A 287,601-nucleotide genomic window follows, 5' to 3' on the forward strand; every position below is an offset into this window, starting at 1 on the left:
TAATATCTAATCTAAACCTACTCTCAGTTTGAACCATTCCACCTTGTCCTGTCACTACATGCCCTTGTAAAAAGTCCCTCTCCATCTTTCTTGTAGGCTCCCTTCAGGTACTGGAAGGCTGCAATTAGGTCATCCCTAAACTTTCTCTTGTCTTTTCAAGGCTATATAAATATTATGGTTATATATATTATGGTAAATATTAATATTGTTCTATTTCAAAAGTACTACTTAGCATTTATATGTCTTTGCTATAGTAAAATTTTCCTTTACAAAGGAATTCAGAGTTCAGGAAGAATAATGTAAAATAAAATAGGCTAGAAGAATTCCCTCTGATTTATTGGCGTACAAAGCTTAGGCTCTAACCACAATTAGCTAGCTAATATCCTTTAGAGTATACATTTGTTTTGAAAATATAAGATAAACAGAAAATAATTACACATGCTGATGGGTAATTTCAAACAGTCTCATCATGAAAATTCACAGGTTTATCCAGCTCTCCTAGTTGTCTTGTCTGGCTCTAATAAACCAAAGATGTAACTGTTCTCCCCAGCAGCAGTACCACAAACAAGTACTCTAAAATCTGTTTATATAAGAGGGAGAGATTAAAAGGAAAAGGGAATAGCTCTTAAGGGAAAGCTTTCCAATCATTTTCCAGTTAAAATCCTAGCCTTGAAACAGTTCAGAACTTAGATAATGAGAACACTAATGCAAGCTGTTAATTACTTTTTATTTCTGTGAAAATTGCAAGATATTTTGAGTGTAATTGGTACAGCTCCTCTACAATATTATGCCAAAGGCACTAGGAGGAGCTCTAAATGTTCCCCAAAAGAGACTGATTTCCACCTAATAGCTATTAAAGTAGGCCCAGTTTATTGGGTTTGTTAATGCAGATTTTGCATAAAAAGTTAAAAATACATCCATAGCACAGAAACGCAACTTAACTACTAGAGCTAAAAAGGACCTCTTACAGAACAAATGTTTCTTGTTACTGTGGTCTTTCTCTGTACATATTTATTTTTCTCTATGTCTCTTAACACTGTTCATCCTGTACACATACATTATGTGTTCCCTTCACAAGCTGGATGATGGCTTCAGGTGACTTGGCCTCCCAGGCTGGTAACACATGCCTGAGTGGATATATAATAACGTACATATATACAAACTTCTTTTGGTTTGGAAGAACACTGTGCTGTCGAGAGGTAAAAGGCAACACTTTGTAGAAACCTGGTTTTAAATAGACATTTAATGCCTTTAGCTCATTAGACACACATATTTAAGTTGGATGTGGTTAGGTACCAAGAACTGCACTACAGTTACCTTAGGTTACATCTACATGACCACAAATGTCTCCCCAGGTCGCAGTTTCCTCCTTGCAGCCCAAAGAGCACCATACAGACCACATGTGCCCTGTCACATCCACTCTGCAATTGCCGTGCTCACTATCTATGTTATGATCTTAGGTGTCTTCTTACCTGTGCACTTCCTTAATACAGTACATGCACTGCGTGTGCCATTTGCCTGCTCATGGCACAGAAACAGACACCTTAAGGATGGCTCCTGCCTTTGTGCAGCACTCTCTGCAATGATGCCTGCTCTCACTGATGTTACTCACTGATCATTTACTCCTTGTACTCCTGCCAGAGAGCTTCTGACGTCTTCTCTTCCCAGTTTGTGGGTCTGGCTTTTTCCTGCAGGTGGGATCACAAGAATTGCTCCACAGATCCTGGGTTTTACTCCTGGTTAAGGACCTGAGCTGCCCATTCAGGTGTATGGGACTGCTGTGGTAGGCCAGCTCACCTGAGCCATCACCATTCTGTTTCTGATAGGAATGACTAATACATACACACAGGATGAACAATGGTGGGACCACAACTTTCTGGATATCAAGGAGCCTAACATTTGCTATTTAGCACTAACACACCTCTCAGGACACTATACTGCCCTCCAGAGCTGTGCCATCACTAACTCATAAAAGAGAGTTAGAGAGAGGAACCCGTGCATGTCCACAATGAACAAGTTTGGTGGGGAAGATTGAATAATGTGAATGTTGGTTTCCCAATATACATATAACATAAGGTTGGTCAGGCCCTACCAGCCAGGGGCCCCTCAGCTGCATTGGGGCCATCAACAAGAACTAAATCCCATTTGTTATCTCCCATGAGGTTGCTATCAAGAAATCAATTGCAAAGGTTCCATCACCCTTGGAAGGCTGCTGAGAAAGATGAACACAGCAGCTGCACTTGTGACACCAAGGTCATTGAGAATTCCTCTCTTTGCCAGAAAGGTAAAGCCAAGATCCTTTTCCCAGGCACAGACACACCAGCCTACCCAAGGTTCAAATACCACCCTAGGGCTTGGCAGACACTGTGTGTTTCCTTCTAACATAATCATACAAGCACTCACTGATGCACTTCCACTAGCCTTGACCACCTCACCACCTTGACCAGTGTGTGCATTTGTCAACTGACCACATGATGGCAAACCTTAAGGGGCTGGATGAATACCAACAGGTCCAATCCCAGGAGAGTCTGCTTCCCCAAATATGCAAAAGTTCTGCAGTAGTCCCTGGGATAGTTTTCTAAAGGAAATTATTACAATTTCAAATAGAAAGGTCAGTGCCATGAAGACAAGACCCATTTGCACACAACTCTAATGCTGAAAGAAGCAGTTGTCACAAGGAGAAATAACCAGTTTCAGATGCCCAGCTCCAGATATAATTTGTTGAAGATTAAAAACTCTGCAGCTGGCATTAGTAACAGTCTGGCAGCCATGGAAGCTGTAGAGAATCCTGGCAGTCCTGAGGAGATGATATTTCTGCCTACATACAGAGGCAGAAGACATTGCTATACAGATCTGTGGTTAAGGAAACTGAATTTTAAAGACAGCGTAGGCAGGCTGAGAGATCAGTGAGGCCAACATCTACCCATGCAGTTTGAACAGGGCATCCCAGACAACAACTCTAATTCTGAAAAAGATTCTCCTCTCCAGTTGTTGTAGCATCCATTATTGGAATTTACAGGACAGATCAAATCACCTCTACCTCAAAAGATGGGCTCTAAGCACAGATACAGTCACCTCTACCTCAAAAGACGGGCTCTAAGACGTTCCATCTTGCATTGAAGAGAAGCCTATAAGGACAATGAAATGCCAACATCAGTGCCTGAAATGGCTGTATCATTCTTGGTGTATCCATTCAAAAGCCCGAGATATAAATATTTTCTTTCTTGGGTCCAGTTGATGATCACTAAATGCTACTCACGTAACAGTGCAGCTTTTCTGCATTCTACCTTCATCTTGGTGTCAGGTAATTCACCTCTGTATCTACCTTCAGTATCCAGAAGGAATCTTCTAATGCATAAGTGACTTGGATATTTTGTCCAATTCTATGTTATCTTTATGTTTTTCTAATTCTAGCCTCTGCTTTGGCTGGATAAGGCTGTAGAGAGACCATGGCTTCTTCTTCCACTAGCTTGAGCATCTTTGTCAAGCTCAACATTCCCAAAAATAAAGCTGCTTACATGCCACCTTGTCATACATCAAGGCAGCATTCTCCTCCTCCTTCACTACAAATCCTTAAAGTAGTTAATCTGGTGAATGTCTACAAATTCAAGCTTAACTATATTCAGTAGACACTGCCCAAGCTACACTCCTCCAATAATCCTGAAAATATATGCGCAGGAGAAGTTAGTCCTTTAAGGCAAGTAAGCCTTTCCCTACATCCCTCAGAATCAGTGGATATACTCCAATTCTTACAGCCTACTGATTTCACTCTTGTAGATCTGTGTTTGCAGCATCTGGAAGAACAAGGCCATTATCAGAAGTCAGGAGTTAGCACAGTCAGTGGGTGATGCAAATTTTTATTTTGTCAGCTGAACTGTCATCTGTGGTAGCACAAGATAAAGCTGAGAAAGCAGAGAAGCAATACTTCTCTAAAGAAATATTGCAGATGTATTGGATGCTTGTGACACTGAGCAAGAGCTGGAGGAAGGCAGTTAGAATAACTTAGTGGCGTCAGAGCTGTCACACAAAACTGAATTTCAGGTAGGGGAACTTAGGAATGGGAAAGATAAAGTGAGCTGTTTGTGGGCAGGTCAAACAGAATAACACTCAGAATAGCAACAGTATGAAATTGTATAAAATGACAGCCTTTGCCTCCATCTGTCCAAACAGATTACTCTGTTGAGTTTGGTTTTGGCAGGGAATAAGGATTAAAGAGCTTGGACAGGGACTCTAGTATTAAAACCTTTTCTCTTAAGTCCAGAGCTGCACTTGAAGTCTGTTGATGAGCAGAAGAGGGTAGCTGTTCCCTCCAGAGTGTCATTGTGCTGTCCTTCGAAGCCAAAACTTGCTGCAGCTGGCAGTAACACAATTCATGCATAAAAGTCAAGCTAAAAAGGCCAATTGAATGAGTTTTCTGTATTGACTACCCATGACTCTAGCTGCTGAACTACTGATGGTTTTGATGCTATTTATTAACTTCAGTAGTGGTTTTAGCATAAGCATCACACTTACTAACTCCAGGTTGAAGTAATTCCAGCTTGTTACGTGTCAGTAATTTTCAACCACTAGCAATAATCTTCCACTTCTTAGACTTGCTTCAGTGTTGCTTGTTTCCTGCTTCAACTTACAAGACAGAGCTGCTTCTAGACTTCCCTTTCAGGTATTGGATGGCCCAAATATCATGGAGTTCTTCCTGGGGATGGATGATGAACCTGAGGGAACTGGCTGATGCCATTGTAAGGCTACTCTATAATCCTTGATTCACCACCAAAATTGGGAGGAGTGCCTGAAGACTAGAAGAAAGCAAATGTAATGCGATCTTCAAGAAGGAGGACCCAGGGGACTACAGGCTAGTCAGACTCAGCTTGATCCCTTGGAAGTTGATGGAGTAGCTAATCCTGGAAACCATTTCTAAGCACATGAAAGACAAGAATCATACAGAAGAGTCAGCATGGATTCACCAAATGCAAGTTATGCTTAACAAACTTAACAACCTTCTATGATGAAATGACTGTCCCGGTAGAAAAGGGGACAGCAGTGGATATTTAGTAAGGCTTTCCAACACTGTCTGCCACAAGATTCTCACAGGGAAGGTGCTGAAGTATAGGCTGGATGAGCAGACAGGGAGATGAACCAAAAACTGGCTGAATGGCCAGGCCCAGAGGGTGGTGATCAGTGGCATGAAGTCCAGCTGGAAGCCAGTAACTGGCAATGTACCCCAGGGGTCAATACTAGGTTTAATCCTGTTTACCACCTTCATTAGGTGGTGGTGCAGAGTGTACACTCAGCCAGTTTGCAGATGAAACAAAACTGAGAGTAGGGGCCAGAGAGCCATGCTGCTATCCCAAGGGAGCTCAACAGGCTGGAGAAACAGGCCTACAGGAGCCCCACAAAGTTGAATAAGAAGTGCAAAGTCCTGCAGCTGGAGAACAACCCCATTCATCAGGATATCAGAGGCCACCCAACTAAGAAAGCAGCTTTCAGAAAATGACCAGAAAGGAGTGTATAAAGAGGACAGAGTCAGAGTCTTTTCAGATGTGCCCATTGACAGGACCAGAGGCAAGGGTCACAAACTGAAACATAGATGATGTTGTTTGAACATCAGGAAACACTTCTGCACTATAAAGATGACGGAGCACTGGCACAGATTGCCTGGAGAGGTGCAGGAATTTCCCTCCTTGGATACAGGGTCATAGTGCTAGGCAACCATTTCTAAGTGGCCCTGCTTGAAAAGGGTGGATGGATCAGAAGACTTCCAGAAGTTCCTCCCAATCTCAACCATTTTGTGATATTTTTTGCTTCCCCGTCAGCTTCACTGAGCCATTGGGACTTTTTCTCACTGTGGTGATACCTTTCATTTCTTCAGCTGCACTGACATTTTGGGACAAGTTTCTCCCTGGCATTTGCACAGTAGAGCCCGAGGTGTCAGATTACATAACCACACAAAGGATTAAGAACAGACCTGCCAGACGGTAAGGTTTGATCTGAGCAGTCCAAGCTTCAGCACTGCTTCCAGGACTCATCATCTCAGAGACTTCCTGAGTCACAAGTGAAGCTTTCTACTTAATAGTCATTGACATATTTTTCTTCAATGAATTATCCAAGTGGTTTTGGAACACATACAAATCTTTAGCTTCCACATTGTCCTGTGATGACCAGTTCCATAGCTGAATAGCATGTTATGATGAATTATATTTTGCTCCCTACCATGGGCTAGGTGGCTTTGACACCCAGTAACTCTTGCACAGAATGAGGGTGGAAGAAGTTCCCTATACAGTTTGTGCCATTCACAGCTTTACATACACATAAACCAGTTCTCTCTTTAAGACCAAAGAGCCTGGATGAGGATTCAGCAAACTGTCCCCCATGCAGGAATCATTTGATTCCTTGATTACAAAATCAGCCACATATTAGATAGAATGTTTCCAGTTTTACTATATTCTTCTTGACATAACAGGACAAATTATAAAATGTTCAAGATGTCAGTACACCACAGATTTATACAGCAATATATCCATTTAGTGCTGAACAGTTCAAGAAAGAAGAGCATGAGCAGAGGATGTTGCTGAGAGAGGATGATGTTAATTGCATCTAAGCTTCACAATGGAGCATGATGGCTTTAGAGCTGTGAATAAGCCTGCGAAATGCAGCATTTCTACACAAGGCAGTGAAAAGGATCCTTAGGACAGAAACAGCAGCTGCAAAGACAGGAACAAGCAGCATCGACAGGATTTAACTATTCATGAGGTAAGTCATAGCCACAGCGTTGATGTTCAAGACCATAGAAACAAAAGTTACAGCTGAAACATGCAATGACTTTTCAACTGTGTGTACAATAAAATACAAACATAAAAAGACCAAGTGAATTTTTGGTGGACTGTGTAGAAAAAAAAATTATTGCAGTCCTTTTTCGTCAGCAAATATATCAAACAAGATACCAAGAAACTTTGTTTCTCAGTTACATGCTTTCCTAAACAAGAAGGCAGAAAGGCTTCAGTTTTTTGTGAAGACATTCATAAAACATCCCTGACTCTACCAGAGCACACAGGCATATCCCACTTACAAAAATGCTGGCTTACTTTGGTCTGTAGCAGTATTATGTTTGCTTAAAATTTGGCAACCACTCAAATTTGGTTATTCTAACTCCAGAAGAACAGCTCTTGTCACAAAATTCACACATTTCTTTTATTTTCAGACTGCAACCTTCATCCGCTTTATGCTTCCACTGTTTGCCAGAGCAATTGAAGCCTGTAAAATATCATGTCAGCATGGAATGGCAGCAGTCACTAGATTTTCATGGTAACTATCTCCAAAACAAGTTCATATTATTCAAAGATGTATTCATCAGCAGACCTGTCATCAAATATATGGTGCATGAAGCTCTTGAAAATAAACAATTATTTTAATTTGCTAAAGATAGTTCAACATATTCATGTGGCAATATCACAAAGCAATACTCTGATTATTTTCAGCAGCTTCTGCAAGCAATGAGCACACTGAGCATTTTTGCCCTAATAAACACTTTCAGGTCTAACACAAGAAGTAGAATAGAAAATGAAGATCTCAGAACCATGCTTAAAATAAAACCCCAGGTCCACCGCTGATGTTTACATAGGAAGTGAAAAAACTATGCAAGATTGAACAATAAATACAAAGCTAAATACAGGGATTATTGCAGCAACTGTAGTGCGGCTGATGAATGAGGATGAATTGCATGAACTTTTTGTTAACCCTCTCAGCACTAAGAGGATAATATGGATATGCTAACATGGCACATTTAAGTCTCATCTGTGAATTTTTCAATTAGCAAAATAAAAGGAAGGAACAGTAATAATTTTGGCATCAAAAGCAGATTACATAATTTTTTTTAATTCCTAAAGAAAAGCAATCTGACAGAAACAATGATAACATCAAATGACTATCATCATAGATATTCTATTAAACTCTTCTTGCAGCCCTAACCTTGAAAAACCTTATATTTGAATATTGATTAGATTACCTTTTTTTTTTGTGATATTGACCAAATTTAGTATTTATATGATTGTTACAGAGATTTGGACAATCTAGACTGTTAGTCCATAGCCCACCAGTCATGCATACAAGTGGTGCTCTGCTAAGTTTCATTTGCAGCAAAGGAATCTTTTGTACATTGGTTTCATCTTAGCAAGTTAGAGCATATTTGTTTTCTGTGATTGCTGACTTCATAAAGGGTAAATAGTGCCTGACTAACCTAGTGGCCTTCTACAATGGAATGACTGGATCAGTGGACAAGGGAAAAGCAACTTATGTATCTACCTTGACTTCTGAAAGGCTTTTGACACAGGAAAATGATCGATATTTACATGTGCCACAATTCAGATTTGGATATTTCTGTAGTATATGTTACAGTACAAATAATTTGTCCTATATACTTAATTTTCAAAAAATTCCATTTGTGATAGAACACTGAAAAAGATAGCTAATTACAGTTTCTTAAATTAAATTAGCTCTGTAACAGATATTTTGGATGATTTGACTGTGATACAAAGTGCTTCACCATCTCTCTTTATGGCTCTGTCCAAAGTCAAAATCTGATTAATTGTACAGTAAAAACCTTAAACAATCTCCGGACAACCAGAAAATAGGATATGCCAAAAATGGTTAAATCCAAAATCTTCCAGTGCACATACTTCAAAATAGCTCAAAGCACAATTTTTTACCAATAAAAAGACTAAATCAAAGCATAATTGATCAAATTGATCAAATAAGAACATCTACAGCAATTTGTAACTAATGTGATCAAAGGCAGAAGAGTAAAGCTATAGTACCAGTAAAAGGAATTTTAACATTATTTTACTGCAGCAAGCAATACAGTCACATCAAGAAATGTATTTGTAGTAAGAGTGAAATAATTTCAGCTCATGAGTATTAAAATGAACTCTCAGCTTCAAAGACTTCTTAGTGATTTCCAGTTCATTGACATAGTATATTCTATCCACTGTTTTGTGGGAAAAGGTTAGCAAAATAAAACTGCAAGAAGCTGCACAAAACAAGGATTTAATTTAATATATGACAAAAAATGAGCAAAACAGTCTTCCAGCCAAAAATTAATAACTTAAAGAAAGTGCAATATATTTGGAAACCTCTGACAGATTGAAAAGCAATGCCAATCAGCAAGACCAGACCAGGATATTGGATATTGTTGCCTGGCTGCTGATCCTGCAATTTGGGTGACTGGCACAAAATCACACAGAATTAAGAAGTAATACTAAATCTTTGAGTATAACATAAGTGGAGATTAAGACTTACTGAAATTTGTCAGCCACTAATACACACAAAGTCAGTGTAAAGGAGGAATTTTTTTCTGTTCAGTGATTTTCATAAATATTTTAATAGCTTATAAAACTTGAACTGGTTTTGCTTCACTGATACTTTAAAAAGAGTCCTAACAATAATAATTTATACTAATCATCTAGGTTCAAAATTTTGCTCATGTCCATTTTGTCCCAGTTTTTCATGAAACAAAACTGTTTTGCGCATGGACTGGACACAAGCCCTACTGTACATGAATGCTGAGAGATCAGAAATGAAATGCAAATAATTAATGAAAGACCAAGAATTTTTAATCTACAATTTAGGGATGAGATTATCCAGCTGGAGTTTGGGACTGACCTCCTTTAATAGAATGGATGTATTTGGGATTTGGGCTTTGCAAATGAGCCATAACTGAAGAAAGGACATTTTTGCTGTGAGAGAACTATGGTGAGGTGGCTGATGTCAATGAGACTCTCTCCAGCACCGGACAAATTTTATTGGGACTAAATTATTCTGTGCAGAAGAAATAAGTTATTGTCTGAGAGTACTTATGAAGGTTTTTCTTATGGAAAGTACAACTATTGACAACAGGCATTTCTGGAATACTCTAGCAGTCTCCAAATACTCACTTCTGTCGCTATACTCTAAACTCATGCATCTAAATATGGCCTAATTTTAGCTTTGTAATAGACATGTGGGGACAGTATTCATCAAAAGGTTGAGGCTATACATCAACAGTAAGTCCTACTTCACTGATTACAAAAAGTTATAAAAGAAATTGAAAGTCTTATTGCAGATTATATTTGCAGGAACCAAATCTCAGTTTTTGCCATAGAGGGAGGAGGATGTCAGACCTCTTGAAAGTGTTAAACACCAAAATCAAATACCCATCTAGCAACTCTTCAGGGAAATGACCATGCTTTGAATAGTAACAGAAGTCTGTGAGTCTTTAGTATTAGACTCTTGCACACAGCAGACAAAGTCAACTCAAATAATACTGTTAAACAGTACTTGTGACTGAGAAATTAACTGCTGTTTTGTATTGTGTGGTCCTTTTGGCTGACTATCCAAGAGAAGGCAATGTTGCATTCTTCTATACCAGTACACACCTTCTAAAACCAGTGGTATTTAAAGACACTGGCTGCATCAAAACTGTGGCTGATTCTTCAAGCAAGTTCAAAGAAATTTGCCAAGTAGTCTACAGATGGATTTCATGACTTAATTTTGTGCATTAGGGAAAGAAAAAAAAAATAAAAGAAAATAGATCAAATACAGGCTTGCTATTTTGGGGGATAGCAGGAGCAGGAAGGAATAGCTCTGCTTTCCTCCTTGTCTTTAGGGGAAGAAAAGAAAAATAACTGCAAGGTACTTTGTCACTCACAGCCTCATTCACATTGAATAAGACACATGAGATTCTCACATGAATAGCTGCAAACTTTCCAAACCAGCAGCAGCTGAGTGTCACTTTGCATACAATTGCAAGACTCATATGTACTGCCCACTGATTAAATCATTCTCCCATAGGAAACAGCAAAAAGTTCTTACAAGCTGTGTTCATGTTACAAAATAATCCTAAGAAGCAAGCCTGGGAGTAGCCAGACACCTCATCTACATATTAAATCCCCCAGCAATTCAAGTGGCTCAGTCTAGAATGAAACCCCAGAGTGATTGGGGTAAGATAATAGCAGGGATTGCTTTTCAGAGGTTACATGGGCAAGATCTTGCTGATATCACATCACCTTGTCTGTGCCAATAGATTTGTGGCTTCCCAAGCTCTGACACACCTCAACACCATACTCTACGGTATCCTATATTCATCCTTTCCTTCTTGCCACAGTCACCAACTTAGCAAACTGCAAAGGGCCTTACCCATTACTTTGGGGCAGAGCCTGTTTCTGCAACCACAGCAGGGGAATACTAGAGCCCAGTGCTGCAGCCCAAACCAGCATCACACAGAAGAAAATGAATAGTGAGCTACTAACACAACAGGAGGGATGGTCAGATGCCTTTCCCTGCTGTGATGAGCTGTTTCAGCTGCAAGCAGCTGCAGCAGCATTTGACTGTGCATGGCCACCGGTCTAAGTCAGGCCCGCCTCCCTCTCCTCAATGCAAAGCCTCTGAGTTTCCACAGTGCCGAACTTCTTTGGTCCTCACACCTCTTTGTCGGCCATCCACACATATCCATGCAGGCCAGGACTTGAGCAGTGGCTTGGGAACAGTCATTCCTGAGGCATCACAATGCTTAGGTAGACAGGGCAATGATCAACACATGTGAAGGCCTCATTTCCCTTTCTGTTTAAGAACTCCTCTGGGACAAAGCTTATTTAAATTAATATTTTTCCATAGTGAACATCTGGCTAATTTTTTTCTCCGTTAACAACATGGCTAAAAAAGGGCCACTCATTTATTCCATGTTTTGTTCCCTGTGATCTTGCAGAGCCTATTGCACAGTTCCCCTTCTAGCAGGTCCTACTGAGAGCTGGTGGACAGGCCCACAACTACTGTAGGTAACCAGGCCCTGGTGTGACTTAGAGTGCTGTTCAGTGGCTGAAGGGAATGCCAAATCAATTCTGAGAGAGACCTAATTACACTGGCGATACTGAGTAGAACAATACGGACTTTGTACTCAGTACTCTTGGTAACAGACCGCAAGGGAAAGAAATAAAATTGTATCCTTTCATTTCCAGAGTTGGAACATCACCCACTGATGTGGTAGGAAGCCTGCCAGAAAGCCAACCACAGCCAGTATTGATAACACCAAGATAAATGCACATTACAGCAAGCAGCTGTGTTACTGGGAGCACTTGGTGTTGCACCCTTGGTGCCAAAGGCTCTGTTGTCTTTCTCATGAGCACTTTGATACACAAACCTTCTTTGGAAAGAGGCAAAAGCACAGAGGACTTGGCACACTTGTGATGAACATTAACTGAGATATTTGACTGACTTTGTTGTGGCTCATGGTTTTTATCTTACTGCTAAGATAAGAACAGCCAGTGTAAATAGACTTTGTAGTCTATCACCACAAGTACAGGAACTACATAAGTGTGCTATGTTTACATGCTCAGTGTCAGTGACAATATACTGCTCACACAGCAATGCATTTACTGAAGCAATTTAAGTAGTTTTCCAGCAACTGCAGTGTAATTTCAACACTACAGCCATTTACAAGCAGTAGATAGATTGTACCATTAGGAAGTTTGTACACCTTAGTGCTTTTCAAGTTAGTATAATAATGCTATATCACAGTATTTGACAGTGCTGCTATAATTTTTTTGTATCAGCATTGTGGAAGATCCAAGACAATCACTAGTAGGAGCAGCAACAGGGATGACAAGCACCTGGCCAAGCGGGAAGACGGAGGGCACTGATGCTGCAGCCAGACATGGCAGCAGGACTTGACCCTCTTGCCACATGGATGCCTGGCACGAGTCCTGGCATTGGGACAGGCACCACTTGCGCCTGCAGCAGTCTGATGAAGGACCATAGGGAACAAACATGCCAAAGCCAAGAAATGTCTTAGGGAGTAAGAGGAGTCCTCTGAGAGACAAGAATAGAAGTAGAGAACAAAGAGGAGAATCTGCCAGAAGTTGGACTGAGAATATGCAGAGTCTATCTTTGAAGAAAAGAAGGATGCTAACTTAACCTTGGAAAATTATGGACTGGAGTTAAACCAGAGGAATATTCCCTTCCAGTCCTGTTATTTGCTTCACCCTTGATTTGCTATTGGTGATAGAAATTAAGAATTACTGTGAAATTAGAATAATGACATTGCTTGATCTGAGCAGCATACTGGTACACAAAACCTTGCAAAAATAATTAGTGTGTCTGGTACAGTAGGTAATTTGTCAAAAGATTCCTGCAGTAAAACTTATTGGTACTAAAGCTGTTCCAATTATCATGACAGAAAATATTGATTAGAAGCCCCTTGCAGTGACAAGAAACAAGTTTGAAGCACTTAAATTCTCAATTTCCCAAGAAAATAAATGAAGTTAACACTAGTCCTGCTACTTTAACTGAGGAAATAATGAGGACAGGCATTACCACTGTCATTGACGACAAAGGCTAAACCAGTTTCAATACTTTAAGGAAAGTACTTGGCTAATTAAGATCGTTACCAACTAGTACTCATTTATTTTACTTTAAGAATGTTAGTAGATTGAAATTTTTTTCTAGTTTGAAAAAGGCAATAAATAGATAAGCAACTAATTCAGAAAGATGTCCTCTTAGTAAAGGGAATGGGAAGTTTTACACTATTTCAGTGGTAGGACCTGCTATGAGATAGCTTAGCTATCATGTATCAGTTACTTGATACAGCACCAGAATGCTTGGACAGACATACGAACACAGATTGTCTGATTGTCTAGTTGTCAATCATTTTAGCTACTTGCAAATCCAGTGAGTGCTGCTTAGAACAATTTTTACATTCAGACTAATGAAATAGGCTGTTGTAAAGAATCATATATTCAAAGAATGACTTGGGTTGGAAAGAGACCTTAAAAACCATCTAATTCCAACCTCCCTGCTGTAGGCAGGGACACCTTCCACTAGACCAGGTTGCTCAGAGCCCCGTCCAGCGTGGCCTTGAACACTTCCAGGGATGGGGCATCCACAGCTTCTCTGGGCAACCTGTTTCTGTGCCTCACCACACTCACAGTAAAAAACGTCCTCCTAATATCTAATTTAAACATATGCTCTCTTTCAATTTGAAGCCATTCTCCCTGCCCTGTCACTACATACTCTTTTAAATAATATCTCTGCAGCTTTCTTGTAGGCTCCCCTCAGGTACTGGAAGGCTGCAATTAGGTCACCCTGAAACCTTCTCTTTGTTCATACAAAGAAAATTACTTTGCTTTATAACAGTGCAAAAACATGTACTGGACAACAATGCGTTCTCCAGCAGAGCTAAAAAACATCTAGTAAACCTAAAAAGGTTTGTAGAAATTAGAAAGTTTCTATTTTATCACTGGTAAACCCAATAAGAATTTTTTTCTATAAATTGCCAAAGTAAATACTTAAACCATATGAATAACTGTCCATATAAGAGCCAAGAACCTTCTTCCTTACTAAAACCAGTGTGATCTATCCACTAATAACTGAAAAGACAGAGAGGGTGAAAATTACAATGCTGGATTATGATTTACCCTGGTGCCACATTCTTGAATTCTGCTTCAGGGATTTACACTCATTTGCATCCCCTTCTTTATTTGTACTCTTTATAAAAGCTGATAACAGATAGACATTATGGTACAATGAAAGAGACCCACAAAAATTAAATTAGAAAAGATATACAAAACCCTAGACACTGGCAAAATGCATCATACATGGCCCTATAAACCCACTAGTGCTGTATAGTGTTAGCTACAGTTATTAAAAAAATACTTTAAAGTGAAATAAGTAAGAAGTAAAATAATCCCAAGATGAGCAGTACTACCTAGGTCAGACACAGTGTTGGCCTCTATCTGGTGAGGAACATCACTTCTGTAGGTATTGTAGTGTCTATGCTATGAGAAAGTAGCATAAGTAGAGGCAGTACCTTCTGGTGGACCAAACATTATGAAGTTCACCACGCTGCATAAACCAACGTCCCTATTATATCCAAGGTCCATACATTTCAGCCCCTCTGAAAGTGCTGATTGTTTCTTACTCTTGTTTTAAAGCAGTCAGTGCTGTTTTATCCTTAGCTGTGGGAACTTCATTTTTAAACCTACATCACTTTGCTAGTTATCGTGGCCAAGTGCTACATACTCTCGATCAGGTGGCCCTTAACTCTCCTCCTCCCAGCTCTCTTTAAGACAACCTTGAAGCCAGTGATCCAGAAATTTAGGCTTTTTACCTCCTTAGAAACCAGCTATAAGTCCACTTAATTTTTCAGTTGAGGTTTTTTCTCTCTTTAAAGGCCTTATCAACTTCAGGAAAGTAAACTCAATTTCTTCAAGAAACTCATCAATACAATCCCCTGGGAAGCTTTCTTCAGGGACAAGGGAGCAGAACAGAGCTGGCAAATTTTTAAGGACATCTTCCTGGAGCACAAGAATTAGTGATCCCCAGGCACAAGAAATTCGGCAAGGAAAGCAAGAGACAGGAATCACTGAATCCGGACCTGCTGGTCAAGTTAAAGGGCAAGAAGTATGTGCACAGGCAAAGGAACCAAGGACAGGTAACCTGGGAAGAGTATAGGACACAGTCCAGTTGTATGGGGATAGGGTGGGGAAAGCCAAGGTGAAGTTGGAGCTGGACTTGGCAACGGGTGCAAAGAATAACTAGAAGGGGTTCTACACGTGTGTAGGGACTTTTTACAAGAGCATGTAGTGACAGAACAAGGGGGAATGGCTTCAAACTGAAAGAGGGCAGGTTTAGATTGGACATTAGGAAGAAATTCTTTACTGTGAAGGTGGTGAGGCACTGGAATGTTGCCCAGAGAAGCGGTGGATGCCCCATCCCTGGAAGTGTGCAAGCTGGATAGGGCTCTGAGCAACCTGGTCTAGTGGAAGTTCTCCCTTGCCCATGGCCAAGGGGGTTGGAACTTGATGGTGTTTAAGGTTCCTTCCAACACAAACTATTCCATGATTCTGTGAAATGAAAGCTTTGTCCCTTTAACAGAAGCTGTTTAATCAGCTGGATACTGGCAGAAAACATCCTGAACATCTTCAGTTTCTAATTTAGAACCACGAAGTGCATCATCAGCTCTTCAGCAGGAAACAGCAGGAAAACTTACTCGGGCTTTGAAGTACTCATCTGCTCTGTAAATATATAGACCAAATAGAGTATACAGCAATGCAGTATAACCCAAAGGATGATGAGAAGTGAAAAGCAGGCAGAGGGAAGATGAGTTTTAGGAAAGATAAAGGGCAGGGACAGCCCTCCTTTTGAGGAAATTCAGGTCTTCTCTGGCCTCCCCTAAGAAAAACATAGTTTCAAGCTGCCTTTAACTTAAAGGACCCACAGAACCAAAGGATCCATAAACTGTGTACTACTGTATTAGAAGTATTCCCACCACTAGGTGTCAGCCCAATTTAACATATGCACAAATTTCTTTAACGAAAATTTCACTTTTGTTATACTTTAATCTTTTAACTACACAATGGAAATATTCATACCTATTATATAATCCATACATACACTTATAACACTCAAGCTGACTTTAAGGAACATACCTGATGACAATTCAGAAAAGCATGTCAAATACCTAAAATCTACTTGAAACTCTAGTAGAGCACCTGCTTTCAGAAAGGTATATTTCATAGCATCATTTAGAGTGGAAAAGTCCTTTAAAACCATCTATTTCAATCATTAAGCCAGCCCTGCTAAGTCCACCACTGAACCATGTCCCTAAGGGTCACTTCAACATGTCTTTTAAATATCTCCAGAGATGGTGAATCAACCACTTCCCTGGACTGCCTGTTCCAGGGCTTGACAACCCTTTCAGGGAAGAAATTTTTCTCAATTTCCCATCTAAACCTCCCCTCACACAACTCGAGGCCATTTCCTCTTGTTCTATTCACTTGCTGCTTGGGAGAAGACATTGACCCCCATTCGGCTACAGCCTCCTTTCAGGCAGTTGTAGAGACTGGTAAGGTCTCCCCTGAGCCTCCTTTTCTCCAGGCTAAACATCCCCAGGTCCCTCATCTGCTCCTCATCAGACTTGTGCTCCAGACCCTTCCCCAGCTCCACTGCCCTTCTCTGGACATGCTCCAGCACCTCAATGTCTTTCTTGCAGTAAGAGGCCCAGAACTGAACACAGGATTTGAGGTGTGGCCTCACCAGTGTTGAGTACAGGGGGACAATCACTGCCCTGGTCCTGCTGGCCACAACATTTCTGATCCAAGCCAGGATGGCCTTCTTGGCCATCTGGGCACACACTGGCTCACATTCAGCTGCTGTCGACCCAGCACCCCAGGTCCTTTTCCACTGGGTAGATTTCCAACCACTCTGCCCCAGTCTTCAGTATTCCATTGTTGAAGGGTTGTCGAGACCAAGGTGCAGGACTCAGCACCTGACCTTGTAGAACCTCACGCAATTGGCCTTGGCCCATCAATCCTGCCCAGCCTGGCCAGTTTCCTCCACAGAGCCTTCCTACCCTCCAGCAGATCAACACTTCCACTTTGGTGCCAACTGGTTGTAAACAGACAGGGAGCACTTGATCCCCTCATCGACATAATTGATAAAGATATTAGACAGGGTTGGTCCAAGTACTGAGCCCTGGGGAACATCAGTTGTGACCAGCCACCACCTGGATGTATCACCATTCCCTACCACTCTCTGGAGCCAGCCATCAGCCAGTTTCCTACCCAGCTGTAGTGGTTTGGAGTGCCTGTCCAAGTCCATCCATTTGGAGGCTGTGAAGATGATGCACCTTCACATACAAAGAGCAGTGAACAAGTATGGGCCTGTGGACAATACTTAATCTGTTTAAATTTTAAAGCCCTGATAGCTAAAATGAGAGCTGAAAAGGTCGAGGTAGAATACCTGCTCTGCCAGTGTTTTCTGAAGCAATGAATTCATTAACACCACAGAGCCCCTGCTGGTTACAAGATAAAAGCAGATGGACCATTTATCAGCATTTTGTCCAGGAGTGAATCAAATAACTGTCATATCACTTCTGAACAGGCTCTGTCTGAGCACTTTCTGTCATTCAAATTAACACCACCCTCTCTCCAGCTGCAGGGTTAAAACACACAGAATGGGGATGTAACACTGAAAAGAATATTTATTCAGAGTATTATGCCTTCATTGATAAACATACATGGGCTCTTCAAAGCAACTTCAAAACCAAAAAAAGGTGGTTATAAAGTCTCCTGTAATTAAATTTTCATTCTCCTCTCTAGGGGAAGCATGATGAGATAAAACTGAATGTGAAAAAATGGACCTGACTGACATTGCTCTCTGACAGAAATAGCTTGCAAAGGAGAGTCCCCAGGCAATACCTAACACAGATTCTGCAGGCTCACCAGGTGATGTAAAGCACTGCAAATAAAATAATGGGAGAGCAGGAAGAGGAGAAAAAACAACAACAAAAGACAAACAAAAAAACCCCTCAGAAAACAAAACCAAATAAAAATACTTTCAGAACCTCCCCCCCTGCGAAAACCCAAACTCATTCTCATATACACACTCCCCCTCGCAAAACCGAACAGAAAGAAAATCCAGAGTTCCCCCCCAAAAAGCCCAACTGAACTAGCAATGATCCAGGGAAAAGAATTGTTCCAGAAAAACACCTTCCTTCCCAGCAACGAAGAAACAACAGCCTACAGTCTTTCCTTGCACACAGCCTCCCTCTCCTGTCAAAAAGATGAAGTTTCGGTTCTGAAATATGCTTGTATCACACTGCAACACACAGCTTTCACAGCTGACCCCTCTCTGCTTCCTGGTATCTCACCCTATAAGCACCAAAGAACATTTAAATCAATGTCAACACCAAGCTAGGAAGGGTGAAGAAATGAGGGACCTGCCACACAGCGATAGCAAAAGCCAGTCAGAGACTGCTAGTATCAAGGACAGACTGAATTGAAACATGAAGCAGAAAATCTTATTCCAAACATGATAATGTATGTAGCCAAGAGAGGGAAATGGGCACAAGACAGGAAAACTATTTTCAGAAGAGACATTAGGGATGACTGAGAACAGAATGCAAAAATGGCCCTTTAAAACCCAAATCAACCTGGAGTTCCAACCTGGATTTCATTTCTAAACCAAATCCTAGGAATGGGATGAGCCTTAGACCCAGACATGGGCTGTAACTCAGGCAAAAAAGTTCTTGTGGGTCTTCTGGTATGTTTTCTAGCAGCTTGACCCTTCCTTTGGAGTCCCCTTTTCAGCATGACTCCAACAGAAGTTCCTACCCCAATGACCTTCTACATGGAGCTAAAACAAAATACAGTTACAGTAGACTCAAATCTAAAAATGCATTCACTTAGGAAGTGTCTGTATGGCTCAATGCATTCTCCATTCATACATAACATTACAATAATTTAAAGAAAATATAGCAATATGCATTATACACTGGATGATGATGTCACGGAATTGCTATATCAAATCAGAAGACTGTGTGATCTGGAATTATAGCCTGTGGCCAAAAAGAAATGGAGTCACTGCCCCTGGAAATGTTAAAAAAAAACAAGTCTTGATGTGGCACTTAGTTCCATGGTCTAGTTGACAAGGTAGTGTTAGTCATAGGTTGGACTCAATAATCTCAAAGGTCTTCTCCAACCCAGTTAATTCTGTGATTCTGTACAGTCTTTTCAAACTATGTGCACAAAACAACACAACATGCTAGAGCTGCTAGAGAACAGAAAACATGGAATAAACACACTGAGCCCCAACAGAAAAAAAACATTGTTTAAATTAGTTAAAGATGTTGTGGCCCTTTGTTGTGGTCTTCCTGGTAAGCCATCCATATTCACTGATGGAACATTAGAAAGAGGTCAGAAATAAATGAAGCTTCCAGAGCAGAAAAACATTAAAGAGGTGCTCCAGAGGTAGTCCTTTGCCCTTTTCTCATGCTCTTATAAGAATGACATTCAGAAAACTACACTTTACTATCAGAGCTTTTTTCCTGCCAGACATCAAGACAAGACAACTCAGTCACAAACTCTAATCACTTCTACACATCATAGAATGGTTTGTGTTGGAAGAGGACCATCTAGTTCCAACCTTCCTTCTGTGGGCAGGGATACTTTCCACGAGACCAGTTTGCTCAGAGCCCCATCCAACCTGGCCTTGAGGACCCCCAGGAATGGGACATCCACAACTTCTCCTGGCAACCTGTTAGAGTGCCTCATCACCCTCACAGTAAAGCATTTTTTTCTTAGTATCTAATCTAAACTTTCTGTCTTTAAATTTGATCCCATCCCCCTTCTGGTGAAGATATATTAATATCTTCACTGGGTTTCCCTAGAAAAATCCAGGAAAACTACAATATAGATGCTTCCCAAGACTACCCCATTCTTTCCCTTCTCTTCTAGTCTAACTAATTAACACACTTCAGAAGACTTTAGTCAATCTCTACCAGACTCCCAGAGACTTAGCAGAAGTTGGCATCCTCTCCAAACAGCACTCCAGGAACTGTTGCCGGCAGAGGAATGAAGCTTGGGAGACACGCTACAAGATTAGTGTTTGAGACACCTGATCTCTAGAAGCTAGTTCTTTACTTATTCAGGGACCTCAGAAACACTAGCACAGTATTTTATTCTTTGCCAACCCAAGTGGAAAGAAGAGGAAACATTAACTCAGGCTCAAGCTGTCTAGCTCAGGAATCTACAATTGCAACAATTACTTACTGAAGGAGCTACAAGTGATCCAGGACTTCGAGCCAGCTGCGAGCTGGAACAAGCAGAGACACTTCAACTCTACAACATTTACTATCAAGGTAGGTAGAAGATACACACCGAAGATTCCAGACATCTGTGGTTTCAAGCAAGGGTAATGTGAGAGCCAAAAAGGACTGTGGTGGGTTGACCCTGGTTGGATACCGGCTTCTCAGCAAAGCCCCTCTGTAACTTGCCTCCTCATCTAGAGGAGGGAGAGAAAACATAGCAAAAGGCTCATGGGTCAAGATAAGGACGGGGAGAGACCACTCACCAATCGCCATCACAGGCAAAACAGACTCAACTGGGAGAAATTAGTTTATTGCCAAACAAATTAGAGTAGGGCAGTTAGAGATGGAAATGAAGTCTCAAAACACCTTCATCTCACCCCTCCCTTCTTCCAAGGCTCAACTCCACACCCTTCTACAGGGAGCAGCCCTTCAGGAACAGACTGCCTCAGTGCGGGTAACCCACAGGGTCACAGATCCTCGCCCCCAAAGCTCGTTAAACCCATAAACCAAAGCCACCCACTCCTTATCGCCGCCTGCCCAGACCTTTTTGCAGAGACACTGCTGGGCGGACCGCGGGTCCAGCTCGGCAGCTCCATTGGGCAGTTGTTTCGTCAATCACTGTGAGGGGGAGCTTCCCGCGGGTCTGTTCTGTTTGCCGGGCGCTTGCGCGTGTCCCGCAGGCGTTTACCAGGGGTTACCGGGGGCCGGTCGCCCGCGGGGGCCGGTTCTTGGCCGTGTCCATGGAGCAGCGCCGTGGGAGGGGCCGGAGGCCGCGGCAGGGGCGGCTCGGGAGGGCCGCGTGACGCCGGCCGGGCGGCGGCACTGCGGGGCCGCAGCAGCGGGACAGGCCCGCACCGCCCAGCCCAGCCCAGCCCAGCCCAGCCCAGCCTTCGTCCCGCCGACCGGCGGATGGGCACGGAGAGGGCAGCGGGTCGGCCATGGCCAGCGGCGGCCCTGAGGAGGGGGAGGCGGTGGCGGGGGAGGAACAAGCCCTGAGGAAGCTGGTCGTCCGGCTCCAAAACGTCCAGGAGAGGAAGCGGCTGGAGACGCTGGTGCAGACCCTGAGTGACCTGCTGGAGCTGGCGGCCCGGCAGAGCGGTGAGCGCCCTGCCCTGCCCTGCCCTGTCCCGCCCGCCGCCGGTCGCTAACGCTGTCTCTCTGTCTTCTCTGTCTCCCCACAGCTCCCCGGCTCTTCAGCGGCAAAAATGTCCACGTGCCCCTGCTGCTGGTGGTGGATCTGTACCCGGGAGCGGCGGGCGTGCAGCAGGTCAGGGGCCGGGCAGGGCGGGGGCCGGGGCCGCTTCCTCCGCTCCGGCTGCGCTCCGCGGGATGAGCGAGCGCGCGGCCCTTCCCGGGATAAAGCTCTTGTTCGGCTTGTTGATTCCTCCTTAACTTGCTGTCTGTCTCCTGGGCCGCTTCATGAAGTGCTCTGATCTGTAGAAGGGCGCTGTCACCGCTGGCGTTTAAAGGGACCAAGCGTTCCAACTTACTGCAGACGCCACTGGCTGTGTCTGTTTTTACCGGGAGAAGGAGGCGAAATAGAAAATAGAAATAAGGCACTGTGAATACTGTGTAATGTAGGGTTCTAAATTACCGGTAATGTTATCTTATATAATTTTGATGTGTCCATATTGAATTTTGCTATGGTCAGACAAACTTCCGAAAAGCATGATTTTCTTGAGAGTTGTGCTAGCACAGTTTTTTAAAGGCAGGGGGGAATATTTTAGCTAAGAGTAGGTTCTGCAATTTAAGGTTCTGCCTGCCTGCTCCTGTAATTTAGCATTGGCCCATTTGGACTAGGTGTGGCGCTTGCACAATTTGATTTTGTAGTTATGGTACAGCTGCCAGACTTGTCATACGAAACAGCTCCTTCCTGGCAGGCATATATTAAATTTCTGACTATGCTGTGTATAGAGGATGTTCATAAGCTCCAGATTTCTGTGAAAATCACTTGATTTTTTTTTTTTAATTATTAAGCCCATTTATATAGTTACAATATTTTTTGCATGTTTTGGGGTTTTTTTCAATTCAGCTAGAAGGCAAAACATGTATTATATTGCAAATGCCTCTTAAATAATAATGTATTTTAAAGGTTTTCGTTTTGGGGGTTTTTCTGTGTACTAGACCTTAGCTAGAGGTCAAAAGCCCAAAATTCAGATTAAGTATGAAACTGTACGTCTGTAGTGATTAATCTGAAATAACAATGATCTCAGGTTTTCTTTGAAGACTAAATATTTGTGCAGTATCTTAAGGTTTTACTTATTTTACTATTCAATTGTCAGGTTGTTAAGAAATACAGGAAGATTAATCAACAGTTATTTTCAAGAGAAAGCATATTACATAAATAAGAGTTTATAAAACCTTTGCTCAGAAGTTTAAACTTGCAAGTAAAACATCAATCACAACAAGAAATAGGTATGAAATGATAGCACAAGACTCTCTGAATTGCATACAGAAGATAGTGATTAATTTTCATTGTAACTCTATTAAAATACCTTACTCTAATTCCAAATTTTAAAATTAGTTTTAATTTTCTACCTGCCTGCATTTGCAGTCATACAGTGTTTCACTTTAGAAGTCCTGGACCTCCTTTGCATTACTAGATTGTGTTGCAGTGGGAAATTCACAGCCAGTGCAAAGCTCAAATCCCATTCCCTATAAAATGTCTTGGGCAGCTCTTCTTTCACATTCAGTTCAGATGTTAACAAACATTCACACTATGTAAGTACAGCTCTGTCTTTTTGCTTCATTCACTGCTATTTGTTTGTAGTCTTTGTGAATAAACAATTCTCACTTTACAGAAGTGGTGAAGTAATGAGATCCTGATTTCAGTGCAGTCTCTTTGCAGTATTAATGATTTTTTATTGAATAAGTAATTAGTCAATTTCCTTTTACTTTTGGCATTGTAAAAAAATTGACTGACATAAGAGAATAAACACAGAGACATACCTGAAGTGAGAACTTTCTTTACCTCCCCTCCTTAACTGGTTACAAAACATCACATTATGTTGTTGTTCCACTGACTTGTACAGGGTAAATTTGCCTACTAGATCAATATTGCAAGTCAGACTGCAGGCATAAACCCTGCAAGCTCCTTCAGAAGTAGGAAGGTACTGGTGTGGAAAGCCAGTAGTTCCTGAAAGTAAAATATGTGTCTTTAAGTAAATAGGGTAGTTTTCTGCATTTACTCTGGCAATGACTGGAGGAGCTTAGAAACTCTAGAGCAAAATATGAGTGCACTTGAGTAAAGAGCAGTTAGCAGAGCTTTATTGTCTCACGTAGATGGTGTGACCTAATGTAATATAAATTAATTGCATGCTAGAAACGAAAAGGGTCTGATTTAAAAATGAGTTTCAGTGCTGCTACCAACTGTTTCTGTATGTAGCGGCCTGTTTGAGTGTTTATAAGGACATCTTTGTTTGCTTTATTTCCCTTCCCTGTAGCCTTTAGGATTTCTGTTATTTAAAAGAACCTTGGTTTCTTACATAATTATTAAACAGCTGATAAGCTCTCTGTTACCCCAGGTTGTGATTTTAATATTGTAAAATAATATTTAATATTGTAAAATCAGCAGGTCAGATGTTTCCATTGGTCTTCTCTGGATCCACAGTTCTGATAAATGTTTGTCAATACTTGGGAGTCCTAACAATCCAAATAAGAATGTTTATTGGGAATATAAAATTCATCAGAAACAGTTAATACAGAAAGGAATTTTCTAAAGTCATTAAGCAAGTTTTCATCAGATTCTAAATTTTATAAAAGCAGTTAAGGTGTTCTTATAAAGTGTGACTTCTAAAATAAAATCTTTTCTAAGGAATAAACAGCTTATCAATTAATAGTCACCTCTACAATGTTTTTGAAATTACCCTGATAAACCCTGTTTTGCTTGGAATATGGAAAATTAGGGAATGACATATCCTCATCTTGGAGAGGACTGATGGCTGCTAAGACTATTCATTGTACCTACACTTAGTTAGGACTCAGTTACACAGACCAGCCCGAATGTCCATAGTAAATGATTTGTAGTCTCATGCAGGGCAAGGCAGCTTGCTATCCAAGGAAGACAAGTGCATGGAAACTGGCTCATGGCCAAGCTCAATCTGCAGACATTAAGGTTGTAATTGGCTTAAAACATTTGGCTCAGCAAATCTAAACTGAAACAGAAACAAAAGTACTGCAGATATGGGCTATGCTCACACTGCAACCAAGTATGTGAAAAACAAAAGTAGAATTCCAGTCCCCAGGGAGCTACATCGCTTTTTGCACGTTTTACAGTGCTGTCAGGAGAGCTGTCTAGATTCAAGCTTATGCTGTTCTGTGGGTGACTCTACACTACCAGACTTGTAATTCCACGTCTCTAGTCATACTGATTGCAGGTTTAGGGATCATGCACTTTATATGAACTTTGCTGTTAAACTCTTTGGAGGTAGCCATTTACATTCCTGGTTTTGGCTGTCCCATCTTGACCTCTTTGCTTTACATAACTCTTCTGTAAAAAAGTGATCCAGTTATGCATAGAGTCTTTGTGACATATTGTCTTCTGTCTTGACTCTATTCTTAAAGCACACAGGCCTGCTTCCACCTTTTTATTTACTTATATGCTCAAGGAAACTCATATGCCTTTTCATAATTCCTTTTTGTAGAATCTGCATCATCTTGACATTTCACAGTTCACTATTTTCTTTCAATACAGAGGGATTTTCTTTCATTGGTTATTTCTTTGTATAGATTTTGCTTACTGCTTCCTCACTGCAGCCTATTCAATCATATCAGCCTGTAAACATTTGTAAGAGACCAGATTTCTTCAACACAGAAGATCAAAGAGGAATATTTTTAGGTTTTGGCATTATTTACAGATGTTTGAAAGTCAAAGAATTTGCATAGGATAGAACAGGTAGTTATTAAGAACAAATACATTTAGTTTAGTTGTCTTTCACTCCTTATGATCTCAAAACTTGCACTGCCTTTGTTACATATTGAAAGCACACGGTACTGAGGGTTGATGGCAAAAATATGAAATGTGTGGTAATTGTTTACGTATCTCATCCCCATTTAAAACATTGAACACCTTTAAAAACCTATACTTTATCCTTAAAATTTTCAATTAAATGGCAAGTTCTTATGGAAACACACATTTTTCAATAAGGCTGAACTACCTGTAATAGTGCAGGGGGTTTCCCTGGCCAGTGATGACATATTATGGATCACAGCATATGTTTCTGTCTGTCAGCATCTCGTTTAACTGTGTGCCCTTTATCCTCAAGCAATGCTGAAGCAGATTTAGAGTGATGTGTTCCTGCAAGCACTGCATTCAGAATCAATAGCATGTGTTTTGCTTCCATCTTTTAACTTTTCATTCCATTTGTCGTGTGTTAATTAATTTTCCCATACTGATTTAGCTAGGTAACAGAACAGCTGTCTTGCAAAAGCCAAGGATCAGAGGACAGTGTTGAAGTTCCAAGCAGAATATCTATTCTAAAATAGCTGCATTTTTGTTTTACAGATGGGCTGGTCACTTCTTTGTAAATTAATAGAAATTTGCCCAAGTACTCTACAAAACATAGCTCCTAAGGATGTTGGGAAGGACTGGGAAGTACTGGGTGTTCACCAGTAAGTATTTTGTATGCAAAGAGTCTGCCAGAAAGCTTGGTAATTTTGGTAGCCTATATATGCAATAGAATATATAAAGTTATTACATCCGTTTTTTTGTGGATTTTTTCAGCCTTCAGAATCTGACACTCACATGAACAAGGATCTTATCTGTGTATATAAATACCTGGTGCAGAAAGTAAAGGAGATTGAGCCAGGCCTTTCTTAGGGGCACTCAGTGACAGGATGAGAAGCAAGGGGCCCAAACTGAAATATAGGAAGTTCCACTACACATTAAAAAAAAGAAGACAAGTAACCTTTTTGACAGATGCAGTATTACCTGGATGTTTATGTGTTTTCTTTCAAATGTGAGGAATTATATCCACAAGCCTAAAGTAGTGTAAATCAAGAAGAAGAGATTTTGTCACACCTCTTATTATTATCTTAAAAGTAAGTATTTACAATTGCCTTCAGAAGGGATGGTTTGTTCTATCTTTTTAGTAAGTGGAGCAAATTGTGGCTTGGGCTTGCTCAGCTCTTCTCCATCAGCTGTCAAAGGAAGCCTAAAGAAGTGTTTTCTGGATGTCTGTGGTTAGATGGGATGAACACCCATATAGGTTGGCTGAATAGTTGCCCAGTAACAAATGCTAGTTGTAGATATAGGGTCGATGCTTATAGGGGTTGGTTTGGTGTTCTCTCTCTTGGACAGATTGCTGCCTTCAGGGCTGATAATGACAGCAACAAGCACAGCCTTGTAACCTAGTGAATCTGCCTCCAGAGTCCTCACCACACCCTTCCTTGGAAAGGTTGCTGTTGAAAGATAGCATGAAGATGCATTTTGATTTTGTGGGGGTTTGTTTATTTGTTTTATAGTGGCTAGAATACATGGTCAGTAGGGGAATGAACTCCTTTGAAAGATATGTTGGTGGTTTTTGTTGGAAAGCAAAAGTGATTTGGGTTGCTTTTCATGAGCAAGAAAAAACTGAGCTGCACATGATAGTTACCATTTCTCTGGCAGCTTAAAAGCTTGTTAATTGACTGAAAGTTGTTCTGAGAGCTGGAGATACTGCTGTTCATTCTCAGGTCCCAGAAGAATTACTTTCTGGGGCTGATCTTTCCCACAGCCTCCTCAGCGCCCACGCAGTGTGTGCAATTAACAAAGCATCCCTTTCAAACTCAAACTTCACTAAGGATCTGATGATAGCGTTGCTGTACATGATTCCTTCTCAGTACCAATATTTTAGCCAACTGTGTATCCCTGTCTGACATGTTGATAGTTTTCCTTGCTGTGGAGAGATTTATTCTTAGTGGGGGAGTGGGCTCAGGCGTTTCTGTCAGTGCCAAAGGCAGAGCAAGCCAGCTAAATTATATCTCATGTTCCTTGTGCATGAAGTGGACGAGAATAGCAGTGAATCAATACCATAATGAATACTTGCTGTTTACAGGAAGGCAGGAAACAGTTACAATAGAGAAGAAAAGTTCATTTTTTTTTGCAAGAGATTTTCCCTTTTGTGTGTGTAACTATTTTAGGAGAATAGGAATCTGAATATAGAAAAAGCATTTATTTCATTTGTCTCTCAGCTATGACCCAACTTGACTATGCTGCAGTCATGTTTACAAATGGTAGGTTGCCTTTGATTCAGGTGTTCTTGACAGTGTGGTAAATAATTAAATAGTCGCTATCAGTGTGAAGAGAGAGAGAATTTCCTTCAGTGTATTTGCATTCTTTCTACAAGCTTAAAGAGACTTCACGAGATGTTTTGTAATCTCTTATGTTAAACTCTCCTACAGCAGAAGAGGTTTAGAAAGTTTTACATCCTTCTTCATGTTATATTTGAAATGGGAGGGTATATGGGAGGGAATTTTCTAAAGGTAAAGGGTGTTATTACTCCTATCAGATTTTGCCTCTCATGTCTGCTTTGGTCATCATAGCTACAACACCAGTGCTATAACAGAGGAGAGAGAAACTAGAAGCATCATAGTATGAACGGAAAACAGTGATACATTCATTCCAGCTTACAAATTTAGACTTTAGCAAGGCAAAAAACATCATTGCCAGAGCTGGGGTATGAAATTTGGATGACTTCAAGTGCTGCTTATGTTTTTCAAGACAGGTCAAGAATATCAACTAATTTATCACAAACTACTGCACAATCCAGTTTTATTGGATATTATATATGCAAGGATTCACATTTGAGGATTATTAAAATGGCAGAGTCCAGCTCTCTAAAATAATAAAAAGTTTAAAAAAAAGTTTCTTTATTTGGTTTTTTTTGTGTGTAAGTCTATGCATTTTAATTTAGTTTTTAATTACAGTTCCACCCCCCCCTTGAGATATGCTTCATTCAGTGTGAAATCAATGCTTTAATTTTTTTTTTTTTAAAGAGGTGTTACAGATTTTTAGTCACTGCTTTATAGATAGTAGTTTGAGTAAAATATGTTAAAAGTATCTACCGATTTTTAGGTGCCTAATTTGATACATGACCTGGATTTTGCAGTACTTGGCACTGTTTGGCTCTCTCTGTTTAACAAGTCAGAACAGACATACAGAAAGCAAGGAGTGTGCAAGGAACTGTTTCTTTTTAGTGATTTGTCCAGCATCATGTAAATGCTGTATGACTGAAACTTAGGGTAGAGTTCATCAAGATGCTGTTCAAGTTTTTCAGCTGGGAAACTGCTACTTCTCTTCCACCAAACACTTGATTGTTCAGTGTAACTGAGCTCTTGCAGCAAGCAGAGCAGTGCTGTGCTGTCCACATTCCACAGCCCGGTGCTCTGGAGAGGAACCACCTCCTGAATGACTCTGCAGAATTAATTCACATAACTAACTAAAAACGAAAGTAAATTGGATAAATTATACATCAGTATTTTAATGAAGTATGATTGTAGTTAAAATTCCAATATTACTTCATTGGTGACTTGAAAAAACATAAACTGAAATAAAAGGTTTTTAAAAAATTAATTGAGAGGTTTTTAAGGTTTTGCTAATTTCTGTAACTACTTCTGTTTTCAAAGTAAATGTTTGATAAGACGTTGTGTCAATATTTCTTTAGCTATAACTCTTTTTTCCCTTTTTTTTTTGTTTTTAATTTTTAGGCAGATTCTTAAAATGCTTACAGTCCACAAAGGAAATATAAATCTTTCAGTAATAGGACTAAAAGCATTAAATCTACTCCTCACGTCAGGTATTGTGTGCTTTACTTTCCTATTTCGTCTAAACCTTTAAAACACAGAACTGATATAAAATGTGTGGCTGTACATGGCAGACTGGATTTTTCTCTCTGTTTTACTCCGTGAAGTCACTTGTCATTTGTATTTGTATACAAAATAATAAGAGTACTATTTTGCACCTTTTTTCCCAGGTAGGTATGAGCTGTCTTTTAGCAGTAAAGTTTTAGAACATCAGTTCTATTGTGAAATGCTACCTTAAGAGAGAATTTTGCCATGGGTTGTACAAAGCTGGATTTGAACTGTCAGAGTAAATTTTAAGGGCAGTATTAAAGAATTTTGGATTTTACAGTGTTTCAATGAAAATGTTGAGAAATAATCAGTGCAACATGTAATCTCTTCTGCTGTTCAGACATAATTGCTTTCCTGCTCTTGGAAGAAGAGGTGGATGTGTTTTCCTTGGTATTTAATGCCATGCACACCTTCCCTAAAAATGAAGAGATCCAGCAGCATGGATGTAAAGCATTACACAAACTTTTTGAGAAAGGTATTTAATCTTGTAGTTTATTGCATTAGAAAAAGGTATAGGTTGGGAGGGATGGCAGATATTTATTTAAATGCAATAAATGAATTTTTGCATTCCAGATTGATTTGTGTATTGTCTGTTCTTTAAATGAGCTGGCACAAAACAGACTTTCCAAGCAATATCACAAATTTTCTAAATTAGAACAATGAATATGACATCTTTTAAAAAATCAAAATATCCCTTAATTTCTAACTCCAGAGTTAACTGGAAAGATGGGATTTAACATTGGTCAGTAACTGGAAGAAAGAATAGTGGCATTTGATTTTAATTCTCAAAAACAGGATTGTGTATTTAAAGACCGGTACATTTTAGGAATGTGAACAGTTCTAAAATCAAGCAAAATGTTTGTACTTCAGAAAAATATTTGATTCTGCTCTTTACTCTGACAATACTAAAAAGTGATCATATATCCATACAATATTCCCATTTATTCTGAAAAATGAAGTCACCATATATTGAGTTTTTGCAGACATCTCAGGAACTGTGCATGTCATGGCCAGAAGTGTCCATGTTGTAGCCCTCTGGCTTTGAATTGAGTTTCTTGATTCAAAATAAATATTGAGAAATGCTATCACTCTGCTGTACTCCTTTGCTTCTAAGATAGTCTCCAGTTCTTCAGATTGGTTCTTTTCAGCACCATTTTATACTGGTTTTTTTAAGTCTTTCTCCCACATGTGTGCTTGGAATTATCTTCTCTGTTCCTTCCCCTCTTCCTGTCCCTAAATACTTTCGCCCTGCTGTATTTTCTCTTCAGTCTCCACAAAAGTCTGAACTTCTTACATTTTCTGTGCATGTTTTTTATAAGTGCCAGATTTTCACAGATCTGGCTGCCGGTACAGACCTGCATACCTTCTTCTTGATGGCAGCACTGATGTGACAAGTTCCTAGATTGCTCCTGCCTCCTTTTTTCTGCTTCTGAGTCACCTTGTCAGTTATTGTTATGTGGACATTTGCCTAGCCTTATCTTGAGCCAGATTCAGAAAATGATTCTGCTTGTGAAATTTAAAAGGTGCTCTTTCTCATCCTGGGTCAGTTCCCATATCTGGTTCCTTGCACAGCCACACAGTTATGTCAGTATGAATAACAGGGGCCAGGAATGGAAAAACCTTAAGCCATTAAGGTAAGATATTATGAAAGCATGGCTTTATGGAAAAAAGTCCATTATTAAAAAAAAAAAAAAGGAAGAAAAATTAAATAACATCACTGAGTATGCAAAATGGCATTCCATTTTTTTTTTTTTCTTCACTGTATGCTTAACTTTTCCCTAGCTTATATACTGTCTTGGTTTGGGTTATCTAAATTTTATTCTGTGAAAAAGGCTAAAAGACTTTTAAAATACTGATTCACAAGGTAGCATTAGAAAGTCAAAACTCAATTACATAAAGTGCAAGCTAGAAAAATGTGTTTATAAAGTAGCTCAGTTTTTAGTTAAAAAAGCCATACTCATGAAAGATGATGTGTACGGAGAATACTTTACTTTCTGTGAAACGTAGAAAATAAATATAATGAAACTTGATAAAAACAGTTGTCTTTTCTCATTATATACCAGGATAAGAATTATTTCCTCAAAACATACTGTATCTCTTGCCTTTCAATTTAGTTCCAGAAGAGCAGCTGACTGAATTTGTTGAAAGCAAAGATCATATGATCATACTGAAAGTATTTAAAGAGTTTCCAGAGAAAGAAGAGGTGATTCTTCCTGCACTTTATTCATTACATTCCTTAGCTGGTCCAAGTAAGTGTATTATTAGAAGTTATTTTCAATTCCTTTTCTCCCACAGTGTGCATCAGCTCACACTTTCTGTGATTGTGAAAAGTAATCTTTATGTGATTGCAAAAAATCATTGAGAACTGGTTGGGAGTTGCCAGACAAATCACCTTCCTGTTTTCTTTGGGAAATGTGGGGATACTCACAGCACTTCTACTGGCTAGGCTAGTAGTTCAATGCCTTAGAAAGCCTCGAGCAGCCTAGAGAGGTAGCACAGGCAATCCAGCATTTCAGTAGCTCCAAAAGCGGCAAATGATAACTGCAAAGCTGATACCACCAGCAGAAGCAAAGAGGGAGAAATGTAGCTTTCAGCTTGCCTAATTCCCACAATTAGAAGCTTTCAAATGGAAACAGAAGCATACAGATGTTCGCAGAAGGAGTGCAAAGCCAAAGAGCGTGGGCCCCCTCTTGGGCCCTTCTTTTATTCGGAGAAGGGGAAAGGGGAGGACTGGGGGCGGACCCGGGGTGAGCGGCCAATCAGACGCTGCTGAAGAGTCTGAGTTACATTTGGTTTTGCCCGCGCTTGGAACAAAGGAGTTCAGAGCACATGGCAGGGGCAAGTCCTGGCTTGTCTTGGGGAGGGGGAAGGGAAGCTCGGAATGGGCAGCAACGGGGAAATACTTTTAATTTTTAATGGGATTTTTTTTTAAATTTAACCCTTAATGCAGAAGTCTCTCCTGAATAACAGAAAAATACTTTCTTCCTCTTGGAGTAAGCAGTAACAAAGATGCTTTATCATAGTTTTGTAGACTGAAGTTCAAGACTCTGCCCTGTCATCTTTTAATACTTGAAAAGTAAGATACATTTATTGACTAAATAAATCTTCAATGAGTTTGGGTAGCAGGTAAAGAATATTCTTGGCAAAGTCTATTCCACAAAGGGAAAATTGCCCATATAAACTCAGTGGCCAGGCCTGGGTAAAAGATATCAGACACCCACAGTGGTCATTTAGTGGTGTCTGCAATGGCAAGCATTGGTAGAACTGTGCATGTGGTAGTCTTACAGTGTCCTCAGGTGTTGTGCAGTAAGACTGGAAGAAAATGTTTTTGTTATCTCTTGTCTTCTGATAACAGCAGTCCCTGTTCTACACAAAACCAGATCCTGAGAAATGTGTTTGATGTTTTGTATCAATTTGTTGACAGCAATTTGATCTTGTTGACACAGAGGCAGCTTTTTATCAGCTTCCTGCTGATAAAATTTTGGGAAGCGTAGAGCAGGGTTCTGCTATTCATGTCTTTCATGAGGTGCATAATGTTGTACCTCCTGCAAAAGTGTTTACTTACAAAGCCTTGCTCATACATCCTGTCTGGCTCTGTAGGAACCATGCTGGCCCCATGTATGCCCAATAAACAAGAACTAGACTTGTGTGTCCCACATTTCATCAGACTCCAAGCTATCTAGTTCCTGTTTCTCAAACTTCTTGCTGTTCTAGTTTATGTTTAAGAAGTTTAGTATTCCTTGAGTCAGAAATAATTTTACCCTAGCCCAGAAGTTACTGCTGTTTTCTAGGGAAGAGGATACTGGATTTTAAGTGCTTTTCAAAACAGTAAATACTTACATGAAGTGGGAAATCCTTTATAACCAAGGAATTGCAACAAGAGAAAGGCATGAAAAAGACCTGCTCTAAAGTAGGTATTTAATACTCTAATTTCTAATATGAAAAATTGAAAACAGACAGAAAAACATGGATGTGCAAAGCCAGTATTCATACTCTTGGATTGTGACATCCCTCAAGAACTCAACAAAATATATTCCTTTAAGGCCAGCATAAAGAAGATAATTCAGTGTGAGTACACACTGTAACTTATCCAGTACTAAAATGTCTCCCTATACCCTGAAGTTCAAGTCTCTATTCCAAATGAGTACCTCACTATGCCTTCTTTCATTAATACATATTTAGACTTTGTTGTGGCTCACATAAGAAACTGTAGGATAAGTGTTAATTCCAGTGCTGTACAAGCACTCTTAAATCTCAGTAGTATTTGTGGCACGAGAAAAATGCTTTGCTGCTGACTGTCCTCCAAAGTGGAGTGATGGATCACAGAGTGTTAACCCATCTAAATGGCAGGCATAGGGAGCCAGCCGGTCTTGTCCTCTGTTTAGTAGGGAGAAACAGTCACCTCAAGAAGAAATTTACCTAACCCTAAACCAGGTTCCTGTTACAGTTGGGATGAATCACCATATAGAGTGCTCAGATCTCTTCATCAATTGTTGAGAGAACTTAGGTGACAAAGTTTTGGTGGTTAAGATTAAATTTGATCTGTTCCACCTCTTTTTCTCTAACTTGTTCTGGGAAACGGTGATCCCTGCAGATGTGCCATTGCTTGGATTTTGCAGGATTTCAACATGCAGTTCATTGTGCTTTCTTTGTAATGATCACTTTTGGAATCTTCTGACTGTTTCATTCTACTCATAAGTATCACCTTTGAAATCGTAACTTACTGTGAAGTGATACAATACTGTCTTGTGGAATGTGTGTTTTCAGTTGAGAATGACATGATAAATGGCTGTCATGTTAAAGCATTGTGAAAGGTACCTTCCTTCACTATCAAACAGAGTGCTTTAGAAATGCTTCCCACTCAGAGCTTGCTTTTTCATCTGGTAGGTTATCATTATTTAATATTTAGAGATGTATTATTTTGAAGATTTGCTGCTCTTTAAAAAAGGCTAATTATCTTTAATAATACAGTTGTGAATATTTATCTTACGTTGTATCCAGGGAAGCCAAGCTGTTGAAAGAACAATTAAGAAAATTTATAGACCTCAGCAGAGTAATGCTAACTCCCTTGGAGTCAGTGACAGGACTCCCTTTCATTCATTTGGGCCAGGATTTTGGCCAAGATTTCTTGGGTTCATATTCTGTCTCATACCCTGGATAGAAATACTACAAGGATGCTTTCACACACTGTGTTTTAGCTACCATGATGCTGTTTTGCCTGAAATTACTGTAGGTGAGATCACTCTGTCCTCAGTAGGAATGGATGCATTCTGTCTTCAGATGGGCTCATGTGATTGTCCTGTTGGTTTCTGTATCTGGCCTGAGTAATAAACAGTAAACAGGGTGAGAGTGACCAGGCACTGGCACAGTTTCCTTGGAGGGGCTGTGAAGTTTCTATCCTTGGAAATACTCAGAAGCCATCTGGACAACCTGCTCTAGGCAGCCCTGCTTGAACACGTGGGTTGGACACGGTGACCTTTTAGCCCTGCCTTCCAACATAAACCTTCTGTGATTCTGTGAAATACAGGGTTTGCAATGGCTTTCAAAAGATTGCAGGAACGTTAGATGAAAATTTCAGTACCCTCAGTACACAACAGGTGTACTGTAGATCTAATTCATATGAAAATAATAACTTCCTAACTTGCCCCCTAAAAAAAGAAGGAAAACTCAGAAATACATGATTGAATCAAATAAATTACTACAGAATAGATTTCATAATAAAAAATTTCTAAATTGTTTCTTAATTGTATGCCCCAGGAATATTACTGAAATACTGTGAAATGTGTTCTTGATCACAGTCATGTTAGAAGCACCATTTATAAGATTGATTTAGTATTTATAAAACAATTTGTTCACATTTAAGAAAAAAGTTACCTAAGATTGGTTTGGGAGGAGGTTTCTGTTACATGGCCTGAAACAGAATGAAAGAGAACCATAAATGTTAATCTGAACTTTGAACTTAATGAATTATTTCCAAATGTTCATAGTCATTAATGTCCTTTATGGCCATACCAAGAAATAAAGCCACCTTTGAAGTGCAACGCAAAAACTCAAATATAGTCACAGTTTTCTAAAATCTGTTTAACTTAAGTCTGAACTAGAATCCAGTCAACTTCTTTTTTCCCCTTTCTCTTAAGAAGCCGTTTTTGTTTCTGTTTCTTTCCTTAGCCAGCAATGTTGAAGTGCTTATGTCTGGAAATGTTCGCTGCTACAATGTTATAGTGGAAATGATGAAAAGTTTCCCCAATAGTGAAACAGTTCAGGAAGCGAGTTGCTGTTTGTTGCACAAGCTTACATTGGGTAAGTTCACAAAGTTGTTTATACTCAGTTTATTCTGACTGCGTAAGAGTTGGAGTTAACCGGGAGCGTTACAAACAGCAACTGCTATTCCAGTTAATCCTCAGGGTGGTGTATCCTTGTGTCAGATCCTTGTGTCTAATGATGCAAACATATTGAGGTAACTGGCCACAGTCAATATGCTGTCCTTATGTGGTAAATATAAGTAACAATGAGAAGCTGCCATAAAAGACTGAAGTTAGTGGGAAGTAATGAGACAAAAAAGAGTGAGAAGTACCATATGAGAATGGGAAATCAGTAGGTCCAATTCTGTATAAAGTTACTATAGAAAAGAAGAAAATTACTTAGAAATTTCATTTTGTGAAGTACCAATGGTGAATGTGTGGGGAAACAACTGGTGCTACAGAATTAGTTGAAAAGTATTCTCTAAAACTCTAGTTTTCCTCCTTACAATGCATTTATCTTCAGATACCTGTGCTGCATTCCTGACAGTGATGGTGCCTGTCTTGGGGCCCCCTGTGCTGCAGCAGTGAATGAATCACTGAGTTCTGGACTTGCCTTGACTCGAGAAAAAGTGCTTTGGTTGTGTGGGCTAAGATGGGCTGATTTCACATCAAAAGAAATGATGTCAGTGGCAAAAAGTTGTGCCTCTAGCAGCTCTGTTCTCACACTTGTAACTATAATAAACCCATTTGAGCAGTTGCCAAAAACCACATAATAGGAAGTTCAAATAAAAATAAATATGTTTTTTCCCCTGCTGCATACAAACCCACTGTGAGCAGCTGCCTGAGCAGCCCTCATTCCATGGCTGGTTCTTTTTAATCAAGAGTTAGACTTCCCAATTTTTGCAGGTGGTGGCCTGAAGCTACTGCAGATGCTGGTACCAGTGCATGACTCCCCATAATCAAGTTGTTCCCATCCTTTCGCCATCTGTTTCCACTTCTTTGTGCAGATATTGTAGAAAATACAGATCAGACCTGACTGCAACCCAGAGCAACTTCCCATTCCCCTTCAGAAAGACAGATACAATTTTCAAGAAAGTATGGTGACTGCTAAGGTCGTAATTGCAGGGTTTTTTGGCAAGAGGTGATGCTAACCTTGAATGGTTTGCTGTGCAAGGCTAACTGAAGATAGGCAGGGAAACCAAGCACTTGTGGGGACACAGCAACTTCAGTGACAGGCCTGATCTTGCCCTGAGTGCAACCAGCCTGGTTTCAATCAGATGTTTGCCATGTGTTTATGCTGATCAACAACGAAGAGTGGCAGGAAAGCAGCCACAAGATCCATTTTTTCTTTGAGCCCCTCATCTTAATAAATAGCTGCTGTAGTAGAGTTATGGAAGAAGTGTTCACAGCATCACACAGTTATGGGGACAGATGTGAAATTGCTATCTGCTCCTGGAAATAGTCTGGAAGATTTCCATATATATAGCCAGTGTTTCTTCCCAGGTTATTCAGATGGACACTGTCTTCCTAAACCTATGTTAACTGGCAGTGAAATGGTAAAGTCAGCATCTACTAGCTTCCAAAAACACCATCCTGCATTCTTCCTAATCTGGTAATGACTGTCCTAGATTTGACTGTCTTTGGAATTTTAACTGGCTGATACCTGTTAGGCCAGCCACAAGTCCAACAGAATTGCTCATCACATAGCCTAAGATTATTAATTTATTTAGGTAAGTAATATATTTACACAAACATACCTTTTCCATTAAAATACATTAAGAAACAGCAGTGCTGATATAACATGACCACACTACTGATCTTTTACATTGCTACTCTGATTCTCATTTTTGCTAATCAAGATTTAAATGAAATTGAATATCAAAATAGAAACCATAGCTATCAAACCATATTTGACAAAGTGAGTGTTGCTCTATTATTTTCTAACCTATGATACAGGTTTTTACAACAAACAAGAAAGTTATTTGAATTTGCTTGCTTTTTGAAAAGTGCCTTGTATTCAACTTGTAACATAAAATACTGTACAGCTTATAATAATTGTTATGCTTTAAATATATTTATCATCAAAAGGCTTCCTTCTATTCCAGAAGGAATCTATTCTATATTTATAATGTTGGCCTTGATTTATTTAACGAGGAGGGCAAAACCAGAGAGTAAACCAGGGTTAAATTAGTTGTGTCATAGGATAAATCAAATCATTGCAGAATTCAGGACCAGAATGGCATTTGCTTCCTGGCAGGAAGTTCTGCAAGTGATACACCAACTGTATTTTTCTTATTTTGATGACAGTGTGTGTTTCATTTTGCATAGAACCTCTGCCTTTTGTAAAAAAAAAAATTAAAAAGGCCCACAAAGAATGTAGATCCCAACTGTTTTTTATCCTTAACCTCTTCTTTCAACAAACAAAATTTTCTTGTCAAGCCCTGTAATAAGAAAACCAATGTTTGCTACAAAGTTTGTGCATTGTGTGCCAAGAAATTTATGTTAAATGTAAAGCTCTACATATGTGTTTATATTAATTTGATATCTTATCTGTTTTCAGGAAATTTTTTCAATATCCTTGTATTACATAAGGTTCCAGAAGTCATTGTGAAGGCTGTTACAACATATCCTGAAAATGCAAAGTTACAAGCTGCAGCTCTCAGTTGTTTAGCTCTTCTAAGTGAGTAAATCTCTGTCTACTTGTTAATTTTTTTGTTCTAGTAATTTCCTGTAATGATTTCAAACTCCATTTCTTTAACACCAAAGGCTCAGGTAGGACAGCTTCAACAAAGCTGGATTTCCCACATGATTACAGTTTACTGTTTCACTGTGGTAAGTCTGTATTCATATCATACACCAAACATTTGCACAGTGTTCAGAGCTGGTAAGTTATGTTGACAGATCTGAACAGAGCATACTGGTTATTCATAGACAAATCTTGGATAATCCCTTCTTAATATAAAGTCTCCAGTGATAACAACACTGATTTGATGTTGTGTTTGCCAGGTATGACAGTACTCGTATTGTGGCAGTTGATAGCAACACAAAATCAATGCTTGTGCTTGAGTTCTGAAATCAATTAAAAGATTTAAACTTTTCCTTGAGTACAGTTCAGACAGAAATTAGTTAGCTAGTGGCAAAAAGCTAAGAATCTGATCCTCTTTGTCTCTGAGTTATTATTCCATATAAAAGTCAGTAGAAATGCTGTTTAAGAGTCTCCAAAATAGCAAAGATTAGAAATCAGTACATATTCCATTATGCCTCAAATATTATGCTCAGTGTTGGTATCTTTTTCTTCCCATTAATTGCTGAAAAATCACAGGTATAAAATGATATATTTCAAATTCTGTTGCACTTTCTGGGACCAGATATTTCTCTCTTAGCAACTGCAATTTGCATTTTATTTATTAACGGCATTGCTTCAGAGTGTAGATGGCTCTGTAATAAATGGTTCCATGCAAATGATTCACAGTTATATTTTATGTCTGTGGTACTCTGTATGTAAATACACAACAAAAAGAGGTACATGCAGGTCTTTTCAGAGCCAAAGCTTAGACTGATCTGTAATTATGTGACTCATCTACTACATTACACTTAAGTTTTTAACTCCTTTTATAACCTTGAAGACATTTTTCAAGTCTGTCTTAGAGTTTATGTCAAAAGATTTCTCCCTTCCCAGAAAAGGCTTATGTTCCCACTGATTTTCAACACTGCCAGTGTGAGTGCCTCCATGACTACAGAAAAGTTGAGACATAGGTGTTTTGTTTTCACAGTAAGAATTTATTGTAAATATTTTATATTTCAAGCTGAAACGATATTCTTAAACCGGGATTTAGAGGAAAGAAAGGAGGAGGAGGAGGAAGAAAAGTTATGCTGGTTGGAAGCATGTTACAAAGCATTAGAACTACACCGAAAAAATACAGATGTGCTGGTGAGAATTTCTGGGTGATGGGAATATGGAAAGACTGTATTATGTATTTAATAAAATGTTTAGCCACATGCTTTTCTCATATATATCCTTAGGCAAAAAAAGGCCTTAAGGTCTTGATTAGATTTAGAATAAATCTTACCTTTCTTGCCTTTCTTATCTTTGTTCATCTCAAGAGATTTTAGCTACTTCTTTGGATCAAATGTAGGTAGTTAAGATGAGGCTTATTGCCTGTAACTTTGGCCATGCAAAGATTGTTGTTTACATACCTCCTCTGTATCTAACAGCCAAACACAGGCCCATCAGTAGAAGAATTAATCTTGGCCTAAAATAGATACCAAAATGCAAATCAAGTAATGAGATTGTCACATGTGTTTGTAACTCAGGCCTATTCCAGCTATAAAGAATGTGACAGTGTACATTTTGTTCTATTTCTACATAAAGCACCTTGTACTTCTTTTGTGAACTGAAAAGCAGTCAAACTATTTAAGTTTTTTCATATATTTTTAATCTTCTAAAGGTATATTTTCTTAATCTTTTTGTCTTGGTTTATATTTAGGAGGCTGCGTGCTGGGCTTTGAAAAATCTGTTTCTGTATCAACGCAACCTTCATGAGAAGATTGGAGATGGAGATAATCAGTCAGTGTTGTCTTAAACTGGATTTTTAGAAATGAAAAAAATGAGTGCCTATTATTAGGCCATCTGACGTTTCACTTTTCAATTATTTTTAGTTTTGTAGTAGATGAAATGCATGATGATCAACCAAACCTGGGAAAGTGTCTTCCAAAGTGTGTTAACCTTGATTCAGGAAAATCTGCTAGTGTTTTAATGAAGGGTCAGAACACAGCCTATTAGAGCTAATTTTTACAGTTCATAAGGGATTGTGTCTTCAGTTGCAACAGGGATAAAGAATATAAGAATTAGGAAAACAGACAAGATTAAGATACCTAGCATGTAAGGAGTGTAGAAAAGCAGTACTCATTTTCTTACAAATCAGATGAAAAGGCATTGTAGAGAGAATGCTGCCTCATTAGGGAGAATCTACTAGGCATGGATAAGACACAGATTTCCATTTTACTTAAACTATTTCTCAGAGTTCCTCAAAATTTTAGTCACTCAATTTTTGCCAGCCTGTTTGTACCCCTTTCTGGACCTCAGGTCGCTTGGAAAGCATGGTTCCAAAGCAATTCAGTGAGATTCAGACTAGGCAAAGTTGCATAGGTTACAAAGGGTTTTCTGTCAGCTGTTGCTCTGGAAAAATACTAGAAATCAAGAGCAATCATCTGAAATTTTCATTATGTTACATAATACCTTTTTAGGAAACTGAACTGCAATTATGAAGTAACTGCTGTAATACAGTCAATGTACAGTGATTTGTTTCTCTCTGAAAGGTTCCCAATAGACAGAGCAGTGATGCTCTCCATGCTGATGCACTCCTCTTCAAAAGAAGTGTTTCAGGCTGCTGCTAGTACCTTGGCAATTTTGTCACAACAGAATGGTAAGGCACTTCAGTTATCTTTTCTTTTTCATTCAGCAGAAAGTTATTGCAAAAATATTACAGAGGATTTAGTGTACTATTGAATGAATACAATACTCCCTGTGATAAAGAGTATTATGTTGTGATAAGTAGGAAGTTTATTCCTTGCTTTGAAAAAGTTATTGTTAGCTAGTATAAAAAATACCAGGAAATATAGAGTTCTCCGCCAGTTTATGTGTTGCAATTGCTACTTTTTGGAGCACGAGACGTGAAAAGAGTGTGCTCTCTTTGTATGCTTGTTTAAATATTTATCACGTTTGAATTTCGTCAAGAGCAGCATTTGTTGAAAAATCACATGAATAAGGAATACAGCCCAACAAATACCACTTTCTTGCTTAACACAGGAGATTTGAGCAGTCCTGTTGACTTCAGTGAAGCAAATTGTGTAGAAACTTAAGCATTTCTTTACTCCTGATCATGTCCCTAACATGGTTTCCTAACTTTTTTCAATTTGCAGACCCCCTCAAAATTTTTCAGTGGAGATGTGGACCCCTGAGTAGAGTATTTAAGCCTACTGACAGTTGGCCTGCTTTTATTAGATAACTTTCACAGAATCCTTTGAAATGGTTATGGATCTCAAGTGGTTTGCAGACTGCACATTGAAAACCACTGGCTAGATAGAAAGGAAAATCCTAGCAGTTAATTACCATTCTCTAGGTGAGAAAGCATTGTTTTATCATCAGTTTATTGAGCCATCCAAGTACATAAAACCTAACGCAGGGAAGGTTTTATAATTATTTGTGAGACCAAGATGTATCTATACTGAGAAATAGATCTCATAAATGTATGCATATTATTGTCATATACCAGTTACTTTCATAACATGTTACTGACAAGTGGGCCTCTGATTCCTTTTGGAAATCTAAAGCAAGTTTTTCTTCTTTTTTTAAATTATTATTCTCTTTTTTTTTCCCCATAAATGAATGTGCTTACAGCAGAAATGATAGACATAAAGAAGCTTAGTAAAATCTTCTGGCACAATGCAGTACGGCTTGAACTAACCTTCTGAAATGGATGTACTGAACTGGGAATAACAAGATTTGGTGGTAGTTACTATGATAATTTTTATAGTGTTCTAATTTGTATTAGTTACAGTTAGAGCTACAGGATGTGCTTGGATATTTGAATTTGCAAAAAATGAATTCATAAAGTAAATAGAATTAATAAATATAATTTCATTTTTGAAGTTTCATTTTTGGAAGCTAGAAGGTTTTTTTAAAGTTTTAAGTTCTAGCTTTCCTATATGATCTCAGAGTGCGATTAGGAAAAAGTTGAAGAATAAACATTTCTGAAAATACAAGCAGGGCTATACATTCTCCTTCCCATATGCTAACTTTATGTGAGTAAAAATAGCAGATGTATAGAGACTTATTAGTCAGAAATTATAATGTGTTTGATTAAGCTATGCAAACAGAAGTCAGCTTCAGCTCAAATTGTTTCCTATTCTAATTTGTACTATTATTTCTGTTTGGTGAGGCAAAAACATTGGAAAAAAAAGGAGTAGGGGAAAAAGTTGGTTTTGAGAACAATACAGAAAGAAAGAAAGATTTTCTTACAGGATGCTTACTATTTTGTATTGTAGTAAATATTAGGAAGACACTTTTGGCGAAAGGCATACATATGAATGTTTTGGATATAATGAGGAAACATTCACATTCTCCTGAAGTGGTTGAAAGTGCCTGCAGGATCCTGAATCACGTGTTCGAAGGAAGGTAATAAAACTAGAAATGCATGTCCACTTCCAAGATGAAGGGTTTTGAGATTCTGTGCCATAAGTGATTACATTTAAATTGTTGATTGATAGTAAAATTGACCACAGACTGTCAGCCCTGTTTAAGACATGGAATTTTGTAAGCCCTGTAGTCAAATGCCCAGGTGGGTGTGGGTAGGGAGCTGCGTGTTCTTCCCATCATGGTTCTTGTGCAGTGAGATTTGAATAGACAATGTCTGGGTGGTCTCCCCTCCTGTTAACAACACTGAATTCCATTAAGAGATAAGAAATTTCCCGAAAAATTACCTCTGATTATTAAAATAGCATTTTGTTAATATTACTTTTTTGTCGGCTAGGATGGAAGTATTTACATAGACTGAATTAATAGAATGGCATGAAAATAACTTGCAATGATGAAGAAAAGTAACACAGTTTAATTTATATTTCAGATTTACAGTGTTCCAAAGGGTAAGGACAAATACATGTGAAATTTAGAAATGCATTCTTTTTATTTATTTAATAAACTATTTTCAGTTTCCCTCATCTGGATGTAATGACAGTAGCAGTATCAGAAGTTGTAAAAGCCATGAGGAAACATGAAAAATCACTCTCTTTACAACTGGAAGCACTCCGAGTCCTTTTACACTTCATGATGCCTGGTAAGTCATCCAAAGGCATACAGCAAATCAGATAGCTGGGTTTTCATCTTTCTTATCTAATGACACAGCCTTTAATGGGATTTCCAAAAATTATTGCAGCTCTGTACATAGCAGAGAATAGCTGTATGTCTTTAGGAAAATACAAAATGGGAGAAAATATTTGAGGTATTGAAGGTAACAGACCAAAATTATTACTGCTGATTTCCTCTTGATTTCATCAGTGAATAGGCAGCTCCATTTTTTCTAAGGAGCTGAGGGAGTGAATGCAGAGCTGTCGCTGTGGTTGTGGTTTGCATCATCGATCCCCTTTAAGTGAGAGCAAACCATGTTAATGACATAAACATTTTTTTACCACAAAATGCAATTGTTTTGATAGTATCTCTTGGAAGGAACGTAAGAACCGGACAGTGATCTTGACAGATATAAAATATGCAATTATATACTACTGTCTATCAAAAAGGAGAAACCAAACTGACTAGTTTAGAAATTCCTTTCCAGAAAAACCCCTCTTTATTGGCAATCCAGATGGGGAAGAAATGTTCTTTATTAGTTTTATGCCTTTAGTAGAATTTGGGAAAAGTTTTAACTCTTTTTATCAGTGTACTGCTATATATCCTGCTTTTTTCCTCTGATATTAAGTGTAAGAGTACAGACGTGGGGTACTGATTTATTTTTTTTCAGAATAACTTTTTGTAGGTATCTCTCAGCAGTTCTAGTTGAACATCTACAAAACCAATAAAAATAGTAAAATTACTAATACGCAGACTGATTGCAGGTTTTTCAGTTTGCTTCTATTATTTGAGTTATAATCCTAGTACTTCCCTCTTTTTTCATTGAACAGCAGGATTAAGACTTGATATATGTGTTCTAACATGGAGGCAAGGTGCTTTGTTTGCCAGTATCCTGGAAGTGAGGCCCTTCTAAACTGTAATCAGACAGCACCAACTGGATGTTGGAACTTGCAGGTTAATTAGGGAATAAAAAAGTAATTCATGGGAAAAATAGTAATCACAATGAATATGAATGCTGTAGTGACTTTGAAAGGATCTTTGAGTACTTGCTGTAGTGTCACTTGACTGCAAGTGCCAAAAGAAAGTAAATCTGAAAGACCTTTTATGTGTGCTCACATTCCACTTAATGTCATCTGTGTGTAAAATATGTCCCATGATGTGCTGCCAAGTGAGCAAGAATAAGCAGTTTATAGCTTCTGTATAGTGTCTCCTTACCAGAAGGAAGAAGCATTCTCAAGTAGGTATCAGGAACACCAGGAAACTCTGTAGCTCAAAAAAGTAATATATTGCAATGTACCTTAGAACAAATTCTTTGGCACAATTTTGTATTTTCATAGTAAGCAGTGAGCAAATACGTGGTGAAATTTTCCTTTCAAACACAATGTACTCACATTACAATATAAATCTGGAGGGACTCCAGTCTCTGCAATACAGTGTTTTGAAAATACCATAAGATCTGAATTATGCTCTCTGAGTCACCTCAGTGTTCGTTTGATTGTTGGATTGTATTTTTGGGTTAATGATGGGGAGAATGTGAAATCTGCTCTTCTGAGGAAGGTTTTTTTCCATTGTTGCAGATACAAAGAATGAACACCGGAATGGTTCTTCCAGAGATGTGGGAGATGCTGCTTTTGCACTTACAGTAAAAGTCATTAGAAGCCAGTGTCTGTTGGAGGGAACTCACTCATTGGTGCTTAATGCTCTAAACAGGGTATAGTTAAAGCTTTATTCTAATGGATTTGTCATTATTTTACACTTGCAATGGTGAATAATTTGTAAGTTTTAGTTCTGCATTAATTTTCCTATTGATTTGATAGAATTAATCTTAACTCCCAAATTTCATTAATTTATTAGGGTTTCTTCTTCCTTTCTTTTCTGTAGTGTATTAGATGATTCTTTATACAGTGACTCCAAAGGATATTTATTTTTAAAAAGCTAATTTTTTTCAAGGATACAGTTTATTTGTGATTTCTTTTTTTTAAACAGGCTATATATGAAGTGTCCTCATGCCTACACCTCAGCTACCCATAGAACTGAGTGCACAACTCAATTGTCTCCATTCTTTTCACTGTTCAACTTTTTCAGCCCCTGTAAAACAGAATGATCACAGTGCCTTGAAGGGGAAGCTGAAAAATGAAAGGCTGAAGCAGACTCAGTCTGTGCAAAGGGAACTTTGCACAGCAAATTAACCTTAAATCTTACTGATGGGAAATGTTTCACTTCATGGCTTTCAGAGGAATCCAATCTACAAGGTTTTCAAGGGTCACATGATCACAATCAAAATGTAGCAATTCTTAATTTTTTAGAAGTCTCTCTCAGGAATTTTGAGCTTGCCAAACAGATTCAGTGAAGGAAAATTATGTCTCTTACATTTATTATAGAAGTCAGAGCAAGTAATGTATCAGTGAAATAGTTCTAGAGTATCTAAAGGACAACTTAATCTGAAGATATCAGACATAGGAGTTAACAAAGGAGGTAAAATAATTTTTACTTCAGAAGGTCTTCAGTATTTTGTGATCATCCTGATTGCATTTTCCAATGCAGCTGATTTGTGGTTTGGGGTACTACAATATCAGCAAGAAGGGCTAGAAATTGACACATTTAATTGAAAACTAGAGACAGAATAAGGAGGAAGTTGGGCATGACTCCATTGAAATTATTTTGCAGATTTGCAAGTCACTGCGATGGCTGTGACACTCTCAGATCTAGGCCTCATCAAGATTTTCTCCATCTAAAAGTGGGGGGAAATTGGGAAGTAATGATCACAACCTGTTGAATTTCTAAATAACCAAACATTCTTTTGTTGTTACAGAACAACCTTAAGAACAAGCAAGTCTTCTTTTGCCATTGTAAGCAGAACAATCTTGATCTGATTTTATTTTCTTTTCTCCATTAGTTTATTGGAAATCCTAGCATTCAGAAGTGTGGACTAAAACTGCTTGGTTCTGTAGCTGAGTGCACTGGTGCACTAGAAATTTTAACCCAGCAAGGAGCTACTGACACTGTGCTTCACACCCTGCAGATGTATCCAGATGAACAAGGTAGGGAAGGTGTTTTGTCAGTAGGGTAGGAGGGCTTGTAACAGATCTGTTGCTCTCTTTAGTGCTGGATGTGATGTAGGTTGCCTGGCAAGAGAAGGCTGCAGTGCTGCATAGTCCTCAGATTCACCCATGTTGCAGTTTTGCCTCACCCTGTAATAGCCTGTACAAGTAACTTTCTGGAATGTTACTAAAAGACTACTTAAATCATGGGTTTATTCCATTCAGAATGTCTGAATTATTGGTGTGTGAATAATATTTATTTTTCTTCTAGACATACAGTGTTTGGGTTTGAGTCTTCTACGCTCTTTGATTACAAGAAAGAGTTTGTGTATTGCAACTATGCATGTCCTGTCAGCAGTTCTGGTTTCTACTCTGCGAAGATTTAAAGAAGTCACTGAAATCCAGATGCATGTATGTGTCATTTCTGTATATGAGGATGAAAACAAAACTCAAAACGTTAGAAAATTATTTTAATGTAGTTACATTTGAAGTATAATTCCCTGTTTTACTTACTTCGTTTTGATTTTATTGAAATTGCTAGATTAGTATAAACCTTTGTAATTAAACTGAGACATTTGTCATAGAGATGGTTTTCTTGGAGGCATATATTCAATCCAGGATGTGTAAGCGTAAGTTAAGTGCTTATTTAAGACTTCTGAGATCTGAGAACTAGAACAAATTTCTCAGTCATGATCCTTCATTCTGTCAATCTGTAACCATTTCATGAAGTAACCATCATAGTATTGATTGCCCTTCTTTGAGAAGTCATAGAAGGTAACTACCAGCCTTGTTGCCAGGAGTAAACTTAGTGTAGGAATGCTGTATTTAAGAAAGGCTATTGCTGGAATACTATCAGACTTTGACCCACATCTGTATATGGAAGGAGAGTTCTTTGTAAACACACATGTAATCCTTGTGTGAAGTTCTGTTTCCTCTGCTTCAGAAACTTTCCCTGTTGGTTACCAGTTTCATTTTTTTAGTGGAATAGAGCTTGCCTGTGATATCAGCTTTCTGTGAGAGTTTCTATATTTCTCTTCCAGATGAATATGAAAATATCACAAGTACAGCCTCCCTTCTTTGCTGCTGTTTTTCCCCCAACCTTTCCACATTTAGCTTAGCAACCAGTGTAGAGAGAAATAAAAATAATGTGCTGGAATAAGGAAGTTACTTTAAGTGATTTAGTTTCAACTGGGTTTGGACAAGGAGTCCATAATTTAGCCAGTTCACCCTTCTAGGTAAACTTTACTTGCAGAATCATGGGGTAATTTTGTATTTCTTCTTCGTTTTTAGATACACCTGTTAATTTTTTCATTTAGTTTAATAGTTCTTTTCAAATTCGGGGATTACAGAGCAACACACTGGAACAGGGTATCTTAGTTCCATATCCTTAGAAAGAGATTGTTTCCTCTTTACATTTTCAGGAAATCACAAGTACATTTGTCACTGCCAGGCAGGATGTTGTCAGATATTATGGTGCATATTTGACTTTTCAGTGTCAGTTAATATCTGTGGGTCAGCTAAACAAGCATGAAACTACAGAGACACCTGCTATTTCTGCCTTCTCTTCTGAACTTCTCCTATTTTGAACTAATGCACGTTTAAAAGTAAGACAAAAAATTTAAAGCATGAATCTTTTGGTTGAAATTTGGTTTTGCTGCATGACCTGTTTTAAAGTGACCCTTTTTAACACTGTACTTCTTTCAATGTTCTCATTGTATTCTTAGGGATTTCATGCGATCTTGGCAATTCTTGGTTTGTCACCTTGTTTTGCAAAGCTGCTGGTAAATGAATCATTTGACACAGTCATTTTCTACCAGATGTCCATGTGTTTCACTGACCAGCGAGATCAACAGGTATGTTCTTTGTTTGACAGTTCCACAGGTGAAAAATGTTGGTGCTTTTTTTGTCCTAACTTTTACTGTTTGTCTTTACATTCAGTTTCAAAGCCTGTGTTGTAAATGTTTTGCTAAAATAGCTGAAAATGATGATTTAAAAAATATGATGCTGGAAAAAGCATGTATGGAGTACAACAGTATTATGGCTGAATGTTTACTTCTACTGGGAGCTGATATTAATAAGAAGACAAAGATAAACTCTTTGATCTATCAGGTAATACATGGAAATATATATGTAATTTTGTTGCTTAAAAATTTGTGCTTTTGTTCCTTTCTGTTGTCATGTAAATATTTATACTGGAGAACACAGAGAACAGAGAGGCTGCTCCCACATGCCCACAGGTGCTTCTTGCTATATGTGGCCACCTTTAAATTTAATTTTTTTTTTTTGTGAAATGATATGCATAAGCACTTCTTTATTTTGGCTCAGTGTCAAAGTTTTAAACAGTCTGAGAGAACCCCACTGCATGAAGGGAATTAGGAAGTGTTCAATTCTGCTGGTAGAACTCTCTGGGTGGTGAAGCACAACTGGGTTTAGAACTGACCATCCATTCATAGAGTGTGAGGTAGGCAAATCAGTGTTAGCAAACCACAGAGAGCATACTGAAGTAACTGAAAGTATTTCTAGAAAATATTTTTAGTGTTGAAAATCAACACTAGCAATGCAGGCTTGGAGATTGGGAGGAGCTGACTGAATCACAGAAACATAAAGGTTGGAAAAAACCTCGATGATAGTGAAGTCCAAACTTTGGCTGAACCACCACCTTGTCAACTAAGCCAGAGCATTAAGTGCCACATCCAGTTGTTTCTTGGACACTTCCAGGAATGGGGACTCCACCACTTCCCTGAGCAGCCCGTTCCAATGCTTAACCACCCTGTCAGTGAAGAAATTCTTCCTGATGTCCAACCTGAACCTCTCCTGGAGCAGACTGAGGCCGTGTCCTCTTGTCCTGTCACTGGCTGCCCAGGAGAAGTGGCCAATCTCTACCTGGCTACACCCTCCTTTCAGGTAGTTAAAGCCAGTAGACCTGAGCTCACTATCATTAGGCAAGCCTTGATGAGACTCACTGTTGTTGTCTGTTCATTGAATATCCAGATGAGAACACCTAAGTGTCTATTTTCCACTAAACGGATAAATAAATGGAGTTGCCGTTGACCGCAGGCAATAATCAAACTAGATAAATTGCCATTCATTTCTGCCTGAAAACTGTGTGCACTCATGACAAAAATTACAACTGCAGAACTCCAGCATTTGATACATTTTGGGCAAAGCCTTCATGAAAATGGGAATTGGTACTCTGACGCCTTAGGCAGGCGTATGCTCCAAGGAGTAAGGCATTGCATAATTGAGAAAGAGACACAATCCTTAAAATAAAGTCCTTTATCCTTAAAATAAAGTCAATCTGCATTTGAGACAAGCCTCTTTATGCAGTCTGAACTGTTACTTGAATGCTTCACATTCTTGGTTTGTTTTAATTGCTTTTCTCTATTAGGTTTGTGAGAAAGGAAATAATCCTAAATTGGTGGAATTGTTATTAGCCAATGGTGCTCGAGAGCAGGATATTCGGAGTGCTTTGACCATCAGTATAAAGAGAGGAGATAGCCAAATCATCAGCTTGCTCTTAAAGAAGCTTAGCCTTGATGTCACCAACAGCAGTATATGTCTTGGAGGATTTGGTTTTGGCAGATTAGAACCTTCCTGGCTCATTCCTTTGTTCCCAGATAAACTTACTCAAACAAGAAAACAAAGTGAGTATATGTAGAAATTGCTATACAAAATGTGTCAATATCTTTTGATGGCACTATGAAAGTGTTTTAGGTGAAGACTTTCAGTTGAGAATCTTTTCGTAGCACTCAGCTGGCTATAGAAAGTTCTGGGAAACTTGAAAATAAATCAAGTTATCTCTGTTATTTTTTTAAAGCTACTTGGATTTCTTTGAGATTATTTTATCTTTTCCATTTCTTGTACATACAGATGCAGGTTCTGCGCTGGCAAGGATGGTGCTCAAATTCCAGATGAAGAACATTTCAGAGGATAGATCAAGAGCCTCCTCTGATTCAAACTTGTCTGAAGATGGAGTGGATAGAAACTATGATTGGAATTTCATACCTGACCCATTAGTGGACAGTATTTTTCCTTTGAGTGATGATATTGATAGTGAAGGTAATTGTTTTTCTTTTCTTTGTTGCTTTTTATAATCCCAATCTAATGTACCAGAGCTAGCCTATAGCCATAAATCAGTTGTTTATTTGTATTTGAGATATAACAACTCCCATGAATAAAAAACCTTCTATCTAAAACTCTGTTTGGGGTAACATTGGAAAACAGTTTGTGGTATGTGCTTCATCTACAAAACTAAGACCTTGAAGTGTTTTATTCAGTTATACACTTAAAATTAGTTTGTCATGCATCCAGTGTTTTGTAGAGAGAAAGAGTGAGATTCATGCAATTGAATTTAGATTTTGACTTTTTCTGTTCTGTTTCTGAGCTGCCTTTATAATCTATGGCAAAAAGCAAGACCTTCGAGAGCCCAATTTGTCTCATCACGTAGTCAAGTGTATTGTGATCTAGAAACCCCTCTGTTCCCTGGGTAGTCTGTAAATAAAGTTCATACAACCAGATCTGGTATAGAGGACTATGTTATTAACAAATAAAGTAGGTGAAACAAGCCCTATCCCAAAGATAAACTAATTGATCAGAAAATGTAAATGACAGATTTATGTTCAGCCCAACATCATCCTTTGTAACCAGGACATTTGAATGCCTTTAACTTATAGAAAGACATTATTTCTGTCTATAATACCAGCAACTTAATAATGAAAGTAGCCTTAATTTGTAACATATCTTTTTTGTTGTTCAAATGTTGCTCTTGTTTTAGAACAGTTGGTTACTTAAAATCATCACAGATGAAGAATTTGAATTTTGGAATCAGAGAATGCAAAGGAACTTTTTGATTACGTTTTGTTCTTTTCCTTTTATCGCTCAGCACCACTTTTAATTTTTGTCGGTCTATTTGTTGCCCCATGTAGAAAAGTTGTTATCATAAAAAAATGCAGGAGTGATTTTAGGAGTTTTAAAAGTAGCCTTGAGAAGAGGAACATCAAATGTCTCCAGATAATGACACCAAATATCTCCTAAATCACCAAATCCAGAGTGACATTTGAAGTTTCATTCTCAATAAGTGTGGGAGTGCAAATTTATCTATTGAAATCCAACCCTTTTCTATTTTAAGAAGTATTTACACTGAAGTAGCAGAAAGATGTGTTATGAAACATGTATAATAATCCCAACCCGATGGAAACTTTAAATCATAAATCATCAGTGCAGGTCCTGCAATCACCTGCAGGTCCTACTTGAAGAATGTCAGGTTAGTATGGCCCCTCTGCTCTAAAACACACTGACAACATTGTTGGCCTATTGCACACAGAATTGACCAGTGAGATCCTGCCAGTATTGATGCTTTTGGAATGCATCTCTCCTTTGTCAGCATCTATATTACAGTTGAACTCTGAGCCTCATCTTTAAATACATTTTCTTGCCTATTTCTCCTCCTGTGTTCAAGGAAGCGAAGGTTCACTTTTTACAAAAAAGAAGTCCAATTCCATTGCAGTTGCTGATTTATATTGTAGGGAAATGGCATGTCAAAGAGGTTCTCCTACTTTGCTGCGACATTCCTACTCTGTGGTAAGTCAGATCCTTGCACATTCCAGGTTTTTAAGTCCATCTCCATTGCCTACTCCAAAACTCTTAATAATCAAATCTTAGGAAAGGTTGTGTAGCCATATGGGCTTTGTCTCACTGTTGCCATTCAGTGTTTTGTTCTGTTGTGGTGCACTGTATGGATGAATTTATATCAGCAAAAATTTATGATCACTAAAAAAGTAGACAGTCTTTTGAATTGTTCAACTTTTCAGTCTGGTGTTCAAATGGAAATACAGGGATCATGGGCTCATTCACAAAGATTTAACCTCCCCTTAGTGAAGCTGATCTTCAGCAACGATCGGTGGAGAGAGACTGATTCCTTAATAAGACATAAGAGGACAAATTGGTGGAATCAAAGTCACATTCCTTTGGAAGGAGCTTGTCTCTTTCCATTTACTGTAAAGGGAAACTGGAGAGAGTGGCTTCTCTAGAGGAAGCTACATTTTGCAATATCCTGGTCCATCCTATTACTGCACCCTAGTGAAAATCATTCTGAGTTACCAGAAATGCACTGCTTCCATTGCACTTTAAATCTACCATTCTTTCATATTGCATGGGTTAATACGTTTCATAAAGATGTGACCTACTGTTATTTTCAGTTCAAGTATACAGTGTCTTTGTGTTCTCCCATAGGCTCTGATGAAAAGAAACCACAATAAAGAGATTTACTGAATTTGGATGGTTTCAGAACATGTGTATGTTCCTCAATGCTTTTTCTTTTGGATTTTGCAGGGACCTGGCTCAGATTATGAACCATTAATGAAACAAAGACGAAAATTCTTGCTCTCAGATGAATTCCCCAGTAAGTAAACTATACAATTTAAGGTATATAACAGATTTGGCATCCTTAATGCTTTCACAAACATAGCATGCAAAGATTTGAGACAGATTATGTATTTGTTTAAGAGGAGGATACATTTGGGAAATACTACAGTGAAGTAAAAATAATGCATATATAGGGATTTTTATTTCCTGGACTCGACAAATAATTTATGTAGGCAATGGAGTTTTTAATGAGTGCCCTTATTAGCTTTCAAAAGCTCCTTCTGTTGTGCAGTTTGTAAGGATCCATCTCTTTCCCTTCCCTACTGTCTTACAAATTTCTGTGTCTTAATAGAATTCTTCATGGATTTGGATCTTAACCAATATGCAAACATTCACTCTCTTCTGCATCTTTAAATCCCAAGATGATTGATTGAAATTTTACATAAATGATAAATGAAATCATGGTATTTTCACATTTTTGTTTTCATAGAAGGCATCTCAAAATTGTCATCACATATAAGACCATCAGACAGTCTTTCTTCATTGATCTCAGAGAAAGAATATATTAAATCACTAGATCTTTCATCAAATGAGCTGGAGAACATTGATGCCATCAGCCAGAATAGCTGCCTAACTAGTCATCTGGAACACCTTGAGAAACTGGAGCTCCACCAAAATGCTCTTACAAACATTCCAGAACAACTGTGTGAAGTAATTCTGCATAATTTTCTGTAATACAAGTTGAAATTAGTTAAAATAAATTGTTGGTCTCTAATAATGTAGTCCATATGTATTGTAATAATGTATCCATAGCAATATTATTCAAGAATATGGCTGTACATTTTTGCATGCTTCATATATTTACTCAACTTTTGTTCAGCATTCATGTTCATTAGAAATAAAAGTATTTTCATGGAATTGTTTTAAGTTATTTACTGCAGAGAACTGCTTTAAGATGTGTGATATTAAGTAGCATAATAATGGAAATGGAACTGAGAACTGCAGGCAATTAATATCTTAAATTTTATGAAATGTAGCTAACTATTTTTGAATAATGCCCTATACTTTATTTTGTCATAGAAATATTGTAGGTTACATTGGTACGATTGCTATTTTCTGCTATTTTTCCATGTGAGTTAAATATAAATAAATTAATAATTTGTATAAAAATATAACTCAATTATAAACATATAAATTCGTATTTTATTTTAAGTTCTTAAAAATGAATTATCCTTTTCTTTCAGAACTTGAAATGCTTGACTTACTTGGATTTGCACAGTAACCGATTTACTTCTTTCCCAACTTATTTACTGAAAATGAATTGTATTGCAAATCTTGATATCTCTCGAAATGACATTGGACCTTCCTTTGCTTTGGATCCACACCTGAGATGTCCAACTCTAAAGCAACTTAACCTTTCATACAATCAGCTGGTGTGCACTCCTGAATTTCTTACAAGTGTTGCTGAAAATCTGGAACAGCTCTTGCTGGAAGGGTGAGTAGCATGAGAAAATGGGCTGTAGCATAAAAAACATAACAGGAAATAATAGGTTTGTGATGCAGAATGATGACTCGTATAGCATGGAAAGGATTGTTTAGTCACCAGTGAAACACTGACACTGTCTTCCAACTGTGTAAATTGCTACAATTTTCATTGTTTTATTACAAAGTACAAGACATGAGAATGTCTTTGGACCTTGATAGAATCTAATAGCTTTGCTCTTCCAGTAACGTGCTAAATATGTTGTAGTTCAGTATCTTTCTGCTACCATACTATTAGTCCACAGGGCTGTGTAGTCTGACATATTCAACTAGGTTTTCTGTATACACAATACAGTTTCCACTGTATTTCATATGCACAAAAGCTTTTCTGGAAGTAGTATTAATGTAATTTTAGGTATTGGTATGGATATGTTTTAAATTACAAAACCAGAGAAAACATGTAGCTTTTTGTTTGCCAGCACTTACTGTCATATTTCTTAGTGAGGTAATTCATACCTATATGGAATTCTTAAAAATGCAATTGGTGATAGCTCTGTAAACTGCAGAGACTGTCTCATTCATTTCCTACAGCTCATGCTAAATAAGATGGTGAACTTTGTTAGTAATACTACCCTGGCAAAACAGTGGATGGATCTTTTATCTCTGTGTTTTTGGGATCTTTCTCTTCCTATTTCTGGTGTTGTTATTATTATATTTTATATAACATTATATAAAATATGATATAAATATATATATAAAAATATATCATTTCTATGTATTAATTATGTAAATATATATTTATATATAATAAAGATATTTTATATTTATATAATATTATATTACATAATACTATAAAAATATATTGCATGTATAATATATAATATTATTATATAATAATAGTATTATTATTCCCCCAAATACATTGTGTAAAATTATATATTCATCCTGAATTCCATTCCATATAGGGAATCCTTTTTTAAAAGTTTTTTTAGGTTGTTAGTAATTCTGTAATTACAATATTGCAAACACATATTTTTAGTGCACAGAACCTCTCACCAATGGAACAATCCTCTTTGTGTGGGATTGATCTCCAGTATGTAATCAGAAAACTAAACCTTACAATACATTTTGACACTTGGTCTCCAAATTAATTAAGCTGATTCTAATATCAGTCCTGTTATTCCATGTTGCCACATGTACTAGTGTTTTTGCTGACTGGTCAGTCTTTATGTAGATAAAGTCTTCTTTTTGTTTTACTGGTGTAACGATGACATTGTCAGATCAACACTACTTTCACCTTTTACCTAATAGTTTCTAAGTAAAACATGGATTGTCTTTTTTCTTGTTGTTATCATAGAAACAAAATTTCATGCTTATGTTCACCCCTGTGCTTGAAAGACCTGAAAATTTTAAACATTAGTAAGAACAGTATTTCATCCCTTGCTGAGAATGTCTTCATGGGCTGTACAAAACTGGAGCAATTCAATGCCAGGATGAATGTCCTTGGTAAGTACCTGTGAAAATAGGATTCACCTTCTAGAAACTATTCCAAGTCACAAAATTCCTCTGCCACCAGCATTTGGAGTCTTGGGAGAACAGAAAAGAGTAATACCACATGTACTTGTCCTTGTTTATACAGTTTCCTAAGCATTACCTTTTGATCACTGAAGCATCGAGTATGCTTCCAGTCGTCTGATCTGACTCAGCTAACCCATCTTGTTTTTACATTTGGAGTGGATGCTGTAAAAATGGATGAGTGTACTTGAGATTGTATGCACTATTGAGGAAAGTTCAAGGCAGAGGAAATCGTTCAGATTGCAAATCTAGTACTAATATGGGTTTAATACTGTACTGTAATACAGAGATGAATCCTGGCCTGTACCAACAATAGTGTGGCCAGCAGGACCAGGGCAGTGATTTTCCGTCCCCCTGTACTCGACACTGGTGAGGCCACACCCTCAAATCCTGTGTTCAGTTCTGGGCCTCTCACTTCGAGAAAGATGTTGAGGTGCTGGAGCATGTCCAGAGAAGGGCAGTGGAGCTGGGGAAGGGTCTGGAGCACAAGTCTGATGAGGAGCAGCTGCAGGAGCTGGGGGTGTTCAGCCTGGAGAAAAGGAGGCTCAGGGGAGACCTTACCGGTCTCTACTACTGCCTGAAAGGAGGCTGTAGCCATGTGGGGGTCAATGTCTTCTCCCAAGGAACAGGCAATAGGACAAGATGGGAAATTGAGAACAATTTCTTCCCTGAAAGGGTTGTCAAGCCCTGGAACAGGGTGCACAGAGAAGTGGTTGTCACCATCTCTGGAAGGTATTTAAAAGACATGTGAATGTGGCCTTTAGGCCTTTAGTGGTGGACTTGGCAGTGCAGGATTAACGGTTGGGCATATTGGTACTAGAGATCTTTTCCAACCTAAATGATTCTATGATTAAGTATTTACCACATAATATCTGGCATTATCTCCAGAATAAGAGAGAATGTGTGTTCCAGTTGCCTGCATGCAGGTGTCATTTGAGATGCCCTGAATCATCCCCCTTGGCTTACAGGTTCTGGTCCAGAAAAAGCAGGACTTCCATAGCTCCTGTGTTTTATCTTTCAACCTTGTGCAGACAGCTCAGGTAGCACCGGGCAGATCCCCTTCACTAGAACCCAGTGCTAAGGAACTGAATTGAGTCCATCCAGAGTGTGTGTCAGTGTTTAGCATATTTTATGCAAAGGTGTAAAACCACTTTAGCTATGCAAATTACAAATTATACAAATTAGATTTTCAGTGATACTGTGAGAGTTTATAAGTTACTGTTAGAATTTATTCTTTCTTCAAGACATAAAACCTTGCATTTTGAAATTATTGTCACCTTATTTCAGAAGGTAACTCTTAGAATTGCATTAAACACAGCTGAACCATTAGATGCATTTTTTTAAGAATGAATAAGAATGAATGGGTGAATAAGACCCAACAAATCCTGGATCACATGAGACTGTCTTGTATGCTTGCAGTACAGTAAAGTGTAAGTAAGATTATTTTGGTGTTTAATGCCACTAGGAGATGAAGGATAACAATGTAGAGTTTGTTAAAAGCCAATATATTAATTAATTTGGGGAGTTTAGTTTTAAATAAGCTTTAAAAAAAAAGATTTGAACTCTGGTAGGTGATAGCTTTGTATGAAAATGATAGACTGACCTTTTAGTCTGTCTAAACTCCAGTCTTAAAAATAATTTAACCATTCTTAAAAGTAATAGGATTAACCTCTTTTTCTGCTCTAGAAAAAATACCTGACTTGTCATCCAGCATAACAAGTTTAAAATTATCCCAAAATTGCTTTACTAATGTTCCAGAAGCAATTCTTCTTCTACCACAGTAAGTTATTCTTCTATTTATTGACGTTAAGTTCTTGATAAAGAAGATCTGATGACAAAAATGTTGTTAAGCAGAAAATTCTGCATGTTTAACTGGTTTTCAGGGAATCCTCACTAACTGGTTAAATCCAGAACTTGGTAGCTTTTAAACTGAAGACAAATTAGTCATTTTCTTCATGATTCTGAGAAATTCTGTTCCTCAGATTCAAATCACTGTTGTTGCAAATATATTCCTTGACAGCTGAAGCTGACAATTCTTGCTGAGAATATTAGAATTAATCTCATATTTCCTTGGAACCAACAATGAAAAGATATTGGTAATTTTTCCTTTTTGAGTTCTGCAGACATTTGCACAAGGCTACTGAGATTAGTTTTTCACTTCCCAAATAACATGAGATTTTTATTCTCAAAGGAAAACACTTCCTCTAGAAGGAATTGTGATAAAGATGCATGTGACATTTATTTTGCTATACCTTCAAAGCATTACTCATCTGAAAATTGGACTTCTGCTTTTTTTATAGAAGTTGCTGACCTTAACAGATCAGTAGAATGAGATTGTGGAAGGAGTGCTTGGAAGGGATGATCCAGTAGGTGTGGGGAGATGTGAGTGCTGATGGCACCATAGAGAGGGCAGATCTAAGATTTGGGAACTTACATTAATGAAATTTGCTTAGAGCATGTTATTATTAATGTGGTACTGCACAATTTCAGCATGCTAGCATTCACAGCAGCAGATTTAATGGATGTGCTGAAAAAAGTGCAGTTTTCAGGTTCTACATCTCCAACTCAGACAAATCAATAAGGTGTTGCGTGCTTTTTTGTGTGCTTCGTGTTTCATGGTAACATGAACAGTGTATTTGTCCAATAGGTGTAGGTGAACTATGTAATTTCTGCACATACATGTATTTGCAAACATATCTACTTCTATTTGGATTTCAGTCAGAAAACCATCTCTTCTGATAGCTAATCCACTTGTTTATTAAAAATTAAAACAATTTTGGTTCCAGCTAATCTGGGTTTTATTTTTTCATTTGCTAACTTCTCTCTGTTTTATTTTCATGTTTTTAGTTTGCGATCAGTAGATTTAAGCCAAAACAAGATCCTAAGCCTGCCTGGACCAATGCACTGGAAATCACTAAATTTGAGGGAGCTGTTATTTAATCATAATCAAATAGACGTCTTGGACTTGAGTGAAAAGGCATGTGCATGGTCTAGGCTAGAAAAGCTACACCTCTCCCACAACAAGTTAAAGGAGGTAAAGTGGAAGATTCTACCTAGAGAAAATTTAATTGCTTTTCAGTTGAATGCAATTTTTCAATGTTCATTTGGTTTTCATGTCACCTCTCATACCACTGTACATTGTTATTAGTGAAATGGTATGTAAGTTCAAATAGTACTTTCTGTGAATGAAAATCACTATATTGTATTCAGCTTTTCTGCCTGGAATGTGTCAAATAATCAGCTTGTATGATGAATTACTTATAAGGTCTATTCTCTCTTACTGTGGGATATTAGGCCTGTTTATTAAAAAAAAAGAACTACAGCAGTAAAATTAATACCTAGTTTTGTTAATTATTTAATGTATTCATGTTCATTATTTTTTTTACATTTAGTTGCCCATTAAATGTTGTTTTATTTAGATTCCTCCTCAGATTGGCTTCCTAGAGAACTTGACTTCTCTGGATGTAAGTTACAATCCTGATTTGAGATTCTTTCCTGATGAAATGGGAAGACTGTCCAAAGTCTGGGATCTTCCTTTGGAAGGACTCCATCTTAATTTAGACTTCAAGCATGTGGGATGCAAAGCCAGAGACATTATCAGGTTTGTTGCCCTATTGTTCTTGAATATTCCTGGTTTGCTTTCTTGGGATTTGCAGTAAGCATTAAGAAAATAACATACTGTTTTGAAAAGACATTCTGGTTTGTCATATGAAATCCAGCATGCTGCTCTATGGAAGGTTATCATATCAACACACACACATATACTGGAGTGGTTTAGACCATACTAGTATTACCTCTTGAATTCGATGCTTCTATAAACTGTGCAATAAATGGTGCTTACCAATTGTTTGTAATATGTTTATTGTTCCCCAGAGAATTGTGCACAGAGCACAATTTTAGGATAATTATAAAACAGAACAAAAAAAAAAAAAAGACATATTCTTAATTAAACTTCACCTATCAAATCAGAAATTAGAGTAAAGAGTTAAAAGAACAGTAGTATCAAACAGATACTGAAAATTTGAAGAAAATGGTATGGTTCTAGATGTTTCCTTGTTCTTGAGTTCTATTGGTATTTCTCTCTATTTTACTCTTCTGTGAGTTTTGCAAACTTTTTTCTACCAGATTTCTTCAACAACGACTGAAGAAGGCTGTACCTTATAACAGAATGAAGCTCATGATTGTTGGGAACACTGGCAGTGGGAAAACTACCCTGCTACAACAACTAATGAAAAGCAAACGGACAGAATTGGGCTCTCCAAAAGCTACAATAGGCATTGATGTAAAAGACTGGATCATTCAAGGGAAAGGCAAAATGAAGAAAGAGCTTATATTAAATGTGTGGGACTTTGGAGGTATTTCCTGAGTTTATTTTCCTTTACTATTGTCTTTTCTAACTTTTTAATTCATTACTTATTCTTAGAGTCAGCCTGTGGTAATTCGAACTGGGGACTAGAATCACACAAAGGTACACCCAAAGTCCAGTGACCACTTAAAAATTAGTGAATTCTGTAAACTAGCAGCTAATCCCTCAGATTTAATATAAAGCCTCAGGAATTTCTCATCATTAAATGTGGTTTGACGACTCATTTCAACTATAATACTTCAAAACAATCATTTCAGAGTAGTAAGAAACAGCTTGTAATCACCAGAAGAATCTTTAATTGAACTCTGTTTCTCTCTTTTATAATCTGGGTCTCTCTAGGCTCTGCAGTGTCACAGGTTTGTAAGGTCACAGACAACAAAGCACTTAGGACAAGTCTTTGAACCTTGTGTTTCTGGAAAACTTCCTAAGTTTGGGGGACTACAGAAGCACTTCTAAAATCCAGGGCTATTTTAGGCTATAGAAGAGTTATTTTTAAACAGTGGTCTATCATCATTTAAATATAATCTGTCACAATGCTTAAGCACAGACCAGTGATATTTAAGCTGGGTTTCCATCTTTAGTTGTGATTTTAAGTGCTTAATTATGTGAACTTATTTTGAAGTTGCTGAAGGTGTCGGAGAAAGGGAAGGAAGAAGGTAGAAGGAGGGGGAGGAGTGAGGGAGAAATTCAGTATTGGAGTTTTAAAAGAATCCTGACCTTTTAATTGTCTTCGCAGCACCCATGTTTATCCAGTTAAACCTTACACTTCTTGATTTAAAACCAGTGGATGTGTTTTAACGTTACACTTCAGCCAGTGACCTACCACAGAGTGCCTTCCTAAAATTCATAGTTATTATGATTTCCTGTCAATTTAGATAAATTTCTGCAGACATTAGGTTCAGTAGTGAATTTCTGGTCTGAAGACAAGTGTTCCTCTGCCTTTTTGTGATCTGAAGATGTTCAGTCAAGGAAGTACTAAACAATGGAAATTTTTGATCATTAGGACAAGAAGAGTTCTACAGTACCCATCCTCATTTTATGACCCAGAGGGCTTTATATCTTGCTGTTTATGATCTCAGCAAGGGACAAGCAGAGGTGGATGCTATGAAGCCATGGCTTTTTAACATCAAGGTAAGACATACAGAATGGAATTCTCCTTTCCAGGGAGCTGTAGGTCAACAGCAAATTAACCACAAATATTTATATAGGGGAAGAAGAAAAAAAAAGTTCTTCAGAAAATAAGATTAGTAATAATATTAATCAAGAGCTGAAATACATCATGTATTGGATATGAAAGTATTTTTAGACATAAAAAGAAATTATTAGCACCATTTTGGACTTAAAATTGTACAAAGTGATGTGCAAAAGAATGGCGTGTATGTTCTGGCAATATTTTGAATTGACTGATAAAAATAAAAAAGTAGTATTAAAGAAATGATGAGTTAAATTTGCATTTTTCTTTTACACCAGTGTAAATTTTGGGGAAATCAGAACTAGATTAATTTAAAACTGACTAGATACAGGTTTGAAATCGTGCTATTAAGTGTATGCTTAATATCCTATTGTTAATAGAAATTATTCCAGAAGTATGGTTGGGAGTTGACCTGAGAATCTGCCTGTATACTTTTCATTTTTTCTAAGTGTTTGTGTCCATTTATGAAGTCTTTCCATGGTGAACAAGCATCTTTTCTTTTTGTAGGATGGTTAGCCTTGACTGGGTGACAGACTCACATGAAGAGTTTGTTTACTGATCGTGTTAATGAAACTTGTCTTTTTCACTCTTTCCACCTTGGGCAGTGATACAGGACACAGGGTTGCAATCAGTTTAGTGTTGATGAGAATAATTTCTGATGTGTTCTCCTTTCCTCCTTTCCTATCTCCTTTCCTATGCAGTACTTGCTGATGTTTCACTGCACTGTTCCAATGACAGCTAGCAAAGTATCATTTCTTTTGGTTTTTCAGTTTTGTTGGATGTTCTTAATGAAAAATGTCCCTCTACTTTACTGCCAATACTGTTAATCTGCAAAGAATGAAATCCAGATGTACACTCCTTCCTTTTAGAAGAAGCTGATTTTTTAATATTTCTGTTTTGAAATAGACTGCTCTCTGAATGTTTGACTGAATTGCTCACATTTTATGTGAATATAAAACACTAAAGTCAACATTCACTATTGAGTTAATCAACAGTATGGATCTCACTTACAGGCTCGAGCTTCAACATCCCCTGTCATTCTTGTTGGCACTCATTTGGATGTTTGTGATGAAATGCAGCGTAAGGCCTGCATGAGCAAAATTACTAGGGAGCTGTTGAACAAGCGAGGCTTCCCAGCAATCCAGGATTACCACTTTGTGAATGCCACAGAAGAATCTGATTCCATTATCAGACTTCGGAAAATCATCATAAAGGAGAGTCTTCACTTCAAGGTAAGCTACATACTGTTTGTAATTTTGCAAACATCCTTGTTTTACTTAAGTGAATACATTTTTAAACATTAATACGTAATTAATTACATTTTTGTGTGATAGCAAAGTCATCCTGCCTTCTATAAAATGTTACACACAGCAAAATAATGAAGGAAAATTGCCAGGTTTGTTTTAATTTGATTTTCTACCAAAAAAATCAACTTAGTAAAAATCCCAGCTAAGTTCTGTTTTCAAGCACTAGGGCCATAAATCAAATATTTCATTAAAAATGAGCCATCTTTTTCTTACAAAGAAAGTTAATTAAAATCTTGGTTTGTTGGGTGACATTACATAATTACAGTAAGTACTGCAAGATTTAAGGGGATAGGAAATACAATTTTGTGGTTTCTGAAAACCAGCTGGTTTCCCATTCACTGATTTCATTTTACATAGCATGAAACTATTTCTGTAAAGAGGAAAGTGAATCAAAACAGGAAAAGAAGGTCCTGTGGACTGAGTAATCCTCTTAGATTCGAGTATCTGCACATGTAATTCTGTTGTCTCCAAAGTCATCCCAGCTCATTCCCTGCTCTCTCCTTAGCCACAGTATGAAGTGTGGATGAAGAGACCAGCCCAGGCATGGAGCTTATAGAAAGACAGGATTCAATCTGTAACAAAAAGAATACTTTTTTTTTCACTTATACAGTATCAATCATACATAGTGTCATAACACATTAAAGAGAAGAGGTGATGTCCTGTGCTACTTAAGTCAATGGCAGAAATTCATAAATCATATCAGAGCCCAGATTTCTTTTGAATGACTGCTTGGGAGATTTTATAAAGCAGATGATGTATTTATGACTAGCCTTACACCAGTGGTGTTACAAATGAGTTAAAGTATACACACTCCTCTTGTTTCTCCTAGAAACTAGCAGCTTATTCACATCCAAAATCTCCCTAACTCCATTCCACAGTGCAGGGAACAGCTAACCTGTTAAAGGGCAAAGAGGTGGCCTCTTCAAGTGAAAGGGGTTAATTCCACTTCTGATACATCCAATGGGCATGAATAGAGCTGGTGTTTGTACAGGTGTATGTGGCTTTATGTCTCACCGTACTTCTTCAGCACTCCAGAGAAGTTCTGCTTCTTGAAAAATTTTGTTCCTTTAACATCTATATCTCTTGAGACTATGACTTAAACTGATGTTTAAACTTCTGCACAGATGTAAGGTAGCCTGAAGGAAATTGGATAATTACCATAAATGATGTAGGTAGTTTGTGAAAGGAATGTTACAAGGTATCTGCTTGGAGGTTAGACAAAGTGGGTCAAGTATTCAGCGTGGTCATTACGTTCTCTGAAGTCTTTGAAATTACACAAGGCATTCATTTCATCTGCACAAGGTACCAATTACATTTTTGACACATAAAAATATCACAGTGCATTGGTGAGAGAAAGATTACAGCTAAGAAGACAGTTTGTAAATATTGGAAAAGTTGTTTCCCATTTCCTCAAAAAAGTTAGTAGCTCAGCACCTGTGGAGAAAGGAAAACCTGACCCGATACTAGCAATTACCATATACCAAAGGGTGTCTCCAGGAGGGAGCTCGGGCTCAGGAACCAGGCACAAAGCACCCAACTGTTTCCCCTAAGTGTCACTAATGTGGCTAAATTTATTTCATTCTCTTCTCTCGTCCACTGACTGCCAGCAGTGGAGACTTAATCGAGCTACTACCTTTTTTCCCCAGTTTACCTAAAGAAATGGCTGGAGATATTACATATTTCAAGAAGCATAGGTTTTTTTATTAATTCGTCTACTGTTTGTGTTAACTGGAGATGTATGACACCGTCTGCTCATACAGTGAATATTTTCCTTTTAGTTTGAACCAAAGCTTCTCTTTGAAATAACGTCTTCTGAAAAGACCTCATTTGTTATTTTTTATGTACAAGTAATATGGAAATATTTTCTTCTCTGAGTATTTATTTATAGAAAGACATTATAATTCTGAAAGAATATTTAGTTACATCTACCTTTCAGAAGCCAGGATAGTCAATAAATGAGTGTTCTTGTTCCTTCTTTATGCTACTATTGAGTGGACATACACTTTATATCTTAGTTTTATTTTCTGCATTTAACATGAATAAATTAATGCATTTAAGATTATTATTCCTAATTTTACAGATCAGAGATCAGCCAGTGGTTGGTCAGCTAATTCCTGACAGCTACCTGGAGCTGGAAAAGAGAATTTTGCTGGAACGTAAAAACGTCCCAGGAGAATTTCCTGTTATTGATCAGAAACGCTTACTGGAACTGGTACAAGAAAGCCAGTTACAACTGGATGAAAATGAACTCCCTCATGCAATTCACTTTCTGAATGAATCAGGTAAAATATTCTCTTCAATGTGTGCTTGTTAGCACTTTGTTGCAAATCTGCTGCTGACAGATCTGTACCCGTTTTTAAGTCTCTCACAAGGTTGCCACAAAATGGTAAGCTGAAGTGTCTAAGCTTGGGTAGCATCAGTTTGTTAAACCACATTGTTAGGAAGGGAATTCCATGACATGAAGGACCACAACTGTAACAGTTTATATCTCTTGCTATCTCTTACCACTCCTTGAAAACATCAAACTGCTGGTTAGACAACACAGTTGCTGAAGAAAGATGCAATTGCTTCAATAGCTCAAATAGAATAGTGGTTAGAGGAATACATGTAACAGCTTATCTCAGTGCAGTACTGATGTCCTAAGATGAAATAATAAACCAGACAGAGCTTAGCAAAAAAACCAAGTCAGATTAAAAATCTAACAAAAAGTCTGAAAATAAAGGCAAAGCTGAACAAATCATGCTTGGACTCTACTCTTCTGAGATATTGCCATAAATATAGCTGTATTTATTATTCAAATTGTTTATGTCAGTTCACATAATAAAAACAGCCCAGAGTGGAGTGCTTACTTTGCTTAATATTGAGCTTGAGCAATGCACTGCTAATTACAGTTTTCTTTGTGCAGGTGTTCTCCTTCATTTTCAAGACCCAGCACTACAGCTAAGAGATCTGTATTTTGTAGATCCTAAGTGGCTGTGTAAAATCATGGCACAGGTCAGACTGATTACTTTTTGTATATACATTCATGGTACGTTTTCCCCTGTCTAAAGCCACTGTAACTTACCAGTGTTTCTTCTTCACCATTTCTTTATTGTTTCTTCATCTAGAATTTTCTCAAGGTCCATATTTTTTTACCTGGTTCTTTCTGTTTCTATTGCTTTTGGACAACTGACTGTCTCATTGCTTGTCTGTTCTTAAATTGTAATGTCCAATATAATTTAAATTGCAACAGACACAGGAATACATGTAGAGTAGAAGAACCCTATGGATGCAAGGTAATCCTGCAATACATTGACACAGGTTGAGATGAAAGCTGGAACTTTGGGTTAAAGGCTGTAAGAAGGGGGAAGAAGTGTAATTGTGTGTTTGGTACAGCTAGCAGGGGAAAGTGAGTGGTTATGGAGTTGGAATGGGAGAGCAGCAGACTAACTGCTTAAGTGAGACCATCATTGAAATGTTGATCTAGAAACACTCTCAAAATTTATTATATGTATTCAGATTTTATAACATCTGAAACTTTCATCTAATGAAGAATGTACACCTGAAATTGTTTCACTTTTTTGAAAAAGATTCTGATGGTGAAAGTGGAAGGCTGTTCTAAATACCCTAAGGGAATTGTAAAGCGTTCAGATGTGGAAAAATTCCTTTTGAAGAAGAGCAAGTTTCCTAAAATCTATATGTCACAATACTTCAAGCTTCTGGAAAAGTTTCAGATTGCTTTGCCATTAGGAGAAGACCAACTACTAATCCCAAGCAGGTAAGCAAGGAACGAAACCCACAAATGACAGACATAAAGATAGATCAAAATAGAAACCTTCCATCAGCCTAACTGGTTTCACTGATCATCAGAGCAATTTGGTGCATGAAAGCATGATAAGCTCTTTGTATATTACATTTTAGTAAATGCTTTCAGAAGAGACATGTTAAGCTGATCTTGTAGCAGGTAGGGCTTTATGTTGTATCAACATGCTGGGTAAATGGAAAATATAAATGATAGAACACTTTATGTGGATAATATTTCTTTTACAGTTACCGTGCTTCAAGACTACAGCAAGGAGATTGTAATTTAGCTTCACACAGCAGTGTGCCAGCATTATAGATAGTTATTGTAATATAAAAGATAACAAAAAATTTCCATACCCTATTTGCTTGAAGTGAGAACCACATACAAGTTACTCAGAGTCAGTACCTCCTTCAAAAAGTCTAGATATTAAGTGTGGTGACAAAAAAGTGTTATGACTTTGAACGTGGTATTTTTTTTTTACCTGAAGCAGATAACGCAATTTCTCTGCCTCAGTTACAGATTTCCCTATGTGTTTAGTAATGTTCATGTTGCCAAATGGAGAGTGTTGCATGGCTGCACTGATTAGGGTTTCTATGTCCTCAAAGCCCTGGGATAGGAAGATTTTATCTGAATGTCTTACCTGCCTTATGTATGTCTCAGATTTTTCTCATATTTGCATTAAATATCTAGGGATTGTTAGCAAGGTTCTGTTGGGTTTAAATTACAGTCAGAACTTCACTGTGACACAAGCAAGCAGAATAAAACAATACACTATCTGTTAGCTCCCTGACCATCTGAATCATGCATTCATTAATAAGTAATGCATTTTACATAATAAATAATATATGTCATCAGCTCAGCTATAGTACATCATCAAATACTGTCTTAATATTTTTATTCTTTCAGCTTGTCTGATCACAGACCTGTTATAGAGCTTCCCCACTGTGAAAATTCAGAAATTATCATCAGGCTTTATGAGATGCCATACTTTCCTATGGGATTTTGGTCCAGGCTGATCAACAGGTTGCTTGAGATATCACCTTACATGCTATCAGGAAGAGGTACAAATCTTTATCTTCAAAAGGAATAGTGTGCAAGTTTGCTCTGAATGCCAACATCTGCATGTTAAAGCTTTAGTCCCCAACATTGTTTTGCTTTAGCTAAATTCCTAACACTTCACAAATGCAAGAAAAAGACAGTGGTCATTTTTGTAACTTAGAAGTATCCAGGAACAGATAGTGCCTGATCTCCACAGTGGTGTGCAAAAGAAAGTTAAGGTTGTAAGCAATCCATTTCTCTCCTTCACATGCTAGAGATAGAGGAAATCCTTATGTTTATACAATATTGCTATTTACTTCCACAAAGAATACAGGAAGGGATATGTCTTCCACACAGAAAAACAAACTGCTTTTCTTCAGGTTCATGAATACTCCCTTTGTTTAAGTCTCAAAGCTTTGTTTTTATTAGAAAGAGGGTATATGTCTTTACTTTTTCTCCAAGAATTCCATGCTTTCACATGCTAATGCTCTACAAATATCATTTTTAAGTGCCTGCTGTCCTGGCATTCGAGTTTCTTCTGAGCATCAAATTCCAGTTGCTTCCTGCTATTTCATGAGTGTGTGACAGGAAAAATTTAAATCACAGCTTTTTTCATATTTTGCCTGAGATATTCTGTGCTTGAATCTGAATGTACCTAAGCGTTTCTGTAATGCCAACCTGCTGCATGACTTACCATCTGGTTAAATACTTACAGTTTGTTGGTATGCCTTATAGAATTGAACAGCAGTTGACATATATTCAGCTTTTGTGGGGCTATGCTGCCTGAAAGGTTGTAGCCTTTATTTTGTTTATTATTTGTGTAGGTATAATCCTGCAATCACAATTATATATTCAAAGTACCATGAATTATTCTGAGTATTTTAAAATTGACATTCATATTGAAGATCAGATTTTTAATCTAATTTTGTGTTTTCTAGAGCGAGCTCTTCGTCCTAATAGAATGTACTGGAGACAAGGCATCTACTTGAACTGGTCTCCTGAAGCTTATTGTCTAGTGGAATCAGCAGTATTTGACAACAACCCAGACAGTTTTTTGAAAATTACAGCACCTTCTTGCAGAAAAGGTTAATTATTCCTGAGCCTGAATTTTGCTCCAGTTTGATTGCAGCTTGGCATTTTGGTTTGTTGTGCTTTTGCCTTTGGAATGTAGAGTTTATCTTTGTAATTAAAAGTATGGCAGATGGGGTCTGTAATTTCCCTTTTTTGTTTTCTTAAAGGGTGCATCCTTTTGGGGCAAGTTGTGGATCACATAGATTCTCTTATGGAAGAATGGTTTCCAGGTTTGTTGGAAATAGATGTGTGTGGTGAAGGGGAAACCCTGTTGAAGAAATGGGCTCTGTACAGCTTTCAAGATGGTGAAGAACATCAAAAAATACTACTTGATGACTTACTTAGGAAGGCTGAAGAAGGTATGCATTTATGCCATTTGAGGTGTACAGAGGTACACTTGTATCTAGACAAATACTATGCAATGTCCCCTTTATAACATTTGGGTACTTCACATTATTTAAAAACATTTCATTTCCATAAGAAATAATTACAGTGTAAGGCAAAAGCAACTTGGTTTTTTATGTAAGAGCTGTCTAGTATATACAAGTATAGAATATGAGACAGATTGCATATTCTCTCTGTAGTTATATAAAAACTGCAATAATGAAAAGAATCATTTTGTCATAATATTGATAATGCAGCTTCAATCTTGGAACTGAATTCAGCACAAAGTAAAACTAATACTTGATCTCTTGGTTGGATCACATAGCACAGTAATTTAAAAGACAATATTCAGTATGGCATTCTACATACTAACAGCATTCTTTCTTTTTACAGACAGAAAAATAATCTCTTGGTTAGTTTGGTGTTGTCATATAGCAGCAATTTTTTTCACAGTTGATTGGTACATATATAGAACCTTGAAAATACTTAAACATATAAGATCCAAGAATTTGTATAGCAAACTTGATTAGTGTGTATGTCTGTGCACATGCATATATATATGTATGTATGTATGTATGTATGTGTAAGCACATATATGAATCTAATTTTAGGTACATTGATCTTACACATTCTCAGAGATCCTCGTGCCTTTCAGTGCTTTCTGAATGATGCCTACCCTTTTTTTTTTTTTTTCCGTTTTCTCTTTTGTTTTTCTTAGGTGACCTTTTGGTAAATCCAGATCAACCAAGACAGACCATTCCAATTGCTCAGATTGCTCCTGATCTGATATTGGCTGATTTGCCTAGAAATATTATGTTGAACAACGATGACCTGGAATTTGATGAAGCTCCTGAATTTCTCTTGGGTAAGCATTATTTTGTAGGGTGGTTTTTTTACAGTGATAGTGTAAACAAATCTATTGAAGTCAGTTCTGCCACATATGAAAAGCATTTTAGACATTTCATTTCTGAAGAAATGTATTATTTTAAGGCATTCTGAATTTCAGGTTATTGAGTTTTGAATTTTCCAGTAACTTGTGCACTAGGACACTGTTTTTTGTATGTTTATTTTACTGATTATGAAGCTTAAAATAGTGGATAGCCCACACATTTTAAAACTTAATGCTTTCAGCTTTTCTTTTTGAGAAATGGTTTTTTTCATGGTTTTTGTTTATAATGGTTTTTGTTTATAATGCTCTCTTCAATTTTATTGTTCAAAAGGTGATGGTGGGTTTGGATCTGTGTACCGTGCATCCTATGGCGGTGAAGAGGTTGCTGTAAAGATTTTCAATAAACATACTTCCCTCAGGCTCCTAAGACAAGTAAGAAATACTGCCTTTTTTTTGGTAGTGCTGCTCTTGGAATACCAACCCTAGAGAAGAGTTCTAAAAGTTTAAGTAAATTGCAAGTCTTCACTCCAAAACATTCCTCAGTTTGCTTTAGATGTGCAGAGATTATGCTATTTGCACTATTTCATCTGATTTTACAATTTACAGGAGCTTGCAGTGCTTTGTCACCTTCACCACCCCAGTTTAGTGTCTTTGCTGGCTGCTGCAATCCGTCCCCGGATGCTGGTGATGGAATTAGCCCTCAAAGGATCTCTTGACCGTTTGCTGCAACAAGACAATGCAAGTTTAACTAGAACACTTCAGCACAGGATAGCTCTACATGTAGCAGATGGTTTGAGGTAAGTGTGACTTCTGCATTGCTGTAAAAACAGGATATAGCTTCAAGTAGGATATAATGCAAATGAAAAGCTTCCGTTCTCTCACATCCCAAGCAGAATATTTCCTGGGTCAGACAAGTGCTTGTATTTTTATGGTTGATTGGCTGATACATAACACATACTTTCGTTACCTGTTTTTTCCTGCTAATGAGTAATGCTCATGTAAGTAGAGAAATTGCAAGACTCTGGGTGCAATTTCTATGTGGCTGCTGATTTCTTACTAAAATGTCAAAGAAATTAATTTAGTGCATTTCTCAAGTTCTGAAGGTCCAAGAATTACCTCAGGAGCTCTTGCAGAGTGACTTTAAAATGACAAAACCTGCAAGGGGGCTCAGGGATCAAAGAAGCTTAAGGTTCTAAGATGCATTTTTCAAACTGTCAGTGACTCTTCAGATAAAACTTGGTACTGAAATACTGCAATGTAAATAGTAAGGTAGTAAATAGTATTTCAGAACAATTCTAAAGTCACTATCTGGAAAGGCTGTGTCATATTGGTGATGTTTGACATTTTTAACACAGTATTTCATGTTTGAAAGCACAGTTTGCTGTTGTGGGAATAATGCACTCAGTGTGTATATACAGATGCATCCCTGACTTACAAATGCTTTCAATAAATATTTTTTTGATTACTAGGTACCTGCATTCAGCAATGATCATCTACCGTGACTTAAAGCCTCACAATGTGTTGCTTTTTACCTTATATCCCAATTCAGCTGTAATTGCAAAAATAGCTGATTATGGCATTGCCCAGTATTGTTGCCGAATGGGAATAAAAACCTCTGAAGGCACACCAGGTATGGAAATATGCTTTGATTTAAAGTCCATTATGTCCAAAATATCTAATATATTTTTTATGTAGTCTGTAAGAAGTAACTCAAATCTATATTCTAGTCAAAATCACAAAAAGGAGTCCTAATCATATTACAAGTTGTGATGCTGGATTTATACCTCTTGGCCTTTCCTCCTGTTCATGTTTTAACACCTTTTAGAAGAATCAAGGAGTATATTAAAGCTTTAAAAAGAGAAGAAATTAAATTACATGCATTCATAATAATTCTCCATTGTCTTGTTTTAATATGGTTATTGTGATATTGAAATTATACTGCTAACATTTTTTGCTTTAATTTCCAGTAGTGCGTACATAAGTCTTAATTTTTTTTAAAGGCAATAAATACCTGCACTGTTCTCCAACTTTAGAGAGAACCTATTAGCATCCATTCTAAAGCACTGAACAATTCAACCACTTTGAAAAGTGCCTTTAGGTCTTTTAAGTTGTGCTTGAGAGTGTGACTTCAAGTGTTAAATGTTAAACCTTCAATAAAGACTGCAGACTTACCCTTGATTTTTAGCATTCATTGATAAAATGATTATTTTATATTAAATGGGGCAGGAGTTCTGTAACTGATGTACTATTGCCTTTCTTTGCACTTACTGCTGATATTTTTGGAGGTCTGCCAAATACAAGCTATTGCCAGCCCAGAAATAGTTTGATGATTTTCCGTGCACTTCCTGTGCTGTTTTTATCAATAGTTGTTTACTTTTTAAAGTATAAAGATGGCTTCATCTTGATACGAAGCATACTTATTAATGAATGATTTATTTGCAGGATTTCGAGCACCAGAGGTTGCCAGAGGAAATGTTATTTACAATCAGCAAGCTGATGTTTATTCATTTGGCTTGCTGCTTTATGACATTTTAACAGGAGGAGGTAGAATAATGGAAGGCTTGAAGTTTCCAAATGAGTTTGATGAATTAGCAATACAAGGAAAGTTACCAGGTATGCCTTGTTTCTTAAAGCTTTAACATTTGTCCTGCCTCTTCCAGAAATAGCATATCTTATGGATTATGTTGTATCTAACAGTGATCATAGAAGGAGACTTAGAAAAATATTCATCATATTCTTCATATTCCATCTGCATTAAAATATGTAATTATTGGCTGCTGGAAGGAAGATTAAACAGTGTCAGGCTGGACATGATGTAATCATTTGGAAAATGTAACTCAGGACAATGTAACTTGGGCAACTTCTGCCAAAGTGTCAAGAGCTGTTGAATTTTTTAGCACTACAAGCTTTATGTGTGGTGTTCTTATTTATTGCCCAGCAATAGTGGGTATACTCATGAAACATTCTTTAAGGAATGTTTTGCTCCATTTAGGAAAGAGCAGCATCTAATCTGACATGGCTTCTCTATTGTGAGAGACAGAGAATTCATACATTTTCTGCTCCTTAAGGAGAATAGTCCAGTTCTAAGTTCAGACAGGTTCCACTCCCTTCCTGAAGGGGATATCCCGGGAACTGATGACTAAGTATCTCTTGAGTGCAGCTGTATTGACTGTATTATGAGCCCTCTGAAATAATTCAAGTATTAGTTTCTGGAGGCAGTACAGTTCCTTCCACCTATGCTCATCATTTTTTTAGTCCCACCAAAAGAGGGGCTGGCTGATCTCACAAGTAAACAGTGCCTATCATTTGTTGCACTGAATATGTTCATTTGCAGGTATTCATCACTAATGTTACCTCTCTCTAAGGTAGGACTGGAATATTTGCTGTGGATTTTGATGAACTAAAAGGAAAAGCAATACAGGCACCATTATTCATGAATGATTTGTTCTCAGAGAGTTCAGCAGCTATAGTCATAAGACACATATTCCAAGCACTAAGTGGGAATTTAAACTTCCATATCTTGTAAATGCTATATGGAGTTGTTCATCTATTTGCTGTATCTTTTATTGGAAATTCATCTATATTGCATATACTCAAAAGAATAAATAAATGTGGAAAATAGTGTTTACAGGAATTTGAAAGACTATTGACTGAAGTGACATACCCTTGAATGGTCAGCATTAATGGAAACACAACCCACATATATCTGCAATTCAGTCTCAGACACAGGGACATAAAAGAAAAAGATAAAGCAAAATACATTTGCATTAACTGCTGTTAATTAAAAGGACTCTAGTTCTAGCATTTCATGCTCTAGCATTTAATGGCAGATGAGCAATTCCAAGCTGTTCATGCTGACATTTTACCTAAGAATGTGATATTTCTTAGAACAGCTCAGTAAGAAAAATGAATTCTAAAAATAAGAAGAAGGTTAGTTAAAACTATGGTAAATGCCGGTTAAAAAGTTATGTAATTTTACATTCTAGATCCTGTCAAAGAATATGGATGTTCTCCCTGGCCTGAAGTTGAAAATTTAATTAAAAAGTGTTTGAAGGAAAACCCTCAGGAGCGACCAACATCTTGCCAGGTACTAATTAGTGTATTTTTTTGTGGTTTTATGATAGATGGCAGTACGAAGTTGTGGTTTCTGAAAAGGAATCAGTCATTAAGTTAATGAGAAGCACAGGTTTCTTTCTGTTGTTCTTTTCTGGAATGGAAACAGCCATGAAATACCGTCTGCTTTCACCATCCAGAATAAATTGTTCCATTGAAATCACATGTTCTAGCTTGGTGTGTTCCCCTGTGTTGCTGTGTAGCAATTGTAGTGAAACACAGATCGGATTACTTCTTGGTCTTTACTAGAGCTATGCAAAAAAGACTTTGTTAAATAGTATCAGTGCAGCTACACACTTTTAGGTGGCAGTAAAATGACCAGACCTGCTGAGATGCTGTGTACATACTCTAAAAAACATTGTTATCCACTGCTTATTATTTATCACTGTAGAAACCATTGTTGTCACCGTGTGTATGCTGTGGCTTTCTTTGTAGGTTTATGAGATCCTGAATTCTGCAGAGCTCATCTGTTTGATGAGGTATGTCTCAATACCTAGCACATCTACAGCAGAGTGCATGGTGGCTGCCAATCAAAGCTGCAAGAAGGCAGGAGTCTGGATAGGCAATGGAAACACAGAAAAGGCACAGCTTTCATTTGTTAACCTAAATACAGATGGACATACTTGTGAGGTATGTGGGAAGGTTGACATTAATTCTATTTTTTCTGGCACACAGATGTATTTCAGAAAAATTAATTGCATTTTAACAGCAGGATATTACTTCTGGAAAGCTAAGCTTTGGGAGAACAAAGATTGCTTGTAAGTGAGTCATCACTGTACCCATGAAATGAAGTAGAAAAGCAGTTGCTTTTTACTCTCTTCCTGTTATCCAGCCTGAACTTTCTCATAATACTGTCTTTCCACTACTGGATTACTTTCTTCCACTGAGATGGAAACTATTTCTAGCATGGAGGCCACAGAAAGGAGTAGTAGTTAGGCAGCCCTTCATATCTACCTCCTCTAACAATCCAGGTAGTCTTAACAATTTCTCACTTCCCGCAAATACGATCTCCTTGTGCCACTTTGGTGATGGCCTCCAGCTGTTTTCATATGATTTTTGTACGCCTCAGTCCTGCCCCATCAGCAAAGGGGAAAGGTTTTACCCAGGACTGATATGCTGTGATGAACATGTGTGCCAGAATTGAGCATAATTCATCATCAAAGTTGTTTCAGTTCTATTTCAATCTGCTGTCTGTTGACCATGATACATCTGAATTGGTAGCTTTGGTATAAATTATTTATTATTTGGTATAAATTATTTATTTTCTAAAAATAAAATGAGAAAAAGAAATATTAGGCCAGTACTTTTCACTGTTAGCAATTAGTATTGCAGTAGTTCCATTTTTCCAACTTTCTGACAACTTTGAGACCTTGATTAGAATAGAGAGAATATATTTTTTTGTCAGCATTCAGCCGAGAGATTTTCCTGTGTACTGTTTGAGGAGTCCTTCCCAGCACTTTGAAGATAAGTGGCATGGCTAATGATGTATTCTGCTAATAGGGAATTAGATTTCTTAAAGGGGAAGTTAGACCAAGGGTCTGTCCAGAGTCCAAGAAGATTGTGCTATATTTTTATCATCAGTAATTTGCTAGCATTTACCCTTACTGAAATCATGAACAAGTTGTTTTTCTTCTTCTTTTCTGACTCAGGATATTGCAGACAGTAAAATTATAAGTTTGGCCTTAGTGACTCTTCCTACTGAGAAAGAAAACTGGATTGTGGCAGGAACTCAGTCTGGTTCTCTGTGGGCAGTTAACACAGAAGATGAAACAAGAAGGCATCGTCTGCAGAAAATGTCAGATTCTATCACTTGTTTATACTGTAATTCTCTTTCAAAGCAAAGGTATAAATGAATTTTAAATATTTTTGGTTACATTTTGAAAATACTGCTAAATGGAGGTGTTTGGAAAATGACATCTGTACACTCTGCACTTTTGTTCTCACAACTGCTTATTTTGCCCTTCCACTTAATTTTGCTCCCAGTGTAACTGGGGACTGCATTCCTGATCACAGGGGTTGTGTTTGCTTTTAGTGGTTAATTGAATACTTGAAGTACTAGAGACCTTGCATTTTAATTTGTCTTACCTGATTAAGGCATTTCTAGAATAAATTATTTTATTTTATTTCAGCAAACAGAAGAATTTCTTCTTGGTAGGCACAGCTGATGGCAGACTGGCAGTTTTTGAAGACAGAGCAGTAAAGGTAGACTTGTTCTTTGTGGTCTGTTCTACAGAGTGCTATCAGTAATATCTAAAGCAGCTACCAAGAGTAGCTTTATTTCATGCCACTTATTTTTTAATTGCTTCTCTAAAACTAAAATTATTTTTCTACTGCAGTCTGAGAGGAACTGCACATGTTTTATAATAACTGCTTTAAACAATAGAGTTAAGAGGTGAAAAATTCCTTTGAAAGGCCTGGCAAACTGGCTAGAGGCTGACATTAATGGTTGTTGTTATGAATATTCTAACAGTTTTAATCTCCTTTATTTATTGCTGTAATAGCTACTTTTTCCTCTCATTCAGTAAATTTTTGTGAAACAGCTATGTTCAAGAATAAAATATTGTTTTCTGTAATCAGAGTTCTGCTCACAGAACAGATGAAGAAATGCGGGGAGCTGTTTATACCGGCTGGTACCTGAAGGTGTTTAGTTCCTGACCATATGCAGCTGAGAGCAGTTATGGAGTTGCAGTGCATTTCAGAACTAGATTATAGTCCAGTGTAGGACATCCTCAAACATGGATGTGACTTTCCAACCAGTTCTTGAATTGTGCCAGGGGTTGCAGAAAGTATCAGTCCCTGCTCTGGCCTGTTTCTGCTCACAGGCTGTCTCCTATGAGACATCTGTGAAGTGAATATGGTGCTTTTCAGTCAGTAACATTCTGGAAATATTCTGAACCATCAGAAAATCTGGATGTGCAAATTTAATTCAGCAGGCTGTGGGGCCTTGTTTTAACAAGATTCTGAATGTCTGCATCCTCCTTGTTTCTAATGTAGAGTATATTTTTTCTTGCAGTGTAAGGGTGCTACACCTTTGAAGATACTGACTATAGGAAATGTTAGCACACCCCTGATGTGCTTAAACGAATCCTCATGCTTATCTGAAAAAAATGTAATCTGGGGAGGCTGTGGAACAAAAATCATTGCCTTAACCAGTGACTTCTCTGTTCAAAAGCTCATTGAAACAAAGACGAGTCAACTGTAAGTTTTTTATTTTTATAAGTGATGTTATTTGGCTCATTTGTTTTCATTAAAGATTTCTGACAGTACTTTGATGTAATGTCTTGTTCTAGAGCTCGTTCTTTGAGTTTGCTTGTTTCTGTTCTTTTCATAATGCAGGTGGAGTATCAGTGAGTATTGTCGAAAGTATTTGTTGCTGCTTTTAAACGAGGCAATACATTTTTACCCCATAAAGGATTTATGAAGTTAATATCTATGCAACTGATCAGTTTTCTTCTCCAGTTGCATTAGTCCAGGCCCTGTTTACTTTACTTAGAATTACACATACATATTTATCACAGTATTTGTCCTTCCATGTTTGTCAGTATGATATGTGTGCATATCTTTGCCCTACATATATTTAATCATGTCTGATTGCTGACTTCTCACTATTTAGAAATTATTGACTGAGGGTTTGGGAGTCTTTGATGTAATTCTCACATGGACAAATGCTACTCTGAAGTTAAGAGACATTTTTCCTGAGCAGGGAAAACAGTGTTTGATGAGAAAGATTTATTAATAGACTTTGAGCATTAATGTGCCTCCAAGGATGTCATCAGCCTAACTCTGTTACTGTGAGAATTTATGTTGAACTGTAGGAAGATTAAAGCAAAGCCTTTCAGTTGTATCTTAGCCTAGTTTGGTTTTAAGGCTGAATGAATCTGCAAGAATCTGAGGGAAACTAGTCCTAGTCATAGTAGTCAAGTTTTTCTACCAGGTATTTTCTGTGTATCTAACTGGAGTTCTTCTCTCTTCTAGGTTCTGTCATAATGCTTACAGTGATGCAAACATTATTTCAATAGCAATAGACAAATCCATCTACTTGGCAAAGAAAAACAGCCATTTTGTGGAAATCTGGGACAAGAAGACAGAAAAACTTTCTGAATTAATTGACTGTGCACATTTTCTTAAGTAAGTGTTTTCTTTCAGAGTTGTTGGCCTGGTAGATAGGAAGCTGAATATCAGATTGCCTTCTCTAGCATGGTACCCTAACCAGCCAGAGGTAAGGGATTTACCCAGTTTGTTGGGCAAGTGTGGATTTCCTATCTTGTCTTTTTGCCCAGAACTTCAGAATATTCCAAGCAGAATCCCATTTTTTAAAGACCCTTACTGTATTTCCCAATTTCTCTATGATGTCAAGAAGACTCATTTAGCTCAAGAAAGAAGAAAGTATTTTGCTGTCCTTCAGGTGCTAATACTAATCCAGTTACTTCCTCATCCCCTGAACAAGATGTCTTTTCAGTGCACAAATTCAGGAGGAAATCAGATTTTTATTAACTGTGACAACTTTTTCATTTGCATTTAAATTGATCCTCTGCCTTAGCATGCCACATCCATTTCGTTTTATGGTGAGGTTAGGAGCAGGTGTAGGTGTGTTCTTCCCACTTTGCTGTGACATTAACCTCCTGCAAACTGGGGGAGAACAAAGAAGTGTACCTGCTTCCTATTTAAAGGTCTTCTGAAGCAGACCAGATGGCTCTTAGAAGTCAAATAGTTTTCATACCAGTTTGTTTGCATGAGAATTTGTGAATGATTGCTTAAAAGTCTGGTATTCAGAGAGTTGCTTTAGTAGCTGCAGAATAGGGTGCCACAAAATTCCAATACCAATTCTTTCCGTACTTGTAGGAACAAAGTGGAAAAATTAAATAAGGAATCAAAACATACACTGGCTTATTCTGGAAGAGTGAAGACAATTTGTCTGCAGAAAAATACTGCACTGTGGATAGGGACAGGAGGAGGACATATCTTGCTGCTTGATTTGTCAACACGTCGTCCTGTACGAGTTATAGACAAGTTCTGTGATTCTGTTCGAGTCATGATAACAGCTCAGCTGGGTAAGTAAAACTATCAAGTGATGAGTACTTTGAAATCAGTGCTAAGGTTAGGTTTGCTGTGTCCTGTTTGTGTTCCAGGAGCAGATTAGCATGATCCATGATATGCTCATTCATTCTTCTCCATGGCTGTCATTTTCCCTCAGTGTCAGACTGTTGGGTGTAAGCTGAATACCAGCAGGCTGAATACCCGTGCCCACACAAAGCAGCACTTCTTCCCTGGCTTGTCACTGGTCTGCACATGAACCCCCCACCTTCAGTGCATCCTTGTGCCGTGCTTCAGCACAGCTCTCACCATCCTGTCACATGGTCTCTTACGTGTGTCTGCCTGTGTTCTTTCTCCATCTCAAGTGTTACACTTCTGGCTTCTCTCTCTGTGGGCCATGTTGGATTTTAATTATTTTTCCTTCATTGCTTATTGCCTAGTTTTCTTCTCCCATTCTCATTCAAGAGTGGTTCTTTTAGATTTGGGTTACAGGCAGATCACAGCAGAGCTGGGAAAGTGCTGCACATCTGGATTTGGGGTGTGGACTTGTGCTGCTCCTGTCATCAGGAACAGTTGTTTTGAGCTGCTGTAGGCAGACAGGAGTTGTGGGGTTTCAGTGGTGACCATGAACAGCCATAGGAATGTAGCTGAGGAAGGGGCACTCCTTGGCTGTTGAAAGTTCCTTCACCTCTACACTGTCCTGCACCTCTCCCAAAAGTAATAAAGGCCATATCAACTCAAGTTTGTGGTACTGCTGTAGTGATTACATTCAAAATACACATTACTTCAAAAGTACTTTGTGGCACAACATACAGATTCCCATCACTTTCCACTGTGTTTTGGGAAAAACTCTGGAGTTTCCCTGTCAGTGTTATTTAAAGTGTGTTTGCTGTCCAAAAAAAACAACAAAAAAAAAGACACAGCAGCTGTTGTGAATTCAGCAGCACACTGTAGTCCTGATAGCAAATATCACAGTTTCACAGTTGCAGGCTGTGGATATTTTCTCCTTACCATCATGAACTTACTCTGGAGACTGTTTCTTCCTTTCTTGCACCAGAAGAATCCATCAACTACAGTTAAGTCATAGTGCTGGCAGTGTTGTATGAGTCAAAAATACCTCATCTTCCTCTGACTTGCCTTTGCCTGAAACAGCAAGTGTTAGTCTGTTCAGTGCTCAGCTGTTAATGGTGCCTGCTATAGCACAGCATTTTTAGTCCATCTAGTCCTGATAGCTACAATGTTAGTATTATAAAGGGACATTTTATTTTTAGCATTTTGTAAAGAATAGTTACTATGAAAACATAATAATTTTTGCCTTACTGCTGTTATTGATAGGGAAAATATATTGTATAGAATAGTATGATTTAAAAAGCCTTGAGGGTCAGTCACCACAACATCTTTAATCAAAATTTTATTTATAGAAAAATTAATATTCAGGAGAAAGACTTCAGCTGCGCTTGTACAAATCTCAAGAACAGCAAATAAGATTGATATATGCAGTTTGATGTGTACTTTTTTCTTTTGATCATCTTTTTGCAGCAATTGTTTATAGTGCTGGGATTTTTTTTTCCTAAATTCAAGGACTTGGTTTCTACTGGAATCCATGAAAATGTCACTGAGGCTGCTGAGCGGTTCTTCAACAGTACCCCACTGCTTATGTGAAATAAGAGAAGATAGAGGGAAATATTTTTGTATGAAATAGTTTCATTTAAGGTTAAAACATATAATGTCAAGCAGAGGTAAATAATTCAGGAGAAAGAGATTTCCAGACTTTGAGACATTAATCTTATCTGTACTTCATATATGAATATGGAAATACAATGTCATTTTTCAATTCTGTCACCTAATACATTGATGTTCAATAGGCATGAAACTTACTATAGAGAATAATTTAGATGTAAATCTGTAGTTTATTTTGCAAGTGCAGATTTAGATTTCTATATAGTAAGACAGGACCTAGGTCTAAATAAGAAACATTATACTTAAGTTCCAATCACTTTTGTAAGGAGTATGGATAGGACTGGCTACAGAAAAAAAATTAAAGTGGTGAAAAATCTGAGCATGGAGGATGTGTATGATTCCCACCATCCTTCATCTACTATAACCAGATTTACATCACATTCAGAGGAGAATATAGCACTGACCTCCTCGGAGCAGGAAAAACCTCTCTCTACCTTGCAGAGGGCCCGGGGCCCACTAGAAAACTTCCAAACTGCACTTTCACAGTTCAGCCATTCTCCAGTCTATTTACCCCAGAAACTGTTCCCCTCCTCATCTGTGCCCTGGGCGTGTAAGGCTCCATGTATGAGGAGGTGTGAGGTGCAGTACTGCAGCTGGGGTGTCTGCACAGTGGGGGCTGTTCCTTCCCTGGCCTGATCCTGACCCAGGGGCATAGGCTGGGTCCTGTATTCCTCTACCAGCTTAAAGCCAAGGGCTTTCCACCCTCATTGTGTTGCCAATAGGAACAGGGAGCTGCCGTGGCAGGAGAACATGTGACAGCTTCTATCTATCTTTGCATAGACAGGTCTTGTTGGAAATAAGCAGGAAGTTGACATTGAAACACTGCCACATTCTGTTTATCCCTTTGTGATCCAACCACTCTTCCTGGTCTTTTTTTTGCATTATTCAGTAGGCACCTTCTTACAATCTATCCCCTATTTCCACTTCCCACCCATATGCCATCATAAGTTTAAAACTTCTAGTTCATAATTTTTCTCAGTTTTTGTCATATTTGGTTGGTTTGGTTTTCTCGTAACTGAACTGGTTACTGGTACATTCTGCTGTGCACTGGGACTTCATTGGCAGCCTGTCCTTCTGCTGTGACATCTGTTTCCTGTGACTCTACCATCTCTGCCTATGCTGTATAATAGGGTGCTTTGTTCTTGGGCTTGTTCAGCAGGCTGGTCAGCTGATCCTGTGCTTATGCCTTGGAACCCTGATAAACCCTGACATTAAATGGAGATGGGAACTATATTGTCTTCGTGTCTGGGTTTTTCATGGTTAGTGATTTCGAATAAAGGGTCCAGTTGATTGAACTCTGCTTTCTGTCCTCTTAGTGCCTTGATGTCATCTATTCTTTCTGTCCTTAAATTACAAAATTGACATTAAAATTAAGATCTGATATTTTATTTCTTTGAAAAAGGGAGTCTCAAGAATGTGGTCCTTGTTTTGGGATATTGCTATAAAAGTGACGCCGAAGACAACAAATACCACAAAGGTACCTGAATTGTGTTTTATTAACTTGTATTATTAGTGGAGCAGATACTATTGTGCTTGACTACTCACTGAGAGTGAAGAGTTGATCATCATTTGACATAATTTTATTGAAACACTATTATTAAATAGTTTTTGGTTTCTTTTGCATATCTGGGCTCATACAAACTAAAAGTAACTTCCAAAAATGGATCTGAGGAAGCCACTGTTAGAAGGGTACAATACAACTTGTTGGGAAACTGTATTTGGAGAGTAAATGTCATTGTCTAATTGGAGAATGTATCAAATGGATTTCCAGAGGTGTCTGTGCTAGGTCAGGAATCCCCAATGTTTTCATGAGTGATGTGGATGAAAGAATAGTGAATGTGCTTTTCAGATCTGCAGACAATTTACAGCTAAGACAAGCTCACTGGAGGGCAGGATTAGAACTCAAAGTGACCCTGACAAACAGAACAAATGGTCCGGAAGGAAATAGGATACAATTCTGTAATGACAAATGCAAGACTTTTTATTTAATTAGGAATGATCCATTGTACCAGCCTGAGGAAATGATCAGCTTAAACAGCAGTGCTGCAGAAAAAGGGTCAGAATTGATGGGAGGCTGGTTATGAGTCAGCCATGTCATGTGGGTGCAGAGGAGGCAAACACCACTCTTGCACCATGAAAGGGGTGCCTGTAAGACATGAGCTAATTCTTACACTCTTCTGAGTGCTGATATGGTCTCTTCTGGAGGAGCCTAACCATTTGGAATATTGCTGAATGATCTGGACTATTGGGAATAGTCCAGAGGAGACAAATGCAACCTGTGAGGAAATGTTACAGGGAGTTAAATTGGGTAATATAAATAAAGCTTAGAAAGGACATGATAATAGGCTTCAAATATGTAAATGAAGAGCAAGAAAATAGAGACTTCTACATATTCCCTGTGGGTAGGATAAGCACTAACCAGTTTCTGTTACAGCAAGGGAGATTTCGGTCAGACATTGGTAAAAGCTTCCTGACAATTAGGATAGTAAAGTGCTGAAAGATAGAAAATCTTCATCTTCGGATTTTTCTAAGAACAGTTAAAGTTGATGCTCTGATCAATGCCCTTCTTCACCTTTCTCTCATCCCAGTTTCAGTGACTCCTAAAAATGTGGCAAAGATAGTATACAGTTAAGAAGGGCAAGTGTAGATGAGCTGACTGAAATGAGTCAAACTTTAGAGCACTGGGGTTTATACTATGGTATTCCCCAATTCCTGTAACAAAAAGAACATTTATTGGCTTACTAGCATTTTTATTTTATTTAAGAGTGACATTAATTACAGAGAAGAATCAGAAACTCCAGAATCCTTGGGGCCTTAGTTTGTAAGCCTCAACTCATGTTAGTGTTCTCAATTATCTCTCTTCCACTAACTCCAGTGTGAATTCTTCATGAATAAAGAGTTGTTTGCATGAGTGTAGATTGAAGAAGTGACCTTTTCTCAGTATATTCACTAGCTTATGAAATCAGTTTTTATTTTACAGTGAATGGGGTTTGAGTCTCATAAGCATTTTGGGGTATATCTGCTTGGAAAGATAGAGATGAAATTCTAGCAGGTACCTCAGTATTAGCATTAGCTGTAGCTCAGGTCAGTACCTTAAGGCCCACAGAAACCAGAAATGGTTTTTCAAGTACTTTTAAATGGGATACTCTTAAATTTAGGAACTGGAATTCAAATCATTGTGCAAGTACAAACAGCTTGTAACCTGTAACTGCATCACCTCACACATGAAGTGTCATGTAACTTGTCTTCTGGGTCCTAAAAATCATGCTTCATGGGGTGAATTTATGAGTAATTGAGAACAAGCAGATAAGCAAAATAGTTTCAAATTATGCAATAACTCATCTCTGTTGCAGTTTTCAAATTTTCTTTTTTTTTCTCCAGAGTTACAATCCTGCGTGTCAGTGTGGGACATTAACCTGCCCCATGAAGTGCAAAACCTGAAAAAACACATAGAAATGAGACAGGAATTAGCAGAAAAAATGAAGAGCTTTTCTTTGGACTGAAAAGTCACCCTGCAAGTGCCATTCTCTTTTCTAGTCTTCCATCCTAACATACTGTGCAATATTTACAACTTCTTCTTCCTGTCGTTTTTAACCTAAACCAGGAAGAAAATTACCATGGGAGTATTCATAGGATACCAAGAAGGAATAAGTTATTTGTAATATTTGAAAGGACAGAAAACTGTTGAGAATTTCTGATTCTAAAATGTTATCATGTATCTGTTGTTTACCTGTGAAGTTCTGCTCTCTGTAACTATGGCTCAACTTCAGTATAACATTGTTCATCCAGTTTTTAATCCCAGTTAAACTGGGAATAAGCCAGGAGACTATAAATGGCTCTAATTTACTTCATTATCTCTACTGAGTTGACACTCTAATAAGAAGCAAAATTTAAGCCTCTGTGTGTTTACTGCAGTTTGCATGTATGAGTTTGCTCTTATGATTCATGGTTTAGTAATGTCAGAGCTCATGACCTTATGAAAAACATAATATTTTATCTAACAGCAGTGTTTAAAGGAATATATCATGACTACATTACTCTTTGAAACCAACAGGCAGAATTGTCTGTGTTTCTTCCATGACATTGACTTTTTTTTTCATTATGACCAGCAACAACCCCATTGTGCTACAGTAATAAAATAGCTCCGAATTAAACACCCTGACAGGCTCCTGCACGTCGGTGTCCTCCTGCAGCGCTGCAGTCTGCCTGCTCCTAGGAGATGCAGTCACACCACTGGGAATGCTGCCAGTCACGTAGACCTCTTGTGCAGCTCTCTTGGAAGAGAGGAGAGCACAGGGTCAATGCCCTGGTCTAAAGGCTGCTATGACTTGCTCTTAGTCCAACTTGTTTGTTTGCTTACCTCAGTGTAAAAAAAAAAAAAAAAAGAGAAGCTTTGCTTTGATTTTTCTCACATGCAAAGTTTCCACTCACTCATTCTTGTTTGAATTTATGTTGTTATTTTGGGGAATAATCAGGGGAACCTTGAGGAGTATAAGACCTGGCTGCCTCTTCCAAATTTGTTTCTACACATCATCATTCAAGAGACACTTTTTGCTGCTTTCTGGCTGTAAGTCCAAGCAGCTGCTTGCAGCCCCCACTGATCTGCTCTAAGGAAGTGCCTTATTTCTGTCTACCTGAAGACAGATGCCGTTTTCTTTTTTTGATACCAGAAGAATCTACAGAGTGCTCCCAAAATCTCAAAGAGTGGAATATCCAGAGCCATTCCTGAGTCTATGGAGCTGAACAAGGTTGAGCAACCAAAAAGTTCTCAGTTTTTTGTTGGTTTTTTTTTTTTTAGAAAATTACGTACTGGGACAACTGCATTTCTTGTGGCCAACTCTAGCATTGTTCTAGTTTCTGCCAGTTGTGGAGTGCATACTCAGGATTTCTTTCAGATATGCATCCCAGTTTTTATGTATTCTTATAATCTGTGTACTGAGAAGAATTTTCTATTTATATGGGATTTTATAACTCAGAAAATATATATTATCTTAGAATGAATATGGCTTTTTTTTAAAAGAAAAGAATATATGCATTGTGATTAAGTTTATCTGTAAGTAATTTTAAAATGTAAGCCTAAACATTTTTATTAAAACTGTGCTTTGTTAATAATGTAAGTCTACTTTCTCATCATTGAATTTTTAAGAAGGGGCTTTTCTGTGCAGATTTTGTGGCATTTAATTCCTTCAGGGTGATGCAAAATCCTGGCTCTGTAGGTGTTATTGACACAGCTGCATTCCCACTTGTGCTCTGGCTCAGTGCATGTCTTGAGCCCTTTTCCCTTCCCATTTGTCTTCTACTTCCTGTTTCTGCAGCCCTTCCCAGAGATAGGAGGTGACCTGTAAGGAGTTCTGTCCCTGTGGTCATCCCTCACCTCTCCAAAACTCTGGATAACACTGATTCATAGACTGAATCAGGTCATGTATTCAGTATTACAGGAAGGGCAAGAACAAAAGAAACAGCAGCCAAAAGAGAGTCAGGAGCTCATTGCAAACCTGACTCAACTGGCCACTGTTGATTTATCCGTGGTGGGAGAGCAAAATTCTGTCATGGTGGTAACCAACAGGGACTGTTTAGCAATACAGCACTCATCCACACAGAGAACAGTGATCCCACTGCATCCTCACCAAATACCTTCTAGTACTGCAAGAAGATATTTAGAGAACATCTTGTGTTGGTGCTTCTTGTAGAAGCGCTCAGGGACTGCCATCCCTTCCCCAGCTGGCACCTGCCACCAAGGGCAGGAACAGCACCATTGAACCATGCACTACCAGGAAACCTATTCCCAGAAATATCTCTACTGACAAAGTAAAAGGAGAGAGGAAAAAAAAAATATCCATAACTTTGTGTTCACTCTGGTTTCAGTGGACCTGTTTGAAAATCAGTGGAAGCTGATCACATAAGAGGACAAGCCCTAGCAGATGTAGTTTCTTGCATACTTAGGATAACATCCAGCACCTGAAAACAGGTAACCCTTACTCAGAAAAGAGCCTGTTTGCTCATGGGAAACAAGCATGTGGTGTGGTGTGACTGAACACCTGAACTGGGATGGGTAATGAACCCCATATCCCTCGATGCAGCTAAAGGGTGCTGGGGTTTAAACCTAAAGACAAAGAGACTAAACATACACAGTGAGCTGAATGCTTGATCAGATACTGTTGGGGTTTTTTTTAAGTACCCTTCCCCTTCTGTGCTACTGAATTTAATTAGAGTCATTCTTTTTTATTGGTTGCTTTGCTCTGGCAAATTACATATGCAGATTTGCTTGCTCATTAATTTTAACCTGATTTCTTTTACAAGCAGTTCCTGGTCAATCCCACTGTAAACAAGCTGCACAGCCTGATTTAATGCACTTTCGGTATTATGTCCCGGCATTCCTCTTACTCTGAACTCTCATACTGCCTCTAGTGTCCCATATTATTACCCTATTACTTCTGCATGCACCACTTTGGCGCAAAACTGGGACACGAAAGGGAGGAGAGAGAATGAGGCCTCTTAGATCTAGTAGCTTAACCCCCAAACGTGGGCATTTGTCATTACTGCCACTTACTAACCATGCCCACCCACCTGCAGCAAGCAAGACAAATAATCCATTCTACAATAAACGCTTCAGATACCAGAGACATGAGAAACTAGTAAGGAAAAACAATGAGTCTCAGTGAATGTGGAAAAGAGTGACAGTCATATTTTTCTATTAGTCTTTCAAGTAGAAGAGCATATGAACAATTTTTCCTACTTATTTTCTGGCTTTTGTCATTAATTAAAAAAAAATAAATCTGAAAACAGCTCCCCTTACCTCCCTTAAGAGAACCAAATTTTCTGAACAGAACTAGCAAGCATTCTGTTATTTCTGTCTCAATTAGTTCTTCATCCATATTATGAACTCATCCCAGGGCTGTACTGATCTGTACATTCTCATATAAAAGCCTTCCTCATGGTCTTTGAACAGGTGTAACTCACTGGCTGCCAGCATACCATTTTGGTAACTTTGCCAGGTTCTTTTTTTGTTAGGTAGGCATGTGTCTTTGGAACAATTAGTTTATAAATACAGAGTGGCATAATCACATGACAATGGAGAATCATACTTATTGCATATTTGTATTTTAAAATTCATTATTTCAAGAGGAAGAAACCACAAGATGTATTAATTATTGTTGCATTAGCAAAGGGAAACCTAATTTAGCAAAAACTTAGAAGTGAACCCTGGTGAAATTTTTAACACCTTCAAGAATGTTCTTTGCTGTACCTGTGAGATGTGTAGGCACTGTGAGGACAGCTGTGCCTCGAGCTTTAGGCACCTCAGCAAGGCTCCTCAATCCTTACACTGGTACTTGTTTAATTAAGTAGCAGAATTACAAAAATTATCAAATCGTGATAAAACTTTTTCCCCTGCAGTGACCTCATGCTGACTGGTACCTCCCTTTTTACATGGGTTGTTTGGACTGAGCAGTAAACTGGAATTATTTTTTTTTAAGTTATTAAAACTTACGATACACTAATTGATCTATTTTTAAAACGGTAGGTTTTTTAAACTATACCAATATGATTCTAATCATATTGGTATAAAACATGATGGAAGTCAAAAAGCAAGTAAAGGCCTTTTCTTTTTTCCCCTTTCTTCTGTGTTGGTTTGCCTTTCCTGCTGCCAGAGGTTTAAGTGCTGCCATCAGTCCCTACAAAGGCTGTCACTAATTAGTGAGGGGAGACTTAAAAACCAGTGTGCTGTCTCTGGCGTACGTGATTGTTTACTTCACTTCTGCCACAGCCCATGAGTGTCACTGACCTGAAAAGTTAAAGCGGACAGAAAAAGGGGAAAGAAATTAAAATCTCCTGGGACCATTCCAGTGTTCTGCCTTTTTGGAACCATTTTTCCCTTGCCTTTTTCCGTGCTTTTCCTGTGCCACGTGTTGGCACCGGCTCCCGGCGGCACAGCTGTGCCTGGGAAAGGGGCCGGCTCTGCTGGGGGGGCTGTGACACCGCTGCCATCCAGCCGTGAAGCACGGAAACCATTTTGCAGGAAAGCGAGAGGAGAGAGAAAGCAAGGGGGTAAAGAGAGAAATAAATAGCAAGCAGAAGCTGGCAGCGTCACTGCTCAGCAGCCGAGCCAGCAGCCCTGTGGGGGCCGGGGCCCGGCTTTGGTCACGGATCCCCTCAAGGCTGTCCCAGCAGCGAGGTCAGGGCAAAAAACGGTGCCCGGTGCTCAAGGATGCCTGGGCAGAAGCGAGCAGGCTGGAATCTCCTCCAGCGACGTGGGGCTGCATCCCACCGGGAGCTTCCAGCTTCTCCTGGGCCAGCACCTGCCGTGCCAAAGCACCCCGGCTTGCCCCGGCCGCAGCCCCCTCTCTGGGGCACCCCAGGCCGGGCTGGCCCTGCACCACCTCCCCTCTGCAGACCTGTTTAACGGGGCTGCAAAGGGGACAAAACCCTTCACGGCAAGCTCCTTTCTTAAGGGAAGGATTACCCACCACCAGTCAGAGCCGGAAAGGAGAGACCCCGGCTCAGCCCCACACAGCGACGGCGTGAGCACTGCCTCAGCCCACAGGGTCACACAGCTCCAGCACCGCCTCCTCCTCCCCTGCCCCCGCAGAGCCCGGCCTGCACAGGACCTGCCGTGGGCACACAGCGTGGTGGGACAGGCCATGTAGAAAGCGACCCACGGAGCGGCGACGGAAACACCTGGCGCTTTTCGCTATAAATACACCAACGTAAGGTCGGTCATTCTCTGTTCTGCTTTTTCTTGCCACGACACCTCAGCAATTGCCTTGAAAACATCTGTTTTCTGTGGAGTTACAAGAAACATCCACCCCCGCCACCACCTGCCAGGCTCCTGGGCTCTGCAATTTGGACTTTAAATCAACTGATCTAAGGCTGACGCCCAGGAATTAAAATTTCACACCAGTATCCTCAGAGATCACAATAAATAAACATTTTTTAAAAGCTGCAGATCTGCTCTCAAAGCTATGAGCCCTTGGATGAGCAGCAGCAGAGGCTGCAGCTTGCCACGCAGAGGGTGGATTCAGGTGCTGCTGATGGAGAACTGGAAGCCAGTCCATTCCCCCTGAGGTGATGCTGGCCATGTAAAAAGTATTTCCTCTCTCCACAAGCCTCCACAGCCTGCTACGGTGACCACTCTTTTGCACTAGTCAAGCACCATCAGGTTCAAGTGAAACTCAAAGGATGTGGTTAAAGTAAGTAAAGGTTTAATGAGCTTCCTATTATTCCCATGAAGTTCAAAATTTGCAAAGTGAATTTCTGAACTTCAAGGAGAGGTGCCCACTAGAGCCCACACTCCCGGCTGAAGCAGAGCAACAGCAGCACCTGATGCATGGAGAGGCAAAGGCTGGGGCCACCCTGCCCTGTGCAGTGGCCCTGCTCAGTTTAAATGACACCATTGTTCACAGTCACTGTTAATAAGCAATCACCAGCCAGGGAGCTAAGTAATTTTCAGATATTATCCATAAGTTGAAACTCAGCTTCCCCCCACTTTTTTTTCTTTTCCAAAATAGTCCTAGGTGCTGAGCACTCTCCAACTAGAAAATCTCAAGGCAAAACACACTCTCAACCTTGTAATTAGAGAAAAAATTGAAAGGGAAAAAAAACAACAACCCCAAACCATTTCAGTTCCATTTTTATGCTATTACGGCTAAACCCAGGACACGAACGCCTGGGTTTTGCAGGGACTCGGAAGCAGCTGGTGCAGAGCAATTGGTCCTGCTGAAAGAGTCTGAAATCCGCTTTGCTGGAGCTGGGGATGGAAGCAGGGCAGGGGAGTGCAGGGTCCAGCTCAGAGGAGCATTCATGGCAGCTCCTGTCTATGACTGTGCAGGCAGAGACACGGGCACGGCCACATGGCTGCAGGAGCTCTGCTCATCCTGAACCTGCCCAGGATCTGCTTGCCATGGCCTCTTGCCCCCAGACCACACCAGTGATCTCCTGACCCCAACCCAGTCTGGCTTTCTGTTTTGTTTTTCACAATCAAATTACTCATCCTGCAACTCTGAACATTTCTACATATATACACAAAACAAAAAACCCCAAAACCAAGCCACAGTCAGAGTTTGCTTGAATTTTGCTATGTGAAAATGCCACAGAGATGCATGTTCTCGGAACAAGCCTTCAGCTCTCACCCAGGGAACGCTGCACTACCCAGCCTTGAAAGTTGGTGTTTTGATGAATTCATGGACCAGCTCTCACAAAACTCTGGAAGGCAGGGAAAGGTGACACTGTCTTTCTCCTGGGCAAGCACTACCAGAAATGCTTTGGAAAGGATGCTAAGCTATGGCAGAAGGAAAAGATGAAGTATTTCACATGCTTTTAACTAAGCCAGCCGAAGTGCATGCCAGTGCTCTAGCAAGATGTGCAAGGGCAGATGGTGGACAGACCTACACCATCAAACTCTTGCCAGAGCACAAAAGGCTCTTGAAGCATTAACTACTAAACATTAACTTGATATGCAAGCATGGACATTTTCTCTAATCAGCAGGACCACTGCCAAGGCCAAATACTAGACACAATTTGCATTCACTTAGCATTGGCAGAAAAAAAGAAGTGTCCTTTACAAGACATAACTGTGCACCAATCTGAGAAAGGAAGGCGTAAATAAACCTCCCATAACCCCATCTTCTGGGGTGCCTTTTAAAAACAGAGAGATCTTTACCAGTATCCCCGAACAAGCTGTTTTAATTTCCCATCTTCCCAGAAGAAAGCCGCAGCCCTTGGCTACCTCTGAAGAAACAGAGCAGAGAGCTTTAGTATCATCGCCACCGGAGATGTGACAAGGTGATCACATCCTCCTGCCTCAGTGTTACTGCATCATTACACAAGACATCCTTAGCAACAGATTTTCTCACGGAGAACTCGACAGCAAAAGGAGAAGACAACAGCTGCCTCCCTAACCTTGGTTTTGCCTCTTCAGTTAATCACAGCTGCATTTATACACCAAATATAATCTGCCTCTGACTGTTCCTAAGCAACTACGCCCTCTACTTAGGGTTTGGTTTGTCAAATTAGTGCCTGAAAAGCTTAAAAAGATCTTGCACAGGGCAGGAGGTTTCACCATTGTGTAAGAGCAAAGGATAAAAATACATCATTTTGACCATCTTTCCTAACCCAAAAAACGGTATTTTCATCTGCTATCTCCCTTTCAGAAAGTACACATCACATTAACATCTGGGTTTCTGTTTCCCTTGGGACACCCATTCATTTTTCCATCCTACACTCACTTTTGCACAATGCAAATAAATGTGACCAAAAAAACTTCCTGCAATAAATTATTGTTTTCTCCAGGACACCCCTGCACATGCTGGTTAAGGTGTTGACAACACGTGGTACGAGGGTCAGCAGTACTGCTCCAACTGCCAAACCTGCTGTGGAGAGAAAGCAAACAGCACACGGGCAACAGATCCTGCATTCACTCTGCAATGCAGTACCTCACATCTGCAAGTTGATCCCAAATTTTCTTCCATTAGCAACCAGCCCTCACACAAGGTTTTTTTTAGATAAAACAACATGAATATGCCACACAAGGAGTTAACACATTAAGCTGCCTGGCTCTTTTATGTGAGAATAGAAAATAACATTTAAAGTTCTGCTACAGAAAGTCAACCGAGATCAGTCTCTCTCACCAGTAGTCTGTTCTACACAGATAAGAAACAACAGTTAGGAAAAGCCCAAAGCAGAACCAGTCTGAGCAGAAGTAGGAAACAAACCTCAGAAGGAAATGCCAAAGAGAAATGGGAACCAAAGTGTTTCTCAAGTTGCTGGAGTTTTAATCAATGTTAAAAAAACAAAGCACAAAAGAGAAAATCCCAAACCTGGCTCTCAACCCCAAGGACCTGGCTTCCTTGAACGTTTTTCTCCATAGCCAAATTCAACAGAAGTCTTTCCTTATTTCCCACATTTTATTTACTATTTCATTTCTTTTTAGGAAGCCCTTTGCTCTGCATAGCAAATCAGCTGTGTTATTAACACTATGCTCATCAACAAAGTCCAAGTGTCCTATAAAGTACATTAATGGAAGTCAGCAAAATCTGACACCACCACAGAAATTTTTATTTTTCTGTAATCAGTCCTCTTAATTAAAATATTAATTCCATGCTGAGAAGGCCAGGATCAGCATTATCTTCTAACATTATTAAACCAGTTTTGCTGAGAAGGAATCATATTAATAATTTTTTACACTGGTGGAGTTAACTGTTCAACCATAGGTGTCTACCAGTGGTTCAGCAGTACCATGATGTTCAGTTTCTCAAAGCACCATTTGCATTAATAACATTCTTTCTCAGTAGCATATTTACAATACAATATTGCTCTCTTCATTTAATTTACAAAACCCTTCATGAACAGCAAGGATTAGTTCTGCAGATCCTGTCTCATCACCTGTCTGCAGCCATATGATTCAGATTCCCTGAAGTCCCCTACTACCAACTCCACACTCCCTACCTGGCCTAGCAGGCCTCCCAACTGCCCTGAACTGGCAGCTTCTTGCCCCCTTCTTCCTTTTCCCCCGTCCATTTCCAGGATGTGAATGCTCCCATGGCTCCCACATGAGCAGCACAGGTACAACAAAGATTCCATCAAAGCAATTTCTTTACCAAGAATGAGGCATACAAAGATTTCCTCATTTTTTTACTAGGGAGTCTTGTCTTTTATCAAAACTACAGTCAAAAGCCCTTACTTAGAGGGCTTCCTATTCCAAGTCTAAAAGCTGTGCAGGCTGGAGCACATTCTTGGAGTCCTTGGGCACTTCCACACCAATGCCAGAAGTGACACTTTCACTGCTCCACATGCTTCTTCCACTAAGGAATGGTTGCGGCTGCAGAAAGGCAGTGGCTGTGACCAACATCATGGCTTGGGCTGCATCTTACTCACCAAGTTCTCTCTCATTCCCCTCTTCTTCAGGATTTTCTAGGATCACTCCCCAGCTGTATGAAAGATGTCTTAGCCCTCAGCCCCAGCATTATAAAAGAACAAGAAAAGCCAATCCCCCATTTGCACACTTGAGAGAAACCCCAGCTCTGTTACTGTTCCTCTGTGGCTGCTGCCAGCCCTTCCACACATCCCACTTCGTACTCTTTTCTCCTTGGGGCCTGCAGCCTTCCCAGGGATCACTAAGATGCTTCAGTGGTCACGGGCAGCCACCACAAAGACGTTCAACTTGACCACAAATACTGTGCTGGCAGCAAAACTCCTTCACTCTCCAGATCATCCACGTCACGGGGCTCACAGTTTCCTATGTCTCCATGTGCACTCAAAGACAAAAAATTACACAAATTATTTTGTTGGAGGGTTTTTTTGTAAAGGCTTCATTTTTTTTGCTGCCCATCAGCACTGTCTCAGCATATTGCACAATGTTTTCTTTATTACAAAAAGTCTGTATCAGGCAGGAAGAAAGAAAATTTTCTCAGGAGGCTAATGTGTACTATTTTCTGTAATTAGAGGTAAGTGGTTGCTTGTGTGGCCATCAGGAAGTGGGACCTAGTGAAACAAGAACAAGGTGTTATTAATGGCTTGACCAGACACAGAATCTCCACCCTCCCTCCTCAAAAACACACACTTCTTTATTCTTGAGCATTTCCTGGATGCATTTTACCTGGCCTCTCATATAAATATTATACAAATTTGGTTGCCTTCCTTCCTCTCTCCTCACTCACATAACCTTGCCAACTGGCAAACTTCAACCAAATTTGAGAGAAAGGCAGAGGTCTCAAAAGGGTATCTACTGGCTTAAATGGGAAAAATAAAATATAAAATCAAGTAGTTACTAGAGAAGCAATCCTGTTATTGCCTAATGAAGGGAAAGGGGAAGGAGCATCACTGAACCCCTGCAGCACACAATGCCTCTTTTTCAGTGTGCAGGCCAAGCAAAAGGACATGTGAAACCAAAACTGGGACAAGGAGAGAGACCAGGCCTGGGAAACACGTAATTTTTGGAGCAATATGAAAAAATTTAAGAATATAATAAGGACAATGAAGGGAATATAGGACATTTAAGAGACTCAGCTGCATTAATTCAGCTTGTTAGAGAACTCTGCTTCTTTACATTTTAGGTTTTCCAACTATTTTTAAAAGCTGTTGAATCTCTGCTAATGTGCGTATCAAGGGGAGGGTTTATTGCAAATATCTTAAATTCTCCTGGGACCAAGTCCCAAAGCTGTCCTTATCATCCATCCTCAGCTGTACCACTTAAAGAAATACTTAGAGGAAGTTTTTTCCTTACCGATGTGGATCTGTAAGAGCCCAGTCTAAAACGGCAAAAAATAATTTCTGCTACAAATCTTCCAATACCATGTAAAATTCCTGCAATGTCAAACAACATTTAAATTGTCACCAGTAGTAAAAATGTATTATTTATGGAAGCATTACAACAAAGCTATACACCATACTTACACAGGACACAGTGCAGTAAACCCATACATAAAACACTGAGAAATTAACATGAAGAAAGGAAATATCAAGGGCAGGGCAGGGCAGAATTCTAACATTCTGAAATGCATCGAGAAAGCAGAGCTCCCAAGTAAACGCAATTCCCTCTGCCAGCTTTCATGGGTGAAAATACATTGTGAGGGACAGAAATATCTACTTTGAAAAGCAGCTCTTAGTTCAAAGTCTCTTTACTGAGCTCTCTTCCAATGGGAGCCAAGGAAGGAAAGAACTTGTAATCCAGATACCCTCATGTCTTGACCAGTAAGTGAATTCTGCCTTTTCAATTTAGTTTATTTTCTTTGATGAAGCAAATCCAGCAGTAAATTGATAAGGAAAACCTTCCCAATTACTTCAGATGGAAATTTTATCTCAACTTTTGTCAGTGATTTAATTACTGGATCCCAACTATAGGAAATACACAGAATACCAGTATGTGTGTCTGTGTATATATACATAGATATCTGTGTATCTATAAACAGATGTAGCCTTGCTCTTCCAGAAGTAAATAAACTATGCTATAGTGTGGTGATGCGATACCTTTATTGTATTTTTATATAAGTTTTCTGTACCCCAGTGGTTCATCCCTACCTTCCCCACTCCTATTCCCAGTTGGTTTGCCCCAGACCCAAGCCGCTCCCCCGGTGCTCCCACATGGTTGTTCTCCTCCCCTTGTTCTGGCTCTTTCCCTATCAATCACCCAAACCCCTCCTGTTGTTCCCGAAGGTTCGGTGTCCATCATCTGAAACCTCCCAATTTACCCTTATATGGTCCCCATCAATCCCCCGAGACCCTACCCCTCTAGATACCTCCCCCTTTGGAAATCCCCTAAACCTCGATGTCCCATTGGGGCATGTGATCCCTTTCCCTCCTCCCCTTGGGGCTATTGGCCCAAGGAAATGTCTATCCTCGTCCATATCCCTCCCTTAGAGATTTCTATTGGTCCCCACTTAAGCCATCCCCATTGTACCACCTCCCTGTAAAAGAGGTTCCCTGGAGCTACTCGAGGCTTGTCTCCTGTGGGTTGCCTCCAATAAACTTGGATTATCCTGTGTGGCAAGCCTCCTTGCTACTTTTTATCCTCTCCCTCGTCGGGACTGCTGACAGCCACTGTGCCTGGAGCTTCAGCTCCCCCGGGCAGAGCTGAACTCCCGAGGAGCAGCTTTAAAGCCGAGAGCCTCCAGCTGCTCCCCACTCCTGTTGCACACCGCAGGAGCTAGCCTGGGCAGTGGTCAGTGGCAGTCATTGCGACACTATAGTTACCAAAAAGGAAACAAAAGACCCTCAGAACACCAGAAATGCCATATTGGGACACCAGAACTGAGTAGCTTTCATGACACATTTCAATGCACACAAATGAGCACTTTGTCTTAAACCTGTTAAGAGGACTCCCCTCTAGTTTATCCATAGCAATCACCATGATTAAAAAAAAAAATGTGATAGAACTTTAGAAGAAAGGCACTGATAATCACCTGTAGTTGAAAAAATTCCCCCAATAATGCCACAGAGCCTCACTAAGAACTGCCAAAAAGGCATGTGTTCTTCTGTCACTGTCACCATAAGTGAACTGATGTCGTATTTCATGAATATTCCTGACACCCCATGGCTGCCAGCTGCATGGTTAATTACTCTTTCCTGAAAGAAAAGACAGAAACACTTGTTAGTCACACTTGTTAATTAGTCACAAGAAAACCAGTCTTACAAGATGGGATGACAAAGAGTTATTTAATCAGAGTTAGCAATGAACAGAAGACCAGAGAATATCAAGGTCACTTTGACCAGTACCTTCTAAAAAGTCAGACACCATGAAGTAGAAATTTACTTTCCTGGTCACTGGTCTGCTGTGCTGCATATCAATATTCACTATTGTGCTTTGGTACTATTCTCTCAAGACTTGCTCACGTGGTCCTTTAAACAAGGATTTTTATAACTGGATTGGTGTTGGTACCTATGAGGATAATGCCACAGTCTTGGCCTAGGCTGCTGAACTCCAGCGAGTGCACTGGTGTAATACTTGTCACAACTCTTCCTACTTTATCAGCTACTATGAATCATTTAACTCAGGGTGAAACCTTCATGAGATTTAAGTTGTTGAACAACCTTAGCAATGGCTAAGGTATATATAAAACCAGAGGGTTTATATAAATCACAGAATACCAGGTTGGAAGGCACCTCGAGGAACATCTGGTCCAACATTTCTTGGCAAAAGCCTCTTTTCAAACCTTTTGTCAGTTATGTCATATCAGACAACAGTCACACAGCAAGAAATACACCTCAATAAATAAATAAACACCCCAAACTTGCTGTAACTACCAGGCACCTCAGTCCTAATCTGAGAAATTTCTAGTTTCTTTTCATTTGCCCAAAATCTCAAACCAAAAGACACCAAAGAGGAGAGTGTGGCTGCTATAAATACCTACTTTTATAAAAAGGTTTCAGGAGACAACACCTCAACACAAGCTTCTTTCAAAAGTTTGCTGTCATTTTGTTGTTAGTGAAAAGTGTTGATAAATGTACTGCCATGTAAGTCTGGCTGAAAATATACAAGGACAGCAGAAAAGAACATAACTGACTGAAGACAAACTCAGCCATGCCTAAGCTAGTAAGAACTGAGAAGACAAGATAAGCAGGACTGAACAGAAAAGCAATATATCACAGCTCCATTTCTCTGTAGATGTAACAGTTTGTGCTCGAAAAAACATGCAGACTACAATACAAAATAAAAAGCAGAATACCACTTTGGTAAACACAGATTAGGCAACTTCTTCAGTTAGCTAATACTGTCATAAACCATACTGCTTTTTATGCTACCACACCAAAGTTAAAAGGATGTCAAAATCATGTATCAGTAATGATAACGGGTCCCAAAAACTTTGCAATGGCTAAATAACAAAACAAACCAGTGGAGAATGCTTTCCACATTTCAAAGCATGACAACTGACAGCATTTAGAGATGGATGATCAGTCATACTAAAAAGGAAGAGAAGACCGAAGGTAGTTAAACAGAACCTTGCCACTGGCAAAGGAAAAAACTATTTTTTGTTTGCTTTTCCTCTGTTATTTCCCTAAGCCTTACTAGTCTTTTGAGGTCAAATGGTGAAAAAAGAATATGAAGTTAAAGAGAACACACAAAATCCACCCTTAAAAGAAACAGAATTCTTTTTCTGCAAACTGTTTTGATCTGCTTTCAGCTTCTACTGCTGCAGAAGATTTAACTTTTGATTGCTAAAATCTGCTGAAAACAACTAACCTTGCATCAGATAGTTCGGTGAAGCCTTGCTAGAATTAAATCTTTTTAACATAGATAACTACAGTATCTCAAACATCAAGAATAGTGGAGAAGATTCAGCCCACACTTCTCAAACTCTGCCTCCCCGTGTGCCCACCACTGGCAATTAAACCTCACTGCATTCAAGTTCTAGCTGTGGCCATCTGACCACCATTTTCCATGTCTGCATACGTGCCTACTTTGACAAAATAAATGCACCAAGGTGTTCAGTGAACAGTTGTTCTTAGCAACCCTTCCCAGCTCATCTAATAAGAGTATTTGGTTCCCTACGATTAAATACAAATAAGCTTTGGAAGGCAACAGGGTTGCCTACTGAGGCAGCAAGAGCAAACAAGTACAAAATGCCACTTTACCTCCATTATTCACAGGCTTTTCTCCCAAGTAAGCTGTGGTTGTAGCAACTTCCATAAAAATACATCCCCACAAAAAACTGAAGAGCCAACTTAGACTGGACAGTTAATTGACAGAACCATCGTTACACAGGAAGAGAGAAAAATCGAATGAATACAAGATTTAAAAAAAAGGAATAATAAATAAGCTGTTGACTGACATCCAGAGGTCTAAGGAATGCTTTAGTTGGTGCAGATTGCACAGAGAAAACACAAAGCAGATTGCTAAACCAGCAGGAGGTGGGAGTATACTGCATTGTGAAATTCCTCCTCATTCTCTCTTTAGTCCAGCTTTCAAGAGTTTTGGAGCAAACCTTTCCCTTCGGTGGCCTGCATGTCCGAAGTTGAACATCAAGACATCACCTCTACTCTACTTCCCCTACCTCTGTATTTTCAGAAGCACAACATGGAATTGTGAGGAACTAAAAAATCCTTCTCCCTTGGAGAACATCACAAGCTGCAATACAGTGAACTGCCATCCTACTAATCCCCATATTTTCTTTCAACCCAAAGCTTTCTTCCCACTTCATCTGTCATTTTTAATTAAACTTTTCACAAAGATTTTTTTCTTCGGCTTTTGAATAGAAGATGAAAACAGAGTTCAATCTCTGAAAATAAGACATGTAGCCAGTACACCCAAGGCTTTTTTCCTATTCACAGCAGTCTTTAAAATTAGTACTTTATGATATATGCTATGCTCCATTAACTACCTTTGTCATGGATTCATAATTAAAAGCCTTCCAAAACCCAGAAATGGAAGTTCTCTTGTTTTGAGAGTAATTAAATTTGGTGGTTCAACAAAGGTTAAAAGACAGCTGAGACACTTACTGTGTAATCAGTTTTTCACACAAACTACCTCTGTTTCCATTTCTTACATTCCACAACCAAGTTCATGATATTAAAGTGAGCTGCATCTTTTTGTTTGCTTCCCACACGGATAAAAAGCTAAAGGTGAATTAAATATTTGTAAAGCTACACACTAGGTTACAGACCTAAAACTTGGAGGATTTCACCACCACCACTATTAGCATCCAGTGAAATGGAAATTACTGTCTATTTATCATTAATTATAATATCAGACTCCAGATCTACAGATGCAAAACACTAATAGAAGTTTGCATGTGTCACCAAGCATATATATATATATATTTTACCATCACTGCTGTATGATAAATCTAGTGTACTAGAATGTTCTACAAACTGTCTCTTCATGCTAGAGTACTATTCAAAACCTTCACATTTGAACTTTTGTCATGAACAATCACTTTTAGATTTTTCATCTCCATGTTTTTTTACTTTCTTCTACTTACCCTTTCTGTTACTGAAAATTGATGAGTTTCTGCTGAAATTTTATATGTATGGAGTTTGGTTGGCACAACTGTGATAAAATACTGGAACATCTGGTTGTCTAGAAGAAAAAAAAAAATCGTAACTGTTGAATCAAGAACAGAGGCCATCTGAGATATTCACAAATAAATCAAAGAAATAATAAATCATCTAAGCCATTTGCACTTGGGACATTCTTCAAGGAATGCCAGCACTGCCAAAACTACTTCAGCACCATCTGTACAAACAAAGTTAGTTTCCATGGAAAAGACATATGTCCCATTTATACTCAGAAATTTATATTTTTCCCATGTAATGAAAAGACTCATTAAGGTCAGGCCACTCAAAGCTTCAAATGAAATGGACAGGTAGTGTTTTCCGGGGCACTAGAACGAGTTTCACATTGTCACACATTTCATGATAAATACATATCTCACAGTGGTCTGAATAAATTTTAGCCACTGAATTTTATCTACAGTGCTGGAAGTCCTTCTAAACTGGTTACAGCTTTTCTCTCAATTACACTTCTAGAGAATTCTTCCAGGGCCATCAGCATGCTCATGCACTTGATTGCTGTGTCTTTGTGCAATTCCCTACGGGAACAAACACCAATTGACTGAAGCAATTTATTTCAACTACACAAAAACCATTCTGGCGGTAATAGCCAAGGAACTGGCTGCCTTTGAGATAACAGCAACTCTAGAAGGTTCTGGGGTTCACTCTCACAGGGAATGCCAGTGATGGGATGAGGCAGATTACTACTCTCCTTTATTTATACATGAGGAAACAAAGTGCTACACAAACCCATCCTGTAGTAGTCTCACAAAATACACTGTGGAAGGGACAAACCAAATACAGGAATAGAATCCAAGACTCCTGGTGCTATTTTTCAAACCAAATCAGGCTTATTTTTCCCCATTATGACAACAGTCAGATCTATGATTCTCAACTGTAACATACTGCTGCAATATGGTCAGACATAGTGTAACTTCAACGTAACACCTGGAAAAAACCACAAATTGTCTTCAGGGAAACAGCATAGAACAGCAGTACACATATTAGAAAAAAAATGCCCATTTAAGATGTCACATGGATAACTGAATAGGGCATTGCTCACTACCAAATTTAGCCTTACATGCTGCTTGTCAATCACAACATTCATGAAAAATGATAAACTTAAAATGTAACTATTGGAAAACCCTAGAAAACAAGATGCTTTTTAAACACACAACACTTACGATCTGATGCAATTTTTTCTGTTCCATCCAAAGGATTAATAATTCCTGGAATTAGCTCTCCAAATGACAAATGATCTATTCTATGGGAGAAGTTATAGGCTGAAAGACAATACAGAGAAATGAAGCATATTTCAACTATGAGATTCTGTACTTAGAGAATAAGATGCACCCATTTCTGACACGGAAATATTCTAATTAATGCATTTACCAAACACCACTGTACACATCATTGGATCTACCCACATTTCAAAGAAAACTCAAATCCAAATTATTTAACAAAATAGTTAAATTTCTCTAGAAAAGAGCTTCAAAACCAAATTGTAACTATATTTGAATCAATGGTGGAGCTGAACAGTTATAATTTTATAACAGGGAATTTCTAGTTGGCCAAATACTTACATTATTCTACAGTTCAGGTTCTTGTAAGCAATTGCATTAAAAAGATTAAAATTTCATAAATCAAATGTACAGAAGAAATATGAGGCAGTTTCCAAGTTACTACACTGCTATTTTGCAAGTACTTAAGATCTATAAAATTATTAAAGTTGTGTTAACATTAACTCATGGGCAGACATTTGGAGGTTTAACCAACTGTAACTGGTTTAACCAAGTTAATTTTTCACAGTAAGTCACCTTTGCCTCACATTAAGTAAGACAGCAACAGACATTTAATATCTAGACTCATAATCCAAAAATTAGGTTTCTAAGGACAAAGGTCAGAAATTTTTAACCTTCTAAAAAGGTCTTCAAGGAAAGAGGTAGTTTGGACTGAATACAGAAATTTTAAATGGTGTCTATGTTACAACAAAATATATCTGAAATTCCAGTGTTATCATTACTACAGAAGCAACCTAAAGATAATCCTAATAGTGTTAAATGTATGAAACTAAGTTGCTACTGAATCAGACCATTGCAAAGAATATTCTTCACTTTTATTTTGCAGTGCAATTGCACAGCTAGAATATCTTTAAAACAACCTAACATGAACTAGGAGACAGCAGTCTGACTGAAATCATGTATGTTGGTATGGAGATGACAGAAGGAACTTACACTCATGGCTTACAAGGGCTGCCAAGTGCGCATGGCCTCGAGGGTGTGGTATTGCCCTGAAGAAAGCAACAAATGTTTTATGAATCCACACAAGACTATGCAGAAAAATTACCTTTCCTCCTCTATTTCAATAAATACTTTATAAAACATGTACATATGCACATATGTATAACATAACATATATGTAACATATACACGTTTTAAAAACTGGTATCTATTGTGTATATCTACATAAAACCCAAATATGACATTTTTATTACTGTCAAGTACAGACAGACTGAACAGTAAGGTCAGAAATCTTGGACTGACAAAAGCCCTCTTACAGAAAATTAGTGTCTTGCATTATCAGAAATATCAAAAATACATCAAGTAACTGTGCTTTTGGAAGAGTCACCAAGTCCTACTATATGAAAAGCTGCAGAACTGCTCAAATCACTAACAAAAGTTTGACAATATTTGTTCTATGAGTAAGCAAGTTAACTGCACTCTGTATCTGCTCTCTGACAAAGCAATTTTCAAGAGTTTCCATCCTGTAAAACACTGGAATTCATAATGACTACATTACATGCAGCAATTCACTGCACGGTTTCAGTAATTCATGAAGGAAATTAACTGTGCAAGAAAAGCTATTATGGAAAAAAAATACCAAGCATAAGTACAGAAGGGTCAATAAAACCCAGTCATTAACTGAAGTGTAAAAGCACACACACTTATATACATACATGCACTATACAAAATGTAGAAGTCAAGGGATTATTTTCAGGAATTGAACAGAACATACTTGCCCACAGTTATGTGAAAGTTCCCTGCCACTTTATTGACATAGAGATGACCATGAATTCTGCATGCATCTGGAGACTGTAATGAATTATCTTCCCTGTTCAAATAAAAACAACATTGGAAGTACTTGAGAAAATTCACTATCTAGCAGAAATAACAGCAGTACAGTTAGATCTCTTTTTCCTAGCATAAAGATCCAGCATTATCATCTACCTGTCCTTACCGTATTCCGGAATTATAGCAAAGATGGCAGAAGGGAGGGAAACTAGTAAAGATCAGTTTGATTAAACCAAGGAGCTTTCATTCATACTTGTATTCAGAGATCTGGCCTACAACACTGGCTTACAATATCTGAACACATGAACAGAAAATATTAGACCATAAGTATATCTGCCCCAAGGATTTTTATTTTCCCACTTCCTTCTACCAAAAATGGCTCCTTGGGAAAATTTTAATGTTACAATGAACAGAACCAAATAAATTTTGGTCACATTAACAACACAGCAAGAAGAGCTTTCAACATTTATTTTTTATGAAAGCTTCCACTCCCCACTCATGTTGTGATGTCCACAACACAGAATGTATTTCCAAATCTGCTCCTTAGAGGAAAATGAAAACAAAATTTTTTTAAACATATCTCAAGCATAAATACCATTTCAAATATTGCACTAACAAGGAACACAGAGGCACAGAAGGACTTAATTAATCTGAAAACATCAAGCAATTGAGAAAAAAAGATTTTTTGAGCCATCTTCAGGGTTGCCTTAGGAGAAACAATGTATTTGGTCCTCAGACAGGGAGATTACAACACAGAGAGTGTGCATGGCAGCTTTGGTGTCTGTTTTGTTTTATTCAGTATTTTTTGTTTGCTGCTGTTTCTGTTTTTAAGTAGAGAGAATTTCAGCTTTCATGTAGAAAGTGTTTCCCCCTGGGGGAAAAAAAATACAATCACATAGCATCTAGATTCAGCAGAACATATATTCTATGCACTAATATCTCAACATTTGTGGGTAGCTGGAATTAAGTGAAAACAGCAAGGTTTCTTCACACAATCTTATCTTAGACACAGGAATTTACTAATGAAACACATTCGTATTCAAAGATTGATTCATTTAAAACTATGAAGCATTAAGATGAAGGCAATAGTAGCACTGCTTTTAAGAGCTGCTGGACAGAAAGGTAGTTCAAAAAAAGGGCTCTTGTTTAGTATTGCTCTGGCATTTCCAATTCCCATTAAGAAGGAAGCATCAGGCCAAATGAAATAAAAAGGTGTGTGCATATATTTAGTTTTGTGTCTGTATATGTACGTGCAAGCACACACACAAAACGTGGAAACCTTCTCCAGGTTGGAAACCCCAGAGGTTTTCATAAAACAACAGCTCTCTAAAGCAAGTATCAAGCACACTACTTCAAAATTCATTAAAAAGCAGCAGGATCTTTTCTTACAACCTTGTCTTCTGGGGGTGGGGTGGAATCATAACCACAATAAAATGTTAAGTCTAATTATATAGGGTTGGAGGAAAGGGGAATAATGACTCAAAATCCCAGTTTTTCTTACCGTGGTGGCAGTGCTGTAGAAGCACTTTTAAAAGCACTTTTGAATATCACATCTTGAAGAGAGTGTTCTTCCTGCAGCCTACTCTGAATTAGTTGAAGCATCCTAAAGATCAGAGACAAGTGTGAAAGCATGCAACAGTAAAACAAAATCTAGCTTCACAATTAATTATTGGCTTCAATTGCAGGTTGCAAATCAAGAAGTTAACAAAGTTGATGACAGTATTAAAGCATTGCATTAAACTTTGGGAATAATATTTTATACAGAATTTAAAGCTCAGGTGTTCACAGCAGTGTGTTACCAAAACACCAGAACTATCCAGACCCCCAAAAAAGCTTCAGTTCTATTACAAGACTATCAGTACAGTAGGCACACACAATGCCAGGCTATTACAGTTTAAGGGATAAACACTGTGTCGATTAAATTATAGGAAATAATTAATTTGTTTCTGCAAGAATATGCCAATTTGTTACTACAGCTCAGCTTTGACATTTAGATATCTATTTTACATACTTGATCCCATAATTTTAAATTGTGCTACCAAGCATTCATTTGGAAACAGAAGCTGAGGGAGTCCATACACCTTGGCTTGCAACTGCCTGACCCAAATCAACAGGTAAGTCCAAAGTAAATTTTCTTTCTCCATAACAGAGGTCTTAAATAATGAGGAAAGCAAAGTAACTTAGTATCTTTTGCAGGTTTGCATTCTTAAATTACAAGCAGGTGCTGGTAGACCCAAGACATAGCTGAGTCATGTAGCTCTGGTGTACTTCAAAATCCCTTCCAGTACAAATAATACAAACATAAACATGCATCTCAGTGCTTTACCTTTGCAATTCTTTTTGTTGTGGGGTGAGCTCAAATACTACCTGAAACAAAAATAACACATCTAATAAAACACACAGAAAGCACCCTTTCCATGAAACCCAGAAGAGAATTGGGGTGTGGGAATAGAGTTATAATCAACTTCACACTTGATAACACAGACTAGTTTATGAAAGCACTTTGCAGTTTAAAGAATACATTTTGTGTTCAAGTATAAAAATTTCCATCCCTTCCCACCCTGAATTGCAAAGGAGCAATCTTTGGAAGACAGGGGTCCAAGTGCAGGTTGTTTATTTCTAGGATCATCCCACATGAAGAACTAAAGACAAGCCAACACACCTGCTATACTTCATCAGCATTAGAGGATCACTAGTAACATCTGTTCACCAAGTTGGTTAAGACAAATGTACTCAGTAAATTCAATTGCAATTAATGCTCAAATGTACTCAGAAGCTATGGCCAAAAGAGATCAACAACAGAATGTTTCTCTAAGAGGTTGGTGGAGAAAAAAAACAAACACAAGCAAGCGAACTGGCCCCATAGTGCTTTGCACCAAAAGGAATTCAGTTTCTAAATAAAAAGGTAAGAATCAACTTACTGGTTCATAGATTAACCCATCTGCAGAGGCAACCATTGTTTCTGCTAAATCCAGAACATCAGCCCCCACATCTATTTTAAACAGGGAGAAATATTAAGTTGCACAGATGATCAGAGACAAGCAAAAAAAAAAAAAAAATCAAGTAGAAAGTTTCACAGTACAGTGGTAAACTTCAGTATATGTTATTGTTCCTTCAACCTATTTAACCTTCAATATGAGCTGATGGACATTGACCAAAAAGTCCTCAGATCTGCAGTATTTTCTCACTGATTTTTAACACCTACAGAGAAGTTGTATAAACCATACATACAAGCTTTCTAAGATCTGCTATGCATAAATATTTTCTCCTGTTTTACAAGCACTGAATAGAGACCAAAAAAACCCCAACCCCACTGACGTATCATACAATTAATGCAAGGTTTAAACTAGCCAAAAAAAGTGAGTCCTGAAAATTTGCTTGCATTCCTGGTAGAAGTAGTATTCTCTCTTCTCTCAGTCCAGGACAAGCAAGACTGAACACAATAATGGTTCATTACCTAAATGATGTCAGAATAATAATAAGTATTGCCTTTAATATGGAAGGCATCCCTCTTATGTTCATGAGGGTGAAATTATGTGATGGTTTCAGTGCTGTTAAACAGCAGACCAGCTTAATATAGCCCAGGTTCATAAATAAATAAAAATTGTTATAAATTCCTGCTGCTGAGTTGTGTCTCACAAACTAAGGAGAGAGTGGAACAACAGATCCTGTTCCTGCTGACAGACAAAGCAAGGTTCTGTGAGATGCGAGTGAGATGACACAGATATTCTTCTTCACATTTCTTACCAATTCTTTCAATGAGTCATGCCATTAAGATCACTACATGCCATTAAGATCAGAAGAAATGACACTGGTAAAATATTTTGAACGGTATCCAACTACATTGTGAGCAAGTGTGTTCTCTAAAGAGGCTCTGAAGTGTTTAAAAACCTTCATTGATGGAATACTTACACTGACACCTCATGGCAACTGTAATATCAATATTGATCCTTAATTTACTGGAAAGAAAATAAAAGGCAAAAATCTATTAAGTAACACTGACTAAAAGTATCAAGAAAAAAATCTCAGACTACTTGCAGAAACACAGTCAAGTACCACAATCTATACCAATAAATATAAAGCTGTTTAAAATGTGGGTGAAGCAACATGGATTTTTGGAGCACATTAAAGCATTTGTAACTTAAGAGATGATAACCTCCATCACACCAAAAGTCTGATTGTGTGGCATTCCCCAATGTTCTGGGCATTTCCTATTGGTTTTCATGTTAAGTTTCACAAAAATCACCTGAACTATAAGGAATAAATCTCCCCACTATAGTCACAGGATTCTGCTCTCAGGGAGCTTCCTCTGGGACTTAGCTGGCCACAAGCAAATCAAGCAAAGCCATTCAACAATGGCTCAACTTGGGGTCAGACAGGGTCAGTAGAGAGGAGACGTCTCCATTGGTTCAAATTGTCAAGAACCACAGGCTGAGTGATTAGCCCACAGTCAAACCGGGAGATGTGTAGCAGGACATATCCCAAATCCCGTAACAGTCTCTTAACTGACAGACTACCCTTCCCGTGTGATAGCTTCACTTGGGATATAACCCACTTTAGCAAAGACCTAAATGTGAAATCCCAGCTGTCTGAACGGATTTACTATTATCCGAGTTTTTGATGCATCTCCTTTTTCTTTTTTTTTTCCCTCCATCACAGAAACCTTTGTTATTTCTGATGTACAAGACATCCAATTAATATACGTATCTTTAGCTTGTTACCACAGCAACTACTTAAACAGCTTTTAAAGTTATTTCAGTTCCAGACACATGACATTTAAAGGTGTTCAGGGCACAAAATCTGCATTAACTTCACAGGGACTCAGCTCTGGAAGAAAGGCAAACACAGTCCAGAGAGGCACATGAAACCATCAGCAAACACATCTTCAGGGGGGCTGTAACTGGAGACAAAATCAGGAGCAACCTCTAGATAATGCAGACAAATTCTGAGGTTCACCTCCAGCAGCACAAAGTATAATGGCAACATACTAACTGTATGCACTAGAGAAAGCCCGGTGCCAGCGTGTGGGGGATTTATCTACCAGATGTAGAGTTACATCTTACAGTGTTCTCTGAATTGTTAGCAAATAATTCCTAAGGGAACTCCTTCAGTAACAAACCTATACTATTTTAACTTCTTCATTGCAGAATTGCTCAATTTATCTTCTTCGTAGATTACATAAAAGAAAAAACCCCAAATCAATCAACAGAAGAAAAATCAAATCTCTGTAGTATTTAATCTGTAATTTCAATTATAAATTGCTTTCAAGTCACATGAACATTTTAAATCTCTTCTTTCCTGAAATGCAGGCAACTAACATTTTGAAAAGAATTATAACAAATAATGTTACCTAGTAAAATCCTTGTCTACTTCATATTCATATTTCATCCATGTGTCCCGGTACACCATGAACTCCATTATAGTCAGGAAAGCGATTGTTGTAAATGCTATCAGAGAAACTGGTCAGAGGAAAAAAAAGTAGAAATTCAGACTGTGAGAAATACTATTCAGAAACATAAGCAGAACAAAATTCTAACAATTCCAGAAGTTGAGCATTGCCAGTACAACACTAGTATCTTTGATTTATAAATCCAAAAACTACTCTTAGAGAGCTGTTTTCATACCAGTAGTATTTGTTTTTAAACAGGAGTGGAAAAGAGGAAGTCCTACCTTTGCATCAAAAAACTACTTTTTAAGTATAGTCAAATACTGGAATGATTAGGAGGTTGTGAAATCCCTGTACGGAAAGTTTAAGAACAGGCTATATCCTCCTCCACATATAAAACGCACACAAATCATTGTCAGGGATGGTCTAGGAAAACTCAAACCTAACCTCCAACACGAAAGAAGAAGGTAGTGCACCTTGAAATCCCTTCAAGCCTCCACTTGTCTACAAGTTAAGTTTTTATAACAATTTTTTTATATCAAGTTTTAGACTCGAGAAGCTAGCCGACAAGAGAAATAATATGCATTATATTACTTATGTATAGCTGCACAGTCATGACTCCCACCCCAATATTTCAAACAATTTTCCCTCCGGCAACAAGCAAAAAGCAGCTATTCATTCTACCAATAAGTGAAGAACTTGAAATTATTTTTAGGATGAAAACTAATTGGTGTATTTTAGTGGTACATGTGCTTCACTTATCTCCAAGGCAGCCTACTCATCGCATTTGCAAAGTTGTACCATGCAATGGGAAGATCACCCTGCTGCACAGTCAGAAACACAGTAACAGATGCGCAGAAGCACCTGCTGTGTCCCTTCTATTAAATCATGGCTTTTGTAAGCTTGAAAACACTTCAGATAGGGAGCATAGTAGCAATTTGTACAGCTTATTGGCACTGTAGATTTTTTCATCTGCATTCTGTGGAGTATCTCTATGGAATCTGTGAAGGGCAACTTGAGAAAAGCTCATTGTTGATAGGCTTCAACTCACTATACAGTGGTCCACAGGCCAGAGGTGGGAGCAGGGAATAAGAGCACTGTTCTTGGGGATCAGGAAAGAAGCTGTTGACAGCTGCATTGATCAGCAACGTTTCCAGTTCTAGCTTTCAGCTGACACTATGTAACAATCCCATATATGAAACCCTTCATGTCAACTGCACTAGACAGTTAATTATTCTAGCTCTCAATTGTTTTTTGGAGCCAGTAGGCTGGACTCACCCTGGCTATGCAAGAAGAAAGCTGGAGCCATACAGGCTGTCCAGAGCAACACAAACACAATTAGAGCCATAGCTGCTTTCTGAATAATTCTCAGCAAAGGTATGTGTGAATCTGAACAGGAAAATAAACTCCTGTAGAATTTTCTTTTCCGAAGGGTCTCCCAGCCCCAGAGCCTCCCAGACCCTTCTCAGCCTGTTTGAGAGACCAGTACTTCTTTTGCAATGAGTTTGAAGGCAGTGGAAGTTTGAGAATAGAGTCCTGGTATGTGTTAGATCCCTATCACACCAGAAAGTAAGCCTGACACTTTAATCCTGAACGAAACAGGAATACTATTATTCAGATTTCATAATGGCACAGAAAAAGACAATCCTATATTGTCATTTATAAAGTTACTGGGATAAAACCAAAGAATGTTAAAGTAACTTCTGGTGTTGAGAAATCCTTAAGACACCACTCACCGAAGCAAAGTTCTCATGAAGGATGGTGCTATACTACAAAAAAGGATTTTTTAAGTATTTGGTGGTTTTATGCAAATTACACCATAGAAACAACACACTTGTTTCCTCAGGAACTGGGACTATCATTAACAAAGAGTTATTTAAACACTTCTTAGAGATTATTCTATATACAATAATCCTTTAATTATTAACAGTGCACTTGAGGAAACAGCAAAGTAATATAGATCCTTCTGATACTTCTACGTTATAAGTGGCATAACAACTTCAAAGGCTTATCTGTAGGTTGCAACTGCTTCTTGAACTTTTTATTCAACTGAGTTTCAGGCATAATCACAGATGAGAGATATTTTTGTCCTCCATTTCTAAGTGCTAGCAGTTTCCATCTGCAAATAATTCCAATAGTCCAAGAGATAAAGTCACTGCTTCCAGATCAGGCTACAAGTAACTCAGCTCAACTTAAAGACACAATTTTATGATCAGATACATAAGGATAGGCCTTTTTCACAGCTACAGCTTTTTCAGAGAAGCTCAAGTAACTAATAGGGACAGTACAAGCACATGTCCTGGATTAAAGTGTTTAGTTCTTCAAAGGGCTTTCCTTACTCTTAAAATCAAGTACACCTTCAAGACAAAAGCTTTAGAAAACTGCTCTTCATCCTGATGCTCAATTTATCTGCCTCTAGAGAAAATTTTTCTTCTTTTGCAAAAGCATAGTGTTGAATCCCACCATCATTTTAGCTCATGCTCACTCAGTCTCACCCAGAAACCTGACACCAAGAAAAGAACTTGGTGAGACAACAAATGAGAAAGTTTTATTACAGCCTTGGCACAGGGCACTTCCAGTTGCAACTGGTTAAGAGTTTGTACTTCCAACCTTTACATTGGGTTGAGTCTCACCAATCTCCCTTCAGATGAATGATGGATGCATCTGTCTGGATAAGATATTATGTCTTTACTTCAAGGGGGTGAGCTCTGTCAGTCCACCAAAGAATTCAAGAAACCAATTTTGGCTAGTTTCAAGTGAACACAGATGCCTGTCTTCCTTGTGCTGAAGTTTCTGTCAATATCAGCATCTCAACAAGGCCTACCTGTGCCTCCACTTGCTGAAGTCTCCACATAGCTTTCAGGAACCTTTGGAAAGGCATCCAGTTCTTTCATCAAATTCAAGGTCTTCTTCCGATTCAGTCGCCTCATCTTCAGAACACTCCTCCACCTCCTCCTTCATATATTCCCTCTAATTTGAGAATAAATTGTTGTGATTAAAAGACACAAGCACTATGGCTCAAACTGACTGGCTTTAACATAAAGCAATAATAATGCCATTAAAACCCCAGAAATATGTTTTCAAGAAACACACTCTAGACAACTGGATGGTCATTCTTGCTTCAACAAAACGGTTAAAGTTGGCCTGGACACCGCTGCTTACAGTCCAGCCACATCCAGCACATCCACCATTTAATTATGATGATTAATGTCTTTCTCAATTAAGTTCTTTTTGGTAGTGAATATATTGCATTTTAAATTGAAAAGAAAATTTGAACTCCATCTTGAAGTAAACTTGCTAAACAGACCTGACAGCGCACAGAAGTCACTGACTTAGGAGGAAATATGTAATAGGCTGCATAAACTTCAGAGGATATCAGACTGCTCTGGGCTCCTACATTTGGCCAATGTGGCCACAAACTATATCCTAAAAAAAAAAGTGCATTTTGCATTTTCACAGGTGTAGAATATTATGATCATAAAATGAACATTTTTTTCCTCTAAAAAAATACCTCCCAAAGCAAGCCACGGATCAAATCCTAACTCCATCCTTCAGAATCATTTCTGTCCATGATCTCTGCCTGGAGTCATATCAAGCAGCAGGATGCTGAGAGAAGCAGCCTTCCCAGAAAATACTGTCTTGAACCATTTCCAAATCATGGCAATATGCTCACAACCTGGTCCTGCCAATATGCCACAAGTTTTAACAAGTTGACACTGTTGTTTTTCTTCTGGGGAACTGCTGAACTTCACCCTGAATTTCAGAAGCTAAGAAAACCAACATGCATTTACTGCATTCTGAGAATGTCATCTTACTGTTCCCTATTTAAACACTATAAGGTGGGCAAACTAACTCACACCGCTAACACAAGACAGTTATCATCATCGTCTTGTAGAGAAATTTGTGAACTCATCTCCCCTGTTTCAAGAGACCATCAAGTCTCTGGCATCCCAGTGAAATTACTCAAGATATATTCCCTGCTCTGCCCCTTCCTGGTGTTGAGCAGGCTTTGTACCATGTAGTAACAAAGCAATAGGCTCTACTGGAAATTAAAGTTCACACAAGAAAAATCATCTATACCTGCAACTTTCTCATTACACAAACTGACTTCAGACACAGACTCTGCACTTGGCTAGGCTGCAGAGATCAACAAAATGGTACCGTGTGTGTTGCAGAAGATTCAAAGGAACCACAGTTGGAGTGGGCAGAGAAGATAGGCACCGGAACAGGCTTTTGGTTATACAGCATAAAAAAGAATCATCAGGAAGCAAGGTTCTGTCCTCACTACACCACATAACCGTTTTAAAGAATTAACTCAAGAGTAGCTCAAGAAAAAGTTGGAAAACTTCAGAGCACAGATAAGGCAGCTGCTTGGACACGACGACTGAAGTCATAACATTCGTTAACACAGAGGAAACACCAGCGGGGCTTGCCTGTTACCCTACACATGTAGCAATGAAGCCAACACAGCACCATTTCATTTTCCGCATATCGTCCCTGTTATCGTACGTGTAACAGCACACCGTAAAGAGGCACAAGATAAACACAGGAAACCTGAGAGCACTTTACTAAAAAACTTTCTAAATCATCCTGCATCAGTAAGCAAGTGGATTTTTGTAATCCAGCTAGAAGTATGCAGTCTGTTCATTGGTTTCTTTAATCCCCCACAGACTCACTTTCAGCTACAAACCCAGATGGAGACCTGATCCCTTCCCCCTGCCCATCTCCACACACGTACTACAGAAACGCCAAAAAAACTTGGAGTCCATTGCTATGAAAGTAAGGGATTATGAATGCAAGAGCCAATTGCGTTAAGAAACGTTATAATTATTATTACAAGCTAAATAAGGGACAAAGCACAGCACAAATGCCACTCGAGACCAGAGGCCCGCTCGAAGCCACGGCAACTCCGACACACCCGAGGGGCTCGGGCGGTTTTCGCTTCCTTGGATAACTTGGCAGCACAGCCGCTACCGGCGCGTCCCAACACCCGCTCCCACGGGCGCGGAGCAGCCCCACGCCTGAACCCCCTCCCGGGGCCTCGGTCCCGGCTGCCCAGGCCGAGGGAGGCTCCGGCCGCCAGCTCGGAGCCCACACACCTGTGCGGGCCGCAGGTGCTCCCGGCCTCCGCCAGGCACCGGGCAGCCGGGGGACGGGACAGGCCGCGCCCCCGCCGTCCCCCACCTCTCGCTTCTGCCGCCGCTGCCCAGCGCCGCGGGCGAGGCCAGTCGGGGAAGACGAGCCGCAACGCGCTGCCCGGCGCCCGCCCCGCTGAGCATGGCACCGCCGGCCGGGGCGGGCTCGCTCCGCCGCCGACGCCCGGCGGGAGCCGCGGGCCGACGGGAGCGGCGGAGCGCCCCGCCCGCCCCTGCGCGCATGCTCACAGCCCCTCGGGCATGCGCCGGGATGAGCAGGAACGGGCGCACATGGACACAGCGGGGGCCGTGCCCCGCCCCGCGGCACCCGGGGAGCGGCGGCTGCCGGCCCCTGCCGGGGAGCGGAGCCGCGAGCAACCGCGGGCCGAGCCTCCGGAGCCGCAGGGAGTGCGGTCCCACGCCGCTCGCAGGGCTTCCTGCACAGCTCCGCAGCCGGTCCCGCAGGCGCGTGGGGTCCCGGGCATGGCAATGCCACCCCCGCCGTGACAGAAGGGACGTGCTGCTCCGGAGAATCTGTGACCCTGCGAGGTACTGAGCGATCGTGTAAAGCGATGTGTATCAAGCACCTTCCAAAGCAAACTGATTAACGACTATCACGTGGCTTACAGTGTTAATACTGGTTTGGACACTAAGAATATAGAAGCAGGCAGCATTTGAAAAGAGGCAGTATCTTGGATTAACGTTGAAGGAAAAGACTTTAAGGCAGTGGGCTACAATAGTGGGGAAGGAAAGATTTTAAACACACAAGCCATCGTCAGACCTGAAATGAAGAAAGTAAGAGGGCTCATGTATACCCAAAATCTCAGTCCTTTTCCCTGCGCTGGTGGAGTTAACTACTAGGCACTGCCTCGCCACAAGCTTTATGCCTTAGTATCTGCAGCGTTAGTTTATCTCCCGATTTTTCCTTACAATCTTAGCAGCTCATTCTCTGTGCCAGGGTCTCCAGTAGGCTTTATGTCTGTGATGGTACCAAAACAGACATACCAAGTCGATTATCGTGGGGTTACTTTATGCTACTGCCACCCTGCCCAGAGCTGACCCATCCTAGACACTTTACAGCCAAAAAGGGAGCTCTCCCAATATTTTCCAGGAAGTACTAACATCTTAGATGATATCAAAATGATTTAAGAAAAATTGCTCCATATAAAGTTTAAAAAATATATATACTAACATTTATAGTCATAGATTGGAAAAAAAAGAGACTGAAGTATTTTTGGTAACGAGGCAAGCAAATAAAACCCATACTCTAGAAACACAGATAGTGGAGAATTCCACAACATTAATTCAGATTTGCTCTTTTTAATGGTTTAGAGGAAAGGGTAGATACATGACAAACAGTTTCAGTAGCATGCCAAAGTATACACAATTTGCATTAAACAACTTTTTGGGTATCTACAGCATTTGACAATGAAAGGAGCCTGAAATGAGAAAGGAGTACAAACAGATTCAGAGTATTTTTTGCTTTTTAGGGATAGGCAGGAAGGAAACAAAGCATGCAGCAACATGCCAGTGTTCTCACCGAATTCTGATCAGTCTGTTTCTATCATTTTAGCAACTATAATTACAACTGGATCAGACAGAAAGAAAAAAGGCGGTCCTGGGGGGCGGTTATGATATTACAAGAGATAAATACCCAGGCTAAAAATATGTTTATCTGTACATTTGTTCCCTCATCTCAGAAAGAGCAGGCAGCTTTAGCTACAGCACATTAAGCTCTTACATTGACATGTTTAGGTCCTAGGGTATTATTCAGCAGCCAGGAATTTTTCTGGCTAAACTCTGTTTTCTCTTGAAATGCTCTCAGCACTGAGGCTCGGGAAGGAGAAACGGATCGATCTGGTTATTAGCTGTGCAGAGATGCTCAACAGATGTTCTCATGGGCAAAGCAATCTTGTCTGCTCACAGACAAACGTGGGCTCAGCCTTAGTACTCAACACCACACTGAGATGCCTCTTACAGAGAAGTGGCACGGGACAAAACTGCTTGCAGTTTTGCACCACTAAAGTCCTATTTGTAGCTACAGATGTCTCCATGAGATTTTATGAAGGAAAATACAGAAAAAAAATCAGAATTTAGGAAAAACAGAGAAAAATTATATAGTGATAACCCTGTCCATTACAATAACACAATATATTCGACTCCGCTGTGCTAAAGAGACATAACAGTGATTGTACTGCACCCATCAAGTACCAGACTACTCCAAACCGTGCTCCTTTCCTTATGCCCCTGTGCGTTTTCTGCTCTCCTTATGACACCTAAGACGTGGCAGCCCCTAAGCATCTACCAAACAACCTCAGGGAGCCTGATGAGGAGGAAGAAATCCAGCTGCCAACAGCAAGTCATGCAGGTGAGCCTACGGGCTGCCCCGCAGCTGCTGCTTTACACATTTGTTTCAGTTCGGTTTTTAACAAGCTCCGAAAGCACCCCGAGACTTAAATGCAGCCACCTATGCAAAAACACAACTGTCTTCCCCCAAAACCCAGCACGTCTAAACACTGGTGATTTATGAAGTCCCTTGATGTGTGCAAAGAGAGGAAACCACACATCTCATATCCGTACAGTTTAGCAAACCACAAATTAAGTAGGACAGAAGAAAAATTCCCTGCAGTACTGGGCTATGAAGAACATTGATATCAAAGACAATAACAAAGAGGACGGTAGTAGACCAAACAAGAGAAACAAATGTAAACATGCACAGATGTCGCCCACCTGCGCTTCAACACACTTCAAGTTGTAGTTAAAATGCTGGAAACCGTGTGCAGGATACACAAACTAAAGTTAAAAACCTGGATAAAGCATGTCGAGACTAAACACAAGCCCCTATCTATCGCTTACTGCTGCTACAGTCGCCGGCACAGGTGGTTCATGATAGCTGAAAAAGCATTTTGCTAGCGCGAAAGGGCGAGGGAAAGGCTAGATAGCAGAAGCGGGATCGGCCGGGAGCGCCTGCAGGGGGTGAGGCGAGGCAGGGATTCAGAGCAGAGAGAAGCCGCTTTACCGGAACGTGGAGGCGTCGAGGTGGCATTTAGAAAGGAGAAGGAGGAGCAGAGGAAACACAGGTGCAGAACAGCAAATACGGAGATGAGCGATGGGAGTGGCTAGAAAGGGGGTGGAGGAGAAGAAAGTCCTGGAGGTTGAGAGGTGAGGACTGGAAAGATTGGATGGCGTGAGGGGCGCCAGTGAAGGGACGACGAGGGCGGAGAGCGGCGGCCGTACTGTCTGTGAGGGCAGGCGGGGCGGCCGTGAGGGGCGCGGGCCCGGGCGCCATGAGAGGGATGGGCGGGAGCGCCCTCGGCCAATGAGCAGGATCCACGCTCCAGGAAGCGGGCAGGAGGCGCCGGGAAGAAGCTCCGGCCGCCCGCGGCCCCGCCCGGGAGGGCCCGGGGAATTCCCGCTCGCCGCGGCCGGAGGCGGCGGGTGCTGGCGCTGAGCCGGGAGGGAGCGGCCGTGCCGCGGCGGGCCGGAGCCGCGGGCGCGGTGCGGTACCGCAGGTGGTCACTGCCGCCGTGTTCACTCCCGGGCTGGCATTTTGTTGGAGTGTCTGTACCTGGTGTCAGTAAAAATAAGCTGTTGATGAAAGACAGCCTTGGTCTCTTTAATCTTTAACATCAGTTTTCCAACTCAGCCCCACTTCTCGTCTTCTGAGAGATCCTTTTTTAAATTATCCTAGGAAAGATTTCTTGTCATTGGGTCCCAAAAGCAGAACAGTTCTGCTCACTGGAAAGAGGACGACGTTAAACTACTGAGGCTATCTGAAGCAGTTCCATTTACCATTAATTCAACGTTTAAACAGAGTGGCTTTGTTCTACGTAGTCACCACTGTTTTCATACATATTTATTTACCATTACAATTTTTTTTACGATAAATTAATCCTAGTTCTTATATTGAATATTTTTGTGACTTAGCTGAGGTTTAAGATGCAATTTACACAGCTGTTTCATGAAGCTCATGGGGAGCTCACAGGGCAGCTGAGGTACGAACTGTGTTGTACTCCAGCGAAGTACTGTGAAATCTGTGATTAAAAAATATTGCAGTGTAATCTTCCTGATTTTTTTTTCTCCTTTTCCTAAGAGTTTTAATTATTTGGTGCAGACAGATAACTGACTCGAAGTTGTGTCTTTCATTCAGCAGAGATTTGCTCTATGTTGTTGATAGATTGTATAGTATCTGTGGGAAGGAAAGGAACATCGCTCCCTGAACCGAATTCCTGTCCAGATTACAAATGTCAGGTTGGTAATAAAGCCTGCTCTTTCACCACTTGGCTATTTTTAGTAATTAGATCATGATTACAAACCAGAAATATTTTGATAATTGATCAAGTTACATGAAAACCTTAATCCTTTAATGTTCTTGAATTGTCTAAACATAGCACAAGGCCATATCAGGAGACAAAGACACACTACCGTATGCTGTGACCTTCAGTATTTCTTTGATTTTAATGTTCTATTTTCTGTTCTTTGGAACACAGTTTTTCTGAAAAAAACACATGACCATTAATAAATAGGTCTCTCAAAGTTTCTTTGAAGCTGTATTCACAAATATACTGTCTTTTACTCCTTTGCTATAAGTTTGTTTGGTCCCAGCATAAAACTTAGTCTTGAAAAATATCACTGGCCTTAAAAACATGGATGGTAGGAGGTATTTGGCCTTCTGCAGGATTACCTGGTTGAGAATGGTGTTAGCTGGCATAGCGGAGGGACAAGAACAATTTGCCTTGATAGAAGAAAAAACACTGCTATTTGTTAACTGCATTAAAGACACTAAAGTCTTTCTCAGGGTTTGGGAGAGGTCTAGATAAGCCGTATGTGAGCTGATGGTGAATATTAGGATATTCATAAATAGTAAGTATGACATAGTCTTACTGTTATTTCATCAAAAATTTTCAAGTTGTTGTGACACTTGTGTTAGGAATATACAAGTAGTATGCAGATAAGGTGATATTTAATCAGCTGAAATCAGCATATTTCCCCAAACTTGTTGTAAACTCTGTGTAATAGGTGCATTTGATTGTTTGGGCTCTCTAAGAAATAAGACTTTTGAGGTTTTTTGAAAGTTATTCCCTTGATGTTCCAGCAGGCCAAACAGATTATAAGCAATTCTTGGCAAATTGGTACAAATATTTTGCTTTATAAGAAAATTATTTTGATTTTAATAATAAAGAACATGAACTCCATATATTGCTGAGGAATTTTTAAATTTATTTTACCATGCCTGTTGCTTTCTGTAACAATTTGAATATGATTGGTGAGAGCTGAGCCTTGCAAAAATAAGAGCTGTAGCCACATGGGTGGGCTGCCCTGGTGCATTTTTAGCTTCTGTTCCTGTATGGCAATACTTTATTTATGAACTGCTAGCACACAGCATTTCTTTTCATGCCCATCTGACTAAACCACAACTTCCAGCTACAACTTTGAACATATTCTCTGTAATCCCCTGCCCAGCTCTCTTCACATCTTCCTTGCCCAGTCTAAATCCCTATGATTACCTGTGGACCTCCTCAAAACATTAAATCTTTTTGCTGCCAGGGTACCTGAATCAGCTGCTTATCTTCCCTCTCCCCAATTTCAAATTGATCCTTGCTTCCCCAAAGCTCTGGTCCTTTTCTACCCTGTTTTCTGTTGCAGGCCACTTACCCTGTGAGATATAGCAGACACCCCGAAGTGCCATCTGGCTCAGGGTTCACAGACACCTACTCCCTTGACTCTGCTGCCAGGAACTCGGGGTAATGGTCACAAACTACCTGGTGAGAAAGGACAGGAAGCATGAGCAAACCAACTGTTGTTGAAATGTGCTCCACATAGGTGGTCAGCAAGGGAAACATTGTTTCCTGCCTTCTTCTGACAAAAAGGAACTGCCTCAATAATAGCTTTTGAAAGCATGAGGCATTTCCTTCTCCAGCTTTGCTGCTGGCATTTTCTGTGCTTGGCTGGGTTTCCATCATACCCAGCTGCTCCTTCCTGGTGGTGACAATACTTTCCTTCCATGTGACAAGAGGAGATCAGCAAAGTGAAGTATGACAAATTTTTGCCACTTTCTTCCATCTGGTATAATTAAATACTTGAGAGAAAGCAGAGATTATGTATTCTTGATGTTGGGGAAGATATATAAATCTATCTACCAGTTCCCAACTTACTAGCGTGCAGTGTTCTGGCTGTGCTAGTGTAATGTTGGTTGTATCATTAGGGTCCACGACAAAATCTAATTATTCTTCTCACTTATGTGTGACTTTTGTGTGATGCTTCCTGTGTTTGTACAGATTCTGGATGCTACAGGATAGACACAGTTAAAACTAAACATCTGATAGTCAGCCAGCCATCATTCTGGCACAGTTTTAGGTAAATTAGCATGCATATGTTGGTAGAGTTCACAGAATCTCAGAATAGTCTGAGTTGGAAGGGACCCAGAAGGATCATCAAGTCCAACTTTTAAGTGGATGGACCATATGGGGATTGAACCCACAGCCTTGGCATTATTAGCACCATATTCCCACCAAGTGATCCATCCAGAAGCCTTTGTAATAAAGTTCATTTGGGACTGAAAATGAAGAATCTCCAAAATGTCAGTTTAGCTGTTTATATTGCTAAGAGCTCAGGGTCATCTGACTCCTGTCTGCTCTGTTCTCACTGTCTTCTGCAACCAGGGATCTCATGGGTGACCACAGGAGAAGGGCTGTGTAAGGATGCTGTAGTGGTGCACAGCCAGACACCATGCCTGTCACAGGTATTGGTAACTTCAGGTCTATCAGTTATTTCTCCATGCAGACAGATCTTTCTGAAACTTCTGCATCTTTCTGAAGATTTATTCATTTTGGTCTAAATATGCTTTTTCTGACTTCTAGTGATTTGTGCTACTTTTATTTTTCCAATTAAATGAGAAAGAAACCATTTCTTCCAGCCAATAAAGTAAAAAGAAAGAAAAGTGATTTCAGTCCATCTCACTTTTACTAACCCAAATGAACTTAAATGAACCAAAATCATTTTATTCCATGTCGATCTAAAATATAATATTTAAATTTGAAGTCCTTGTAAAAAAAATAAGGAGAAACTATGAGGGCAGATTTCTTTCATTTCAGAGACCAGTAGTTCAGGTGCTTCCTAGGAAGGTGCAAAAACTGATTTCACTCTGTGCTTCTGACTGGAGGACCTGAGTCAGTGGCTCCCATGGTAACTCTCTAACCACTGAGCTCTGGTAGCTCTGCAGTGGATGCTCTTGCTGCTGCTGTCGCTGCTGTTGTCTTCCAGTGGACATGATCTCTCTGTTTGCACTTCTCAAACTGAAGCTGTCATCCTTCTGTCTGTCAGGTTCTCTACCTGATGATCTCAGTTTCCTAGTTTTTTGGGGAAGCTTGTAGAATTGACTGTTTTCCCTTATATTAGTTTTTAAATTGTGGTCTCTTGGCTTCTGATTTTTTGATTCATCCCCCCCAGTAAAACCACCGAAACATATATCTGAGTTCCCAAACAGACCATAGTATGAAATGTTTCTGCATTGGTAAGAAAGTGTTTCTAAGCCAGTGGGCCAGGGGCCAGAGAGTTTTTCTGAGCTTAAGATAATTTCTAAACAACACCAATTTAACATTTGCAGAAGAATTTACTTTAACCTAGAGAAAAATACTTAGGATAATTTAGGCTGACATGTATGGAAAATCTAATAATAGGGACATAAAACAGGACAGGTCCACAAATTTGGACGAGTAAAAATAGGACAATATTTTCTTAGCATTTTCAGCAGTACAGAGACCATTAGCAGAGTAAGAACACTGTTATGCCCTATTAACAGATACTGTGGTGCAAAAAGCTTTCCTGTGAGAAGCTTCATATTTTATGTTGGAATAGCATATTCCTTTTCTTTTTTCTTTCTAGTCCTCTCTGCTATGCTTTCATATGCAATAATCCACTTTTTTCTCTTAAATTTAGGGAGAATAACTATTTCTGATTAATAGGCCAGCAAAGCAATGAAAAATTCAAAATTTCAAGCCCTCGTTTATTGATGTGAGAAGGTTCCTAGAAAAAGTTTTCCTGTTGTACTGCATGAACTCACTGAGTAAACTTAGCATGAGACTGCAACAAGGTATGTGACAGGTTTCTCATCCTCCCAGTCCTACTACCAGCAAGGAAGTGTCAGGACCGTAGGAAATACAATGAAACATTGTATCTTGAATAGATATCGTTTGACTAGCACTTTTAAAATCAGACAGGTATTTTAAAAGAAATACACCATCTTTTTCTTTGTTGTGCTTCAGGAATGTTATTCTGCAGTTTAGTACTCCTGCTAAAACCACAGTGCTGCTTCCCCTTCCCCACCCCTCCAGTTGGAGATACAAAAGGCAAGGCTCACGGGCTGAGATAAGAACAATTTACTTGAAACAGCAATGAGATAAGAAAATGAACAGTAACAGCAACAATATTAATAACAGAGGTGTACCAAAGAGGTAGTGATTCACCTGCAAAAATGCTCACCACAGACCCCTTGAGAAATAAACAATGCTGGATGGCTTCCCCCTGCCACATTTACTCCACTGGAAGGAAAGAGAGTCCCCCCCTCCTGTGCCTGGCAATGACCTGAGTTGTTATCAAATAATATCAGGGTCCTGGCCATGTCCCTTCCCAGCTACTGCAAAAAATTAACCTGTCCTGGATGAAACCAGGACAGTCTTTAGTGTTGATTACTGCTATCAGCAACACTGTGCCTGCCAGGGAGATAATATTCAAGTTGAAGCTGCATTTCTTTTTGTGGTGGAAAAATCAAAGACTTCAAACTTGCACACAAAATGTGAAGGGCTCTGTGGGGTGCTGTGACTGTAAGAAAATGAAGAAACTTCTCATAAATTACAAACAGACTTAACATCCTTTTGAATTGTGGAAAAGCTCTTTAAAAATAACCATTAAATAGATGTTTAAAAGTAGCTGTTTCCTCCAGGGTGCACAATATGGAGGAGCATCCAGCCAGTGAGATGTGGAGACGAGGAGGCTGAGGGGTAGGGTAGCTTTCTTCTCCCATCACACCTGAGCTCTTTAGTGTGTGCCCCTGCTGTCCTTAGCTCTCTCCTGATCAGATTTATTAAAAAAAAAAATACTTCTCTTATCTGATTGTAAACTTACAATTCATTCTGGTTTTATTATTCAGTGCTACATTCTCCCAATATGTAAAAACACAAAAAACACAGTCTTTGCCTTTGAGAAATTGCACTTTAAGCATAAGATACACTTGGAGAAACGACAGCAGAAATAAAAGAGGGAAGAGAAAGAAATGTAGCAAGATCATTTTGATTTCCAGACCATTGGATTTTAAGATTTTGGCCATGGAAGGGATTCATCTCAGTATATTGTAGTTGCTTAAAATACAGGCATCTGTCCTAAACTAAGGACCTGGGCTGCCCATAACCAAAGGAAAGCAGCAGATACCTCCAAAAGGGGATTTATCCACTTAAGGCAAGTGTCTAAAGAAGGTGGTGGGATCGACTCTGTAGGGTTCCTCTACTGACGCAAGGAAGCCCAAGTGATTTGTTGGATTAAATACTTACTTTTCACATGGCAAGACTAATCCTAGGCTCAAATAGTTTTATTTCTTATTGAAAATTTAAAGTGGTGGCTCTGCTCCTGCCCCTTCCCTCACTGCTAGTTGGTGTCTGTGAAGGGAATTTATGCTGCAGTGCTAGCAATTCCCATCCTTTGTATTGAGAATATGCCTTGGGCCTAAGAAATGACAACCCTTGGACCTGTGATGACTTGAAAAATCACACACCAGTGCTATCTACCCTCCAGCCAGCATGGGACGAGTGATGCATTATAAATCCAGATCCTTTACCAGTGCAGAGATTAAAGAAGCAAGAAAGAAGTTTCTTAATCCCTGCCTCAAGCAGTTTAAAACCTCCTTCTTGCTTGGGGTCCTACATAAATTAGAACACAGGACTGCCTGTATTCTGCAAATAAATCTTCCTTGATATTTACTTCTCACATAAGTTCTCTGTAACAAAATCTGAATTCCCCACGATATATGCTAATAAAACGTCAACCATTTTATAATTTAGTAGCATCATAATAATAATACTTTCTTCAGTTATATGTCTTTCAGGCAACATCTGACATACTGCTTGCATATAAAAAGTAAAATTAATATCTTAATATATCATTTCATCTTTTTCCTAATACCGAAACTCACTAAGTATAAACCACCTGTACAATAATTAATCATGCATGAGTGCAAACCAAATGCAGATTAAATCAGCCTGAAAAAAAGTCTCTAGCAAGTAATTTCCACATGCATTTGAGGACAACAATTTAGAAAAATCTAAGAATAAGAATTATTGCTGCTAGAGTTAACAGTCATAATAATGGCAGAGGACACTTAGTACTGAGCATTGCAATAGGATTAAAGAACACACTCCTTGCTTTTTTTCCGAAGAATAGGAAGTACCAAAAGAAAAGGCAGTGTTTAATTTATAAAACATGTTTTGCTCATATAGATAACCTTCTCTTTAAGGATGTGTGATGATATTTGACAGACTATCATGAATTAAGCTTTACAAACAGAGGAGAAAAGATAACAAATATATCACCTTTAAAATTGTATATCAAGACAACCTGCCATTCTGAAAACTGGAATCATAGTGCCGCAGGTTTCAATAAAGACACCAGAAAACAGTGGCCAGTTCTGCACATGAGCTGGTGAACACCATTTCAGAGCTGCTCCATCACCATGTTGCCTGTGACTGCCCTGTATCCCACAGATCAATCCCTGCTCCGTGCTTGCTGCCGGGGACAGTCACAGGTAAAACTTGTGCTGAAATGCAAAGCTCTGACTCAAGTTGCCATGTTGTCTTTAGCTTTGAGAAAAACCTAGTGCTCACAGTGATGATCCAGAGTTTGAACTATTTCAAAGTTGGCTCAATATGTCCACACAAGTGCAATCAGAGCTGTTTGGCAAGCATGTTTACAGTAACCTCAGAACCCCAAATCAGCCCTCCCAGACCATTCACGCTCCTGCTGTGAGGAGTCATCCATTTTAACCCATGCTCAGATAATCCAGTGCCACTAGACTTCTGATGTTAAGTAGCTATAAAGACTTTGATGATTGGTTTCAAACAAGACCAACTGAACAGATGTTTAATTAAACAACAGTCAAGGTGTTGTTTGCCAGCACTTTAAGAATATCAGCCTTCTGTTTTCAGTTGTATGAACTTTTTCTGCCGTGAACTTAACCTGTCACAATTGTCTTTCAATGAATATATTTGCCGATGCCAGAAGCAGAAAGAGTTCACAAATCAAGCTTTTGACAGGTTGCAGGCTGGGTCTCATTCTCACCTACACCTTGGTGCCTCGGGGGATGTGCTATCTTCTCCAGCTGAAGTGCACAGGTATGCCTTTGCTTGCTTCCCTCACTCAGCTCATTCCCATCTGCAACACTTGGCTGCCTGGAACCCAGGTAAGACCTCTTCAATATTTAATTTTGCTGTTAAGCATGGAACTAAAGTATGTTGGGGTTTTTCTGGTCTTTGTTTCTCTGTTAAAGGGAGTCAGGTTTAGAGAATATCACTGGTATTGAATGTCACAGTGTTAGGGTAGGAATTGGAATGTGTACCTGCCAAGATCGCTCACCGTGGATACCTGTATTTCACTACAGTGCTGTTGCAGTGGTTGCAGCTTAAATCATCTCTGAGTCTGTCCATTATTCTGACAGAGTATAAAATTTAAAGTCCAACACAGGAGGTAAATATTTGCTCAATTTTGCCTCAGACAGTGGATCTGTGGCCAGGTTTCTCTGTAGCCAGGGAGCCAGGCACAGCTGTATGGCTGCTCACCAGCATCATCTTCCTGTCACATGCCAGGCTCTCTGTGGTTGTGGGAGGTGAGAGTAGCTGCAGCAGCATGAAAGCCTGGTGACCCTTGCTAGCTTTCCCTGCCTGTGGTTGCTAAAGTACTCATCTAGGTACAGCTGTTGTGTCATGTGCTGTAGAGAGCTGTGTGCACCAAGCCCATGTGGACCCTGTAGCATCTGAAGTGCTTTTGTTTATGTTCCCATTATTCTGGGGGCATATTTCATTTTAGCTCACTCAGTACAGTGATGGCTGTATGAAGGTGAGAAACAATAACAGCTGGGAAGCGGCACTTGGGGCATGCTCATACAGGGATGCCCCAGCAGCTGGAACTGCTTCAGGGCACACCAGCCTCACTGGTTCCTACAGGTAGAGAAAGAGGTGGAAGATGAAAAGATGGGGCCGAGTTTGGTTTGGGAGTTCTACTTGGTGGCAGGATGCTGGGTCATCTTTTATACCCATGGCTGCCTTTTGTTTTTCCAACAGAAGTTTTGCGTTGGCAAGTCTCACTTTCTTCCAGGTAAGTAGGAAGACAAAGGATGCCACAATGAACCTCTCTTGGACTCATGCTGAGGTTCTCCTGTATGAGTCTTTTGCTTTGATACTGACATTACCTGGTTTTCTTCACTACACTTTAAGATGCACTTATATCTTGTCTCTGACAAAATTCATAGCGCCTGACATCAGGCATTTCTCAGTGGTGTCTTCATTAGGACTTCTGGCTATGTTTTAAGTTAATGAAAAGAAACAAGAACCTCCAAAGAAAGAGCTAGATCTCTGCAAGCAGCCCTGCTGAATCCACTTAGAATTAAGTTGGTTGTATTTGAATACTACAATATTTTAGCTGATAGCATTCTGGTTATATTTTATACTAAGTGTGAATATGTTTTCAGTCGTCTCTGAAAGCCTTTGTGAAGTGTTCCTCTGCTTTCATCCCAGTTTCAGTGCTGAAATTTTCATCATGAGAGATTTTTTTTTCTAGAACTAAATCAAAGCCAGGGTTTCCTTTCAGTCTTTATATTTTTATTACATCTCTGTCACTTTACTAAAGGCTGGCTCATGGTACAGCTGTGTGCAAGGGGTGCCCTGATGAGGGAGAGCACCAAGTGACAGAGCAGTTCTTCTCTTGCAGCAGTACCAGTCAGAGTTTGATGGGGAGGCATGAGGCTGAGGCTCGCCATCCTGTTACACCTCAGTAAGTACAGATGCTACAGTTACTCAGCCAATTTTGAAATATTATCATGTGATTTACATATCTCTCCAAGATTTTGTTAAAGTGCTTATTTTAGGTAAATGCTATTGAGAAACACATGACAGTGAATCTTCCCCGCTCTCCTGCCAGGGACCCACAAGTGATATGAAACCTTTAAGTACAAAGAAGACATACATGTAGTAATTGAGTCTGATTCAGGTCCTGAGAGGGACAATCAACATCTGCTAATGAATAATGAGCATGGATTTGTATAACTAAAAAGAGCAGGCTAACTAAACAGAGGCATTGCTTTACACCTAAAGAGTCAAGTGTCCCTCATCATCTAAATTACAGCCTGAGCCATAGACTGAAATCTGGCTATAAAATGCTGTATTTTTGCTGTTGTAGTTGCATTTCTAGTATTCTGTGGGATCTTCATGTATCAATTGTTGAGGTTTTTTAACTGCACCTTTTCTAACAAGTTGAGCCAAGTAAAGCTGAACAGATAAAGCCTCCGAGGTACCCATTCCTTTTCAGAATTTCAGGACAGAACTTGTTTAAAAGGACAAGCCCTGTAAGGGAAGTCTTAATATAATGGGGAAGATACTGAAAGTTGTTTCAGGCAAAACAAACAAAAAATCCTGCAATTATTTAGAAAATTCATAATTATTCTGTTTATTTATTAATGACCATTCCATGGGGTCTGAGAGGGTTCTGACAGTGAACTAGGGATTCATTGCAAATTAACAGAAAATCTGAGAGACCCCTGATGTCAATCCTGGTCTCATTTCCACCATTATGACTTGGATATCAACAGAAATAAGCAGAATTCATTCAAATCTGGCTCTGCTCACAGAGTCAATTGAAATGCTCACTATTCTTTTGTAGGAATGCTGACAATGGGTATGTCAGGGTGGGAATCATAATAAATTATTGCTTGTGGCAGATTGGCATTTTTACTGAAAAATAATATGCTGAAAATTTAAGTTTTAGCATGGATTTTCAATATGCTATCTATATTTTTTATGATTATTTTGCAGCGGGTGGGTTCATTACTGAAGTTCTTAAAAAAATGTATACCTAAGAGCAAAAGGAGTACAGGCAAAGGATAATTGAGTTTTCTGCGTGTGTTGGGATTTAACTGATTTTGTCTGGAGAATACTGCTGGCTATACAAAACAATTAAGTCTTTCTTTGATCTTCTTTTATGCTCAGTGCTGATAAGATGCCAGCATGCACAGCATGACTGTGATGCTGGGTCCTGCCACCCAGCCCTTGGGGACCTTCTCCGGGGTCGCAGCAAGCAACTGACAGCCTCATCAACCTGTGGGATGAATAGCCCTCAGAAGTACTGCATTATAGGCTACCTAGAGGTTGGTTTGCTCTTTCTTTTTAAATAAACTGAATTCTTACTAACCATATTCTCATCTGTACAGGGAGTTTGCCCAGACTAGGAAGTTCCTGTGGGAGTTTTCTGAATAATCATCAGACAGTGTGACATTAAGTCTGGTGGAAGGCTGTGCCTCACTGCAGCACATATGGAGGGTTTGGCAGTGAACAGCCTCCGCGGTGATGTGTATCTTCTCAAGGGGGAGAAACATCCCTGAGATGCACAGGGATTGAGCATAGGGATTTCTGAAGGAGCTTTGTTCTGCAAGTGTTCTTCTCACACATGCCCCAGAGCTGAAGCCCATGGTCTGTGTGTGTGAGTGCAAGGGTAGTGAGGTCCCACAGGCTGCAGGACCTTCTCCAGAGGACGTGTGCGTATGGTGTTGAGACCTGAGGCAGCCTGTTAAGAGATTCACACCATACCCTCTCCTCTCTTTTGATCTGAAATGAGGCCAACATTGCTGAAAGCAGAAAGCTGCCTCTGAAAAGGGAAGAACTAATGCTGTGGTCCAGTCTTTGGCCATGTGAGTGGGTCAGCAGATCCACAATGTGGCTGATCAGAGGGATGCCTCTCACTCCCTGGCTGCAGTAATGAGGGGGAACCACTGGATATATGGAAGGTGTGCAGAAATGAGGATTCCTCTGTTGCACATCCTGGAGGACTTGGCCCCACTGAGCTAATAAATTGTCACAAATAGAAATATTTTCACTAAATAACAGCTTAGGCTGAAGAGGAAGTTAAAATACAGCTTAATTTATAACAATTGAAAATAATTACAGTTTATGACCTTCTAGCTTAATGTTGTGACACATTTGCAAAGTAAAGTATGGACATGGAACCAAACACTGCTCCAAGTTGCACATTGTATCCACAGTTTTCTGCAAAATGTTTATCTCTCTTTCCTTTGCTGAAATACCTTGAATCATCTTTCTGGCCCTGAAGCTGGATGGTTGCCTTTTATTCTTGCTTTTTAGGAGGAGATCAAAGAGCAATAGAAAATTAATATTTTCACTTGCCTGTACTTATCTTTTGAATTATATAAATACAGACTCATGAAAAGGAGCAGCTGTTCCTCAATAATCCCTGTGATTTAATGCTGCTTCAACATATCTTGACCCGTGGTGGCTGTCTCCTGAAGAGGGTGAAAACTACAAACTCTGCTGCTTTGCAGAGTTCAAGAGAGAGACACACTCTGGCAATGTGTTCTGTTCTGTCAGTTTGCCTTAAATGTGTTGTCACCTACAGTGCATCAGAGTCCCACTTCACTTTCAATTCACTATCTCACCAGCACATTTTGAATGCTTTGCTGGAGGCAGGCCAGGAAGCTTTGCATCTTGCATCTTGTAAAGCAAAGTTCTTCCTCCCCCAGTTCCCCTCCTGATGACCTGTGTCAGGCTTCATGATTAGAGGAAACCTTACTCATGAAAGTGGGTATTAGTCAATGTGGCAAGCTACCAAGAGCTGGGATTTAGCTGGGATTCAGATGGGAAAAATGTAGAATTCAACTGCTTTGTGTTTGGAAAGAAGCACTGCAAATAATTTTCAGTCTTTAATATGTCTTACTGTTTTTAAAATGTAGGTAAGTGGGTTTTAGCTCAATAATTGGATTTACTACTTACACATGTTTTGAAAGGAAAAGACAGGGCACTCAGGGTTGAGGAGAGTATAAAACTGCACAATTCAGAGTCAAATGGGATCTGCCAGACATGGACATGCACGTGCTTGTCCTTTGAAGCAGATTTTTATGGAGCAGCCTTAGACATAAGTTGCCCCAGTGTCATATTGTATGTCTGTATAAACCAGAGTGAGTGTGCGCAGTCCTGCCAACTGCTTCAACAATCTGAGCTCTCCTTACCAGAGCTTTGTGAAATAACATTACAGAGTATTTTTTGTACTCTCTCTCATCTTCTAAAATGTGCATTCATACACTTGTCAAGTGTAGTATAGAATGACTGAATATAGTACATAATTATACCATACCTGTAAATCTATATCTCATCATTTATTTAAATGTGAATAATTCCCAGGTGGTTTCATAATGCAAAGATGTTAAAATCATTCCTGATTATTCTCTGTGGATCCTGAGTGTGCCAAGTGGGGTGCCTCTCCACCCATCTCCTTCTGGGTCATTTCCAGCTTCCAGCCATGGGCCCTGAACGCATGCCTCCTCCTTCAGCTCCCTCTGGGGTGCTGCATCCCCTCTTCCTCCTACCACTGTCCCTGCCAGCCAGGCACACAGATGGGGCATCACCTTCTGCTGTGGCTTATTCCTGCATCCTCACACTCAGGCTCTGCCCAAATCTCCTGGAGTCAGTCTGTGCAGTGCATCCACCCCTGCCCACCCTGCTGAAAACTTCCCTGGCTGTGATGAAAACTCTGCTGGCTGTGATGGCTGCTTGGGCTGTCCACTTGGCTCAGCACGAGTCATCTCCCAGCCCAGCATGTAAACTTGTCACCTCTTCTTAGTCTCCCACTCAATCCCTGTCTTGTTACCTTAAATAGGAGTTCCTTGCCCTCACTTATCAAAGCCTCTCATTCATGAGATATTGGTTAATCATTGCTACCTTCATCTTCTGCTTGTAACATTTTCAAACAAGACCCTTTTTTCCTATTGGTATCCTAATTTTCCTCCTTTGCATTGGTTTTAAACTTTCCCAGATTCCCTAAGCTTCAAAAGACACTGACAGTGGTCAGGGTGGTGGTGTCAGCCTAAACCAACTACTTACCTTGTACCTGGTCTTACTGAGGTCCCTTCTCCACAACTGAAAAAGTGTAATTTTTATAAAGTACCTGGGGCAGATCATCACCAACACTTACTATGTTCATGCTTTGTGCATATGATGTTTTTCTTGGGCTTGTATATGGAAAGCCTGAGTGATTAAAAGCACAGGCACCCAAAGCAACAAGACAGGTTCAAGTCTTGCAATGGCATAAATATATTTATGTCTACCTGATTTTTAGTGAAGAAACCAAATTAAGCTTTTATTCTGCTCATTTTGTTTTCTAGGCTGAGGAGAAGTGCTTTCTCTGTGATTCCAGATACCCATATAATCCCTATAGCCAGCACAACAGTCACATGGTTGAAAATGTTATCACAACGTTTGAGCCCGAAAGGAAAAGGAAGTGGTGGCAGTCAGAAAATGGTACGTTTCTTAGAGAAAATATTACTGCAAAATGTTAGTGTGAGATTTCTTTATGTAATTGGCTTCCACGTAGTTGCCTTCATGAAGAGATGAAACAAAACCACATCTGTTTCTTTGATTTAGTAATACGGAGTGATTTAAACCCATTTGTGTATAGCAATATAGGATTTCAGAAAGTCTGTTTTTCTGTGGACAAGTTTTAAGCTCAGTACCTCCAAGAGCTGGCCAGAGGACCTGTGGCAATGCTGGGTTATACAAAGAGGCCATGTATTTTCCACAGTGTGTCTGCCTGTCAGGGAATCGTCATTTGGCGCAAAGATACAGTTGCCTACAGATGTAATGTAAAGACAGTGTGTACCCATTTAAAGAAAGTATTTTAAAGCACTAATAGTTTAAGAAAAAATTAAATAAAGCCTGGCTATCAGCTCCCTTATTCTGATACCCCAAGTTCCTTTTCTGCAAGGCTGTTCTTGATCCATTCATCTGCCAGCTTGTATTGATACTGAGGGTTGTGCTAACCCAGGTGCAGCACCTTGCACTTGGCCTCAACAAATCTCATCAGACTCCCATGGGCCTACATCTTGAGCTTTTCCAGGTCCCTCTAGATGGTCACTGATCCTTCACATGTGTCAACTGCACCACTAAGCTTGGCGTCCTCTGCAGATTGCTGAGGATGTATGCGATCCCAGAATTGACGAAGATACTATCCTTACAGCTCCTCTGGGAAGATATGCTAGGAGGAGTAACATTTACTCTGTTTTATCTGACACACAATAATTATGTAAGAAACATTTGCCTGGTTGGAAGTCAAGGTATAGAAAAATAAGATGATATGTTAACCCTATTTTAGTATCCAACTGAAAATCCATAAGCCTTGTTTTTCATGGAGTTTAGCAAGGATCTGTTCACCAGCTTTGGACACCTCTGCCAATAAAGCTGTGGGCCAGCTGTGAGAGGAGTTTTCCTTATTCTCCCTGTCTTCTGGGATGAGGTCTCATGCACAGCCTAGTCAGCAGGAATCCTGGGATGGTGCATGCAGACGTGAAAAATGGGGATATTGGCTAAGCTCCTGCAACTCTCTACAGAGAATGTGTTCTTGTGGAGTTTTCTTCCATATTTGTTGCAGTTTTGGAAGATGCCTGGTGCAGTAGCTCTGCTCATGACAAATTTCACATCTGGTAGTATAGAAGGGTTTAACAGTTCTGTTTAGCATGAAGAAAACACCTCATTTTTATTTTTCTTTCTTTTTCTTTCTTAGAGATAAGTAAATTATTTGAATGGATTAAAAAAAATAAACCTAACTGGATATAGAAACACACAAACCCACAACCCTACCATGACCATCATTTACAGTCCAAATTGCATGAGTGGGACCTTCAGCCACCTCCTGCAGTCTCAGTGACATGCAGCATTGCTGGTGACAGTGCCAGGAAGGCAGCATATCATACTGCCCCGGAGAGAGCGGTCCAGCTGCATGGGTTTGTGCACAGGGGATGCCCTAGGGAGTCTAGCAGCTCTGCTGGAAAAGGCATCTTTAAATCCCCCATGGGAAAACTGTCTCAGCAAGCCCTTCAATGTACGCATTGTACACTTCATTTTCATTCTCTTTTCAGGCATTGACCATGTCAGCATTAGATTGGACCTAGAAACTTTATTCCAGTTCAGCCATCTTATCCTGACCTTTAAGGTACATCTTTTACCAGAGCTTTTATGTAATATTATACACTAATTACTTAACCACAGGAATAAATTGCTTAGAGAGGCAATGAGAGCTCCATCTTTAGAGGTTTGTAAGAACAGGTTAGATAAACACCTGTCAAGTACGGTTAAATTATAGTTGATCCTGCCTTAGGGGAGGAGGATAGACCGAATAGTTTCCTATTCATGTGCCTTCTGGTCCTATTTTCTATAAATCCAAGAATTAAAGCTGAAAAAATACATAGCAAAACTAAACCCTAAAAATTAAGACATACCTGAACTGCAGTTGCTCTTTCAATTTAGTTCAGCTCATGCATATCTATTATGATCCAGATGATTACAATTTTTTTGGTACAAAATTCCTATATTGTTATGGTAAACTTCCTTACTTAGAAAGTAATCTTGTATCTATATTAAATGTTACCCTTCCCTTTTGCTAGAGAGAGGTTCTAATGAGCTTTTTCAGAGAACCATGCAACTATCACAGTACCTGTAACAAGCCTCTAAGTTCTCAAACACAAAATTTTAGCATCCTCCAAAGAGGAATATCAATATAGCAACCCCTGAGGTGTCTTATTAATGCCTTCTTAGGGAATTCTTGAAATTTTTCTTGCAGACATTTCGGCCTGCAGCAATGCTGGTTGAGCGCTCTACCGACTTTGGTCAGACCTGGAAAGTGTTTAGATATTTTGCACATGATTGTGCAGCTTCTTTTCCCAACATCTCTTCTGGTCCAGCAAAAAGTGTTGGAGATGTTGTCTGTGATTCAAGATATTCAGACATCGAGCCCTCCACTGAAGGCGAGGTACTGTCAAGTGTCTGTTTGTATGAGTTCAGATCATATGTGGAGCTGAAGGTGGTATCTTGTCTGTGTCTGCTAAAGGCAGAGGCCTGTCCTTTGATCCCTTTGGTGGCTGCTCATCCCATCTCTAGAGCTTTATTCATTTTTTTTTGCAGGTTGTTTTAAAAGCTTTGGATCCCAGTTTTGAAATAGAAAATCCATATGTGCCATATATCCAAGGTATGGACTCTACAGGTTTTCTCCAGAGGTACTTTGTGGGTATTGTTTGTTTTGTACACTGAAAGGTACACCAGCTGGTGTAAGTCAGTGATGTTGAAAATTAGGTACCTAAAAATCTTAGGGAGACATTGTATTAATAAATGAAATGGGCCAGTCTTGTTCTCTAGACCTGGGGGCAAATGGCAAAGCTCTGTGGAGCCTCATCCAACTAGCTAAACTGTCTTTCCTTCTGGCCCAATCCACACTGCTTTTTGAGAGCAGTCCCAGAGGTACACATGAACCCATGAAGTGGCTGGGAAAATGCAGAGCCATATCAAGCAGCATGCTAACATTTATGCAGCAGTATGCCAGGAGTCGGTCCTTGCCCTGGCACTGTAGGCATTACTGGTCTTGGCCAATATCGGATTTTTTTCATTATTTCTTCACTATGGGAAAATTTTGGATGACTGATTCAAGCTGAAAATTTCATACTGTTCATTTTAGACTGAACTCAGGCTCTTAATCTCTCTTATTTCCTTCCAGAGCTCATTACACTGACAAACCTAAGGATCAATTTTACTAAACTCCACACCCTTGGTGATGCTCTGCTTGGGAGGAGGCACAGTGATCCACTTGAGAAGTACTATTATGCCATCTATGAGATGGTTGTGCGGGGCAGCTGCTTTTGCAATGGCCATGCCAGCCAGTGTGATTCTGTGCAGAACGTGCGGGGAGATGTTTTCCATCAGTCTGGGATGGTGCGTCGTTAATGCTGTCTCCAAAAAGGGCAGTCCCTTCTGGTGTTTTGTGAGAAGGAAGAGATGGAGGGAGGGATCAGAAGGAAGATCTCTGATAATCTTTGGATTAACCATTTGCAACTGCTAGTTGTTAAATGTTTCAATGCAGACTCTTCTTTTAAACCCTGGGTTGGAATGCACAGAAGCTGTCTTTGTTGGCACTACTGTGGTGTTTCAAAAGCAACTGGGGCAAGACATGTTGATAATAGCAGCAAAATACCAGAGCTGTAATGGTTCAAATGTAATGCAGTAAGTAGCCTATGGCATGTGCAGACTTGAATGGCCACTTGTTGGGTGCATTCCACACTCCAGCTGGGCCTGGGGGCTCTGCAGCAGGAGAGGAGGCACTGGCACAAAGAATAGTTGATAATGTAAAGTTAACCCATGAAAAATGGATTATTAAAAATTTCAGGAATGTGATTGCAAATTCTTTCCCTCTGGGAACAAGAGTTTTTTCTACTGGAAAGCATGTATCTCAATATGAAGACATGTAGGCAGACAGAGAGAGACTCTAAAATGTTGAAGTCTCCTTTGATATCTCTATAAATACTTTTTTTCTAAATGTTGTTCAGTGGCTTTAAAACTATTTGCTTAAAGTTTGCAGGTATTCTCCAGATCTTTTATTCAAATTATTGGAAATTATGTCAGCTGAGGGAGCCAAAGAGCTTCAAATTTTCCTGATCTTGCTGACATACCTTGAGCAGATCTCTCCTCTCCTCTCCTCTCCTCTCCTCTCCTCTCCTCTCCTCTCCTCTCCTCTCTCCTTTCCTCTCCTCTCCTCTCCTCTCCTCTCCTCTCCTCTCCTCTCCTCTCCTCTCCTTACCTCACCTCACCTCACCTCACCTCATCTCTCTGTTCTCACCACATTACAGGTCCATGGGAGATGTATCTGCCACCATAACACTGAAGGTTTGTCTTGTGAAAGATGTAAAGATTTCTACAATGATGTTCCCTGGAGGCCAGCTGAAGGGACACAAGATAATGCTTGCAAACGTAACTCAAACATGCTATTTTCCTTTTTAATAGCAGGGGGTGGGTGTAGCACAATCCTAGTTCAATTCATAATGGGATGGCCAGGTTTCTGAGAGGGAGACTTTTTCATGCCTCATCCAGAAAAACAGATTGCTGCATCCATAGGTGCTGTGTTATCCTACAAGAGGAAGAGCTGTTTCATGTTCTTATTCTTCAGGCAGAGAAAAAAAACAGTAAGGAGAGGAAAAAGCAGCTAATGCAAAAAATATCATTCATTGGTTTGCACAGAGTTTTTCATGTGAGTAAAAGAATTTAGACAAGGCTAAATTACTTATTTCCACAATAATGAGTAATGTAGTATACACGAAAATAATGTATTAGGGTCTGTAATAAATATTCAGCTAGAGCTTTCTTCAGCAGAGCAGTGTTCCCCACTGCATATCAGGCACACTCACCTGCATTTCCAAGTTTAGGACACAGTTCTGTCCTAAGACTCCAATGTTTTCTCCCAGTTGTAACACACAAGGCCTGGGAATAATCTTGCTGGGCACTGAAATGATACAAGTAACCAGTAACTCTGTGTTAAGTGTAGACCGCAGTGGTAGCCAGACCACAATATTGGCATGGTGTGAAATACCCCATTTGTTTTGGTTTCAGGTTGTAACTGCAACAGCCACTCCAGCAGATGCCACTTTGACATGGCCGTGTACCAGGCCAGCGGTGGGGTCAGCGGTGGCGTTTGTGAGGACTGTCAGGACAACACCACTGGGCAACACTGTGACAAGTGCAAACGTTTCTTTTACCAGGATCCACTCAAAGTCATCTCAGATCCTCAGGCGTGCCTCCGTAAGCTTCCCTTTTTAACTTCTGTAAAAATGACTCAAAACAGGGTTGTTATGGTTCTCTTTGCTCTGAGCCCTACAGCCATCCCCATGCTTAAATGTCCACATGGTTGTAAAAATGTTACCGTACCTGTAACATCCAAACTGCTTTACAAAGTCACTGCATGACAATATCCTCAAACCAGCATTCTAAAAAGAGCTGCATATTCCAACTCCTTGCTAAACTGAGCTTAGAAATCCAGCAGAGCTATCGTCTTTCTTGAACAATGTCAATATAAATATGAATATCAGTAGTGATGTTGCTTCTGTGACCTTCAGGGATTACAGAAGAGGGTGCAAAATGATGGGAGGAGTAAATAACTTTTGCTAGATACCTGCTATATGCAAGAAAAATAGTCTTTCAGACAGGAAAGCTCTTCTTCTGAAAGATGAACTAAATTCATTATTAACACAGGATGGAGAAAATACTCTGAGTGTAATTTAATTGTAGCAATTGATTGACATGAAAAGTCCTTAAGGAGCAAAGGGCAGATTACCAGCAGCTCTGTAATTGCATTTTCATGCTTACATCTAGACGAGCTTTTTTAATGTGTCTCCTTGACCCTGCCTGTAGCATGCAACTGTGACCCCGAGGGCACCTTGCACGAGGGCGTGTGCGAGAGCCACACGGATCCCACGCTGGGGACGGTCGCGGGCCGGTGCCCCTGCAAGGAAAATGTGGAGGGCGCTCGCTGTGACAAGTGCAGGGCAAACTACTACGGGCTGAGCAGCAGCGACCCCCTGGGCTGCCAGCGTACGTAAACCACTTCTTCTAGTCCTCTTTCCAAAGCATTTTTAAGGCATGGAGGTAGTTGAATGCACAGATCCACACACTAATGCTCTATTGAGTCACAAAATACCCAGTTGCCTACTGTAATTTAATGTCAATGTAATTCAAGGTTTCTGGCGCAGCATCCAAGACTGAAACAATGCAAAATCACTTTCAGAATGCATAATATAATGTAACAGATCAGGCTGTTGTTAATAGAAGGGTTATTAAATATGCAATTTAATTGAAAAGGGAGATTGAGATGACAGGACCTCTGCCTTGCCAAGAGAACTTCCAGCCAACCGTTCCTCTGAGAGAAGCTTGCTGAAAAACACATCCCGCTCCTGCCCAGGTGCACTGTGGGTTTGTAAGCACGTTATGCCCATACCAGGTGCTCAGCCACACACAAGGACTGCAGTGCATATCAGCACACAGCACTTGGCAAACCACTGCAGAGGACTTTCTGCCAATGCCTCTGGTCCCCCCAGAGAGGAACCCACTGAGGAAATTGTTCATTTTCCAAGGGCAGTCTGAGGGCTGGAGGGTGCCAGGGCACGTTCATCTGCAGAATGTCTGTGTGGAGGGTGGAGACTGCCTGTCATGCTGATGCCTCATCTAACATAAATGCCAGTCCTGCTGCTGTCACTGGGGCCTGCATAGGTAACTGCACATTTCTGTCCCTGCAGCCTGCAACTGTGATCCCTTGGGCAGTTTGCCCTTCTCCATCTGTGATCCTGCCACAGGAGAGTGCCTCTGCCAGAAGTTCACCACAGGGCAACACTGTGAAAAATGCCTTGTATGTACTCAGTTTTTGGTTTTGCTTCTGCATGTGATTTTGGAAGTCTCCTCACCCATCCCACACCTTTTCCTTGCCATAAAAGTAAACAATTAGTCAAAATTCGAAAAAATTTTACAGCTGTATGCTCCCATTTTGCATTGACATATCTGCTTCTCTTTCACTGCTCCCAAACATTTATGCAATCAAATTGCAGTGGAAGGAGCACTCCCAGGAAGAAAAGGAAATGCAAAATTACGTCCCTGGTCCATCTTTGCTGTTTACAGAGCTATTTGCTTGCACAAGTGGGTAAATATCTGGCTCTTGCAGTGGCTGAGCACCCCTGCTATCTGGTAAGAGAAGCAGTCTCCCATGGCCAAGCACAGTGGTGGAGAGCATTGTTCATTCAGCAGAACGAGTTTTGTTTTGCTTTGGTTTGCATACTTAAATATTTGCCATAAAAGAATCTTTCTTTTTGTACCAGGTAGGATACTGGGGTCTTGGCAACAGCTTGTATGGCTGTTCTCCATGTGGCTGTGATATTGGTGGATCCCAGAATAACTTGTAAGTTAAAGTTCTTCAAGTTCTTTCTTGGTTTTAATTTTTATAAACTCCTAGGCTAGATTTTCTGGTTAGGTTAATACAGTCACAGTGCAGATGGGAAAATAGAATGTAGATGGAATTTCATCATATACAAACAGTGTAAAGTTGGGTGGAGATTTTGGAAATTTATTTGTGATATGGGGATTTAACTATTTCCTTTGAAGCCAACTTTGGATCAGGTTGAACCAAGATGTGTTTAATATAAAATACAAAATGTATGCCTTGAGAGAACCAGAGACCCTAATATTATTAGAAATTAGAAGTTAGAGGTGTCATTTTTAACTTAGCTTCCTACATCTACCTTAAATGTGAGAATTTTTTTTTCTAGCTCCTATTTAAAATGTGTAATTTTAGAAGCAAGATCGGTTTCAGTTGGGCTCCTTTGGAAATCTGTTGGGCAGGGATCTTCACTACTGCTGTTAGACTTCAGACATAGGAGCACACAGTCCCATGCTGTAGAGCAGCTCTTTGTGAGCAGGTAAATCACCTGGTGTGTTAAATATGAGTGTAAGTATATGAAAACATTCCATATCACATCAAAGGTCCTTCTGATCTCATGTCCTGCCTTGATATTTGTGGGTGACAGATTATTAAGAACCGCGATACAATGATTCTCATAGAAAAAGATAAATGATACAGGAATACAGTAACAGATGCTCAGGAAACAAAAGGATCAGTGCTTCAGGTATGCAACAGACAAAGATAAAGCAAGTCATGGACTCTGAAGTCATGGAAAAGTAGCATTGAATAAATCCAGCATCAGAAACAGAGGAGGTGGGTGATAGGAAGAAGTTTAGTAATGGAGGCAATCCAGCAATGAGATTAAGCAAAGGTGGAACAAGGGTGGGTTGGAGCTGCCTTCATGCTGTGAGGATCCCGCTGTGCCACACTGATGTCCTCCCTTTACCAACTCCTCCCACAGGTGCTCACCAAAGGATGGTCAGTGCGAGTGTCTGCCCAACATCGTGAGCCGCCAGTGCAACGAGCCAGCTCCAGGATACTTCTTTCTACCCCTGGATTATTATATTTATGAAGCTGAGCATGCAAAGCCCCTTTCTGGCTCTGCACCCTTGGTAGGTATTTGGCTTTTTAGGTGTTGTACTGAGAGGGGATCATTGTGGTGGTGACACAGGAGCTGAGGCTGAGAAGAGCCCTTGCTCAGGGAGCAGCTGGAGCAGCTCTTTAGCAGGAGAATGCAAAGCAAGTCCCTTGACCATCGTCAGTTTGTCTTAGTTTTTCATGGACATGACTATCCCATAACTGTGTCTGTTAAAAAGGGACAGTCAGTCTAGCGTGGTATGACCTGCAAAGCTGCCCTTGCTGCTTCTTAAGTGCAGGCTGGACTAGCATGAATTAGAGAAATTAATTTAATTATTTAAATTAGAGGAAAGTGTTTGAGTTGCCAATAGCTCTCATGAAATGTTCTATTTCTGGGAATCTCCATCAAGGGAAGAATCAAATTACTCTCTGCTCCACTGGACTAATTCCTGCTGCCTTATATAAAGGCACTGATTGTAGCCCAATTTCCTCAAGAATTTGGCATCCATCTGTAATGTTTTTAGAAAAATTAATTACTTTTTTTTTACCCCCTTCAACATGGGGGTAGTTGTTCCCCATGCTGAGTACAAGCCTGGAATGCATACCTTCCTCTGTCTATGCTTTTACTAATATTTTTTCTCTGGCATGTTGTAGAGAAACTATAGATAAGAAATAATAAAAACTGTTTATTTGCAGGTCGCATCCACAAATATTTAGCTATAATCACAACCAGTATTCATCCTACAGTCCAATAATTAAATGGAAAACGGATGTCTGGGACATAGCTTACGAGGGAAAAGTGCAAGTTAATTTTAAGGCAGTGAGGGGAAGAGATTTCCAACAGCTGCTGGGTCATAGTTTAGAGTTTCACCCAGCAGAGAATAGAGCTTGTTCTAAGAATGTGGATTTTCATTTAGTTGCTTACCCCCCTTCAGTGTTGTTGAGACAGTGCTGCTCCTTTTTTATTACTTCATAGGTTCAGCCAAGCACTCTTCCAAGGTGTGACATCTATTTCCAGAAGAAAGGCTATGAGTTCATGATTGAAAATGGAAAGATCGTGTTAAACAGGAACAAGAAACGAACTGTAAGAAAATCTGGACTGGAACAGGTAAATTAGTACTTGAGTAGTTACTTAAGTTTATACCAAATAATAAAATTTTATTTTGTAACAAAGGGCAAGGAAATGCCTGAGCACATGGGATTCACAGTCCTAGACATTACAATCCTGACACAAATTAAATCATAAAAGAATAAAAAAGAATAAAAAATATTGAAAAGAAAAAAATTGTTGGGTTGGACATTTTATTATTCACACTGACAGGTTTGCTCTGCTATGTCCAGTGCCATTGTAGACTCAAGTTCCATGAATTTTTGGAAGAGAAAAATCCTTATGGAAGGTAAAGTTTTTGGGGTTTTTTTTTGGTCTTTTTTTTTTTTTTTGGTTGCAAGACATTTCCAACAAGTTTACCAAGACATTAGCACTTAAATGCAGCCATTTTAAGTATTGATATTTATGTATCCAGTTTATAATGAAATGGCCAGCCAGGTATGAAAACAGGCTTATTCTGTTTATGGTTTGCAACGTGAATGTTTGGAGATGCCAAATATTCAGAGGTGAGTGGATTATTCTAGTCCCTCTTATTGCTGTTACTGCAAACTTGTGGGAAGCTTTTCTTTACATGTGACCCTAAACATCCTATCTTTGGGAGAGTTCTTAGATTGTCAATTTTGAGCTTGTTCAGAAAATGAGACTGATGGCTAAAATAAGTGAACAGTGTGGCAAAAGTATTTCCTTTCTTTTTTCTGAGTTTGTTTTTTTGGTAATTTTACTCTGTGTCTTGATGGAAATGTCAATGTGTCTTTGCAGGGTGCGATGCAGTTTGGACAGGACTCGGTTTCAGAAGTGGTGTTCCGGCAGCCCAGTGCTGCTCGAGCTGTCACATGGACAGGACATGGCTTCGCCCGTGTTCCCAGTGGAGCTGGGCTGAGATTTGCCATCAACAATGTTCCCTTTGCTATGGACTTTGATATGACAATTCGTTATGAGCCTGAGGTACTTGTGATGTCTTGCATGTCTTGTGATGTTGTGATAGATGCAGGGTCTATTTTGTCAATAATAGGATGAGAAACTTGTTCTATTCTTTATATTTAGAATTAAAATTCCTTGCCTTTTCACCCAGTAGCAAGTTGCCTTGCCAACCAAGTAATATGCCCTCCACTGACCCCTTTAACCCTTTCCACTCAAATATGAAAAATCAGCACTACAACTGTTTTCTAAGCATCAGCCAAGATTTCATCTTCTGAATGTTTCTCTTTTGGCACCTATACTTGGACTATACTTTTACTCACAAATCAAACACATGAAAAATGCAGTTCCTTTTAGATAAGCATTCTGTATTCCTAGCTGGGATTTTTTGGGCAGTAAAATGGGCACAGGCAGGAGTGATCTGTATAGATATTTATCCAGGCCTTTTGCAGGCATCTAGCTTCCCAGTTGTTCCAGCTGGACTCTGAGATGTGTGAAAATTGTAGGAAAATAGCAAATTACTATTTTTTGCCTGGAGAAGATTTCTCAATGATGAAGACATGTCTAGGGAAATCTGTTAATCCAAATCTGGTTAAACTCAGGTCCTCACCCATGTCTTCAAAAACACAAGCGTTTTATTGGTACCAGCTTTTGTATATGCCTTATTCTTTTGCAATTCTCTGGGACAGTCCCACAACTCAAGATTTTCCTGCTGTCTATTGTATTCTGTTCTCTGACTGTCACTCTAAGGTAAAAAAATCTCCCAGTTTCTTAAAACATGAGAACAATTTTTCAGTGGGCTGGTTTGAGGTAGCTTTTTCTGACTAAGGATTGAAGAGTTGAGTTTTAAATACATTCGTTACAAAGTCTTTTATGTTTATTGTTTCTTATTAGATGTGTGAGAAGGCAGCTAATGAAGGATATCTCCAGAATAACACTGTGCTAAGAAAAGAAACAACTCCAATGACTCTAACAGAGCTGTTTCCATTTGAACCAGCTGAGGTCCCATTTCCGTCTCTGCTTTTCATTAGCTATTGCGAATACAATAAATTTTTCACAAGTGACGTTGTTTTTCAGTGCTGTAAAGAATAAAATCTGTTTTGTCGCTGCAGTGTGCAATCATTCAGATGGCTTTCATTAACCATTGCAAAGAGAAAGCAGGTTTTTCAGATACAAAATATTAACATAATTTTTGTCTTTCGTTTATAGTTCTTGGAAGACTGGCTTGCAAGTGTTGCCATCCAGCCTGCTGGTATCTTGTCAGATCAACGCTGCAAAAACAAGGTCCTTTCACCGGAGCCACGCAAGTTACCTCTCCCAGCTACAAAGAGGTCTGACTGTTCCTGTCTTTTTGCCTGTAGATCTTCTGTGTACAAATCGTTTACTGAAGCATTGCAGAGAAACACATGTGTGGGAGAGTGGGATCAGAAACACATGTGTGGCCTTTTCTGTAGCTGGCATACCACAATACTACGTAGGCTCTAAGGAAGTCTGATGCCCCACTCCTCAGTCTGGCAAAGGTTTGCCAAACCCAGAAGAGCAGCCTGAGATCCAGCTGGTGCTGGTTGTTGCTCTGGTGAAGATCCAACTACAGCTACTTCAGTATAGAAAGAAAATATTGACTTAAAGTCACTGTCCTAGCCTATTTTCAAAACCAGCTTTTCAGCCTGGACCTGTGTAAGGAATAGAGAGAAGTTAAGAGGATGTGACCAATGTCTTGATTAAAGAGGGACAGGAGAGGATGAATATGAACAGTGAATTGCAAACCCCTTTGCCATTTTCAGTTTAATCTCCCCAGGTTTAAATTACGCTTGGTGAATTATCCAGCAGAAGTCCAGCAGCTTTCCCGAAGCCTGCAAGCTTGGGGCTGGGTGTGCTCCTCACAGCAGCTGGGCTTGCTCCAGGCTGCAGGCATTAGTTTGCAGGCACAGAGGGAAGGGAGAGCTCAAAACACCCAGTAAACTTGCCTTGTCCAGACTCCCGGCTATAACTGTACTTAATTTCTGCAAAACAGGATTGCACTTCTGCAAACTCCAGTCTGCTTGGAGCCGGGAACGGAATATTTTGTGGATGTGTATTTTTCTCAGCTCTCTGCCTCTGACAAAAAGGCAAAATCATTCATCTTGATTGACTCAGTGAGTAGTTCTGTCACAAGTCCCTTGAGGTTGTATTTATACACAGTGATTTTTTTTACAGACTATTTAGAAGTATTTTAAAATAATTTATAGTGTGTTTTAATAGAAGTTCAGGTTCTGCTTATCTCTGTTGGCACTGTTTGCATATTTTTGTATGGAAAGGCAGAATTGTATCTGGTTTAATTTTCATGGAGCAATACATCAAGCCATACTTGTTGCACATGTTGATAGTCAGAGTATGTACCTCTATCTGTTGCTCATTGATTATGAACACAGCCCACATATGCTGACAAGATGCTGTAGCTATGGATATAAATTTGTGCAGCTCCTCATCACTTGGTTTTTCAAAATATCTCTAATTTGTAGGGATCATGGGTATTATTATTAAAGATGACATGGAAAAGTAAAATTAGTCGTGTACTTCCTGGGAATCAGGTCCAGATATTTCCCAAGTTTCCATCAAGTCAGGAACTGGGTGTTAATTTTAGGTCCTTCTCTTGAGAAAAATATTTTTAAGTCTATTTCTCTAATTATTGCTGTAGAACTGGACCTGACAAGGGCTGGCTATACTTGGACATAGAACCTTCAGCTGATTTTTCTCTATCGTAGTAATACAAGTAAAAATTTTGGCCAGATGCTGCTTTTGGAGTCACTAACCCAGCACAGCAAGACCAGTTCTGAGCACATATCTGAGGTCTTATTATAATTTTATTTTTTTAAACACAGTCTCTCTTATTTGAAGAACTCAGGGAATGTCTAGACCTTCAGAATAAATGTGAATTTAGATGACAGAATGGCACAGCTGCAGATTTGGAAACCCAGTGCTCCAGGCCTCTGTTGTTGCAATGGAAAGCACATTAAGAGAATGTGGGAAATTCTGGTTTTCAATATATCTAAGCAAAAATATTTTCTTTTCTCTCTTAATGACAAAGCTTGGACTTATTCCCAGAATCAGCTCTGTGGAGAATTTATGCAGTGAAAAGGATTTAGATGAGTACCAGAAGTATCACTGTATTGAAATTGCATCTGAAGTTGGGCCTCACGTCCTGCCCGAAGCGTGCGCGCGGCTCATAGTGAGCTTGTCAGCCCGAATTCACAACGGCGCCGTCGGTAAGGACCAGCCTGCACAGGCAGCTCGGCTGGGCAGTTGCTGGTTTTCCCTTGAGTTTGTAGGATATGTTGATTGTAGAGCTCTCAGCCCGCAGTAGAAGTGAACCTGGTCAGCACATGGTATCCATGGATGCACAGGGTACATCCCACTGAATCCTATGTGTGCTACAAACACCTCTTGGTGGCATGAATCTCCGAGTTCATCACTCCTGAGGGGCTTCATGGAGCAGCATGTCAGGGACCATGGCAGTGATTTTGTGTCTTCTGAAGAGCGTTTGTATCAGATGCCTTTACCATATGGCCAAGGGAGTAACTTTCCTACTTTTCTGGCTGCTGCAAAATGACAGAGAAGTTTCTAAGCCCTCTCTCTAGATGATGTAGGCCAGCTGGATGCCTTAGTAAGATTCCAGGCATGATGGCACATAAGTCAATATACTGGAAGAGATTCATCAAGAAAACCTTGATGATGTTCCAACAAGAAGGCAATGGCAGGTGGGGTTTGAAGTTCCTAGGCAGCCTCCTGGACCCACCATGGAAAGATTAGCTGAGCTCAGTGGCTCACAGACCTTCCCAGGTATTTGGCCCAGAGAAATGGAGCTTCTCTGCACTTCCAGTAACAGGAGGGGCCTTTCCGAACAACTTTGGTGGCCTGCTCCTTTCAGGGAGCCATGCAGCAATGCCTCCAAAGAGATAGAATCTACTTGGATTGGGTGATTTTTAGAAGGACTGATGCCTCACTCTAGTATCAGGTGATGAGGTCATGGCTGTGCAACCAGTATACCCCTCATTTAGGCTTGGGCTGTGCTAACTCCCCATTAGCCTAATTCCTGAAGTGATGAGATTCCCCCAGTGAAATGCAGCACTTTGGTTTTTTAGTGCTTTCCAGAGCATTCTGGGAAAACATCCTCTGTGAGTTAGCAGAGCATCTTCACTCAACAAGTTAGTCCAAAGTGTCCAGAAAGAGACAAATAGTATACAGATGCAGACTAAGTACAAGATTGCAGATTATGTCCCATGCTCCAGCTAGATGCAGATTTGTAGCAAACCTTTCTAGACTTCAGGATATCTCCATTTGGATCTACACTTGCTACTCCCTTTTTGTCCTACCCCAAATGCCTGCTGAAGGCAGTGCCTTCAATGTGGCAACTGCAACACCAAGACTTGTGCTGGTGTCTGATATACCATCACCATTGATGCTACACCATGAAATGATCTAAACCATGGCCATCATCAGGTTAGTGAACCCCTGATAAGAATAATCAAGCTCTTTCCTACCTATTTCAAAGTGTGAAACCTGCAAGCTGATGAAAGCAGTAACACTCCTTGACAACCAAACCTGTTTTGATTTTCTTTCCCCTTGCCAGCATGTAAGTGCAATGCCCAAGGGTCGCTGAATGCCAACTGTAGTAAACTGGGGGGCCAGTGTCAGTGCAAAGCCAACGTCGTGGGACGCTGCTGTGACACCTGCTCTGCAGGCAGCTATGGCTTTGGCTTCCATGGCTGCTACGGTGAGTGCTCAGCAGCCAGCACCACTACCAGTACCACTAGCTGGCTCTTCACCCATACCTCAATTTTTAGGGCTTTGAATCCCAGATTATGTGTGAAGCAATATAAAAAATGTTTCCACAAATAACAGATTTTCCATCCCTGCTGCCTGGCTGCCTTTGAGCAGCGTCAGCAATGGGATGGCTTGGCAGGAATACTTGAAGGACACAGCTTTGCTTTTGGTGTTTTCCAGCGTGCGAGTGCCACCCGCAAGGCTCGCTGAGCACACTGTGCGACCAGGTGACAGGGCAGTGCTCCTGCCGCCGGGAGGTGGATGGCCAGCGCTGCAGCCGCTGCTTGGCTGGGTACTTTGGATTCCCCCACTGCCGTCCTTGCCCTTGTAATGGCCATGCGGAGCTGTGCGACCCTCTGACTGGAGTGTGCCTCAACTGCCATGGGTTTACAGCTGGAAGCCACTGTGAAAGGTCAGTTGATGGGCAGTGCTGCAAAGCTCCCCCAGACACTGGTGCTCTCCAAAATGCCTGTGTAGCTGGGGGTCTACAAATGCATTGATGACCTTAACAGGAAACATGTACCCAAACCAGGATGAAACCGAGCCTAGCTACTGAATGTCAGGTACCTATTTCTTTGGCAAATGCATGTGGGAGTGTGCATGCAATGCCTGTGGGTGGACTGCAGGTAGGGCATGCACTCAGCATTGCAGTGGGCTCCCTGCAAGAAGGCATTTGAGACACGGAGGCCATGACACCATATGCTTGGAGACACACACAAAGCGCTGCATGTGGGATAAACTGACTCCTGCCAGCTTTCAAATTGCCAGCTTTCAAATTTAAAATTCAGCACGAGGTTAATCAAGAGGCTAACCTCGTGCTGAATACTCATTTTAATACCTGCAATTACCTCTAAGGAACATAAGTAAACATGCCCTGTTTGCTGGTCGTATTAGTTCCATATCAGCAGCAAATGACTTTACCCACATGTTCCAGCTCCGTTCAGAACACTGCTCCTATTTTTTATTCTGTACACTGGAAGCAGTATCACAGTTCAACATGGACATCAAAATTAAGTTTGTTTAGTTTAGTTTGGCTGTACTGTACCTGTCATTCACTTTTAAGAGGATTTCCCCATGAAACCTGTTGAGCTTTTCCTGCGGTGCTTTTAGACAGTACAGTCTTTGGCTGTTGTACTTGTAGACGGCAAACAGATTAAAAATGGGAGACGGAAACACTTGTTGCCCTGTGGCTCTACAGGATCTCCAGACCCCAGGGGGAGGATAATTAGATAGCCAAGTTTTTAGCCTTGCCTGTATACATATGGAGAACTGTGTTCCCATTTGCCATAGTAAAGCAGATCAAAGACAGGATGCTTCAGAAGCCACTGTGTTGCTGTTGCCACAGCTGCAGAACCACAGGGGGTTGGGATGCGGAAACAGCAGTGGTAGGAAGGGTGGCTGAGCCCCCAGGGAGCCTTGAAAGTCTCCCACCAGTCCAGGTAACAGCACAGCCACCAGCACCTTGAAAGAGCCATTTCCCCAGGTTTGCAGAACATGTCAGACAGAGCATGGCTCAATACATATGTTCCATCTAAAATATGCAGTATTCTCTGAGTGCTTGTTATGAATCATTGCTTTTTTTGCCTGTGCCAGCATTTTCTAATGTCATGCCAACCACTCTGTGTATGTCTGTATAGCAATAGATAAATACATGCGCTGATAGGCAAATATACAGAATATTTACATGGCAGGTTTTAGCTGCCTACGCAGAACATGTGTGATATACCATATCATAATAATTTAGATTAAAATTGTTCCAGAGTAGGTGAAAGTCTTCCCAAGCACTCCTTGAAAGGAAAACGTGTCTTTTTCTTTTTGCTCCAGATTTTGAGAATGAAGCTCTGATTTTCCATTTTAGAACACCTTTGAAGCTTGATATATGTATACCAACTGATGGAGATAGCATTACAATGATCTGGAATATTAATTTAAATATATACATATAAATTGATTCACCTGCATGGAGCACTTGACAATTTGTCCTGCTTTGTGTTGACTGCTTTGGCAGGTGCATGGATGGCTATTATGGAAATCCTCTGGCTGGAGAACCCTGCCGCCCATGCATGTGCCCAGGGGCACCTACAAGCAATAGGTATTTTGCACGTTCCTGTTACCAGGACTCCCAGTCTGCACAGCTAGTCTGTAATTGTCTCGAGGGATATTCAGGTACGAAGCAAAGTAAGGACTGGTTTTGATACTACTAAAATTAACATAAGAGAAAAAAATGATCATCCTCCATCTGTCATATGTTCAGAAATAACAAGTGAGGTAATGGTAAAAAAACAGCTAAGAAGAGTTAGCACTCAGGTTTAGTGAAATTACGTGGGTAAGTTCTGACTAAGAAGAATGGGAATTGTGCAGTTAGTGTTTTAAAAAGGGATTCACCTATGTGGATACAGTGAAGACATTAATTATTCTGATGTCACTCTCTGGAAATCTCCTCTCCAGGGGCACTCCATTAATCTGGTGGGGAGTGCGGGGAGAACTGCAGTTGCTCATCACCTCTGAAAAAGAAGCATTGGAAGCCCAAATGGGAAAGAATAGGGCATCAAAAAGAGCTGATAAGATTTCCTAATCAGAGAAAGTCTTTCTCCATGTAGAGGAAACTCTTTGACATTTATGCGTAAAAGTGACTGCTTCATGGTTCAAATGGTCACTTTAGAAATGAGATTTCTATTCTCAGCTGTCTCAAATGCAGATATTTTTGCAGCAAACTGATTCCTCATTTCCTAAGATCTTGTTGACTTAGCTTGAATTGCTGAAGTGAAAGCTGAAGATATTTCCCTTCCCCTGGGCATTAGAAAGATCTCCTGTGATGGGACCAAAGCTTAATGGGAAGCACTGCTGAAAATTAAACCAATGCTGTCATCTTTACTTAGGCAAGGTTCCATTATAAGTCAAGAGTGGTTTTGCTTGAGTAATTGTCATAGGCCCAAAATTATTCTTGTTGGTACTCACCCAGGGGACTTCTGTCCTCACAAATCGCTGCACTCCTCAGTTTTGGACTTTATTCCTCCTGCTCCTTTCCAGCAAGACTTGGTCACCTTTGTGGCAGTGCTCTCACCTTCTCAGAGATTGAGAAAGGCTCTGGGTCCTGAGGAGCACAGTGAAGGAACAGAGTCCTTGGCTGAGGATGAACCAGTGGATGTGGTTCCAGGAACACCAGCCTGCACAAAAAAGGTTTTTGAGATGCAGAGGTAGCACCCAAATCAGAGCAGGCATTGGGATGAAATGCAGAAATAGTTGTAATGCCAGCAAACAAGGACAGAGCATTTCAGAGTTCATCTGAACTCCTGGGCACCCCCCACCCTCCAATGCTGCTGTTGGAGTGAAGGGCCAACGAAAATCCTGCAAATATGGTCAACCCTGACTACTGCCATTGAATGGACTTCAATGAAAAAAGATGTTTGGAGGTGTTGTGTGAGGGGGCATCTATTTGCTCTTGCTGAAAGGACTTCCTTGGTATAAACAACTTGGGATGAGGAGGGTGCATTTCCATCAGGTTTCAGTGAGGAAGATATAATTTAAACTGATCAGAGGATTAAAGGGCAATGGTCTCAAACAGGTGGATATTTTCCATTGGAAATGTGCATTTGAACAGGCAATCTGAACCTTTTAACAATATTACTGGAAATTACATGTTTCACTTGAATTGCCATCAGCCAGCAATTATTTTTACCTTCCTCTGACAGGCAATCAGTGTGATGAGTGTCCTAGTGGATTCTACAAAAACCCAAGCAGCCCTGGGCTTGACTGTGCACCATGTCCCTGCAACAACAACATTGATTTGACAGACCCAGAGTCCTGTAACAGGGTCACCGGGGAATGCACCAAGTGTTTACACAACACCCATGGTGCAAACTGCCAGTTCTGCAAACCAGGTTACTTTGGCTCAGCCCTCAATCAAAACTGTCAAAGTAAGTAAGTAACAGCACTGCAACTGTGTTTTACTACCAAGAAATTTTTTAACAAAAATAGGCTATAAGAAGAGGCTAGGCCTTGGAGGGAGAGCAAAACTAAAGCAGATGAATAGAGCAAAATATAAGGATCACAAATATATTTTTCTAATTACCAAATATAAATATATCAGTGATACAAATAATATGACATCTATTAAATTCTTTGTAATCCAAGTCTCACTAAATCTCATACTAAATATCACTCCTAGAGAATACTCATTTGTGAAATGAAGGCCGTACTCACTGTTAGAAAAATAAATATTCATTCAGCTTATTCAGGAAGGAATCAAAAGTAAAGGAATCAAAGATAATTGTTTATCCACATCATTGGCTGATGCCAACTAAGCAATGCTCAGTTAACCAGATGATCCCTTGCTGAACTTCCTGCCTTACCAGTTGTTTTCATTAAGTGGCTAGAGTGAGAGTGTTAAGGCAATTTAATAAATTCCATGAGGACTCATCAATAACTCAGCACTTTGAACAGAACGGCAGGAGGGTAAGGAAAAGCAAGGCACAAGCTTCTTCACAATTTTTCTCAATAATCATTTTCAGAAATGTGCCTGATCGAGGATTTAATTTCTATGGCCAAGATAATCATAAGTGTAGTCAAGAAACTGTTTTTCTGGGAATCTCTAAAATATAGTCCAAGCCCATCCCTTGTTCATTCTTGGAAGATGTCTGTTAGAAATGGTTAAGCAAGAACTTCTGGCTCCTCACAAGGAAGGCTTTTTAACTTACTTGGCTTACTGGGGATTCCCACACTGGATAATGCCTACTGTAAATCAACTTATCCTTACCCAACATATTTAACATTGCATTCTAATAAGATTCAAAATTCACTGAGCCTTCATTTTTTGTGCCTGTATTAAAAGTGTTGAACATTCACAGTAAGTTTTCTCAAAGCCATACATAAGTCATTATAGAAAGATAGGTAACGTGTATTGGAGTAAACGTGCTCGAAGTCACTAGAAAGAAACCTACAGCATGGGCTTTATATCCAGCTCTGACTGTCCATCAGCTGTCTGTATTACTGTCTGCTGTAGTAATTGTCCTTCTTTTTCCAGGCTGCATGTGCAATCTGGCAGGTGTTCACCCTGCCATGTGCCCAGGGGGGGATGCAGCCTGCCTGTGTGACCCAGCCACAGGAGCTTGTCCTTGCCTGCCCAATGTGCTGGGTGCCACATGTGACCAGTGTGCCTCTGGCTACTGGGACCTGGCTAGCGGAAAAGGATGTCAGACCTGTGACTGTGATCCAAAAAATTCCCAAAGCAACCAGTGCAACCAGGCAAGAAAATTACTCTGCTTTCCAGGAATCAGGGTGCTGGTGTTTTGACATGACAAAGTGGGGACCCTCTTATTAATGAGGATTGGTTTTTTGTCATACTCCCTGAAAACAAAAAATTCTTTGAAAGTTTGTAGTTGGTGCAATCACACTGTGAGTCATTAAATCAAAAGTGCTGTTCTGATAATGTGGCTTTGCTGGTAAGCAATTTCTCTTTGCCTGTTGTTTCTTTGTCAAGTGGATCTTAGAAATACTTTGTAAAAAGATGTCACATAGGAAAAAACTGCCTCATAAATATGCATATAGGGAAGAAAGAAATCCAAGCTTGGACCCCAGAGTCTTATGAGTATTTTTAAAGTGTTTATTTTCATAAAGTAGCAGCTGTGGCCATTACATTAATCATGCCTCATCTAGCAGACTACTAGAGTACCTTTTCTCATCTTTAATTCCTGTGCACATTTTAGGATTGGAATGTAGAAAAAATTAAACAGAGTTTCAGAATGGAGAGGTGAAATTGTGATCCCATGGAGTCAACAGCAATTTTGCTATTGACTTCAGAGCACCAGGAGCTTATCCTAAGGTCTTGCTGATGTGTTTGCACATTTTTCTTTCAATATGCTCTCAGCTTGTTCCAGTTTATTTAGTAGATTTATTATTTTTTATAGCAAACTTAGTTCTTGACCTCAAAGAACTACTAGCAGTTATCAAAGTTGTCATTCCCTGCAGTTTAATTTAACAGCTGAATTACAAAATAATTTTTCTAGGGCAATGTGCATGATATACCTTCGAGGTTTTCAGTTACAATTGATATATCGTGTAGTTTAAAGTTGAAATGTTCAGATGAGTACTTTGATCCAGCAAAAATAAAAAAGTAGTCTGTTTTGCAAAGAAAAAGAATCCTCTCAGATGACAAAGGATGAGTTCTCAAAGGGCATCAGTAGATTGGATCATACAAAATCTCTGACATTAGTAAAGTAAAGCCATTTCTCAGACTGCATTTTGTTTTCAGAACCTTCAGGAGGAAGACAGGAAAGTTGGGCCAATACTGTATAAACCATGGTGTTCAAAGACTGTGGGCAAGCAGTGTTGCTGCAGTCCTTGTACAGCTGAAATAATGTATATCCAGCCCTATGGCTCTGCTGGAAGTTATTCAGTCCTAACTGTCTTTACAGGTTACAGGCCAGTGTCCATGTAAGCCAGGTTACAGCGGAAGATGCTGTAATGAATGTGAGGAAAACTACTTTGGCAATCCCCAGATGCATTGTGCTTGTAAGTATTATTAAGTGGGACAATTGGATTAGAAACTGCCTCAACATAAATGCTTACCTTTTATATTCACAGGGCATACATGTAGAGAAACAGCCTTTCATATACTTGTGTGTATGAGATGGACATCTATATTATCTATATTGTTATTTCAATGGTTAAGATGGAAGTCAGAGATGAAAAAGAGCCATTACTGTGCAGCCCAACTTGCTCTAACTCAAACACTGGTTTGCTTTTATTACCTTGAAATGCACCTTTTGCAAGCATTAATCCCACAGAAAGGGAAAAACTGGATGTAACCTGTGTTCCTTTCTTGCAGCATGTGAATGTAACCTGGATGGGACCCGCCATCCCACGTGCGACAAAGCCACCGGCGCGTGTAACTGCCGTGCTGGCGTCACTGGCCGGCTCTGCGACCAGTGCGGCCGCGGCTTTGAGAAGGACTTTCCCTCCTGCCGTCAGTGTCATCTTTGTTTTGATCAGTGGGACACTGAAATTACTGCCCTTGCTCAGACTGTGCAGGGGTTAATGAGGTTTGCAGCAAAGCTGGAAGATAAAGGAGGACGAATGCCCAGCTGTGACATGCGCTTCAAAGCCTTTGAAGATGCCATTTCTGAAACTGAACAAATTTTGAAACATCCTGTCCTTTCACTGGAGGCCCTTTCAGGCATCAGGGATTTTCAGGGCTACCTTCAGTAAGGGCTAGGCTGCTCCTGAAAAAATCCCTTGGCTGAGAAACTGTCATCCCCCAGACTCCACCAGCTTTCCCTACACATCAAGTCCCACTTCTGATCAGCACACAGATGCTGGACTACTAAGTCACTGTTTTCAATAGATCTGTGAACAAAATAATCCTTAATACATGCCTAACCCATACAGACATAATTAAATGCTGGAATTTTCCAGTTCATACTAAAGGTCTTCTAAATAAGCCATTACAATTAAATGTTTCTGCTTATTTATAAATGTATCTCTTGCCCTCTAAAATATTGTGCAACTCAGTTCTAGTTTAAGAACAATCTAGTCTGACTTCTGCATACTTGTATTTTCCCCTTCAGACAAAAAGTTACACAGATGGATCCCCTTCACAGTTTGCCCCATGAGTTTCCTGACCTTAACAAGAACATAGAAGATATTGGAAAAGAAGCTGACCTAGTGTTTGAACTTCTACAACAGAAAATACATCTGCATCAAAGTTTTCATTACTTGAACTTCAAAGGTAAGCCAGCATTGAATTGAAATGGGTGGACATTTTCCCTGAAATTCTGGGATTCTTTCTCATCATTAAACCATACAACATTTCAAAGATCCCTAGATTTTAGCTTCCTGTGGTAGCACAAAAATGTTGACACTAACAACATTTTATACTGACTTTCCAAATGCTGTGATTTCTAGCATCCCAAACTTCAGATGCATGTGCCAGGGTCACATCAGTCAGAAGTCTCATGAATCCAAATGCTTACATAATAATATAAAAGTCACCCAGTTTCTCAGTACAGACTCACAGACCATGCAGTAGAACAGCAAAGGATTTTCCCCCCACATTTGACTCCTCTTGCTCATAGGAATACTTAAACGATCTTGTACAGGAATGGTTTGTTTAATTAAAGCATAGTGTCACAGTGCAGCTTCTTAGTGTTCCCATGGGAAAATACTTCACTTTATGTGATACAGAAGTAGCTCTCCATCATCAAAGAATGTGAAAGCAGAACAGAGCTCCTTGGCATTTTTGAAAGAATTACACCGTCTGTGCTTGAGCTAAATATAGTCTCCATCAGCTCCTAATAGCTGTAATGATGATGTCCCAGACTGGTTTCTGGATAAAGATGGGGATGTACCAGGCAGGGCTCTGAACAGATGCTAGACCACCCACAATGGCAGGAGATGGTCAGCAGAATCCTCTCCCAAGAGATGACTGCCAAGATATGAACCCCCAGAAGATAGGGTGCCCACCACAGAACACACAAGCTACAAGCAATGCACTCCCACTTACAGTTCCTCTGTGTTTCATTCAGGAAAGAAAAACTCGGCCTAGATAAGATTTAAAAAAAAAAAAAAAAAAAAAAAAAGGAAAAGTCAACAAAATGTGATGTGGAGGGAATGGAAGAGGGGAAAAGAGGGATTAACTAAGATTTAGGGCTCCCGTGCCCTGTTGTACTTGGCAGCCCCCTGGGGCAGCTCCTCAGCTCAGGTCCCTGTGTGAGCAGCCAGCACAGCTCTCCCAGGCTCTGCTTCCCAATTCAACTGAGCCTTGTGTAGACTGAGAAAGGCAGAAAGACAAAGAATAAATCCCAGGGAGGTCAGTGGACGCACAGCTGAAGCATCCATGGTGCTCTCTGGTCACATTCCAAACCCACTTCATCTTTTGGCCTCTGGAGACAGATAAACAGCCCTATAAAAAGCACATGGGAGTGTGGGGACGGGAAGACCTTGAATTTACGCTGAATTTCGTATCAGGGCCACAAATATTCATTGGTTCTGCTACCAAGCATCTAATAGCATAAAAATAACATTTCCCTCAAGATAACCAGCTTGAGGGAAGAGACTAGCTCCTCTCTTCATCTTCATTTTGGACCAGAAGCACATCCTCTAACTGGTTCTGTCTGCTTTTTCCTTTTTTTTGCTGGGGTGGAGCAGGATATGGTCACATACACCATCTGGGGTGCATCTGGCACTTGTGCCCCAGACACATGTGAAGAATGAGCTCCTGCCTACATCTCTTTGCAGAGGATTGGGAGTCAGCGTCTTCCTCACATGCATACATTCAGCTAGCTGACCTGGAAACATCAATATCTAATGATGAATTAAAACCATTGGAAAAACCAAGACACAAGTGTCCTTAGAAGAATGTTTGCAGTCTATGAGATCTCATTAAATTATGGCTCTCCAGCCTTGGCCCCCTGGCTTTGCAGCTGCTGCAGTACAGTAATGCAGTGAGAGCAGCTTCCTAGGCTGTGAATCAAGCCTGGGCTAAGACACTGTGTTTAATGTAAAGGAACTTGGAGTCTCTGCAGCTCCATCACAAACCAAATGTGGAAAATGCATTCAGGCCACTTAATGCAGAGCTGAACCACTGTGAAATATTCCTGCAATGGGATTGTTGCACAGAAAAAAAGTCTCTGGCTTAGATGTAGAGTTACAGCAGTCTCTTGCCAGGTATTTTGTATTAGGAGCTAACTTTAAACTGTATATTGTTTCCAAGAATTACGAGATAAATAAATAGCCCTGGTTCCACATGATAACTAAACATTGTTCAGCTTCAATGTTTAGCACAGCCAAGGGCTTTAGAGCCTGAATCAAAGCACACAGGACTTGAGTGTCTTGTCTTTGACTTCAACTAGTAACTGAGTCAGTTACCAGCACAAAGAGAGATGTTAATCAGAGACCTCTAATGCTTTTTCATTGCTGACACATCACTTCTGGCTCTGCACATACTTCTGTCTAGGAACCTGGGGACAAATCTGGGTTCCCTGGAGATCTAGGAAACCTCAACAGCAGCAGTAGCAGCTTTAAATTATGTGTGTTGCAAAAGGCCTGAATCCTTTTCTGGGGCTATTAATCTGCAAAAAATGTAATATCCTCCAACCCTTTTGAGCCTACTTAAGGAAAAGCTTTTACTGACCAAACAAGACTCTTGCCGGAAAGCATTTTTTGCCTGGCCTACGAGCTTATCGTGGAAGTGCATTTTTTAATGCATCAGTCCTGAAACTGGATTTTCCAGAGACAAAAGAGCCCTCACATAGTCCCATTTGTAATCTAAATTTTGGTCTCAGTCTAGCAGATCACTTAACTCTTGGGTGCTATGCTTTCCTGACTCACAATCAGGGAACTGATCATTTCATGACAACTGGCAGAAACTGTTTTCCTGCCTAAACTCCAAAACATTGTAAATGTCAGAAGCTTTTATCAAATCAACAATGGCAGCAATGCATGAGCTACTGATAAATACAGTTCAGTAGCAGTTAGTGCAAATAATGGGATCTTCTTCACACTTTTGTCTATTCTGTTGGCTTCTCAAACACCTTGGCACCCTATGGATGACATAGGATTCACCATATTTTCATCTAGTTTAGCAGGTTTTATGAGCATCGATAACTATTTCTATTTGGCAACAGGATAAGAAAAGGATTAAAAAGCTTGGCTGAGGAAATGACAGTTCCTGTCTTTCCCTGCTGTCCCAAATCAAACATCAGTGAATCACCTGTCACTCACCAATTGTCCAGAATTCAAGTAAATGCACAAACTGAATGCAACCAAATACAGTTGGTACTAAACCCTATTTCTGTTGGTACAGAGGCCGTCAGCAACATTAGGAAACACTTGGAAGTATCATTGCTGGCAGAACAGAAGAGCAGGGGGACAACCCCTGTTGTAAGATACTCAGAGTACACCAGGAACCATGCACTCGCTATGTTGGACCATCAGGTCTTAAAAGCAAGCAATGTGCTGCAACAGCTCAGAATGATCAAAAGCCCTGACATCCAAAACTTGAATGAAAAGGTAGGCGCTGTGAAAACTAAAGAAAAGTCTCTTTTTTTGATGTTGTAGTAGGTTTTCTTTTTAAATGGTGCTTACATGCATTTTTAATTCTAGAAAATGGCACTTCCTTGCCACAGCCATGTAGTCACATCAAAAACAGTTGCACTTCCCAGCTGTAGTTATTTCCAACCTTCTGGAAGCCATTGTTCCCAGGGCAGACCCAGCACAAGGAACTGTTTAAGCACTCTCTAGTCTCAAGAGGACATCAGAGTAATTTCAGAAAGATTAACCCAAACCTCCTCCATGAGTAACTTAAACCAAGCAGAGTGACTTTGTCCTAGGGTTGATGGGGAGTGCTCACATATCCTTTGTGTCACCTATGGGAAAGAAGGGGATTTCTGTTCTTTTGCAGGGCAGCAATGAATACTTGACAGCACCAATTCATGACAAATCTGGAAGACATCATCCACCTAAGCCTTTACGTTCCACATCTGTGTCAAAATACATGGAGGGCTAGACATGGCACTTTTTTCTGTTAGAGATTACCTGGATCCATTACAAGAAGCCATTGACCCATGGGCTGGATATGGTTAGGGAATGGTTTCAGCCCTTTTGTTAACGAAGAGTGAAGCAAGGCTCTTAGTGTAACACATGGAGCCTAACAGATGGCTCCTGCAAGGATGCTCAGAGCCATGGGCTGCCATTGCATCCTTCAAATCAGGGGAGAAGGACCTGTAACTGGCAGTGATACTCCTCTTTGTAGAGACCAGATGCTGTGTCTTAGGGAAAATCCCATCCTATATTCAATGTTCATATGATGTCAAACATTTTCATTCCCTCAGGAATGTATCTCAGGCCCCCAGAGGAGTCCTGACATAAGCATCTTCCTTATTGCAGATCTGTGGTGTGCCAGGAGACCAGCCATGTACCACAGCAGCCTGTGGGGGAGCTTTGTGCCAGGACAGTCACGGACTAAGGCAGTGTGGTGGCCCAGACTGCAGTGGAGCTCTTCCTCTCTCCTCTGAGGCCTTCAGGAAAGCTGAGGAGACTGCTGTGTTGCTAAATAACTTGACTACTCAGCTACAGGAACCTGAGAATCAGGTGCTGTATATCAAACCTGCCTTTGTTCAGTGAAATGGATGGAGGATGAGATTTGGGAGGTCACAAATCTACAAAAACTCACCTGCTCTTAGGACGAAGAGCAGTGACATAGTGATGGACTTTGTGCCAACATCATAGACCTATCATGATTCAGTACCAGGTGCCAGCCCCACCAAGAGACTGGCTTTATCTAGGTCTTCCTCCTCACAGCTGCCAAGATTTCAAAAGTCATGGTGCCCTGTGTCTATGGGAGTTGGTGGTTTCAGGCTAGTATTGTCTGTATTTTTACTGGGAAAGATTCAAATGGCACCATTTGTCAGTAGCCTGACATGCTTATTGCAATGAGATTACTGCTGTGCATGGTGTTAAGCTCTATTTATACAACTTCATACTACTCTTGTGTTTGCCAATAAATAGCTTTTGAAAATAATTTCAAGATGAAGCTTTTCTGCCCCAAGTGATATTTAAGAGGGCATCAATTAGTCGACTGTACTGCACAGTAGCAGTGAAAAATAATTCAAGCAAAGTGTGGCCAGTGCAACATATGCCAAGGAAACAAAACAGACAAATCCCAAAACGCCAGTAAAGAGTCTGTTCTTATTAACAGTCAGAGGTGATGCCTGTTACAGTTATAGGCAAAACACATTTTCCAGCAGAAATTCCATTCTGCTGTGGCTTTGTCCTGTCCCTGCAGGATGCCTGGGCATCCATTTCCTCTTTTGAAAATGCACGCGACACTGCATCCCAGCCAGCAGGCGTGGAAATTAGCAACTGGGGCACCGCCCTGGGGCCCAAGGACACGCAGCAAGGGCAGCCACAGGCATCTGCCGAGCTGGGGAGCGCCAGCCAGGCTGCCGGGACATCGCCTTTGGTGTGCACCAGCCTCAGGCAGCTCCGTGATAATATGGGTGAACTATTTTGAGACATTTCAGAAATAAAAGCATCGGCATGTTTCTTGTTGCTTGGGAAAAGACCAAATCTCTTCCCTCTGCAGACCACAGATGTACCTGGGCTATTCTTTAAGGCAAAGACCCTATCAAAGTAAAATACTGTTGGAATTTTATAATTAATCTAAAGTTCTCATTTAAATTATCAAGAATACTAATTTAGTGGTGAAATGTAATTTTTAAAGACAAGCCTTAACTCTACCTTCCTTGTGTCCTCTTTAAGTGTTTTTTAACAGCAAGCCCAGTATGAAATGACAAATGAAATTATGTTTTCTGTAATCAGGTCTGAAGCTGGTAAGATCTGCTTAGGTCTGAATCTGATCACTGACAAGCTACACTACTGCAATAACTGTCAGTACTGTTTTTTAGAAACAAATGGGCTGTGGTGTAGCAGTGGTTGCAGGGAGAAAAAATGCCTGATTTAGGCTTTTTCTGAGGCCAGATGAAGGCCAAGATGTAGCAGCTTCTGGAGTTCCCCAAAGGGGTCTCCTACTACTTTTCAAAGCCACATCAAGTGATTCCAGCTGAGGCTTGGATCAAAATTACATTTTTGTCAGAGCTCAACTTGTGAAGCAATGATAGATAACCTCCAGAAAATGGCACTGCTGCTTCTAATAATATTTCCAGGTTGACAGCATGAGAAAAATAGCAGAAGACAGCAAACTAAAAGGCTCACAATTTAATGGGCAACTGGAGATGGCTAAGAATCAAATTGAAGTTGATGGAGAGATCACTAAGGAGTTCATCCAAAAAGTGAAAGACTTCTTGTTAGGTAAATATGCAATGTTCTTTTTGACTCAATTTTTATACATATATTCCAACATAATACAGCATAATAGACAGCCAGAAGATGATCTTGCTGTGTATGCATGAAATTTCTCATCTACCTCCTGAGCTGTGCAAACTTTTTCAATCCCTTTTTTCTAGTGCTTCTTTCTCCCAGGTGACAGTACTTTGTACCAATTTTATGATGTATCTGTTACATTCTGATCATCATCTTTTTTACTGTGTTTCATTTGAAGCATGCAAGTAACTCCCTCTGTTCCTGGTTTATCCGAGTAAAGGACTACTAAGATAATTTCATACAATATATAATGGCCAGGCATGTCCAATGCATCCTCAAATTGTTATTCCACCCCCTTCTTCCAGGCCCATAAATAGAGGCTCTCCATAGGGAGCGTGGGAATTAGGACACATCCCGCTCCATCGTCTCCATAAAGCTGTAACTCGAGGAATCAAAGAATTCTGGTAGAACTTCACAGCTCTCATAAAAAAAAATAGCAAAACAACCGTATATACGCTAAAAATTTTCCACTCTCGCAATTGCAGAAAAATGCTGTACAAAACAGATCCTAAATTTTTTTACCAGATGTACATCAAAGAGTTCAAATGTGGCAGGATTTTCTTTAATCTCCTCAATGTAGCTGACCTCATAAATTTCTATGGATTGCACATTGGCAGTCTTTTGACATTCCTGCCTCTACATCCAAATGGGAGCGAGGGCAGAGGACAGAGGACTTCTTTTGTTCAGAAACATTTACATTATTTTATTGAATTGGAAGGTTTAGGTCCATTTAATTCCTTAAGAGTCTCAGATTTTTATTTGATAGCCACAGAAAATTCCATCTTTTACTCTTCTTTTATGTTTCTTAGTAGACATACAGCATTTACTAACAATTATAAAAGCATTTCTTCAAATCTTTGTTTTGTTAATTGAAGTTTAAGAACAGAACAGCTGAGAAGCATACACATATTAAATCTGCTGTACTCAACATTGATGTGAATGGTGATTCTGCATGAACATATTTCTACAGAAAATAGCTCTCAGGAATGCACTACTGTTTGCACACTAAATGTCTTCTATTTAATTCTTGCTGACTTACTCTGGAGATTAACACAAACATTTAATACGTCTCAACTGTTTTATCACACAAGGTCTTGTCTATAAAAGGAAATGAGCAGAAAACAGAACTGATGATGTGACTTCACTAGGCATTGATGAAGCCACTTCTCTGTGTATGCCTCTGCCTCTTAGCAAAGAGCTAGGACAAGCTCATTTGTAATGGGAATTGTCAAAATATGGTTTTTTTCTATTGTAAATTCCCATTCTATCTGAGTCTGACCCAGGTTCCCTCTGCAGCTTAGCCTTTCTCATTAACCAGTGAAGGAACCACTTTCTCAATATTGTGGCAACTCCAGGGAAGGGATTACACCCAGTGGCCAGCTTGAAAAGCTCCGTTCACACCCCAGCCTAGCCAGCACCTCTTTGATCTGTGGGCCAAGGGAGAAATGGGTTCTGACACATCTAGCTGTGCTGGACACTGATTTAAAACCCTCCACAGGCTCTGTCCTACATCAGAATTTTAATAACTCAGTTCAAAGTGGGTTCAAATCCTCATTTTAGCCAGTTCTGACAACACTAACAGCAGTACCTGGAAGCATAATATTAAATTACAAAATGTTGGAGATAATTCTCTTACCCCCTTGCTGTGCCTGTCAGCTTTATTCTCCCACATATCTCAAAGGGTAGGCAGCCATAATGACCATTTACTGGAAGGAAGGAAGGAAGGAGCTACTTCAGGATACTCTCAGCTCCGTTTCTGTTGCAGATGAGAGCGCACCTCCAGAAGACATTGAGAAGGTGGCAAATTATGTTCTGCAAATAAACCTTCCCCTGACTCCACAAGAGCTCACAGGCATGCTTAGCAAACTCAAAAGCATTATGAATCACTGTGAGAAGTCCAAATTGAATAATAAGAGAAACATAAAAAGGGAGGATGCTCAGACACTGCTGGTGGAGGCACAAGAAGCTGAGTAAGTATTCTCATACTGATGTGCCAACTGGAGTGGAACTGTGCGCAGTAGAACAGCTCCATACCCCTGGCAGTATCCAGTAACACTGGAGAAAAAGTTCAGATGGAGATTTCACCTTGCCCTTTCCACAGGGCCTCTCCAGCAGGAAGGAGCCATCGCTGCTCAGGCTGCAGGAGCCAACATGCTGAAAGGAAGCAGCTCCTGACAGCTCTTGGCTCCTCTGCCTGCTGAGTCCAAGGGGCCAAAGCAGCTACTTAATTCCACCTTGGACCTAGTGGAGCATTACATCTGGCTCACTGGGTGGTTTGAAGTGTGAGAAAGAACCAATAACTGAAAAAACATGATCACCCCTGAGTCTTCCCTACTAGCACTGTACCACCAAGCAGCCAGCAGCATCCAACCTCACCTTGAGAACAGCAGCTCAGGTGCTCCCACACAAAGTTCTTTTCTGAGGTTTTGCTTTACCAACTTACCACAATTTTAATGGTGGTTGTTGGACTTGAGGAAACGTTCCTGCATGTCAGCATAGGTGCATTCGAAACATGTTCTTGTTTTGCTCACCACACCATGATACTACACATGCTTCTTTTTCTCCATTTTAGCAAAGCAGCTAAAGCTCTTCCACCTGTAGATGAAATTAATAATAAACTAAAAAATGTTGTGAAGTCCCAAGGACACTCCAAAAACACCATCATGAAGTTAAATGAAGAGATACAAGGCATCAGAACACAAATCTCTCAGGTATCTTGCTGTAAATATTTTAATTTATTTGCTATATTTATTAGAAAAAGATACTTCATTCTTAAGTTTTTAACTTAAAGAAACTTTAAGTTTCTTAACATAAACTTAAATAAATAAAACCAGAATGTGGCACAGATATGACACCAAATCCATACTACTTAAGGGTGTCTTAATCCATTGATTGTCCCTCATTACCACCCTCTGCAAGCTGGATGGACGTTGCACAAGAAATCACAGCCTTCAATTGCTCTGTTTTAGGCTGAGAACCAAGTGAACAAGACAAACAATAAACTAAATGACTTGTCAGCCAAACAGACTGAGATGGAAGATGAAAGCACCACATGGCAGGCAAAAACACTGATGAACAAGAATCAAGCTACAAAGGCAAGAGCAGAGGCAGAAGCAGCTCACAAGCGAGCCCAGAATATTGACAATGTAAGCTCTCCTGTCACGTGTTAAGGGAAAAAAAATTCCTCCATATTTAAGAGTATTTTTGCTTCAGAAGCATTGCCCTGCTGTCATCAAAACTTAACATTTTCCTTATGCCATGCAGTGTAAAATGCCACACGTTAAGAAGAATTTGTGTTTTATATTAAGGTTTCTGGCATATACTTCTGCTTGCTAGAATGAAAGAAAACATACGCATTTCTCTGGCTACTCCATGACATTTTTTCTTGCACTGTGTATAAGACTTGTAGTCACCATGGGCACCAGTAAACACAACAGAACAAATCACAAAACCAGATATTAAAATACATGAGTGATGGAAGCAGCCTGACCATTCATCCTGTGCTGTTCTCCTTCAGAGAAAATTGCTGTGGGAGTTACTTGGAGTTTTTGATTGGCTTGGTGCTTTCCAGTAGCTCAGTTTTTTGAAAATGCAGGTAGAAATTTGCTAACATTTCGGCAACAACCGAGTAACCACAGCACAAGAGTGGAACATGAGTATACTTCCAAGTTACAAGAACCATAGGCAAAATCTAAACTGCAGCCGCAACAGCAACCTAGATCAGCAGAGGATGGATTAGCCAGTGAATATTAACACAACTGAAAAATGAAAACCCCAAAGTTGCTACAGATAATTCATTAAATTTTAATTAAGCCTTATGGCAAAACGAAATTTACAGGAAAGCCCTATCAACAGAAGTAAAAACAGCATACACTTAAAATATCTTAAGTAATATTTTCTTTATGTCCTTTGCCCTTCTCTCTCCTTTAGATTACTCCACTGGCAGTTTGTTTTAATTGATTTCTATCACGTTTTAAAAAGCATTTTTTGATATCTACAAATTAGGGATATATTTTTTAATATTTAGGAGAATGAGAAATCTAAACTTTGGTTCAAAGAGGATGACTAAAAAAAGTATTAAAACCTCCTTCTGTACACCAGATTACTTATGAGATGCTCTTAAACTAAGTAATGGCATTTTGTTACAGGAATTTGCTGACATTAAAAGAAAGTACACCGTTCTTCAAGAAAAGCTAAAAACCCAAGGACCTCTAAAAGTAACACTAGAAAAAGTGAAGCAGTTGAAAGAAGAAGCAGAAAAACTGGCTGAAGAGACTGAAAAGAAGATAAAAAGAATAACAGGTGGTGTTCTTACTTCCCCAATGAGTGGTAAACACTGTGATAGTCATGAATTCAAGGCTGAAGCCCTTGCCCACAGACACCAACACACTAGGTTCACTTGAAATTAGGTTTAAAACAATTTACCTGGTGAAAAACCCTGCCTGAAGCTACTCATTTTAAAAGCAGATGAATTGATGTGGCTTAGGTACTTTTTCTGACATAAACAGATTGCTATAAGCAAAGTTTAGGAACTGTCCATACAGGAACTTGCAGTGATTTTCTTCAGTTTAAAAACAGGGCAAGTGCAAAACCTGCATAAAACCTGGCTGCAGATTTAGCTGGAGGCCCTGATTTATGCACTTGCTTTGGGCATTTGGACCTTTGATCCTTCTATGCTCTTTCTCTTTCTCCCACCTGAGCGAGGGCTTGTGTGATAGAGCTGTAGGGCAGCTGTTTTCCATACTTGTTCCCCTTCAGACATTATCTCTGAGCAATGGCAAAACAAACCAGGTACAATTACCAGCTTGTGGAGACTGAAGCTGACGTGCCCTGAATCTGTGGGGCCATGACTGTCAGGCAGAGGGGTCATGGGCAGTGGAAACTGTGGCTGCTGTGGCCTTACTGGCACCACTGCCCACGCAGGCCCTCATGTAGGCTTAGAGGGTCACCAAAAAGGAAGAGCACATCTCATGTCCCTGCACACAGGGAACTTAATTTTCCTTGTAGTGAAGGTCTGGGCATTCCCACTAGGAATCCTTAGGCCTAGGATCCTGCCAGGTTCAACACTGGAAAATACCATGTAACATCAGCAAAACAGCTGAAACTCTGTCCCAGGAGAAAACTCTTCAGGACAGGATCCAAATAAATATTTTGAGACATATCTCGAGGAAAGGCTTTAAGAGCATCCCAGTCACTCCAAATGCCCAGATGATAAGGGCATTAGAAACAGGCAGTGAATACTGTGGATTTAACTCATTACCAATATGTTTACATTGGTGTAGCTTTATGGGAACCAGCAGAAAACAGTTACACAAGTGAGGAAGACCTAAGCCCAAATTGTCTAGGCTTTACACACATCAGTGCACACACTGTCCCTCTGAGTGTCTGCATTTAAACCAAGTCCTTTAAGAGCTCCATCCTAGCTGATGGACAAAAGCACATGCTGAGAAATTAATTTCTTCAAGGCTGTCATGCTCCTCTTGCTATCCAGAAGCCAGACTTTTCCCTCCAGTTGCATATATAATATTCCCTATTTGAAATGGGAGTACTGCCTCTAAAACTTCTGGGAAAAGAAATGCTGCTAATCCCTGGATTTTACTTACAACAAATGTGAGCATCATTGCATGTCTCTGCTCTTCCAGATCTGGAGAAGAAGCTTCAGGAACTGAATCAAACCAAACAAGATAAGGCAGAGCAACTGAGACAACTAGAGGAACAAGTGATAGCCATTAAAAATGAAATCATGGAGCAGGGAAGCAAGTATGCAACATGCAAGAGTTAGGATCTGAACAGACCATCAGGTAAAATGCAGCTGAAGTCATCATGATTACCACATCCTGAGCATCCTGGCACAGGACGCTGTCCTCTGGAAGTACATCTGAAGTGGCCTACTGAATATTGCAATTTTCTCTTTTTTTTCTCTTTTTCTTCTTTTGTCCAGTTGAGTTTATATAGAAATAGGAAACACCTTCTAATAAACCATCTGATTTAGTAATCAGGTGTAGTCTTTGAGGAAGCTCTGCAATACACTCCTGTGCACAGTCTAGGGCATCTTGTGGTAGCGGGGTTGGAAATGCAGAAGATTCCTCAGAGAGCTGCTGGTAATGGCCTCAAAGACAGACTCCCAACACCCTGTGTCTTTTGCCAAACCCTAAATAACGTGGTTGTGCCGCGACCCCACACGGGGCTGCCCCGACCCGGATTGGGGTCCTAGAGGGCTCCTAGAGCCAACCCTACTGGCAACCAGCAGCATCCCCAGGCACTGTCACTGCTCCAACCCCATATCTTCACTGAGACAGAGCAGGGGGTGCACCAGGAACCCTGACGATGTGAGGGTTCCGCTGGGTTCACTGAAAATGCGACGGGCAGCACCTCCATGCAGCGCGGGGCCACTGGCGGTGGGCGACAAGGCCGATTCCCCGGTGCCCACTGGATGGCAGTGCTCAGATGCTTAATGCCGAAAGCACCTTAAAAATCTTTTCTCTGGCAATGGCGCTCCTGCGATGCCTGTTTTTCTTATGCTTGTAAGGGGTTTCACACATTTTTCATTAATGCAAACAACAACTGGAGAATAACTCCAGCTCTTAGGTTTAAGCAGTGAGTCTAAGGGCCAGAAATGTTGAAAACCAGTTTCTCCAGCTCTTCTCCCACATGCAGCACTTCACAGAAGTCAGGGTTTACTCAGCAGTTTCTTGTAGCCGCAAAGAATGCATGAATTGACCTAAATTTTATTCTGCAATTCCTTTTTTTAATAAAAATAAAGAAGGAAACTGCAGCTAAGCAAATGTTATAGAAGTGCCAGAGTTTTAAAAAGACTGCAGTGAGCTATGCCTCAGTTTAAAAATCCCGCCCTTGGTATACATACTCCTGCAGGACACAGAGCAGACTAATGATGGGTTTCCCTCAGTTAAAATGAGTCGTGTCATTCCCGGATTGTCTGGACTGTCCCAGCACGAGGGACTTCATTCAGCACGGCGCTGCTTCAGAGCTCGGATGCAGCCCAGACCACATCTGTAAAAAGAGGAATGCTCTTCGGGAACACAGGACTCTTAACATTTACCCATGCCAGCAGCACCCGTAACACAATCCTTATCGATCCAACGGAGATAAACACTGCATAGTTATCACCCTGTGTTTACAAGAGCTAAAGTAGCATTGGTATGCGCTGGGGGCTTGGGTGGGAATTGCCGGCTGAGATTTCAGAGATACTCCTCTAACTCAAACCAGCCGTGCTCCAGGGCAATGTGCAACATACATTGCACCATGACACATTCTATTGCGAAAATAATGGAATCAAATTATAATTTTGATATAATCTAACAAAGCCACCTGAAAGCAGGAATGCACACAATTTGTGGGTCAGCATTTTCTTTACTTTAGCACTTAAAAAAAATAATCTGTGAGGCTTCGTTCTAAGTTATTAGGCTGTAATCAGGTAATTGTATTTAGACTGACTTTGCCCTAATGAAATCGAGTGTTTCTGTTTTACTCGGAGCACACACCAAGCTGTTCACACACAGGTCTCCAAGTAAGGAAGGATTTTCTGCAGGTTTCAGTGCATCTCTGCTGCACTGCTCCTGGAAGAGGCAAACTGAAGCCCTTAAACAGAAATTCCCAATTGCGTATAAACCAAAATTATTTCATACATGGCTTTAAAAATCTGAATTCACAAGCAAAAAGTTGAAAGAGAACTTCCTCCTAAAATCCACTGTTGACTATGAGAATTGTGGTATGGCTTTCCATAAGTTGCATGGATGAGAAATCTGTAAACACAAGGCAGTTAAACAGGCCTGGAGGGGAGATTTATCCACCGGGGGAAACAGAAATCGCTGGAAGGAAGAGAGAAGCAGGAAGAAGAAAGTCAGCACAGAGTCTAACCTCCCCTGCCTGCCTCCAAGCATGCTCAGACACACAAAGAAAGCAGATCTGATGGGATCAGCGACTACAGAACTCCAAATCCAGTCTGTGACAGCTTCTGAGGTTTACAGCTGTGCAGCATTTCCTATTGGAAGTGATGTAAAAACTTCCAAAGTGTTTTTCAAAGTCAATTTGTGGGGAAAATGCTGTCTCTAGATAAAAGGTACCTATTTGTAGCTCCCCCTGGACCTCTTCCTTGTGGGGAGAAGTGGCTTCAGAAAACTGTTTCTTGAAAAAAACTTGAAATAACTATCTTGCTGTAGAGCATTTTGACTTCAATGGCATTAATCAAAACGCAAACAACACTTAACCAAATGGACATATAATCAAAGATACATTTAATCAAAATCATATCAGCTCTGTCTACTAGGCATTCAACCACTGCAGTGTTTAAGAAAACGGGTGATCAAGTGGGTCCCACTGGGATCAATTTCTGAAATGTTGTTCTTTGAGAAGACTTCCAACCCTGCACAAACACAGACACTCCAGGGCTGTAAGGGTGGTTCACCAACTGCAAGGATAGAGCAAGACACAAAACTGAATTTTTATCATTTGAAGAATCAAATTAAAATACTCCCACTCACTATTTGTCACGAGCACTGCAGAGAGGGAGGGACACAGGCTTGCTGTTCCTAATCACTCACACACTAAATGTGGTGGTTTCAGTTACCTCTGAAAGAAGACCACAGTTATGGGTGATGGTGGCCACCCTGGTCCGTGGCTGAAGCTCCAGCTCAATCCCTGATGTCGCATGGCAGGGTCACCCCCAGGCTGGAAAAAAGCGTGTTTTCATGCTGTCTGTGGCAAGGCACAAAGGAGCCTATAGGGGAGGATAGGACTTCTACAAGGCTATGAAACAGGAAAAAAAAAGGAGAAAACTTCAATAAAAGTTGAAAAAATATGGGACAGAAAAAAGTCCAGTGGCAATGAAACAGTCGCACATGGGGTAATACTGCTGCCCATCTGCCATGGATCAGAGATGGTTCTAACAACAGCAAAGTAAAACATTTTCTGTTAGCAGGGGACAAAAATGTTTGTTGTACTGAAGCTTAAAAAATATGACAGTGTTATGAAATGGAATTTGTTTTGTGAATTCAGAAGACCACACTGCAGAAGAAGTTTAGAACATTACAATTCCTGCCCTGACAGTTAAGAATGACTTCATTTCATGGATATCTTTAATGAAACAGCTCCACAAGTTCTTTAATCCGGAGTCTTGGGTTATGTTTCAAACCTGGTGTTTAACCTTTAGGGCAAGTCACTTGGTATCTCTCTGTTTCTGCTTATCCATCTGTAAAATGAGAATGAACATATTTACCTACCTCGGCAGGGTTTGCTGGGCCAGACAGACCATGGTGTGTTTTCGCTCTGGCACTGCAAATAGTGAGGGCAAAGTGTTCTTGAGGGACACTGGTACCTGGTAAAGATTTACACAAGTTCACGTTACACGTGCGCAAGCAAAACCTGGGTATATAAACCCAGGCATTTGTCCCAGCCACATCCATCCTTCATACATGCTCCTTGGTGTTTATTTACCAGTAACCCTTTTCCCTGGCTGCTGAGGGGACTCTGCCACCGGCCAACGAAACCCCCACGTTCTCCAGCAGAGGCCAGGGAACTGATGTGGAAGGCTGGGGTGCAGACGCAGCTCCAGCACAGCCATTCATTCCTTGCAGCTGCCCCAGTGCCCCCGGGAAGGCAACAGCGCCGTGTGCTTCCAGCAACTGCGACACCGCCTGGCAGTGGCTGGTCTGGGCTTGTCGGGCCTCTCTGCCCATGCCAGGGCCAGACCTGGCCATGTATGGCAGCACGGCCACCACCCCCAGGAATGGCACTCCTGAGCCACGTGTGCTGGCACCACAGCACCGGGCAAAGTGGGGCCACTGAGCATCGCATGTGACAGTTGCCAACCCCCTGGTTCTTTGCTGGGTTTTGGGCCTTACTGCTCCATTGTCTGTCCGTCCGTCCGTCCATCCATCCATCCATCCATCCATCCCAATCCATCCCAGGGGCCCGGTTCCATCCACACTACCAGCAGAAGACAGGATGAGGTCAATAACCCCATTCCTTCACTGTTTCTCCACCGACAGGGGCAGGGAGGGGGGCACCCGATTGGTGATTCCTCCCACCTCTCCACCACCCCCTTCCGATTGTCGCATCCTGCCCCGACCCCGCTCCCGACGCTGCAGCGGAACTGCACAATCTGCGGGCCGGGGGTCTGTAGTTTCCCGTCCCCCGCTCCGGGCTCCCTGGCTGCAGAAGGGCCGAAGTTCCCCTCCCCAGCCCGCCTCCCACCCCTACTGACCTGCCCATCCTCGACGGCTGCGCTCCCCGCCCCGCCTGAGGGCCAGGCTGCCCGAGGCGGAGGGCCGTCCGGGAGGGGCTCGGCCCAGCCCCGCGGGTGCGGAGGGGGGAAGAAGGAGGAGGGGGAGGGCCGGGGGGCGCCCGGCGGCGCGGGGCCGCGGTCGGGAGCGGCGGCGCCTGCGTGGAGCAGCTGGAGCAGCGGCTTTCGGTGGCGCGTGGAGGGGCTGCCGCGTCCCGTCCCGTCCCGTCCTGTCCCATCCTGTCCCGATTCCTCCCGCCGCTGCCCGCCATGGGCCGCCTCCCGCTGTACCTCTGCTGCTGCCTCGGTAACTCCCGCTCTGCTCCGGCCGCCGTCGGGGCACGGCGGGCTGGGCGCGCCTCTGCAGCGCCCGCCGGGGAGGCTCGGGGCGCGCAGTCTGGCCGCGCTCCCGCTCCCCTCTCTCACCTTCTGTTCCCCTCTCTCCCTCCGCGGCCGCGCAGCGCTGTGGCCCGCGGCGGCACAGGAACCCGAGTACAGCTACGGCTGCGCCGAGGGCAGCTGCTACCCCGCCACCGGCGACCTGCTCATCGGCCGCGCTGCCCGCCTCTCCGCCTCCTCCACCTGCGGCCTCAGCCAGCCCGAGCCCTACTGCATCGTCAGCCACCTCCAGGTGAGCGCCGGGCGCGGGCGGGCAGCGCTCCCGGGCACCGCGCCGGCTGCCGCGCTCGGTGCCGGCGGTGGGGCGGGCATCGCCTCCCACGCGGGGCGCGGGGACTGCGCGGGGCGCACGCCCGCAGGCAGCGCCCGGGCCGGGGCGGCGGGACAAGCCGCCGCCTGCGGGAGGGAGGCGCGGGCAGCGGTCTCCGGTGGGGCAGCATCGGGACCCCACAACCTGATGCGGTACCCCAAGCCCCGAGTCCAGGGAATCCCTCGCGGCTTTTGGCTCCCGATCCCCCTTTCCTGATCGAGGTCAATAAGGAAGAATGTGCCGCAGTAAATTCAATTAATCCTTTATTTCCAGGCTCGCTCGGAGCCGTCTAGACAGCTTCCTGATGGAGAGTGGGCTGTAGGGCCCGGCAATGTTTTGTCCAAAGTCCCCGTAATGTAATTACATGTGTATAGTCTCGGAGTGAAAGGGTGCAAATAAAGTTGTCTCAGCACATCTGGTGAGCTGTTGCTTTTTAAAGCCAGAAGCAGCTCATCAAACTTAAAATCTCTGAGACAGAAAGGATGGAGAAGAATAAACTATCAGTTATACGTGGAACTCTGTTGAACTGAAAGTAAAGGGATAATCTCCGGACGAATTACTGTGGAGACAATAGGGCCGGATTCTGGCACTTGGAAGGAAAACCATGGGAAGCAGAAGGGGCTGTAGCACTTGACTCATTTGTGCCCTGAAGTTACCAAAGCTCCCCCCCATCCCTTCCCCACATTTAGTTTTACCATATAAGCTCTGTTTATTAGAGTTAATACTTTATTTGACGTGGGATTTCAGAGTATGTTGCGATTGACTTTAACAATATAAGCGTCTCTGGTAGAACAAAGTAACCAAGGTGCTTTGTTATGTTTTCTTGTCTCAAAAAATGTTGAAGTGCCGTTGTAAAAAACATCACTTCAGAAGTTCTCACGTGCCCGTATTCCTGATCTCCCAGCCCCGGTTCAGCATTTGGGATGTCCCTGGTTAGTTCTGAACCATAATGTGTGGTATTGAACAACTCGTGGGAAAGTGCCAGTATCCTCTTAGTAACATGGGGCTTGGCCGCGCTGAGTGCTTTGCAGAGTTAGGTCTTCTAGGATTCAGTTTTAGTCAGAGAAGGAGCAAGTTGTGGCATGAGGTGCAGGGGGAGAGAAACCTGGAGCAGACAGATCGTCTTCCCTGGGACCTCTGCTCTTGCCATTCTTTGTGCTGGAGGAGTGTTTGAGGGCTCGTGGGAGGTGAATCCCTGAGCTTGGGAGAAGCCACTGAAGCCAGAACTGGTGAAATGGAAAGCCTGTGTGGCGCAGACCTGCCAGTTCTCACATTCTTGGCTGATAAAGAATTGTGCTTGTCTCCATGAACGTGCTGGAGGAACGATGCCTGTGTAGCTTTTGACAAGGATGAGTTGCTGGTGTATTGGGGCTCCCTCACTGCCATCCTATTATCTCCTCTCCCTCATCTGCCTTGTCCCGCTGATCTGGGCAGGAACCCTCCCTTTTGGTTTGGTTTGCACCCTACCTTGCAATCACAAAGTGGTGGTTTTAGGCACTAGGACAATGCAAAAATAGCACTGGTTGTAGTAATAGCCATGATGGGGTTTTGTCCCCCTGGTGAAGAAGCTTCCAGTTTTCCCAAACAGCACATGCCAAACTTGCTCTGAGCTGGTTTTGCTTGGGCACACCTTGTAATGTGTGCAAATGGACTTTATGTGCACAGTTTGGTGTTGCAATGGCAGGTGAAGAGACAAGGTTTGGGTAGGAGTTTGACAAGCTGAATTCAGAGAAAAAGGGCTAAATCACTGAGGGCCCCTTGATGTGCACTGAGCCTCACGGGAGGTATCCCTAATGCAGGCAACTTGCATCTCCAAAAGCCAGAGTTACTTCACACAAGTTGTTACGATGCAGTTTTGCACGTGTGCATTTTTACAGAAGCAATTCAGCAATTTTCTGTATATGCTGCCATTGGTTTTGAATTCCACTTCCATACATGCACTGGAAGAGATTTCCTGAAACTGCAATTTTGATTGAAAACATGCTTCCCCTAAAAATGAAGTTTATGGAATTCCTGGCATATTTTCCATTTGGCAATTTGCATTAATTCATAAAGGTAAATACACTTAGCATTTCAGTGAAAAAATATCTTTGATGACTCCTGCAGGCAAAATGAGTGGAATGTGATATGGATGGAAAATACTCTTATCTGCAGGAAGCAACTATTGCCCCATGGATAAAATCAGTAACGCTGATTATCGTGTTGTTTCAGGAGGACAAAAAATGTTTCATATGTGACTCGAAGGATCCCTTCCACGATACTCTCAATCCCGACAGTCACCTCATTGAAAATGTCGTCACCACGTTCGCTCCAAATCGCCTGAAGCTCTGGTGGCAGTCGGAAAATGGTATGCGGCTTGTCCAGAGCAATTTCCGAGGCTGGGAGCTGTTTTCCCTCCTTTTGTTTAAGGGTACCTGTGGGTTTGCTGTTATCGCTGGCCCGCTCATTACTGCCCTGTGAAGGATCATGCTGCGTGAGGAGATGAGTAAAACTGGCTGCTTTTGTGTGCCCTGGAGCGGTCCTTAATCTGTAACAAAACCCCCCGAGTCCTCCAGAAGTGTTGGAAACAGCCGTCCAAGCACTCTGCAAGAATCCTTTCCTAAAGAGAAGAGTTTTCCACACTGGCCTCAGATCTCCCTCATATTTGGGCAGCAGGAGCGGAGCAGCCTTCCAGGAGTAAATATCCCAGGGCTGCGCTGCCAAGGCAGCACAACAGGGCTTCCCCGCGCCACTGGGCTGGAGGCTGTAGAAGGAGGAGGTTTGGGCACAGAGCTGGGGGCTGCTGCCGTGCCTGCAGACCTCCCATTTCCTTTTCCTACCCCAGGAGAGTAAAGCCAGGGGTATTTCTTACCGTGCAAGCTGTCTTCTCCCTCCTGAGCTCCCTGAATTTCTGTACTATATGCCAAACAATAAAGTGAACTGCAGAAACAAGCCAGCTAGTTAAAAATTGCATATTAGTTTGGTGGGGTTTTTGTTTTTTGTTTTAATCCTTCCTCTGCCTGTTTTACTTTTCTGGTTATGCTTTTGGCATGCCTTCATACATAAAACAAGGCAGCAAGGGTTTTTCAAACAGCAGTCCTACCCTGAAGCCTTAGAGCCAGCTGGACAGGATGGGATTTTTGCAAATGCATTGGCAGTAACAGCCTTACTGTATATGGAAAAAAAAAAAAAGGTAATGTTTTTAACAGTTTTGCTGCCTGTTAAAGAAAGGTTTTCACTAAATCCTTTTTAACCATTTAGATCAGCCTAGCAAGCTGCTTGCCTCCAGCAGCTTTCTTCCAGCATTCCAGATAATTCATGTTTTTTGCAACAGGCTTGGCAGCATTCACACAGAAAAGTTCTTAGCTCATAAGGTCATGAAAATGTCCTTCAACAATAAAAAACAAATGATTCTTTCTGTGCAATTAATGTTTTCATCTATTCAGGCATACAGTGTAAGGGACCATTGCTGCATGCTTCACAGAAGGTTACAGCTGGTCAAAAATTTAAGTGCCTTTTTGTTTTATTATTTTCATTTCTTACCCTTTCTCCTCTCTGTAAATCTTGATTTTATTTTTTTTTTCTAACTACAGTATAATTAGTATCCAGGTGTTTCGAGAGCTCTTTTCACAAGGCAAAATAATATTGGTAGCTGTTTTTCTTCCTTTCTGTGTAGAGTCCTTGACCGCAGGTAGATGTACGGCAGAGTTTGGAAAACCTTTCGCCTCTCACCATTTTCTTAACCCTCAGGATCACAAAGCAGGGTTGTGATAGTTGCTTTAGGAGTGTCTCAAAACTAGGTTGTAAAGGAGCTGTTCTTGTGGCCAGGAGAGTCCAGAGTGAGAGAAAAATGGTAGGAAATGGCCCCCAGCAGACATCAGTGAGACTGGGAGGGCTGTAGAAGCTGCTGCTGCTGCCAGAGAGGCTGTGGTGTGGGAGGACAGCCTGGGGCCACCACACAGGTCTGGGCACAGCATCCCTAGCTGTACTGGGGGCTTTGGTGCCAGGACTCAGCCCGTGGTGGTTCTGTCCTTGCCCAAAATCCGGTGATGCCAGCCACAGTTCTCAGTCTGAAATCACCGCACTGCAGTTTCATGCTCTGGGTGCGGTGTGTTTGGTGCTGATCATGCACAGGAATTCCATGTGTGATACTCTTCAGCAGGTCCTTGGTGTTTCCCCCTGTACCCCAGGAATGCACTAAGCCATCATATTCCTTTTTCACAACAGAGCCAAGTGGTAAAGAAAATAGTCTGTGAGCCAGCAGAGTGAAGAGCTTTGGCAGAATTTAGATGCAGAGACTGGCAGGTGTCCTTGCTTGCTGAACACCTTTTCTCTGCCCCTGCAGGTTTGGAAAACGTGACTATCCAGCTGAACCTGGAGGCTGAGTTTCATTTCACTCATCTCATTATGACCTTCAAGGTAAGGAAGCCACAGCCTTACCCCAAACCCTAAAACATGAGGAAACGAGAGGTCTCGTAGTCCTTCAGGTCTGTCTGAAATTTGGGATTTGGGCTTTGTCTGAGCTGTTTGGCCTGAATTTTTTGGAGCTGCCAACCATTAACCAGTGCTGAAGTCATGCAGAAAGGCTGAGTTGTGACGTGTGTTTGAACTCCAGTGAGGCTGAAGAAGGAGTCATACTGAAGCTGGGTTTTGTGTTGGTGTGTCTCTCTGGTGGTTGTGTTCTAGAAGATTGTTAGCTAAATTGTATAGTAGTAGCAAGGGTTTTTTTCCTGAAAAAAGTTGGCCATGGTATCAGTTTTCATTTGGCAAATGGAAAGGTCTTCAGGAAGAAGGAACATCTGTACACAAAGTGTCTTTGTTTTTTTACAAACAGATGTCTTGGAATGGTAGGTTATGTCCTGTACATCCTAAATGCTCTTCCCATGTGGACAAATTAATCTCTTCGTTTTTACGCATCAGCTTTCTAGGACAGCTGGTTCCTCTTCCTGTGGTGTTGACTAGGGTTTCTCCCCCTGCCTTAAGGTGGTGGCTGAGGTGGAAGCTGGTCCTTTCTGCTGGAGTCAGCAGTGAGGGACCCCCAAAAGACCCCTGACCTGATGTGGGTGCTGCAGCCATTGTACCCCGGTGCTGCAGCTTGGTCTGCTGTCAGGAGGAAGACTGCAGGGGAAAGACAGTTTTAATGATACTTTGTGGACTTTGTGTGGTAGACACTTGAGCTGCCTTACTTCTGGGTTGCTAAATATTTTTGTTGGGTGAGGTACTGGTTTCTAAGTTGGGTGATATTTTCAGCCAGGAAGCAGAGAGAAAATTTCTTCCCAGCTGTGACTGAAATGTTTTTGTGCTTGGCTCTGGGACGTCCTCCTCTGAATACATAAAACTAAGGAAGAGACTGTGGGCATTTCTTGGTAGGTACAAGCCAGAGTTAAATTAATACCTGAATATTTGGAAGGCAGCACATAAATTAAAACATGGTACTTTTTAGGTCAGAGGGATAAAAATATTTTCAAAATCTCATTAGTTAGTTGTTCTAGAGTTGAATACATGTAGGTAAGAAGGACACTGGTTTGTGTGAAGCAAATGCAGCCTGACAGAGTGTGGGCAAGGCCAGCTGGAGGAGGGTCACTGGGGACTGGGGGAGTCAAGTGCAGCATGAGTGGATGAAGCTGAACCTCTCAATCTCCTTAAAGAAGGTTTTATTAAGGCAGCACAGAGGACAGCTGGCACTGAGTGTCAGAGATGCTGCAGAAGGTCATGTGATCAGACAAAGAGGTAGGAGATGCTGGGGCTTCTCTGAGCATCAGAGGTACCTGCTCAGCAGTTAACTTCTGGGCGTCAGAGCTGGGTGGGAAGCACTGACAGTGGCCTCCTGGTCCCTACAGCAGGAGAGGAGGCCCATTAGGTCCTTTGTAAAAGACCAGGTGAAGAGATACAGCAAGGAAGGTGGTGCTGCTTTCCACAAGCAGTGATAAAAAATCCTTCTGTCTCTGTAAAGCCCTGCTTTAACCTCCACTTTTCAGAAAGGGTTTGGAATCCAAAAAACTTACAAGTTTTCTTACTTACTGTAAGTGTGTTTAGGCACTTGGCCAATGAGTGCCATCTTTTGGAGACAGGTAGTCTATGGTTTGATGTGTGTTACTTCATGTATCTGCCTCTGAGAAGAAAGCTGAATATCATCAGAAAAATATTTCCGATATTTCCACATATTGGAAATAGTCGGTGCGGGGAGAGAGATTATTATCCAGATAAGTGGACTGCTTACACTAACAAGGCTCAATGTAAATGCAAGTAATAATTAACCAAATAAAATCTCTTGTTTTTCTGTTAGACATTCCGTCCTGCTGCAATGTTGATTGAAAGATCGTCTGACTTTGGACAGACTTGGCAAGTTTACAGGTATTTTGCATATGACTGTGAGAGCTCATTTCCTGGGATTTCAACTGGACCCATGAAGAAAGTGGATGATATAATTTGTGATTCCCGATACTCTGACATTGAACCTTCAACAGAGGGAGAGGTCAGAGGCATTTTCTTCCAGTATGTTTATTGTGTAGACTTTTTGCTTACAAATTCAGATTAAAGTTGAATCTTTTCATTGTTTGATTTTTACCCCAGGTAATATATCGTGTTCTAGATCCTGCTTTTCGAATTGAAGATCCATACAGTCCAAGGATTCAGAGTATGTATGCAGTTCCTTTCAGGCTGATTTGAAAGCATTTACTTGCTTACAAAAACTGGTAAGCAACAAACAAAGTCATGCATTAGCCCCAATACCAGTTTTGAAGTCATATGAATACCTTTGTGTATGGCTCCTTTTCCTGGCTCAGACAGTGATGTGCTGGGCAGTAAGAATCAGTGTTGTGAACTCAAGGGATTGCTCTTCCATGCTTCATTGGAGTTGGTCCTTTTCTTAACTGATCAGGAATTTATTTTCATTGAAGAACCCCTCTCCCCAAAATACATGCAGTTGCCAAGAGAAACCTTGGAATGTGATCCTGTGACTGTAAGTATTCAGAAAGCAAATAAACAGCGCTACAAAGGTACTTACTTCATTGTGTGTTTCTAGCTAAAATCAGTGGGGTCGTGGTTTGTTTTTCAGAGCGAAGTCGTGGCTTTGGAACAGTTGGCCGTGGTAGCACTGCATGGCTGGGCCACACAGATGTGGTTATAAACCACAGCTTGCTGTAATGTTCCTGTATGGTCATGGCAATCCGTGAATGCAGAGGTGGAGAGATCTGTTGCTCAGTGTGGCTTAAAGAGAAACCTTATGGGGCATTTGGCCTGAGGGAACTGCAGTGCTTGGCCTTAAGCTGACCTCTGATTTAATATGCATTCTCAGGTTTGGTTCATGGCCCTCAGTGTAAAGCTACCTGGAGCAAAAGGAAATATGTGAAGTAGAGGAGTGTCTGCCGGTTGCTATGAGTTTAATGTTGGTTTTTTACTCAACATTTTAAAGGTGAAATTGCTTTCATGGGCTTGAAGTGCTTTTTCAAGCCTAGTTCAAGGCTATAAGAAATTACACAGGATTCAAAGTAAACATGTAGATGGTATTAATTACTGCAATATTGTATTCCCAGGGGTTATCCTTCAAGAACTTCTTTGTATTTGGTCCGTGATGGGGTGTTGCTTCTTTCCACAAAATGTAACTAATTATATTTGCTAGGAAAGTTGGGCATATACAAAAGAAGAATTATTTGTCTTTGTTTCCAACTAAGACTTTTTCCAAAAGTCTCGTAACTCTTAAAGCTCATGGTCCACTTGGCAGCAGTTTCTTAATGTCAAGTCCTTGCCCATCTCATATTTTAAAACCCCAAAGAACCAGTGTCTTTTAGGTGGTGCTTTATGCTTGCCTTTAACATTTGTGTATGTGCCTGTGCATGTCTCTAATAAAATAGACCAGTATTTTTAATTATGCTTAAACTTACTTATACAGTTATCAACCTGTAGTAAAATAATGTAGTTTCTTTTTTTTTTAATTTGGGGAGTATGAAGTGATATGTAGGTGCTGAAATTAAATCTGATCTAATTTGCCCATAGGAAGCATGCTTAGGAAGTCACTCCTGGCTTTCTCCCATTCAGTATAGTATCTGGTAAATGATTCCAAAATGGGCTCGCTGGTTAGGGTTTTTTTGTGCATGTCCCCTGCAGACCTGTTAAAGATCACAAATCTGAGAGTGAAATTCATCAAGCTGCACACGCTGGGAGATAACCTCTTGGACTCCAGGATGGAGATCCGAGAGAAGTACTACTATGCCATCTATGACATGGTGGTTCGTGGGAACTGTTTCTGCTACGGACACGCCAGTGAGTGTGCGCCAGTGGAGGGCTTCGATGAGGAAGTGGAAGGAATGGTAAATAGTCACACTTCTCTGCATAAAACTCTTCTTGTCTGTGCCTCTTTTAAGTGATTTGTACACAAATGTAAATATGACACTCTGTCCCTCACCTCTGCATGCTTGATTTTCAGACAACAAAACTGTTTCAATTATTACTCCTCAGCCAACACATCTGTCATTGTTGGTGTTAATCAAACACAGATCTCAGATTAGGTGATAATTGTTTTAACATTCCTTTTCTAATTATGTTAAAGAGCTGATGAAATGAAAAGGTAGGAATGAAGAAAGGGAGTGTAACCTTATTAGGTCAGAGATCAGTGTATGCATTGACTTGGTTACCTTAAAGCTGAAGTGAATAGAGGCATCAAAGGCTGAAACACCTATGAATCAAACGTAATCTATGTTTGTATCGGTTGTTACCAGCTGAGAAGTGGAGGTTGTAGCCCTAATAAGCACAGGCCTTGAAGGAAAACCCTGATTGCCTCAATGGGGTGCTGCTGCTCAAGTGCCACATCCCTTCTGGGGTCTGCTTTTCTCCATGATTTTTGCCTGACAAGCAGTAATAGCACCCTGTTAATGGGTGAGTTATTAACTAGTTGGAGATGTGGAAGCATGTGGGAAGGTTGTGTGGGTTGTCCAGGGCTGCTCCACTGCTCTGTGTTTGGATCAGTGTCTCCACCCAAGCTTTGCCTTTAACATCATGGCTGCAGTGCTGGTAGTGCCAGTCTGTTGCAGCAGCTGTCACACAACCACTGTTGGTCTTCTTCGTGCTTGTTCTGTACACACTGAAGGCAAAGCCTGGGCTGATGTTGATAAACCCCATCTTTGCTTTGAGAACCAAGGCAGGGCTGGAAAGAGGGCACTGGGCTAGTGACCTATAAATCGATGCATGTTAATAGCTAATTAACAGTTAGTAAACAGCTAACTTTTAGTTCCAGTAGGCTTTTGTGATTATTGAGGTGTTTATTTCTGAAAGCATTTATTCAGGCACTAGTTTCAGTAAGGAAAGAAGGACAAATCTGTATGAGGACACCTGGGCAGGTGATGAACATTCCTATGGCCCTTTATGCCTTTCTAAATGCAGTTACATGGATTAAAGTCTCCAAAAGTATATGTCCATTATGTGCTCGCTTTATTTTGCATTAACTGTAGAATGGTTTGGGATTTTTCTTTTTCTTTTATAACAAACTCTTTATTCTTTCTTTTTTTCCTTTTTTTTTTTCGATTACAGGTTCATGGTCACTGCATGTGCAGACATAATACCAAAGGATTGAATTGTGAGCAGTGTTTGGATTTCTACCATGACTTACCCTGGCGTCCCGCTGAAGGCCGCAACAGTAACGCATGCAAAAGTGAGTTGGAGTAAAATGCAGAACTGGGTGCCATGAGCATTATGTTCTGTTACTTGGAAACTTGTGACCATGTGTAAAATCCTTCATGTTCTTTGGTTGACACTGGTCTGTCTTTTCTGCAGAGTTGCACTTCCCCCAGGACTCTTACTTTGCTTTGTCTTTGTCACAGAGTGCAACTGCAATGGCCACTCCAGCCAGTGCCACTTTGACATGGCTGTGTACATGACAACGGGGAACACCAGCGGGGGCGTGTGTGACGACTGCCAGCACAACACCATGGGACGCAACTGTGAGCAGTGCAAGCCCTTCTACTTCCAGCACCCAGAGAGAGATCTGCGGGACCCTGACGTCTGTGAGCGTAAGTGCAGCCCCATCCACAGTGTGGGAATGGCCTTGGGATCCTTGGGGACAGGGGATTGTCTTGGAGGTCTTGAGTGAGCCTGGCTGGGTTTTGTTTTTTCTTTGAGAATCTGGAAATTTACCTGGTCCTTGCATGTCCAACCCATGTCATGCCTAATACTTGCAGGAGTGACAGTCTTTCTACACAGCAGCTGAGTTTCAATAATTCAGTGTGAGACTTGGCCTTTAATTTTGCAGCAGTTAATAAAACATGTGCAATGCTTCCTTCCTAGCTTGCAACTGTGACCCAGCTGGCTCCCAGAATGGTGGGATCTGCGATCGCTACACTGATTTCTCCACTGGCCTCATTGCCGGACAGTGCCGTTGTAAATTATTTGTCGAGGGGGAGCGTTGTGACCTCTGCAAAGAAGGTTTCTATGGCCTGAGTGCCGATGACCCAGCGGGTTGTCAGTGTGAGTAAAACCATATGTTCCTTTATGTGTGATCAAAAACTCTTTGAGGTGCTGTTTGTGTGGGAGAAGATGGTTTGTGGGATGGATTTTTTTAAAATTTTTTTCACGTTTTTGCTAAAGGGAGAACATTGCTCTAGATTTGCTGTAGCTTGGAGTCCACCAGCCCTTAAAACATAGTTTGCCAGCTGATCCTTCTAGTGTATTCAGTGGAAATAGCGTAATCCTCCTTATTTCTTTTCAATTACAAGTCTCTAAGCCAGGGAGGTTTTACTGGAATGGGTGGTGGGGAAAGAGTGAAATTAATTTCTGTCCTGGGGAATTCAGGGGAAACTTTAAGGTATATATTTAAGTTGAACACTGTCTAAAATACAACTCCAATCCTGCTTTTGACCTGCCTCTTTGTATTTCCCAATCTAGCTTGTGTGTGTAATCCTCTGGGTACCCACCCTGGGGGGAATCCTTGTGATTCGGAGACAGGAAACTGCTATTGTAAGCGTCTGGTGACAGGAAAGCAGTGCAATCAATGTCTGGCAAGTAGTTCACCGTGAAATAAATTAGGAGACACTGGTGTGGGGGAGGCTGGAGTGTGGGAAGCGTGGAGCAAGGTGCTGGCCACTGTCGCTGACTGCCTACTAGCCCATGCCTGGCATTAGGCTGGGGAGGACACCTCGGGATGTCAGGAGCCATGAAGTGTGCTGTGTTTTGGGGAGCTGGGATGCATGTCAAGGCAGACAGGAGCATCCAGTTTAATTCCTGGGACCATAAGGAATGAGACATTAGGAGACCTGTGGTTGCTCTGTGATAATGAAGGATCTGGGGCAGTTCTGGTGAAGTCCTTGCTGGGGTGAAAGACAAAATGGTGAGGGAAACAGTGTTACCAAAAAAATTGCTTTCTAAACAGGCCATTATTTTAGGCAGGGATTATTTAATACACCTACATTTCCATGTAGCGTTTATGCGTGCTGGACTGTTATAGAAACACACTGTCAGATAACTGGATGTGTTTGTACAAACACTGAGAAACTCTTACCTAGTAGTGAATTGCATGGAAAAACCAAACAAGTCTGTCTGTCTGTCTATCCAGCAAGCAAGTTGCAGAGTAGCAGCCCTGCAAGGGCAGTGTCCCACACAAATAGCCACCACCCCACATGTGGCTCTCTTGCCCTTGAAATCTTCAACAGAGTGGGAGGAGAGCAGGTGGGGAAGTGGTGTTGGTGCTTGTGGGGGTAGACCCACAACCAGGGGAGCAGGATTCATGGGTTGTGGGGCAGTCTGGGATAGTTTATGCTAAGTTTTTAAAAATACGCCTTTGTGTTAGATGGAACTAAGTCTGCACCAGGTTACAGTGCTGGTGATGTTTTGTTCTGCAGCCTGAGCACTGGGGCCTGAGCAATGACATGGACGGATGTCGGCCGTGCGACTGCGACCAGGGTGGAGCGCTGAACAACAAGTGAGTCCCAGCCCGGTGATTCTCCTGTCATCGTTCTCCCAGTTTCACCTTGTTGCACCCACAACATCCAGGGCTCAATGTGCTCTGGGGGAGGATGCTTGATACCCATCTTTCTGCTTCAGAAAGTGCCAGGTCTTGATTGCAGCAAGGGTGACAGGAGTACCCATGTCTTTTCTGTGCTGAGCAACCTCTGTTTGTGCCACTGATGCAAGTGACCATGTAAAACTGTTTTTAGTGTAGCGCTGCCTTTGTCAGCCAGGGTAGGAACCAGACATGGATTAAGCTCTGCCTTGGCTGTAACCTGGGGTATGGTCCATGTCAAAGCTTTGCTCTTACACGATGAAAGCAGGAATCAGGCAGTGACATGGACAGGCTGGTTCTTGCTGTGCTCCCAAATCTCCCTTTGGCCAGTCTGTCTGCCCACTGATGCTGGGGGAAGCACGCTAGCTGCACAGTACTGCTCTGTTGCTGCAGTGGTGCTGCGTGATTGGATGTGGACCTGCAAGTGCCCACTGGGGAGATGGATGCTTTTTAGAGAAAACTGTAGGTTTTCAATATGCATCCATCAGTATCAGCATGGAAAGCTTCTGGTTTAGATGCCCTGTCAGTGGGGTGCTGGGTAGCCAGATTGCTCCTCTGACCAGAGCAGTTCTCTACATGCTAGGTGTGTGTCCAACCCCTGGCTCATCAACAGCAGCATGTTCTTTTGCTTTTATTTTTCCCATCTCCCCTTCATTCCACAAACCCTTTGAAATGTCATGCTTTTGTCTAAAGCCACAGAAGTTTCCCAGTGGGGTCAATGAACTGTTTCCCACTGGAGCCCATGGGGCCACACTGGAGGAGTGTGGGACTGCTGTTGGTGTGACTCCCGTAGGTTGTCACAGCCTACGGACACCCCATCTGCATCAGGGATTGCTGTGGGAATGTCCCACGGGCCGTCTCTCCTGTCTGCTCCCGAGTGAATTATTAGCCCTTGGCAGACAGCAGTGTGGATGTTAGGGATTATTTACTCCCCCGTGCTTGCTCCCTGCGCACAGATGGGTTACACCACACAGCTCAGAACAGCTCCCCCAGCACAGCTGCTTCCAGGGCTTTGGGGTAACAGCCCAGCCATGGCCCAGCCTGTTTCCCATGCACTGAGCCTGTTGATTGCAAAACCATGTGGGGAGGGGATGTGCAGCATCCTGGCATGGGCAGACAGCAGCTGTGCTTTCCTCCAACCACAAAAGAGTCACAAAGCCCAGCTCTGGCTCCTGACTTCTCTCTCTCACATCATCGGGAAGGGGGAGCTTTGCCCTCCTCAGGGCTCCTCTCCTCAGCTGCTGAATTGCTGCCTTCTGGCTCCCACTCAGGGTGTGAGATGCTGTGCCTCGCCCAAAATTCATCCCTGTGGTGTAACCCAGGTGGTGGAGTTACTGCCTCCCCAGAGGGGAAACTTCCCATCTCCTCTTCTGGGACAGCTAAGGCACTTCTGGCATCTCAGAGTGAACATTTAAGTGCATCTCTGCAACTTCAAAAACAGTTTAAGTTAAAAATTGCTCTTGGTCTGAAGGCTTGAGGAGCCTGGAGATTTTTCATGGAAACCAGAGGCATTTACCTTTAAAAAATGTTTCTAAATCCCACTCAAGTTTAAAGAAAGAGGTGTATTTTGGTGGACCAAAAAACATTCCTTTGAAAAGGTGTGACTGGGTGTGTGCAAAATTACAATGTGCTCAAGGGTTCTTCATGATGCAGGGCAGACACTCTGGGGACAATAAAACAGCCAAAGCAGTTTGGAGTTAGAGCTGTATTGAGAAAAGAAAATGGCTCATTATGAAAGAAGGGGAGATCTGTGTGTCACTCTGGACAGACGTTCTGGTGATGGCCCTGACTGCCCCATGTCACTGGTTGTGTCTGTCCTACTCTAAAGCAGCCAGGGATAATTTTCCCCATGTGTAGCTGCTGATGGTGACCTGTCTGGATGCTTTGCAACAAGTGAGAGCAGCTCAGCATCCTGGGGCATGTAGGGTCATGCATGTTCTTGTTCTGCCTGAGACCATACAAACAGATATGCTGCCTGTGTGGCTTGCAAGCTTGGAGCCAAAGGCTGCCCTCGGCTTGCAGGGCAGATGTGCCTCTTGGCTATGTCTGGTAGCAAGTGAAGCTTCCCCAAACTCCTGTCCCCCAGGGAACCACTGCATCCATAGCATGAAATCCTCTCACCATCCAAACAAAGGAAACTGCTTGCAAACTGCCTGCTGGAAGTGGTCTCTGGTCCATGCTTGCTTCCAGCCTGAGCCTAGATGTTGTTTTGGGAGAGTGATAGTTGGGTTGAGCCAAGTCTGTACCCGGGACTGTGCTCCTGCTTTAGTGGTGCAGATGGCCCAGCTGCAGAGCCCCAGAGCACGTCACGTCTGCTGTGTTCAGAGGTGCTTCTCCTCCTGTGTCGTTTAAAATGTCAAAGTGGAAGATCGCTCTAACACTGTGTCAGCATAGCCAAGATCTGTTGTAAATTCATTTCTCTTCTGTTTTAGTTGCTCAAGTGAATCTGGCCAATGTGAATGCCGGCCCCACATGTTTGGACGTCAGTGCAACCAGGTGGAGCCTGGCTATTACTTCATTTCGCTTGATCATTACATCTACGAGGCGGAGGAAGCCACCTTGGGTCCTGTGAGTAGCAGTTTTTGTGGTCTGGAGTATCTGGAGAGGTGTGGGCAGGTTGTTTCACCAGTTGGTGCTTGGAGGTGTCTTTTATACCCTGTGTGTTTTGCAATTAACGTGGAAAACCCGAAACTGAAATGTATCAGTAAACCGTTAACCTGTAGCTCTTCAATCTTAGTATCAATAAATAATGTAGTAATTGAGGGGACAGGAATGGCCATTTTTCTTTTTAAACCTGTTTTTTTGATCATTACTGTACAGTTAGTTTTCTGTCACCATCCCCCTCTGTACCCCACTGCATGTGTACCCACCACATCCACTTCTCCTCTTATCTCAAGAGGGGTGGGACGCAGACACTGGCTCTTCTCTTTGGTGCCACTGAAACTGGGAGTGAACAAAGCGCGCATTTAAGCACATTGCCACAGCTTTTATAGTTTCTGTACATCAGTAACATTTCTTTTATTAGTGACTAAAACCATAGTTGATTGTGCAAAAAACTGTTTTTGTAAGTGAGGTTGCCTCTAGCTTGTTTTGCCTGCTGGTACTGTGCGACAGGGTCTCTGGCTCTTTCTGTTGCCCATCACACAGCCTTGCTTTCAGTTCATTAACAGCAGCTAGGTGATTACATCAATCAGTTTTGCCTCCAGCAAGGAGTCAGGGAGATGGAAATAATGGTTTCTCTAAAGCAGCAGATCCTTGTCTGCCTACAATCAGGGCACTCGGTGCCCTAATTTATTTGAGCAAAATGCAACCACTTTTCAGTTTCAGCCAAGGAAGAGGATTTTTGCTCTCAGATAACTGCAGAAAGGGAAGACAGCGCAGAGCAGAAGTTGTACCACAGCAGAGGTCACATGAGCTGGCACAGGGTTTTTGGTGTATTTGTGTCTGCCCAACTGGAGAGGTGGTACCCAAGGGCCTTCCAGGGCTCAGGGATGGAGGAGCCCAGCACGAAAATCCACCTTGCCAAGCAGAGGAAGGGGATGTGCTGCTGGTTTGCCTTTTGAAACCTTCAGAACAAACAATTTAAAAAAACACCAATATTGAAAAGCTTTCTCACAAATCCGATGATAGACTAAAACTCTGAATTCCCAGGTGGGGGGTCCAGCACAAGACAAAATGAAGTGGTTGCAGGGATTCACAGGCAGTGCCAAGCCCCTCTGCTCCTCACAGCTGCATGCCCTTGTTCGTGTCATGCCTGCCATCCTTTCTGGGGAGCTCTGATCTTTATGCAAAGCCAAAGGCTAATAACTTACAGCCAGGCTCTATTCAAAGAGTGTGAGAATACGTTAGAGGACATCCTGAAGTGATACGTATATATATAGACATTTCCTTACATTTATCCCTTTCTACTAAAGCAGCTTCCTTAGGAATGCACAGGATGTTGTTCTGTGGAGAGAACTATTTGTGGATGCAGATATGTTTGAAACAGGAAATTTGAGCACCATGTTTCTATTTTTTGTTACCTTTTTCCTCTTCTTTGCTTTATATAAAAAATAGATAAAAACCTGACACCTCAGACTGAAAAGGGTGACCATGTGTTGATTTGGCTATGAAATATCTATTGATGATTAGGATGTCTGTTCTTTAGTGACACCCTGCTCATTAAAGCCATGATCTGCTTTTTAAATGTTGTTTTGAGCAGTGGTTTGGTTTGAAACAGCCTGGAATAGTCAGGAAGCAATTAGCACTCAGGCTTGGGTGGTTGATGGAACAGTAATGTACCACTGCAGTAAATCCTACTGCTACGAGTACGATGTAGAAATCTGTATGGTAAAAGAGATGTCATAGCTGGTGAATTAGTTACTCACAGCAAGTTTTTAAATTTAATTCTGCACCATAGCAGAGAAATAAATGAAGAGTTGTGCAGTCTTGTTTTGCTTTATCTCTCTTGCATTTGTTATGTTGTTAAGTGAAGGGGCAATGGTGTGCACACATATGGATTTAAAAGAGAATTTGTGTTGTCTGGGATGCAAACAGTGGATACTGTGATTCAGAAGTCATTCATCAGCAGACCCCCCCCACTTCGTGTGCCCCCATGGGGTATTGAAATATCTGTTCCGTTTTGTAGGGAGTGAACATAATAGAGCGCCAGTACACGCCAGACCGTACACCATCATGGACAGGCATAGGATTTGTGAGGGTCCCTGAGGGGGCATACCTGGAATTCTACATTGACAACATCCCCTACTCCATGGAATATGATGTTCTGATCCGCTATGAGCCGCAGGTGGGTCTGTGAGTCTGGGCATTGCTGCCCCTCAGCAGGGGCTGGCTGTCCTGCTTCACAACTGACATGAGCCTGGCACTTTCAGGAGTCATCAGGGCTCAAAGACAAGAACAGGTGCTCAGTTAAATGTCTGAGATGCATGAAAATCCAAGATGATGTTGACTATTTCTAGTACTATTTGCTTTACAGTTTATTTCCCTATTGCATTGTTTCAGCACCTGTTAAATGCGCAAATTAAAAAATGACAAGTCTCATCAGGACAGATTAGCTTATAAATTTGTTATTGGCCAGATGGCCATCATGCACCTTGGGAAACAAATTGCCCACCTTGGATGTTGAATGCCTGCAGCCAAGAGTTTGCAAGCAGATGGCTCTGGTAATTCACGGAATGAAGGGAAAGAGAAAAATCCCTCCATTTCCTTGCCTAGAGTTTGTCAGCAACTAACTGCAGTGAATACTCAGATGCAGGACCCAAAGATGAGGGAAGAGGAGGTCACCAAACCCCATGCAGATGGGGCTGCTGGCCACCTGCTTCTTGCTCTCATCCCACGCCTGCAGCTGGTAGATGCCCCATTGATGTAGCAGCTGTAGCCCCATCCACCCTGAAGCACAGTGACCACCCCGTCTATGCCCATGCTTTTCCTGGCCTGAGCTCTGGATGCTTCCAGAAGTTTATGATTATTACTTGATATTGATGAGCCTCTTTTTTCCCCCAGTTGCCTGATCAGTGGGAAAAAGCTGTGATCAGTGTCTTGCGCCCAGGCAAGATCCCCACAGGTAGCCGGTGTGGCAACACAGTTCCTGATGACGATAATCAAGTGGTCTCACTGTCACCTGGATCCAGGTTGGTATAACTGGATGGGCAGAAGGAGAGGAAAGAAAAAAAAAAACCATTTAAAAATTGAAATAGAAAAATGTCACATTTTCAGTTTGCTGTAGCCTCTATGAAAATAGGTGAAAATTAATTTCCCAGTGGGTTATAAAAACATTCAGTGGTGTGTCTGTAGAATCAAAGCTTTTTTAAGTTTATTCTCATTTTCTGAGATGGTTTGTTCACTGAGTAAAGGGAGGGGGAGGTGTTTGCACAGCCTGTCAGTGAACACTGGTTTGGCTCTTTACCTTGTCGATAGCCTTTTCCAGTTCCGACTTGCACAACCCTCCAAACTGCCTCTCTCACATCACAGCTTTTGTTCGGTTGGGTCTTGGCTGCTTTCCGTTATCTTGATTGCTTTATGGGGCACCTGAAATGCTTTATGGTGCCGTATGTTTGAAGTAAGGATTGTTTCCTGTTCCTCACTCAGATATGTTGTTCTCCCACGGCCTGTGTGCTTCGAGAAGGGGCTGAATTACACCATCCGCTTGGAGCTGCCCCAGTACTCCTCAGTGGACACGGAGACAGAGAACCCATACACACTCATTGACTCTGTGAGCAGAATTTATTCCAGGGAGGCTCTTAAAATCCTGAAAGTTTGCATCTCCTCTGGCATGTGTCTGTGTAAATTCAAAGTAGTATTTTGCAGTGTTGTTCCTTGCAGCTGAAGCCAGATATCAACTGAACAATGTAAAGCAATATAGGTTTCTTCAAAAGTTCCTCAAAGTATGTGAGTTCTTTTTTTGCTAAGAGGCTTTTGAGGTGTTTTACAGAACTGCAGCTAATCCACAGACCTGTAGTTTCTTTGGGGAAGCTAATGTGTGTCATGTAGGTCATGAATATCAATGTCAGTGTCAATCTTTTTCTTCAGAATGTATAGAATTTGGTAGATTTGGTTAGAATTTGTCAGATACCCAGAAGTATTCCACCAAAACTAGCAAAATACTGTCATTTCCCTTCCAATTTCTGTCTGGCTGTTTGTTTTTTAGCCAAAAAAAGGTTAGAAACTGGGATAATACTGAATTTTCATGATTTTGGTGGAAGATATTTATAAGTAGTGACACTTTGTCATTGTAAAATTGTTTTGTAGCTTGTTCTCATGCCATACTGCAAATCGTTGGACATATTCACAGTGGGAGGCTCAGGCGAAGACGTGGTCATGAACAGTGCTTGGGAAACTTTCCAAAGATACCGGTGTTTGGAAAACAGCAGGAGTGTTGTGAAAACTCCCATGACAGATGTCTGCAAGAACATAATATTCAGCATTTCTGCACTACTGCATGAGACTGCTTTATGTACGTAACCATCTACTTGTAGGGCAAACCATGCCTGGGAGCTGGATGGCACTTGCAGGCAGAGCAGTTTGCATGGGGAAGGTGTGTCTGTGGGATGAGGCAGGGGATTCATGTCCTGTGCCACAGTGCTCACTCTTTCCAATGTTTTTCTCTGCTCAGCATGCCAGTGTGACCCCCAGGGCTCTCTGAGTTCAGTGTGCGACCCCAATGGAGGACAGTGCCAGTGTCGTCCCAATGTTGTTGGAAGACAGTGTGACAGATGTGCCCCTGGCACCTTTGGGTTTGGGCCAAGTGGATGCCGACGTATGTTAAACCCTTGGCTCTGGGCTGTGCTGTGGTTGGGACCCTGAGTTTATGGCTTGTTGTGGAAACTCAGCCCCTCTCCTGCTCTCCTTACAGCGTGCGAGTGCCACATCCGAGGCTCTTACGACGCCTTCTGCGACATGGAGACGGGCCAGTGCCACTGCTTCCCCGGGGTGTACGGGCGGCAATGCGACCGCTGCCTGCCCAGCTTCTGGGGCTTCCCCAGCTGCCAGCCCTGCCACTGCAATGGCCACGCTGACGACTGCAACCCCTACACCGGGGAGTGCCTGAGCTGCCGCGACCACACAGCCGGACACAACTGCGAGAGGTACGGCATGTGTGCCTTTTCCCTGGCCCCTCTCCTTCCCCACAGCAGGGTGGGTGCAGCAGCTGCAGGTGCTGGTGCTCAGGTGGGTGTGAAGCCACAGGGAAAGTTCCTGGGCCCTGGGAATCAGAGCAGGGTTTGTGGTCCTGGAAAATGATGGGAGTGGGGATCCCCTCTTCCCTGCCTGCAGCCTTGCACCTCACAGCAGTAGCTGTGTAAGTGACCCAGAGCACGTTGCAGGACCCCAGGCCTTTAGTGAGCCATTGCAAGCCGCCTGAGAGGCCTTGCAGTGGCAGGGCTGACATCCAACCGTGGGTCTCCTGCTCTTACACCGGTGTAAACCAGACAAATTTGTGTCTGTGGACACAGCTGCTAGGAGTGTGAGTGGTAAGGGACAGCCATGAGGATGTTTCTGCCCTTTGGTTCTTCACAGTGGTAGAAAATCTGAGCATGGTTACAGCAAGGCTGCAGTGTGTTTCCCTGTATGCTGTGTACCCTCTTGTGCAGGTGCCAGGCTGGCTACTATGGAGACCCCATCCTGGGATCAGGTGACCATTGCCGCCCCTGCCCTTGCCCTGATGGCCCCGAGAGTGGACGCCAGTTTGCCAGTGGCTGTTACCAGGATCCAGTTACACTGCAAGTCGTGTGTGTCTGTAGCGTGGGATACATAGGTACTTGGTGGGAGTATGGAGGGGTGGCTGGTTGGGTTGAACCTCTCAGGGAGAAGGGTATTGTGTGTATATAGGTTAGATGTGACCACAGCACCAGCATCAGTGGGTTGTTGCTGGGGGCTTGCCTCACCTGGAAGGTGGCAGGGCAGAGTGACTTGTGCAGGTGATGCCAGCGCCAACACGAACCTCATCTCCAGCAGCGTGGTGAAGGATGACCAGTGGTCAGCAAAGGGTGGACAGGACAGCACTGGATGAGCAGCATGCCTTGGGGCCCTGGGTGGTACCATCCGTGCTCTGCAGCAAGTTGCCGTGGTCTCACCAAGTGCAGTCTCTGTTTCTTTAAACGTGATCCAGTTAATGCCCCCCACTAATGGTCTTCATTGCCTTGCTGGTTACGGGGCTGCGCACTAGCACTAGTGCTGGCAATTCCCACTGTGCCTGTTTGTTCAAACAGGCAGTCGATGTGATGAATGTGCGTCTGGCTTCTTTGGGAGCCCCGATGAGGTTGGCAGCGCCTGCCAGCCGTGCCAGTGCAACAACAACATCGACACCACTGACCCAGAGGCCTGTGACAAGAAGAGCGGAGCGTGCGTGAAGTGCCTGTATCACACCGAGGGTGAAAACTGCCACCTCTGCAGGCAGGGCTACTACGGGAGCGCCCTGCAGCAGGACTGCAGAAGTGAGTGGGGGACACGGCTGCAGCCCTTGCACCAGCCTTGTCGGGGGCAGCAGCAGACACCTGAACACTTTTTACCTGGGAGCATTTGGGGTGGAGGGAAAACCTTATTACTTCCAGCTGGAGTTGCCTGCAGCTGCCCTGCAGGTGGGTGGGGCTCCTGGCGGGGAGGGGGTCCTCTACGTTTTAGAGGGAGGACAGAGACATTTGCTGAAAAGAGGAGGATTTTGCAGGAGGGCAGCTTTTAACCCTCTTGATAGAGGTCTCTGTTTATCCCTTCTCCAGAGATAAGGTGGTGGGGGGAGGGTTTAGCTTTTGTTTACAGCAGCTCCCTACAGGTGTGCGCAGGCAGTGGGAATGAGGGCCATGACAGGAGGCTGAAGTGGGTGGTGGGGAGGCAGAGCTACCTCTCCTGCAGCATCAGGCACAGCCCAGCAGGACAGGCAGGTCACTGAGTAGGAGAGCTCGCCATCAGCCAGTTGGCAACTTCAAGCGGATCTGCCACCGTAGCTGACTGACAAGGGTTGGGCAGACCTGGGCTTTGGTTGTACAGAGGGAGGAAAAGAGAAGAGCAGGGAGGGCTGGGCTGCTTGAATGAGGAACTCCTGTGGCCTTGTGTGAGGTGGCCAGCCTCAGACATTATGAGGACTCTTGGGCAGTGCTGGGTGTTGTTCAGTGTTGGGTCAGTCAGGCCTGGCCGCTGGCATATGCCCACACCTCTGCAGACTCGGAGAAGAAACTAGATATGAAGCCATGGCAGTCTGGTAGCAGGAGGGCAGGTTGACATGGAGGTGCCGTGCTCTTTTCCTCAGAGTGCGTCTGCAACTACCTGGGCACTGTCCGGGAGGACTGCGAGGGCTCGGAGAGCTGCCGGTGTGAGGCAGCCACGGGGCAGTGCCGGTGCCTCCCAAACGTGGTGGGGCAGACCTGTGACCGCTGTGCCCCGCACACGTGGCGGCTGGCCAGCGGCACCGGCTGCGAGCAGTGCGACTGCGACCCTGCGCGCTCCCTCGGCCCAGCCTGCAACGAGGTGAGGGAGCACGGGCATGTGCCCAAGGTTTGGCCTCTGCTCTGGTGCAGTGCTGAGCTGCTGAGGAGTGCACATCTCCTGATGGGTCTGTTTTTTGGTTTTGGCAGTTCACAGGGCAGTGCCACTGCATGCCAGGCTTTGGAGGCCGGACCTGCCGGGAGTGCCAGGAACTCTTCTGGGGCGACCCAGCTGTGGAGTGCTTAGGTGAGTCCAGCCCTGGTGCCTGCTCCACCTGCTCCTTTTGGAAATGTCCGTGTGGCTGGGCACACCATCACACCCTGGTTCACTAGGACACCCCTGGCAGGAGCAGCCCACTTGAGCCTTGGAAAAGAGGGAGGAAGGCATGGTGGGGTCTGCCCTGGGGTTTTGGTGCCTTTTGGGATGGGACGTGAGGCAGGAGGTCAGCCCTGTGCTTGTCTGTGTTTTTCTTGTCTGACCTGTATTTAGAAACAAACCTCTCTGTTTAGAAGCAACTCTTCCTTAAGGGTAAGGTTGCTATGCTGTCAGGTAAGCCAGCATGGTAAGAAAACATATCACAAGCATTTGAGTTTGAGAATTGGTCTGGAAACCAGTTCCCTTTGCCTTTCAGTTGTATGTAGCTGAAGACCACTGTCTCTTGTGTCTTCTTACAGAGACTTGCCCTGAATAAATAAGGTTTTTTATTTAGTAGGAGACTTTCCTTATATTTCACATGAAAATAAAGGAGAAAGCAGAGACCATGCAGTGGGTTAGCCATAGCTACATGCTGCGAAACAGAGCACTGTGGAGTAGGTTGTTTAGAAAACTGGATGGCCTCTGTCCTGTCATTATAAACAAGTCTGTTCATTAGCTGGAAAAGAATCTTCAAACATTGTCCAGACCAGAACAAACTTATATCTCTGATCTGTTCAAATAGGAGCCTTTGCCAAGAGGGTTTGCAATAGATGAAGGTATTTTTTCCTGCAGGGAGGAATGTGCTTGCTGTGGTCTTTAATCAATCCCTTACAATAGAGATACCTTAGAGCCCATTATCTTGGTAGATAGTCAAGTCACAGCTACTTAGTTACTGCAGCAGATGAAAGGACTAGGGAATTGTCCTAGTTCCTGAGTACATATTGGGTTTCTTGGGGAAAAGGCTGCCTTTCGAGAGGCTGTGTGTGTTCTGATGTGGTAAGGGGTGTGCTGACCCTGCTGGCTCCAGGGCAGGGATTGTCTCTTGGTATCGGTTGTCTCCATCAGGGTTTATTGATGGAGTCCATCTGCATACCGTATCAGCAGGATTTTGCAGCATACCAGCATTTCTGGTCTCTCTTGGAGTTTTCTGCTGTCTTTTGAACATGTGAAAACCTGTTCTAATGTTTCTGAAGTAAAAAGAGAATATATTCTTCAGAGCCCATCTTTACCATGCAAGATCTACACTCCCCTTCCAGCTTGCCATCCCTTCTGTGCCCTAGTGATAGAGGAGCCTCACTCAGCTGGAAACACAGATTTTCCTTCATGATTACATCCAGCAGGAGGTCTCTGGCAGGTGGGGAGAGCTGCTGCCCAGGGCTGAGCAGTGGCAGTCTGCGGCATGATGCTCTGGACAGGCTCCAAGCGTGGAACACATCCAGCCGGGTGGTGCTGCAGACTCTCCCTGGTGTGGTGGGGTTAGTGCCTCCTGCCTGTCTCCTGTCTTTCCTTGGCAAGGAGACAATTGACTTCTCGGCCCTCATTTAGCCCCGGGGAGTGAGTGGTGATGTTCAGGCTGGCAGACGTGCAGCTGCTGCGTGGGCAGGTAGCAGTTCTCAGGGGTAAGCGGGTTGCAGGTGAGCTGGAAAACCGTGCTGTTTAAGGAGCTGCTGAGCAGTGTCCCTGGAAAATAGCTGAGATCTGGCTTGCAGCCAAAGTGAAGCTGGAACTGAGACAAGGCTTTGTCACAAAGATGTCTGCTCCAGTTGCAGGGGAACACTTGGGCTCCTGGCCATGCCGTTTGCCACCTGGTGTGTTCTGGCTGGCCCAAGCAGCCAGTATGGCCACGTTTTGTGCTGCATTCAGGAGCAAAATAGAAACCAGTCTGGTTGGGGAAGAGCGAAAACTCTGAACCATGTGAGTGTGGATACAGTCTTCACTGAGTTGATGTAGAGGTGTGGACATCAGTCCCAGTGACTCCAGGGTGGGATCCTTCACTCTCTAGGGCGAGTGGCTTCTGCTCAAGGTTGGAAACTGCAGGGTGAATCAATTACGCCAAGGACAGTGATGTGTGACCTCTTCACAAGAGGTGTTCAGGTTGTTGGCATCAAGAAACACAAGTTCTTGATGAGAAATGGGGACCACACCGCTCATGTTGCTTTGACAACCTTTAAAATTCTGAAAAAACCCAAGCGCCTGCAAATAACCTCTGGACACAGCTGTGTGGAGATGTACAAAATGGCCCATGTAGGACAGGCTGCAGCTCCCCATGGGTTCTCAGGCACTTGCAGCAGCAGTAAACTGTGGATGTGGCCCAGGGTCCCAGTACACTCCACTGGAAACCAGGCTCTAGGGCACTCTTCCCTGCCATCCCCATTGCCAGCTGCTGCCTGTGACTTCTTTTCTAGAAACCTTGGTAATATCAGAGATGGTGAAGCAGGAGCTGGGGAAGGCAGGGTTTTGTACGTGCTCTGGGTGCTTTGATTTACAGTCTGTGCCCCCTGCGGTGGCAAGTGTTACCTGATGTCTCCTCTGTGCGTGTCCACAGATATCACACTGGCACCACACTGCTGGGGCAAGCTGAGGTGGGTGCCTGTATTTGGACAGCATCTTGAACCCACAGCACTGGGTGCACTTCAGCACCCACAAATGTCCATGGGGCATCACACACCACAGAGAGCCTGTAGGCTGGGTCTTCAGAGACAGCTTATTCCCCATGCTTTGAAAAAGCACAACATTCTCTCACTGAACTTGTCATAATGCCTGAAACAAGCACAGCAGAAGCATAGAGGATGGGGAAGAGCCCAGCATTTCTCTCTTGGCCTCATGCAGGTCCCTAGGAGGATTAGAGTGAGCAGGAGCTGTGCTGTGAGCACTGCTCCGGGGGCACTGCTAGCCCCTTGGCAGGGCTCTTCTGCCATTGCTCCAGCCACGAGCTGTCTGCAGCTCCCCATGAGCCTGTGTGTGAACGCGTGTTTGTGTGCATAAAAATCCTTCCTGAGGTAGTAAATAATAGCACTACAGAGTTCATCAAATGCAGGTCTCTGAGGCATTCTGCTGGAGCTTTTCCAAAGCCTGGCAACTACAGTGCAGGACTCGGCATGCCGAGTTCTGCGCCAGCCTCAACCCGCAAAGCACGTCTGCAGCAGAAGGCTCCAGGCTCCTGGGAAGCCTGAGATGTGGAGTGGCTGCATATGCAGCTCAAACAATGCCCTTGCACAGTAGATACTTGAAGTTTATGTTTCATCTAATATGAAGGAGATGGCAATTTTACTGTCATTACTGTTTCAATAAATTGAACAAACAGACCAGAGTGCAGTTAGTAGGAGGTACTGTGTGAGATTGGAAGTTAGGTGGTGTTGCTATAGCCCCTTCAGAAGCATACCAATGTCAATATCTTTCTGTGTTGGACACAATTATCAAATCCTATAGCAAAACCACAGATTTTAATTGAACTACGAGCAAAAGGAAGTAATGTTTTTCATCAAATACACACTGCATACATTGACAAAATATTGTTTTTCTCAGTTTTTAGTCTTTATGTGGCTGGTGCAGAAACAACTGTTTGCTGCAAATTACCCTATTGCCATTTAAGAAAAAGTTTTATAGTCTTAAATTTTAACACCTGGGTCTTAAACTAGTCACAGGCTGCTTTTATAGGCGGCGTTTCTGGTGTTGAGAGAAGACTACCTGGTGTCTCGTTTCCTTCTGTGAGAAGTGTCTAAAGGAAGTCAGACAAATTCTATACTAAAGAAAATACAATTTTCACTTTGAGTTTCATAATTTTAATTGACCTAAGGTCATAAAATATTGTAATGTGTATTGATTGTTTCTGGAAGGCTATCCTTCTGGCACAGTCTGCTAGCATGTTAAGATGTAGCACAACTCCACTATTTTAGGCTGGGATCTTATCTTAACATTCCTACTGAAAATCACAATACTGACGAGTTAGCACTATGCTTGCAGGGCAACTTGAATCAATAGCTGATTATTCAGAAGAAATTTTCTAGCTCTGCAAAACTTTCAACCTTACAAATTGCTGAATGGTTTTCTTATCACAGTGCCTCACTACCACTGGGAAATGATGCCAGGAAATCATGTCTGAACAAAACCTGTGTGTTTTTTCTGCAGAGGAGTTAAACATTTGATACTCGCTGCCCTCAGTCTCAAGCAGTAAAGGAAATATTTCTGGAAAAATTACTGCTCTTTGGTATAGGGTGATGTACAACACTTGTTTGTTCCTGGCATCCTCCAGTAAGGAATTGAACACTGATACTGGCCCATTCAATATCCATTCTATCACCTCTGCTGTAGTATCAAGTGCTCTGACACACATGAGTTTAAATTAAGGGAGGTGCAAATGTGCTGCATATTGAATTACAGTAGTTTAAATGGAAGTGAGTTCTAAATATTTAAAATCAGAGGGAAAGGTAGCAGATCTGTCAGAGCAGGTGAAAGATAAAGCAATTCATAGATCCTTGTGAGTTTAAAGCAAACCTCTCAAGCTAGTAATTTGCTTCTTTTGGATTTCTCCTCTTAGGATTGTACAAGACTGCATTTGATTTGTTACTGCTATCTTTAGGATTAGGAAAAAGGAGGAGGAGAAATACACTGATGAAGGTGATACAGAAATTACACATGGATACTCAATGCTTGCATGCACTTACGTGCACATGCATTTATGAACAGATACTGCTACAATCCTTTATACTCACAATCTGCTAATCAGCAGATCCTGACTGAAGAATTTGGCTAAAACTTTTGCTGTCAAAAATATGATTTCACTGAAGTTGAAGTATGCCACAAAAGAATTGCTGAATGAGTTACACGCTCAATTAAAGAAAACAATACTCCCAGTTCCAAAATGACATTTCAAAACAGAAACCTATTGTTTAATTTACTAAATGCTCCTTTGAAAACCCTTACATCTTGGGCCAGTGATTTCAAAAGACTTCTTTTCCTCCACTGTGTTTTCCATGGGAGGTCCTGCAATGTCCTGCTCTGCTTACAGATTTGAAGCCTGTCTGACACTGATCTTCAGTGCAAGCAGCCGTGTCTGCACTGACTTGCAGCCCTTCACCTTGGCCTTGGGCCATCTGTCTGCATGAAGGGAGAGTGATCAACCATTTGTCTTGAGGGCATTTCCAACTCAAAGTGGTCAAGGCATCCATAAACTCAACATCTACGATTTTGCAGTACAAAATGAACTACTTTGCCAATTTCTTGTCATGTAAGCATGGGGAAGCCACATAAAAGGAGTTTACAGGACTTAGTCTTTCCCTACACCACATATACTATGATAAATAGAGTATAAAGCTGTTGGTAGCTACTGAGCCATATCTGAAACACTTCTGCATCCCTAGCCATGCCTATATGTTTCTTGTTCTTGAAGAAGTTTGGATTAACCAGGCATATGCAAACACTGGATGTGTTGTAGCTACTCAGGTTTTACATCAGACTTAGGAGTGTGCTGGTTGGGGCCAAAATCTCTCTGAGTGAAGCAATACTTTGCAGATGGTGTCTGAGTTAGCCTGTTTAGGTACAGCAGAAGCAAAACTCCTGTAACAGCAGTCTTAGTCCTGGACAGCATCTGAGTTACACCATGGCCACAGGAATAGTTGGACATAACAAAGGAGGTGTTGGAGGAACAAGAACTCTACTCTGGCTAGAAGTGATGCTTTGGTCAAACACAATACTGGGCATGATGTGCTGGATCATTCTGACATGGTGTTTGCTCTGTTTCTAGCAGGTGATAGGAATCAAGGTATCTCTGGTATTCACATCCCAGTTCATTGGCAGTCACAATTGAATGTCACAGGAATCCTTTTGGTGCATGTGCACCCACCATCATGAATGATGGATGCGTAACTCAGGTGTTCTTCCATGAGCTATTTGCCAGTCCTGTGCCAGTCTTTTCTGGTCTGTGCCAGCTTGGAGGTCCTCCTTTCCTTTCACATATATCCTGCCACTGTCACTATGCCTTTGTCCCTTTAGGATGAAGTTGTGCCCTTCAGTCAAAGAGACTGAAGCCAGCAGGTTCTTGGCAGGCAGGCACTGCCTGACGCAGAGGTGAAAGCTGGCACTGAGCTATTTGCCTGGTGGCCTGCAATGTTCAAGGTGCTCCTCACTGCCTAGAAGGCTTTATATGATCTTGGCTTGGGCTTGCTTTCTTTCTCTTGAGAACTGGCCACAATCAAAGTGAATGGAGGGTTTGATCCTCATCATGCTATAAAGGGAGGGTGCTGTCTTCAGTGGCCTTGGACATGCTTCTTGCTGGGATGTAAAAGGCCTGGTGGTGGTGTCCAGGGCACAAAATACAGGACTCATCCACTAGAGGTGTTAGAGATGGTTAGGGTTTGAAAGCTGGTGTGGTCCAGTGTATGGTTAATCTCTTGGGAGGATCATGAAGAAAAGGAAGAGCAAGTATGAAACCAGCACTTTTGAAAGCCATTTTATATACATTTCATTCAGGGGACTGAGGTAATTCAAAGCCAGGATTGCCTGCTTCTGGGCTTGATAGAAAATCCTAAAATGGAGAAATAACCCACAGTAATGTTTCCAGTTGCCTTGTACAGTTTTCTCACAGTCCTGCAAAGCTCGGTTTGGGAGTTCGGTAGGACTGGAAACGTGATGATTCTTCCAACTGTTGTGCTGCATTTAGAATAAATTACTTCTTTGCTCTTATCATCCCCTCACAGGCAGCTGCAGAGTTTGGGTTTTCACTTAGCAAACAAGTTAGTACCTAAATTCTTTTCTCTTCCTCCCTAGCATTTTCTGGTTCCAGAGATTTTGGAATCCACTTTGCCATGTAAAGGTTACTAAAGCCATGTCATCTGCTTTTCCCGAATATACAGGTATTCAGGAGTAGAATTACCAATGTGGGGTTAGGTTGGTTTTTTTTTTCACATTAAGCCTTTTAAATCCACAAGTAAATATAGTGATCTGATTTGCCAGCAGCAAGTATTCATGTAACTTGATCAGACCTCAGGATCTTTGAGAAAAACCACATGCCATTTAGCTTCTTTCTATACAGAGGAATTTGGACAATTCATCATTATACCAAGGGCCTTATTAGTTGACAGAAGGGTTAACTGACCTTCAAACAGGAACTCAACGGTTTGCCTGCAGGGAACATATTCCATGGTGAGTTGACTACTTAAGCACTTTCGATGTAAAGTAAAAACAATCTCTTGTGTCAGGGTATAATTCAAAGAACAAAGGACCATTTTGCTCAATTGTGCAGGCAGCAGAAGTTATTTTTGTCTCTTGCCTATCATATTCACATTGCACAAGAAAGTCGTTTTGTGGAGGAGTGATTTGTTCTGATGAGGCTCTTCGTGTAACTTTTGAACTGAAGACCACCACTGTGTTCTGGCATTGAAGCAAACAATGTCCAGTCTTGAAAACGGCTTTGTGTTTTGCCCTGTTTTCAAGGGGGCATTTGCTTTGGGTGTTTGAATTGATTTATGGGCCTTTTTGAGCCATTTACCTCCTTTGAGAACGCCTGGTAAATGGATGTGTAAGTGAGGGGTTTTATCAGGTATGCCAGTTCTTTTCCTGTTTAGGGAACATGTGCTTGACCTGCTTCGGGTGCACTCTGCTATAATGGTAGGTAGATGATGTGCATATTTTCAAAGCCTCTCTTTTTGTTGTTTGCTGCTGTCTCTTTATTAAAAGCTTTGCATGTTGGTGGTGTCCTCTGCTGCTGCTGGCTCCTGTGTAATTAAGGAGGTCAAGTGGCAGCATGGAAATGCTTCTCCTGATAGCATTATTGCATACAAAGCATGTCTGTGCTTTCAGCAGTGACAGTGCATCACTAAGTTAATTGAGTAACTTCTCTCTGTGGTGGGTTAGTGCCAAAGAAGTGCATTTCAGGAAGGAGTGAATACTAACTCCCAAGTTGGTGCTTGAAGTGTGAAATAATTTATATATATATATATACACACATCTGTTAAATGTCCTCATTCCCACTTGAGGGTGACAAACAGCATGTAGGCTCTTGGTCGTTAAGACCTCAGGCAGGGCTGCCCATGACCACATTCTTTGTTCTATTCCACTTGTCACTGCCAGATTTTTTCTGATTTTCTGTATACCCAAAATGTCAGCCCAGTGCCAGACTCCTCAATGTGTGTTGTGAATGTTTTCCCACTGTCTGTGGCAGGAGCATGTTCTGAGCCTGTACCTCTGCCTAGAAGATCTCACAAGGGCTTTTGCTCCATAGATTTGTCCTGTTCTTGGAACTCAGTTGACTGTTACTCCTGTGCTGGAGGAGACAGTAAATGGTTGTTCCTAAATCAATTTTCCTTTTTCACTCATGGTTTGCTCTTAAACCCTCTGCTATCTATGTGCCTGCCTGCCATTTCTTTTCCTGTCCCGAGAGCCTTGCTCTACTCACTCTTCATTGCAGGAGTGAAACTGGGATCTTTGTTTTCTCTTGCTATCCAGTTGACATCTGAACATTGCCACAAGTGGTGTCCATCCTTGCTTCATTATTGTTCCTATTTCCGAGATATGCAAATCCTGGTCTCCCCTAGAGTTATTTCCCTATCTCTCTCCTCTTTCTCACTCACACTTGCTTCCCCCATACACAAGCAATACATCCATAATTAGCTTTTTATAATTCAGACACTGACTATGTCTGTATTCATTTCGCCACTTTATTATAACTGATTTTTTTTCCACCCTGCCAATATCACAGTCATTTCCCTCTCCATGGCCTTCACATGTGCCTTTTTCTCCTCCCAGCGTGCGATTGCAACCCTCATGGCATCCAGACCCCACAGTGCGACCGTGCCACTGGGCAGTGCATCTGCAGTGAAGGGGTGGAAGGGCTGCACTGTGACAAGTGCTCCCGGGGCTACTCGGGCTTCTTCCCCGACTGTGTGCCGTGCCACCAGTGCTTTGCCCTCTGGGACGTGATCATCAGCGAGCTGGCTAATAGGACCCAGCAGTTCTTGGACAGGGCTAATACCCTCAAAATCACTGGAGTCACTGGCCCATACCAGCAGACGCTCAACACGCTGGAGGAGAAGCTCACGGAAATTAAAACCATCGTCGCTCAAAATCCAGCAGCCGAGCCCCTGAAGAACATTGGGAATCTCTTCGAGGAAGCAGAGTGAGTACACTTGTAGTTACATGGATGAGTCTGTCATGGGAAGGAGTGGGAGTTCCAGTGAGCTGAGATTTACTTGAGTGACTGATGTCCCCATGCTGGGCTGAGGGCGCTCTGGCTCCGCTCCTCTGGCTGGGCAAGGATGCTGTGCTCCTGGGCTGCTGGAGCACCTCGCCATGCTCAGCACTGGCAGTGAGTGTCCATCCCGGGAGCGAGCAGAAACCTGGCCGGGGCAGGCAGGAGCAGCGCAGCTGCCACGTGCTGGGCTGGGGTTGTCCTGCCCCCCCTGCTCTTCAGGCAGCTAATTACCACAGAGCCACTCATGCTTGCCTTGCGCTGCCCCGGGGCAAAGGACAAACACAGCTATTATGTGAGAGAATAAAGAGTGGGAGAGATTAAATTCCTGGATTTCCGCATGTAGCTGATGAGTTGGAAACTTGGGCTCCTTTCTGAACTCTGAGCACGTGTGGGGGGAAAGCATCAGATTTATAACAGGGATTGTTTCCATTTTTCTCAGGGTGGAAGCCTTGTATTTTTTTTTTTTAGGGCTAAGCATACAAAAGATGGTAGTCTGGTGATGGGGCAGTCTAACATTAAGTAGGATTACAGAGGCTTTCTAGCCCTGTCTGCAACTGCTCCAGCTTGCTTGTGCATTGTAAAGGGAACTGCACAAAGCAAAGGGCCGAGGATTAAACCACGAATGTCTCAATTAGGAATAGTTTGTGTCCTACAGCTCCCCTCCCTCCTGCTGGAGAGCTGGGGATTGCTGCTGCTTTTGGGCTCTGTGTGTATTAAGGGAGGCCAGAGCAGCTGAGGAGCTGCTTTTCCCTAACATACCTTATGTGTATCTGTTCTTGCTCCTCTCTGGCTGTATTGGAAAGTACTGGGCTTTGGAGGAGTCCTGGCAAACAGCAGGCTATTGGGCTATTGAGAGAGATGTAAATTGATCTTAGATCTTAAATACTGCCTTGATTCTTTTAGAATGAGGAAATGCTGGGCTTGATGGGATCACCATGGATGGGAGTAGCTTCCTATGCCCACTTCTGTTCCACAGCAGCCTTGACATGTAATATTCAGTTGCTTTTCCTTTTAGGGTTATCCCACTAGCTAAAGCCTGCTCCATGGCTCACTGAGTGAATGCTTAGAGCAGGAGGTTTTCCTTCATAGCCCTGGTGAGGAGGGATCTTTACAGAGAGTTTAAAGAATCCATTGTGTTAAAACGAAGCCTCCCCCCTTCCTGCTTCCTGAAGTTCAGATCTGTCCGATGAGCTCGTAGTAATCAAAACTACATTTGAGCTGTGTGGGATGGGAAGCAAATTATGTATGGATCATAGTAGTCAACTCTGACCTATGCAGTTGCCATGATACAAGAGCATTACACCAGTCCTCTGGAATCTGCCTCCAGTTAATCTTACACAAAGCAGCTGTTCTCTGAGCGATTTGGTGCTTTGGGTTTTCAAATGTGCTGTAGATTAAAAAGTAGTTTTGTGTAATAAAGGAAACAAAACAGTATTCAAGGTAGGCATGTTGTTACAAATCACTTGGAGCTCCACTGAGGGAGGACAGGTCCTGCCATGGGAGAAGATGGGTACATCTCTAGCCACCACTCTTCAGTGACATATGAGACATATGACCCTTCCTTCTCCCCCTGTTGAGTCCTGTGCCTGTTTTTCAGAAAGCTGACAGCAGATGTTACAGTTAAGATAGCTGACATAGAAGAAAATTTATCAGCCTTAGCAGCAAAGAGCAATAGCACAGACACTGACCTGAGCGCGCTGGAGACAGATGCCAAAAGTCTTGACCACGTCGTGAAAGAACTTGCAGAGCAGCTAGAGTTCATCAAGATCTCTGATGTTCGGGGTAAGTGTCACAGGGAGAGGGAGAAGGCAGCAGGATGTCCAAAGATTTAATTAGTGCATGGGTTTAAGTACCAGATTAATCTTCTAACTTGCAGTAAAACAGTTCCTCAGGGACAGGTTCTTCTGTGCATTAGCAGAGTTGCTGATGCAGCAGGAATTTTTGCCCCCTCATCCTGTCTCTTCCTCTGCACATTGCAATGCTGGCTCGAATTCTTGGGGCACAGAATCATCTTAAGGTGTCATGCTACCATCATTGTAGATGAGACACAACAGCAGAAAGTGCACCACAGACTTCAAAGTACACTTGGACATCCCCCTTGCTCCCCCCAGTCTGTAAAATTGCTGTTTCTGGTTGAAAAAAGAGAGCTCATGGTAAAGGGCCCAGTTCTTCTGAGGCACCCAAGCCTTGCATGTCCATTGGCACACTGAAATGGGCCAAGAATCAAAATTTGCTGGAGAAAGAGGAATGTCACCAAGTTATTTGGAAAGCTGACTTCAAATAAAGTATTTTTCTAATTTTTCTTACAAATTTCCTGGTTTGCAGGAAGTCTGAGATTGTTTCCAGTGAACATGGGATATTGCAGAGTGAGGCGAGTAGTATGTACAACAGGGGAGTCCCTGACCTTTGGCATTCTGCAGAGGAAAGCTACCCCAAGGTGCAGAGTATAGCCACCCCCATAGAGTCCCTCACACCCACACAAGGCCTTTCCAGGAGTTGTCCAAAATCAACAGTTCCATAAATCAGCATCTTTCATCAAGTAGTTGTTTCTTAGGAAGGCTCTAACTAGTTTCCAAGCAGTGACTCCATAAGCCAGACATCCCAGGACAAGTAACAAGAATTAATGGGATGAGGGAATCCTTAGAAAACAGACTGTTCCCCTAAAAACCCTAAAAGGCCATATCTCCTTTTGCCCTTAGGGCAAGCAGAATTCAGTCACTAGGGTCAGAGAAAGGCTTAACTTCAAAGTCCGGCTTGACACACCAAGCAAAAAAGCAACCTTTTTTTCTACAACAGGCTGAATTCTGTCATCCTTGCAATGGCACTGAACGCAGCTTCCAAGGCCAGCGTTTCATTTAATGTGATGTATCGCTAACCCCGATGTGTCATCTACTAACATCTATAATACACATTGCTAACATCTATAATACACATTGCTAACATCTATAATACACATTGCTAACGTCTATAATATACATTATTTCGGGTTACTTAACAGAGTTCTCATCAGCTCCCTCTGATTTCTGCAGGAGCCTTGGATAGTATCACCAAGTATTTCCAGATGTCCCTGGAGGCAGAGGAGAGGGTCAATGCCTCCACTGTTCATCCCGATAGCGCCGTGGAGCTGTCAGCACAAACGCGGCAGGAAGTGGAAGACTTAATCAATGAGAAGGAGGCTCAGTTCAGGGCTAAACAAGAGGAGCAGTCGCGCCTTCTGGATGAACTCGCCGGCAAGCTGCAGAGCCTGGATCTCTCCGAGGTGGCTGAGAAGGTACACGGCTGAGAATCGCTGGGGTAGAACCCACAGCAGAACCAGAGCTGGGTTTGTGACGAAGCAGCAGGCGGGAAGGAAGTGGAGGGCGAGACAGTGTGAGATAGGCAGTTGGCTCATGAAAAATGCGCCTTGCTTGGTTGAGCAACCCCCCGGTTTTATGGGCTAGAACTGGGCTGTTTAAGTGGTGGGCTCTGAGACTACTGGCTTTCAAAGACCAGCCTTTCATGTTGGTCTTCCTCCTACTCTTCCCAGCCCCAGCAGAGCACCTGTTTTTGCATCACCCCTGTCCTAACCTAATGTCCTTTTCTAGGGATGGAGTTCCCGCGTGCAGAAAAGTGTGACAAATCTGCTGGGCTGAGAGCCATCCTCTTAAGCCTATCTCGAGTTCAGTGCTTGCTTTCCCTAGCTCCCCTCTTCCCTTCTGCAGCTCTGTAGGGTACGCTCTGTACCTGTACAGCGCCCGGCCATGCAGCGCTTCTGCTCACCCCAGCAGGTCTCAGCATCACCCCAAGCTCATCCTCCTGCTCCAGACAAAGCAGAATTTACAGGGAGCTGGAGTCAAAAGGGCATTTTCTCTGTTGAGAGTGCCTGCTCATCTGTAAATATGATTAAGGGTGGCTTTTTCTTGGGAGAGGCTGGGTGTTCCCTCAGTTTCTCTTTGAAGTTGGCCAGCTGCATTCAGTGAACAATCCCTGAACAACCCCGGGTGAAGGCAGGCTGCAGGACACTGCTCATTAACTCTCCTGGGCAGGCCAGGCCTGTGGTAGGAGTGAATTTTCACACACTGATTGTCCCTTGTCCTTTACAACTAGTCATCCCTCCCACTCCCTCAGCCCTCCTTTTTTCTCTGGAGGGAAGAAAGAGGCATCTTTTTGTTTAGTTTCTCTTCCCCTACATTCCTGCCCTGACTGTTCTTGGGGCCTGAAAATCTGGGGTAGATGTTTATCAAGGCAGTAAATACTGAGTTGCTTGGAGGTGTAATCATGAGACACACACACATCTTTCTGCTTTCTAGCTACTGCTGGGTTACATGCCAAACAGGTAAGAGGGACTCATTTACACTTCACAGGAGACAGCTGCAGCTAACTTGGCTCAGGCCCTAGGTTTTTCCAGGGAGGTTTTTTGGCTGCAAAACCTCAGATAGTGACTATGATTTGGCAAAAAGAGGGGGGGGCATGAAAAGGTAAAAGAACCTCACAAGAATGAGGAAAATAATTTTCCCTCTGGTTAAATCATCTCCTTCGTTATCAAACAATTGACCAAGTCGTGGATAATTTTCAGGGCAATGTTGCTGATGGAAATAGTTTCACTTCTTAAGAAAAAAAGTTTGCTCTGAAATTTTGTGGTAGAATAGTGTCCTACTGCAGCCCCCATGCAGCCTAGCAATGGAAATCAGGCTGTGACTGCTTCCCTTGTCTCCTGTGTCCCTGCAGACGTGTGGCACTGCTCCGGGAGCCTCCTGCGCCGAGTCCGAGTGCGGGGGTTTGAGCTGTCGAACGGATGAAGGAAAGAAGAAGTGTGGAGGCCCCAGCTGTGCCGGGCTGGTGACCGTAGCTCACAATGCCTGGCAGAAGGCTATGGATTTTGACAGAGACATCCTCAGTGCGTTAGCAGAAGTTGAGCAACTCTCCAGAATGGTAATATGCCAAATCAATTGTTAAGATAGTAAAAAAGAAAAAAAAAATCATTCTGTTGTAACACAGACACTAACTGGCAAAGTATGTGCTGGTTTTCTGCAGAAAATACTTCTTTTGAGTTGTGTAACTTCATCATGCTTGTAAATATCCTCAGAAAGGGGGCTTGCTAAAGTGAAGCTTCATGTATAACTAAACATCAGTCTGAGTTGTTTAAACTAGCACTGGTGGTATGGATCAGGGCCAGCTTCCAAGTGTTCTGTGAGTTTTATGAGAAAAAGCATTCCATGTTACTATTGCTTCTGACTCCAGATGAATTGTTTTAAAACAAGCCCTAAAGCATAAGAAGATAAGAAAGCAAGCCTTCCATTTTCCTCTCTTTAGGTTTCTGAGGCAAAACAGAGAGCAGATGAAGCAAAACAAAATGCACAAGCAGTTTTGCTCAAAACCAATGCTACAAAAGAACAAGTGGACAGAAGCAATGAAGATCTGAGAAATCTTATTAAACAGATTAGAGACTTCCTAATGCGTAAGAACCTTACATTTTAATTGTATTTTAATTCTGGGTTTGTAAAAACTAGCTTTACATCTGCATTATCTTGCAAGGGTTAGTGCAATTGTTGTCATCCTTCTCCCCACCTCCGCCATACAGACAGTGTGTATGATGAAATCTGGAAACAGGAAAACTAAGAGAAAACCAAGATAATAAGAAAGTGAGAGCAAACTGTGACATGTTCTTGTGTGCATTTCAGCTGAGGCTGTTGTACTGCTGTACTTGGCCAAGTATGTCTGTAAGTTCTGGCTAGAAAGACAAAGTAGTATTTAAGGCAAAGGAAGTCAGAAACGGAGTGTTTCTCTCTCTGTAAGAAAGCAGGTAAAGGTTAAATAAGAGCCTTGTTCACCAGCAGCCCATTCCATGCCTGTTTGCTCAGGGCTGACTATGCTGGGAGCACAGATGCATCTACATGCAGCTGTTGGTTTTGTTTCCTGTGGGCTCGGGTCCCCCCAAGCATGGTGCAGCTGAGCATCAACATCTTCGAATGGCTTCCAAGAGAGCTATGCCAGCAGGGCCTATACACCTGCTGGGCCTCTCCTGAGAGGGAAGTCTCCCCTTGGGAAGTAATTTTAACACCTTGATTTTCCATAAATCTGGGGAGGAAGTCTTCCATGATTTTCCTTCTTAAGGAAGCAGCTGAACAAGAATTTGAGGGCTGAGATGTGACAGAAGGAAGCTTTTACTCACTTCTTTGTCATTTGTGTCCATCTGCTAGAAGACAGTGCTGACCTGGATAGCATCGAGGCAGTGGCTAATGAAGTGCTGAACATGGAGATGCCAAGCACTCCCCAGCAGCTGCAAGCGCTGACAGAAGATATTCGTGAGCGTGTAGAAAGCCTTTCTGATGTTGAGGTCATTCTGCAGCAGAGCGCTGGAGACATTGCCAGAGCAGAAATGCTACTGGAGGAAGCTAAAAAAGCGAGGTAGGCATCCCTGTTTCCATCTTACTGTGTCAGAAAACGCAGTTTAACTTTTCCCTGATGTAACTTCTCATTCCTTCAGTAAGGGGCAAAACCAGCCCGGTGCAGCATATGTTCTTTTTCCAGTTCCAAAGTAAGAGCATTTTTAGCATTAACAGAGTCTTGCTCCACAGCAAAGGTGCAACAGATGTTAAAGTCACCGCAGACATGGTGAAAGCAGCACTGGAAGAAGCTGAAAAAGCTCAAAATGCAGCTGAAAAAGCCATCAAACAAGCTGATGAAGATATTAAAGGAACTCAAGACCTGCTGACTTCAGTGAGTTCTTCATGAGTATTTCTTAAGATAATAGAAACAGCACCAAGTCTGGTGCTTTTAAACAGATGTAAACCTGTCTAAGGAAAGCTCTTGGGTACTGCAAAGCAAAGACTGCAGTTAAAATGTATCTAAACCATTCCTGCCTTCACATCAACTTTTGAGTGAGTGTGACAGATGCTAGGGGACTATTTGCTCATGAACAAACCCAACTAGACAACAACAAAAAAAACCACCAAAAGGCTTTTCTCACCCTGTATCCTGCACCAACCAAGTTCAATGAGCAGGACTGTTGCCCTCTAACACAGCAGGTCTGACAAGACCCCTGGCAAGCCCCAAAGGTTGTGTATTTGTATGCTTAGTGTCATCCACCACTGCAGCACCAGACTAAACTAAACAAATGCTGGATTGAAGTGCCAAGTCTTGTCAGATAAAGTATTTTCAGATTTCATCTCAAAGCCCTCATGAGACCACAGTGCTATCTATACTTATGAAGCTTGGTCAGTTTAGAAGTTTCACAAGTCTGTTACCACATGATGGAGTCAAATGTCTGAAGTTTTGTCAGTGGATTAATCAACTCTTGCATGTATAATGCAATCAAATACTTTTAAACCATATTCCTTAATGCTTTTGCAGCCCCATATGTACTGTTCTCAAGCAGTGAGCTTTTTCACCCTGACCGCAATGGGCCATTTTTAGCAAAACTAAAACACCGTCTTTAACTCAGATCTATGGACACAAACTCCATAGTTGAGCAGGGTTTATGGAGAAAGTTTAGTATTATATCCAGTGTCTTTTGAAAGTCTCTCATCCTTCTTTCTCTTAGATTGAATCTGAAAATGCAGCATCTGCAGAAACACTGAACAATGCTACCTTACGTCTGTTTGAGCTAGAGAAGAGTGTTGAAGACCTTAGGCAAAAGGCTGCTACAAATTCAGAGAATGTGGGAAATATAGAAGACAAAATTACTAGTGCAAAACAAAATGCTGAAGAAGTTAAAAAGGTGAGAAGCTCAGGAACAATCCTAAGGAGAAGCCAGCAAAACTACCCCAGGTTTGGCTAAAGGGACATCAGTGAATACATGTGATCCATCATTTATTGTTCATATTCTGGGGGTAAAAATTACTCCAACATTTATGCTCTTACCAAAGATATCTACTTTTTATTGTGGTATCAGACCCTGAGAGAGAGGGATGTATTGAGAAGTTTTCAGGTTCTGAAATAGCTGTGGGAAACCTGTCACACTGTCAGCCTTTCGTAGATAGGTTTCTGTTCCTCAGCTTTACTATCTGTCATAGGAGGACTGGAAATTTTTTTTCCCACTTGTGTATTTACGATTCTAAGACAGCGATAGGTTCAGGACAAATTAACCAGAATTTGGCATATACAGAATTAAGCAACAGGAAAAATAATTATTTTAACATAAAACTGAAGTAATTGCTAAATATCAGAGAGGCAAGATTTTCTCTGTGAACATATGGCATTGCTCCCAATGTTTGCTACACAATTTTGTAATAGCAAAAGAATGTTCATTAACGAAACAGTTGACCAGTCTGCCAAAGAAGTTTCATTGCTCCCATCTCTTGTCTGTAGTTAGCCCCCCAGTCTCCAGAGAGCCATTTTCTAACAGGAGAGCTGCATTATCCATCAACTCAACAATATCCAAACACTAAGTAGTATTTCAGGTGCTGTCAAGTAACCACAAGAGAATTCCAGTGCTGCTGTGGTTTGTTGTCTTGCTTAATGGTTGAATTTAGTTGGGCCATAGGACTTCTTAATCTTAACCCCATAACAAAAAGCACAGCTGAGAAACCAAGCTCACAACTTCTCCAGCACCTTCACCAACACCAACGGCAGCTAGTTCTGTTCTTCTTACTGAAAGGGTAGCAAGGGTATTCCTCCCCACTCAGCCAGGAGCAGTGCCATGTGTAGCTTTCCACCTGTACTAGGGGCCCTGGCTTCCATTAGTTACAGAACCCTGTAACTGAATCCCATAAATCTCTGCCAAGTGCCAGTATTGAAGCTGTAAAACAGCCACAGATCTGCAAAAGAGTAACCGATGATTCTTCACCCCAGCTCTTAGTCTTGGACAAGAAGTAGAATATACCCTCACGCTGGTTCTGCTTTCGTTAACTGAACTCCCAGCGAAGTGTCTCCTTGCACCCGGATCAGTAAAGGACAGAGGGAGGAAATGCCAACTCCCCCTGTATTGGCTTCGCACGGGCTCCATCTTGTGCTTGAATTTGGAACAGGTACTCAACAGCGAGCTGAGCGGCAAGTACAGAACCGTGGAAGAGCTCATTGCCAAGAAGACAGAGGAGTCGGCTGAGGCCAGGAGGAAAGCAGGCGTGCTGCAGGATGAAGCTAAAGCCTTGTTGGCTCAAGCAAACAGCAAACTTCAGCTGCTCAAAGGTAAGGCTGTTCTGAGGAGGTAATTTGGCACCTTAGAACATGAAGCAATTTCACACTGTTAAACCAGCTATTCATCAGCAGAAGGGGAAAAGAAAAGGTACTTACTTGTTACTGAGGCATGATCTGCTTTCCTTATTCTTATGGACACAATACAGTCTTTTGAATCAAAGATATCTATAAAATAAGCTGAAACTTACAGGTGAGACACAAACTTCTGGCATGGCACCTCTCACTGTTCCCAGAACCACCACAGGCAAGGAGCAAAAACTACTCTGCTTAGGATGAGGACTCATCTGTTCCAGCAAGACCCCCATCTTCAAGCAGTACTCCCCCCACCCCACCCTGGAAAGCTGTTAAAGCAAAAGCTAATCAGGACACAGGAGTTCCAGTTTACAGATTTATTTAACATTTACTGTTGACAATGAAAGTTGATTGAACCAGGAAGAGGCAATCTGCCCCTTGGTACCAGGGGCAGAGCTAAGTTTTCCTTCTGGTTTTGCCAGGCCAGGAACTCATTCTTCCCCTCTTTGCTACTCCTGCACAGTTACAGTGACTTGCTGAATGGTCTTAATCATCATAAGCTAAAACATTTCTCCTTTCTGTAAAAGCCACCATAGAGCAAAGAATGACAATTATTTTAATGCTCAAAGTATACTTTTAGATTTCCACCTTTGGAAAATAACTTCCTTGTTCCTTTACATCCCTATATTAAGGAAACAAAAAGTTGCCATTCCAGCCTTTGGGGTTTTTATGGGATTTTTTGTTTGGTTTTTTGCTATTTGTTTGTTTTGTTTGGGGTTTTTTGGGGTCTTCTTGGTCCCAATCAGATTGTCTTCCACAGAAAAATAAATTTGAATAGTAGTTTATCCATAACTATAATGATTGACATTTCACTGCATTAAAACACCATGAATTAAGCTGGTTTTCCCCTTCCTTTGCTTACAGATTTGGAAAATACATATGAAAACAATCAAAAAGTTCTGGAAGACAAAGCCAAGCAGTTGGTGGAGCTGGAAGAGACAGTTCGCTCCCTCTTACAGACAATCAGCCAAAAGGTTGCTGTTTATAGCACCTGCTTATGAACAGGAACAGGAAGTGCTTGTGTTCAGGATGGGGTTTACAAGTATTATACTAGTTCTTTTTGACATTACACTAAGACCTGATAAGGTGAACAGGTTTTATATTGACTTTAAAGTCACAGAACCAAAGACAAGTAACTTTTTGATGTTGAAAATAAACAGTACTTTTGTATCACTGTATGTACCTAGTATGACTCATTAAGTTCCTTCTTATTTTCAGTAGCTGCAATGGTACATCAATTAATCCTTTAGCAAGTCTTGTTCTTAAACTGGTTAGAGATCTAATAAAAATCTTGGCTGGAACTATGTAATTCTAAAGAAGGGTTCCTATTACTATGAAATATAGGATGGTGACTCAGACCAAATTACCATGGAATGAAGAAATATTATCCATGTGTAGTTAGTTATGCCACAGTACTCAAAAAGGATTGTTTACCCCCTGCATGATACCCATTTAGGCATAAGACCAGTTTCATGTCACTGATTATGAAACACTTGATATGTAAAGTGAAAACAGAGGTCAGCACTGAAAGTGTGAATGCACCAAATTTATATGATAAACCAAGCTTGGAATCATAAAATAAGCAGAGTGGGAAGGGGCCCACAAGGGTCATCAAGTCCAACTCCTGGCCCTCCACAGGATGCCCCAAGAGTCACCCCATGTGCTCAAGAGCATTGTCCAAACGCTTCTTGAACTCTGTCAGGCTGGTGCTGTGACTGCTGCCCTGGGGAGCTGTTCCAGTGCCCAACCATCCTCTGGGGGAAGAACCTTTTTCTAATATCCAACATAAACCTCCCCTGACACAGCTTCAGGCCACTCCCTTGGGTCCTGTCAGTGGTCACCACAGAGAAGAGATTGGTTCCTACCCCTCCTCTTCCCTCAAGAGGAAGTTGTAACTGCAATGAGGTCTCCCCTCAGTCTCCTCCAAGCTGAACAGACCAAGTGACCTCAGTCGTTCCTCATAGTCGCTTCTCCTCAAGGCCCTTCACTGTCTTTGTTGCCCTCCTTTGGACACTCTCTAACAGTTTAATGTCTTTTTTATATCGTGGTGCCCAAAACTGCCCCCAGCACTCGAGGTGAGGCTGCCCCAGAGCAGAGCAGAGCCGGACAAGCCCCTCCCTTGCCTGGGTTCAGATGCTGGCCTGATGCCCCCCCGGACATGGTTGGCCCGCCTGGCTGCCAGGGCACTGCTGACTCAGGTTCAGCTTTCCATTGACCAGGGCCCCCCTGTCCCTGTCCACAGTGCTGCTTTCCATCATCTCATTCCCCAGTCTGTCCACATATTCAGGTGCAGAATCTGGCACTTTCCCTTGTTGAACTTAATCTGGTTGGTGCCCAGTTCTATAATTTGTCAAGGTCTCTCTGCAGGGCCTTTCTGCCTTTGAGGGAATTGACAGCTTCTTGCAGTTTTGTATCATCTCTGAACTTGTTCATTATCCCTTCCAGTCTTGCATCCAAGTCATTCATGATGATGTTGAAGAGCACAGGGCTGAGAAGGGAGCCCTGTGGAACCCCACTAGTGACAGGGCCCCAGTCTGCTGTCACCCCATTCACTGTAACTCTTTGCGCCCAACTCACGAGCCAGTTGCTCACCCATCACGTGGTGTGTTTATCCAGCTCTGTGCTGGACATTTTGTCCAGAAGGATCTTGTGAGAGACAGTATTGAAAGCTTTACTAAATACAAAAAGATCACAGCCACTGGCTGCTCTTGATTTCCTTCATAAAAGGAAATCAGGTTTGATAAGCAGGACTTCCCTCACATGAAGCCATGCTGGCTCTGACTGATGACTACATTGAATTTCAGGTGTTTTTCGATACCTCTCAGAATAATCTAACTCTACCAGGCACTGAAGTGAGACTGACAGGCCTGTAGTTTTTAGAGTCCTTGCCCTTTTTGAAAATCAGGGACAATGTTCACCAGCTTCCAGTCAGCTGGACCTCTCCAAATTCCCAAGACTGCTCAAAAAATTCAAGAGAGTTTTTGTGATGACAGCAGCAGCTCTTTGAGGATTCTTGGGTGTACCCCATCAGGTCCCATAGATTTGGAGGCAGGCAGCTGGAGCAGCAGATCCTGCATAATTCAGGGTCAACTGGGAGTTAGTCATTCTTGCAGTCATGGTCCTCCAGCTCAGGCCACTGAGACCCCCTTGGTCCATCATTTGTATTGACGACAGAGGCAAAGATCGTGTAAACACCTCTGCCTTGTCCCTGCCCCTGTTGTGACGACGTTATTTTTCCACTGCCTGTTGCCATTAATATATTTGAAAATACTCTTTTGTTGACCCCCTCAGTTCTGGCACCTTTAACTCCAATTGAGCTTTGGCCACATTAATTTTCTCCCTACAGTGGCCAGCAGCATCTCAGTATTCTTCCCATCACCTGACCACGCTTCCAGTAGGCATACACCTTCCTTTTTCATCTTGTTTCCAAGAGAAGATTCCTGTTCAGCCATGCCTTTTGCCTCACCTGCTTGACTTCCAACACTTGGGAATTGCCAGTTCCTGTGCCCTTTGATGTTTAAAAAGTGACCAGCACTGATAGACCCCAGCACCTGAGAAAGCCTTTTCCCTGAGCAGCCTGAAGTTCTGTTCTCCTCCTGTCCAGAGCTGAGTTTTTACTGGCACTTTTCCTCCTGTCACCAGGGATTTTAAACTTGATCCCTTCATGGTTGCTGTGGCCAAGATGGCTGCCACTCTCGACTTTACTTATGAGATCTACTCTGCTAACAAGCAGTAGATAAAGGAGGGCATTTTTCCAAGTCAGCGCCCTTAGAACCTGTTCCATAAAGTTGTCATCCAGGTTTTTAAGAATCTTCTGGCCCCGGTGTGATACTCCCAGTTAATTTCTGGCAAGTTGAAGTTCGCCCATAAGGTCAAGGGCAGTTGATTTGGAAGCATCCCTTAGCTCCTCAAAGAAAAATTTGTCCACATCATCATCCTGGCTGGGAAGTCTATAGCAGACTCCCACAATGACATCTGCATTATTTGTCTGCCCCTTGATTCTTACCCAGTCTCTTAATGGTGTCATTGCCAGCATTCTAACCCTTCTATCACGTACAGTGCAACCCCTCTGCCTCTTCTGCCCTGCTGAAGAGACAGGCTGAAGAGCCCGTCACCATCCAACAGGCATGCCAGTCCCAGGACTTATCCCACCAGGTTTCACTTACACCAGTGATGACAAATCTATGGGACTGGGACAAAGCCTCAAGCTCCTCTGGTTTGTTCCTCATGCTGCATGCGTTAGTGTAGAAACATTTCAGGAAGATGAGGCCTTTCTGGGAAAGAACTACAAAAATTCACAGGGCATGTAATGTGAATCAGTTAAGGAGCTGTACACGGACAACTTTAACAACAGCCTGTACTTACACAGATAATGTGTGAGAGTAGCATCCAGTTCACCGTAACTTCAGCTCAAAGTTATCTGCATTACAGTGCACCTTCAGAGAGCTGTACAGTATGGCACAAACTGATTTGCAGCTACAAACATTCATCAGCTACACAAGTCAGCACCCAAAACTGCAACATGTGCTTGCACATCCTGACTGCTAACTCTGACCCCAGGATTCTGTGTATGTTCTTTGATTGACACCTTACCTAACCTTGACTAACATCATCAAATTCAGGACAACTATGGCAGGATACAGCACCACCTAAGCAAAATGAAGGGCATTATGATTCAATTAATAATTACTCCAAAATTCCAGAGGTTACAAACACCACAACAAAAGAGTCCACACTGAAGCAACTGATCATCACAGCAGCATCACACACCACTCACTGCCAGTACACTCAGCAGCTGTTAAAAAGTGTGCCAACTTGGCAGCACTCAAGCAAAACTGCTGTGAAACCACTGACAGGTGGCTCAGCAGCTCATCTTACTTTTACAAACACTCTTTTGTACACTTCACTAGAATGGGTATGACAGTGAGAGAAGTAACAAAAACAATTTTAAGGCCTTGATTTTTATTTTTAAGTGTCTGGAAAACTATAGTCTCCAGCACAGCCTTGGTAGTATTATTGTTTGTAAGGTTCCCTGGCTTTTCAAACTTCATTTAACATAAACGAGATACAAGAATTTTTAACTGATAAACCTCAAGAGTAAATTGTGGTAAGACTGCTACAAGTATTCCCAAGGTGGAGGGAGTGGACATAAAGCAGTTTCTGAAAAAGCAAGGCTTCTGGGAAGAACTTGCAAATCACATGATTAACACTTAACATTTACCTGTGTTAAACTAGAATTGATTCTGAAACGCCAAGATCTATTGGAAGAATTGAGCTTTTCTACCCTGTTGTCTCACCTTTGCTTTCCCTTCAGCAGTTTCCTACTAACACCTGAAAGCAGACCCACATTAATTCACTAACCCAGCATATCCATGAATCAGATGGTGACAAGCTTAATGAAGTGTCGTTGTTTAACCCCATCTACATTTGAAGTAGGAGTTAAGAAAAACCACAATGAAGCAGAGTATCACTGGTGTTTTGCTGATTAACTGTTATGGTAATACTGGCATACATCTCCATCACTCACTACAGATAATGGATCAATACTTAAATAAGAAGCTATAAAGAAAAGTAGAAAGATAAAACCATCTTGTCTATACCCAAAACCAAGTCACTGTTACACCATTTTCTGAATGTGCTCTTCTCATTCCTTTGGCATAATGAAAAAGGACATGCACAGTATCAGCAGATATTAAGGTTTTCTTCAAGGCAGAAGAGCCTGGCAAAAAAAGAACATATGTCACCTTGGAAAAGAAGTTAAAATGAACTACTGGAATTGGGCATGCTCCATATACATGTTAAGGATCTTCTAAAGATGCCATCTGTTAGTGAGTTTCCTCACATATTCAACAACCTAGACACTAAAAGGATCCAATCAGCAAACAAAATCCAGGAAGACCCTCCAGCCATGTCAAATATTTATTAAGTTCTCTTGCTACAGAAGAAGAGACAGAAAAAGAGAACAAAATAGAAAACAGAAGAGAAGAAAGTATGTCTTAATTGTGTGGAGAGCTGACATTGCAGCCCTTATGTGTGGAAGGTGCAGAATAACCCTCATGTCATAGCACTTAACAGCAAACACTGCTTCACTACCCAGTTTCAGCATTTCAAGTTTAAGAGAGTTGGACAATGGAAGCTTTAAAACCAAAAGAGATTAGGTAGCAGTACTATGAAGTTGTCTTCAATCTTTCTTTTCTCAATCAATATTCAATTTTTTCCCCTTACAAGTTTTCAATATGAAAACATGACGTGGAGAATCATACACAGAGTAATTTTCTTTTTAGAAAGTCAGTATCATTTTAATTGATCTATACGAGCCCCTCTTCTCCCAACATTCCAGCATGACTAGGTCAAAACAAGTTTTGGTACTCATATGTAAGAAGTAGGCTAAATACTAAAGTTAATCCCTTTAGAAGGAAACACATTTTTGTGCGGAAGTGACAGTGGCATTTTAAGTGCCGGTGGCATTTTACATGCCAGCATTCAATGGTTTATTGTATCACTACTTCAAATAAGAAAACACAAGGTGTGCTGGACAGTTATCCAGAGTTCTGACCAGCACACCTGATAATCCCATGCAGCAGAAAAATGTTTGGTTTTGAAAAAGAAAAGAGTTCTGTCAGGCTGCTTTTCTGCAACATTCATTGTGTAAATAAACATGTAATTTTAAGTATTTAATTTACAGATAATTCCACTTGTTCCAAACTCTACTTGTTTAAATATCTGATGTTTAAAATTAAGATATTCACTTAAATCAGTCCTAAAATCCTCAGACTCAGCCTTCCATAAGGGCCCACAGTCCATTTTCAGAGATGTACTATATATGTACAAAGATCTGCTCTTTCATTTTAGAAGTTGATAGCTTTGCCAAAGGATGCTGCTAGGTTTGCTTCCCTGAAGGCTTCTGACACTGTCTGTAGAGAGCAAACACAAAAAGTTACAAGTCATTAACAGCTACATGGAGTAACAGCATGTCTGGTAACGGTGTTCAACAGTCCCTTTAGAAAACACTTACTGGATGAGCATGGCAAACTCTGGCTACATCTTCACATGATGCTCCATATTCCATAGCAAGGGCAGCTTCATTCACCATTTCACCAGCACCCTGTAATTTAATGGTACTTGCAATTAGCACAAATCCTTATGCAGTTGTCCAGGTTCTCCTGAATCAGTAACAGCTTCTAAATAAGCAATTTGCTAAAAAAGATAAGTTATGTTTTAACTAGCACTTCAGCTGTGTTCTAAGTCATAAATACTTAATCTATTTGGTGACTGTGCTCAAACTTAGCATAAATCTAAATATAATTCTTAATGAGAGTATTTGTTCTCTCATTTCTGAGAGTTGTGCAAAAGCTGGGCATTTTTCCATGAAAGGAAACCTACCCAAAACACCAATGCTCCGCTGAAAAGTTAAATAGATAACTAGATAAACAAAAGCATGTTACTAAACCTACACCAACATTTTTATTTGCTGTATTTATGCATATTTACTAAGAGAATATATCTTTGAGGAGTCAAAAATAGTTAAATCTCCCCTTACATTTTCAGCACTCAGATCCACAACCATAAGATTTTCCCCCAGTCCTTTCCCAATGAAGAAAATTAGATTTATTGGTATGAGACAGGCAAAGTTGTGCTTCCTTTAAGACATGTTGGTTTCTAAATTACTGCAATTGCAAGAGAAAGTGACCAGCACAGTATCTTATTGAGAGCAGTTTTGGTGTTTCTCTTAAAGAAAGCTGTACACAAAAATGTATGGAAGTGTTTCTGCAAACATCTTTTGAAAAAAAAAAAATATTTAAAGCTAAGAAAACAGAAAAAGATTAGGGTCTAACTTTGACCAAAAAAACCTCCAAACCCCCCTAAACAGGGGAAATCCCAAAGGTTTGTTACTCAAAGTTCCACAAATTACTGACCCCACATTTGGTGACTGCGGCATAAGATTACCACCTTTGCTAAGTCTTAAGTCAGAGAGAGGGGAAAAAGAACACACCAATGAAAAAGCCACAGTCTTTTCAGCTCCTCAACTTCCAAAACTTGAATCAACACTTTCTGCTGCTCTCTCAAGTATTTGGCAGTATTCATAAAACCAAAACAAAAAACCAAACACAACAAACACCACCACCACAAAACCTCACCACATAAAACTGGTCAAAGACACCAAATAACCACAGCAATTCAAGAGGAAAAAAAAAAAAAGCTGGGTTTAACACCAAAGTAACTAAAACATGGAAGGAGGGCAGGGGTGCAGAACAGAACTGTAAGAAAAATAAGTATGGGGAACTCAAACCTCCCCATTTACAAACACCATGTCTAACTCAACAACTATGCAACACTAAATAAAAAGACCATTACAAGGCCAAGAGAGCACAAGTGACGATACTTACTGAGCCTAAAATGTGAGCACCCAACATCCTGTCGGTTGACTTTTGACTAAGTATCTTTACCATGCCATCTGTGTCAGCATTTGTCTTTGCTCTACTGTTTGCAGCAAATGGAAATTTCCCAATTTTGTATTCTACACCCTGCAAAACAGATGTGTTAATTAATGACCAACAAGAACAATGTAACCAACGGCTAAGTACATGAGGAGAAGCAATACAGAACTAAAACACAGAGAAATGTACATGAACAACCACCAAAAGTGGTGTAAGACTGTACTAAAAAAGATTAATTTGCAAATGAATAATATTAACGTCACAGAATGCAAGTCATTAAAAAGAACTGTGGTTCTTGGGAGAGTGGCATGCACAAGGGCATTATTCAGTCACACCCCCTAAGCAATAAATTCAAATGCAGAAATTTGGATAAAGTAGCTAGATAAACAACTAGAGAGTGAAACCAGGCCCAAGGTGGAAAACCAGTTTTTGCCTGAAAAGAAAACAAACAGTACCTCTTCTTTCAGCTGTTCTTCTGACTTGCCAACCCAGGCCACTTCAGGGTGAGTGTAGATCACAGAGGGAACGCAGTTATAGTCAATGTGAACTGCTCCCCCAGCCATGCCTTCTACACAAAGAATGCCTTCATCCTCAGCTTTGTGGGCCAGCATAGGTCCAGCAACTACATCACCAATAGCATAGATGCTATCAGACCAATGAAACAGAATTAGACACTGTTTAAAAACATCCTAGCACACCTGGGCTACCTTACATAACAGTCTGTTTGAAACACGTTACTGAAACTCTAATCAAAACAGACTAAAATACATTTTAGCAGTTTCCACAGAATGACCACACTTCAAGAGGTATTTAGTGACATGAAATAGACAGGGACTTTTAAATTACAAAACTTCAAAGGCTGACTCAAAATTTTTAGTTCCTGAAATAATACTGGTATCTTGAGTTTTCTTTTCAGAAAAGAAAAGTATGATTTGTATTAAAAAACACAAGTGCTTTAGTAGGTTAAACTTTAAAAATAAGTGTTCTGCATTTAAAAAAAAAAAAAAGGAAAACGAAAAACTAGTCTGTCTTACTTTGGAATCTTGGTTTGGAATCTGTTGTTGACTGGAATTCTTCCCCTCTTATCAAGTTCAATTCCAATTTCCTCAAGACCTAGATTTTTTGTGAATGGACGCCTACCGATGCAAACTAGGAGCACATCACAAGTTATTACTTCTGCCTTGCCACCAGCAGCAGCTTCAACACTAGAGAAAAATAAGAAGCAAAAATGCTAAGCTGTAAGCGTGCAGCCTTCTCTCTCTTTGACTAGTAACTAATATGACCCAGATGGTGACCTCCTGGCTGGGCCTGGCACCCAAAACACTTCTTTCAGCCTGCCTCACGCTTCCTCCTTGCAAGAGTTCAGGAGCAGAAGAGGGAGGAAGGGACAGCACCTCTTAATACATTTCTTAACAACTGTTAGAGAGAAATTCAGGGTATATTTTCAATAGCAAATAGCATGACCTGATAGGATCAAACCCATACAGCAAAGTAATTGGTGATGAGTACTTGCCACCCAAAGAATATATACTTTGGGGTGGGGTAGGGCCATGTACTCTGAGCAAGCTTTCTTCTGAGCCCAGGAACCAAACACCTGTTAGCAGCTGTCCAGCATCCCATGCATTCCTCAAGTGCATCTTGTGTTTAACTGCACCCAGAACAAGTTCAATTCATGTGCTCTGAGAGCACAAGAAGCAAAGCATGGGAAGTGAGGATAATTGGAAATGTATTTCAAAACCATACTCTGAACCAAAACAAAACTCTAAATGTAGTAACAGAATACATGAGAGATCCAACCATCATCAGCAGGGCATGTAAAGAAGCCCAAATCCTGGACCTTTACAGTGATGGAGAACAGACTATCCCCAGCTATGGTGATACAGCAACTACAAGTCACCATATTAAGATTATTATTATTTTTGTGAAGTAACATCAAGCATTTTCTTGAAGTACAGTTTCTGCATAGAGAATCCATTAACACAAACAGGAAGTAGTGTGTATTTACAGACTTTTACAAAGCAAATTTGCTGTATGTGTGTCTATAGTAATTGTTTATATATAAAACTTCAAAGGTATGTATGACCATTAGGAGTATGACCACTACTGTACACTCTTTGGGTATTTTCATTTATTTCTGTTCGAGAACAATAGTATGTCTGCCATATTTACTCTAAGACAAGACGACCTCCCAGTAAGTAGCCAAGAATTAATGGCTTGAAAATGACTGTATGAACAATCATGGTATTTATGCTAATTATACCAGAAGCAAGTATCTTCCATGAAAAGAATGATTTAGAATTCTGTTTTTATTACTGATCTCATACAGTGGTTTTATACCAGCAAGCCCTCAATTCAACAGAACCTCTCCTGTATAAGCAACCTAGGACTCAATAAACCCAAAATTATGAGCTCTGTAAGTTACAATGGAGGATAAACATTTAATTGCACTAAAGAATTAATCCTCCCTCTAGATCCATTTTTTTCCTGTTTAAATAAATAGTATCAGGCTGTATTTTTAAATAGGTTTGATGGATTGGGAGGAAGAATGTATTTGGCATTACTTTAGTTCTATGTTAAACACTTACGCTACATCTATTTTTCCATCTGGTCTCTTGGTAGCACCGGTAACTTTGGTGTTCAGTTTAAACTTGAATCCCTGCTTCTGAAGAATACGTTGGAAGTTTTTAGAGATCTCCATGTCAATTCCCATTCCACCAACATGGCCCATGAACTCAACTGCTGTCACATCTGCACCAAGGCGCTGCCAAACTGAACCCTGCAGTCACAACAATATAGGTAAAAAGAATTTCTGAAAAGCAAACTTCAGATACTTTAATACTTAAAACAGACAGTAAACTCTTCCAAAGCAGGATAACATGTAACAGCAAACTCATCAATTTCTACAAACACGACAGCATAAAATAAAGCAAGTTCACCTTTCCCCAGTCTTTCCACAAAAAAAATTTATCATTGCTTATTTGCAGACTCAAAACTTCCATAACCAAATTCAGGGAATTAAGCCTAATTTTAAAGAAAGCTATTTAAAGAAATAGCTAACAAAATAACTAAATACAACTCACGTATGTTTTATGTTATAGGTATAGAAGAAATTCAAAATCAAAGAACCTGAAAGGAAAATCCAAAGAGAATTTGATGGCATTGCTGTGGAGTTCTAATACCATTACTAATTAACCAAAACAAGACCACATTAAGGAAATTTTACACAGCAAAATGGAACCACTGCTGCTTCAGTCTGTATTTATAACCTTAACCACAATCATCAGCCTCACCAACAAAATTCATGTACACCCTATTAACCTACAGTTACCTACATCCACCCAATACCGAATTTCACTTTGCTTACTCTTTTCCTGCTTAATGGTCAGCAGGCTAAGCAACCACATGGCAGACGTGCACAGCTTCAAGCAGTTGCAAGACCAGCAAATGTAAATTGTTTTTGAAACATATAGGTGTGAGGCAAAAGGACTCAGACCAAGATGAACTACAAAGTCTCCACTCCTTTGCTTGATAGAATATGTACAATCACATTAAACATCTCTCAAGAATAACTGCTAAACAAAAGAATTTATCCTGACTTAGTGCACTTCCCTTAAAATAGGAAGTTCTCTCATCTATACGTAGGCCAGGTACAAACTTCAGTGAAAGTTAAGCACCATCCCCCCAGCTCCCTAATCCTCCAAAAAAGAAAAATAAATATGCAAGACCCTGTATGTTCCTCTCTCATTTCTCTGCTTAACTAACCAGCTGCAGAAGTACTGATCAAACAAACACTTATCCCAGCTTTTCTGGTAAAAAAGTGAGCTAGCACACTATGAAGTCTGAACAGATTCATTACAACTCACTGAAATGTTGAATCACAGCAATACCATCAAAATACAACAAAAATAATGCCCCACTCCTTTACAAATTGAAGGCCAAGTGGTTTAAGTATCCTCTCACCAGTTCCACACCAATGACTCCTGCACCAATGACAACCATCTTTTCAGGAACTTTTTTCAGTGACAGCGCACCAGTGGATGACACAATGTTATCTTCATCAATCTAATGACAAAGAAATGTACAAAGGGAGGTTTACAACCTCTTTTACATATTATATACAAAACACACAGAAGGTGAAGTGCAGTCAGGTGCAAACAATTATTACACATTAAATTGTGTGACTATGAGACACTGAAAAGTAAGTACAATTCAGCTCAAATACTTACAGTAATTCCAGGGAAGGGAGCAACTTCTGAGCCTGTAGCTATGAGTATGTTCTTTGTATTGATAACTTGTGTGCTGCCATCTTCTTTAGTTGCAGTGACTTGGTTTTTGCCAGTTATTTTTCCAAACCCAGATACATGTACAACCTTTAGTAATCAGAACACAGTGAAGTCAGATTCAAATATGTAAGTTAGGCTACATTTCACCTGAATCTCACTAATGCTTAGAGATGCTGCTAAAACATATGTCTGCATCACTACCTGGCACAAATCACAAAGTAATTGTATATTACTCTTTTAAGGAGATTAACAACGAAGGCACTGGGCATTTAAAAGTTTTCTGGAAGAAAAGTGTTCAAATTCTGCCCTTGTCAAATCAGTCAATCAAATTAATTTATGTGGCCATATGAAAATGTAAAAAATGGATATACCTCAGTATATAACCCAAACTAACCTTGTTTTGTTTAAATAAATGAGCAATTCCACCTGTTAAGGCCTTCACTGCACTACTCTTCTGTTCCATCATCTTCTCTAGATTCAAACGGATTCCTGTAACTAAGATTAAAACAAAACAACTTACATCAAGCATTGCAGTGTGTTAATGTTAAAGGAGCTAACCTCAACACAGTTAATAGCTCTGACACAGAAAGATGTGTTGAATGGTCCTACTAAATACTAAAGGTTACATTCAACAACTGCTATGCTGAAAATCAGTATTACACTTTTCAAGTATAACTTATCTATCCATTATTCAGAGTTCAAAGAGCAGACACATCCCTAAGCCCCCAAGTGACAGATAGAGGATGTTACTTATAACTCTCAAAATTTTCTGACCAGAAAACCATACTAGTCAGATTTGAAAGATTAAATTTACATTTTATTGGAAACCACTGATGTTAACAGGCACTGACAGTTGTTCTTCACTCACTTTCAATTCCTCTACTAGCGAAATCTTTTCCATGGGCCAAGTGATACAGATATGAGTTGTTCAGCAAGGCCTAAAACAGACAAACAAAAATGTGAATTTGGACATACATTCACAAGAATGAGTTATTTATTATAAGGAAAAAAAATACATTATTTGCAAAGTGTTCTCACTATTAAGAAAAAGTTTGACATATTTGTATTTAAAAAGGTGTATTTCAAACACAGAAATTGTTCACAGTAGCTCCTACTGAAACGTTAAGTAAAGTTACATACTTGATAATGAAATAGAAAACAGTTAAATCCACACCTTTTTGCTCATTTCACCATAGAAATTGATAATTAGTTCACAGGGATTAAAAAAAAAAAAAAAAAAAAAAAGGAACAGACTAAGTAGAGGAAAATAAACGTGATTCTGACTGAAGGCCAAAGAGAAGATACAGAAAAACTGGATGAGGAAAATCTACACTAAAATGCCTGTTAAGATTTTAGCCTGTGTAGACATATGTGAGTTTAATTTTGAATTGTTGTGCTGAAGTTATTACAACAGCATAGCTAATTGAGCTGGATGGCTTGAAGCTAGCTCAGGTATATGGGTTTTCCAAGCTCATAGATAAACTTAGAATAGTTTTTATAAGGATGGCTATAAATGAGTAGCTTGAAATTCAGAACCTCAGTAACTGTATTTTAATTAGAAATAGCAATATAGTTAAGGCAGGATCTTACTAAGAAGATTGATTCTTTTGTTATATTATAACCATCCCAAATATGACATTATTTGTATCTCTGCAGGGACAACAGTGTGAGTTTGCAGACTTAAATCTAAAGCAGGCACAGCAAAAGATTCAAAGATGATTTTGAATACTTGCCTTATCTACATATGCTTGAGGAAAACTAATACTATCAAAATTAGATAATTCCATTTTTATAATTTTTATCAACTGTCTTTAAAATTAATTTCTCCACTTCACGTAACTGTCACAGCCCCAAATCTGTAACATCCACATTACTTAAAATACACAGCCACCACTTAAGACTTCAGCAACTACAAAGGAAAAAAAAAAAATCCATTTCCATTGTATTATTTTGGGTGGTTTTCTGGAAAGGAATATTTGAGTCATTTGTTATTACCTTGGTGTACACAACCTACATATCCCACTTCTTAAGTTTACTGCCATTCAAACAAGTTCTAGATAGCATTCAACTTAAACCACAGTTCAGTAGTATTTTCATAAAAATTTTAAAGGATAAAAAAATAAAAAGGGATTTGAGAAGTTAGTTAAATAGAGTCTAGTAGAGTTTCAAACTTTCAAGGTAATACTGTGTGGATTAACATTTTTGAGTGGTGCTTCAGTATATTAACATACTCAGAACTTCATTAAAATTATTATTAAAATGTCTAGAAAAACGAATACAAATTTTCTTCAAAATCTTAGTATTTTCTCCTCCCATGCTAATGGAACCTCTTGAGCAAAAGGACCAGAAACAGCAACACAGTTAGGAGGGATCTTGTTAAGAATACTGTGTTTGTTACTACAGCCATTACAAATCTGGCATTAGCAGTGTCCTCCTTCACCTGCTGGGTGCTATTGAGGCAGATTCCCCAGCAACAGCACAGTTCTTACAAAGGCCTAGGTCTGAAATTACCTTAAACTAGACTAACAATGTCAAATATAAAGTCCTTATTAATATCTTCTTGCTTCTCCTTTCTTTCAGAGTGTATGTGTTGGACTCACCTCTTTGTCTCCATACCTGCACTACTCCACACAAGCACCACCAGCCTCACCCTCCAGGCCATTCTGTACATGTACATCTATCTTGAGAAACTCCTTCCTACTCTCCTTCCAAGTGAAGCACAGAATGTCAGCTGTTTTTAATGAAGCTATGACAAACTATGTACACTTACCTTGGATGGAATACATCCAACATTCAAGCAGGTTCCCCCTAACGTTGCATTTTTTTCTACACAGACAGTCTGAGGAAAAAGAACAGAGGAAACATAAGAATTTTTTAGAAATACTATGCCACCATTTTCTTATAGGCTATCTCACAATTTAGCATTGATGACAAAAACATTTGTCTACTTGTCTAGTAACTCTACCTCTACCAAGTGTCTCATTAATTTCACTCCTAGATTTATTATGCAGCTCATACTTCCCTTACCTCATTTTTTTTTGTTACCTTAAAACCCACAAAATAGCTCTTTGCAACAAAATCCTCTACCAAACGACAGTCACCGCACCATTCATACTTTCATGTAAGTGCTGTCCTACTACAAAAATCTGTTACAAACTAAATAATAAATACAACACTCAGTCCAGTGAAAGATGTTCCCCTAAAAATTACAGAAAAACACTGCAAAAAGCCAAAAATATAAATCATGTGAAGATTCATAAAAGCAAGAAAACAACTGGTAAGTGAACTGCCATAGATTAAAATCCCATGAAGCAATCTTTTCTTCAAAGAAAACAAAACAGAAAAGAAGCCCCAAGCCACAAACAACGTTTCCTCCCACCGCTATGAAGTTGTACCAACACCTATAAAGAAAGAAAAAACAAAAATCAAGTAAAGTAAAACCAAACAAAAATAAGGTCAGTACCAACAGGGATGGAAAATATGTCATCTCCTTCTCATTAAACTGAGAGTATCAAAGTGTGCAAAGGACAAAAACAACTGCCAAAACTTCATATAAAAACAGATCACTTGGAGAGAGTGGGGGAAAGAGTATCATAAACCATTTTTGTAGAAGCAAAGGAATTGGTGTCTCCTCCTTTGGAAGGCACACACATATTCAAAATAATTGTTCCTTGGTTTACACTCTTGAGAGTTCCAGTCCACTGAGAGGCAACTACCCAGGTGAAAGCCTTTCACAATTTCTTTAATTGCTACTTTTGTACTAAGGTAGGGATGATGGTGACATGAAAAGTACAATTCACCAAATCAGATCACATGAACATTTTGAGACATGCTGATGCCCTATGTCCCCTTCCTCTTGTTTTAAGCACATGAATACATGAAACACAACACAAGGGCTTTAAAAGCTGCACTATGGATCAAACAGCACCAGACTACTCCTACCTTTACCCAATAAGGATGTTCTGCCTCATCCACTTTACATAAACTTCACTGACAAGGCCAAGCAAAGCTTTTGGAAAGCCAATACCCAGAGAACACTGTTGGCAATAACATGGAATGCTGTGGTGGTGATACAAGGACTCAATGCTTGTGCTAGCAGAAACAGTACTAAAACTGAAAGTTAAGTGATTCAGAGCAGAATCAGGTTCTTCCATGGACAGGGTAACTATACAATCTATCTTTCTGCCACACTGCTAAAAATGTCTCCTTACATTCTTCAAGGACCAAAAACATTCTACATGATTATTCAATGCTAATTGTGACGTACACATGTATGTCCAAGCATTTTCCTCTCTCTGATGGGCTGTGAAACAGTGTTAACAGAATTATTTTTTGCTATGATGAAAAAACAAAATCCAGGGCACTTTTAAAGCCCTTTGTGTATGGTATCCACTGTTAATCACAGATATGAAGGACTCAAGGACAGTATTGTTCCAAGAAAAGCTGGTATTAAGCCAGCCACAAAAATAGCTTTACAATAATCAAACATGAACTTACATGGCAGAAGGCCACAATCTTAATTAAAACCTGTAGCACTGAGCACCTTTGTTTCTTACTTTTATTTCTTACCTCTTGTACTACTAGCTCAGTAACAACATACATCAAGAAGCAAGAGTATTTATTACAACAAAACCAGTAATTCACAGACATGTGTAAAGACAACTCAATTATTTGCACTAGGTCGAAGGAACAACTTAATGGAATCTCAAACATTTATATTTTGGTACAGTTACACATTTGAAGGCTAAAAGATACCCAAAAAGATGTCACTGACACCCAGTTGTGGGACCAATGATGGACAACGCTCAGAATTACAGACAAATTCAGTTTGAAGGGCCCTCCTCTGGAGGCCATCTAATCAAACTTCCTTCTGCAAACACAGTCAACATCAAAGATACTGCGGGAGGTGATTCTCCCCCTCCACTCTGCTCTCAGGAGATCCCACCTGGAGTACTGTGTCCAGCTCTGGGGCCCCAACACAAGACAGATTTGGACCTGCTGGAGCAAGTCCAGAAGTTCATCACAGGGCTGGAGCACCTCTCCTATCAAGACAGGCAGAGAGTTGGGGTTGTTCAGCCTGGACAAGGCTTTGGGGAGACCTTACAGCACCCTTCTCATACCTAAAGGGGGCTTGAAAGAAGGCTGGAGAGGGATGTTTCACAAGGACATTTAGTGAGAGAAACAGCCTTCAGCTGAAGTAGGGTAGATTTAGATCAGCTCTTAGGAAGGGATTCTTTACCATGAGGGTGGTGAGGCACAGGAATAGGTTGCCCAGAGGAACTGTGGATGCCCCACCCCTGAAGCGTTCAAATCCAGGCTGGATGAGTCTCTGAGTAACATGGTCTAGAGGAAGGTGTCCCTGCCCATGGCAGGGACAATCTTCAACATCCCTTCCAACCCACATCATTCTGTGATTCTATGATGTATCAGGTGGCTCAGGGCCTTGTACAGCCAAGTGCTGAAAATACTGAAAGATGAAGACTACATGCTGCACAGGCCACTATTCCAGTGCTTCACTGGAACTCACCACCAGAAGTTCTTGTCCTTACCAGGTGGTCAAACCAGCTCATTTTGGTCACAAAGCAAATTTTTTGTAATCCAGACACATTGTGACATACCAAACAGCAGAAACATCCTCAAGACTGCTAGCACCACCACCTTCTCAGAGTTCCAGATAATTATGAGAATGATAATGCAGTGCCAAGAGAGTCAGTTGATCTCATATTAAGGAGTAAAGGCAAAAAAATATCCTGCTGAAGTCACATTCTGTGTTTTTGTAAGTTTAAAAGTACCTGAAATACATTATACACATACAACTCTGACAATACTTAATTAAATGACACACCACTAGTACACATCAGACACAAACTGCCTCTTCCAGAAGGCATTCGAAGACAACAGGCTGAACAACAGAGAAGAACATAAAAAAATGTAACTAAGATACTACAGTATTTCTACACACATGTTCCGCCTCTAAAATTCTCACATGGCAATGGAATTCCTCTACTCACATTCAAAAAGTGTATCAGTTGGATATGGCTTTTTCCCCTTTTGAGTTCCCTCAGTCCATTCTTCACAATTCTTCTTTTTGTCAGTCATTGTCTCTTTATTTTTCCCTTTGTTGAGAGAAAAATTCCTTCCTAGCACTGTTTTCCCACCTTCTCTTTCACAAGAGTATAAGCCCACCTGAATTATCAGTTCCAACCAAAAGTGAGCTGTCCTGAGCAGCTCTGTCAGTAGCAGGGCTATAACAGTAATACAGTCACATCTCCATTTCCAATTCTGCATAATCTGGGTAAGCAAGGTAAGGAAAGATTAACAAAATATGTCAACAGTATCTGGTGGCCCAAGATGTGACAGAAGAATTACAGTATCACTGTAGTGATACCTATGACAATCACACAGACACCTTTCAAGTTCACCTAGATGAGTATTCTGCTATCTGAGTGAGGTCTCACCTTAAATCCAAGCTGAGCTGCTTTGATAGCAGCAACATACCCTCCAGGACCAGAGCCGATAACCGTGACATCAGCATCAACTGAAACAGAGAACGTTTGAGTTTGGTTTTTTTTCAGCAAAATAATTGCATATTAAGAATTATGCAAGTTAATAAAATAGGTTTAGATAAGGAAGTTCCACCTCATATCTGAAAGTAACTTTCTGGACACAGAGAAAGATTGTGTAGAGGTACTGATTCCACAAGAAAAATAACCAGTCTTAAATTCCACAATGAAAATAATGTAAAATGACATAAAGAAACTGAATTCCCTATCCCTCTTGCTATAAACCCTTTAAGAACTTAACCCAAGATGTCTCGATAGTTTACTGTTGTATTTTTTTCCAACATAGCTTCCATTGATGTTTAGCACGAAACAAAAATGCTTACTGAATGCCACAAATTTATAAAGGGGAAAACATGGCTGCAATAGGTATCTATGCAACCTCTATTGATTATGAAGCAGTAGAAGCTATGAACTTTGTACCAAGTTCCTGTCTTGTAACCACAAGCTCCTTTCGAATATTAATTAACATAAGAACAGTGATGGTAAAGTTCAACTTTTATTTACAGCTTTAGCCTGAAATCAAATAATGCAAACAAACCACAATACTTCATCTAAATCTGCACCCTGACATGGACTTCAACTGGAAGACTAGTATCTGAGTTTGAAGTATTGCTTTGGTTTTTGTGGGGGTTCGGGTTGGTGGGGTTTTTTGTTCCAAAAAAGGTCTTCCACAATTAATTACCTTGATCGGCATAGGACCTTTGTGGCACTGCACAAACTCCCTGAAGACCATGATGAATCCGATCAAAATGGCTTCTCTAGAAAGGAAAAAAAAAATAAAAAGAATCCCCTAGGTTTAAAAGTTTATGTCTATCCTTGAGGGAAAATAAGCAACCAGCAGCACACAGATGAACACAGTTACTGTCACCAGCTAACCAAAACAGGAACAGCACGACTGAAGCACAGTGGGCACTGACTGGAACAAGAGCAGAAGTTGCTCTGACACTTACCTGCTCTGTCACCTCAGTCTGTCATCACACCTGTTCTCAGGTCTCACCTCAGGCTGCCTCTAAACTTTCAACTCCTTATATGGGGCTTTCAAACCACATAATGACATAAATTAGACATCCACAGGAGTCTATGAGGAGTCTTGTTCTGTAACCATTCCCTTCAGCCACTTCCTATGAACAGGCAGCTGGATATCTCACAGTAGGCTCGGGAGGGCAAGGTTTTTTAACCTTTACGAAAAGGTAATGGGACAGCACAGGACAGCTGCTACAAGCATATCGAGGGCCGATCACCCTATAACTGGAGTAGAGGATGTCTCTGGAAGCACTTGCAAAGTCCCCGGCACCGCAGCCCAAAAGCCGGGGCCGGCCCCACTGACAGCGGCGCTTTTTGCAGCCGCCACGGCCGCGGCCTCCCGCGGGCCGGGACACCGGGGACCAGCACCGACAACGCGCACGGCAGCACGGAGGCTGGTCCCTGCCGCTCAGGGACCCCGAGGGCCGCCCGCGGCCGCCGCGCCCCCTGCGCCCGGCCGAGCAGCGACGGGAGGGGACAGCGGAGCAGGCAGGGGAGCGCCGCCAAGGCCCGCGCCCGCCTCAAGGCGCCGCTCCGGCCCCGCCCGCCCTCACGCACGCCCCCGGCGGGGTGACGGGGCTGAAGAAAGCCCAGGCCCGAGCTGCCCGGCACGGCTCCCGTTCCTTGTCCCCTCCCTTCCCCTCGCCTCGCCGGCCCGCCGGTGCCGTACCCGAGCGAGCGCACAGGAGACGCGACCCCAGCGCTGCATGTCCACGGTGCCACGGCGCCCCGGCCACTCAAGGACTCCGCGGACGCGCGCAGGCGCAGGCGCAGTTCCGGGCGGGCGGGGCCGGCGGCGCGGGGCGGGGCCAGGCGGGCATGGGAGCCTCGGGGCTGAGGGAGTTCTGGGCATGGTCCCGGCCAACCCCCGCCTCCGCAGGGACACCTGGAGGAGGTGACACGGGAGCGCATCCAGGCGGGTTTCGAACGTCTTCAGAGAGGGAGGCTCCGCGACCGCCCTGGGCAGCCTGTTCCAGTGCTCTGCCACCCTCAACATAAAGAAGTTCCTCCTCATATTGAGGTGGAACTTACTGTGTTTGAGTTTATGGCCATTGTTCCTGTCGCTGGGCGCCACTGAAAAGAGTCTAGCACATCCTCTTGGCACCAGTCTTTGAGATATTTATAGAATCAGGGAATCATAGAATATGCTGAGTTGGAAGGGGCCCATCAGGATCCAACTCCTGGCCCAGCAGAGGACACCCGAGTGCCCAAGAGCATTGTCCAAATGTGTCTTGAACTCTGTCAGGCTTGGTGTTGTGACCACTTCTGTGGGGAGCTGTTCCAGTGCCCAACCACCCTCTGGGGGAAGGACCTTTTTCTAATATCCAACCTAAACCGTCCCTGACTCAGCTTCATGTTTCCTCCAGTCCTGTTGCTGATCACAAGAATGAAGAGATTGGCACCTGCCTGTCCACTTCCCCTCGTGAGGATGTTCACAGTAAGATCTCCCCTCAGTCTCCTCCAGACTGAACAAACCAAGTTCATAAGACTTCATAAGGCTTCTCCTCATAAGGCTTCTCCTTCAGAGCCTTCAGCATCCTCATGGCCTTCTTTGGATGCTCTCTAATAACTTAATGTCTTTTTTATATTGTGGTGCCCAAAACTGGTTCCAGGGTTTGAGGTGAGGCCACCCCAGTGCGGAGCAGAGCGGGACAATCCCCTCTCTTGCCCAGCTGGTGATGCACCCCAGGACATAGTTGGCCCTACTGGCTGCCAGGGCACTGCTGACTCATATTCAACTTCCCATTTGTATGTACTGATGAGATCCCTTCTCAGTCTTCTCTTGACTAAACAGGCCCAGCTCCCTCAGTTTCTCCTCTTAAGACAGATGCTTCAGTCCCTTAATCATCTTTGTGGCCTCCTCTGGACCCTCTCCAGCAGCTCCTTGTTTCTCTTGTACTGAGGAGTCCAGAAATGGACACAGCACCCCAGATGCGGTCTCACTAGGGCCCAACAGAGGGGGAGGGCCACCTCCCTGGGCCTGCTGGCTACATACTTCCTGATGCACCCCAGGATACCACTGGTCCTCCCGGCCACAAGGGCACACTGCCAGTTCATAATCAACTTCTCACCCACCAAAACTTGCAAGTCCTTCTCAGCAGAGCCGGTCTCAAGTAGGTCAGACCCCAATCTGTGTTGGTACTTGGGAACTCATGGCCCCACCTGGCAGCAAAGTGAACCCTGGGGCAAGCAAAGTAGCCCCCAGACCCAGACGGACTGCATCAGAGCAACACCTGGGCACAGGCAGAGAAAGGGAAATTACATGTTTCAGATGGAAACCTCTTCCAGCTAATTGACAGTGAAATGCACATAAATTAAAATTTTAAATTATTAAAAAATGTAAAATCTAAGGTACTTAATTATGGAAAGACTTTCAAGTGACTTGGAGTAATTGTTTTCAAATTATTTAATCAGGAAAAAATTGAAATAGAATATTCTTGAGCATATTCTTGAGCTAGAACATTCTCTAGAAGAAATTCTTCTCAAGAAGAGGTGACTGAGAGAGGACCTCATCAACGTATACAAGTATCTAAAAGGGAGGTGCCAAGAAATTTGAGCCAGGCTCTCCTCAGTGGTGTCAAGCAATAGGACAAGAAGCAATGGGCAGAAACTGATGCATAGGAAATTCCACTTGAATATGAGGAAGAGCATCTTTACTGTGCAGGCAACTGTCACTGGAACAGATTGCCCAGAGAGGTTTTGGAGGCTCCCTCATTGGAGATATTCAAGAACCTTCTGGATGTAATCCTGTGCAATGTGCTTTGGGATGACCCAGGGAGGTTGGACCAGATGACCACTGTGGTCCCTTCCAATCTGACCGATTCTGTGACTCTGTGACAGTGAAATGCATATAAATTGAATTTTTAAAACATTCAAAAGTATAAAAATCTAAAATATTTAATTTTGGAAGGACTTTCAAGTGTCTTGGAATAATTGTTCCCAATTTATTTAATGAAGAAAAGAACTGAACTAGAATATTGACTTTTTAAAATAATTATTATTGTTTAATTTAATGATCTGTGTATTTTTCTGGAACACATATTTTCTTCTAGAAAATAGTTTTTTTTTTTCTAGAATAATAGATTGCACACCCTTAATTCCTCTGTTTTTTCACTTCAGCACATCAGTATTTTAAAACTTAAATTGTTCATTGCCTGTGGGAGAACAGCAATGGGCCAAGACCATTTTCCTTCTATAGTGAATTCTACCTAATTTAGAATATACACAATATTCTGTTCAATTTATGCTAAAAACACCTAAATGTGTCTTCAGGTAAGTAATATGCAACATAGATCATACTATTGATTTCTCACCTTGCCTGAAATTGAAAATATTTTCTGTGGAAAAGAGTTCTCAAGTTTTCTAGATGTACTAATTTCTTGCATATGTCAGTATTTCCATCAGGGGGCAGCGTTCTGCTGTTTCCCACATAGCCAGGGAAAAAGGAAAGGCCCTATTCAGCAGGCAGAATTCCTCTTCTATCTTTCTCCGTAAGGATCTCTCTTACCGGCCCTTCAGCAACACTGGAGACTGTATGTGCCCAATATTTTTATATTTAAACCCCTATTGGTTAGAATATGGTGCTAATAATGCCAAGGTTGTGGGTTTGATCCCTGTATGGGCCATTCACTTGAGTTGGACTTGATGATCCTTGTGGGTCCCTTCCAACTTAGAATATTCTGTGATTCTAATGAGAAAGCATCCCAGAGTCCCTGGTGCTTTCAGGGATAGTATCATGTCCCTATCATTTCCTCCCACCCTCACTAATGAGCCAACCAAAGAGAATAAAACCCAAAACTGCCCCAGTAGCTAACTGAAAATATTCAGCCACTACGTTTTAATTCTCCATGGCCTCCCAGCCTTGGTGCACGTTGGGGTACTGGAGCTCTCCCCTCTGCACAGGCAGTACGTGAGTACTTCTAGTGAAATTACAGGTTTTTTCAGACACAAATCTGAACGCCATGAGAATCTTCTTACTGCAAGCAATGAACAAGACCATCTCCTGCAACAAGAAATGGCTGGAGGCTCTGAATGATGGTTTCTGTGGCCACTGAAGGGAAGGCAGCTGTGTGGTGATTGCTTCAGCATGAGTGTGTAGAGGGCCTGGGGGAATATAGGAAGCATCAAAATGTGTCTTAGTGGATGGGGACAGTGGGAAGGCAAAAGGGCACACAGGGAATGCAGGGTTAGACCCCTCCATCCCATTCACCTCAGCCCTAGTAGTCACCTCTGAACAGCCTTTTCCATTAACTGCATGTCCCTTGGGGTCATGGTGGCTGGGACCAATGCTCTGAACCTTCCCGGGAACTCTGCTGAAGTTTGGAGATTGTTAAAATTCTTTTTTGAGGTTTTACATCTCTGAGTAATAAAGATCATAAAGACAGTGTATTGCCTGTAGAACTGTGGTACTTGTAAACCATGGACACCTGAGTACTTTTTGTTCCCTTGCTCCAGGCATGACTCTACCTCACCTTGCTTTGGTTGTGGCACTCCTTTCACGAACACTGAGGTTACAGTACGTGTTTACACTCCCACTTTTTATTGCATCCATTAGTACTCATGAAATGTCCCCTCTCAGCAAAGCAGGCTCCCAGGACTCCAGCTGCATGAGGAGGAATCTTGCCAGCAAGAGGAGGGAGATGATCCTTCCCTTCTGCTCACTGGGGAAACATAGCTGGGGTTCTACCTCCAGCTCTGGGCTGTCCAGTACAGGAGAGACACCGACATACTGGAGATAGTCTGGCAAAGAGCCATGGAGATGACAGAGGGGCTGGAGCACCTCTCGTGTGAGGAAAGGCTGAGTGAGCTGGGACTCTTCAGCCTGGAGAAGAGAAGGCTCTGGGGGATCTCAGATCTCATCAAGGTATACAGATACCTGAAGGGAGGGTGCACAGAGGATGGAGATGGGCTCTTGTCAACGGTGCCCAGGACCAGAGATAGTGAGCACAAAGTGAAACACAGCGGCTTCCTTCTGAACACTTATTTTACTGTGAGGGTGAGGGTACAGGCTGCCCAGAAAGGTTCTGGAATCTCTCTCCTTGGAGATTCTCACAAGTCATCCAGACATGGTGCTGGGACACCAGCTCTAGGCAGCCCTGCTTGAGAAGAGGGTTGGATCAGGTATCTCCAGAGGTCCCTTCTAACCTCAACCATTCTGCAGTTCTGTGTCAGGAAAAAAACTGCATCATGGTTAATTGCTCTGAGAATAAGAGTCAGCTCTGACTTGGAGCCAGAGGAAAGTTGCCAACAGGCTGAAGTCAGCAGAGGGCAATAAGGCTGCATAGATTAACAGAGCTGCAAGGATGTGTTAGAAGTAGAACATTTTATTTCTTTGAAATACTGAATATTTCCTTGCATTAAGCATTGAAATTTTACATACTTACCTATGCACACATGTTTATTTGTACAAATCAAGATTATCAATCTAGACAGACTATTACACTGGATCTTACTTGAGAAAACAGAACTAAAATATCTACCACATTCCATTCAAGGATTGGATGGTGGCTATCAGTGTCTTGTACCCTTGCAAAGCTGTAATTAAGAAAACACATTTTCAGATTATTCCTCCTCTCTTTGGTAAATCCTCTCTTTGTGACAGGCAGGGCAAAGTATATCCAGAAAGAGTCTGCATCCTTGTTCAAAGCAGGGCCCTGTACTGCTTTCCAGACTGCTCAGTTTACTGCTCTGCATAGAAAAGCTTCCTGTCACTCAGGCAGTAAAGCAAGGTGAGAAGTGCTGAGAAAGCTACAGTAAGTCAATTATCTCTGCTTGAGGTTTTGCATAAATATGTGGGATAAATAGAAAAGAAGGTGAGTGAAACTGCGCCAGATGCAAAATAGCAGCATACCTCAGGTTCATGGTAAAGGCAAGACAAAGCGTATCAGGAGACCTGGTATGTGCTCTGCTGTGCAGGTATTTTACAAAGATCTGTGGCTCCCAGATGCTAGCAGGAGAGTTAAGCAGTCAGGACATTCCTCTGCCAGTTGGAGCTCTAAAGGAGTACATGTAAGCAAGAAGGGGTTGGGGAGCTTGATGTATTTTCAAGCCAAAGAGAAGATCAGTCACAGACCCTACAAAGGACACCAGAGCTAGTGCTGGTGACAGGACACGTTTGGGTTCTCTTGCACCACCTGGTGACTGCAGAAAACGGCACAAGCTGAACCATTACATACTGAAGACCTTGCCACATAGCATGGTTAAACACCCAGCACCCTGCTCCTGGCAGTAGCTCGCGTGTGAGGTGGAATCCAGCTCCCTCACCTGAGGGAATGACACTTCTTTGCATTTAAATGTTAGGCACCTAGAGAAGCCATCGTCCTAAAGCAAGTATCCAAATTCCCTGCATGGTCAGCAGATGTCCTTCAAAATAAGCACCCAGGAGATTCTATCTGCCTGTCTTATATGCATGCACCAAGGCCAAGACGATCTTCCTTGGGGCCTTCGAGGGTTCCTGCTTCTGCTTTAACTACACAGGGAAAGCGAGCAATCATTGCGGCACTTACTGCAGCTGTCAGGGTTGGACATCTGGTTTAGCAGGTCTACTAGAGAGCTTGTCTTCTGGGCTTCTATGGGACACGCAGAAATACTGGCAAATTGAGAGGGTCATGCATCCTGTCCCAAGGTGGGTGTCAAGGATTGCCCTCCAATCTGCTGCCATATGCTGAGCAGAGAGGGGACACAAGTGACCTACTCTAAACATCTAACTTTGATACAGTCAAAGCTGATGAGAAAAAAGCTCACCCCATTAATGAAGGAGGGCCTCCAGAGGCCTGGAGAACTTGGGCATCTCAGGCTGTTCCATTGGCTCCTGCCCTTGGCATCCCTGGGACACAACTGTGTTGCTGCCCCTCAAAGGAGGCAGAGATGAACCTCCCTTTAGTCATCAGTTTGCTTAATTTGATGTATCAAGTTTGTGCTGCAGAAAGACAGTGGGAGGTCTGTGTATGGTATCCTTCCCTCCAATTTTCTTCCATCTGACTTTCTTCTGGGTAGCAATTATTTTGCAATAGCAGTGAGTGGCTTTGCATATCAGTAACTTCTTGTACCTTGTAAAATTCTGTTCCCTGCACATTACACTTGTGAAAATCTGTGACTTAATTAGAAAGGAGATTATGGATGAGGCCAATGCGGTATATGAAAGCCTTGTTTGTTCATGGGAAAAAGTCAGTGTTCTTTCTAGCAGGTTACGCAAAAAATGATTCACTGCAGAATAAAATTGCTCAGTGCCTATAATTCAAGGTCTTTGCAATAAGAATTAGAATGATATATGACTGTTGTTTCCATTTTTCTGTGCTCAATATATCATGCCAATTTAAAGCTCTTTATAAGCATTCATACCAGAGCTGATCATAAAGCACTGCTTTATTTTTACATGTAAAGCAAAAAAAACCCCACTTTCATTTGTTTTAAGCTTCTAGTTACATTTTCAGCTTTGCAATAAAAATCAAACCAAAACCTACAAATATTTTCTGTTTCTTAGACACATGTAAAATCAATTTGTTCTATTGTTGGAAAACATGTAAATGTAAACTGAGGTGGAAAGTTTCCACACAAGTTTTCATGTTAACTAAAATCTCAACTTGTCCTCAAACAAGGCCATTAAAAATGAAGCAACTGTGCAGTATTTCATTTTCTTCAATTCCGAAAGCTCTGTCAGACGCACAATTCACTCACAGACTCCCCTCAAGAGATATGTATTACATCAAAGAAGTGGTACACTTCACCTCTGGGGATAGGTTTTCTTGTGCTCTGCTCTCCTAATTCAGGACCTGACCTTTAAACCCCCTGAGCAAGCAGGAGGAAGTTGTGGCTAACAGGAAATTTTGCACCAGAAACCAGTGACAATTTCTTTGCTCATTTAGAAAATCTTTGAAGTAATAAATTCCCATTGTTATGTCATCTTGGCTTTATGAAAGTCAAAGTGCTCCCTGAAGCATAATGATATTGTACAGCTTGGAAGTTTCTCAGTGATAACAGGGTGATAAACACAGTGTAATTCCTGCATCCTAGTTCACTGCAGTGTTAAGGCTGTGAGCACTGTACAGCATCTGGATGGGAGAATGTCCTGATCTAGCACAGCAAATCAACTGACACCATGAAAATCAAAGTGCATGCCCCATGCTAATCTGCAGTTTGCCCTTTAAGAACTGTAATTCATAAATGTTAGTTACATTAACATTACTGTTTGCTTGTGATACTGTGTGCTAATCTGTTAATATAAGATGTTAGAACAAAGCTGTGCTCCTGGAAGGCACCAACCCCATGCCACAGTGGGGGCTGAGTTCCAGCCGGCAAGAAAGTGATCTTGCTCTGGAGAAATGGGACTGGTGGACACCAAGCTGACCATGAGCCAGCAGTGTGCCCTGGCAGCAATGAAGGCCAACAGCTGCATGAGCCAGCAGGTCTGCATCCAATATTGGCTCCCCAAAACAAGAAAATACAGGGATAAAGGGAACAGGCACAAGTTGGAGCACAGATGCTGTGCCCTTTTTCTGGGCACCTGTCCAGCCATCCACAAGACTATCTAACCTGCTCTTCAGGACTCCCAAGGAGATTTTAGAATGCTGCTGTCTACCCATTCCTCCACTCTAGTGTTGTCATCCTTAGAAAATTTCACATCTACTTTGGCTCTACCCTGGACTAGTTACTCTGTCAGAGAGAACATTTTATCAGCTGGGTACAATTTGTTCTTATAAAATGTCTCTTCAGCCATGCTTATCTTTTTACTGTCTTAAAGGTGCTAAAATTTCACTATTCCCCCACCCTAGTATCATCAGCATCAGAAAATTTCACATCTATTTTGGATCTACCCTGGGCTGGTTACTCTGTCAAAGAGAACATTTTATCAGTTGGGTACAATTTGTTTTTATAAAATGTCTGTTCAACCTTGCTTATCTCTTTATTGTCTTAAAGGTGCTAAAATTTACATAGAAGTGTTAAATTAGTCTCGTATTCCCTTGGTTCTCTTTCTCTTTCAGTTAAAAATAAAGTAAATCCTTTCACACTCAGCAAGACTGAGTCCAGGTCTCTGAAAAGAGTCAGAGGTTGCTTCTCTGAGTCCAGGATGTATTTCATCAAGTCCTGCCAACCTAGGAGCCTTTACCTGCAGTTTATAAGCATAAACTTTATATACACATTTTTGTAAGGATGTATAGGATAGAGAAAGAAGAGGTTAAATAATATTCAGACAATCTAGCATGATTTATCACCATTCTCTACCCTAAGGGTTCGTGTTTCAGCAATGAAGAAATGTAAGTTTCAGGTAGTAAAACAACATCAAGCCAAATGTTGCCTGAAACTACTTGTGCAAAAGTATACAAAAAGGAAGGACAGAAAAAGAAAGATACAGGAGAAAAATGAGGGTTGAACCAAATCAAACCAACCTGACTTGCTTGACAAAGTGAACAAGCACAGAGGCAAGTTTAACATGTAGTACATTGTAGTGGTTTTGGCTGGAAAAGAGTTTCTTCATAGTACATAGTACATACAAGCATATGGGGCTATGTTTTGGATTTGTGCTTGAAACAGTGCTGATAACACAAGGATGTTTTCTTTATTGCTGAGCTGTGCTTTCACAGCATCAAGGCCCTTTCTGTTTCTCAGAACACCCCACCAGCAAGGAGGCTGGGAATACACAAGGAGCTGGGAAGGACACGGCTAGGACATCTGACCCCAACTGACCAAAGGAATCCTTCATACCATATGGGGTTGTGTTCAGCAGTAAAAGCTGGGGGAAGAAGGAGAAAAATGGGACATTTGGAGTGATGCCATTTGTCACCCCCAGTAAGTGTTACATGTGATGGAGTCCTGCTTTTCTGGGAATAGCTGAACACCTGCCTGGCTGCAGAAAATGGTGAATTAATTCCTTGTTTTCCTTTGCTTGTGTGTGCAGCTTTTGCGTCACCTATTAATCTGTCTATCTCAACCCAGAAACTTTCACACTTCTATGCTTCCAGGATCCCACTAGATGGAGGAGTGATCAAGTGGCTGAGTGGGGCTTAGCTGCTGGCTGGGTTTAAACTACAACATACTGCAAATGGGAGTGGATTCGTATAGCAAAGCAGTTGGTGCTGAGAACCTGAAATCCACATTTCTGTGTCCTTTATTTTGGATGAACTGTACCTAACTGTTGAACTCCCCTTTGCAGCTGCTTCTGTATGGACACCTGGAGCACATCTTCCCATTCATTCCCATCCCTGGGAATCTGGTTCATGCAGTTTGAGGCTGTTCATGCAACCCAAAGCAGAAAAATGGGAAATGATAAAGCGATTTGCTGCAGAAGTGGACTTGCTTTCTGAATCAACACACTGATGTAGATGCTCCCAATGAGAATGCAGGAGGAGGCTCCAGGTGCTCAAATAAAATAAATCCATGTCCAAAAGTTAGAAATGGCACTGAAAGAGCACTGTAGAGAGAGACTCCAAATCATGTACTGGCTCACAACCTACACTTAAGAAGTGCAAACATGGCAGAGATGGTGGTTCTGATAGATTTCTCATACTGATGCCACAAAAGGACAGTACAACAGTAATAATATAATTATTCTAAACTAGACACAGGACTATCTTTAGAGGTTTACTAGATACCTAATGTTAATTAATATTCCTCCACAGCCAACCTGAATAATGATTGAACCCAAAGATGTGAACTTCACCTTTTCTTCTGTTCTATATCTTAACACTGGTTCTCATTAATTGCCATTAACACATTATCATGGAGATGAGCTAGGAGCTGTCTGGGAAGTTGGGGTATTTTTCCCTCTGTTTAGGGTCTCCAACTTTCAGTGCAAGACAGCAGCCAGTGCTGGGATGGCAGGAGTGAGAAGAAGGTAGGTCCCAGCCCTACAGCAAGGGAAAGCCCTGGGAATGCAGTCTGGGGTACTGCATGCGCCTGCCTACAGCCAGGCTGCGCTCCTGACCTCTTGATTCACCCTACTTCAGCCCAACAGGTTGTGCATTGGGTCTTTCACTCTAGACTGTGTTCTAGAAAGCACTTCATATGCTTGAATTTAGTCACTTTTCCCAATCCTGACCTGGACACCTGTTCAAATATGCTTCTACTACCAATAGTCCTGGATCCAGTTCCTCAGGAGCCTGAACAGACCTTCTGTGCTATCCCTGTGACTTCTCCAGTAGGGAAGTCTCCTTGTATCCAGGTTCATGGGCTTGCAGACAACTTTTCAGCACTGGAGGAAGGCTGAAGCACAGTCAGAAGTGAGCCAGGGAGACAGTAAAATGAAAAAATTACAAAAATAAAAATAACAATAATAATGAAAAAATAGATACAAGAACCCAGCAACTACAGAAAAGAGAATGTGGAACAGTTTATATGCAACCAGGTGCAAGTCAAACTGGAGTGTTTTCTGTTATCAGCATCTAAATTAACCAGTTTCATCCAGTTCAGGTATGCCTACGTGAGTAAGAGTGAAGTGCTGCCATACTCCTAAACATAGTTTCAGGGTGATAGGAATGCCTGGATAAGCTCAGCAAGGCTTGGCTTCTTTGGAAGAGGATGTCTGTGGATCTTCCAGGATCTTTGAGGCTGATTTCAAGTAAAATCAAAGAAGCAGTACCCAAAAAGGTAATGCTCCTGGTTATGGGCTGTGTGCTGTGTTGCCACCACAAGCCCCATGTACAGTGCTTTTGGGGGCAGCCTTGTAGCAGAGATCCATTTCAAACTTCTGCTTTGCTATTGCTCCTCCAACTTGATTTATGCTGTAAAACTGTGATGTGACTACACTACAGGGAAAGGTAGAAGGTTTACTTGGAAAATTGCAGAGCAGACTCAGAGTGTCTGTCTTCACTGGTAGTTGCCAAATTTCCACTCTTTCCTGTCTTCTTACTGTTCCTTTTCCAGCTGTTCCTCATCAAGTTACACATTAGCACCTCTGCTGCAAGGCACAGAACAGATATGCAATGCACAGCAGAGATGTCAGGGTGCTAGAGGGGGGAGCAGGGCCTCCCTGTGGGCGCCCACGGCCCCTTAGACCACTCCAGCTTCCCTGACTGAGCTGATCTAGGAGTCTATTTTCAGCTCAGCAAAAAGTGTGTCAGAATTCACAGTGCTCTTTCACAACCCAAAGCAGCCACAAGTTGGAAATTCTTCTTCTGGTCCTGAAGCTCTCTAACTTTTTCAAACTTCTCTGTAGCGGCACCTACCATTAGACATCAAGGATAGGAGTCCAATCACTGGACTTTGAATGTCTGCAAAGGCAACACCTGCATCTGTGAGACTTCTGTGGAGTGGCTTTGCAGACAGTTGGAGTGACAGATACTCACAAGGCACCTCCAGTAGAGCACACCATGGGAAGATGGGCTCTTCACAGCCTGGAACTTTTTCATAAAGACAGCAGACTGTGACCAGTTCACCTATGAGCATCTACATCAGCTTTATTCCATGCGCAACCCAATCCATCTCTCTTCTTTTGATCTGGAAGAGGCAAGGCTCCCATGGGGGACAGCCGTGAGATCCTGCAGTTACTGTCTATAGCCAATACATATTCACGTAGAACACCCAAATTCGGTCATGTCCTAATTTGGGATGCTTTATTTTGCAATCTTAACAGTTTACTTTAACTAGCATTTGTTTCTGGGTGCTTTTACAAAGTGATTATAAGAAATCAGGAGATCAAATACCTGACTTCTTTTTGGTTTCTCCTCAGCAGGTCTGCAGCCTTGAGGCTCACAGCATGGAGCAAGTGGGGTAAGTTGGATATAGTGGATATTTCACACATAAAAGCTGGCAGAAAAGGAAGGCACTTTTCCTTTGTCATATTCTTAGAAATACCTGAACCATTTCGTTTGAAACCATCCCAAAATTTATCCTGAAGCAGATTTTATGCATGGGGTTTTATTGCAAAGACCTGCAGCACAGCATGGAGCAGTGCAGCTGTGAAGTGGGGCAGTCAATACTTGCTTGCTAAATTCCTGTTGGACTACCAGCCTCAATGACATTGTAGGGCAGGAATATCACCCTGAGTTGGGCACTCAGAGAAAAAAGGATTCCCTTTTTGGTTTTGAATTTTGTTCTCTCTAGTTTAATTTGCCTTTTTTTTTTTTTTTTTTCTAATATTGAGAGCCCAGGAGACCAGGAACTGCTCCTCAGGGTGTCCTTTGCACAGAGATACATGAGGCTTTTGTTTGGCTGCATTCTTAACATATTTGTGGAGCACAGTCATTTTAATGTCTAACAAGCTAATAACCAATACCTGCAATGCCCCTCACAGGCCTCCCAAACAACGTCAACCACAGTTCTTGAAGTTCTGGTATTCTTGCTGGTGGCCTAGTCAATAACTAAAATGGATTAAGGAGACATTGTTGGGAAACAATTAAGGAAGACACGTGACAAGACATCCTTGTGAACGGCAGCACACAAACAATAGGACCTGAACACCCAGGTCACCCAGGTGAGGCACAACCCACGCAAGGACACAGCTGCCTGCCCTGTGCCAGCTAATCAGTCACAGAGCAAATCAGCGCAGACTCCTGAGTGACACGGTGGTGATTTTGAGCTTGTTGGTAGTGAGGAAGATGGAAAATCATATCAGTAATCCAGCCCTACTATGACTGTGACACCAGAACAATAGTTCTTAAGCCAGCAAGAGCCAGCAACATGCCCATTCTTCTTTTCACAGCTTGCTTCCATGCCTGAAGGCAGGAGCAGGTTTCTGGGGCAAGGCTTTTCAATCAAGGGATTTTAAGACCTGGAATAATCTGAAGGCTCTGCCACAGACTCAAAGCAGAAGTGAGAGAGAATATAAGGACACTATTTTCCCCCTTGAAATAATTCAAAGTTTGGTTGGGCTTTCAGAAGGCTTCTCCCAGTCAAGGTCATTTTAATTCCAGAACAATGTCAACTGCCATGAGCTGGTATCTGCCTCTAACAAGAGCTGCATTGGGCTAGCACAGGACAAGATATCCTTGCAAAGGAAGTTTCAAAAATAGCTATCAATACAACATCCTTTGATATGGCACTGAGTAAATTTTACATGTGTCATTTTATGTAAAGCAAATATCATATGTTTGTCTACTAAGGAAAGTTCTTTATAGGGTCGCACTAACAGTCATAAAGCAATTCAAGACTCTTGAGTGGAAGGTCCTAAGAAGTGACAAGTGTCCTTATATCATTAACACATTAATAGTGAGATACCTCAGGTAATGTTTAACTGTAGAATGAGGCAGTAGTAATAAAAATGGCACTTAAGCAATCATTAATTATTCTTCTAATCAAGGTACAGTTCCTCTAATTGAAGTATTATCTTCAAAAATTGGAGTGATTAAATAACAGGTGTATTTACAAACACTTTGTCTTCAGACAGAGTGTAAGGGTTACCAGCATAGGTGTACATTAATAAATAATGCTTGAGTAAAAATTGTATTTCAGATCAGTTTTCAAATGCTAACTAGGAATAAAAGACTTTAATGGCATTTCATGTCCTATATTCTTAGACTGTCAGGGAAAAATACTATATCTCAATATCATAAAATGTCAATTTATGTAAAAAGAATGGTTTATAGTGGTCCCAAGAGCCCCAACTCATTTTCCTGTATGACCAGGCCAGTCTAATCATTGTGTTTGCATTGTTGTTAACTTTGTTTAATGGTTGAATTGGAATTATTTTTAGTGTTCATTTGCATACACATATATATAAATACTCTGGCATAGGCAGACATAGGTACATGTGTGTCCAGGAACTGAGGAGAGAGCTTTACATATTGATTCTTAAGAAAAACAGGGCTTTGTAGCTGCATCAATCAGAGCAGAGTGCCTGGGGTAGTCATCTCTGAATCTCTCCTGCTGAAAATTTAGACATGAATTTGTTGGTGTCTTAAGGAGACAGCCCCTACTCTGCACATGTAATTTATGCTTTCTACACATTTTGCTGGCACCTCATTCCTCTGCCACAGACATCATGCTCTCATCCTCTCCGAGGAGTTTGGGGTTTTTTTGAGTACAAGGTACATGAGGTCATAGGATGTCACAGATGGTCTTCCACAACCATGTGAAATCTTAGCACTCCATCCTTAGTCCTCCATCAAAGTTTCTCCCCTCTGCACCCCCAGCTGAGTCTCTGGCCCCCATGCTACTTCCACTGCTCCCTAATGGTGGGGACAAAGACAAGGAGGTTGCAGCCATGGTACAGCATGTGCTGGGCTCCTGTTTGCACCCCAGTGTTCCTTCCTGGCAAGGCTCTCCACACTTTCCTGGGGAGGCTGTGGAGGTCAGTTCTCATGTGCCAGCTTTACCAGAATGCTGTGCTGACTGCAGCTCCCTGGGACAAGCCTGGTTCCCCTGCTGTGACTTCACCCTGTGGACCTTCCAAGCTGCTGGCAGGCAGGAGTGCGTGAGAGTGCTGCCATTCTGCAGCTCGGACCCACCAGGGTCTTGCTTACACAACCTGCCTAAATTCCAAACCCTTACCATGGCTTCTGGGATGACTCAAAAGACTGAGTTTAAATATTAACAAAATGCTCTGTGGTGTACAAGGCAGTCAAGGCTGAGTACAATGTTCTGCAATTGGGTTACACCAGTTCGGAAAAATCTTGCCCTTCAATGGCCTCGTGTATACACAACAAAGTTTCATTTTCCAATGTGTAAGCAGTTAGCAAGAGAAGACATGTCTGCTGTCTTGAAGAATTTTTTAAGTTCATATGACTAAATCAAGCCCAAAATCATCTCTTTCCAGCCCAGAACTAGTGCTCAGCTGTTTCTGCTGTCCTGTGGGTTGACAGGAGGAGAAAGGCTAGGAGCAGGGTGGTGGGTACATCTCCCTTCTCCTCTTCTTCAGTGAGGCTGATGGCTGAGCCCTCCAAAGGAGGCTTGCAGAAGGGTCACCCTTCCCCAAGAGCACACCGGCATCTGTGCCATGGTGAGACCTCAGCTGGGGGCACAAGGAAAGTGGTCAGGCCATCCTCCCTGGCCCTGGCCCTCATGCCCTGCTTGCATATGAAGGTGTTGCAGGACCCTGTGGGGGCTGATGCCAGGCTGGGGCTCTGGACTCACCTCCCACACATGTGCCTGGCTGCAGGTACAGAAAACCCCTCAGGAGCACACAGCCAAGTCCCTCCTTAGGTTAATTCATATTTTCTTGCATCCTATCAGTCTCCCCAGCAAACTGGCTCTCCTGGTTACTTCAGCCATCTCATTCATCTGCATTTCCACCTGCACTCTCCTAAATGTGCCCTGTCTCCTCTGCTTCACCCTGATAATTTATATCAATTGCTGGTATGTCTCATTATAGAGAGTTGGAGTTTAGTCATTAGAACAAAACCCAGTCGCTTAGAATTAACTAATACTTACCTTCAGGTGGAAGAAAATTGTTCTAGAAACTTAAAGGAACATCTTAAAGTACATGAGGAAGGCAGGGTGGTTCTTGTGGAGATGGGAATCCTTTTGGTGAAGCCTGTCTTCACACCCAAGAGATGCGGCAGGATGGTTTTCAGGCTTGCCAGCACTAATAGCAGGAGATCTCTTCCCACCCTGGGCTGCTCAGAGCCCATCAGGACCCAGGGTGGTCTGGGTGGTGCAGACTTTCCAACTCAAGCTGCAGCAACACAGCACTTCAGAATATCATGAGGGTCTGCAAAATGTTGTGTGTATCACTTATTTATTGTGATTGCTATTTAGAAGCTGGTACCAATGGGATCAGCAGTGCTGCACCATACCTTGCATACATAACTCAGGCAACAGGCCCTGCCCCACCTTGCCCTGACGGTGAATCCTGCCGAGCCACAACAAGCTGTAATCTGACTCCCCAGTGCTGTTTAAATCAGGCTCTGAGAACGCAGTTGGGTAAATAAAGGGCTGGATTGGCTAAGGAAACAGAATGATTCAACAAAACAAAGGAATACCCGTGTTTGTGTGGCTTTTTTTCTACAACAGAGGACATTTAATTTGGGTTGTCCTGATTAGGACTTAGACTGGAACCAACTCATCTTTATCAGATGTACTTAGATACATGGGTTTTATTTTAGGCCCATCGCAAGTAATAAATTAAAAAGCCTTTCCAGAAGACCTTGGAAAATATTACATCATGCAAGTGCAGCCAATAGGTAAAAGATAATTAACTTTTGATCATAAAGGGATAATAAAAAGAATACTAACTTTTGAAAGCATTTTTCATTAAAGCCACTATGTTATGAAAGCATACTGAAGTATTTATAATAATAAAGCTTTAAAAGTTAGTTATAATTATTATTGTAAACTTAAAATGCCTTTGTAAGGGATATGACAGGAATTTCCTCGAACTTGGTGGTACTTTGTAATATTGTTTCAGGACTGAGCTCTAAGCCCCAGAAACACAGAAGTTTTTGGCATTATGACAAGCAAGCGTTAAATTTCCATTGGCAACTAAACTGGACCATCCAAATACACTCACTCCAAACACATGAACTGCATGACCATTTTTTCATGCAAACATCTTGAGAAATGAGACAGGTAAGATATTTTCAAGATGGGAAGGAGAGTTTGATGAGGACTGCTTACTTGTCTGCCCATTCTTTGCAAAATCACCTCCCCAGAGCTCCAGCTACACGTTTCCACCCAGCAGACTGTTTGCCCCAGCCAGGAAAACTACGTGGTTGTGCTTGTGGAGACTCCCAGCTGCTGCTGGTTCTCATCTCAAGGGAATTTTTTTCCTCCTCGCCCTTCAAGGAAGAGCCCTGCTACAACTCCTGCTCTTATTCTAGCCTCCTTTTGTTTGCTGTAGATTACCTTCTTCATAGACTTTGATAATTGGCTGGTAAGAATGGGCAGTTCCCCTTTCCCCTCCTCCAATCCGCCAAATGCTTGTTTTCAAGGGACCTGTGTCCAGGATTGTGGTTGTTTTCCCCAGTCCCAGTACTGCCCTTCAGACTGACTAGTTTCTTATTGCCTTATTTTTAAGTGTTTTTGCATGAAGCTCAGCATGGCCGAGAATCCCTCTTTATTTTCACCCAAAGGACTTTTTTTTTTATTGCACTTCTGTAGCCCGGCTCTCAGAGCCCAGTGGGTGGTTCACTGGGAATGATGCCAGCTATTGAGAAAGAAGATCATTTCCTGGAGCAACTATCTTTTCCAAGATGGCCTTTATCCTAAACTGTTTAGTCACACTATTTTTAGCTTGTTTGATCTGGCATGATTACAGCCTGAAGCAGCCTGTTGAGGAGCTAAGGGGAGCACCAGCCCTGGCAGCAGGTGCTGTGGCCAGGATCTGTTCCCCAGAGCTTGCTGCAAAAAAAAGTGCCACCACCCAAGTACTGGAGGGTTTTCCCACTGCTGTTACTGCCCACTGTTTGCAAAATGACTTTGCACACCTGGCTTTGGGATTTGTGGCTTCGCAAATTTTTATCCCAGCTGGAGGAAGTGCAGCTCTTTTTACTAATAATGTTGTAGGTAGAAACTACAGTAGTGGCCTCTCTGGGGACCAGAGACAACTGTGGGCCTGATTACAGCTCTAGGTGGCCAGATTTCCTCCAGATTTGGCACAGTGAGCTAATAAGCCTCTTTATTTACTGAAAAAACTAGATAAAAAACAAGAAGTAGGCTGAAACCATAGACTGTATGCAAGTCACAGCTAAGCCCCATAAGCATTGAGGCCTCATACAAGCAGAGGCCAAAGTATGAACTACATTCATTGTGTGGGGCAGGAAAAAAATGGGGGTCAGGGCTGGGCTGCCTGAGAGGTGTTGTGGATGAGCCCAGGAGCCCCAGAGCTGGTGGGTTTGGGACTGTGAGCACAGAAATGCAGACATTACTTCAACAAGTGATAAATGAAAATTCATTCAAATGCTGCGTTTGTGGTTGTTTGTTTTGTTGTGTTGGCTTTTTTCCCTGCATCTCTTGGTTCTCATACTTGTAAACCTCCTCAAATTAGCACTGTTAATAAGGAGTGCTACGACTGGGATTATATGATATATAACCACTTTCCTACTTCTGCCTTCTCCTGAGCAGACAGCATGCCAGGTCAGGCAGCCTGCTGATCTGCATAAAGATTTCATCATCTTCCTGTGTCGATCTGCAAACAAGCAGATAGGAAGAATATTCAGAGGTGTGAATGCAACAGAGGATACTGTGGGGCTTTTCAACAGCATGAGAGAGATCTCATTTGTAGACTAAGAGGGATGAACAGAATTATGTTTAACTTCTTCTTGCAACTGAACTCATCTCTTGAATTTTACCCTTAATTTGCCCTACTTGTATTTATTATAATAGTATTTAAATATATATATATAAGATTTTATTTGCCACTTAATGCATTATAATATGGTTTTAAAGAATGTGGTACCTGTATGACACAGAGAAGCAAACTTTAAAGAAGTGAAAGTTCGCTAGCACTCATCTGAAAATTAGTCTAAACTACTGATCTTCAGCATGTGGTCTTTGAACCTAGTGTTTTACTTCCAAGGATCTTTGTGACATGAGTAAGAAAGACAGAATTCTCTATGACAGACTTCAATGTATGCCTGGAAGTCTGTATGGAAATGTTTATGAGCCCACAAATGGAAGAAGTTCAGTATGTTAACAGTAAATTGAAAAATAACAAAAATTTCAAAGAATATCAGTGGCAAATCATTGCAATGTATGAACTGGGGTTCCCTCTCTTAGCAGTTACCAAAATATTCAGGAAAGTGAGGCTCCTTAAATAATCTGAAACTATCCTGATGTAAGCTCAAAAGACAAAATACTCCATACCCTGTGGCGACTTTTTTTGTGCTATTCCAGGGGAAGAGCAGGCTGTTAATAAAAGTGAGTTCAGCTTAAAATTCCCAAATCCAGATGTGATATCAAAGGGGCTATGGACACCTGGATAGCTCTGGAACCAACTCTTGTAGGGGTCTGCAGACCCTAGACCTGTGGAGCCTTGGAGCCTGCAGGTAGGTGAATCCCTTTGCTAGATGAACACAGCAATGTTGCTCCATGAGCAAACCCCAGATCATTTCGTTTTGCACATTCTTGCAAAACAAGCTGACGCTGATAGGAACGCAGGAACTGATAAGGGACCTGGTGAAATATTGGGAAAGACATTTTTCCATGTCACTGTTACCTGAGGGAAACTCCAGGCATAACTCACAGTTTAAGGAATTGCACAGTCTAAAGTATCTGGAGATAGTGGAGTATTTTATTGCAGTGGTATCTGCAAAGGTACATCACACAGGGAGACCCAGAGCACAAACATAAATGATTACAAGGAGATGTCTCTGACAGTGTTTGAGTATATTCTAATGTTCCACCAGCTACCTAGAAATACATTATTTGTTTAGGCTAATTTTAACAGTTTATTTTAAGGTTATTTCAAAATGGATAAGCAAGTAAAAGTGTGCTCAGCTGGACTTTAGAAAAAGAAATTGGGAACAGTGGCCAGGGCTCACCTGCGAAATACGGTGCTGACACCCATTCATGGAAGTTCCTTGGAAGTAATCCATGGAAGTAAAATTCTGCCAGGCAGCATTTTGGCCATTTATAATTAGTTTGGTTTTGCTTTTGCTTTCATGACAATTCAACTTTGTTCCTCTTTAAGAGAAATATTTTGGGATTAATTGAAATTCAGGTAACTGCTGTTGTGGTCTTCAAGGATCATTATCTTGACCCTAGCTTCCCAGAGATGGGATATGCCTAGAGGAGAAATATAAATAGACACTGTATGCAAGCCTGAGGTGGACAGGACACCCTGCAATGCTTCTCCTTTGGCCTGGTGGAACATAGGATGTATTTGCACTCTCACATGGCTGAAAACCCTTGCAAATGGGGGTCCCACAAGCACCTCTGGGGCAGATGTCCCTGTAGCCAGCAGGACATCGGGGTGGAATAGCAGGGCTGAGCCTCCCATTCCAGCACAGCACAAACGAGGCAATCTTTGTCTCTGCTTTATTTCAGATATCTGAACACTCATTACAGTCTGTGTTAAACATAACTCCATGCTCATGTAGCAGTCTCTGCACCAGTATCTGTAGCAGTATCTGGCTGTGACACTGAAGATTCCCTGACTCATCTGTGCATCCTCCCAGCCCTGATTCCCAGCCTGGTCGAGTCTCAATGTATTGCTTGATTTCAGCAACTGTAAAAGTAGAGTCAAATGCTGAATCGACAAGTCTAATCTGGTTGGTTGTCTCTGATGTGAGACATTGCTTAATTAATTTTCTTAATGAAATTAAAAGAGACAGCTTTAAATGAAAACAAATTACTTACATCTTAAGGAAAATACGGTAAGTTCATAAGAGGAGAAATAAAATTAACTTTGGATTGAAATATGATACTTTTGTTTTGAGGAATCAAGCACTATTTTTAATGTTGGCAGAGAAGGACGTCAAAACTTTCCTTGTTCTGAAAAGCAATGTGCAGGATTTTGTGTTTGTGCTCTTCATTATGGTGTAATGGAATCATAAAAACACCCAATATTGAGGCCATGATTGCTGGCTTTCAGAGCACAATAACTGTAAAAGGATAATAAAATTACAGAAGTGTAATAAGAGAAGTGTGAATAAAAAGTGAGAGGTATGTGAATATGGCACCAATCTTTTATTGGAAATTTCCGGTTCCACTTTCCCATACACTGGAATAACAGCACTGGGTGCTCCTGCTTATAGTTTGTTCTATACAAAGGAGTGATAACTTTCCATGACCCATATCCTAGCAGGGTGTCAGCTCCTCCTGAAGCACTTAAGCAAAATTCAGACTCTCTTTTTCTACAGGTCTCAATAAATCTGAGCAATCCAGAAATATCATTGTTAATGGAACTGATCTCTTCCCACCTAACATCACTGCCCTTTCCATTCTTATGTTGTTTGCCTGAAATGTGCATCTTGCCTAAACTTGCTTACTCATCCTCATCCTAATTTTGGTCATCACCACTGAATTTGACCCAGTAATGTGACTGATTTGAATTGGGCTTCAGTGTGCTAGTAGAAGAAACTTTCTGTAAAAAAACAAGGTAGTAGAGACTGTAAGAAGTGAAAAGTGAAATTACATTATGCTTCTTTCTGGCATCAGTGTCCTGAGTGTGTGAGTACAAGGGACAACTCTGCTTTCCATGAAGGTCTCTCAGGGCCAACCAATTTTCCATTTCTTTCCTGGATGTCCCCAGTGGGGGCTTCAAATCTTCCTGAGGATACCATTCAGAGGCTGGGTCCCTGTTCTTTCTCCAAAAGAGGAGAGAGGAATTGGCACCAACCAGAGGTGCATTCCCAAACTGCCTGCTGCACTTACTACTGAGCAAAATATTTTTCTTTTATGTGCTAATCTGCCCAAGCAGAACAGAGCAAAAATTTTTAAATGGTTGGAAGAACTTGAGTTTGGGAGGTTTTGCACCTCTAGCATCACAGCAGATGGTATTGTGAGCAACTTTTGCTTCAAGGTTTTGGGCAGAACCTGGTCAGAAGCTACAGAGGAGAACAGATGGTTTATACAGCACATGGTGAAGGAAAACATTGGGAAACACTAGGAATCTGTATCGGCTGATGCTGTTATCCACCTTCTCAGCCACCTAATCTCCCACTATCGTTACTGGTGTTTATTTAACACTTAAGACAGACGTGGAGCTCTTCACAAGACAAATTCTGCATCTCCAGCAGAACTGTTTTCTTCTTTCTCTGTGAAAAATAGCTTCTTTCTACAGTAAGTCACTGAATTTGTCACTGCTTTATCTCCCTCCAGTCACTTGTTCTTCCCTCTTCATCCTGACCAGGGTGGGAGGCAGCACACGTAAAGCCCTTCAGAGCTCAGCTCACCAAAGGGCTTTCAAGAGCTGTGAGTGTTTTTCAGCTCCCATTAAAACAAAGGGAAGCTGAGAGGGCTTGAGACTTGGTGAAGGATCAGGGTGTGACTGATTTACAGCTCTGAACTCTCTGTGTTTATGGGGCTGCCTGGGAGACAGAGCAATCGGGAATTTTCATGTCCTCCTCTGCTCTGCCTAGGCAGAAAAAGCCACACTTCCCCAATTAGTTAGAATTTAGCTGGTTTTTGAGTGTCTGGTATAAAGACATCAAGGATTTGCACAGCTGAACTTCTGCAGTGTGGGACAGAGGTGACCTGCCTCCTGTGTGACCCTTGTGCATTAAACCCCTTCTGCACCATCAGGGGAAAATTATGTTCTTAACAATAGAAAATTGTGTTCTTAACAGTACTACTGCAAACAGAAAAGCCAAAGTGTTTATTCCCTCTGTCACTCCACATAGCACCTTATTGCTTCAGTGAATTAGTGGAAATAATCCAAGAGTAAAGCACTTACAGGTGGACATGCTGGAGCCAAGGACAAGACCCTACTGACTTCTTCAGAGCCAAGGGTTCCTCCTGCATTTAAACCTAGTCCTTATAAAGCTGTTCTGCTGGTTTATGGTGCAGCTACTTGTGATGCATCCTGAACACAAAGAATTTAAAATTTTAAAGCACTTCCATGATCACACCATGTGAGGAGGGAAACCAAAAGCTGCTAAACTGTTTTGTGGAGGCTTTTTATAATTTATGGTTCTACAGCTTTTTAAATGTTTGTTACTTTAATGGTAAAAATAAAAACCAAAACTGTGTCAGTTTCACAAACTGCAGTTAATCCCTTAAGCCAACAGCAAGTACCAAAACAGGGTCTTACTGACACAGAGAAGGTACAACAGTTTGGGAAGTGACCTGGGATCTCTACTGACTAGATGAGCTTATGGTCTTGGTTAGAAGTGTAGCTCTAGCTTTCAAAAGAATTTGAGGTCTCTAATGACTCTCAGGGGGCTAAAGCACAAGAAAGAAATCCTCATTGAATGGTCTAATACAGGTCTCACCTTGTGAGATTGGATATTGGGGTCCTGCTCGCTTCATCATTTCTTGGGCTAATAATTGACTGAAATATGGGCAAACCATCTGAGGATAGAATCCCAGGCTCCTCCTACCTCTTCTCCTTCTAGACCCATGTGTGTAACAGACCCTGCAGAACACGAAGGGTGCCCATCCTCATGCTGTGACCTTTCACCAGATGAAGAAAACTTTCTTCAAGGACAGGGTCTGTGACTTCAGACCCCTAGAGGTTAAGTCAGAGTAGAGAAGTTCCCTGAGGAGTCTGGCAAACCGTGGTCTTCCTGGTAATATGGATATCAACAGCTAAGCATTTCTCAGTGTTTGTGTCAGTGTGACCTAAGGAAAGGGTTGTAAGGATGGTTTTCATCAGGGTACTTTGGTGCTATGGTGTCCTCAGCACCTCAGCTCTGAAGGTTCACTGCCATCATGAACACAGGCACCTGGAACTGAACTTGCAACCTGAGGACTCAAAATGCTATTTCATGTATCTCCTTAAGTGTTTTTAGGTATCTCAGGGAAATGTTTACAAAGGTTCACTTTGGCCTAGGGAGGATGATCCCCACTGGTTGCTCTATGGGCAGTGGAGGGGAGTAGGAACACCCTGCAGTTCAGTCCAACCCACCCGTGCCATGTCCATGCCCCAGCACACTCGTGTGGCCGCACACATGCTCTGTGCCTTTCCAGTATCTGTCATGGGGTGCCACAGCTGTCAGCTCCACCAAGTCACAGCTGCCCTTTGGAAATCCCTGCAAAGATTATTTTTGGCAATGGTCTGAGAATCCAGAAATTGCTTCTGGAAGGACAGTTTAGGGACTATTAAAGATGCTTTGGAGGAAAGTCAAGGGAGGCACGCTTTGCTCAAACCTGGCATGCCCAGCAGCCCATCTCCCTCATCAATGACTTAGGCTTCTTCAGAAATGAAGGATACCATAGCTGATCTCTGTCCACCACTTCCCACTTCAGCTCAGCAACAACACAGGATTGCAACAGACAGTCCTTCTTATTCATCTCTATTTTCCCATATGAGCTCTGCAGACCAATCAGAAACAGTTCACCAAACAAAGTTAAGCAATATCACAAAGAACTTTAAGAAATTACTCCTTATCACTCCTCCTGAGGATAGGCTCAGTGGTCAAGGCCACAGTGAAATCTTCCTTTTCTTGTAAAAGTTAACTGAAGTTAGTTATTAAAGTGCTGCCAGTATTTAGGGAGGTTCTGAAGAGGAGCACGAGATACCTGCACTAGCTGTGAAAATTTCAGGGATATCTTTATCCAAAAAATCTTGGTCTAGTTTCTTCTGAAGAGCTTCCTGGAAGATTTACCAGGTACAACTTTAAATTGTCATTTTAGGTATGGGATATGTGAAGTAATGCTTGTAAATGAAAGTGCTTCTAGTCATGTGTTTCATTTTGTGTAAAATGTAGAAGTTTCCTTTGTGGAATTTCTTTGAATTTTTCAGATGTTTATATTGTGAAGAAGTTCAATTTGTGAGGGGGTATACACAGATTGAAAAGTGGGATGGACCATGTTAATATTTAATTATTCAATTAAAATTACATATTTTTGTGTACTTCTTAGTCAATATTTAGGATGAATCAATAAAGGGAAAAAAAGTATCCCTTTGTTAATCCTCTCAACAAAATGGCACACGTGAAAATGTGCATTTCCAAAATTTCATAGGGCTGAGGGATTAGCAGTGGAGCTGGAGTTTTTTACATATGAGAGATTGCAATGGTGTTAATTGCTGGCCATGAGAACAGGATCAGAGGCTGTATGGAATAAAACTGAACCAGGATGTTGTCTCTGGGGTTTCAGTTCAGATCTAGTCTTGGTCAATAGTGACTGAAAGTTGTAACCACTCAATAGCTGTGCAGTGTAAGCTTGGTCTGTGCTGGTGTTCCTCGTGAGTGGGTGGACACATTATAGAAGTCATCAGAAGAATTGGTCTTGTCCCCTAAGGAGCCCAAGGCGCTCTAGAGAGGCGGTGTGGGGGTCCTGGAGTACAGACCCATACACTTCTATTTTTATGGCTTATGAACTCTTCGAAGGGTACAAATAGTGCTTCTCGTGCCTTACAGTGTAATGAGCAATACTATTCCACAGGACTTTCAGCAATATTCCTCTTTGTGACATGAAGTATAAAAGGCAGACACACCAACTAGGAAACAGAGCAATTTTAAAACCTTTAATAGATAAAACAACTTCTTGCAAGTCTAAGTAACCATGATTTATCAGGGAATGAAATGAATTAACTAATTTTTTCATTGAAATTTTATCAGCCTCAGTTTTGGAGCTCTGATTCCAACAGAGGGAGGGAGAGTAGTGTAAAATTACGGATCAGAGTATGATTTTAACTGGCTTTGGATCAGTGTTTTGAATAAGCTTAGATTTTGAGCATTTGCCTGCTAGAATAATTACTGCCCTTTTTTTGGAAAATATTACAGATCTAATTTTTATGTTAAAACAGAGAGTAAAAATGTTTAACCCATTACCAAAATAGTGATTCCTTTGTGAAAGAATAGTATGTCAACAAAACATCTAAGAGGTTCGTTGACATTGTTTGGACTTCTACACACATCTATGAATTTCCACAGAATGAACAACAAGGAAACAAAAATGAAATCACTTCAAATAGGTCAATAATAAGCTCTGAGCTGTAGCAAAGTCTCAAGATGGGATTCACATTTTAATACCAAAATTGTCATGGATTTAAAGCTTTCATCTGTTTGTAACTATGCAAACAGCTTTGTGCCACATTAAAATCTGTACTGTGATATCTCCAAATGTTGAGTACTCACAATTTCTGAATTAGAAATGCATGTCGGGTATTTCAGCAAGAGTCAGGTGATAGACCTGGGCAAGGAACTAGTGCTGGTCAGGCATCTGTCAAGAGACCACCAGCCAGAACCAAGGCAACAAGGAGCATTTTCATTAGGGGAGAGACAATAAGGAGAAAACCCCTATTATCAGTGTCCCAAAAGACTACTTGCTTCCTGCAGTACATCCTCATCTCTGAGTCAAAAGAAAATAGAATAGGATAGAACAGATTAGTTCCAGTTGGAAGGATCCTACAATGATTGTCTAGTCCAACTGTGGCTATGAAGAGCAAGTTCCACAACTTCTGTCTGGGACTAGTACTATATTAAATATTTAATGGTGGCTTCAACTGAGAGAAATGTTAATAGATACTACAGTTTTTAGCTGAATTTAATGTGAGAAGAATGTGTGGCATAATGAGAAATGTAACAGCACCATAAGCAGCACAATAATGGCATCAATTAATTGCTGCAAAGTACCTAGTGGTGTTGACGGAAGTGAATGATGAGCAGATTCATTCTCACGTGTAATGAGGGCTCCAGGGGTCATTTCTGGAGTGACCCAGGACAGTTTCTCTCCAGCACAAACATGCAAATGTGGGTTGGGACAAGGCAATAAATAGTATTCAGGTAAGACATTGCAACAACTGTTTGTGAACATGAAGCAGAGGAAAAGCAGTCCAGATGTAGAAATAAATCTTAAAAATAACAAGCAGCAATATCATGCTTTTTTGGTACTGAGCCTGATCCCCTTGTCACACAGATCCAAGACAATGTATTCAGCCTTGTCTCTGAATCCAAGAGAGGATGGCTGAGCCCTGCCTGGGCTCTGCCTTTCCACCCATGTGGGGGTTACAGTGAGCTCCCAGCCCTCCCAACAGTGCCACAAAGAGAAACTGCTTGGGATCTGCTTGTTTGTTCTTTAGGAAATTAATCTTCTTTGAGGGAGGAAGTTTTTGGTTGTACACGACTGACTCAGAGATAAAGTAACTCAAAAACCATCTTGTCTACTTTTTGGCTGCATCTTTAGAAAGAAATACTTCATGCTCCAGTGAAACGGTGCTCTGCAGTGGGAGGAGGAGCAGGGCAGGAGATCACCTTGGCAAAGTGAAGCGGGTGTCTCAACCATCTCTCTTTTGATCTTCAAAGGTGGTAACGCTCAGTTTGGAGCTCACTCAGCTATGCTATGGCTACTCGCCCCACAGTACATAAAGAGCTAACCCTGTTCTTCATTTCAGGTTTTTAAGTGCCTGGGGCAGAGAGGAGCACACACAAGTCACCATCCTTAGCCTGACATTTCAGCAGAAATGGTTGAACCTGTGGGTAACCATTATGTTATAGCCAGACCCGTGTACTCAGAGAATGCATTCAATGAAGAGCATGAGAAATTGCACAGATACCATAAAACCTTTTGGGATCACCTGAAACTCTATTTTAGGTAAGGAGATACTTTTTTTTTTTTAATAGATCTAAGAAACAGTCCTGACTGCTCTTGGACGGCATGAACTCCATCTTGACAATGCACACCTCCCATTCCAACATAGCAAGTGAAAATTCGTTAACTAAATTCAATGTCAGATTTTTCTAATGGATTTTGACTGCTGTTACCCTTAGAAGTCTTCCTACAGTTGTATCTAAGATAGCTTCTCTATTTCTGGGTCCCTGGCAGCACAGACTCTAGGAAGACCTTACTGCACCCTTTCAGTACTTAAAGGGGTCTTATAAGAAAGACATACTCAGGCTTTTTACCATGGCCTGTTGCAGCAGGACAAGGGACGATGGTTTTAAACTAAAAGAGGGTAGATTTGGACTGGATAGAAGGAAGAAATTTTTTATGATGAGGGTGGTGAGGCATTGGCACATGTTGCCCAGAGAGGTGGTGGATGCCCTGTCCCTGGAAATGTTCAAGGTCAGAGAAATGTTTAAGGCTCTGAGAAACCTGACCCAATGGATGGCATCCCTGCTTCCTGGGGTGGGGGGTTGGATTAGATGGCCATAGAGGTTCCTTTCCAACCCAAGCTGTTCTATGAGAATTTGGGTTGGACAGAACCTCCAAAGGCCACTGGATATACCTTGAAGCACAGATGGTAGTGCAGGTTGATCAGGGCTGTGTCTGGGTGAGGTTTTGATTTCTGGCAGCCAGAACCTGAATCCTTCCCCTTTCCTCACCTCTCTGAAACAGGCTGTGATTCACTGACAAAATTTTGTCCCCTTGTGCCTTTGCAGCTGCTCCCCACAAAGGGTCAAAAAAATTGCTTTGAATTTGTTTCCAGTCATTTCCTGGCTGCCAGCGTATCGCTTCAGGGAGTGGGTCCTGAGTGACATCGTCTCTGGCATCAACACAGGGCTCGTGGCTGTGCTGCAAGGTACCTTTGGGAACTATGTGTCCTGACACAGCCTGCTAAGCCAGGTGCCAAGGCACTGCTGGCTTCAGCCTCCAGCACACACATCACCTTCCCTGGTCTTTACAGGTCTGGCCTTTGCTTTGCTGGTGAATGTCCCCCCCAGTTATGGACTCTATGCAGCATTTTTCCCTGTCCTGGTCTATTTTATCTTCGGCACATCGAGACATATCTCAGTGGGTAAGTTCAGGCACACCACTTACCCTCATCACTGATGAAGAAGTACATGTTGCCCCTTCAGATCTTCTAACAAGTGCCTTGTGCTGCTCAGGTCCCTTCCCCGTCCTGAGCCTCATGGTGGGAGGAGTCGTCACCAGGCTGGTCCCTGATGACAGCATTGGAAATGGAAATTCCACAAATATCTCAGCAATAAATGACGAGAGGGTGATGGTGGCTGCATCTGTAACCTTCCTTTCTGGGATTGTTCAGGTTGGTGAATGTACGTGTGAGTGTACCTGTGTGAACAGATGGATGGTGGCCTGACCTTCCTCTCTGGTTTCTGCTGTTGTAGTCACCAAAGTAATCCTCTTCCACTTTCCATGTAACCGACCCTGGCTCACTGATTAGGAGACATCTGTTCCCTCCAGTGACCAGGCACTCACATGTGCTGTGAAATCCTTGGTTTTGCACAGGCCTGAGCCCACAGCCCACACAGCTGCAACCTCCACCTACAGAATAAAGCAATCTGCTGGATAGGAAAAAAGTAGCTGTGAAAATAATGTGAATGATGCAGATGCACCAAGGGGAGTAAACACTCTGCCTTGCAGTGGTAAAATATTTGGATTTGTTTTTTAAAAAAACCCAATTTATTCTTACTCCCTAATAACAAATTCCTACAGTTCCTCCCTTCCTAACATACTAATATATTTGTGCTTCGTGAAACACTTGTATCATATGAAAATATATGAACTGAAAACAAGGATGTATATTTTAGCTATGAAATAAAAAGAATGGGTTTTAGTTAAAACAATTACTCTTTAGTTAAAGCAATTACTCTGACTAGCATTATGCCCTCTGTTGCTAAATCTCAATTTTTATTGCAAGTCTCGTGACAGTACATTCCTTAATCTCTGGATGCATGGGATTAGGTGAAAATCTTTGCTTCCATTTAATATGATTGTCTTTCTTTCAAAGATTGCTTAAAACTGCAAATGAATCCCACTGACCTATGGTCATTTTGTGTTTCAGTTGCTTCTGGGAATTTTCCGGTTTGGATTCATCGTGATTTATCTATCACAATCATTAATCAGTGGTTTCACAACTGCTGCAGCTATCCATGTTTTGGTATCTCAACTGAAATTCATGTTTCAGCTACCTGTCCCCGGATTTAATAAACCATTTGGCATCATCTATGTAAGTGCCACATGTTCATTATTTGCTAATGCTATTGATGTACCTGCGATGCATTTCTGACTGTGTATCACAAGGCAATAATAACAGAACTCAGCACAAAAACTGCAAGGCAGGAGGAAAAACGAGAGAAAAACAAGACAGATATGTTATTAGTATTTGACCAAATTTTAAATTTATTACCAAGCACCAAGTTACACCCCATTGGGCTAATCAGAAAATAGTAGCTATTTTGTGCTGACGTATTTCAATTAAGCATTCGACTCTGCCTTAAGGATTTAATTATTCATTTTTGCTAGACTGATATTATACATACTTAATTTGCATATGACTCTGGGAGTGCTGTTGGATGAGAAGGGAGAAGAAGGACAGGAAGGAAGGAGTGGAGAGAGGCACCTGCCCAGCAATGCCATTGCTCACATATCCTATCACAGACATGCCTGTTGTTCCAACCGTCCCTCAGGGGAAAATCAGGAGAAGAGGGTCACAAGTTAGCAGAAAGGGTCTGTTGCAGATGCTTCCATCATTTGGCAGATGCAGAAACATTCATGGGGGCTTGCAGTCCACATCATGCCACAGGGAATAAATCCCAACTAGCACAATCCTTAGAGCCATTCAGATACAGGTTCTTCTGGAAGGGATAGTGCTACTGTGCCAGGGCCCAACTGTTTCTAAAGCACCACATGTTTCTTCCTGGTTCTGCAGACTCTGGAGAGCATTTTCAGCCAGATCACAGAAACAAACGTTGCTGACCTTGTCACATCCCTGGTTGTCTTGCTTATCGTGTTTGTAGTAAAAGAAATGAACGATCGATACAAGGAAAAGTTACCAACTCCCATCCCAATCGAACTCCTCGTGGTGAGTCACTTCCTTTGATTTTGCAATTGCTCCATATTATGACATGGGAAGCAGAGTTTTAACTATTTCTTCTCTGGTTATCCGTTAAATGATGTGTTATCATTTTACATATAAGAAAAATTTACAGCATTCAGGAGCTATTGTGAAATGTTTTACCTCCACTTAACTGTTCTTAACTGAACATATCTGTGGTGTGAATTTTTTTCCTTGGACAAATACGGCTCTGACACCAGCCAACTGCATTCTCACTGCTGAGGCCCCTCTGCACCACACCTGCAAGCAACCACTGAAGTCCTGGACATCCATGGCCATGCACAAAATTATTTTGCCCTCCAGCAGCAGAAGGTTTTGCCCACTCTGAGCAGCAGAGGGGTGACGGAAGCCTCACAGGGGCAGTAAGCTCCTAAAATCCTGGACGATGTTATACAGACTCAAGTAGCACTTGTTTTCCCCTAGAGTCATTACAGCATGTTGTTAGAACATACCTGGTTTACTGAGTGGGATGATCTCTGTTGTTAGTAAGATATTCTGTTATAATGTGTAATTTATGAATGTAAACCCATACCTGTAAGGTCATTCAGGAATGACATCTGAACAGCAAAGGGGTGTGAAAACTTGGGGCATAATTCTGCCACTAGTGATAAGGCTGGAGAGTGTGTGGATAAGGCTGGAGAAGGAAGGTAATGGTATTTAATAGATTCTTCACACTCTTGCTTGAATGTGCCTAATGGAGGTGTGGTTTATTATCTTTCAGACAGTCTTAGCAGCACTGGTTTCCCATTTTGTCAACTTTGAAGAAAAATTTAATGTAGCTGTTGTTGGAAAACTAGAGGAAGGGTAAGTGGCTTACCTACAGTTCACCACTGGAGCAAAATGTTCTCTCCAGTTCGGCAGTGTTAAATGAGTTCAGCTATGTTTCTGATTAAAATTATCTGCTTCATCTTCTTTCAGTGGGTAAATAAACATTTTTCTCTCAATGATATGGTACATTTTCAATACACAAAAGTTACTCACTAGAGCACATCTCCTACTCATCAAGGAATACACTGAGACATGAAATAATTGTGTCCTTCACTTTCTGAGACAGCTGTTGAGCAGGAGGTTGATGTTTGTCTTTTTACTGAACTACTCACCCCTGAACTCCTCCATTTCCCTCACAATACATGCACAGTTCAGCAGCCATCACCAGCCCTGGAAAGCCACCAGGACCCTGCACAATTCTCCTGCCTGATCCCATGACTGGCCACTGGCATATCCTCCAGAGGTCTCAATGTCTGCCTCTCCAGGACTATATCCACATAAAGATTATTTATCCACATATAGAGTATATATCTATATATAGACTTCAGCCGGCTATGCCAGAATTTTGGCATAAAGAATCAGGAGGCACATGTTAAGGTAAAAATAGGGAGGAAGACATTTACTAGGACAGCAGAGTGAGTCTGGGGTGGTCCCTGTAGCCCCAGGGGTGCTAGTAGGTAGAGTTTGCAGAGGAACATCTATTTCTGCTCAAGTCTTCTTTCTTCAGATTTCGGTTCACTGAAAGAAAAGGGGAAAAAAAAGTCCAGAGAGGAATTCTCCCTAGGATCTGCAGAAGAACCTTAGGCGTCTCCTTAATGAATAGAGTTTTTTGTCTCTCAGGTTTCAAACGCCTGTTGCACCTGATGTAGGCATCCTCCAGAACTGCATTGGTGACGGCATTTCCATCGCAATTGTTGGGTTTGCAGTAGCCTTCTCCGTGGCTAAAGTGTATTCCATCAAGCATGACTACCCCTTAGATGGCAACCAGGTAGGTAAATAACGCAGAGATCAACATATTGCATTTATTAATGGGAGAGAAGTCATTTTAGGAAAGCTTTGCTTTGTGAATAACTGTCATGAACCAGCTTTTAAGAAAAATCTCTTTTTATTTTTATTTCAGGAACTAATTGCTTTTGGGCTGGGTAATATAGTTGGTGGATCATTCAAGGGATTTGCCTCCAGCACTGCTCTGTCAAGATCAGGTGTGCAGGAGAGCACAGGAGGCAAAACACAGGTATAGAAGACAACAGGTCATGATGGCATTTAATGAAAGACAGCTCTTTTTTTCCTCGCTAACCATAATGCCTGTGGGCACCTATTCATTGTGAAATTGTTCTCTCATGCAGATTGCTGGTATTATCTCATCTGTCATTGTTTTGGTTGTGATCTTGGCCATTGGGTTTCTCCTGGCACCATTACAGAAGGTATTCACTGGTTTCATCTAATGCTTCCTCCTGCTTCCCAGAGACAGGGCTGCTCTAGGAGTCATTGTGAGTTTTCATAGACTTCAGTGGGAGCCAAATAGGGTTTGAAAAGCTTGGTTCTTCTTCCCATATTATGCCAGAAAGGACCACTACATCTGGTCACTCAAAGGAAGTATAAGTACCCAAACACCAAAAAACCACAGCTGCATAAGTGGGATTTACAACCTCAAGTCAGACACCTGCACTGCACCACGGCTGGGGATTTTCCAGTAGCAGTGATAAACTGGGAGCAGCTCCCTGGCCTTTCAGCTGCACTTTGGCCCTATTTGTATGATCTTTTAACTCCTAATGTTCAACATTTTCTTTGATTGCTTAAACATGGAGCATGTGTTTTGGTCTTTTTAACAGTCAGTCCTTGCATCCTTGGCTCTTGGCAACTTGAAAGGAATGCTCATGCAGTTCAAGGAAGTAGGCATCCTATGGAGAAAGGACAAGTATGACTGTGTAAGTTGAGTTTCACAAGCATCAGAGGTTAAGTGCTCTGAAAAAGTAATCTATTATACAAATTTTCTTTTTTTTTTAATCCCTGTTTTACTTCACTGAACAGAAGTACAATAGTGGCATGCCTTTTTTACTGGTATACCACTTGCTTATGTTTTCCATCTTGTCCCACTTATTTTTGGGTCAATTCTCACTCTTAACTTCATTTTCATCCAATTCCTCAAAATTTATTAAAATAGTGAATTATATAAAGTCAAATAGAGAAGACAGTTACAGAAAATGCTTAAATAACAGAAAATATCCAAATAGCTACTGCATTGACTAAGCATTCAGGGACACTTTCTCAGAATCACACAATGTGTTATATGGAAGATACACAGCAAAAAACAAATGACAACTGGGACTCGAAGAGTTTACTCCAAATGGTAAAGCTCATGGCTAGAGGGCATGACTGGTTACCTCTAACACTCAGAAAATTTAGGCTCACAAATGGTGCCAGGCCTCAGTTTTCCCAGATATCCAACAGTTATTTGTCCCATGAGAATGCTTTGAGCCCTGTGGCTAAAAGTTATTCAGTATTATCTAGTCATTTATCGATCATGTACATTCACAGCACCTATATTTGAGTATTTACAACTCTCAGCTTTACCAGAATTCTGATTTACTTCTAATCTTGCATTTCTGATGGATTTTTATTGAGCACTTAGTGAACCACCTATCCCATTTCGAGCCTTTATTGTCTAGAAATTGCTATCCCTAGAAACACTCCCTGGTGCTGGAGTGGTGACTCTGGCCCTGTTTCACAAGAAAAAAAACCTCGCCAAAAGCAGATGGAGATCCTGGACCAGACCTGAGATCTGTTTCTGCTTCCACCCTGAGCTCGTGACCCAGGTTCTTGACATGCTCATAATGTCACCATCTACTGGCTCATTACAGGTTATATGGGTGGTGACTTTCTTATCTGCTGTCTTTCTTGGCCTGGACATTGGACTAGCAACAGCTGTGGCATTCCAGCTGCTGACGGTGGTGATCCGCTCCCAGATGTGAGTACTTGTTGAATGCAATGATATCCCAGGGCCTCCTGTTATAGGTTGTCTCCCTCTGTACAGAGAAGGGCAACAGCCCCATCCGTGCCTTGGTCTGTCCAGCAACTGTGTACGGAAAAATTTAGAGGTGTAAATCTTTGGATGTGGGTCTTGCTTCACTCTGCCACCCCAGTTGAGATGGTTTTATTTGATCCTTCCCATCCTCCAAGTTTCGATGTGGGACACCAACAACTGTGTGTATGTTTGTTCACAGTCCAAGCTGCACTGTTTTGGCCAATGTTGGGAGAAGTAACATCTACAGAAACAGGAAGGATTACACTGATGTAAGAAATGTCTCGTTTCTTTTATCATCGGCTTCACATGTGCTTCTACAGCAAACATTGCTACTGATGCTTCTCCTTCGTTTTACAGATCTATGAGCCAGAGGGAGTGAAGATTTTCAGATGCTCCTCTCCAATCTTCTTCGCTAATATTGAATTCTTCAGAGAGAAACTCATCACTGCTGTAAGTGTCTGGGGCTGTCCTGAACATATGAATTGCTTGACACATTAAGGGAATATGGTTTCCCAATAATTACTATATATGCAGTCAGTCCACAGTTCAAGGGTGAATTTTCATTAATTATTCAGATATTGTTGCCACTACTGTAATATAATATGTATGCACACACCTCTGAGAACAGCCTGACTCATGCTGAACTTACAACATAGCAATGTTTATACCAGATTTATACTTATAACAATACATATTATGAGAAGAAAGTAGTGCAAACATAGATAATATAAAGGGAAATTATTTGATTTGATTTGATTTGATTTGATTTTGTTTTGCTTTGTTTTTATTTTATTAGCACTTACATTATTTACACACATTGTAAAGAATGTATTGTCTTGGGACACATATTGTCCCAAGAATGTAACCACAACAGTCAGAAGAATGCCAAATGGAATCATTCTATCAAAGAGTTCTTAGTGTCTTTCATAACAAACTGGTGAATGCAGCCAGTCTTTCCATAAACAGCACAGAGATCCAGGATTCCCGAGCCCTCACCGTGTGAATGAATGCCCGAACACAACTTGGCACCATACCCTCCCCTTCCCGCTGCTCTTAGTGGGGAGTTGATAAGCAGTGACTACCCCAAGAACTGATAATGAGCAGTTCATTCTTCACATGAGGGACTGAAACTGGCAGAGGAATGAGGGAATCTGATGCATTTGGTTCTCCATGTGCTTGGCTTTCACCTCAGAAGAGCCTGAAGGTTTTTTTTTTGTGAGTGCAGATGTTCACACCACTGTTTCTCTACAAATACAGGTACTTATAATACCTTTCTCCTCTACGCACTAGATGGATGAGGCAGAAGATGTGCAGGAATTTAGTATTTTAGCCTAATTTTATTATTAGCCTAATTTACCTGCCATCTAATTTTGTTAAAACCAGCTCAGAGGTTCAAGAAACATATGCAGCCAACATGACAAAATCTGGCTTTCTTCTTCAGGAAAAACAGTGAGTGAATGACCCTCTCTGCAGTCAGGCGGCACAAAGCAGATACAACCCATGAACTCTCTGATCTTGATCACCTGGGTAGCCATCACATGATGCAGATGAATAGGACATGCCAGCACTGTGCCAGCCTGCTGGAATTACTGGCCTGTGCTAAGCACTGTCACTGCTGTAACGCTGTCCATGTTGGTCTCCTAAAGCAGTACAGATAGCCCTGCCTCATTTGTAGCCATTCCTGTAGCCATCCTTCCAACCAAGAAAGAGCCCTTGTTTGAATTCGTGAAAAGTGGTAGACAACATCAAATTCAAACTATGGTCGTCGTGACTGTAAAGAAAAACCACATGAGATGCTTTGTCTTTCCCCCGGTGTCACAGAGGTATTTCTTGTTTTAATTATTCAAAGTTCTGGTTTTGCAGGTTGGCTTCAACCCACTGAGAGTCCTGAGGAAACGCAATAAAGCTCTGAGGAAGATTAGGAAGATGCTGAAGAAAGGAGAGCTGCGAGTGACACCAGTATGTAAGGCAACCCCCCAGGGTGGGGAGGGAGTTAAGCAACCAAGGTCCCTGGCTTTACATGGCAGAGAAGGCCCTCATAGCCTCCCTTCTTAATTAGATACACTGTTCCCCAAGTTGCCACTTCATGACACAAACACATTTAAAAAACAAGATTTTAAATGGCTCTCACTGTTAGAGACCTACAGATTTACCATGGGCAGAGCTTGTACGTGTCCACTGGAGCTTTGTCTGGCAACAAATAGCAGGCTCAGATCCCACAGAGGTGAATATCATTCTGCATTAATGGTGGGATAAAGAGGGTTTTCTCCCAGCTCAAATCCTGCATGCCTTTTATTGACTTGTTCCAAAATTACTGTATTAAAGTGTATCAGACAACAGACTTCAGGAATAAAAAGCCATCATTAAGTGATTATGATGGTGATTAAATAATTTCCATACTTCTCCAGACAAGGGAGAGACAGAACTTTCCAGGTGGGTCCTGCTCCATCTCATAGGAAGAGCAGTTTTGCATTGCCACTACTCTTGCCCTAGCGTAGGAAGTACCGCTACCCTGGCTGGGTCTTACAGAAGAGAACTAACTATGACACTTCTATGTCAACACAGAAAGGCTTGATTTGCATGGCTAACCCTATGTATGAGTCAGATGAAGAATTAGACAACAACAAGATAGAGGAGCTGGACCAGCCCACCATCATGACAGACTTGCCCATTCGGATCAACTGGAGCACTGACCTCCCCCCTGGCATCACTGTACCCCAGGTCAACATCCACAGCATCATTCTGGATTTCTCATCAGTGTCCTTCCTCGATTTTTCTGCCATGACAGTCCTCCGAAAGGTAATCACAATTTGCAAGACAAACAGTGATCATATGAAAGAAAAACTTACAGATGCAGTTACACTTGAGGGATACACATGAGGGAAGGAATGGTGCCCAGAGGGACCTGGACAGGAGTGGGCCCATCTGAACTTCATGAAGTGCAAGGTGCTGCACGCGGATCAGGGCAATCCCCAGTATCAATACAGGCTGGGGAATAAATGGACTGAGAGCAGTTCTGCAGAGGAGGAGACAGGGATACTGGTGGATGAAAAATTGACCCATGCAATGTGCACTCACAGACAAGAAAGCCAGTCATATCCTGGGCTGCATAAAAAGAAGTATGACCAGCAGGTCAAGAGAGGTGATTCTTCCCCACTCTCACAAGAGATTCTACTCCACTCTCATGAGACCTCACCCAGGGTACTGTGTCCAGCTCTGGGGTCCCTAGCACAGGAAAGACATGGGCATCTTAGAACAGGTCCAGATGAGAGCCAAGGAAAGGATCAGAGGGCTGGAGCATCTCTCCTATGAGGAAAGGCTGAGAGAGTTGTTCAGTCTAGAAAAGAGAAGGCTATGAGGAGATCTCCATATGGCCTTTCCATACATAAAAGGAGCTTATAAAAAGGCATGGAGAGGGACTTCTTACAGGGATATACAGTGACAGGACAAGATGCAGTGGCATTAAACTGAAGGAGGGCAGGTCTAGATTAGAAGAAATCTTTTGCTGTGAGGATGGTGAAATACTGGTTGCCCAGAGAAGCTGTGGATGCTCCATCCCTGAAAGTGTTCAATGGTGAGTTGGATGACACTCTGAGTAACCTGCTCCAGTGTAAAGTGTCCCTGTCCATGGCAGGGTTTGGAAGCAGATGATCTCTCAGGTCCCTTCCAACCAAAATATGATTCTATTCTGTGTTTCTAGTCTGCTTCTTAAAGGCATTGCTATATGGACTGGAAGGAGAGTGGCAAACTTTGAGTTTATGTGAATTTGAATGGACATTTTCTATAGAAAACGTTTAGGAAATTGTTTAAATAATCAATATAAATTGTCTTGGAAATAAAGTGTTGGCTGTGGTACCCTTTCTTCACCTGCTAAGATTTTGGGAAGCTTTACAGAAACATAGATATGAAATATGGCTTTAAACACCCAGCTGGAGTTGGAACATTGGAGTTCCATTTCTGCTCCTGCTGTTGCTTCCCCAGATGACATTGAACAAAGCAAAAGGCACAACATTTTCAAACAGTAGCAGCTACAGTTAACTGTCAGAGACACACAGGGTGTGTAAATCTATTTCCATAGGAACTAAAGACCCACTGTAACAGTGGGAACTGTGGTTCTGCTCAAGTTTCCAGTTATAAAAATCTCCCCAGAAGATTGTGAAGTAATTTTTTTTAGTTTCATCATGTGCCATGTAGATACAATAAAGCCATACAACCTACGAAATATCACCTACTTCTCTGTGAGCTTAACATTTTCAATTCTGCCCCTTTTCAAAAGGCTTGGCTGTCCCTGTCTGCAGCCATGTGAAGAGACTGTCCTGCCTCTATGTGCAATAGAGTGTGAGTCTAGAGCCACTTACCATCATAGGTCTTAAATATCTTAGAGTGGTCAGTGTACTGGCTGTGGCTAATCACTATAATGGTAATCAGCAAACCCAGCAGTATCTAAATGGTGCCTCCTTCTGGTTTAACAGACTTTGAAAGAATTTGTCCGGCTCAACATTGACGTTTACATTGCTGGGGCACATGGTGAGTACTTGCCTTTGTGTTGGCATCTCCACAGATGCCTTATCCCCTTGCCTCCCCTGTTGATCATTGAGTATGGCTGTGGACGATCACTCAGTTTTACCTTTGAGTCTTGGATAGCAAAGAGGTCCTGCTGAGTGGAGATGTTGTCCCTTCCATGCTGTCCCCAAAAGGCTGGGACCGTGTGTGATGGCTCCTTTTACCTATGGCCACTCCTGTGCTGTACAGCTCTGGGCTGCAGGACCCACTATCATCCACCCTGGGCATTAAATAAGAAAAGGGGCTCAAATTCCCTCCTGCCTGGCACAGAGCAGGGAACTACTGATAGGCATTTATGTTCCATCCTCTTGACATCTGTAAAGAGGAAGCCATCTGCTCTAATAAATAAAACAGCGCATTATACCAGCAACTCCCATGTTCACTCAGTGGGCATGCTCAGGATACACAATTTCTTCCTTAAGGCCTCCAGGTCTCTTTGTGCTTTGATTCTGTTCCCTCACAGAGGGCCTTCTGGACAAACTGGAGAGAAGCGCATTTTTTGATGAAGAGATTAAACCATCCATGTTTTTCCTGACCATTCATGATGCAGTTTTACACATTTTGCTGAAGAAGGACATAGCCAGCTCCCCCAAATTAAAGCTTTCTGAGGTAACACTACAGTCTTCATCTTTCATTACTTTATTGCCTTTCCAGTATTGTCACGCTCCCAAAGTCCCCTGCACAGCTATAGCTGTGTGTGCTACACTGTCTCTATTTTCAAAAAAGATAGTTATTAAAACTCAGCTGGTCTCCGATCAAATTGAAGAGCAAGAGTGGCCCCTGGTTCAGGTGCATGGAAAACTAGTGAAAGGAGTGAATAATTCCCACTGGCAGCTGGCCTGGCTGTGGACTCCAGTTGAAGTCATCTCCTTGGGAAGAACACAGTGTGGGTGAAATTCCAGCCCCTCCACCAGCAGTTCTCTGTGGTCACCCATCTGGCAGAGGCTGCCCCATTTGCTGCAGTGGCTCTTGAAAGGCAGACTTTATGCTGCTTGCATGGAGGCTTTCCAGCCCTGTCCAGCCTCAAAAGGAGTGCTAAAGCAGTGTGGATAAATAAGTACTGCCAGATATGGTGATGGCCTTTCTGGAGTGTTCTTAAATCAAGAGCAAGAGCGGATCCTGCATACAATAAGTGTGTTTAAATGTAAAAGACCCAGAATGCTGCTCACGTGGAAACTGTCTAATCCCGCTTAGCTAAACTGGTCCAGATCTTGGCACTGACCCAGAGATGTGGTGGGGATCATAAAAGGCTGACAAGTGAGAGCTTCCTTCCTTCTATGTCAACTTCCCAGGCATGTTCCAGAGATTTGAAAAGCAAAACCTTCTTTAATGTGAAAGAGGAGAAACAGAAAAAGAGAAGTAATCAATTTCCTAACCCCCAACTTGTTGTGCTCTTTGCAGGAGAGGGGTAGAAGCAATGACAATGTCATCATCCCCAGGAACAGACAGCGCAGCTCGGAGTGCACAGTAAGGCTCTGGCTATGGCCCTCCAGCCCTAGAAAATGCAGCCCAGAGAGCTGCTCCTGGGAATGCCTAGGGCAGATAACAAAAGCATTTTCATCCCTGAGCTCTTGTGTCAGCCCAGGGCAGAAAGCATCCAGAGAGCTTATTGACGGGATTTGACTTAGGCAAAGCCTTATGAGAGTAAGAGGGGTGGGGCTCGGCTCATGAGCCTTGTGGTGTGCACCGAGCAGAGGGAAGGCAGGCAAAGGCTGCCTCACCAGGCTGCCTCACCTGCTGTCCTCGCCTGTCCACCACAGCTCCTCCGTGATAAAGTCACTGATACAATGCCCCTGTGGCAGAGAAGTCAACATTAGTCCAGTTTATCTAAATGTCTCAGGCAGAAGGGGAGTCTGGAGACAGAGATAAGAAAGGGACACATGCAGTCTTTTCACCACAGACTTAGAGAGTAGGGTGGTATCCAGCACAGGGCAACCCTTTAAGGAGAAAATGTCAGACCCCAGTCTGTTTTAGAGGATCAAATACTTACACATCATTTACCAGATGACACCTACCCTTACTGTTCCTTACAGAATGTTGATTTTTTTTTTTAATTCCTTACAGATTCCAACAGAAACAAAATTTTAGACTTAACTTTCTGAGTATAATAACCTCCAGCAACACATCACAGATGAATGTGGATGCTGTGATAAGCATGAAGACAGAAGGATACTTTTAAGTACCTTAAGAAGGATTTACTACGTATAGTTATGTTCCAGGTTTTGGAATGGGCTTGTTAGTTTTAATGTGTCTCTGTATATATAAATGTATTTATGTATATATATGGAGGCTAAAATCACACAGATTTTCTTATTTCATACCACAGTTTGTAGACAACCTGTACAGTTACTTGAGAATCTATAAATATTTGAAATCTTGTATTGTATAACACAGAATAATAGTTAGGACTGATATTTTATCTTCAGAATGTATATAACTTGTATAAAGTTTTCTTGGTGCTTTGTAAGATATTTAGTAGATTGAGTTATTAAACTTGCTCTCAGCTTACTACCACAAGCATGAACAGAGTGTACCTAGTGACTAATGTGTTTAATTATGAAGACACAGGATTTTCAGATCAAAACATGATTCATTGATTTGGATTGGGCTTGTGTAAAGTGCACAAGGTAGGACACATTTATAGTGAACCATTGTATATACATATATAGTGAACCACCACCATTTCAGTGACTCTGTATGGCTGCATTTGTCCAAGCACCACCAGGGTAGCTCATCATCAGTGAGACCCAGCCTGTGGACAGATGCTGGCCCCACAACTTGGCCAGAGGAGCCATGGGTGTGGAGCTGCCAGGTGGGCAGGCTGAATTGCCTGGATCTATGGACAGATGGGCAGAGGGCTTCAGCTTAAAGAGTCTACTCTGATACCCTGCACAACTGCCATCAATTAACCCCTGCTGGAAGTCTAAGGCTGGAAGATGAGCTGTATCACAGCTTTCAGAGAAAAACACCCAATGCCCAAAGTGACAGAGCTTTTAATTTCACATAACAAGTGCTAGAAGTATAAAAATCTTCAGTCTACAGGAAAATGGAACCATTCCTGGAGTCTGAAAGAAACAGCACTCTGAAATCACACGAGGTGTTAGTTTTCAAAGCCTGGTTTTGACTTTCAGTCAAACTGGGGTGACCAGAAATGTGCATTTGGACTTGAAGTGAAGAAGCGCTGAAGGTAAGGAGAAAGTGTTCTGTGCAAACCAGAATTACAATTTTTATCTTCAGAGTATGCAGGTGTTAAAAACAAAGTCTGTTAAATATTTTCTTTTTTTTTTTTTTCTTTTTTAATCTGGAGTTATCTGATGAACTCTGCTAATGAAACCAAGCTGGAAGTCAGTATTAAAAGTGAGGAGATTTTGAATATAGAAAGAATTAGGGGAGCTTGAAGACAGAAGTAGACAAGTTCAGCTTTCAGGAAACACTCATGCATTTGCATATGAGTAACAGGCTGTGATTCTGTGGTGGGTGATGATGTGCCTGACCTGGCATGGGAGATGTGGCCCTTGGTGGCATCACAGAGATGCTGCTTCCTGCAGACACCAGACAAATGGTGAGCAGCTGTGCCAAGTCACTGCTCTTTTGAGTGTGCCACAGCAGATTCACTGTCAAGTACATGTCACGTGCCAGATAATCAGCACAGTAGTACCTGAAGACAGGTACAGTTAGGACACTGCCAAATAGCCCTTCTAATGCAGTCTTCCAAAAAACATAGAGTATAACACAACAGATCTTTCCAGAACAAGAAAGTTATTTGGTCACAACAATATAAGAAAAATACTAAACTATTAGAGAGCATCCAAAGGAGCACAATGAAGATGGTGAAGGGACTTGAGGAGAAGCCATTTGAGGAGTGGCTGAGGTCACTTGGTCTGTTCAGCTTGGAGGAGACGGAGGGGAGACCTCATTGCAGTTACAACTTCCTTATGAGGGGAAGAGCAGGGGCAGGAATCAATCTCTTCTCTGTGGTGACCACTGACAGGACCCAAGGGAATGGCCTGAAGCTGTGTCAGGGGAGGTTTATGTTGGATATTAGAAAAAGGTTCTTCCCCCAGAGGGTGGTTGGGCACTGGAACAGCTCCCCAGGACAGCGGTCACAGCACCAGCCTGACAGAGTTCAAGAAGTGTTTGGACAATGCTCTTGAGCACATGGGGTGACTTTCAGGGATGGTGCTGTGCAGGGCAAGGAGTTGGACTTCACAATCCTTGTGGGTCTCTTCCAACTCAGCATATTCTGTGATTCTGTGATACTAATGCTACTGTGCAATGCAGAGGGGAAATTACACTCAAAACACTCTGAACTTCAGGACTGAGCTCTCCAGTTCAAGAAAGATGAAATCAAATGTTAATGAAGAAAATTGCTATGAGGATCTTTGTAAAATGGAGAGCCTGTGTCTAAGGACTGGCAAAAAGAGAAATACATACACGGATTTAACTGAGGAGAGAGGAAAAGTTATGCAAGATAAAAAAAAAAAAAATATTGTCCTATAAGGGGCAAAAAAATGAACTGGCCAAACTTAAACATGAACAAGATATTAGAAGATGGTTCCTCATTTTTACAATGGTGAGATCCTTTCCAGCTAGAACAAAAGGAGCAAAAAACTAAACTACTTTTAAGATGAGACTTGAACATGTTTATGGAAATCATTATACCACATCATACCAGTGTAATCTGAACTAACTCAAGCTGTTCTTTTCAGTCCTGTGCTCATATGCACCTACACAGACCCAGCCAAACGTTCCTATCAAAAGCAATATATGAAGTACAGTATGTAGTGGTATACCACATACTGCACTTCAAAACCATATGGGATTTGTTGACAGGCTTCAGAACAATTAATTTCGATACTAATGACTCTTCGACACAGCACAGTGTCACAGAGGATAAATCCCCCTTCCAAAACTATTCACCATTTCTTAAATGGACATGGTACATAGACAGCCTTGGCCAGAGAGCTTGACACTCCCATGTCACATGTCCCTACCAGTTACTTGCCATGCTCTTAAATCACCCTACTCCTCATTTGTCAGTGTTGACACCAGCTTTATGAGATATTCCCTTCAGGTACTGGTTATTTCTGCAACTCTCCATTATTCCAGTATTAACATTTTTCTGGGCAGTTTACCCTCGTGCAGATTATAACACAAACATCTTGTGTTATAATCTGCATGAGGTGGTGATGCAGATTTACTGCTTTGAGACAGGGACCTTCAGAAACCTGGCTATTTAGGTTTCTAAACATCCTGCATTGGGTGCTGTTGCTACTTGGTTAGAGCACTACCATAAAGGGCTTTTTAGTATTTTACTCAGGAATTAAGCAAAAAGGCAAATTCCCTACCTGCTTTATGGAGAGCTGACAGGCATCATGTTAATTCCTTGTCACATATCCTGAGCCTCTCTTCAGCACAGTGCAGATGCTTTGTAACTAAATAACAGACATTTTCCAGCCAGCAAGAGGGATGGAAAATGGAGAAGCCACAGAGCCAGTGATGCTCAAGCCTGGTTACCACTTTGTGGTGCAGTGTGAAATATAGAAACAAAAAATTAAAAAGTGTTTATTCAAGGTCTTAGGCCCAATGGAGAGAGGATTATAACATGCAAATCTGTATTTTTTTCCATTTCAAACAGAGCTCTTATTAAGACAGAAGTATCCTTAAGCACTTTACTGAAATGCTACTCACAGTTCTCTATTCCTCACCCCCATGCTGAATGTGGAGAATTTATTTTCTCAGTCTTTATGCATCTGCTCCCTTCTGCCTCCTAAGATGCCTGAAAGTTTACCTGAGCCAGAAATGGCAAAGAACAAGTTGAGGAACAATCATCAGCACTTACGTGATTTTATTTAGTGGAGGAAATAATTCACCATAAATTGTCTTGGAGGTGCATTCAAGCATTGGTTTTCACAAATAAAACTGAAAAACCTCTTGACGACTGACACATATTCAGATCTATTTAGAGTTACTCATTTGTTTGGTTTTTTCAAGAAGTTATGCTGAAGCACTTTTGTGAAACATTACTACACAAAACTGGAAACCTTCCTGTGCACTTGCAGACATTACTCTTCCCATTACCAGAAGTGTATTACAATGAGTCCTACTGGCACTCGAGCATCACTTGAATTGTATTATCAAAATTACTCACTAAAGTTTCGTAATGACTGAGGTGATTTACCAGCTTTCTGCTGCTATTCCACCTCACGTTTCTGGATGCTGCATTTTTTTAATATTTTAATCTCTTACACTCATGAACTGAATCTACAATGAAAATGAGTTTTAAAAAGAGAAGAAAATACAACAACAGATTAATGCCTCATACGTAAGAGAATAAGAAGATCCCATTCAGAGTACGAAAAGCTAAAACTGGTGTCTTATGGCTAAGTCAAGATTAAAGGGAATTTAAACTCCATTATTTTCATTCACACTGCCCAAACAAATGCAGCCAGTTCCGTTTACAAACTGGTCAGTATGGATCACTAGTGTAATATACCTGAATACAGTGCAAAAGCTCACAATTGCAAAGGCACAATTACTGTATTAAGATGATTTATGAATTGCTAAGAATTGCTTTTAACACCATAAAAAAATAAATACAAAGGGAAATACAACTTGTATAGTACTGCTATTTACTTTAGATGTGTAATCAGGATGAAAATTAATCCAAACCTTGCACATTTTTCTGCTGCATTGGACTGTTTCAGATATATATGAAGAGGAAAAGTTCAAATTTATTTCCCATACATTCAATATTCCACTGCAGCTCCAATCCACTGTGCTCCTCCAGTTCCCCAGGCTTGACAGGGCCTTCTGCTGTGAACTTGTGCCGTCTTCTGTCAGCAGCCCAGCAATGCACACAGAGAAACACCTCAAAATCAGACAAGTTTTACAGAGCAGAAAACAGTTTAAGAGGAGAGAGGTGTGTTCAGACTTGATCCACAGGGAAAGCGTGTAAATTGCACAATGAGTTTTTGAGAACATCTGACTTTCACCTAAGGGGAAGAGAGTTTTTCTGCCTTGCTATGTGTGCAAATTCTGGAGTTAGGTAATAGTGGAGTTACTTCCACTTCAGTTTTTAACAGCTTTTGACAGTCTTTGAGAGCAGGAACTGAAAAGAAGTGGAAAATCCATCCAGTAAGGTTTTATAATTTTCTTGGACCAGATTTTGAAAAAATAATTCACATTTTTAATTTTTCTTTTATAAAAGGCATGAAAAATATCACTTATCACATGTAAGTAACCAGTCTTTACGTTAATAGCATTAAAAAAACCCCACTGAAAACAGAAAGTATAGTTCACACAATTGGTCCCCTGGTTATAAAGTATGCATGGCTGCAGGCAACCCTTTAAGCAAAGTCAGAGACGGTATCAAGGATAAAGTGTAAGGAGACAAACATCTAAAACACAGATGTTTTCAGGCCATCTGCTGGTGTCCTTTCATTCATTCCATGGTGAACACAAACCATCATCAAACTCTTTTTCGTTGCTTATGTGACATTGTTAGAGGAACGTACAATGGCTGTCAAATTTAAATGTCAGTTCTCTTCCATGTCTGAGATCTCCTTGGCAATGCCTCAGGAAGGAGATCACTGCCACAGACAAGGGTATTTATTCAAAATAAAAGTAATTAATTCAATTCAAATGTTTGTCTTTACAGTAAGAGTTCAGAAGGAATCTAAAGAAATCACAAGTACATCTCACCATTTCTAACACTGTCAATTACGCAATTAAATACAACATATGAATTTTGTAACCTCTCAGTAAAATGACCAGGTATTTAAAAAAAAAACAACAACCCAACCAACAAACCAAGGAAAAAACCACTCTAAAACACACATCAAATGCATAAACAAATTAAAAAGACAGTCAACACAGGGTCTCAACCAATGGAAGCATTTTTAAACTTTGTATATATGAAAACAGCAACAGTGCCCTCAGTTACACAAGTATACTCCAGATTTACTAATTAAAAAAATATATTTAGGTCTTCCTCTTACAAGAGGACACAGAAATTTGACTCAAGTCCAAGTCCTGCCTGCATAGGATGACTTTTCGGTTAAGTTCTCCATCACAGACTTTTGGACCATGGTCACTAAACAACTCAGGGGATCCTACTGGTTTTTTGGGTAATACATCATTGTCCATGTGACATATGTCACCTTTGTTTCAAATACAGAGAAAAAAATTCTCACATTATCTTCAGTGACAATGTTACAGATACATTCATCTTTTGTGCTTCTTGATAGAGCAAAAACTTCTGTTTTCCCTTAATCAATTCAACTGCCTCAGCATTTTCAGAAAAGCACTTTTTAAGTAACTTCAAGAATGGCTTTGAACCCAAAAATATTTTGAACTCTTCATCTGGGTCAAGAGACAGGAGAATACGTAACAGAAGTTTGCAACCCGACTTACTTCAAAAACCCAGCATGATGGAAAGAGTTGCCTCATTTCCTCATCACCTGTGACTGACAGGTAGCGGCTCATTGCAGAATGTCCCATTTTCCCGAACACAGAGCCCTGCTGAAGTGGGTGCTCGGCCCTTCCTCGGGAAGCCGCGCGTGTCCGAGCACAGCGAGCCGGCACCTGGAGCCCTCAGAGAGTCCCTGTAACACAGGAGTGTCGGGCTGAGCCTGGCTGGCAAAGGACAAGAATCAGACATGCAGATTTCCTCCCAGATGAAGTCATGTGCTGTAACGTAAATGTGCCTCCTCCCAGTCAGCTTCACAGTGACAGAAGAGGTCCTCGAAAGTTCCTCCTGTGTTTGTTAGTTACTGAAAGAAAAGAATGCTGGCAGAGCCATTTTTGTCTTCAAATGTATAGAAACAGTAAATTTTCAACCAACCCATTTCATAGCACACTATCACCATCAGCCTCTTTTTCTTCACCACTGTATTTTATTTAAAATTACTTAGTTTTCAGAGCAACCAAACCAATTAACTCTCTCTTAGAAAGAAGTATGTTACAGCTAAGCAGATTTTCAAGCAGTTGACACTTACTGGTCATTTGTATACCCCAGAATTTATTTGTATCCCATCTCTACAGAAGGATTTACTCGAAAGGCAATCTAAAAGATTTGGCTGTGGTCACAAGGAAATCAGTGGCAGTCAAGAACAGAGTAATCTAAAGAGCCCTTGATCAATTAAAAATACGAAGTTTAGACATAAAAATACAAAATTTGGAATGTTGTACTGCCACAGCTCTTTCATAAATTTAACACTTTTGATTCCAGAAAAGAAAGTTTACAAAATAAAAAGTAACACTGAGGCTTTAAGATGGCTCAGATTATTTGAGAACAGTAGGAAACTACAAACTTTAGAATAAACCCAAAGGACTTAATCTAAAAGCACCACTGTCAGAAATGTGGCATTTGGAAAAGCCATGGTTCAGTGCAAATACTGATCAGAAATGCAAAGATAAGGACTCCAACCAACAGATAGTACTGTCTTGTTAGTGCCTGCTTCTGCTACCAGCTACACTAAAAAGGAACCTTCTCATTTTATATTATGTTTCCTCTTTAAAAGTATTCATCTAAAACATAAATTTTGGACAAAAACAGACCTAAAAGCCTGCTTACATTGCTACTTTTTGAGAAAAGCAAAACACCTAATAACTGTTTTTTCAATTAAACCTGTATCACAAAATCAAAACAGATAAATAGTGTAGCCTTTTATTTTTTTTAACTACACACGGGATTTCAGACCACTTCTTTCATATTATGCAAATGGGAAGTTTTCCTACTGTACACATTATATAAATTGAGAGAGGCAAACATGACTTCCCTACCTAAAAGAAGCTGCTCTTCACAGACATGGCAAGCCAGTTCACAGCCACTTCCACACAAACACAGCCATAGGTAAACACAGTAGTTTGAATTCAACTCCAGTGAGTAGCTAACATGTAAACAGAACCTTCTGAATCAAAACTAGCTTTAAAACAAACTCCAAAATCCCAAACAAAAAAAACCACAATACATGGTTTCATGTCATGCCTAAAGCTGTATCTTTGATAGATTCATCTTGCTACATAAAGAAAAAACCAGAAAAGCTGGAATGTGGTAAATGCAGAATTCTGCATGTCTGATTTCTAGTGCCAAGAATTCATTACAGCCTGAAATCATTATGAGTAATGGTAAATGGCAGTAGGAGAAATATTAAAGTTCCTTTAATATTTCACTACATTGCCATTTGGAAGGAATTAGTGTTGAAATGGTGTCCCAGAACTATGTGTACGTTAACTTCATATAAAAACTCACCACATTTACAACCATATTTCAATTTAATTATCGTACACAGGTTAACAAAAACACTGGATTTAACAAAAACAATATTCAGAATGGTACAACACGTGTTCATCTTCTCCAGGAAATAATATTACAAGTGATCATCTTAGGACAATTTAGCCACACTAGCGACAGTTCTGTTAAAATGCAACTGTGGTCTACTAAGCCACTTATTTTAGCACTACAGAGTATTTGAAGTTAAGAGTCCTACGGTCAAGGCTTAAAAGTCATTTAAGATTCAAACCTCAAAATGTCTTACAGTCAAAATGACAGTATTTTTAAAAAACCACAACAAAATAACCCCAAAACAATTAATTAAAAGGCTTCTGTATTTAGTTTTATTCTCTTCATGGCATTCTCTATTCATATAGTTGCTTGTATCATTGGTAATAGGGTCTGTATCTGGCTTGATCAGGGTGATGTGGTCCAGGAAGGGGGGCCTGAGCAGGAGGCCCTTGCATCCTTGGAGGTGGAGGCGGCCCCCTTGGAGCTGGCCATATCCCTGGACTCATTCCCCCAGGCTGTGTGAAAGGGGGACTAAGAGTTCCTTGATCTTCACTGAACTGTGGCAAAGAGTTGGGATTATAGTGATGGGGAGGGGGTGCATTTACATTTACAGGTGGGCCTCCATGCTGAGGAGGGGGAGGTCCCGGAGGAGGATGGTTCATGTAGGGTGGCATCTGGGCAATGATGTGTCCGGGCGGCGGGGTTATGGGCGGAGGGGCAGAGGTCATTGGTGGCGGAGGAGCCTGGCTGTACACCATGTGAGGGGTGCCTGCCGCCTGTGGAGGGTGCTGCAGAGGGTGGCTGATGGGCGGGGGCGGCGGCGGGGGCGGCGCATAGTGCTGCTGGGGAGGCATAATGTGATGAGGGTGTGACACCACTGGCTGACCCTGGTATTCAGGATGATGGTGAGCAGGTGCGGGTGCTGGTGGAGGCGGCTCTCGAGCACCTGAATTGGAGTCATCCTGAATGGGGACAGTTATTAAGTTGCTGTGTTTTCTCGTTGAGATGCGGAAGGTGTCCTGGCTGACTGGGCGGGGTGGCGGCGGAGCCATGGACATCTCTGCGGGAGGAGCACGGATATCCTCGTGGGGCTGGTTGTAGTGCTCGTGTGGCACATGCTGCAAAGGAGGCGGTGGCATCATGATGTGCTGCTTCGGCGGAATGTGGCTCAGGTGATGTTTCTCAGGGGGCATTATGAAACGCTCGGGAATTTCAGCCGGCGGTGGGGCAATAGGAGGATGTACGGGTTCAATGGGAGGACGAGTAACAGGCTTCCCAGCTCTCATGTGACGGTGGTTGATGTGAGCTTGTAAGTCCCTCTGTGACAGGTAAGTTCTCTTGCATCCTTGAACAATGCTACACATGAAGAGAGACCCTCGTACACACTGCTCAATTCGCTGCACAGGTTCGTTACAGCTACATCAAAAGAGAATATTGATTTATTGTCATCACAGAGAGCTCAACATACATTTTTCCTTGTAACGTAATTAGCCAAATTAGAACTGACAATTTTGCCCCACTGCAGGAATGAAAGAAACTTTTCACTGATTTTGAAGTTTACCTAGTTTTAAAATCTCCAAATGTAACTATGAAAGAACATCAAAATTTCATGAGGTAGAATTTTCTAAGTAGCATCTCTCTCTCACACAAATGCATTAAGACTTAACACGGGTCATTCTCACTAAGTAAATTAAACTGCTGTTTACTCCTTTTCAAATTAGAGCAATAACAGGTTACCTACCCAAAACCAACAAAGTAAACACTGATCTCTTACAATCCCAAAATAAGGAAGAGGAACTAGAAAGGACAGAGTACTCTACTGCCTCTGCTAAATGTACAAAGTAAGAGCTATGTTGATTTCAGTATCTGAAAGAAGACACTTAAGTTACTTTCTTACATTTCCTTGAATAACAAATCTTGAAATAACTTACCCTGGACACATCTTGTCTCCCTTTTTCTCGTGTAGTATAGCACAGTCATAGCAGAAAACATGTTTGCAAGGTATCTAGAGATAAAAAATTGCTGTTAAGACATCGTGTATAAATATCTATGTCATCCTGCAGGATACAGCTCCTCCCTCCAGTGCACAGCTTATAATAATTACAGTAACTAAGTTACCTATGAGGTGAACAAGCATAGCAATGGTTAACAATTTACAGCATCTTTGCACAGAAACCTTCTAGAACAGTTTATGCTGAGTTTGAGTTTTTTGTAGTAGTACTGTTTGGGGTTAAGTGTTGCTAAAAAACACTTGCAGAAGTTTGAGTCTTGCACTAATACCAACACTGAACATTCACAGAAGCTGCATATGCGATCTGATTACCCTTGTCTTGCTGGCCAGGAAGGAAAGTTTTAAAAGCATTAACTGTCAGTAAGTCAGATGCTGAAGCCTGTTACATCACACTTAGAAGTCTAAATTAATCTCAGGGATTTTTAAAGGTACATTAAAGTGAACAGTGTCTTCTAACTTCACTGCAAATCTTCAATTGAGAAAAAAAGCTTATTTTGAAATCTAAGTGGTATAAGGTCAAAACCCCAGAAGTTGAAGGTTTTTTCCCTTGTGACAGTGTTCTGTTGGGTTTTCTTTAACATTTTCAGACTTACTTGATTAAATCAGGGGGTAAAGCAAAATCAGCCAGACAGAAGGAACAAAAAAACTTGAGCAGTGAAGGCCTCCAGTTCCATCCTGGTACTATTCTGCTGTTTATTCAGATGCCTGTTGAAATCAGTAACCTCTAAAAGCCTCATACAGACACAGTAAAACCTAATTTTACCTAAAGGGGAACCATGGCTGCATCTTCCACTGGTAATTTCACTCACCATGCGTCCATACATTTTGATGGGCAATCCACACTTATCACAGAAATGGACTGGTGTATCATCCTTTTCCCCCAGCAAGTTTATCTGGTAGGACAGAGAAGGGGGTGAGAAAACAAACCCCAACATCACTAAAGCTTCTCACTTCAGTTATCATCAACATACCCATTATTTCTGAATTAGTTGAAAAAGAAACAAGACCACAAACAGAAGAAAGCAGAGGACGTATTTTCAGTCAGGCAAAAATAACTGAGAAACTTTTAATTGACAAAGTATCTATCATGACTACCTACAGCTTGCTATGAAACACAGGTAAAGACCCATTACTTACCTTATAGTCCCAAAAGATGGGTCCAGGAAATCTCCTTTGATTGGCAAACATTTCACCTCCTTTACATTCGTATCGCTCCTCTTTGTTATAATCAAATTCTTCTGTGGAAAGGAGAAAGAGAAGAAAGACACAAGCCAACCACAACACTTTCATAATTGACACCAGCTGCTATTAAGAGCTTGGGTCATTTACACTGAAATCATCAAATAATGCCACAGCACTTCCAATCTGCTGAGCCCATTCTACAGAAGGTAGAGCCAAAATAGCAAGACAGCCTGTTTTGGAAATGGGCACTACTGAAGCCCTACAGTGCAGCAGTACTTGGAGATTTGGAACTTGTTTTGCATTTGGACAGAACCCTGGACCCTTAAGTCTCTAAGACTGAATAAAGTCTCGAACAATGCTGCAGAATAATACAATTCCCTACTACAGGGAATTTATATTAATTTACCTTCATCACCAGCTTGTGTCTTCGAAGGCATCCTGTTCATATTTCTTGGAGTTCGAGGTGCAGGTTTGGTTTTATTGGTCTGTTTTGAAATAAGCTTTATAGGGATTCTTCTACGGACATCAAGACCACCCAATGATCCTGAACTATTTGTTCCTTGCAAATCATTGTCTGTGAAAGAAAATTTTTAAAAATTATCTAATTTTTCATTTATCTAATAGTCTCTAAAGAGGCTAAATATTAACAGAAATGTTTTATGAAAAATAATTTTTAAAGCCTGCTTAAGACTCATACAACATATCAAAATTTAATCACTAGAAAATAGGAGTCTTCACATACAATTTATTCCAGAAGTCAAGTCACAAAACTGTATTGGGAACAGCCATGATTTTAGGAAATATACTTTAAAAATAAAGCTATTTAAATAACTTAGTTAGTCACTTATTTCTTCACAACAGAAACATTAATCATATAGCTCTTCTCACAGTGTGAAGAGCGCTGAAGAGTCAATTCTTTGTACAACCTTGACTACACAGAATTTCTTATGTGAAAAGATAATTTTTACAATTTATGTATATTGTTTATTATAGTAGGAAGGAAACTAGCTTATATATAAACTCAACATCTTGGCGTATTACTTAGAAGTTTATTATAAAGTATCACAAAAATATTGGTACTTAGGAATATGTAGCTGTATCCTTCCTAAACTGAAAATTATTGTTTCCAGCTACATACAGAACTCTCCTTAACCAGATTTAAATCTAAGTACCAGGGTGAACAAAGCAAGAAATAGCCTGACACATGCATCAGCAGATATAGGCTTCAAGAGATAACCCAGACCAGGTAATGCAACAAGCAACACCAATGAAGGTTCATCCTTCACCAATGAAGGGAGGTGTAACTCCCTCAGCCTCCAGCAAGTTTATCTGAAACCACCACACAGCATCTCATTCGTACAAAAATAAAGTTATGTCCTTCACAGATCTTCCCAGCTCACTTGGATTTTAACTGAAAATGCCATTCTGACAGGTGTTTCAAAGCAGGGCATGCTCAGCCTGGAAGGGGTGAGCCCCGAGCAGTTACGACACTCCAGCCCTGGAACGACTGCCAAGGCCCCAAAGGATTGCAGCACAGGAGCACCTAGACACTGAAATTAAGGCCCATTAGTGTAGTTATGCACAATGCCTCACCAACTACTGTCCCTTAAAGTCTATAACCACCACACACAATGCAACAAGTAAAAAGAAAAACAAGAAAAAATGGGATTGCTCTCAGTTTTACAGCACCTACCACCAAAGCTAGGAAATGTGTCGGTTTCAAACTGGGACTGTGCTCTGACAGTCCTGTACCTCCAAATCTAAAGCCCTCTATTTCCTCAGATAGATCAAACTCTTCTTAGCACTGTGGTTGACAGTTTCACTCTAAAAGGCAATGTGCAAAAAGGCAAAAGCAATAAAGCTTGCTTTTACTTCTGGTCATTTGTTATTTCTTTTGGCTGTCCAGATGAACCTGCAAACACTCAACTATGTCACCAGGCTTCCCCAGGAAGTGCTGGACCAACACATCAAAGGTAAAGCTGTCTGTTTTCCACATGTTGGGAAATTCTGTTTTCTACCAGAATACACAAAACCACAGCACCATAAACCACAAACAGTCTCT

The 287,601-nt window shown here is 41.4% G+C and overlaps 8 protein-coding genes across 23 annotated transcripts in view; 4 read left to right on the forward strand and 4 right to left on the reverse strand.

Moving 5' to 3' along the window:
• Window positions 1-21,401: 21,401 nt before the first annotated feature.
• On the forward strand, window positions 21,402-86,021 carry LRRK2 (leucine rich repeat kinase 2). Of its 6 annotated transcripts, XM_042018313.1 has the most exons (52): window positions 21,402-21,706; window positions 21,790-21,875; window positions 26,112-26,218; window positions 29,294-29,382; window positions 29,778-29,912; window positions 31,552-31,686; window positions 35,606-35,737; window positions 38,240-38,359; window positions 39,486-39,610; window positions 40,167-40,246; window positions 40,999-41,105; window positions 42,727-42,856; window positions 43,390-43,514; window positions 45,103-45,236; window positions 46,422-46,566; window positions 46,838-46,977; window positions 48,291-48,419; window positions 48,505-48,675; window positions 49,955-50,210; window positions 50,437-50,625; window positions 52,025-52,146; window positions 52,897-52,966; window positions 53,420-53,640; window positions 54,174-54,424; window positions 55,769-55,917; window positions 57,673-57,766; window positions 58,834-59,020; window positions 59,406-59,587; window positions 60,112-60,341; window positions 61,356-61,483; window positions 62,558-62,776; window positions 64,932-65,133; window positions 65,757-65,845; window positions 66,421-66,608; window positions 67,542-67,696; window positions 68,612-68,758; window positions 68,912-69,103; window positions 69,847-69,993; window positions 70,349-70,449; window positions 70,624-70,814; window positions 71,487-71,647; window positions 72,460-72,630; window positions 74,004-74,104; window positions 74,566-74,760; window positions 75,780-75,973; window positions 76,260-76,332; window positions 77,144-77,328; window positions 78,106-78,258; window positions 78,973-79,181; window positions 82,307-82,381; window positions 84,286-84,418; window positions 85,014-86,021. In XM_042018313.1, exons 1-51 carry the CDS (start codon window positions 21,547-21,549, stop codon window positions 84,405-84,407), a joined length of 7,599 nt encoding a protein of 2,532 aa, XP_041874247.1. In that variant the 5' UTR covers window positions 21,402-21,546; the 3' UTR covers window positions 84,408-84,418; window positions 85,014-86,021. The 6 variants fall into 6 exon arrangements, with proteins under 6 accessions (XP_041874247.1, XP_041874246.1, XP_041874250.1 ...); XM_042018312.1 differs by having other exon boundaries at window positions 21,403-21,706; window positions 84,286-86,021; XM_042018316.1 differs by lacking the exon at window positions 21,402-21,706 and having other exon boundaries at window positions 21,789-21,875; window positions 23,224-26,218; window positions 84,286-86,021.
• A 6,628-nt stretch (window positions 86,022-92,649) lies between these two features.
• Window positions 92,650-117,217, reverse strand: ERGIC2 (ERGIC and golgi 2). Of its 5 annotated transcripts, none has more exons than XM_042018320.1 (15): window positions 114,025-114,170; window positions 112,148-112,266; window positions 111,665-111,810; window positions 108,805-108,913; window positions 107,367-107,413; window positions 106,376-106,446; window positions 105,781-105,821; window positions 104,956-105,057; window positions 103,399-103,494; window positions 102,618-102,673; window positions 101,568-101,666; window positions 100,314-100,411; window positions 96,798-96,960; window positions 95,123-95,202; window positions 92,650-94,380 (listed from the first exon to the last, which is right to left on the reverse strand). In XM_042018320.1, the coding sequence occupies exons 3-15, from the start codon at window positions 111,768-111,770 to the stop codon at window positions 94,315-94,317; spliced, it is 1,134 nt and encodes a 377-aa protein (XP_041874254.1). In that variant the 5' UTR covers window positions 111,771-111,810; window positions 112,148-112,266; window positions 114,025-114,170; the 3' UTR covers window positions 92,650-94,314. The 5 variants fall into 5 exon arrangements, with proteins under 5 accessions (XP_041874254.1, XP_041874253.1, XP_041874257.1 ...); XM_042018319.1 differs by lacking the exon at window positions 114,025-114,170 and adding an exon at window positions 112,921-113,817; XM_042018323.1 differs by lacking the exons at window positions 112,148-112,266; window positions 114,025-114,170 and adding an exon at window positions 116,995-117,217.
• A 7,646-nt stretch (window positions 117,218-124,863) lies between these two features.
• LAMB4 (laminin subunit beta 4) lies at window positions 124,864-166,771 on the forward strand. The gene is made up of 35 exons (XM_042018325.1): window positions 124,864-125,353; window positions 126,945-127,007; window positions 128,219-128,376; window positions 131,401-131,536; window positions 133,150-133,223; window positions 133,851-134,039; window positions 134,192-134,255; window positions 134,778-134,992; window positions 135,904-136,024; window positions 136,661-136,849; window positions 137,459-137,638; window positions 138,340-138,449; window positions 138,913-138,992; window positions 139,954-140,104; window positions 141,046-141,177; window positions 141,937-142,122; window positions 143,305-143,426; window positions 144,110-144,230; window positions 145,163-145,340; window positions 146,705-146,848; window positions 147,079-147,310; window positions 148,907-149,064; window positions 150,591-150,815; window positions 151,922-152,142; window positions 153,312-153,408; window positions 153,725-154,100; window positions 154,464-154,624; window positions 157,700-157,905; window positions 158,782-158,985; window positions 160,560-160,704; window positions 162,542-162,746; window positions 163,349-163,487; window positions 163,746-163,922; window positions 164,925-165,078; window positions 166,419-166,771. Exons 2-35 carry the CDS (start codon window positions 126,974-126,976, stop codon window positions 166,556-166,558), a joined length of 5,424 nt encoding a protein of 1,807 aa, XP_041874259.1. The 5' UTR covers window positions 124,864-125,353; window positions 126,945-126,973; the 3' UTR covers window positions 166,559-166,771.
• On the reverse strand, window positions 140,100-171,288 carry LOC121659797. Of its 5 annotated transcripts, none has more exons than XM_042018328.1 (7): window positions 170,999-171,288; window positions 170,230-170,721; window positions 170,016-170,110; window positions 169,364-169,542; window positions 163,220-163,371; window positions 149,857-150,065; window positions 140,100-141,077 (listed from the first exon to the last, which is right to left on the reverse strand). In XM_042018328.1, exons 1-4 carry the CDS (start codon window positions 171,286-171,288, stop codon window positions 169,535-169,537), a joined length of 885 nt encoding a protein of 294 aa, XP_041874262.1. In that variant the 3' UTR covers window positions 140,100-141,077; window positions 149,857-150,065; window positions 163,220-163,371; window positions 169,364-169,534. The 5 variants fall into 5 exon arrangements, with proteins under 5 accessions (XP_041874262.1, XP_041874263.1, XP_041874260.1 ...); XM_042018329.1 differs by having other exon boundaries at window positions 140,100-141,095; XM_042018326.1 differs by lacking the exons at window positions 140,100-141,077; window positions 149,857-150,065 and having other exon boundaries at window positions 161,954-163,371.
• Window positions 171,238-213,357, forward strand: LAMB1 (laminin subunit beta 1). The gene is made up of 33 exons (XM_042018324.1): window positions 171,238-171,323; window positions 171,478-171,647; window positions 173,937-174,072; window positions 176,050-176,123; window positions 177,991-178,179; window positions 178,278-178,341; window positions 179,811-180,013; window positions 181,230-181,350; window positions 181,520-181,708; window positions 181,983-182,162; window positions 182,580-182,692; window positions 183,533-183,612; window positions 186,126-186,261; window positions 188,321-188,479; window positions 189,196-189,323; window positions 189,781-189,904; window positions 190,441-190,645; window positions 190,805-190,948; window positions 191,045-191,276; window positions 191,781-191,944; window positions 192,399-192,623; window positions 193,433-193,650; window positions 193,758-193,854; window positions 202,546-202,915; window positions 204,588-204,772; window positions 206,020-206,261; window positions 207,698-207,901; window positions 208,283-208,427; window positions 209,170-209,377; window positions 209,548-209,689; window positions 210,513-210,689; window positions 211,939-212,098; window positions 213,044-213,357. The coding sequence occupies exons 1-33, from the start codon at window positions 171,287-171,289 to the stop codon at window positions 213,178-213,180; spliced, it is 5,358 nt and encodes a 1,785-aa protein (XP_041874258.1). The 5' UTR covers window positions 171,238-171,286; the 3' UTR covers window positions 213,181-213,357.
• Window positions 213,358-218,067: 4,710 nt separating this feature from the next.
• DLD (dihydrolipoamide dehydrogenase) lies at window positions 218,068-233,264 on the reverse strand. Its single transcript, XM_042018332.1, has 14 exons — window positions 233,157-233,264; window positions 232,146-232,221; window positions 231,359-231,438; window positions 227,671-227,739; window positions 225,769-225,838; window positions 225,295-225,395; window positions 224,844-224,987; window positions 224,578-224,679; window positions 223,203-223,393; window positions 221,652-221,822; window positions 221,073-221,262; window positions 220,567-220,704; window positions 219,195-219,284; window positions 218,068-219,093 (listed from the first exon to the last, which is right to left on the reverse strand). The coding sequence occupies exons 1-14, from the start codon at window positions 233,193-233,195 to the stop codon at window positions 219,028-219,030; spliced, it is 1,527 nt and encodes a 508-aa protein (XP_041874266.1). The 5' UTR covers window positions 233,196-233,264; the 3' UTR covers window positions 218,068-219,027.
• Window positions 233,265-257,459: 24,195 nt separating this feature from the next.
• SLC26A3 (solute carrier family 26 member 3) lies at window positions 257,460-274,575 on the forward strand. The gene is made up of 22 exons (XM_042018333.1): window positions 257,460-257,568; window positions 260,090-260,208; window positions 260,298-260,497; window positions 261,286-261,425; window positions 261,531-261,641; window positions 261,733-261,890; window positions 262,650-262,814; window positions 263,517-263,669; window positions 264,424-264,506; window positions 265,311-265,458; window positions 265,591-265,704; window positions 265,817-265,894; window positions 266,303-266,398; window positions 267,332-267,438; window positions 267,695-267,764; window positions 267,853-267,945; window positions 269,359-269,454; window positions 270,061-270,294; window positions 271,968-272,022; window positions 272,522-272,667; window positions 273,460-273,525; window positions 274,123-274,575. Exons 3-22 carry the CDS (start codon window positions 260,367-260,369, stop codon window positions 274,144-274,146), a joined length of 2,268 nt encoding a protein of 755 aa, XP_041874267.1. The 5' UTR covers window positions 257,460-257,568; window positions 260,090-260,208; window positions 260,298-260,366; the 3' UTR covers window positions 274,147-274,575.
• A 3,314-nt stretch (window positions 274,576-277,889) lies between these two features.
• Window positions 277,890-287,601, reverse strand: part of CBLL1 (Cbl proto-oncogene like 1) — an 11,281-nt gene continuing 1,569 nt past the window's right edge. Inside the window, exons 1-6 of one of the 3 annotated variants that reach the window (XM_042018337.1) lie at window positions 286,940-287,601; window positions 285,946-286,113; window positions 285,495-285,595; window positions 285,167-285,250; window positions 284,278-284,351; window positions 277,890-283,762 (exon numbers count right to left, since the gene is read on the reverse strand). The exon at window positions 286,940-287,601 is cut by the window's right edge and continues 733 nt beyond it. In XM_042018337.1, the coding sequence (XP_041874271.1) occupies window positions 282,721-283,762; window positions 284,278-284,351; window positions 285,167-285,250; window positions 285,495-285,595; window positions 285,946-285,985 (1,341 nt within the window). In that variant the 5' untranslated portion in view covers window positions 285,986-286,113; window positions 286,940-287,601 and the 3' untranslated portion in view covers window positions 277,890-282,720. The remainder of the gene's footprint in view (window positions 283,763-284,277; window positions 284,352-285,166; window positions 285,251-285,494; window positions 285,596-285,945; window positions 286,114-286,939) is intronic. The other 2 variants (XM_042018340.1, XM_042018338.1) reach the window with 2 other exon arrangements.

This window comes from Corvus kubaryi, unplaced genomic scaffold, assembly GCF_017639235.1.
Source record: "Corvus kubaryi isolate FWS band 111438036 unplaced genomic scaffold, C.kubaryi_AGA036_p1.0 137, whole genome shotgun sequence".
Classification (NCBI taxonomy): Eukaryota; Metazoa; Chordata; class Aves; order Passeriformes; family Corvidae; genus Corvus; species Corvus kubaryi.

What these genes read in the sequence shown, in the direction of transcription:
- LRRK2 (XM_042018313.1), top strand. Translation starts at nt 21,547, where the DNA reads ATGGCCAGCGGCGGCCCTGAGGAGGGGGAGGCGGTGGCGGGGGAGGAA. An exon ending in TGATGATATTGATAGTGAAG is followed by an intron (nt 50,626 to 52,024) that starts GTAATTGTTTTT and finishes CCTGTGTTCAAG; the next exon opens with GAAGCGAAGGTTCACTTTTT. An exon ending in GAACAGCTCTTGCTGGAAGG is followed by an intron (nt 54,425 to 55,768) that starts GTGAGTAGCATG and finishes TTGTTATCATAG; the next exon opens with AAACAAAATTTCATGCTTAT.
- ERGIC2 (XM_042018323.1), bottom strand. Translation starts at nt 111,770, where the DNA reads ATGAGGCGACTGAATCGGAAGAAGACCTTGAATTTGATGAAAGAACTG. An exon ending in AATTTTCAGTAACAGAAAGG is followed by an intron (nt 96,961 to 100,313) that starts GTAAGTAGAAGA and finishes CTTTTCTTTCAG; the next exon opens with GAAAGAGTAATTAACCATGC. An exon ending in GGGAATTTTTTCAACTACAG is followed by an intron (nt 95,203 to 96,797) that starts GTGATTATCAGT and finishes TTGACATTGCAG; the next exon opens with GAATTTTACATGGTATTGGA.
- LAMB4 (XM_042018325.1), top strand. Translation starts at nt 126,974, where the DNA reads ATGAGGCTGAGGCTCGCCATCCTGTTACACCTCA. An exon ending in CGACCCCCTGGGCTGCCAGC is followed by an intron (nt 137,639 to 138,339) that starts GTACGTAAACCA and finishes CTGTCCCTGCAG; the next exon opens with CCTGCAACTGTGATCCCTTG. An exon ending in GTGGAGGCACAAGAAGCTGA is followed by an intron (nt 162,747 to 163,348) that starts GTAAGTATTCTC and finishes TCTCCATTTTAG; the next exon opens with CAAAGCAGCTAAAGCTCTTC.
- LAMB1 (XM_042018324.1), top strand. Translation starts at nt 171,287, where the DNA reads ATGGGCCGCCTCCCGCTGTACCTCTGCTGCTGCCTCG. An exon ending in TGACCCAGCGGGTTGTCAGT is followed by an intron (nt 182,163 to 182,579) that starts GTGAGTAAAACC and finishes TTCCCAATCTAG; the next exon opens with CTTGTGTGTGTAATCCTCTG. An exon ending in GATTAGAGACTTCCTAATGC is followed by an intron (nt 208,428 to 209,169) that starts GTAAGAACCTTA and finishes TCCATCTGCTAG; the next exon opens with AAGACAGTGCTGACCTGGAT.
- LOC121659797 (XM_042018328.1), bottom strand. Translation starts at nt 171,288, where the DNA reads ATGGCGGGCAGCGGCGGGAGGAATCGGGACAGGATGGGACAGGACGGG. An exon ending in CAGCCGTCGAGGATGGGCAG is followed by an intron (nt 170,722 to 170,998) that starts GTCAGTAGGGGT and finishes TTCTGCTGGTAG; the next exon opens with TGTGGATGGAACCGGGCCCC. An exon ending in GCCAGGGAAAAGGGTTACTG is followed by an intron (nt 170,111 to 170,229) that starts GTAAATAAACAC and finishes AATCTTTACCAG; the next exon opens with GTACCAGTGTCCCTCAAGAA.
- DLD (XM_042018332.1), bottom strand. Translation starts at nt 233,195, where the DNA reads ATGCAGCGCTGGGGTCGCGTCTCCTGTGCGCTCGCTCGG. An exon ending in TTGGATGTATTCCATCCAAG is followed by an intron (nt 225,839 to 227,670) that starts GTAAGTGTACAT and finishes TGTCTGTTTTAG; the next exon opens with GCCTTGCTGAACAACTCATA. An exon ending in CGCTAGTAGAGGAATTGAAA is followed by an intron (nt 225,396 to 225,768) that starts GTGAGTGAAGAA and finishes TTTTAATCTTAG; the next exon opens with TTACAGGAATCCGTTTGAAT.
- SLC26A3 (XM_042018333.1), top strand. Translation starts at nt 260,367, where the DNA reads ATGGTTGAACCTGTGGGTAACCATTATGTTATAGCCAGACCCGTGTAC. An exon ending in TCCTGGCACCATTACAGAAG is followed by an intron (nt 265,895 to 266,302) that starts GTATTCACTGGT and finishes TCTTTTTAACAG; the next exon opens with TCAGTCCTTGCATCCTTGGC. An exon ending in CCATGACAGTCCTCCGAAAG is followed by an intron (nt 270,295 to 271,967) that starts GTAATCACAATT and finishes CTGGTTTAACAG; the next exon opens with ACTTTGAAAGAATTTGTCCG.